This window comes from Melospiza melodia, chromosome 26 (assembly GCF_035770615.1).
Source record: "Melospiza melodia melodia isolate bMelMel2 chromosome 26, bMelMel2.pri, whole genome shotgun sequence".
Lineage (NCBI taxonomy): Eukaryota > Metazoa > Chordata > Aves > Passeriformes > Passerellidae > Melospiza > Melospiza melodia.
Window position 1 is genome coordinate 1,934,400 of NC_086219.1, and position 285,146 is coordinate 2,219,545.

General features: G+C 42.4%; 11 protein-coding genes and 1 long non-coding RNA gene across 30 annotated transcripts; 5 read left to right on the forward strand and 7 right to left on the reverse strand.

The window, feature by feature from the left end:
* The first annotated feature begins 1,114 nt into the window (after window positions 1-1,114).
* MMP23B (matrix metallopeptidase 23B) lies at window positions 1,115-16,605 on the forward strand. Of its 2 annotated transcripts, XM_063177161.1 has the most exons (9): window positions 1,115-1,800; window positions 1,885-2,196; window positions 5,325-5,434; window positions 10,019-10,158; window positions 11,040-11,207; window positions 12,693-12,857; window positions 13,980-14,090; window positions 15,124-15,250; window positions 16,231-16,605. In XM_063177161.1, the coding sequence occupies exons 2-9, from the start codon at window positions 2,029-2,031 to the stop codon at window positions 16,403-16,405; spliced, it is 1,164 nt and encodes a 387-aa protein (XP_063033231.1). In that variant the 5' UTR covers window positions 1,115-1,800; window positions 1,885-2,028; the 3' UTR covers window positions 16,406-16,605. The 2 variants fall into 2 exon arrangements, with proteins under 2 accessions (XP_063033231.1, XP_063033232.1); XM_063177162.1 differs by lacking the exon at window positions 12,693-12,857.
* A 1,423-nt stretch (window positions 16,606-18,028) lies between these two features.
* Window positions 18,029-36,173, reverse strand: LOC134429800 (cyclin-dependent kinase 11B). 5 transcript variants are annotated; one of them, XM_063177159.1, is made up of 20 exons: window positions 36,086-36,173; window positions 34,420-34,551; window positions 33,363-33,478; window positions 32,842-32,966; window positions 31,781-31,919; window positions 30,706-30,836; window positions 29,047-29,169; window positions 27,694-27,789; window positions 27,473-27,604; window positions 26,695-26,760; window positions 25,935-26,104; window positions 25,422-25,512; window positions 25,066-25,187; window positions 24,664-24,769; window positions 24,025-24,146; window positions 23,785-23,892; window positions 22,421-22,537; window positions 22,000-22,148; window positions 20,739-20,928; window positions 18,029-18,784 (listed from the first exon to the last, which is right to left on the reverse strand). In XM_063177159.1, the coding sequence occupies exons 2-20, from the start codon at window positions 34,528-34,530 to the stop codon at window positions 18,692-18,694; spliced, it is 2,307 nt and encodes a 768-aa protein (XP_063033229.1). In that variant the 5' UTR covers window positions 34,531-34,551; window positions 36,086-36,173; the 3' UTR covers window positions 18,029-18,691. The 5 variants fall into 5 exon arrangements, with proteins under 5 accessions (XP_063033229.1, XP_063033227.1, XP_063033228.1 ...); XM_063177157.1 differs by having other exon boundaries at window positions 25,935-26,110; XM_063177158.1 differs by having other exon boundaries at window positions 27,694-27,792.
* A 1,152-nt stretch (window positions 36,174-37,325) lies between these two features.
* SLC35E2B (solute carrier family 35 member E2B) lies at window positions 37,326-48,739 on the reverse strand. 2 transcript variants are annotated; one of them, XM_063176804.1, is made up of 10 exons: window positions 48,610-48,693; window positions 47,427-47,932; window positions 45,396-45,927; window positions 44,269-44,404; window positions 43,299-43,426; window positions 42,344-42,464; window positions 41,823-41,876; window positions 41,506-41,578; window positions 41,155-41,300; window positions 37,326-39,855 (listed from the first exon to the last, which is right to left on the reverse strand). In XM_063176804.1, exons 3-10 carry the CDS (start codon window positions 45,709-45,711, stop codon window positions 39,615-39,617), a joined length of 1,215 nt encoding a protein of 404 aa, XP_063032874.1. In that variant the 5' UTR covers window positions 45,712-45,927; window positions 47,427-47,932; window positions 48,610-48,693; the 3' UTR covers window positions 37,326-39,614. The 2 variants fall into 2 exon arrangements, with proteins under 2 accessions (XP_063032874.1, XP_063032875.1); XM_063176805.1 differs by lacking the exon at window positions 47,427-47,932 and having other exon boundaries at window positions 48,610-48,739.
* Window positions 48,740-48,895: 156 nt separating this feature from the next.
* Window positions 48,896-58,106, forward strand: LOC134429499 (uncharacterized). Its single transcript, XM_063176698.1, has 9 exons — window positions 48,896-48,906; window positions 49,059-49,140; window positions 50,034-50,187; window positions 51,134-51,279; window positions 53,625-53,801; window positions 54,759-54,872; window positions 56,066-56,152; window positions 56,964-57,111; window positions 57,437-58,106. The coding sequence occupies exons 1-9, from the start codon at window positions 48,896-48,898 to the stop codon at window positions 57,466-57,468; spliced, it is 951 nt and encodes a 316-aa protein (XP_063032768.1). The 3' UTR covers window positions 57,469-58,106.
* Window positions 58,107-59,249: 1,143 nt separating this feature from the next.
* On the reverse strand, window positions 59,250-83,505 carry NADK (NAD kinase). Of its 4 annotated transcripts, none has more exons than XM_063177042.1 (12): window positions 83,487-83,505; window positions 77,710-77,923; window positions 73,770-73,853; window positions 69,979-70,108; window positions 69,069-69,177; window positions 68,735-68,820; window positions 68,369-68,471; window positions 67,394-67,545; window positions 66,341-66,440; window positions 65,081-65,238; window positions 63,863-63,945; window positions 59,250-62,804 (listed from the first exon to the last, which is right to left on the reverse strand). In XM_063177042.1, exons 2-12 carry the CDS (start codon window positions 77,880-77,882, stop codon window positions 62,657-62,659), a joined length of 1,326 nt encoding a protein of 441 aa, XP_063033112.1. In that variant the 5' UTR covers window positions 77,883-77,923; window positions 83,487-83,505; the 3' UTR covers window positions 59,250-62,656. The 4 variants fall into 4 exon arrangements, with proteins under 4 accessions (XP_063033112.1, XP_063033111.1, XP_063033113.1 ...); XM_063177041.1 differs by lacking the exon at window positions 83,487-83,505 and adding an exon at window positions 82,344-82,437; XM_063177043.1 differs by lacking the exons at window positions 77,710-77,923; window positions 83,487-83,505 and adding an exon at window positions 76,549-76,739.
* Window positions 83,506-100,585: 17,080 nt separating this feature from the next.
* On the reverse strand, window positions 100,586-139,360 carry GNB1 (G protein subunit beta 1). Of its 5 annotated transcripts, none has more exons than XM_063177130.1 (12): window positions 139,312-139,360; window positions 120,174-120,225; window positions 113,796-113,903; window positions 113,177-113,215; window positions 112,482-112,588; window positions 112,058-112,121; window positions 110,205-110,367; window positions 109,349-109,415; window positions 107,065-107,266; window positions 105,414-105,630; window positions 103,297-103,408; window positions 100,586-102,322 (listed from the first exon to the last, which is right to left on the reverse strand). In XM_063177130.1, exons 3-11 carry the CDS (start codon window positions 113,850-113,852, stop codon window positions 103,302-103,304), a joined length of 1,023 nt encoding a protein of 340 aa, XP_063033200.1. In that variant the 5' UTR covers window positions 113,853-113,903; window positions 120,174-120,225; window positions 139,312-139,360; the 3' UTR covers window positions 100,586-102,322; window positions 103,297-103,301. The 5 variants fall into 5 exon arrangements, with proteins under 5 accessions (XP_063033200.1, XP_063033202.1, XP_063033199.1 ...); XM_063177132.1 differs by lacking the exon at window positions 139,312-139,360 and adding an exon at window positions 138,901-139,175 and having other exon boundaries at window positions 100,586-102,302; XM_063177129.1 differs by lacking the exon at window positions 139,312-139,360 and adding an exon at window positions 138,901-139,173 and having other exon boundaries at window positions 100,586-102,305.
* Window positions 138,573-148,471, forward strand: LOC134429787 (uncharacterized). Its single transcript, XR_010030646.1, has 3 exons — window positions 138,573-138,594; window positions 140,379-140,472; window positions 147,495-148,471. It is a non-coding gene; the product is annotated as an uncharacterized LOC134429787 (long non-coding RNA).
* Window positions 148,472-153,506: 5,035 nt separating this feature from the next.
* On the reverse strand, window positions 153,507-158,727 carry TMEM52 (transmembrane protein 52). Of its 2 annotated transcripts, none has more exons than XM_063176894.1 (4): window positions 158,521-158,727; window positions 157,726-157,833; window positions 156,371-156,540; window positions 153,507-155,476 (listed from the first exon to the last, which is right to left on the reverse strand). In XM_063176894.1, the coding sequence occupies exons 2-4, from the start codon at window positions 157,809-157,811 to the stop codon at window positions 155,166-155,168; spliced, it is 567 nt and encodes a 188-aa protein (XP_063032964.1). In that variant the 5' UTR covers window positions 157,812-157,833; window positions 158,521-158,727; the 3' UTR covers window positions 153,507-155,165. The 2 variants fall into 2 exon arrangements, with proteins under 2 accessions (XP_063032964.1, XP_063032965.1); XM_063176895.1 differs by having other exon boundaries at window positions 154,437-155,476; window positions 157,726-157,770; window positions 158,521-158,721.
* Window positions 158,728-161,810: 3,083 nt separating this feature from the next.
* CFAP74 (cilia and flagella associated protein 74) lies at window positions 161,811-198,767 on the reverse strand. The gene is made up of 39 exons (XM_063176910.1): window positions 198,730-198,767; window positions 197,465-197,798; window positions 196,991-197,081; window positions 196,423-196,575; window positions 196,131-196,229; window positions 194,603-194,707; window positions 193,328-193,501; window positions 192,619-192,729; window positions 191,350-191,452; window positions 190,490-190,647; window positions 189,785-189,992; window positions 189,199-189,381; window positions 188,372-188,542; window positions 187,796-187,914; window positions 185,013-185,079; window positions 184,523-184,612; window positions 184,230-184,403; window positions 183,315-183,462; window positions 182,172-182,284; window positions 181,556-181,678; window positions 180,309-180,430; window positions 177,440-177,568; window positions 174,482-174,569; window positions 173,954-174,127; window positions 172,673-172,806; window positions 171,843-172,083; window positions 171,030-171,137; window positions 170,254-170,429; window positions 168,968-169,102; window positions 168,407-168,516; window positions 168,003-168,058; window positions 167,667-167,786; window positions 167,359-167,511; window positions 166,950-167,079; window positions 166,265-166,419; window positions 165,336-165,474; window positions 164,461-164,582; window positions 163,987-164,121; window positions 161,811-163,046 (listed from the first exon to the last, which is right to left on the reverse strand). The coding sequence occupies exons 2-39, from the start codon at window positions 197,769-197,771 to the stop codon at window positions 162,933-162,935; spliced, it is 5,238 nt and encodes a 1,745-aa protein (XP_063032980.1). The 5' UTR covers window positions 197,772-197,798; window positions 198,730-198,767; the 3' UTR covers window positions 161,811-162,932.
* Window positions 198,768-205,365: 6,598 nt separating this feature from the next.
* On the forward strand, window positions 205,366-221,169 carry GABRD (gamma-aminobutyric acid type A receptor subunit delta). 2 transcript variants are annotated; one of them, XM_063176692.1, is made up of 9 exons: window positions 205,366-205,968; window positions 212,698-212,810; window positions 213,356-213,423; window positions 213,780-214,000; window positions 214,797-214,879; window positions 216,159-216,296; window positions 217,209-217,361; window positions 217,916-218,127; window positions 218,447-221,169. In XM_063176692.1, the coding sequence occupies exons 1-9, from the start codon at window positions 205,901-205,903 to the stop codon at window positions 218,744-218,746; spliced, it is 1,356 nt and encodes a 451-aa protein (XP_063032762.1). In that variant the 5' UTR covers window positions 205,366-205,900; the 3' UTR covers window positions 218,747-221,169. The 2 variants fall into 2 exon arrangements, with proteins under 2 accessions (XP_063032762.1, XP_063032761.1); XM_063176691.1 differs by having other exon boundaries at window positions 205,367-205,968; window positions 217,206-217,361.
* An 8,098-nt stretch (window positions 221,170-229,267) lies between these two features.
* Window positions 229,268-270,995, forward strand: PRKCZ (protein kinase C zeta). Of its 4 annotated transcripts, XM_063177166.1 has the most exons (19): window positions 229,268-229,422; window positions 230,203-230,391; window positions 234,031-234,152; window positions 235,958-236,047; window positions 236,395-236,445; window positions 248,722-248,807; window positions 251,165-251,296; window positions 252,532-252,613; window positions 252,908-252,960; window positions 254,922-255,110; window positions 257,464-257,561; window positions 260,692-260,778; window positions 261,242-261,377; window positions 261,866-261,953; window positions 262,956-263,075; window positions 263,709-263,788; window positions 264,331-264,420; window positions 267,402-267,517; window positions 268,457-270,995. In XM_063177166.1, the coding sequence occupies exons 2-19, from the start codon at window positions 230,321-230,323 to the stop codon at window positions 268,542-268,544; spliced, it is 1,779 nt and encodes a 592-aa protein (XP_063033236.1). In that variant the 5' UTR covers window positions 229,268-229,422; window positions 230,203-230,320; the 3' UTR covers window positions 268,545-270,995. The 4 variants fall into 4 exon arrangements, with proteins under 4 accessions (XP_063033236.1, XP_063033238.1, XP_063033237.1 ...); XM_063177168.1 differs by lacking the exons at window positions 229,268-229,422; window positions 230,203-230,391; window positions 234,031-234,152; window positions 235,958-236,047; window positions 236,395-236,445 and adding an exon at window positions 239,022-239,720; XM_063177167.1 differs by lacking the exons at window positions 229,268-229,422; window positions 230,203-230,391; window positions 234,031-234,152; window positions 235,958-236,047; window positions 236,395-236,445 and adding an exon at window positions 239,862-240,086.
* Window positions 270,537-274,372, reverse strand: FAAP20 (FA core complex associated protein 20). The gene is made up of 4 exons (XM_063176700.1): window positions 274,269-274,372; window positions 273,084-273,216; window positions 271,829-272,454; window positions 270,537-271,278 (listed from the first exon to the last, which is right to left on the reverse strand). The coding sequence occupies exons 1-4, from the start codon at window positions 274,370-274,372 to the stop codon at window positions 271,206-271,208; spliced, it is 936 nt and encodes a 311-aa protein (XP_063032770.1). The 3' UTR covers window positions 270,537-271,205.
* Between the last annotated feature and the right edge of the window lie 10,774 nt (window positions 274,373-285,146).

Consider the following 285,146-nt stretch of genomic DNA (forward strand, 5'->3'; position numbering starts at 1 on the left):
GGAGGTCTGGAGCCCCATTTCAAGGCAAGTTTTTCCTTCAAGATTCCCCTCTCCATCAGCATTTTTCTGTCCTCGGCAGGCTCTAAAAGAAACTGAGAATTCAGGCATAGCTCAGTTGAGTTTCTCCCTTGGTGCTGTGATTGCAGCTCAAACCACCAAAAGGGCTGAGTTTGCATCTCTGTGGAGCTCCAAATGCAAAAAAATTGCATTTTTCAGAGCCGTGCACAGGCACAGGGCTGCTGGGGAAGGAGGAACCATCCCTGGAAAGCAGCTGAGGGAGAGCTCTGGACCCTGGGGTTCTGCTCTTCCTCCCCTCTGGAATTCTGACCATTTTTTCCTTGCCTGTCCCTCCTTATCCTTTCCTTTTCCTGTGTCTGAGCCACTGCTGCAATTTTCTGCCCTTTTACTGTTGGATTTCCTGTTGGTTTTTGGATTTTTGCGGTGGTTTGTCTTGGTGACAATTGAAAATGTTCATGGAATTGCACACCCAGACTCCCTGGCCTGATTTCTCCTGAGCTGTTTGACAGCTCCAGGCCAGCTTGAGGCTGCAAATATATGAAACTAATAAAACAGTGCATGAACTAGGGTGGAAAAAATTCCAATTCGAGCATTTTTCATTTATTAAAATTACAAAGCTTTTCTGAAACCCTTCGAATGCCTCAGATGCCCCCAAGGAATTTTTGCATGGCCTTCCCCCTGCCTGACATTTCTGGTGGAACTGGGGAGAAAATTCCTGCAGAATTCTGAGAGAGCAGAGCTGGGGTTGAGTTCACCCCACTTCAGGGTGAGACAGAAAAGTGCAGCTGTCTCTGAAAACCTGAGAATTTCTGAGTGAGATTTTTGAGCTCTCTCTGAAAACCTTAAAATTTCTCAGTGAGCTTTTTGAGCTGTCTGAAAACCTGAGTATTTCTGAGTGAGATTTTTCAGCCCTCTCTGAAAACCTGAGAATTTCTGAGTGAGATTCTTCAACTCTCTCTGAAAACCTGAAAATTTCTGAGCTTTTTCAGCTGTCTCTGAAATCCTGAAAATTTCTGAGTGAGGTTTTTCAGGTCTCTCTGAAATCCTGAAAATTTCTGAGTGAAGTTTTTGAGCTGTCTGAAAACCTGAGAATTTCTTAGTGAGCTTTTTCAACTCTCTCTGAAAACCTGAGAATTCCTGAGTGAGATTTTTGAGCTGTCTCTGAAAACCTGAAAATTTCTGAGTGAGATTTTTCAACTCTCTCTGAAAACCTGAGAATTTCTGAGCGAGCTTTTCCAAAAAGCCCTGAATGGATCTGGAGATGCCTCAAAGAACCTCCCAGGCAAACCCTCTGAGCCTCTTTGGGACGCAAACCCAGCGTGACACCAGAACAACCCAAGCCCAGCAGAAATTGCAGCTCCCAGCCAGGTTTGCTGCAAGAGGGGCTGCTCTTTATTTCTGTGGGAGTTTCTCATCTCTCTGAGCGCTTTCCCAAGCAGAGAGAGCCCAGCCTGCTCTCCCAGCATCTCATTTTTCACCCAGGACAGCTGTGACAAATGACGTGGAGCATCCCCAGCGACACATTCCAAGGGGCTGATTCCTCTGCATTCCTCTTGCTGCCCTCTCCCCCGGTTTTATTTGAGTTTTTTCCCTCATTACACGAAGCTGAGAGCTGCAGATTCGCCCTGTGTTGCTCACAGAGTTAAAGAGAGGAGTTCATGTCCAGCCCAGCTTGTTTCACTTTGCTGCTGCTCCCGGGCCAGCCCAAATTTCAGCTGCAGTAACTCGATCCCACTTGGCAGAGCCTGAGAGAATCTTTGGCACATTGCAAAGAGGTTTAATGTAAAGTCTGCTTTTTTTTTTTTTTTTTTTTTTCCTTTAAAAAAAAATCCTTTTTTTTTCTTTTTCTTTTTTTTTTTTTTTCAGGGCATTTTGAAACTCCTCTGCTTGTGTGCACAGCTCTGGCAGCAGCTGCTCACAAATGTGAGCTCCAGGATCACAAATGCTTTCTGTGCAGGGAATGCCTTGAGTTCCTGACCCCAAAAACTCCTCCAAAGCCCTGGAGAAGGCATGGACGGGGCTGAGCAGCTCCCTGCGGGCAGGAGAAGCGCCCCGAGCCTGGAGCACAAGAGGAGCAGGGGCTGCAGGACCTCGCTGGGGATTCTGTGTCTGTTCCCCATCCTGGCTGTGCTGGCAGCTGTGGAATTTCCAGCTGGAGCTGCAGTGCAGGAAATTCAGGTGAGGAGGAGGAGGAGGAGGAGGGATCTGAGCCTCAAATGCCTGGGAGGGGAGGGGGGGTCCAGGAGAGGTGCAGGTGTGCTCTGGTTAGAGGCTGAAACCTAAATATCTACATGTCTAAAGGTTTAAATATCTAAAGGTCTAAATGCCTAAATAGGTAGACAAGTGTCTAATGTAAATGGATAAATATGTCTAATAGGTCTATAGATAAATATATCTAAATAGATAAACAGATCTATAGACAAATAGATCTAAACGGAACTGAATAGAAACAAATTGATCAAAATAGATAAATATCTTAATAGATAAGTATCTAAATAATTAAATAGATAAATAGATCTCAATAGGTCGAGAGACAAATAGATCTAAACAAACCTAAATAGATAAGTATCCAAACAGTTAATGTCTAAATATCTAATCTCAATAGATAAATAGATCTATAGACAAATGGATCTAAACAGACCTGAATAAATACAAATAGATCAAAACAGATCTAAATAGATAAATATCTTAATAGATAAATGGCAAAATATTTAATCTAAATAGATAAAGAGATCTCAATAGATATAGAGACAAATAGATCTAAGTAGATAAAGATCTGACTAGATGAATATCTAAATGTCTAATCTCAATAGGTCTATGGACAAATAGATCTGATGTATCTGAACAGATAAATGTTTTAATGTCAAATATTTTAATTTAAAACGAGCAGAGCCCAGGCAGGAGGGTTGGGCTCAGCCCTGCAGCTCCTCTGATCCAGCAGTGATTGATGCTCTGCTTTGGATTTTAAGCAGAAGTCACATATTATTTTAATTTTTTCGCTTTGTCTGTTCAGCCCTAATGGCCTGAAGCTTTTATTCTCAGTAGTTATAGAAAATAAAGCCACTTTTCTCCCCTGGGCTGCAGTGTTCCCTGCAGGAGGAGGAGCCAGCAGGCTCTTCCTGGCTGGAATTGTTCTCTGCTGGTGCCCAGGGGCTGGGAGAGCTCAGGGCTCCCCCTGGGCTGGAATTTAATTATTTTCATTAAATAGAACAAATAATATATGATACATCAATATATGATACATCAATATATGATATATGATATATAATATATTATATATAATATATCATATATAATATATAATGTCTTATCTATTATATGTTGTATATTATATATTATATAAATATAGTATAATATATTCTATATTCTATATTCTAATATAGAATGTATTTTATAAAATATATATAATAGATAATACATATTATATATTATCTCTTATATGTATAATGTATGTAATAGAATATATATTACCTATTACATTATATATAATGCATATAGTATATAATCTATAATGTATGATTGATTATATATAAAATGTAATATATAATATGCAATCTATAATATGTAATATAAATCTAAAATATGAAATATAAAATGTAAAATAGCTATATTATATTGCTATATTAATATATATGTGTATATATATACATATATATGTGTATATATATGTGTATATATACATATACATATACATACATATACATATACATATATATATATATATATATATATATATATATATATATATATACATATATATATATATATATATATATATATATATATATATATATAAAAAATTTGCACAAAATGTCTGTCCTCACAAAGCTGCTGCTGCTCTCAGCTGCAGGAAAATCTGAAATCCCTCCTTGGAGGAGAGGAAAATGCTGAGATTTGGTCAGAAGAGAGGGAAATGGGGCTGCCAGCCATGGGCAGGAGATTTTTCCAGCCTTTCAAGCCATGGAAAGTTCCTGTGCTCTCCAGGCCCTGGTGACACCAGGAATGTGGTTTGGCCACTGCCTTGGTGCCTCTAGAGCCCAATTTTCAATGTTTTAGGCCCAAAAAAGGGGAGACAGAGTTGGAAAACTCCCAAAAAATCCCAGATTGGGTCCCATTCATTTCCCTCCAGGTGTTAAAGGCTTTTCCAGCTGGAGCCAGACGTATCACTCACAATTCCAGGAGGTCCTGGGCTGCTCCCTGCTTTAGAGGCACTCCAGGCTTTGGGGGCATTTCAGAGCTCCGTGCACAAAGAGTTCCCTGTTTCAGGCATTGCTCAGATTTACTCTGGGCAGTGATGGAGGAAATGAGAACTTTCCAGGCAGAGCTGCAGCACTGGCGGTGGCCAGGAGCCTCCTGAGGGCTCATTCCTGCATTTCAAGGAGGACAGGGGCTGGTTTGGGATGTTTGGGATGGTGCAAGGATGTTTTGGGATGTTTTGAGGATTTTTTGGGATGTTTTGGGATGATGCATGACTGCTTTGGGCTGGTTTGGGATGTTTGGGATGATGCAGGGCTGGTTTGGGATGGTTTTGGCTGGTTGGGGATGTTTTGGGATGATGCAGGGCTGGTTTGGGATGTTTTGGGATGATGCAGGGATGTTTTAGGATGTTTTGAGATGGTTTGAGATGTTTTTCTCTGGTTTGGGATGTTTTGGGCTGTTTTGGGGATATTTTAGGATGTTTTGGGCTGGTCTCATCCCTTGGGTACCCCTCAGGCAGAGCCAGAGCTGCTCCCAGCCCCAGGTTTTGCTACATGGAGGTTTTTATTCTGCAGAACAGAGGCTTTTAGAGAATAAATTGGGATTTACTAAAGGCCTTCAAGAGGTGCCCCTTGGGCAGTGAAAAACCTCTGAGGGTTTTCAGAAACCTCTGGGTTTCCAGCCCAGGGTGGGTGATGGTCACAAGTTGTTCACACAATTGAAATTTGGTCCTTTTACATATCAGGGGTTAATCCTCCAATTGCAGCTTCAGGTAATGAAATCATTTACCCCAATTCTCCCCCGAAATTTAATTTTATACTTTTATTTATGCTTTTATTTATACGTTTCAGGGCCTGAGGCTGTGTGGGGTGTCCTTGGATCTCAGGCCTGGAGGAATTGTTGTGTCTGACAAAATGTGCAAACACTGACTAAGACTTTATTATGGAATTCAGAGTGATGCAGTGCAGCATTTGAGAAATAAAGGCTAAATAAATATAAAGAATAAATATAAAGAATAAATATAAAGGATAAATATAAAGGCTAAATCTCAAGGCATCAGCTGTCCTGGGTGTCCTGGAGTGTCTGCCATGTCGTGTTTTGTCTTTAAGGAAGATGTGCCAGGCCCAGCTGTGCCCAGCCCAGCCCCTGCCCAGCGCAGCCGGCGCTACACCCTGACCCCCGGGCACCTCAGGTGGGACCACTTCAACCTCACCTACAAGTAAGAACTGGAACAGCCCCAGAATCATCCTGGGGCCTTCTCCTGCTCTGTCCAAAACCATCCTGGGGCCTGGATTCTCCTGGGATGTCCAGTGCTTTTGGGTCTTGGCCCTGTGGTTTTTGTAAGAATCGGCTGCTGGGATCCCGTGGGGTCAGCAGCAGGTGGGGAAAGCCACAGGACAATGAGAATCCAAAGGTGGAGAAAGCCACAGGAGAACATGGATCAGATTCATCATTCCTTCATAAAATAATAAATTATCTTTCTAAGAACATGGAGTCAGATTCATTCCTTCCTGCCAGGGGGCACTTCAAAAATACCCCAGGGTGTGCTGTGTGTCCCTGCTGTGCTCTTTTATATAATAACTTTTATATTATATAATATTATAAAATAATAAATTATCCTTCTAAGAGCATGGAGTCAGATGTTCTCTAAGAGTCAGTTGTATTCTAAGAACATGGAGTCAGATTCATCATTCCTGCCTGCCAGGGGGCACCTGATAAACACCCCAGGTGTGCTGGGTGTCCCTGCTGTGTTCTTTAATATAATGAATGGAATGGAATGGAATGGAATGGAATGGAATGGAATGGAATGGAATGGAATGAAGAATAAGAGGAAGACTGAGAATTAGAATTGAAGAGAAAACAAAAATGAATTAATAGAATAGAATAGAATGGAATGGAATAGAATAGAAGGAAGAATAAGAGGAAGACTGAGAATTAGAATTGAAGAGAAAACAAAAATGAAAGAATAGACTAGAATAAAGAATAAAAGGAAGAATAATAATTAGAATAGAATAGAATAGAATAGAATAGAATAGAATAGAATAGAATAGAATAGAATAGAATAGAATAGAATAGAATAATAAGAGGAAGACTGAAAACTGGAAATGAAGAAAAAACAAAAATGAATAGAATAGAATAGAATAGAATAGAATAGAATAGAATAGAATAGAATAGAATAGAATAGAATAGAATAGAATAATAAGAGGAAGACTGAGAATTAGAATTGAAGAGAAAACAAAAATGAATTAATAGAATAGAATAGAATGGAATGGAATAGAATAGAAGGAAGAATAAGAGGAAGACTGAGAATTAGAATTGAAGAGAAAACAAAAATGAAAGAATAGACTAGAATAAAGAATAAAAGGAAGAATAATAATTAGAATAGAATAGAATAGAATAGAATAGAATAGAATAGAATAGAATAGAATAGAATAGAATAGAATAGAATAGAATAGAATAATAAGAGGAAGACTGAAAACTGGAAATGAAGAAAAAACAAAAATGAATAGAATAGAATAGAATAGAATAGAATAGAATAGAATAGAATAGAATAGAATAGAATAGAATAGAATAGAATAGAATAGAATAGAATAGAATAATAAGAGGAAGACTGAAAACTGGAATTGAAGAAAAAACAAAAATGAATAGAATAGAATAGAATAGAATAGAATAGAATAGAATAGAATAGAATAGAATAGAATAGAATAGAATAGAATAGAATAATAAGAGGAAGACTGAAAACTGGAATTGAAGAAAAAACAAAAATGAATAGAATAGAATAGAATAGAATAGAATAGAATAGAATAGAATAGAATAGAATAGAATAGAATAGAATAGAATAGAATAATAAGAGGAAGACTGAAAACTGGAATTGAAGAAAAAACAAAAATGAATAGAATAGAATAGAATAGAATAGAATAGAATAGAATAGAATAGAATAGAATAGAATAGAATAGAATAGAATAGAATAGAATAGAATAGAATAATAAGAGGAAGACTGAAAACTGGAAATGAAGAAAAAACAAAAATGAATAGAATAGAATAGAATAGAATAGAATAGAATAGAATAGAATAGAATAGAATAGAATAGAATAGAATAGAATAGAATAATAAGAGGAAGACTGAAAACTGGAATTGAAGAAAAAACAAAAATGAATAGAATAGAATAGAATAGAATAGAATAGAATAGAATAGAATAGAATAGAATAGAATAGAATAGAATAGAATAGAATAGAATAATAAGAGGAAGACTGAAAACTGGAATTGAAGAAAAAACAAAAATGAATAGAATAGAATAGAATAGAATAGAATAGAATAGAATAGAATAGAATAGAATAGAATAGAATAGAATAGAATAGAATAGAATAGAATAATAAGAGGAAGACTGAAAACTGGAAATGAAGAAAAAACAAAAATGAATAGAATAGAATAGAATAGAATAGAATAGAATAGAATAGAATAGAATAGAATAGAATAGAATAGAATAGAATAGAATAATAAGAGGAAGACTGAAAACTGGAAATGAAGAAAAAACAAAAATGAATAGAATAGAATAGAATAGAATAGAATAGAATAGAATAGAATAGAATAGAATAGAATAGAATAGAATAGAATAGAATAGAATAATAAGAGGAAGACTGAAAACTGGAATTGAAGAAAAAACAAAAATGAATAGAATAGAATAGAATAGAATAGAATAGAATAGAATAGAATAGAATAGAATAGAATAGAATAGAATAGAATAGAATAGAATAATAAGAGGAAGACTGAAAACTGGAAATGAAGAAAAAACAAAAATGAATAGAATAGAATAGAATAGAATAGAATAGAATAGAATAGAATAGAATAGAATAGAATAGAATAGAATAGAATAGAATAGAATAATAAGAGGAAGACTGAAAACTGGAAATGAAGAAAAAACAAAAATGAATAGAATAGAATAGAATAGAATAGAATAGAATAGAATAGAATAGAATAGAATAGAATAGAATAGAATAGAATAGAATAGAATAGAATAGAATAGAATAATAAGAGGAAGACTGAAAACTGGAATTGAAGAAAAAACAAAAATGAATAGAATAGAATAGAATAGAATAGAATAGAATAGAATAGAATAGAATAGAATAGAATAGAATAGAATAGAATAATAAGAGGAAGACTGAAAACTGGAATTGAAGAAAAAACAAAAATGAATAGAATAGAATAGAATAGAATAGAATAGAATAGAATAGAATAGAATAGAATAGAATAGAATAGAATAATAAGAGGAAGACTGAAAACTGGAATTGAAGCGAAAACAAAAATGAATAGAATAGAATAGAATAGAATAGAATAGAATAGAATAGAATAGAATAGAATAGAATAGAATAGAATAGAATAGAATAATAAGAGGAAGACTGAAAACTGGAAATGAAGAAAAAACAAAAATGAATAGAATAGAATAGAATAGAATAGAATAGAATAGAATAGAATAGAATAGAATAGAATAGAATAGAATAGAATAGAATAGAATAATAAGAGGAAGACTGAAAACTGGAAATGAAGAAAAAACAAAAATGAATAGAATAGAATAGAATAGAATAGAATAGAATAGAATAGAATAGAATAGAATAGAATAGAATAGAATAGAATAATAAGAGGAAGACTGAAAACTGGAATTGAAGAAAAAACAAAAATGAATAGAATAGAATAGAATAGAATAGAATAGAATAGAATAGAATAGAATAGAATAGAATAGAATAATAAGAGGAAGACTGAAAACTGGAATTGAAGAAAAAACAAAAATGAATAGAATAGAATAGAATAGAATAGAATAGAATAGAATAGAATAGAATAGAATAGAATAGAATAGAATAGAATAGAATAGAATAGAATAATAAGAGGAAGACTGAAAACTGGAATTGAAGAAAAAACAAAAATGAATAGAATAGAATAGAATAGAATAGAATAGAATAGAATAGAATAGAATAGAATAGAATAGAATAGAATAGAATAGAATAGAATAGAATAGAATAATAAGAGGAAGACTGAAAACTGGGATTGAAGAAAAAACAAAAATGAATAGAATAGAATAGAATAGAATAGAATAGAATAGAATAGAATAGAATAGAATAGAATAGAATAGAATAGAATAGAATAGAATAGAATAGAATAGAATAGAATAGAATAATAAGAGGAAGACTGAAAACAGGAATTGAAGAAAAAACAAAAATGAATAGAATAGAATAGAATAGAATAGAATAGAATAGAATAGAATAGAATAGAATAGAATAGAATAGAATAGAATAGAATAGAATAGAATAGAATAGAATAATAAGAGGAAGACTGAAAACTGGAATTGAAGAAAAAACAAAAATGAATAGAATAGAATAGAATAGAATAGAATAGAATAGAATAGAATAGAATAGAATAGAATAGAATAGAATAGAATAGAATAGAATAGAATAGAATAATAAGAGGAAGACTGAAAACTGGAATTGAAGAGAAAACAAAAATGAATAGAATAGAATAGAATAGAATAGAATAGAATAGAATAGAATAGAATAGAATAGAATAGAATAGAATAGAATAGAATAGAATAGAATAGAATAGAATAGAATAGAATAGAATAATCAATTGGCCTTCTGAGAACCTGAAGCCAAATGCATCATTCCTCCCTGCCCCTGATAAAGACCCCGGCTGTGCTGTGTGTCCCTGCTGTGTAATCCAATCCAATCCAATAATAAATCAGCCTTCTAAGCACACGGAGTCAGATTCCTCCCTCCCTGCCCCGCTAACCCCCCGGTGTCCGTGTGTCCTGCAGGATCCTGTCCTTCCCCCGGCACCTGCTGAGCGCCAGGGCCACGCGCCGGGGGCTGGCGGCCGCGTTCCGCATGTGGAGCGAGGTGTCCCCGTTCAGCTTCAGGGAGGTGCCCCCCGAGCTCCCCAGCGACCTCAAAATCGGTGAGTGCCCCCCGGGGCCCTGCAGGGGGGGCAATTCCAGCAATTCCAGGGTGTAAGGCAGGAGCTGGAGGCAGGAGAGCCCTCCTGGGCTGGGGGGGCGCTTGGGTAACGTTTGGGGCTCCTTTGACTTTAGACAGGCAAAAAAAAGTAATTTTGTCTGCTCAAGGAAATATTAATGTTTATTAAATATTAATGTTTATTAAATATTAATGTTTATTAAATATTTTTATTAATTCCCACAATTCACACTTGCTGGGAAGCTTCAGGCATTTGCCAGGAATGAACCCTCAAATTCTGCAGCTGGGATCCCACAAGTGGGGAAAACTACAGGAGAATAAGGATAAGGATAGGAATAAGGATGAATAAGAATAAGAATAAGAATAAGAATAAGAATAAGAATAAGAATAAGAATAAGAATAAGAATAAGAATAAGAATAAGAATAAGAATAAGAATAAGAATAAGAATAAGAATAAGAATAAGAATAAGAATACAGAGGTTGGGAAAGCCACAGAACAAGAATCCACATTTTCTCATGTTCTCATGGAGATTTTTTGTGGATGACGTTTTTTGATGACATTTCTGTGGATGACATATTTTTTTGTGAGGAATTTTAGGGATTGGTTGTTGGTTTGATGTGATTATTCTGCAATTGTTTTTTGACTAATTTTTTGAGAGCACTTACTTTTTTTGTTGTTGAAGGGGTAATTATTAATTTACTCAAATGGGATTGTCAGTATTTTAGTCAGTTTTAAGGTGGTGAGTGCTACAGTGCTATGTCTGAGAATCGGACGAAGCATTTTGAGAAATTTTTGAGGATTTCCCTGTCTCCCCTGACCCCCAGGGGCACAGAAAACCCTCAAGCTGCTGCTTTTCCCCACAGGGTTCTACTCCATCAACCACACAGACTGCCTGGAGTCCCTGACCCACCACTGCTTCGACGGCACCACGGGCGAGCTGGCCCACGCCTTCTTCCCTCCCCACGGCGAAATCCACTTCGACGACCACGAGTATTGGATCCTGGGCAACACCAGGTTCAGCTGGAAGAAAGGTGAGCACAGGGAGAACGTGGAGTGCCTGGGGTTTGGATTTTAGCCTGGGATGGGCCTGAGCTGGGAAAGTGGCAGTAGGAATTGTTGGGGGTTTATTGTGGGGTTGGAAGTTGTTGTTCCTCTGCCCTGAGCCCCAGCTGAGGGGTGGAAATTCCATTTCATGCTGGAATTATTTGAATTAGTGAAATTATTGGATAGTTCAGCCTCATCCTTCTGTTAAAATCCATGTGTTGGATGCTGCCAAGAGGCTTCAGTGGGTCAAACCTTGGTGCTCCAGAGCAGCTCTCCTGGAGCCTGGCACTGCTCTGGGTCCTGCTGCTGGGAATCAGAACCACATGGAAATCACTGGCTGGGCTTTTAATCCTCCTGGACTTCTGTTCCCAAGTTCTTGAACATCCAAAGGAATTGGTGGTAGCAGTTTCTCTCTTGGCTCTCACTGTGAAGTTTGGCCTTGGACAGAGTTAAAGAATAAAGCAGGGATTTAGTAAAAGTCCTCAATGGATCCACCTTGGGCAGCACAAGAGCCCAGCCAGGGCTGCACCCAAGATGAACCAAAATGGTCCCAACATGAACCCAGGATGAACCAAAATGGTCCCCAAAAATGGATGATGGGTCACAAAATTATCAATTTTAGTTCATTTACATCTTGGAGTGAATTGTCCCATTCCAGCTTTAGCCCCTGCAGTCCCACCCTTGTTTTTCTCTCTCCAGCCCACGCTGTTTGTGCTCCTGGGCTGAGATTTGGATCATTTGTCCTTGGTGCCCAGCTGGAGCAGGAATTGTTTTGTCTCCCTGCTCTGTGCACAGAGCTCACCATCCCATAATGTGAACCCAGACCCACACACTAAAGCAGCACAGAATGTGAAAAATAGAAAAACCAAAACCTGAGGCATCTGTGCAGGATCTGGAAAATAGAAAAGCCAAAATCTGAGGCATCAATTTGAGCACAGGATTCATCAGTGCCATCACTGTGTGGAATCACTGCTCAGTTTTTGGGTCCAGGCTCTGAACCCAATATATAAATCTATGAGTTATGAGTTATCTCTAATTATATATAAATCTATGAGTTATGAGTTATCTCTAATTATATCTAAAGAAGAAATTGTTTTGTCTCCCTGCTCTGTGCACAGAGCTCACCATCCCCTGATGTGAAGCTCAGACCCTCAGATTAGAGCAGCACAGAATGAGAAAAACAGAAAAGCCAAAACCTGAGGCATCAGTACAAGATCTGGAAAACAGAACAGTTAAAATCTGAGATATCTGTACAGAATCTGGAAAATAGAAAAGCCAAAACCTGAGGCATCAGTTCAGAATCTGGAAAATAGAAAATCCAAAATCTGAGTGAGGCACCAGCACAGCATCGAACAACAGAAAAGCCAAACCTGAGGCAGCAGAGCCTTTGCTGTGGTTTTACAGCAGGCAGAGCAGTGTGCAAAGCTGCTGTGCACCAGCCCCAGGTGTTTCCCCTCCTCTCCCCTCCCCAGGAGTGTGGCTCACTGACCTGGTGCACGTGGCTGCCCACGAGATCGGGCACGCCCTGGGCCTGATGCACTCGCTGAACCCCAGCGCGCTCATGCACATCAACGCCACCCTGACGGGCAGGAAGAGCATCTCCCAGGACGAGGTGTGGGGCATCCACAGGCTCTACGGTGAGACACGGCCTCCACGTGGGCAGGGCTGGCCCCAGGTGGCAGCTGGATGCTGTGGAGCAGTGCTGGTGTCACATCCCAGCTCGGGCCCCTGTAGCGTGGATATTTGAAATGATGAGGAGGATTGCATTGCTATCAGAAGGCCAATTAATGACTTTATTATGCTATATTATTTTATATTATATTAAATTACATCTAAACTGAATCTGCCAAGCATCAACTGCCCAGAATCTTGTGATTGTCACCCTCAGTCCACACACACACCTGGAAACAAAACCCCATCACTTTGGGTAAACAGTCTCCACATTGCATTCTACTTTTGCTCAAACACAGGCACAGCAAATGAGATAATAATTGCTTTTCCTTTCTCTGAGGTTCAGAGAATGTGAAGCTCAGAAATATTCTTGGTGTTAGGAAAATTAATTCACAAACATCAGAGGTTTATGTCCAAAAAGGAGACAGAGGAGTCCCTTTTTGCTTTATTCCAATAAAGGGAGAGGCCATGGGGCAACCCCTGGGGTCTCTCCAATTTTTGGAGGATGCAGCCTCCTTTTTATCCCAATTTCCAGCCACATTTCCCTTCTCTCTTTTCTCATTTCTGAGGTACTTGAGAGGTTCAGGCTTCCCAAAACACCTGATCCCAAAGATTTCCCTCTAATGTACAACCCTCTCTATTAATTTTTAATTCTTACTGAATTTAGGGGTTTTCCCCATTTCTGAGGTACTTGAGAGGTTCAGACTTCCTGATCCCAAAGATTCTCCTCTCATGTACAACCCTCCCTTTTCATTTTTAATTCTTACAGAATTTAGGGGTTTCCCCCATTGCTTCTTTCATCTCTCAATGTCCAATTTCATTTATCAGCAAACCTAAAGTTGATTTGTAAAAGCAAATCTCTCTTTCCATTCATCAATCAGTGGAATCCTTCCCATTGTTTTTTTACCTCCCAGAGCTGGTTTTATCTGCCAGCAGAAAGACAAATCCACCATTCCTCTCATTGGGAAGAACTTTTCTCTGAACTGTGGTGACACTCCTGCCTTAGAGAGTTCCCCATCCCAGCTCCACCTGCCATTTCACCTCAGGCTGGTCGTTCAGCCTCTCTAACAGCTCCTCTCCTGTCCCAGGCTGCAAGGACAGGTTATTCATGTGCCCAGGGTGGGCCAAGAAAGGATTCTGTGAGGAGCGCAGGAAGCTGATGAAGAAACACTGCCCGGCCACCTGCGACTTCTGCTACGGTACCGGGGCTGGGGAGGAGGGAAAATGCACAAGGACGGGGTGAAAATACTCAGGGAGGAGGGAAAATGCACAAGGATGGGGTGAAAATACTCAGGGAGGAGGGAAAAGTGCACAGGGAGGAGGGAAAATGCACAAGGATGGGGTAAAAATACTCAGGGAGGAGGGAAAAGTACACAGGGAGGGGGTAAAATGCACAGGGAAAAGGGAAAAGTGCACAAAGAGGAGGTAAAAGTGCACAGGGAAGAGGGAAAAGTGAACAGGGAGAGGTAAAAGTGCAAAGGGAGGGGGGAAAGTGCACAGGGAAAGTGAAAAGTGCACAGGGAAGAGGGAAAAGTGAGGCTGGAACAGGGAAAATCTTCATTTCACACCAGGGATCAGTGACACCAGTGAGCCAGCTTCGTCTCTGGAATTTAATTCCTCTCTTTAGCTGAGCAGGGAATAGCCAGGCAGGGAGAGGGGCTGCAGGGATGGGGTTAAACAGGACAAAAACATCCCCAGCACGGCTGGATGGAGCTGCTCCCAGAAAGGTGATTAATACAGGGTGTTAATCACCTTCTCCAGCCCCAGCTTGTGGATCCAGGTAAGGAACTAATGCAGGGCAAGCTGCTGCAGCTGTGGTAGATAAATTGAGCTCAGATAAAAAATGCTGGAATAAAAAAATGAATAAAAAATATCCCTTAGGATGTCCTGGATAACCAGTGCATCTTCAGCACAGAGAGGTTTTGTTTTTAGGGCCACATTAATGAAAGATGCAATTAGATAATTACAAACCCAGATATTCCACAGGCTTTTCACACACTGGACTCTTCACATCCTCTTTCACAGCTGTGAAAGGAACAAATTGATTTTTATCACACCACAAAATTTTTATATTTGCACATCAATCGTGTTGTTTGTCCATCTGAGAATTGCTCAGCCAGAGGAGGCACTTTTAAATTAATACTTTAAAATCTGCTTAAATGATGATTTTGTGAAAGGGTTTTGGGGTGACAAAGCTCCTGAACTGCTGCATTTCCTTCTCTCCCTGCACAGAATTCCCATTTCCAACGGTGCCCCCCACTCTGCCCCCACCAAGGACCAAAACCAAGACGGTTTCTGAGGGCAGGAACGTCACCTTCCGCTGCGGGCAGAAAATCATCCACAAAAAAGGCAAAGTCCAGTAAGTGCTCTGCTCATCCAGGAAACCTCACATGCACCCAGAATCCAGGAGGAAAAATCATAAAAATAGGGTGAAGGAAAACGGAGTTTATAATCTGGAGCTCAAGGAGGATAAAATCCAATATTATATATATATATATATATATATATATATATATATATATATATAATGTATATAGCACAAAGCTAATTCCTACCATCAAACTGAATTCCCTGGCTTGAATATTTCTATTCTTTAAATTCTGCAAAATAGTTATTAAAATTTTATATATTTATATAAAAGCATATATTATATTATATTATATTATATTATATTATATTATATTATATTATATTATATTATATTATATTATATTATATTATATTATATATTTTTATAACTATAAATAGTATACATATTATTATATAGATCTTATATATAGTCTAATAAATATCTATAAATAACAATAAATATATACAAATATAAATATGTAGATATAATAATTATATACTATATGCTTTATATATATTTATATTTTTATAATTTTGTTTTTAGTATTTTAATATTTTTTAAAAATTTCTTTTTAAAATATAAATATTTATATTCTTTATATTAACTGTAAAATTTAAATTTACCTTTTCAGGTTTTAATTAGTTGGTTGTTACTGAAGCATGCACAGGTTCTGGATGTATCTAAAATTTAGGTTGGCTCAAATCCATGGGGACCCAAATTCCCATCAACTTTCAGAGATTCAAACTCCAGAATTACTCATGATTATGATTATTAATAATTATCCACCTGAAATAAAGAGTAAAACTCAATTGTGTTTTGAAGTCTCTACTCTACACTTATTCAGCAAAATTTATGATCAGAAATAACTAATATTAGTAGAAGTAACTAATAATATTGCTATTAGAAATAACTAAGATTCTGTAATAACTGTATTTTTATTAGAAATAATTAATATTCATATTTACCTTCCATTCTTTTTCTTCTGCCAGCTGGTACAAAGACAAGGAACTTCTGGAATATTCCTACCCAGGGTATTTATCCCTCAATGAAGATCACATGAGCATCATTGCAAATGCAATTAACGAAGGAACTTACACTTGCATAGTGAAGAAAAAAGAAAGAATCCTCACTACTTATTCCTGGAGGATCAGACTGAAGCACTGAGCCAGCCCTGGATTCAGCCCCTGCTCCTGTTCCCAGCTGGTTTTTGGCATTTTAGATTTTATCCCCAATAGTGCACCTGAATTCTTCATTGGTGCTGTGGTACCTGGGACTGGTTATGGAATATCAAACTCTTTGGATTCCTTGGAATGATAAAGAATTTATCAACTATTTGCTGTACAGAGAATTAAAAACCTTTTTTTTTTTTTGTATGAAAAGTGTCAGATGGAGCTGTGTGAGCTGCTGCAAACCAGGAGCAGACTCTGCCCAGCCCCTGGGACTGTGGGATGGCAGGAAAAGGACAAGTTTAACACTCTGAGTGTTTTCCTGCCATTTTTACAGAACAAATTACACTGCTAAGCCTTAATTTACTTTTCTTTCCCTTGTCAGGAGGATGAGAGTCACACAAACCCTGATTTGCTCCTCATTCCAACACGTTCAGCTCAAGCATCCACAGAACAGCTCTTACCCCAAGTGGATTCCTGTGGTTTGAGGGTTTTCCTCTTACCCCAAGAGGCATTTCTTGCTCAGAGCTTGATCCTTGAAGGGTCTCAGCTGCTCAGTTTGGTAATTAAGGGATCTGAGCTGCTCAAAATTTGGTAATTAAGGGGTTTGGGCTGCTCAGAGTTTGGTCATTAAGGGGTCTGACCTGCTCAGAGTTTGGTCATTAAGGGGTCTGAGCTGCTCAGAGTTTTGTAATTAAGGGGGTTGCACTGCTTAGTTTGGTAATTAAAGGGTTTGAGCTGCTCAGTTTGGCAATTAAGGGGTTTGAGCTGCTCAGTTTGGTTATTGAGGGGTCTGAGCTGCCCAGTTTGGTTCTTGAAGGGTCTGCACTGCTCAGAGTTTGGTCCTTGAAGAGTTTGAGCCGCTCACTTTGGTCCTTGAGGGGTCTGCATTGCTCAGTTTGGTAATTAAGGGGTCTGAGCTGCCCAGTTTGATAATCAAGGGTCTGCATTGCTCAGTTTGGTAATTAAGGGGTCTGCACTGCTCAGAATTTGATCCTTAAGGGGTCTGAGCTGCCCAGTTTGGTAATTAAGGGCTCTGAGCCCAGTGGGATTGGGGTGATTCCCTCCCTCAGGATGGGGTGACACTGCCCCATCCAGCTGGAGAGGAGCTGGAGCAGGGAAGCTGGGAAGGAACAGCTCCATGTCATGGCCAAACTATGCACTGGGGTCATGCTTTAATCCTGCACAGCCTCCCTGGGTTCCTGGGGAAGCTTCTGGAATCAGCCATGCTCAGCTGTTCCTCCTTCAGGCTGAGGGAACACAGGAAAACATCCAGGCTGCTTTTCCAGCTCACCACAGTGCAGCACAGCCACGTCCCAGCCCCAGCAAAGCTCCCCAGAAGGGGCTGAATCTGATAAATAAAATGTTTAAGGTTGGAGTTAATCCCTGCCTGGCCTGGTGCCCAGCTGTGGCTGCAGGAAAATGTGGTGTTTTCAGATCTCCCTGTTCCCAAAACAAAGTGACAGCTTCACAAATCAGAGGATGAGATTGCACCAGGATTCCTCCTCTCCTCTCTCCCCAGAAAGGACTGGAATGTGGCCTTGCACAACCACTGAGGCTGAGGTCTTCTCTGCATGGAAAAAGGGCAAAAAATATAAAAAAACCAAACTTTCACAGAAAATAAAGTTTCAAGTCTCCATATTAAATCTTTTTGATTTATAAAACAATAGAGTAATTTGTTTTGCACCACTGTAAATACATTTACAGAACAAACAAAAAAAATTCTGGTCAGGGAGTATCAAACCCAGCCCAGCCCTCTCCAAGGATACAACCTCAGAATTGTCATTTTTCTTTTTGCCCCAAATATATTCAGACACAAACAATTTATTACTTAAAATAAAAAATAAACTCTCTTTACTGTCACCAACATCCCACTTTGCTGCATGTGAAGCAATGAAATCCTTCACACTATTAAACAATTGAAAATGTATTTTAATTCTACAAATTTACAAGGAAAAAAAAAAACAAAAAACAAACTCAACAAAAAAAAAATAAACCAGAAACTGTTCCAGGACTATTATTTCAAGTTGTCCTTTGTCACAGTTTGTGATGATCCTGGGTTTTCAGGTAACTCCAGTCCTCTAATGGAATGCAGCAGTTAAACTCCACATTGATTTATAAAACAAGAGCCTTGGAATCTGTGATAATCTTTGAGTTTTTTTCACAGGGAAAAACATCTGTGCCCCTGACACAGAACAGAACTGGGGCATCAAATCCACTCACATGAATGGTGCTTTTTTTTGATTTTTGGGGATTTTTTCCCCTCTCCTTTTTTATGTTGAGTTCAAAACTTGAGGCTGAAGCCAGGTCCTGCAGCAGATGCTCCTTGGTTTGTGGTGGTCAGATGGAAACCTGTGTCCTTCAGGTCATCATCACCCTGTGAAAAGCAAGCACAGGGCACTGAGCAGGGGCTGGGCAGCTGCACTTACCCCTCCAAAACTCTAAACAGCAAAAATAAAGTATCTCAAGATGAGAAATAAATGTTTGATTTAGTGCTGTCACAGTTAAGGTTATTCATAATCTTTAAATATTGCTATTTCAAAATTGGCCATTGCCAAAAGCAGTTGGAGTGTTCCTAATTCTGTACCCACTCTGGACTGCATGAGAAAGAAAAAAATGGACTCTCCCTGGCAGTGCAGGTGAATCTCAGGATCCCAACCAAATCCCAGCCCCAGAGAAGGCTCTGGAGCTGTGCCCAGCTCACACTGACTTTGGGAAGGAAAGCTGGACTCTCCCTGGCAGTGCAGGTGAATCTCAGGATCCCAAGCAAAGCCCAGCCCCAGAGAAGGCTCTGGAGCTGTGCCACCCTCACCAGCACTGACTTTGGGAAGGAAAGCTGGACTCAGGATCCCACACAAATCCCATCCCAGCTGAAGCCCTGCCCTGTGCCACACTCACAGCTGGCTGTAGCCCTGTGTCACACTCACCAGTGGCTGTATCCCAGCCCTGTGTCACACCCACACTCACAGCTGGCTGTAGCCCAGCCCTGTACCCCACTCACCAGCTGGCTGTAGCCCTGTGTCACACCCACACTCACAGCTGGCTGTAGCCCTGTGTCACACTCACCAGTGGCTCTATCCCAGCCCTGTGTCACACCCACACTCACAGCTGGCTGTAGCCCTGTGTCACACCCACACTCACCAGCTGGCTGTAGCCCTGTGTCACACTCACCAGTGGCTCTATCCCAGCCCTGTGTCACACCCACACTCACAGCTGGCTGTAGCCCTGTGTCACACCCACACTCACCAGCTGGCTGTATCCCAGCCCTGTGTCACACCCACACTCACAGCTGGCTGTAGCCCTGTGTCACACCCACACTCACAGCTGGCTGTAGCCCTGTGTCACACCCACACTCACAGCTGGCTGTAGCCCTGTGTCACACTCACCAGTGGCTCTATCCCAGCCCTGTGTCACACCCACACTCACAGCTGGCTGTAGCCCTGTGTCACACCCACACTCACAGCTGGCTGTAGCCCTGTGTCACACCCACACTCACAGCTGGCTGTAGCCCTGTGTCACACTCACCAGTGGCTCTATCCCAGCCCTGTGTCACACCCACACTCACCAGCTGGCTGTAGCCCAGCCCTGTGTCACACCCACACTCACAGCTGGCTGTAGCCCTGTGTCACACCCACACTCACAGCTGGCTGTAGCCCTGTGTCACACCCACACTCACAGCTGGCTGTAGCCCTGTGTCACACTCACCAGTGGCTGTATCCCAGCCCTGTGTCACACCCACACTCACAGCTGGCTGTAGCCCTGTGTCACACTCACCAGTGGCTCTATCCCAGCCCTGTGTCACACCCACACTCACAGCTGGCTGTAGCCCTGTGTCACACCCACACTCACCAGCTGGCTGTAGCCCTGTGTCACACTCACCAGTGGCTCTATCCCAGCCCTGTGTCACACCCACACTCACAGCTGGCTGTAGCCCTGTGTCACACCCACACTCACCAGCTGGCTGTATCCCAGCCCTGTGTCACACCCACACTCACAGCTGGCTGTAGCCCTGTTTCACACCCACACTCACAGCTGGCTGTAGCCCCTGTGCCACACTCACAGCTGGCTGTAGCCCTGTTTCACACCCACACTCACAGCTGGCTGTAGCCCTGTGCCACACTCACAGCTGGCTGTAGCCCTGTTTCACACCCACACTCACAGCTGGCTGTAGCCCCTGTGCCACACTCACAGCTGGCTGTAGCCCTGTGTCACACCCACACTCACAGCTGGCTGTAGCCCTGTGTCACACCCACACTCACCAGCTGGCTGTAGCTCTGTGTCACACCCACACTCACCAGCTGGCTGTAGCCCTGTGTCACACCCACACTCACCAGCTGGCTGTAGCCCAGCCCTCCCTCGGGGGGCCGGGGGCTGGTGCCCCTCTTGACCCTCTGCTGCTCGCTCTTGGCTGGCCAGGTGGGGAACATGGAGGGGTCGATGGGCAGCGGGGTCTCCCTGAAGTACTCGTGCTTCAGCCCGTCCTCGGCCGTGATGCGCCGCGCCGGGTAGTACGTCAGGAAACTGCCAAGGACGCAGGAAAAGGAGATTTTAACCCCCCAAAACTGTCAGGAATGCTCTGGAGGGTTTTGGGATGTTCAGCAGAATTGTGGCACTGGGTATTGGGGTGATTCTGTTACAGGTGTTGGGTGGAATTCTATTGATTTGGTGGAATTCTGTGAGCAGCTATTGGTATAATTCTATTGCTTTGGTATCATTTTAATAGAATTATACCAATACTTAGTAATAGAATTATACCCAGTACCCAGGAATGATACTAACTTAATACAAAATGTCCAGTAATAAAATGATACCAAATGAACAGAATTATACCCAATGTCCTGTAATCGAATTACACCAAATTAATACCCAATGTCCAGTAATAAAATGTACCAAATTAATAGAATTATACCCAATACCCAGTAATAAAATTATACCAAAGTAATAGAATTATACCCAGTAATAAAATTATACCAAATTAATACAAAATTTCTAGTAATAAAATGATGCCAAAGTAATAGAATTACACCCAATATGCAGTAACAAAATGATACTAAAATAATAGAATTATATCCAATGTCCAGTAATAAAATGGTACCAAATTAATAGAATTATTCCTAATACCCAGTAATAAAATTATACCAAAGTAATAGAATCACACCCAACACCCAGTAATAAAATGATACCAAATTTATAGAATTATACCAATACCCTTGGATAGACAGATAAAGCTCCAAAGGGACCCAGGGTAATTATTCTAAAATATTTACAATTTTTGCTATTTTAAGAGAGATTTTAGACATTCTATTATTGGGTATAATTCTATTATACCCCGTACCCAGTAATAAAATGATACCAAATCAATACCCTTGGATAGAAATATAAAGCTCCAAAGGCATCCAGGGTAATTCCATCAGAATATTTACAATTTTTGCTATTTCAAGAGAGATTTTAGTCATTCTCCTAACACATCAGCTACTCCTGTAACACAGTGTTAACCACACAACCTGGGCATGATTTTATAAACCTGTCACAACACAGAAAATTGGTTTCCTGCCCAGGAATTCCCAGGGATCCCTGGAATTTGGCACCCACTTGTTCATGAGGTCGAAGCCCTGGTCGGAGAGCAGAGCCCCGAATCTCTTGCGCAGGTTGTTGTAGGGATACTCTGTGAAGGTCATTTTCTTCACTGCTGGCAGCTCGTTGTAACCTGGCCAGATCTTTTCACTGGGAGTGCCCAGATCCTGCAAATGAAAATTCAAATATCCCTTTAATAAACTCAGAGTGCAATCCTTTATTTATTTATTCATGAGGAGTTGGGAAGGATCCCAATTCCCCATGAAAACACTAAACAAATCACGGTCTCAGCCTGCTCAAAGTGTGGTAAAGCAGATTAAAGAACTTTTTATTAAATAACTTTTTATTGAGGCTGAATCTCTGTTAAAGAACAACAAGCACTACACCAATGCTCCTGTTTCTAGAATCAGTTAAAATCCCAAAATATTTTCAAAATTACCTTAAAAACTTTGTTAATCTGGTCGATCTCTGACTTCCCTGGGAACAGCGGCTTCTGTGTCAGCAGCTCCCCAAAAATGCACCCCACTGACCACATGTCTATGGCTGTGGAATATTCCTGGGAAGAAGGGAAATCAAATTACAGCTCAGAAAAATCAGGAAGATTTTTCACTGAGTTGTTTGGAGGGATGTTGTGGTTTCTGGGGGTTTATTTGGGTTTTTTTTTTTTGAGCAGAACACACACAACCAGTCCCACACCCAAGGGCCAGGTCTTGATTATTCTCTCAATATCTCACTGTAATTATTTCAGATTTCTAATGATGAATTATGAGCAATACCCTTGTACACAAATCTATCAGGATGAAAGGCGAAAGTCTCCACACGGATGCCTCTCTTTTCCACTCTCAAACAAAGCAGCACAGCTGAAAAATCAGAATTTTTTTCTGACAGGGCTCTTGGCACTGCAGCCCTACAGAACCCTGAATTCACCCAGATTTCAGCTACCAGCAGGGAACATTCTAGAATAATTCTGCTCTCAGATGTCACAGGTTTTAGACTAATTTAAAAAGGCATTTAATATCCAGCTGCCAAAAGTGACATTTTGCCACAATCCATCAGCACTGAGCACATCAGCTTTCCAAGGAACAAAATCCATCTGCCACCCACCCTCCCTCTGTGGGGGAAGGGTGGAAGGGTTTGAGATGTCATTAGGAGGATAAATAAGTAAGTAAGTAAGTAAGTAAATAAATAAATAAATAGTGCAATACATAATAATATAATATTTCCATTATTAGGAAAAATATATAATTTTATATAATAAAATTATATAAGAAAAATATTATAATAGATTATATATCTAATAATATATAATAATCATAACATTTAAAATATACAATAATAATATATAATTGTATAGAATAATAAATTATACAATAGTGATAATAACAATAAATCTATAATCTATAATATATAACCATATAATATATCTAATAATATAATATACAATATTTCCATTATAAGGAAAAAGATATAATAATATATTATAAGATTATGGAATAAAATAATATTATAATAATATATTACATATTTAATAATATATAATAATTACATACATGAAGACATACAACAATAATATAAATAATGTAGAATACTAAATTATATAATAATTTATATATTTATGGATGATAGTGATATAGGATGATAGGATGATAGTGATAATAACAGTGATAATAATGATGATGATGATAGAATAATCAGGATTTTCAGCTATGAATCAATATAATTAATTGCTCACACATTGATAATGATTTATAAAGTCCAGCCAGGTGTTTTTTAAATGCAACCAGAGGAAGAAGAGGAGCTCACCTTGGCTCCCAGCAGCAGCTCAGGAGCTCTGTACCACAGGGTCACCACCACAGGGGTGTAGGGCTTCAGGGGGGACCCATATTCCCTGGCCAAGCCAAAATCTCCAACCTGACAGGAAAACAAACAACATTTCCAGCACTGCTCATTCACCATCAATGCCACTGCACACAACTTTGGGCACAGCTACAACTCTGCAGCACAGAATTTGTCCTGATTTCCTCATTTCTTCCAAATTCTTACTTTTAAAATGCCTGAATGACTGAGCAGCAGGTTGGAAGTTTTCAAGTCTCTGTGAAGGATCCAGTTGTCGTGGAGGTGTTTGACCCCTCGTAGTAACTGAATCATCAAAGTCTTCACTTCTCCTGCAATGATAAAAAAATAAAGAAATAAATGATAAAAAATGCATTGAAGAAAATAAATAAATGATAAAAAATGCATTGAAAAAAATAAATCTACCTTGAATTTGTGTTTTGTTTGTTTGGAGGGCAGGAAGGAGTGTCTAGTTAAAGCACAGTAGGGCCTGCACTATAAAAATGTGTCACAGAACAGCAAAATTCATTTGGGCAGCTGGAATTCATCCAAATTATGCTCAGAAATTATTGTCTCTCATGGGAAGCAGCCAAAATTAAAGCCCAGTGTTATTTTCCAGCTCAGCACAGGTGAAACTCCCCCACTTCCACCCCAAACACAAACTGGATTCATCACCAGCACGAGGCTCAGCCAACACCTTAACTTGGGTCAGGTTTTGGAGAACAAACAGAAAAATGCAGGAAATGTCAGTTCCAAGGAACACAGGACATTGCAAAGCAACACATGGCAGTGCCCAGAGCCAGCAGGGCCATTTGTGCTGGCCCCTGTGCAGCTCTGAGATGCCAGCACCTGGCAGGAAAGGCTGTTTCATGGTTTCCATCAGGCTCTTGAGGTCGTGCTCCACATAATTCATCACAATATAGATTTTATCCATGTTGCTGCCCACAACAATCTCCTGCAACACACAACCAGATGAGCAAAACTTACATATGGTGTTTAAAAAGCATCCAAAATGTATTTTAGGAATGTACTGGAAAGAGGATGGAGGCTGCCATTGGAAAAATCCTTAAAAATTGTATTTTTTCTATTAAAAAAATTGCTCTTTTTATGGTAAAATATCAGATTGTGCCTTGTGAGCAGCACACAACTGTTCACAACAGCAAGATCTGCCAGGGTTGCTGGTATTTTTATATTTAAAAGCCAAGAGGAATATTTCAACAAAATGAAAGACATAAAAGATTGCAGCCTTACTCTGACAGTGACAATATTCAGGTGCTGAGCTTTCAGAATTGTATTTATTTCTCTCAGAGAAGTAATGGGGAAACCTTCCTTCTCCTTTTCCATTTTCAGTCTCTTCAGAGCCACGATTTCATCTGTAAAGGAAACACATTTCCCATCACACAGTTAATAATTCACATTACCAGGTGCTGTCTCACTGATTAAGTATTTAATTATCTGCGCTGTTCTGCCTTGAAAATGAGCAAGTAAAGAAATATTGCTGGTAAAGAAGTATTTTAAATATATTTTGTTCATCACTAAAAAATGCAAAATAATAATTTCCAGCCCTAAATAAACACCCTGAGGAAGAGGAGGGCTCTGATACCCACCAGTCTTTTTGTCCTTTGCCCTGTACACCACTCCATAGGTTCCCTCCTCAATCCTGTTCAAACACTGGAATTCCTCCACGCTGCGACATCCCTGAAAATCAGAGACAAAATTTACTCCTCCAGCATCTGGGGAAGGTTTTGCTTTTATAACAACTTCAGCAGCTTCACAGTTAAAATTCAGCAGAAGAATTCAGATATAAACCATATGAGAAAGGTGTCTTTGGGGTTTGTTTTTCATGGAGTTTCTAAAGGAATCCTGTGTTTCAGCAGATTAATTCAATTATTCCATTCACTTTTGCACAAAGGCAGCAATTCAGCACCTTTCACATAATTAATTAGTAAAAATCTGATTTTTATTAGTATTTTTACACTTTGCTGTTGGCTACATAAAGAATGACCAGTTTCTCTTTGTGATAACAGAACTCTCCTCTCACAAGGATCTATTTTCAGATAGCAGCAACAAGATAACAGATCTCAATGATATCAAAAATATTGGAGAGGGTGATTCCCTACCTGCAGGGCAGGAAGATATTTGGGAAGCTCCTGTTTCAGCTCGATGGGGGAGGAAGCTGGAGAGTCAGGAATGTACTCCCCTTCTGTCATGGCATTGGAATGAGGGGAGCCTTCCCCCACCTCCTCCTCCTCCACCTCACTCCCCGCAGAATCCCGGTCAAACCTCGACTCTGGAACTTCAAAAGTCAGAATCAGTGGTGGAAAGAGGAGCTGTGAGGATTAAATAAACTTAATCCTTCATTTATTTAGGGAAATCAAGGTGGTGACATTGAGCACAGCGTGGCAGAGGATGGTGGAGAAGGCAAATTTCTCCTCTTGGCTTTCAGGAATTCACCTACAGTTTCCAGGTCAGAAAAATAAATTCACACTAGAATTGAAGAGAAAATTGACCCAAGATTCTCATTCTCACTCTGGGTCTCATTCTCTGATTTTGATTCCAGTGTTAATGCAGCAGGTCAGAAAAAGAAATCTTTTCACCAGAATGGAAGATAAAATTGACCCAAGATTCTCATTCCCATTTTGGGTCTCATTCTCTGATTTTGATGAGAAGACAAAAGAAATGAAAGAGAAGGAAACATCAGCTCATTAGACTGATTCCCTCTAAACACAAAGCTTGGAGTAGATTTTCAGATTTCAAGGAATTTCTGAGTTTGACATGAGAATAGCATTTTGATATTTTAAGTATTTTTAGAAATAGATTTATCTAGCTGCAAAAACTCAGGCAAACACTTCTTTAAAACATTCAATATTTGCATTGTACCAACTGGGATGTGGTTTCCATTCTCCCGTTCCTCCTCTTCGCTCATTTCCTCCTCGCTCACCTCCTCTGCAAAACAGAACCAAGTTTGGTTGGAAAAATCCAAATTTCTGCAGCTCCCTGGGAGGAAATCCCTGCTGGAATCCTCTCCCACCTCACCAGGCCTCTGCACTGCCATGAACAAGAAATTCTGTTCACTTCCAACAGGGAACACAACTTTTACCAATTCTCTGGGAATTGGGAGGTGGGCAGGTAAATACATTATTAATATTTCCTGATTAATTGTAATTATTTTAAAGAAAAACACCCAGCCATCAATCAGAGCCTGCTCTTGGTACCTTTACTAATTAATGACAAGAACAGCTGCACTCAGACTTCTTTACTGAACTACTGAACTTTGAATTATTTTCTGCTGCAAATTTCAGAAGTTTTTTCCAAATGAATGAAGATAACACAAAATGCCAAAGACATTTGGATTTCACCACCCCCCAAAGTGCAAATTGTGCTCTGCAGAGTATTTGATGCCACAGAACCACCTGAACCTCTGACAGAAATGGCTCTCAGGTTTCTGCTCTGGCTCCTTAGATAAGAATTGGTATTACCTCTACCAAAAGGACAGAATGGGACTTGGACTTGGGGGTTTTCTTTTTAGTTATCTTGACCTGTGAGGTCTCAGCCTAGCCTAGACTAAGAGAAAAGGAAAATGTTCAAATAAAGCAGCACGGCATGAGGAAAATAAAGAAAATAAAGAAAATCAGGCAGCCCTTGGTGGAATCCTCACCTGCTGATTGCTCAGACACCTCCTCAGAATTGCTTCCTGTCTCCTCCTCCTCCTCCTCCTCTTCCTCTCCCTCCTCCTCAGAGCCTTCACTGCTGGACTCTTCCTCCTCCTCTTCTGAGCCTGATCCAGATTCTGTCCAGGAATAATCAGGCATTAACACTCACAGTGAAATTAATTACATCTCTACAATTAATTACAGCTCCTAAATTGCATTTCATCACCTGAGGAAGACTCTGCTGAGCTGGTTTTTCTCTCACTGTCACTGATGTCCTGCAAGTCTGACAGAGGATCCCTCTCTTCTGGTTTCTCTTCTTTTACTGCTGAAACCACAAAAATTAAAAGCACAGTGCTAATTGAGTATCATTTCCAAGCCTCTGAATTCCCTGCTTCACTTTCTGCTGGCATTAAATCAGTGCTGAGTATTCAGTACTGGAAATTCACAGCACTAAAAAAATAAATAATAATCATTTCACACTCTGCTCAATGACAAACAGCTTTTCTGAATTGTAGTGGTGTAGGCTTAACAACCAAAAATATGGAACATTGACCTGATTTTTAAACATGAGGTGTTCCTAAGATGAATTAAAACAGGGGAAAAATGGGGAAAAAGCACCATGGTGACAAAAATCACCAGGACAGGTCCCTGCACACTGGTTACTGTCAGTGCTCACTGCTCCAGTGATCACCATGAAAAATCCCTGCTGGTTGATGGGGCAGGAGCTTCCCAGGCCTTGCTGCCTGCACCTGGAATTGCAGCTGATTTCATCCTGCTCTGGGTGGAATTCCAGCTGATTCCATCCTGCTCTGAGTGTCTCCACCTGGAATTCAATCTCTACAATTAACTCCAGCTGATTCCATCCCACTTTGGGTGCCTACATTTGGAATTCCAGCTGATTCCATCCTCCTCTGGGTGCCTCTACCTGGAATTCCATCTCTACAAAAAATTCCATCTGATTCCATCCTGCCCTGGGTGCCTCCACTTCTTTTCACAGCTGCACATATCAGAGCTTTCCTCCCTCAAACAAAGGCATTTTTGTGTCACTTGTGCAAATTCCCTACTCCAAGAACCTTCAGGTGGGATCATTTTCTGGCTTGTATAACAAAATTCCCCATCTAAGCAGAACTCTGCCTTCAGTATCTAATTATTCTACAAGATGACAGAATCAGTGATGCTCACTGAGGTCACTTTTCAAGGTAATTTAGCTCCTAACCCCAAATCCATCTGGAGCTGGAGTAACCAATCCCTTTTTAACCTGCAAGGCAATTCAACTGCAGGATTTTAAAAATTCAGTCAGCTGCTTCTTTCACCACTGAAAGGGGGTAACTCATTTAGAACCTTTTCCAATTGCTACTCCTACCCCTAAATATTCCATTTATCACTTGTGCATGTCCTGCAAAACCAGCACAGCTTCAGGAAAGAGACCTTGGTGAGGATTCCAGATTTACGCCGCTGGGGCTGAGCTGGAACTGAGCACCTGGGATGTTTGTTTGAGACTAAAAATGAATTGAATTGGATTGAATTTGATTTTTTACCCCAGCTGTCCCCCAAGACAGTGTAGAGTGGCAGATGCTACCTGGTTTCCTGCTCTCTCCTTGCTCAAGCTTGTCTCTCTGCTGGCGCAAGGGGCTGCGACTCCAGGGTCTCATTTTTACTTTGTCTCCATATTCTTCCCTCACTGTTCTATGGTGTGCAGAAACTAGGGAAAACAAAACCACAAGAAATTGTTACATCTGCCTAGTTAGAGTTGTCCTGTCTGCCACAGCCACCTGATTGGAATGTTTTAATTATTTTTTAACAGGGTAATGGGGAAGAATGGGAGAGGAACCTACTTAAATCAGTATTTAAGTATTAAATTTAAGTATTAAACTTAAGTATATTATATTATATTAAGTATTAAATCAGTATTTAACTCTTCTTTCTGGGAGAATGAAGGGTTTTGATTGATCTCAAATAAAATATAGGTTTGTACTGCTTAGAGAAAGCTGCTGCCACACTTAAAAACAGAAGCAAGCTGCCCTGTATGTTACACAATGAAAACCCTGATTCTAAAGCATTAATGCCAGAGAAAGAAGTGGAAAATATGTAAAAGAATCAAACCAGCTGAGGTTTAGAAGGAGCTGACAGAACATTCAGAACAATAAAATCAATGAAATTAAAAGTTACACAGATTGAGCACTATCAGCATAAAGCCAAGCACAAAAAGGAGCTGTTTGGTATGAGCTGAGCAAGAAAGAGAAAGCAAAAAATATGAATTGTTTTGCTATGCTTGAATATTCTCTGTCACCTGATCACAGGAATGGGCTCTGATTTTTACCTCTGAAAGCTGGGCCAGAGATCCTTGAACCAAAAATGATCTGAGATTGCAAACACCCAACATGCAAAAAGTGCAAAACTTAAACTCTTCAGGCACCAGAAAATCCCACCTGACTCCCAGTGCAGCATTTGCCATGCCTGGAGTACTTACATGACCTCTCCCCCTTTGCAATTTATTCCCCCAAATCCCTAAAACATTGAATTTTGATGTTTCAACCTCTATCAAACTGAGTTAGGCTCAGCCAAAGAGTTCAGAACCACTGAACACAGTGGCACCTCCAGAAATCCTCTTTTTATGGGAAATCTCCCCCTCAGAAATCCTGCTTTTATGGGAAATCTCCCCCTCAGAAATCCTGTTTTTATGGGAAATCTCCCCTCAGAAATCCTGCTTTTATGGGAAATCTCCCCCTCAGAAATCCTGCTTTTATGGGAAATTTTCCCCTCAGAAATCCTGTGTTTATAGGAAATCTCCCCCTCAGAAATCCTGTGTTTATAGGAAATCTCCCCCTCAGAAATCCTGTTTTTATAGGAAATTTTCCCCTCAGAAATCCTGTTTTTATAGGAAATTTTCCCCTCAGAAATCCTGTGTTTATGGGAAATTTTCCCCTCAGAAATCCTGTTTTTATAGGAAATCTCCCCCTCAGAAATCCTGTGTTTATAGGAAATCTCCCTGACAGGGAGAGGCAAGGACTCACTGACCAACTTCTCAGGATATTCAAGGCCCATAACATCATCACATCATTTTATCTCCCCAAATAAAACTTGAATTTCCTTTCCCCTCCCATGCCAGACCCTCCCCACTTTATTATTTCTTAAATTCTGGTGCTGCTTTAATAAAAAACATTTCTACCCCTCCATTCAGCAGTGTGTAAACAGGTAGGAAAGTGCTAGTAAATCTGATTTATGCAGAGGGAGTCACCTTCTCTCCTGGCTTCCCTCTCCTTCCTCCTCTCCTCAGCTCTCCTCTCCCTCTCCTTTTGCTCTCGCTGCTCCTTCTGCTGCTCCCGGATTTTCCTTTCCCTTTCTCTCTCCAGTTGCTCCAAACGATCTCTGGAAAATAATTTTTGTTATAAATTCAGCTGGTGAAGAGAAGGACAACTGGTTAAATCTGAAAATTGGTTCAATCTGGTTAAATAATTTTTGTTTGTTATAAATTCAGCTGGTGAAGAGAAGGAAAATTGGTTTGCAGCATCAAACCACTGAACTCAATTTCCTTCTCAACATCTGCAGTCAGAAACAGGTGGAGTTTTTCAGGTGATCCCTTAAAAAACAGGTTTAAAAGATCCAGACCAGCATTTCTCCACCCTACCAGGATTTAAGCAAAAATTAAGCCAGTTCAGTTAATTAATCCCATGATAATCCAGGTAATTAATCCCCAGTGAAAATCTGCTTTGTACTTATTTTTTAGGTTGGAAAAACCCCTAAGACCATCCAATCTTTTTATTTATTTAAAATTAATGTATCTGATTTCTTTAAAAATTAATTATTGTATATAACTATATATAATTATCTAAATTTAAATTAACTACATTAATTTATCTTTTTCTGACCAATAACTAAATAATAACTTTTGACCAATAACCGAACACCAAGATAAAAGTGATTCCAAACCCATGATTTTAACCCCTTCTTCTATAAAATCTTTAAAAATTGTTCCTTGAACTGCAAGCCTCAGTTGATTATTTTTATTTATACATTTTATTTTATTTAAAATTAATTTCATTTAAACATTAATTATTGTATATAATTATATATAATTATCTAAATTTAAATTATTAATTGCATTAATTTATTCATCTTTTCTGACCTATAAGAAATCACAGTCTATCATGCAAGAGCAATGAAATCTTCACAAAGGTTCATATTTTTATTCCAGTGAATACCCACAGTAATGAAGCATTTAAAAATAATTAAGTGGAGAACAAAGTGGATTTTTTTGGTTGTTTCCCCACGCCCAGAGCAGGCAGGTGTGGGGAGGGCAGGGGTGAGTGTACCTCTCCCTTCTGGAATGTTCCCTTGCCATCTCTCTCCGTTTCTGTCTCTCCCATTCCCGCCGGGCTTTGTCCTGCTCCTCTCTGTGTCTCTTCCTACGCTCGTGCTCCCGCTCCTTCTCCTTCACTCTGGCGTGTTTCCCTTCAACAAACACAAATTCATTTCAATTTCCCTTCAACAACAAACACAAATCAATTTCTGAGTGTTACTGCTCCAAATAATCACCGAAAGCAAAGCTCAGGGGGTGAAACTGATGAGAACCATTGCCATGAGCTCTGTTGTTTTCTTAAATTTTCTTAACGCAGAAATTCCTGTTCTGAAAGGGGGTTGGAAGCCCGAAGTCTGTAAGTCATATTTTGCATGATTATTTTATTAAAGTAAAAAATGGTTGTTATTAATGGCAATGACTCTAGAAAGGATATTTATTTTTTCTTGGCAGGTACAAAGATCAGAGATCTTTCACTCAGTGAAGCCAAAGAGAATATCTGAATTAAAATAAAAAAATGGTTGTTATTGACAGGAAGACAAGGGGAATATTTCTAGAAAGGATATTTTTTTCCCTTGGCAGGTACAAAGATCAGAGATCTTTCACTCAGTGAAGTCAAAGAGAATATACTTGTAATAAAGTAAAAAATGGCTGTTATTGATAGGAAGACAATGGGACTGTCTCTAGAAATGATACTTTTTTTCCTTAGCAGGTACAAAGATCAGAGTTCTTTCACTCAGTGAAGCCAGAAAGAGTACTTGTATTAAAGTTAAAATATGGTTCTTATTGACAATGGAAATGTCTCTAGAAATGATATTTTCTCCTTAGCAGGTACAAAGATCAGAGATCTTTCACTCGTGAAGCCAGAGAGAATCTTATCAGGCTTCAAGGAGTAAAAGTGACCTCAGAGTCCCTGTCCCAAAGTGATTTCTGTCCTCTGACCACGCTCACACCCCTGTCAGTCCCCTGAGGGCACCAAAACAGCCAAAGAAATAAACAATTTAAATTCCTCTGTCTATCCAGCTGCTGGGTTTCCCCCAGCCTGAGTTATTTTATTTATTCTACTCCCAGAATCACCTTCTGCAGAGTGGCTCCTGTGCCTGCGTTTCTCTTTCCTCTTCTCATCCTTCCTGTGATGGGTTTTCTCTTTCCTGGACATTTGCTGGGGGGGTTTGATGGCCAAGGAATCATCTTCTTCTCCCCTGGAAGGCAGGACAGGAATGAACTCAGGGAGGGGACAGGGGAAATCCACACATTTCCTTGGCTGGAAAAGATTCCTGGTTTGTTTTGGGTTTCCACAATAAATCCAAACTGGAACACAACACTTAAATTGGTCTCCTTGCTTGGAAAAAGATTCCCATTTTATTTTGAGTTTCCACAATAAATCCAAACTGGAACACAACACTTAAATGGGTTAAATCTGGTTAAATCTTAACCAGTGCTTCACAAGTGTGTGCTACACAAAGGATTTTCCCTTCTAAAATTTGATTTTCCCTTCGGATATTTGAAACCTTTTCTCAGGACATTGAAAGGTTAATTTAAGGATTTGAAAGGTAAATTTCAGGAATTTTTCCCTCTTTTTATTTCCTCACCCTCACCTGTCTTCCATGGAGTCTTCCCTCCTGTAGGGTGAGTTCCTGATGGTGATTTCCATGCGATGGTCTCTCAGCTCCCCCTCCTCAAGAGAATCCCTCTTGGAGTCCCTGTCATCTGACTGAGGCAACAGGGAAAAATCTGTTTATTTGTATGGCTCAAAGTGAAAACAAAATATAACTGAAATCTTCCTCTGCTGGCCCAAAAATTCAGCCTGGATTGGTCACCCCTATGAACTCACTGATTTGTGACAGCAGCACTTTGGGCTGAAGTGCATTAATTTGACAAAATTAGATAAAATTAAACAATGAGGAGGAGTGCAATAATTATTGTGTGGTATTTTCTGCAATAATTATTTTGCACACAGCTGAACAAAACTAAATAGCAACAGAAAAGTGATTCCAAACCCCGAATTTTAACCCATTCTTCTATAAAACCTTTAAAAATTGTTCCTTGAACTGCAGGCCCCAGTTGATTATTTTTATATATATTTATATATCTTATTTATTTAGACATTAATTATTGCATATAATTATTTAAATCATTAATTGCATTAATTTATTTCTCTTTTCTGACCAATAACAAAATAATAACTTTTCTGACCAATAACCAAACAGCAAGATAAATTTTATCCCAAACCCACAATTTTAACCCATTCTTCTACAAAACCTTTAAAAATTGTTCCTTGAACTGCAGGCCCCAGCTGATTATTTATTTTTATTTATTTATCTATTTTATTTTAAATTAATTTCATTTAAACATTAATTATTGTATATAATTTATATATCATTATCTACATTTAAATTATTAGTTGCATTAATTTATTCATCTTTTCTGACCAATAAGAAATCACAGTATATCATGCAAGAGCAATGAAATCTTCACAAAGCTTCATATTTTTGTAAAACTTTGGAATTAGAGACCACACAGAAAAAACCAGCTGACAGAGCATCAGAAAAAATCACCAGAAAATCAGGATACAGGCAGTGCACCCCATTAAAATGCAGTTTTCTATTAATCAAGTAAATAATTTAATTAAATGAGTCCCAAAGTGCAGCTTACATTTTTCATACGTTTGATCTCTGCCTTCTCCTCTTGCTCCTTCCTTCGTTTCTTCTCCTGGAGAATCTCATCTAAAGTCTTCACCTTCCAAGAATCCTTTTCATCACCCATTGGAGTTCCAAAAAACACCCTCTGCAAAAGAAGGAGACATTGAAAAACCCCACAAATAAATAGAAACAAATCTCTTTCACACCCGTTTATTTAATGTTTTGTTTTAGAGTAAAGCCATGATAGAGCTGATTTATGGTGGACCAAAAATGTTTGTTTTACACCCAAAGAAAGACTCTGTAAGAGCTCAGGGAGCTGCTGGAGGGCAAGAAAACCAATTTATGCCCATTATTTAATAATGACCTGAGGTAATAAAGCTGTGGAAAAAAAGAATGCAGGATTTATGGCAAAACTCCTGAGATAAGGAAGAAAATAATGAAGCCAACTGTGCTGAAATCAGCAGTCACTGAGGAAAAGGTAATTCCAGCACAACCACAGAGAAAGGCACTAATTAGCATGAGAAGTGGAAGAATAATTAACACACAGAAGGCAGAATATTAATTAACAAGAGTACTATGTCACTTATATATATATATGTGTGTGTGTGTGTGTCTATATATATGTAACTATATATATATATATATATATATATAAGTGACATAGCATATATATACATATGTATATATTATTGAGATTTATAAACAGCAAAAATTTGCAGCAGGGGTTCGATTTGTGGAATACCCCAAGCACCTAAAAGGAATGGTGGATTTGTCTTTCCAAACCAGCTGTGGGGCTGCTGGTGGCTAAAACCAGCACTGGGAGAGAAAAGAAACAAGGGGAAGGATTCCACTGATTGATGAATGGAAAATGATACCTGATTTTACAAATAAACTTCAGGTTTGCTGATAAATGAAACTGGATATCGCAAGATGAAAGAAACAATGGGGAAGAAAAACACCTAAATTCTGTAAGAATTAAAAATTAAAAGGGAGGGCTGCACATTAGAGGGAAATCTTAAGTATCAGGTGTATCGGGAAGTCTGAACCTCTCAAGCACCTCAGAAATGGGGAATGAGAGAAGGGAAATTGGGATAAAAAGGAGGCGGGCTCCTCCAAAAATTGGAGAGACCCCAGGGGATGCCCCATGGCCTCTACCTTTATTGGAATAAAGCAAAAAGAGACTCCTCAGTCTCCTTCTTGGGCATAAACCTCCCCTCAAAACCCCCGGTGTCCCTTCAGAGCCCCCGGTATCCCCTCAGAGACCGCGGTGTCCCCTCAGAGCCCCGGGTGTCCCCTCAGAGCCCCCGGTGCCGCCCCAATGTTCCCTCGGAGCCCCGGTGTGCCTTCAGACCCGCCGCTGTCCCCCCGGTTTCCCCTCAGAGCCCCGCTGTCCCCCCGGTTTCCCCTCCGGTTTCCCCTCAGAGCCCCGGTTTCCCCTCAGAGCCCCGCTGTGCCCCCGGTTTCCCCTCAGAGCCCCGCTGTCCCCCCGGTTTCCCCTCCGGTTTCCCCTCAGAGCCCCGGTTTCCCCTCAGAGCCCCGCTGTCCCCCCCGGTTTCCCCTCAGAGCCCCGGTTTCCCCTCAGAGCCCCGCTGTCCCCCCGGTTTCCCCTCAGAGCCCCGGTTTCCCCTCAGAGCCCCGCTCCCCCCCGGTTTCCCCTCAGCGCCCCCGGCCCCGCTCACCGCCGCCGCCACCGGGGACTCCGAGCAGCCGCGCGCGGGTCACGCGTCACTTCCGCCCGCCGCCGCGCGCCGATGACGTCACCGCCGCCTCACGGAGCCCTAATTAACGCAAATCGTTAATGAGGCGTTAATTGAGCCCCGCCCGTCAGAACGGCCGCGCTGAGGGGCGTTAATGAACCCGCGGGATGGGCCTGGGCAGCGAGAAACGCGGCCAATAGAGGCACTGGGCCGCATTTAATTCCACATCAATTAGTTCAGAGTTTGATGGAATAAATTAAATTTTATTGAATCAATTAAATTTAATTGAATAAATTTAATTGAATAAATTGGATTGAATAAATTGGATTCCAACCAAAAAGCTGCAATTCCTACACGGAAATGAGTGTGTGAGGGAGGAGGTGACAGAGGTGACACGGCCCAGAACAGCAAAGATCCCTAATTAGGATCTCTAAAATCACTAATTATCCATCCCCCATTGGAAATACGAGAATATAATGGGAAATATTGATATATAATAGGAAATAATGATATAAAATGGGAAATAACGGGATATAATGGGAATAATGAGAATTTAGAAGCAGAGGGAGTGCTGTGACACCTTCCACCTGCACCTCAGCACATCAGGAATTCACATTTAAGTGAATTAAAAATAGAAAATATTTTTTAATATTTTAAATTATTTCAATTATTAAAATTCACTCTGAGCGAATTAAAAGTATAAAATAAATTAAATGCACAGCTCCAGCTCACAGAGATCACCCTCATCACAGACACCTGGGTGTGGCCATGAGAAATGCAGGCACAGAAACTCTAAAATATTCCCAAAAAATCAATTTTTCTGTCACAGGAAGAGCTGGGGTGGAAAATTCTTTACAAAGAGCAAAAAGCTCCTTGTTTACACAAGGGAAAAGAAGATTTAAAAGGTTTTTGGTTTGTTTAATCTACATAAAGCAAAGGCTAAAAAGATAGCAAAGAAAAATACACAAAGGGACAAAGCCCAGCAGAGCAGGGGTTAAAATCCCAATCCCAAATCCTCCCAGGGTCAAAGAAAAACAATTTAGAAAATCCCAAAATGCTGGGATTTTTTAAAAATCATTTAAAATGATGGGATTTATGTGAGAGCAGAGCAACCTAAAGCAGAAATATGACACAAAACACACTTTTGGTATTTTTTGTAGTTATAGTTTCAAAAATCTCAGTGTATTTGGCAGAAAACAAATTAAAAAAAAAAACACAGAGCTCCACAGTCCACAGCTTTTATAAAAGTGACAAGAGTACAAAAGAAAACAAAATACCACAGACATATCACATACACAAGGATGAAAAAATTGGCATTTTTCTCCCTCAGATCTTTGGGGAATCTGCCCCAAGATTCCACTGAGGTGTGGAAATGTGATTTTACAGGAATTCCAATTGTAATTTCCTGATAAGCATTATTTTTACCACTATACATCCATGCTCCAACCTTCCAGAATAGTGGAAATTATTAAAATCCACTCAATTTAATTTTTGTTCCCAAAAAGTCCATGTGAATGTTTTTGTAGCTACATGTGTGCTTTTTTTTTTTGTCAAAACTGACTGTTCAAAAGGAAAATGAACTTTTAATCTTTGATCTACCACAAAAACCAAATTTCCTTTAAAAAAAAAGGAAACTTAAAAGCAGCAGAAATCAAGATTTGCCTCAGTTTATGGTTAATATTCCTCCCATCTGTCACAGATGCCTCTGAGATTTCTTTATATAATCAGAAATTAGATATTTTACACACAGGTCAGACTCATAACCCTGAGTTTCTAAAAGGCAGCCTTTTGTTGCACTCTTAGAAATAATATTTTAAAAAATCAGTTTCTTTCCTCATGCATAACAAAATGAAATTAAAACAACAAAATTGTTTTTTTACAGGAATACAGAGATTTGCCACCACAATTTTCAGTGGTTTTTAACCTCTAAGCAACTACAAATATTGAATTCAACACTCCATTTACACAGGGTATGTGTGTGAATATTTGCATTTCAGTTTTGTCAATAATGCAACATTTCCACATTAAATTTTTATATTTTAAACCACTACAAATCCTGGATTTGTAGGCAGCAGCTGGAGCTCACCACAGCTCACTTCCCACAGTTTGCTTCAGTAAAGTTGTTTATTTTTGGGAGAGAAAAGGGTGGGAATCCCAATTTACACCGGGTATGTGTGTGAATATTTGCATTTCCATTTTGTCAATAAATGAACAGAATGCAGTATTTCCATATTACATTTTTATATTTTAATCCACTACAAATCCTGGATTTGTAGCCTGCAACAGGAGCTCACCACAGCTCGTTTCCCACAGTTTGCCTCAATAAAGTTGGTTTATTTTTGGGAGAAAAGGGTGGGATTTCCAATCCCTTTTGGAATTATGGAATCCCCTGAGTGGGAGGGGACCCACAAGGACCATCCAGTCCAACTCCTGCCCTGCAGAAAAATCAAAATCCACCCCAGAATCCCTTCTGGTGCTGTCACGATGCTCCTGGAGCTCTGGCAGGGTTTGGGGGCCCTCAGGGCTCGGGGTGGGACAATTCCCTCCTTGGACTCTTCCATCTCTGCACCACAGCTCAGGAAATGCAGAGAACATCCAGAAACTTCCACGAGGCACCAACTGCATCCCTCTGCCAGCAGAACTCAGTGGTGGGGCCCCATTTTCACATTGTTTGGATGGGGAAGGACAATTAAAGCAATTGTTTTAATTGTTTTCCCACAGGACACCAAAGTTCTTCCACAGCACAGGCCTGGGTGTGATTTGGTGTGAGACACAACAATTTGGAGTCAAGGAGAGACAACAAAGGCCAAGTTTGCCACGTTCCAGGTCCTCTCTTTGGGGCATCAGGTTCCCAAGGTTTTTCTGGATCCTTCCCAGCTCCTTCTTGCTTCAAATCCTGGGTGAGACCAGCCAGGAACTCAGAGGAATCAGAGGAACAACCACAACCAGGAGGAATTCAGGAACTCAGAGGTACAACCACAACCAGGAGGAATTCAGGAACTCAGAGGAACAACCACATCCAGGAGATTTCAGGAACTCAAAGAACCAGAGAACAGCCACATCCAGGAGGGTTTCAGGAACTCAGAGGAACCTGAGGAATGTCCACATCCAGGAGGATTTCAAGAACAGCCACATCCAGGAGGATTTGAGGAACTCAAGAGAGGGTGATCTGAGGAACTCAGAACAACCCCATCCAGAAGGATTTGAGGAACTCAGAGAAACTTGAGGAACAGCCACATCCAGGAGGATTTGAAGAACTCGGAGAGGAGGATTTGAGGAACTCAGATGAACCTAAGGAACAACCCCATCCAGGAGGATTTCAGGAACTCAAAGGAACATCCACATCCGGAGGATTTCACGAACAGCCACATCCAGGAGGATTTCAGGAACTCAGAGGAACTTGAGGAACAGCCACAACCAGGAGGATTTGAGGAACTCAGAGGAACCAGAGGAACAGCCCCACCCAGGAGGATCTCCATGGAGCCACACTCAGCTGTTTATGATTAACCCATTAATCGTAGGGTTCCAGCTCCTTGGGGACGAGGGGCTCGGTGTCCTCGGCAGGCCCTGAGGGCTGTGGGGCCATGGCCAGGCTCTGCAGGGTCTCCTGCTGGTGCTGCTTGGCCTTGTTGTAGAGCAGGACGCCCACGGTGACCAGGACGGTGCCCACGGCTGACAGGCTGGTGATCTTGTTCCCAAAGACAATGATGCTGAGCCAGATGGACAGCGCGTGCTTGACAGTGCTGGCAACGCTGCGGGGACAGCGGGGACATCAGGGGACAGCAGGGGGTGTGAGGGGACACTGGGGATGAGGGGGGCCATGAGGGGACAGCAGGGGATGTGAGGGGACACTGGGGATGAGGGCGGCCATGAGGGGACAGCAGGGGATGTGAACGGACATTGGGGATGTGGAGGGACATGAAGGGACATTGGGGATGTGAGGGGACGTGAAGAGATGTGAAGGGACATTGGGGGACATGAGGAGACAGCAGGGGACATTGGGGACATGGGGGCACAGCATGAGGGGACATTGGGGATGTGAGGGGACAGCAGGGACATGAGGGGATGTGAGGGACATTGGGGATGTGAGGGGACGTGAAGGGATGTGAGGGGACACTGAGGATGTGAGGGGGCATTGGGACGTGAGGGCACAGCAGGGGACATTGGGGATGTGAAGGGACAGCAGGGACATTGGGGATGTGAAAGGACATGAAGGGACACTGGGGACTTGAGGGGACATTATGGATGTGAGGGGACATTGGAGACCTGAGGGGAAATGAGGGGACATTGGTGATGTGAAGGGACGTGAGGGGACATTGGTGATGTGAGGGGACATCAGGGATGTGAGTAGGATGTGAGGGGACAGCAGCTCTGCCACATCCTGGCTTTGATGTCAGCCTTGCCCCTAAACACCATCAAATTCCACTCCCAACCCCAACACTCCATGATTTCCCTCATTCATTTCTTTGCAAAAACCGTAATTTTCCATTTTTTTAGCACCACCTGAAATTCCACTTCCATCCCCATCCATCCTGGAATTCCCCTCATTTATCTCTTCACAAAACACCTGTTAAGAATTCCTTGTTTTTTTAAACATCACCTCAGATTTTTCCAACCCCAACCATTCTGTGATTCTCTTCATTGATTTCTTTGCAAAAACCTTAATTTTCCACTATTTTAGCACCATCTCAGATTCTACTTCCAGCCCCAACCATTCTGTGATTTACCTCATGAATTTCTTTGCAAAACACCTTTAGTTATCCTTTTTTTAAAACACCACCTGAAAATCCACTTCCTCAAAATGAATATAAAATAATGTTCCCGACCAAAAAATTATAAAATAATGTTCCTAACAAAAAAATTATAAAATGGTGTTTCTGGCCAAGAAAGAAATTATAAAAAAAATTCCTGAAAAGGAATATAAAATAGTGTTCCTGACAAAAAGATAGAAAATAATGTTTCCTGATCAAAAAATACAAACCAGTGCTCCTGATCAAAGAAAATTAAATAATATTTCTGATTAAAAAATAGAAAATAAAGCTGAATTTTACCTGAAAGTGACAGGGGAGATTTTGCCCATCAGGGCATAGGCTGTGACACTCTGCAGGTGGAACAGGACTCCATCAATCAGGAGCAGAATTACAATGTCCTGGTTGTAGCTGAAGCTTCTCCCACTTTTCCCAATCACAGGCACATCCTAAAATGTCAAAAAAAAACCAAAACAAAAAAAAAAAAAAGTAAGTGTTCATTTCATGAGAAAAATCCAAAAATTATTTTCACCCAACTGTTGGAAGCAGAGAGTTTTATATTTAAATTTTAGCCCAAAAACATACAAGACATTCAGATCCTGAAATTAATTTTAAAAAATCCCTAAATTAAGTAAAATAATGAATTCAAATTACCATGAAAAAGATCCAAGCTGGAATGAGCATAACCACAGCAGCAGCACTTGTGTAGAACTGAAGCTCTGGGGCTCTACAAAGGGAAAAAAAATTAAAATAAGATTTTTATATAAATATTTATATTTTATTTATATTTCTATTTTTAAATATTTATTTCTGGGAGTTCTGAAGCTTGCAGTGGGAGCTCAGGGAGTTTTCTTACCCTGATAAAATAATAAAGATGATCAGATTTACACCTTGGTGCAATAAAATGATAAATATTCAATTTATTTATTCATCCATAATAAAACCAAATCTGAAATATTTTGAATACTTACGAAAATCTGTATTTATCTCCACTGAGCAGTTTTTTGGAAAAGACGTTTTGCAAACTAGAGAAGAAAAAGAAAAAAAAATTAAATATTAACAAAAAAAAATTTTTAAACGTAAAAAATATTTAAATGTAAATTTTTAAAATTAAAACATTTCGAAAATTTTTTAACAATTAAAAAAATTAAACCCCACCATTTAGCTGTATTTTAATTAGGACAAATCAATCAATTCATCAATCCTCAAGTGGATAAATGTTTCTACAATAAATGTTTCTCAGGTGGATAAATGTTTCAACAAAAGGAGTTTGGGCTAATGAAACTTTATTATTTAACCTCAATATGCTGTTAGATATAAGAGAATAAGTAAGAATAATTTATATCTTTAATAATAAGACTAATTGATTTAAAATCCATTTTCAATACCAACATTTGAATGCACTGTACACAATGAGCCGTGTTAACCAATTTCCCTTCCTCTCCTAATTAAATTAATTGTGTTCCCCCATCGCAGAGCTGCCAGTGCTCACCAGTCCATGATGTTGGTGGACAGGGCTGCAGAGAAGCCCAGGATGTTGAAGCTGATTTCGGTGGCTGTGCACAGAGCCAGGCCCCCCATCACAGGGATCAGGGACAGATTCACCAGCAACCCTGCAGGGAAAAGGGACAGAATCATTATTTGTTATTTTTGTACTGGAGAGAATTTGAAATCCCCAACAGCAAGTAAAAAGGAGCACACTGAACTTCAGTTTTTTAAAGCCACAATAATTTCTTGACAGAAAAATAACAACAATTCCCTTCCACCAAACCCTTTAAATACTATAAATTCATTGTAGATTCTTCCAGATTCATTTATTATATTTTATATTATATATTTTATATATGTTATAGATTATATATTACATATTATATATATAATATATATTACATATTTTATATATATGTTATATATTACATATTATGTATATTATATATAACACATTGTATCTATTATATATATTATATATAATATCTATTATATATATAATAATATAGTATAATAAAATATAGTATAAGATTATATGATATAACATGATATAATATATAATGTATAATGTATAAAATATACAATATATAAAATATGCAATATATATAGTATGTAGTATATATAACATGTACTATGTAGTATATAACATATAGTATGTAGTAAATAATATATATGTAATATATAATATATAATATATAATATATGATATATAATATATAATATATAATATATAACATAAATATATATAATATCACATATAATATAATTTATTTATATAGAATACATAATGAACAATGAATATCAAATAATGAATATTGGATAATAAATATTGAATAATGGATATTTATATTCTCTATTATATTATTATGTCATATTTATCATATTTTATTAATTTGAGTGGTCAGATTTCCACCACAGCCAGTTAAGAAGAGATTAATTAATCTCATTTCAGGCCTCACCAGTGTATTCCCCCAGAATCATGCGGGACATGATGACAGTGAAAATGGGAGCTGAGCTTTTCACAGTCTCTGCAAATGACACTGCCACATTCTTCAGGCTCACCAGCCCCAGCACCACTGTTGCAAATCTGCAGCAGGAGAAAAATCACAATAAATTAATTTTTAAAATGAATTAATTCATTACTGCACCAGAAGAAATTAAAATAATGCTTCAGGAGCTACTCTTTGGCACTCAGCATGAAAAGAATTGCACTGAAATTTCTCCTGCACCTGCAAGGTCAGATCTTTCAATGTGGCTTAAACATTATTTATTTAAAGCAAATAAAGGCACTCTTGGGCAATGTGGAATGTCTTTGGCTGCAGAGTGCATTTCCAGAAAACAAATTTACTTTTTAACACACTCCAAGGTTCAAGTGAGCATTTTTTAAGTCAAAGTTTTCAACAGGCTCAGTTAAAAAAGTGAAAATCTTCTAAAAACCAGAAATTCACCAAGGAAACTTCATTTGCAGTTATCCATCTTTACTGTAAATTAGATATGCTCATAATTACCACTGTTTAAACTCTGAAATTAATTAAATTTATCACTTATTTGATTTTCTTTATCAGTTTTGCAGGGCAGAGGAAACAAAACCAGGCATTTTTATTCCCTCCTCCACCACAAACTAACACAATCCCAGCACCCAGCAAATATTTACTTTTCAAAAGATAAATTTTAATAGCCTGGATGACTTTTGAGGCAAAAGGCTGATAAATATTAATGCACTAAACAAACATCAGCCTCAACAGAGAGCAGGGAGAAAGTAAATGGAAATAGAAGTGAGGACTGAAAAAATGGGCCAAAAAATTGAAATCTGGGTAAAGAACAACAAATAAAAATAAAATTATTCTGGGACATTTCACAAGAACAGAACTTTGGCTTGGAAAAGCAGAAATATTAGCAAAGATAGAGCAGGGAATGTTTTTTATTTACCTCATTAATCCAACAAAGAGCATGATCATGATGAAATTTGGGGGGTAGGAGATTCTGGTCTTGTGCTGGTACAGACAGCAGGGGACAAACATCTTGATGCAGCCAATGAAGGTGGTGGAAAGCATCTGAACAGCACCTGAAAAAGGATCAGAGAGGGGAAATCGAGTCAGGTCACAAACTGGAACAAAACAAATCAACTGTCATGGGAAAATCTCTTACACAAACCTCTCTGTGGTGGTTTTGGCAGTGTGTGCTTTATATATTCTCACTAAAGCCCTTTATTTCTATAAAGCAAATGTTTATAAACCTGGTTCACAGATAAAGTGCCCTTTGTTTGCCTCTTAAGAAGAAAAAAAAAGAACTAAAATGGCCATTGCTAAGAGAGATAACCAAAGGTAACTCTTGCACTGCACAGTTCAGGAGAGTATCAACAATTTACTCAAAATTTGACTTTTTGTTAAACCCTCCAGCACAGAAAACTAAAAAAATTACTTTTTATTTTTCCTCTTAAAGCTCCTCTACGAGGAAAATTTCATCTTTCAGCAAGTGGAGGAAAGGAGAGTGGCAGAAACCACTTCAAAGGTCAAAATCCCAAGATCCCTCCCCACACCTTCCAAACCAAACATTTGTCACTTCAACTGAACCATTCTCTCCCTCAGTTTTATCTGGAATTATCAGTCATAGGATGACAGGACTTTAAAGGCCAAAATCCCAAGTTCTCAGCCCAAGATCCCTCTCTGCACCTTCCAAACCAAACATTTTTCACTTCAATTGAAGCATTCTCTCCCTCAGCTTTATCTGGAATTATCAATCACAGGATGATGGAAATTTAAAGGCCAAAATTCCAAGCTCCCAGCCCCAAATCCCTCCCCACACCTTCCAAACTAAACATTTTCCACTTCAATTGAAGCATTCTCTCCCTCAGCTTTATCTGGAATGACCAATCCCAGGATGATGGAACATCCTGAGCTGGAAGGGATCACCCAGCCCAACTCATCCCTGCACAGACACCCCAAAAACCCCTCCCTGTTCCTGCCAGCATTATCCAAACACTCTGGGAGTTTTTTGGGGGCTCCCATTCCATTACACAAACCAATTTCCCCCGGAATTCAGGAAGAGCAGGGTACCAAGCATGCTGGGCTCTCCCTCCAGCAAGGACAGGATGTATTTGTTCAGGAACAGAGTGCAGAAGCTGAAGAAAAACCACAGAGTGAGGTAGATGAGGGCGTGGGAGCTCCAGATGCCCAGGTCGGACTCGATGACCGTGGTCTCTGTGATTGTGATTTTCAGCACATTCTCCTCTGGCAGGCTGTCACTGCGAGCAATCACAAATTTCTCACTCCTGTTAGCAAAGAGGGAGCCCAGCTGGAACAGGGATTTTCCTTTTGGCTTCTCCTCCAGCTGGGGAGGGCTCGGGGCCTCCGGGGTCAGGGCGCTCGTCATGGCGAGGTGGAGAAACAAATATTTCCTAAATATTTCCAAAATATTCTCTGTCCTTCACAAGCGAGGCTGAGAAAGCACTCGTTGAAATAAAAATGTCATGTGGTCAATGCTTCATCTCCCAGGGGCCTGCAAAACTGGGTTTGGTCCTTCAAAGAACATCTTGGAGGAATAGAAACTCCAAAGGATTCTTCATGTAGGCTGCTCCATGTTTTCTGCCTAAAGGGGGGAAAAAGGGAAAGAAAAAGTGTGATGTTTTATATCCCTAATGCAGCAAATACAGCACATTTCACCTACACTTTATGAAAGATAAAGAGAGTTCTGTAATCCCTCAGGCTGGATTTTGAACTCCTGATGTCTTCATGCCAAGATTAAGCAACAAGAACTAATCTTAGGGAGGTTTTTTATTCTAAAATAACACCCACCCACCCACCAGACTTGGTGGTTTTATGTCCTTTTCCCTCTGGAGCACCTCAACACAGCCTTTCCAATTATAACTAACTCCTCTTCCAGGTTCCACAGGGCCTTTGATCTCAGTCTGCCTTTAAACACTCCCCAGGAAAACCTTCCCAACCCAGCAAATCCAGGCAGGAACCTCTGCCCTTCAGACTAATTAACCTGTAATCAACCTGAGCAAAGACAGCAATAATCAAGGGCTGTAACCCCAGTAATCCCAGAGCTACCCTGGTACATGTATCCAGGTGAAAAAAGTAGGGAAATATGACCAAGAGCTTTCCAGAGTGGTTATCTATTTAATTACATGGGAATAATGCAATATTCCTCATTTTACCACACCTTCCAATCCAATATTAGCACTTACAACTCATTCTTAATGCCTTTTTAACAGATTTGGCAGCAAAAGGCATTAAATGATGTGCAAGCAGAGCATTTTCCTTTTATAAATTACACAAAACGTGGCAAGTTACAGAAGCAGAGCAGAGGGAACAACAAAACCACCCTGTGAAAGAAAGAGAAATGCAAGAGTTCTAACAAAGCTACTGCACCTGCCCTGATCTTGCAAACAGTTCAATCTTTTTTAAGATTTTATTTTTAAGTTTTTAAACTTTTATTTTTAATGTTATTAATGTATTAATTATTATATATAAATTATTAATTAATTTGATTTTTAATGTTTAAATGTTCAATGTGGCATCTCAAATAAATAACAAAGAGACACGAGGAGTTCAATATCTGGTGTCAGTCTCAGTATCCTACACAGCAGCTGCTTGAAAAGTGAAATTTTCCATTCCTCACATTCTCTGGTTGCTACAGCCATGCACTGAAGATTTCCATCTCCCTGCCCTTATCTCTTCCCATTTTTCCAGGAATTCATGCCAGCAGCACACTGAGGAATGGGACCCTCTGAAATGATCCCATTAAACCACAAACTTGTGCTGACCCAGTCTAACACAAAACTCTGAAAAAAGAGACACGTTCTCCAAGAGAATTTGCTCAGAAAAATGGATTCTTGACTCCTCCTCCTTTTCCAGGTCATTAAAAAAAATAACCCTCTAATTCAAAACAGTTAATTAATTATCACAGTTTTTTTTCTGTTTATACAAGTTAATTAAAACCACGGCCAATTAAGCACAACCAAAGCCCTGCCCTCAGCAGCGCTGTGATATCAGATTTGATATCAGCTTTGATATCGCTGATTCCACACACGGCACGGAGCAGAACAGCAAACAACAACAAAATTACCCCCCTAAATTACTGACCTGCTGGCTTTAATCAACTGGAAAGTCTAAATGGGCTGAAAGAGTTCTCCATCTGGAACTAATTCAGTCTTCCTCCCTCAAGGCCAACCAGCAGCTGATGTTTACCAACAGATGAAAACGTGGCAGCGCTTGGCACTTGTTTCTCTTGGATTACTCACAAAGAACCGGCAGTGTGAGTGCCTCTCACCCTCCTTGTATCTTCTCCAACCCTTAACTACACTCCTAGTAACAATTATGGTGGAAAAAATAGCCACGGATAACTTTGGAAAGTCGGCTTTTCACAAATAGAAACTAAAGCTAAATGTGCTGCAAGGGCTGGAGAAGCTGAGGCTGCTGTGACAGTGAAAAACCAAAGGTTTGTGTCCATGACCCTTCATCTGTTATGCTAAAGGTCACTCAAACACTGCTCCCAACACAGCAAGAGCACAAAATCCAGCACCCTGAGCAAGCCTCGCTCATTAACACCGCTCACTGATGGCAGGAGAGCATCCCAGATGTTACATACACTGCAAATAGAACAGAAGAGGCTGAAAGGCTGAAACAGCTCAGCCCTTTGTGCCATCCCAGCTGTGGTTCTGCTCACCCACTGCCAGAGCCTTCCCTGCGCATTCCCGACCGCGCTCCATCCCCATCCCCATTCCCGGCGCCCGCAGCTCCCGGAGCATCCCCCGCACATTCCCAACCTCTCTCCATTCCCATTCCTATCCCCGTTCTCATTCCCGGTGCCTGCAGCTCCCCTCACACCGCAGCGGCTTCGGAGCCCTCCCGGGATCACCGAGACCCTTCCGAGCCATCCTTCGGGCCCGGGGGCTGCCAGCACCGCCATCCCCCTGCCGGGCCCGGCTCGGATCCTCCTCCGCCGCTCTCATCCCTCCCTCCATCCTTCCCTGCATCCCCGGAGCCCTCAGCGCATCCCGGCCGGCACCTGCGCTCCGCGCTCGCTGCTGCCGCAGCCCCGGCGCTTCCACGGCTCCGGCAGCACCGGGCTGGGCAGCACCGAACAACGGCAGCACCAAGCTCTGATAGCACCAAGCTCTGGTAGCACCGGGCTGGGCAGCACCGGGCAGCGGCCGCCCATCCCGTGCCGTGCCCGGAGCCCCGCGCTGCAGAGCCGGTCCGGCCGCGCACCGCCGGGCCCCGGGCTCGCCCCTTTGTCCCCGCGGCGGCGGGGAGGCCATTTTACCCAAAGCACGAGGAGACCGAGCCGAGCCGCGGGGGTTACGGGGCACTCGCTGCCGGGTACAGCCGCGCACAGCGCCTCGCCGCGGGCCGCCCCTCCATCGAGCCGGGCGGGCTGCCCAGCGCCGACGGGACCCCCGGGGCGGAGGGGCGGGAGCGCGGCGGCCCCGCCGCCCGGGAGGAGCCCGGCAGCGCTTCCCGCCCGTGCCGGGGAAGTGACGCGGGGCGGGCCGGCCCCGGAAGCGCCGCCGGGACCCCTCCGCAGCCATGTAGGGCCCGCGGCCGCCGCCATGGACGGCAGGTACGGGCGGGCCGGGCCGCACCACACGCGGCGCGGGGGCGCCTCCCCGCGCTCCCCTGGAGGCGCCCGTGCTGGGGATGGGGGGTCGCGGGCCGTTCCCCCCCGCGGTGGGGGTGGTACGGCCCCTGACGGCCCCGCTCTCTCTCCCACAGCGGCGCCGCGGCTGCGGCGGGGCCGAGCGTGCCCAACCTCACCCCGCGGCACCGGCAGCTCATCCCCACGCCCTGCGGTCCCGTGAGTACATCGCCGCTGCTGCCGGCGGCTTGCCGCTGTCCTCCGCGCTTCTCTGCCCCGGGGGGTGTGGAAAAATATGGCTTAAATCCGCTTGCGAAGTCAGGTCAGCTCGCCGAGGCGTGGCACAGCTCTGCTGACAGCACCGTAGAGTGTCCTGAGCTGGAAGGGACCCTCAGGATCACTGATCACCCCCAAATCCCCCCCTGGGCACCCCTGACAGCTCCTGCAGCTCTGGCAGCCTCTGTGCCTGTTCCTGGGCAGTGCCCAGCACCCTCTGGGGGATGAACCTTTCCCAAAATCCAACCTGAACCCCCCTGGCCCAGCTCAGGGGTTCCCTGGGGGTGTCCCTGTCCCAGAGCAGGGATCTGAGCTGTCCCTGCAGCCCCTCAGCTCCCCCTCAGTCTCCTCCAGCTGAACAAACCGAGAGTAAATCCCTGCCAGGATTTGCTCCACCTGAAATATTTTAATAAAAGAAGAGAAGGACTTTGCCTTCCTGGGAACACTGACCCTGTATTTACAGTTTTCTAAAAGTGAAAGTGTGGGAAGTGTTATTTCTGACAGGTGTGTATGTGGGCAGTGTCCACGCCGTGGGTTATAACACGATGGCCTGTCAGGCACAAAGCCAGGCTGTGGGTATACCTTTATTTCATAATTAATCTCAGCCTAGATAGTCCTGGTTTATACCCACGACTATCTAGGCTGAGATTATTTTTGAAATAAAGTTACACTTCCCCCTTCCTCAGCAGTTTGGGAGTTTCAGTTCAATAGTGGAGTTTCTCTTCCCAGAGGAAACCCTGCACTGTCTCATTTACCCCTCTCACCTCAATGTAATTTTTAGGAACAACAATGAATTTATTTTAGGTGATGTTTTAAAGAATGTTCTCCCTTTACAGATAAAACCATGCTCAGAGCTCTCATTCCCTGTGAAGATCTACTTCTGTGTCACTATTTTGTCCCTGCTGAGTGTCATAGGGCTGACCATCGAGACCCTGGTGCGCCAGGCTGAGGAGGATTTCACCATTTCCTTCATTCAGCTGGTTGGAGCTGGTAAGAAACCCGGTTTGGGTGGAGGAAATAATGAAAATAATTAAAATAATAACTAAAGTAATAATAATGAAAATTAAAATAATGAAAATAATATTGAAAATAATAAGAAGAATGTTTCATTTAGTTCAAATGAACAGCTAGACATAATGTTCAGTGTGGTATTCATAGAATGACCCAGCTGGTGAGTTTTCCTGCAATAGCTGAACATCCAGTATCTCTTATATAAGAAACTTGAGTTGCTGCTTAATTACAACAACATCATTATCCTTATTATTGTTGTTATTACTGTATTTATAATGACACTTTGGATAATACACTGCCATTTTCATGGTGGTGCTTCACAAACAATTTAAAAATCAATAATTAAAATGAGATAAAATTAAAATTAAAACAATTAAAATTAAATACGTGAAATAAAATTAAATAAATTAAATATTAATTTTATTTAATTTTATTACATGTATTTATATTTATATATTTATAAATATTTATATATATGCACATGCATGTATATATTGTATATAAATATATATACAATATATACTTATTGTATAAATATATCTACCATATATATTGTATATATATTTATATAGACACATGTATTTATTATACATGAAATATATGTGTCTATATGAACATATATACATATTTATATATATATTTATATTTACACATGTATTTCATGTATAATAAATTAGAATTAAAATTAAATAAATAAAATAAAATTAATTAATAGAAGAAGAAGAAGAAGAAGCAACTAATAATAGCTAATTATTTAATTTCCTGTGTGCTGAACACAGCAGGGAGTGTTTTACTTACGTGGCTCAAGCTCCTTGGTAAGAACCCAGGCCGGGGAGCCTCGGGGCCCCTCTGAGCCCTGACTGTGGGTACAGAACTGGGATTTTGCCCCTGTTTGAGCTGGCACTGCTGTTCCCTCTCTCTGCAGTGTTCTGTGTGTACTATGTGAGCAGGGGCATCCTGCAGGAGAACCGCCAGGAGCTCGTGGTGTTCGTGCTCTCCATCCTGCTGCTGATGCTGCGCTCCATCATCAACTTCACCCTGCTCCCTGCAGGCCAGAAACCTCAGCTGCTGGTCAGTGCCTGTCCCTAAAGCAGCTCTGCCTTCCCCCAGAAACCTCAGCTGCTGGTCAGTGCCTGTCCCTAAAGCAGCTCTGCCTTCCCCCAGAAACCTCAGCTGCTGGTCAGTGCCTGCCCCTAAAGCAGCTCTGCCTTCCCCCAGAAACCTCAGCTGCTGGTCAGTGCCTGTCCCTAAAGCAGCTCTGCCTTCCCCCACTGCCTGGGGCTGAAAATGCAGAAAATGCAGCGTGGGGAAGGCAGCATGTCTGTGCTAACACAGATAATTTTATATGTACTTTTATATATTTATATGTAAAAATCAAATATATATAAATTAATATATCTTGAAAATCAATTATTATATATATTTTAAGTATACTTTTTAAAATTTATTATATATTTGAATACACATGACTATATATTTTTATTACATATACTATTATATTACTATTTTATTGCATATACTATTATTTATACTATATATAATAGTATATATAGTATACTATATATATACTGTTTTCTATATGATAATTATTATATTTATCATATATATGTATTATATTCATATATTATGATAAATACATGATATTCATGTAATATGATATGTGATATTTTCATATATTTGATTTATTATTATATTTTTATATATTTGTTATATTGTTGTTTATTTGTATATTTGTTTTATTATATATATGATATATTCTTTTATATTTATAGGATTGTGTTTATTTATTGTATATTTTTATTTATTATTATTTCTATTATATCTCATATATAATAGACAGAAATATTATATACTGTGTATAATAGAAATATATATAGGTAGAAATATATAGCTAGATCTAATAGATATATATATTATATATTTGAATTTATTTGGTATTTTTGTATTTAAATTTTTGTATTTAAAATACAAAATTAGGTGGGTTTTTTTATTTGTTTTTTGTATTTTTGCATTTCTTATGTCTTAATGTATTTTTGTTACTGATAACAGAATCAGGCTGAGTTATCCCTGCTGCACAACAAAACGTGCACAGCCACAACTGCAAATCTTCTCTGAGCTGGTCTCTGAGTTTCCTTATGGCAGCACCCAAAAATAACAGAAATATCAAAGAATTACACAAAATTTCTGTAGAATTTATCCTTCCCTTCACCTACCCTGCTTCAGCTTTATCACTGTGGAATGTCTGGCTGAAATAAATAAATGTAACCTAGGCTAGGCATTACCCAGTGCTCTTAAATGTGATTTATGACATTTCTGGGAGCCTGCAAGGAAAGTGATGCCACTCCAGGTTATCTTGTTTGCATTTCATAGCAGTAAAATTCATTAAAAACAGTAAAATTCATTAAAGGATTGATTTCTAGCCCTTCCTAAGGTTTCTAGTTCAATTCCCACTTGCTGTGCTTCCAGGAAGTGCTTTCTTTTTATCACATATTTCTCCAAAAGCTGTGAAGTCATCCAAAAATTACTGTTCAGGAGTGGCAGCCAAGCCAGGGAGAGGGAGCAAAGCAGCTTTGCCAATTCAGTTTCTTTATAATTCAGTTTATTTATCATTCAGGTTATTTCTCATCCATTTAAACTCACTTCACCTGCAGCAGGCTGGGTTGGTCAGGCCAATAAGGAAAATATATCAAAGAAATGCAGGTTCCTTTTAAGATGCACAGCCAAGTCAGTTTAAATATTAAACAAGAACTTCAAAGGAAAGCCTGCTATAAATGTGAAAAGTAATTTTGGGGTTTTTTTACTGCTCTGACTGTAACTTGGATTACTGTAACTCTGCTTCCTGAGCCAGAATCATTTCTATTATCAATATTTTCTATCAGTGTAACCTATTGTGTTTATGGGGCAGGGAGGAGTGATGAACCTGACTTCATGCTCTGAGGGCTCATTTATTATTTTATGATATTATAATATATTAAACTATACTAAAGAATACAGAAAGGATACTTACTGAATGATAAAAAGATAATAATGAAAACTCCTGACTCTGGAGTCCAGACACAGCCTGACCCTGACTGAGCCAAAGAGTGAAAACAACTCCCAGCAGAGCCCAATAAAACAATCACCTGTGGGTAAACAATCCCCAAACACATTCCAAAGGAGCACACACAGGAGGAGCAAATGAGATAAGAATTTGTTTTCCCTTTTTTCTGAGGCTTCTCAGGGAAAAAACCCTGGGTGAAGGGATTTTCCCAGAAAACATGAATGTGACAGTGACCCTGAGGGACATTTTACCACTTGAGCTGTCCTTAAAGGAGGAATTTTCTTGCTAAAACTGTGCTTTTAAAACATCACTTTTGGGTTTGGGAGGAACCTGGTGCTGATCAGACACATCAAATGCTGGTGTTTGCTCCCCTCAGGCCCGTTTTGTGCTGATCCTGCTGGTGGGATCCTTCGATGTCATCTGTGCCCTGCTCCTGATGCAGAGCCAGTCCATGATGGCATTCAGGGTGGGGGGAGCCCTGGAGAGCCTCCAGGCCCAGTACTTCATGCTCAACCTCTGCTTCTCCATGCTCACCTTTGATCTGCAGGCACAGGTACAGAAATTCCCTTCTTTCCTTCTTCCTGATGATACCTTGGGCTGGCTGAGCTGAATTATTCCTTTCCAAAATCAGCCCTCTCTCTTACCTTTATTACATTGTGGTGGTGTTCACAGAGGATGAGGGAAGAGATGAGGATCTGACTCCATGTTTCAGAAGGCTTGATTTATTATTTTATGATAAATATTATATTAAAACTACACTAAAAGAATAGAAGAAAGGATTTCATCAGAAGGCTAGCTAAGAATAAAATAAGAAAGAATTATAAAGTTTTGTGGCTCAGACTCTGTCTCTCAGCTGACTCTGATTGGCCATTAATTAGAAATAACTAACATGGGCTAATCAAAGATTTACTTGTTGCATTCCACAGCAGCAGATAATTATTGTTTACATTTTGTTCTTGAGGGCTTTCAGCTTCTCAGGAATAAAAATCTTAAGGAAAGGATTTTTCAGAAAATATCATGGCTACATTATATTAATAATGGTTGTAGCTCCATATGCTTGTTATAGCTTAGCTAAAATCCATCAGAATGAATCAAAATATATTTCATTGTTGTCCTGCACAAAAGGAGCTGATTTTGGGGAGGTTTATCCAATAAACAATTGCATCCAGGAGCTCCAACACCCCTGAAGTGAGCAAGGCTGTTCCTGCCCATCTCAGCCTCCAGGCTCCAGCATTGAGGAAATGATTCTGGAGTGGGATAGGGGAACTTGACCAGCAGGGCAGTGAGACAGAAAATGAAATTACAGCTGGGGGAAGTGAGCCCAAGAGCTGTTACCTCTGTAAGCACCCCTCACCCTCATTTCCTGCAGCTTTACTTGCTCTGTCTGCTGTGTTATACAGGGAATGACCTCTGTCCCTGCCTGAGGAATAATTCAGCTTCCAGACCCAGGGGGTTTGTGGCAGATATTTTTTTTCCCAAGAGTGATTCCCTGCAATGTTTCCTCCCCCAGCTGTGCCTGTGCATCCTCCTGATCAGCCTGCACGAGGTCACCCTGCTGCACAACATCATCTCAGCCACAGGCATGGTCTGGGGCTGCCTCAAGGTCACCGTGGGCATCACTGCAGTGAGTGGCACCTGCAGGGGACACCAGGGACACAGCAGGGACACACTGGTGTGGCACTGCCCAGGGGAGGGAGAAGCAGAGCAGCAGCAATATTGAAGCCAGGCTTTGTTTAAATCTGTGTCTGAGCTGAGCACAGGGAGTGAAGCAGTCACCTCATCATTGGGCCATTCTGAGGGATGTTTTTAGTCTCAGTCCTTGATCGCTTCAGTGAAATCTGGAGGATCACACTGGCTTCAATATTTCTGCCTCTCTGCCAAGGCTGGGTGAAACTGGGAGCAGTTCTCAGGCCTTAAATCCTTAGGAACCCACACCAAAAAGATGAGGGGTCCTTTGTTGGGGCATCTCCTTCAAAGCTCAGGGACAATTTCCAGGTTAACCTGGAAGATTTGTGAACTTGAAATGGGATTTTGAACCTTCTCTGAAGTCCTTAGCCTCTCTTCCAAAAGTGATTGCAGAATCAGGGCCAAAGTACATCAGATAAGTGAGGTTTTTATTACCAGGAAGGAGTTGAGGGGTTTTTGGGGGTGGATGTTGGTTTAGGCTCCTGGGCTGTTTGCTTTAGTCATTCACACAAATTCCTGACAGCTGAAATACAGCTCCCTGTGTGTTTTGATGGCTTTCTTGCTAAAATTGTGCTTTTAAAACACATCAGTTTTGGGTTTGGGGGGAACCTGGGGGGATCAGATGCATCAAACCCAATCCTGACACTGGCACAGTCACTGCTCCCACCCCAGAGGCTCAGCTGCTTTTCCTTCCTTTGCTCAGACCTGCCCTCCCAGCCCAGGGCTGCTGCAGTCCCTTTCTTCCTTCCCAAGCCCCCGGGGGAATTGTGAAATGAAATTCCCCTGGCACTTCAATCCTCTTGCTTCTCCCACATTTCCCTCCTCACTGACTGCACTTCTGTGTGGCAAAAAGAAAAGTGGAGAAAAAGCCTCAGGGAGCTTTCAGTCTGTTACCTGTGAAAACACTCAGCAGCTAGAGAAAATCTGAGTGTGCCCAGAGAGAAAGGTCAGGGAAAACAGAGCCTGAAATTCCTGCTAAAAAACTCAGAGGGAGAAGGGAAGTGGAGAGCAATGCTAAAATTCAGAACTCAGCTTAGCCAGCGCTTGGAATACAATGAAAAATCAACTATTTGTAACTTTTTTTAGAATAAATAGCACCTTAAAAAAGCTGTATCTCACCTTATTTTGCAGATTTTAAAAGAGCTGAAGCCCCTGGTGTGGGTGTTCCTGATCCAGAATGTGCCTGAGGTGGTTTATCTCACCTACCTGCTCTACACGGTAAGGGCAGCAGGGCTGGGGGCCTCACCCTCATCCTCCTCAGGGCCAGGGTGTTGCTTTGCCCTTCCTGCAGCTCCTGCTGGATTTCAGGAGGGCAGAGCCCATCCTGCCTCTCCAGGATCAGCTCTGCAGCACAGGGATGAAGTCAGGTTGCTCCTGAACTGATCAGAGGGAGGTTCTGGGAGTCCCTGCAAAGAATGATGAGGGAAAAATGAAACAAATTCTTGTTCAAAATACAAAACTCCTCAAAAATACCTCCCCTCCTTCACACGAGCCTCAAGTGGTGCCAGAGAATTTGACCAGGGCTCAGTTGTTGTATTTTAAACAATTTCTTAGGTAGCACCCACAGCTAAGGATCCTGCTGTAGCCAAAACAAGGCAGTGCAAGCCCAACAAAGTCCAGTTTGGGGCAGGTTTTTGGCTCTGTAACACTGATAAAACCTTTATCAATGAGCACCTCCCACCAGATGTGAGAGAGGAGAGCCAGGCTGGGCAGGGCTGGAATGCTGAGAGTGCCAGTGCTGCGAGTCCTTCCCACCCAAACACCCAGGGATCATCAGCCCCCCACAGCCTCATTTATCACATGCAGCTCCCCATTACTGCAGGCTGTTTGAGCTGGCACAGCCCAGCAGGACTCCACACTGTCTGTACACCATGAAATCAGAAAACTCAGCTGGTTCCAAAGTCACCTGTTGGGTTTCTATTTTGTCTTTTCCCCCAGTTCCTACCTGGTGACTCCTCTCAGAAATGCAGCTGCACGTTGTGGCTCCAAGGTTTTGTGGTGATGGTTTGGTGTCTCCCTTTTCCTGCAGGTGATCAGGGAGTGGGGCAAAGGCAATTCTTACACCCTGGAAGCTGCTTTCATCACTGGCTCCTGCATTTCTGTCACAATCAAATCTGTTCTGCTCTGGGCTCTGCTCCACGTCTACCGCAGCTTCGGGCAGGGGCTGAGGGAGAGAAGTGAGTACCCAAAAACGCCCTGGGGAGGTGGAGCTGTTCTGTCCCAGTCACAGGGAAATCCTGAACAGATCCCAAATCAAGCAGCTCTGCAGCCCCAGAGCTCAGAAGTTGGGTGGGACAGATTTGGCTTTTCCCTGGCAAAGCTGATGCCAACCTGAGCAAGAACTGCTGCTGTCTAAAAAATCCCACCTGTGTGGGCAAATCTCTGCTTGCACTATTTCTGTCACACACAGTAAAGCCACTGATGTGGCACAGCCCAAAGCTCCTGTCCCCAGGGTCTCTGAGCCCTGCAGTGCTGCTGACTGAGCTCCCTCTCTTCCCACAGTGTTTTCCTCCTATGGAAGGATCGACTCCTGAGCCCTCCCTGTGCAGCTCCCACAGAGTGAAGCCACCCCAGAGCTCCTGCCCTGCCCTGTGCCAGGATGGAGCAGGGACAGGAAGGTGTCACTTGTGTCTTGGAGCAGTGCAGGTGGGCCAGAGCTTAAAGCAAAACCTGTTTGGGGAATTCCCAGCTGGGACCAAGCACCTTTCACTGCTTTTCCTGCTGCTCTGGAAGCACAGGGGGTCACACACAGGGGGTCACCCCTGCATGTGAGCTGCTCCTTTCAGTGCTTTCTGCCTGGGCAGACACAAACATCATGAAGGAAATTTGCACTCCCACCCTCTGTACCTGAATTCAGAAGGGGATTGTGCTGCCCAGCTTGGATCTCCTGCAGAGCAGCTCAGCCCTGATGGTTTGGTGACAGTGGTGTCCCCTTTCTAAGGCTTCTTTTCATCCTCTGGCTTCAGAATATTTCCATTATTTTTTGTTAACCCCAGCTACACATGGAAAATGCTCCCTGTAAGCTCAGCCCTCCTCAGTGTAACCAAGGTGCCATTTCACACCAGGGGGACTGTTACAATTAAGCCTTTAATATTGTAATTTAAAAGTTTGGTATTTTATTGACTGGAACCTTTAACTACTGGCTATTTTGTAATAAAGCATAAGCACAGTTTGTGTTTGGATAATTATTTCATATGGAACAGCACCAATTCAATGGGAAATCCCTTCCAAAACTCAATAGGGAAGAGGTTGGGACTGGAATTCCTGGGTGCTGTGGACATTGGCACTACACTTCTCTTCAGACACTGCAAAAAGCAATTAAAATTAAAAATTTATCTCAGCTTATTAGGGAGGTTTACAAGGATTCTATAAAACTGCTGTAATTTTTTTCTCCTCATCCTGACCATCTAAATCACAACCTGTATTACAAACATGTATTTTTCTCATCTTGCTCTCCTAAACCTGACTCAAATCTCCTTTACCTGCAGCCCCAGGGAGGCATTTAGAGGTTAATGTGTGACAGAGCAGCAGCTGCCTCTGACTTCACCCCACAAGTGGCAGCAGGGATTGGTGCTGGAAGAATTAAACATTTAAACATCCCAACAAAACCTTTGCAGTCCTTCCCTCAGCCCAGCCCAGTGGGAAACCCTTTCCAAGGTTCCTGGTAAAACAAAAACTTCACTTCAAACCAGCTCCTTTACCTGCAAAAGGAATCTCCTTGTCAAACAAAAACTCCATTTGAGGGCAGCTCCTCACATCCCTCTCAGCTGCTGGAATGAGTTACACATTAATTATGAAATCAAAAAATTCATTAATCTCAATTCCATGGGAGAAATGCCCAGAACTTCATCAGAAGTGATGAAATGTACCTGAGGAATTTAAACCTCATTTGCAAGTGTGCTAATACAAGTGTGCCACAGGCATTTCAACCCCATTTTTAACCCTGAACTTCCTGGATATAAGTTATCAGATTATTTGACCAGCTTATCTGACCCTTATCTATTTGACCCTTATTTATTTCACCCTTAACTATTTCTTTCCTCATATTTCTGTTATTGGGCCTTTAAAACAGAATTTAATGCAGCCCAGCTGGTTGTACACAAGATTTGTTTCAAGCTGCACAGCAAATCCAGCAATTATTTTAATATTTTTGAGGAAAACCTGGTATCAAACATTCCAAAAAAAGCCCTGGGTGTATTCCCACAAAGAGATCCCACTGTCCCATGAGAAATGTCAAATTCCCCACACAATTCCAAGCAACTGATTGGGAATTCACTATTTTCTATTCTCCCCAGTCAAAGGGCAAATCAACCAATTCAACTTTACAAAAAGGTTTTATTGAAAGGATTGAAAAATATTTTGTTTCTCAACAATATTTAAAACCAAGTTTTCAATATGTTAACAATCTGTAACAGGATTTTTTTAGCTCTTAAAAATTCAGTACACTGCTTTATTCCCTACTACAGTTGGTAACAACTTCTTCCATTTCTACCAGAGGAAAACTTTTTTTCTTTTTAAAAACAAATTAATTTCCCAGCTTCCATTTTGGCCCTTTGTAGATGAAAGGATTTGCAGGTGCCAGTGACCTGTAAACCCTTTTATTAAAAACTCTTAATCAGCAAACCCCTGTTTTTTAGCACAGTTTGACCAAGTTATTCTGAAGAAGCTACATTAGCACAAGGAGGTTTTATTGCCAATAAAGTGAGGTGCATTTCAGCTTTTTTCTGCTTCTGCTCCTGGAGCAGTTGAAATGCACAACTCCAGGGCTGCTGCAGCCTCACTCTCCTCAGTTTGCAGATTAAAAGCCTTGGAAAGGGACTTGGTACACTCAGATTGGTGATGGATTAACAGAGAGAATCAAGGCAGCTTTTGGAGGAGAAGCCAGGACTGGATCCCTGAGCCAGGGCTGCAGCTCTGCCTGGGCTCAGCACCCCCAGAAAATGCCTTTTGTCAGCAGAACTCTGTACAAGCAAAGCTGCAGCAGCCTCAGAGGCAGCAATGCCATTGCAGCAGGTGATAAATTGAAAGAAGAAATTTCAAGCTAACCCCTAATGTAGATCTAAAGTAGTTCAGTACACTTTGATTACAGATTTCATTACCTGTGCACTCTGAAAATTAAAAGTCTGGCAATTTAGTCAAGAATAGCTTTACTATTATAAAAAGCATAAATAAAAAGTGCTGAATATAGTTTTATCTTTAAAAAAATACTAGATAAGGCTCATAAATCATTTCACCTCTGCAAAATGATTTTCCACTCCCCAGTGTGCCTAGAACTGCTCATTCTGCACTCATCCACACGTTTCTCTAGACACCATACCCTGCTCCTTCTCTCAATTATTGCATGTTTAAATAAAATAGTTCCAAAGCAAAATAGCCTGACACTTCTCTAGCTCAAAAAGTAACCAGTTATCAAATAACTGAATACTCACTCAGGAAACCCGTAAGCAGCTTCAAAACAGTGATAAAACAATGACTGCAGATTCAAGTGAAAGAGAAATCCCAAAAGCTCTCTGGATATTCTCCAAGATATCCCAAAATCCATCTGGTTTTGACCAAACCAAAGCAATATTCTATGTTACAAAATGTACAAACCAAGCGTTCATTAATACCAACGCTGTTCGTTGTGATTTTAAATCATTACCAAGAGTTTGTTTCTCTTTTCTGGAAAAGTGCTCTCACCTGCATTTCATGAGCTCAGCCTCCCAAAGGGATGAGACATTATTGAAACCACCAGAGGACAACAGGTCAGGCAGAGGCTGGAAATGAAACCATTTCCCATTTCCACTTTGGACCACAGAAACAACGTAAGACAATCATGAGAAATTTCAGCAGAGATTCTCCCTCATCCCCAAGGAACTCCCACCTCAGGCAGGAAATTCATTCCTTGGCACTGAACAGCTCCTGGCCCTTCCTTCAGTGAGCGATGCAGCAAGACTTGAAAATGCTGAAGTTTGGATAAAATGATCAAGAGACTGCACCACAGAGAACATAAATGTAAACATTATCCTTGGGTTTGCTATTTTGCAGTTGAAGTACAGTACAAACCCTTTCCCCCCACCCCAACCAGTTCTTTTGGTGGGGTTTGGTTGGTTTTTTTTTTTTTTTGTTCTTTCATAAAAGCACATACAATAAAATATGTACAGAGAGAAGTTAGAAACACCTGAAAGCATCTTAAAAAAAGTAAATGTGAGACTTAGAATAATCTTGAGTGTGCTGAAGGCACCGTTGCTACTCCACTGGGAATGTGTCCTCTCATTTCTCCACCCAGCAATGCAGAATCCCACCCTGGATTGCTCAGCACCAAGAGTTGGAAGGTATCCATGGAAGTTGAGGGCATTCAGGATCTCAGAACAGGATATTTTCTTCAGGACAACAGTGAATTCAGTAGCAAGTGAAGTCCAGATTCTTCTTGAACACTTGGAGAATTATTATTATTATTTTTAAACATGATAGTCTCTAATGCTACCATTTATCCCAGGGAATCAAACAAAAATAATAACAAAAACCAACACATGGATGATTCCCACCAAGAGGAAGTGCAGAGCTGTGAATCAGCTCAGCTACAAATAATCAATGCTCATCCCTGCTGTTTGTGGCTATTTCCACAGTGCTGACAGCCAGGGTCAACCACTGCTCAAATGGGCACAAGAGAAAGAAATGTATATATTAAAAATATATACTTTTTATTACTAATTCCATCTATTAATAAAAAACATCCTTTGTGGATGTTTCTTCAGTGTGTCACACTTGCAAGTAAGAAAGTATTTTCTGGGCAAGATAACAAAGAAGAACTATTATTTTTAAAAAGAAAACTTCTCAGAGCCTTTCTGTTCCTAGCAGTGTTAAATGGAGTTATAACCTATCAAATGGAAGATTTTAATGCCACTTTTCTGCTGCCACTTTTCCCTAGTGTAGCTACATTCAGCCTACCATGGAACTGGTAAGTCAGAGGTTACAATCAAATCTGCAGATGTGGTTTTGGATAGCAGTCAGGAATAATCCACTGCTCATTGGAAGGAAATTCAGAACCATCAGAGCCTTCCACTCCCCTCCTGATGCACAGGAAGGAGCAAAACCCTCCCCAATCCCAACCCCTGAGGGACATCAACCACAACCACAGGGCAGCTCCAAAATCCAACAGAGGGGAGGGATTCTGCCACACTGCCCTGCTCCAAAATCCAACAGAAGGGAGGGATTCTGCCACATTCCCCTGCTCCAAAATCCAACAGAGGGGAGGGATTCTGCCAGATTTCAGTGCTCCAAAATCCAGCAGAGGGGAGGGATTCTGCCACATTCCCCTGCTCCAAAATCCAACAGAGGGGAGGGATTCTGCCACACTGCCCTGCTCCAAAATGCAACAGAAGGGAGGGATTCTGTCAGATTTCCCTGCTCCAAAATCCAACAGAAGGGAGGGATTCTGCCAGATTTCCCTGCTCCAAAATCCAACAGAGGGGAGGGATTCTGCCAGATTTCAGTGCTCCAAAATCCAGCAGAGGGGAGGGATTCTGCCACATCCCAGTGCTCCAAAATCCAGCAGAGGGGAGGGATTCTGCCACATTCCCCTGCTCCAAAATCCAACAGAGGGGAGGGATTCTGCCAGATTTCAGTGCTCCAAAATCCAGCAGAGGGGAGGGATTCTGCCACATCCCAGTGCTCCAAAATGCAACAGAGGGGAGGGATTCTGCCCCCCTGCCCTGCCAGAGCCCTGCTGGCTGGGCACACTCAGAACTCCTCCTCCTCCACAGCGAAGTTGTTCTGCTTCTTGCGCACGTTCCAGTGCAGGCACTGGGCCAGGCTCTCGAACCAGTCGCTCACGGGGTCCCGGAAGCAGATGGAGGGCAGGGGGTAGCAGGAGGTAGTGATGCTGATACTGCAACAGCACAGGGCAAGTCAGGCAGGGACAGCAACAACCTGAACAACCCCCAGCCTGTCCCACCCAGCACGGAGCTGATTCACTGCCGAGCAGCAGCTCTCCATGCTCAGAGATCAGAGCCACAGCTGATCTCAGAATAACCAGCAAAGTTCTGGGGACGCTTTGTGTGACGTGTCTGGGAACCCTCCATGGCATCCTGCACCCACACAGGGACAAAGGAAACCCAGGGCATCACCTTGGCCTTTGGGTTTCAAGTTTTAAGCAATAAACCCAAAAATTGCAGAGTCTAACCAAGGGCCAAACCTGGTGTTTGAATCTTTACTGGGCACTTTTCAGTTTCAAGTTTTAAGCAACAAGCCCAAGGATTCCAGAATGTAACCAAGGGTCAAACCTTGGGTTTGAATCTTTATTGGGCTCCTGAACTCCTTTATAGATGATCCAAATTCCTTTATAAATTACCCAAGCTCAGAGGGAATAAAACCTGCTCAGGATGGAGGGTTACACCAGCTCTATATTTTCCTTCATGGCACCTTGTGTGGGCCAAGAGGAAAAAGGGCATCCTGAAAAACCAATCTGCCAATCTCCCTCCCAGAGCTGCCTTTAACACCTCCACAGCACATTCTAACACAAAACTGAGGGACTTCACACCCTTCTGCTCACTCAGGGCCACAGCAAGTGACCACAACCCCTCCAGTTAACCCAGTTTAATCCGTGTGGAGTATTCCAGCACCTGTGCTCACAGGCAGCTCCTGTTGCTTTGTATCTTTCAGAATTCCTAAGATTTATCTTGAAGTTAAAATTTAGAGTTTTCTAAAGATAAGCCCATGCAATGTTTACAGTCTGAACATTTCACTTGCTTTTATGGGCAGATCTGAAGAACTCAAGTTAGAAATGAAATCCTTTTAGTGCAGTCTGTGCTCTGGGAGGTGTTAGGGTTTATAAAAGCTTCTCCCTCACTGCCAAAAACCCTTTTGGCAGATGTTGGAGAATGAAGGAGCTGCATGAATCAGGATTTTCTATACTTAGAGATAATACAATCAGCAGAAAGGTCTGACCTGTCTCCATGGCAGATTTCCTGCCTCTTCCTTCCATCAAAGGAAACCCACGCCGTGTTCCTGGCATCAGGGGAGAGCATGATCTGCAAAACAGGAATGGTCCAAAACTCCAGAGCAAGGAACAAACGCCTCCTCCACCTCCCTCTGAGGCAGAACTGAGCCCTTGGAGCTCCAACTAGCACTGGAATTCCTCAGCTGTCCATGGCAGCACTGCAGTAACACCACTCAAGCTCCAAACCTTTATTTTTTGTTTATAAATATGTTTTTTTATATGCAGTAAATCCACTTTTTATAAGTACAAGGTCATAACCCACACAGACCTTCCCGTTCCAGCCTGTCCCTTCCTTCCAGTCCAGTTCAGTTCCTGTAACTTTAATTCAGTTTTAATTCCTGTAACTTTAATTGAGGAGCTGAATTAGCTTTTCTTTCCAGAAAAATAATGAAGTTAATCCAGAAAAATACATTTTAATACATAATGAATCCAAAGGTATCAAATTTAGGAAGTTTGGCTCTTATTTAAATTACATCATTAAAAGAATTAACTACCACTGGCCAGTAACACCCACTGACATGAAAGTGTGGGCTGAGAGCTGTGCCATGAATAAACATTGAATTTATGTTGTAAAACAGGAACAAAAAGTGCAGAACACATTTATTTCTCAATACTAATCCTCCAACACCCCCAGGACAAAAGGAGAAAGGGATTCTTCCTTGCAAAATACCCCTTAACCAAGTCTATCTTATATTCAGCTATTAAAATGTCTTTTTTCTGCAAGACAATATTTAAAAAACCTAAATGCTGAATTGCAGATAGTGCTACCAGTGTATACTGAAGATCTGCAATATTTCTGCATGAAAGGAGAATTTTTGATTCCCTTCACTGATCATTTACAGGCACTTTTAGCCAAGATTATGGAACATTTTTCAGGATGCAAATGTAGGAATTCCCATTCTGTAGAATGTTACAGAGCTACAGTTCTGTTGAAAAAGGGTAAAATATTCCAATTAAATTTATTAAAGTAGACAAATTCTTCAATTTGAGGGAGCAAATTCTTCAATTTGAGGGGGCAAATTCTTCTAAAGACAGGCATAATCTTGAGCCAGACTTGGTGTGATCCAGCCCCTTCCCACAGGACACCTCCCACCCTCCCCTCATTCCAGTGCCCACCCCAGACGTTTTTAACCCACAAACAGCAATAAAATGAAGGTGAAGCTCACCTTGAGTTCCACCCCAGCAGGAACCACGATGGGTCTGAAGGACAGGGAGTGGGGGCAGATGGGGGTGATCATGATGGCCGGGACGTTGGGGTGGATCATGGACGCTCCGGCCGCGGCGGCGTACGCGGTGCTGCCGGTGGGCGTGGACACGATCACCCCTGGGGACAGCAACAGACAGGGACACAGCATGAACAAAGATTGCTCTGGGGGACACCAACACATCCCATTGTCACCCCTGGGGACAGCAACAGCACAGGGACATCAACAGGGATTGCTCTGGGAGACACCAACACATCCCCTTCACCCCTGGGGACAGCAACAGCACAGGGACATCAACAGGGATTGCTCTGGGGGACACCAACACATCCCATTGTCACCCCTGGGGACAGCAACAGCACAGGGACAGCAGCATGAACAAAGATTGCTCTGGGGGACACCAACACATCCCACTGTCACCCCTGGGGACAGCAACAGCACAGGGACAGCAGCATTGACAACCAGGGACTGCTCTGGGGGACACCAACACATCCCCTTCACCCCTGGGGACAGCAGCATTAACAACCAGGGACTGCTCTGGGGGACACCAATAAATCCCACTGTCACCCCTGGGGACAGCAACAGCACAGGGACAGCAGCATTGAACAAAGATTGCTCTGGGGGACACCAACACATCCCCTTCACCCCTGGGGACAGCAAACAGGACAGGGACAGCAGCATTAACAACCAGGGATTGCTCTGGAGGACACCAACATATCCCACTGTCACCCCTGGGGACAGCAACAGGACAGGGCCAGCAGCACTGAACCAAAGTGAAGCCCTTCCTTGGCATTTCCCAGCTCCACTGCAGCCCAGCACACACAAAGTGAGAAGTTCCCCCCTGACCCTGCCACGTGCTTTCAGGAATTGCACAAACTCAGGTTACACAATTGTGTAACAGTGACTTTAAAGCTCTTAAAGAAAAAAATGAAAGATAACTCCTGCTCTTTATGAGTTGAGATTGTTTGCCTTCAGCAATCCCAGGTATCCAAGCCAATCTTTCTGAGCTATTTCTTACCTTTAGCCTGAAATATAACATCCCAAAAAAGAGCTACCTGCCCTCACATGCCCATAAACAAAACCTTTCAGCACCTCAAGCTTCACTGTAGGAACACAGCCATTCTTTGCACACTCTGTTTGCTGTCAGCAGTGAACTGGAGCTGTTTCCAGGAGAGAAAATCCCCAGGCAAGCCAGGCTGGCCCTGAGCTGGGAGCAGCACTCACCATCCCCCTGCACCGTGGTGATCAGGTGCCCATCCAGGAACACATCCACGTTGGACAGGTAGGAGGAAGGGCCACGATCCACCACAACCTCATTGAGGACCTGCCACGACACCAAACATCACTGCAGCCTGCTGCTGCTGCCTTGGCAGGGAAATAAATGTCAAAAACTGAACAGGCTTTCCACATCTCCTAAACATTCAGTTATTTAGTACCTGCAAATTAAAGTCTCTGTACATTTCTGTCCTATCGAGTGCCAGCTGAAGTTTAAGAATTTAGTTTTGAATATTTAATTAGATTTAATTCCTAATTTTAAGAATTAAGTTTTGAAGTTTAAGAATTAATCCCCAGGGGTGGTCATTAACAACATGCAGAGTTTTCCTTATTTATAAAAACATCTGGTGTGCCTGACTTTAGAACTACTACTTTGTTTCCAAAATAGAAGGAAGGTTGGACTCAAGCTTGGAGATATTTCTCAGCCTAAACAATTCTGTGAAATTATTTCTGTTTTAAGGATTATTCCCCGGGAGCTGGTCACTAACAACATGCAGGCTTTTTCTTCTCATTTAAAAAAATGAGAAGAATTCTGAGAATATAAAAATGTAAATGTCTGATGTGTCTAACTTCAGAACTACTTTGTTCTCAAATAGAAGGAAGGTTGAACTCGAGCTTGGAGATATTTCTCAGCCTAAACAATTCTGTGAAATTATCTCTATTTTAAGGATTACTCCCCAGGAGCTGGTCACTAACAATGTGCAGGGTTTTTCTTCTCATTTATGTCTGGTGTGTCTGATTTAGAACTACTACTTTGTTCTCAAATGGAAGGAAGCTTGGACTCAAGCTTGGAGATATTTCCCAGCCTAAACAACCCTGTGAAATTATTTCTAGAGCAAAGTGTGAGATGAGCACTTGTGATTGCACAAAGGAAATGGTGCAGCAAAAAAACTGGGAAATTGAGCAAAGCCCAGCCCCACACTGCTGGGGAGAACTTTAATGAAACAAATACAAATTACACACAATATCTTGGGGTTTTTTTTGTTTGTTTTTTCCTCTAACCTGATATTGCATAATTTGTTTGCCCACTTCTTTCTCCAGGCTTGCAGACACGACTCCATTCTCCTCTATCCCATTCTGCACTGAGCCTTTGTCCCTGTGCTCCTTCACCACCTTCACCTTGAGCCTGCTCCGCAGGACCAGAGCAGCGTTGCCTGGAGGGAGAAACAGGGAAAAAACACTCAAAAAAGGAGATTCTGGCCCAGGAAATCACCCCAGCAGTGACTAACCCACACTAGCAAACCCCACCCAGCTATTCCTGAGCTTCCAACACTCCCAGTTTCATTCACAACATAATTGGCTGCACTTGGCTGAAGCTCAAAATTGATTTTTAGTAGCAACGAGCAAAAATCAAAGCCAAATTTTAAGCCAGTCCCTTCCCACTTTTCTTATTATGTTAAAAGAAAATTTCAGTTTTATATAGACATGATTAAAATGGGAAAATACTGTTGGGCTCGTGATCTCCAGTAAGACAAAAGCTAAGCTTAAAGAAAATTAAAGCATTAGAAACATGTGTTAAAAGAGAACATTCTAGTGAGAGTTTTAAACATCTTTGCAGGATCTACTTTGGATGCAACTCAAAAGAATTTATTTCCTCAAATACTTTATTTGCCTGACTTCTCAGTATTTAAACACTGCACTTTATTTCTATGTTTAGTTGCCATTTAACATAAATTCTACATTATCTTACACATATTTACTAAATAAAGTTATTTCTTAGCCCTTTTTTTTTACAGAGCAGTACAGAGAGCAGCACTGGATGGGTCAATGCAATGCAAAACTTCTGTTAATTTAAAATATGTTTCTGGTAATTTAAGATATATTTTTTGTAATTTAAGATACATTTCTGGTAATTTAAGGTGCATTTTTGGTAATTTAAGGTGCATTTCTCAAGTTTCAAATCTTAAGGGCTGCCCTAAAAGAATTTATTAAGAAAAAGTAACAAACAAACACCACACCTTGTCCCCTTAAATTTACCTTCTATAACCTGAGTGACTTGGGACTGAAAATTCTCAAAATTAAATGGAGTAAGAAATCCAAGGGATCCCAGATGAAAAGCCATAACTGGAGGTACACTACCCTATCAATAAAGAAAAGAGTTTTAAAGCTACTCAGTCAAAGCAATCCATACTTCAACTATTTGCCTGTAAATATTGTGACTATTGATGAAACTTCAAGTGTGCTTCATAAAAAACAACATATTTAAATGATTTTCACAAGGTAAAAGATTGAGAATGAGGAACAAAAGACAAATGCTGAACTCAGGAAAAAAGAGGGGGGAAAAACACTTTTAAATACTTCCAAAAGAAAAGGTTTATGGGTTTATTTCCCATAAGAACCAACCTGGAAAAGTGAAGAAGCATAAAGCAAGGTCCCATCTCCTCCCAGGCATATGATAAAGTCTATCTGATTGGAGATATCATCATAGTCTAGGAGAAACATTGAAATAAAAAGTTTTCATTTAAATTGTATCCACATTCTTAATTTCCTAACAAAATTTAGGAAGAAAAGTTACAATTTGCAGCATACAAACATTCCCTCACATATATAAAAAAGCACAATTAAGATGTAACAACTGCCTGCAAAAGATATAAAAGTTTTAAAAATCTGACCCAACAATTAAGAAAACACCAAGGAAAAAAAATACAACTGTCCTTTTAAGAAATCCTTTCCATACCTTCTCTGAAGGTGCAAAATTTCTTCTTCACTGGTCCAAAATTCTCATCATTAGCTATAGCAGGGTCTTCCAATACTTTTTTTTCTACATACACTATCATGTTGTTCTCCTGAAGAGAGAGAAATAAACTTGTGAGGGACCTCCCAACAACACACTTAATTCTCTCCATAATTTCCATTTATTTAGTTCTATAAATAATATTTACAGTAGTGTTCTGCATCTGCTGGCTGTTTTTAATGTGTGATTTGATCCTGATGAGAATTCTGCAGCATGCACAGAACAGTTAATAAATGCTTAAATTTATATAAATATATACATGTTTAAATTTAAATAAAAATTTAAATAAATATTTAAATGCAATAAATTAAAGCTTGGGATTTGGACTATAGATTACAGATACAGCAATAATGCTGTGTTTGCTCAAGGCTTAAATGTTTTTTAAAATTATATACCACTCCTGTAATTCAGAACTGCAAGCAGAATGGAAATTTTTACTTTAATTATTTTAATTAATTTAATAAATTTAGTTTTAAGCCTCATACTGATCTTAAATTCTGCACAACAAATTTTTTAGTACTGCCAGTGGCAGTGGGGATGAAGATTTGATTGCACAAATTCTGCACAGAATCAGCAGTAATTTCTAGTTTCTCACCTCAGTGAGGCACACACAGAGCTCTTTGAAGGGCTGCAGCAGACTGGCATCACGGATCTTCTTAATTTCAATTAATTTAATTTTATAATTAACAATTTTAATTAATTTCATCAATTCAGTTTTAAGCTTCATACTGATCTTAAATTCTGCAACAAGTTTTAGTACAGCCAGTGGCGGTGGGGATGAAGATTTGGCTGCACAAACTCTGCACAGAACCAGCAGCAGGAGAGATCTGAGGTGTAATTTGAATTTTCTCACCTCAGTGAGGTACACACAGAGCTCTTTGAAGGGCTGCAGCAGACTGGCATCACGGATCTTCTTAATCACAAGGACACTCTTGGGAGGTTTGTTCCATGTCAACCGCTGGCTTGCTGGGTCCTGGATGTGCCTGGGGGACACAAACACCCAAACATCAGCACAGGGTCTGACACCCTCCTGACCTGGCCAAAATCCATCCTCCAGGGTGGGGAACACAGCCCTGTGAACCAGGCAGGGAAAGGCAATAATTCCCATTGCAGGGATCTGAATTTATTTATTAATGTATGGGGAACACACAGCCCTACACACCAGGCAGGGAAAGGCAATAATTCCCATTGCAGGGATGTGAATTTATTTATTAATGTATGGGGAACACACAGCCCTGTGAACCAGGCAGGGAAAGGCAATAACTCCCATTGCAGGGATGTGAATTTATTTATTAATATATGGGGAACACACAGCCCTACACACCAGGCAGGGAAAGGCAATAATTCACATTGCAGGGATGTTCCTGAGGAAACTGCAAAATTCCCATTGCAGGGATCTGAATTTATTTATTAATATATGGGGAACACACAGCCCTACATACCAGGCAGGGAAATACAATTATTCCCATTGCAGTGATCTTCCTGAGGGAAAAGCAGTAATTCACATTGCAGTGATATTTCTGAATGAAATGCAATAATTCCCATTGCAGTGATATTTCTGAATGAAATGCAGTAATTGCCATTTCAGGGATGTTCCTGAAGGAAATGCAATAATTCCCATTGCAGTACATTTCTGAAGGCAATAATTCCCATTGCAGGGATGTTTCTGAATGAAAAGCAGTAATTCCCATTTCAGGGATGTTCCTGAGGGAAAGGCAATAATTCACGTTGCAGTGATATTTCTGAATGAAATGCAGTAATTGCCATTTCAGGGATGTTCCTGAGGGAAATGCAATAATTCACGTTGCAGTGATATTTCTGAATGAAATGCAGTAATTGCCATTTCAGGGATGTTCCTGAGGGAAATGCAATAATTCCCATTGCAGGGATGCTCCTGAGGGAAAGGCAGCAATTCCCATTGCAGTATATTTCTGAAGGCAATAATTCCCATTTCAGGGATGTTTCTGAATGAAATACAATAATTCCCATTGCAGGGATGTTTCTGAATGAAAAGCAGTAATTCCTATTTCAGGGATGTTTCTGTGCTTTACTACACACAGGTGATAACACAGAATTAATAACTCTGGTCCCTGCTGTCCTGTGAATGAACTTTGCCAACAGAAGCACCACGAAAGCTCTCAGAAAAAGTTCCTGAACTGACACCACTGCTTCCTCCTGGTTTAGTGCTGACTCAAAGGAGAAATATTCAATTAGAGGATCTGAAAAAGTCACAGCTTCATTTTTCCCCATCCAACACTCTAAATGTAAATTTAAAATCCATTTTATTTCAATGCTCATGTTCAGGAGAAACTAAAGGTTAATGCAGGGCTCTAATATCAATAATGCTGACAAGAAATAGGGATTGCAGCACTGAACAAAGCCAGAATTAGCACCAACTCCATTCAAACAGCCAGCCTGCCTGCTTCAGCTGTACTCACCAATTCCATGCACTTCTACTGAATGAAAAGTTATTCATAACTTGCTTTAAGATCTTCATGTTTCCTTCCAGGGCTTAGGCAAATGTAATAGCTCCAAATAAAATAAAATGCTGAGGCTTTTATCACTTATTAATAACTGCAACCTCAGAGGAATACATGTTTCCCTTAAAAAATGTTTTTTTCTTCTACTGAAGATTTCAATCAATTCCAATAAAAATTGCGAGGCTTTACAAAAAATCCTGTGGAAAACTTTACTCCAGATCCTCGAGGCAAGGCTTCATAAAGAAAATCCCATTTGAAGAAAAATAAACAGGGATTTGATTTCCCCTTCTCTCAAGAGCACAAGCCCCTGATCCTTTCTTCACTGAGTGTTCATTCCATTCATCTGCTCATCAAAAAGCAAATTTGCAAGTTCTAGAGCTGCTGGTTGTATTGAGAGACACCAAACGTTCCCTAACTTAAATCTGCACATAAAAACTATGATTTCTGTTAAAAATAATTTCTCCAGTGAGGAGAGTTTAACAAAATTACCCACAGCAGAGGGGAAAAAACACCAACAAGGTTTTGCTTGTTTTTAAAACCCACAAAACCTCGTGTGCAGCAAAAGTAATTTCCAATTTGCTGTTTCAAACAAATCCTTGCCTTCAGCAGCCTGGGACAGCTCTGTTCCCAGCCCAAGGTTTCCCTGGCAGGATCCTGGCCCTGGTTTTATATCCCAGGGCTGGGCCAGCCCCTGGGAGGAGCAAATTCCCAGTCAGGTGGGTAAACACAACCTGCAGCACCCAGGGCTCCTCACAGCACCAGGGAGAATGAGGAAGCTCTGAGCTGCCAAAGGGAGGGATCTGGGTGGGATTTCCCAGGAAAGGCTTGGATGTCACCAGGAAGGTCACAGTCTAGTGAGGCAGAGATTTGGGCAAATAAATATTGACTGCAATGACTTACAGTTAACTGGAAGAGCAATTAAAGAAAACTTTTTTTTTTAAGGGGCAAAAAATAGAATGGTTTGGGTTAGAAGGGCCTTAAAGCTCATCCAGTCCCATCTTCACCATCTCAGGTGGCTCCAGGCCATGTCCAACCTGGTTTTGGACACCTCTGTGCCAGGGCCCCCCAAAACCAGGGAGCACCACCTTGGTTAAAGCCTGAAATTCCTCACCTGGCCAAGCCAGGACCCCATTTATTAAGTATAGAAAGCAAGACTTGAACTTTGTCCATCTACAAAATTAAAATGTTTATTTGCCCCACTAGGCAGAAACCAGCCCTTATTCCCACATTTATCAACAGTCTAAAAGCAAACTTGCTTTAACTGAAAGTACCAGAGACCAAACAGAAAAATTGAAAGCACAAATTTAAACATGATCACCAAGGGAGGGAGAAGGCTCCCCTCAGATTTCACAGCTCACAGAACAGCTCCTCTTCCTCCCCCTGTGGTGCAATAAAGAACTTTTATTGAGCTGGAAATATGGGAGTTGCCCTTTTAGACACCAAACTATGGATTTGCAGGTCATGCCAACTTGGCAAAACTGACCCTAGGATGGCAATCAAGCAACATGAAAACCTCTAAACACAGGTAAAATACAAACATAAAATACAAACACAGGGCTGAGGGAGCTGGGGGTGCTCAGCCTGGAGAAAAGGAGACTCAGGGGTGACCTTGTCACTCTGCACAGCTCCTGAAAGGTTCTTGTGCTCAGCTGGGGTTGGGCTCTTTCTCCAGGGAATGACAGAAACAAAGGGCACAGCCTTGAGCTGCACCAAGGGAAATGCAGGTTGGATATTGGGAAGAAGGTTTTCCCAGAAAGGTAATAAAGTTTTCTAGAGAAAGGTGATAAAGTTCAGGAATGGCTGCCCAGGGAGGTGCTGCAGTCCCCATCCCTGGGTGTGTTTAACAAAGCCTGGATGTGGCACCGGGTGCCAGGGCTGAGTTGAGGGTTGGGATCTTTAAAAGGTCTCTTCCAACCTGGGGATTCTGAGAATTTGGGGGAATTCTGGGAATTCCCAGGAACCAGGGAGGTGGTGGAGTCACCATCCCTGGGTGTGGCACTGGGTGCCAGGGCTGAGTTGAGGGTTTGGGATCTTTAAGGTCCCTTCCAACCTGGGGATTCTGAGAATTCTGATTATGAGGTGAACAGAGTGGAACCAGAGGAAAAGCAGAGTGGTTTTCTTTGCCCCAGCAGGAGCAGAGTGCCACTGCTGGAGGAATACTCACATAATGGTTTTGGGATTCTGCAGCATGCAGGCCTTTGGTCCAAACGTGGTCACTGGGCATGGTCCATGCAGGGAACGTGTTCTCCTGAGGGCAGAAGGACAAGCAGTGAGATGTGCTGACAAACTGCCTCTGCCTGCCTGCCCCAGCACCAATCCTGCTCTGCAGCAGCTGCACCAAGAGCTCAGGGCAAAGAGCATTCCTTGAACCCACGTGTGCTTCCCAGGCAGGTCACTGTGCACAGCAGCTCTCACCTTCCCAGGGCCTGCACAGAACATTTTTATTCTGTGGTTCTCAAAGCACTACACCTTACCTAAAAGCTCATTTTGCATAGAACATTTTTATTCTGTGGTTCTCAAAACACCACATCTCACCTAAAAGCACATTTTAGAATGGCTGAATCTGGTATAAACACAGCTAAAACAGCTGAGTGAGTGCTCTCCCCTCTGAGGGCTTTGGGTTTCCCAGTGTGTGACTTGACAAGGAGCTCTCCAACACCAGTCATGGACATATTTTATGAAAAACCTTTTTATTAAGATTTTTTTCTCTTGAGAAGCTGAGAAGTTTCAGCTTTTCCATGTTTTGCTGCTTTAGAATGTGATTTAGAAAATTATTTTTACTTGATAACTAATGACAACTACTTGTGTCAGAACTGTGAGCAGTCACAAGATTTTATTACCATTCTTTTTTATTCTTCTCAAACTTTCTGATAAAATCCTTTTTTCTATTCTTTTAGTATAGTTTTAATAGATCATTTTCTTTTAACATAATATATATAATAAGATAATAAATCAGCCTCCTGAAACATGGAGTCAGGATTGTCATCCCTTCCTCATCCTGAGGCCCCTGCAAACACCACCACAAACACCTCCAGGTGTTTTTAAGTCACAGTGTCTTGATCATTTCAATTAATAAATTAATCAAATTCTTCAACCCTGAGGCACATGGAGATTTGTATCTCCAGTATCAGGCTGAAGAAGAATTGCTGTTTCCCCCCATTTATTTCTCTAATAAAATATTTGTCCTCAAAGAAACAGGGGCTCTGAGGTGCCATTTATCCTCAGAACTGAATCCCACCAGGACACAGGGTTATTCCTGGCTCTAGGATGAGATTAGCTGGAGAAAGCCACAACTCTTCTGCCCCACCTTCCTCCCAAACTCCTGGAACTGGCAGCAAAACTTGCTCAAGCCACGGAACTGTTCAAGCATTATGTGACTGCTATTAGAATTATTCCATTATAAAAAAGGGGAAACATTTATTTCCTGGGCTTAATTCAATCACATCTTGCTTGCAACAATCATCACTGCAGTGCCTTCCATTGTGTGTTACAAAGCAGCCCAGGCCAGCCTGATGACTCAGTCCTAGAGCTAAAAAAACCCTCAGAAATTTAATAAAAATCAAAACCAGATCACAGGTTAAACATATAATTAAGGAACAACAGCAACATCTTATTAGTTCCTTGCCCAATAAAATATGCCAGTCTAAGATCTGAATTCCAAAAACAAAACCAGAATAATTTCTTTTCCATTTGTAATCCAGGCATGACTGACCCAGTCAGATAAGAGCATTACTAAGTGTTTGATAAACTTTACCTCACTGATACTAAAACAGAAAAATGAGCAAGGACTGACATAACAAGAGATTAACTTGTCTATCAATGTGGGCAAAGGGAAGATAAGTCTTTATCTACTTGTGAACAATTACCCTTGGCATTAGCATGGTTAAATAACACCCTGGCAGCATCACCTCCCACTTCTTGCCCCACTCCTGCTTCTCCCAGATAACTCCAATTTTTGCCCTCTCCCAACACAGGTCATTATTTGATGCCACTCCCAGTAATGGGCCAAATTCTGTTCCCATGTGAGGCTTTAAATATCCAGTCTGACCTTCACAACATTCCAAAAGTTTCCTCTGCAAGCCCTAATTAAGAAGTGGTGTAAATTCTCCCTGAGATTCCACATGGTTTTATTAGTGCTCAATAAAGAGTGAACAGAAATTCAAGTTATTCCCAGCCAGGCTGCCATTGCTGAGAATGAGCAGCAATGTCCTGGAAATTGCACATCTTTGAGGAAAATCTATTTATCAGTTCCCAGCAGCTGGGCAGCTACCTGGAGCAGAGCAGCACAGAGGAACCTGAGAGCAGCATTTCCTGCCAGCCTGCAAAATGCCTTGAGACAATTCAGCTCTGCAGTGAAGACACCAGAGAACGACTGCAGAGCATCCTAATGAAGGAAAATCTCAGCAGCAATTACCCTGAATGAAACCCACAACAGACAGAGCACTTCTGGCTGAAAAAGCAGCTGTTTAGCTGGAAAATACACAAAAATTTAGACTTGCTATGTAGACTGACTGAAAGGTCTGAGTAGAGAAGGGAAAACCACCAGGTTTTACAGCACAATTTAAATATCAAATCTTACACATAGACCAGAGCTCCAGCAGAGCACAGCCCTCAGAAGACAGAGCACTTCTGGTTGAAAAAGGAGCTGTTTAGCTGGAAAATACACAAAAATTTAGACTTGCTATGTAGACTGACTGAAAGGTCTGAGTAGAGAAGGGCAAACCACCAGGAATATCAAATCTTATACATTGACCAGAGCTCCAACAGAGCACAGCCCTCAGAAGACACTTCCCAGAAGCACCAAACCCACTGAACTACAAACCCAGAGCAGTTCTTTCCCTAAAGCATCAAACACCCTTAACTACAAACCCAGAGCAGTTCTTTCCTAACCTTCCAAGGTTTCAGTCACCTCCCTTCACCACCCCCTGTGCCCTCAGCCTCACCCGTGGCTTCTCTTGCCTCCCAAGAACATTCCTACCAGCAAAGCAGGAGCTCTGCACAGGAATTGCATCTGCTGAGCAGCTCCCTCGTGGCTCTGCCCATGCTTCAGGGACAGCCCCAGCACAAGGAAGGTGATCAAGCCCTGCTGTGCCTCCCACAAGATCCCGACACGGCGCTGCCCCTGACGCTGCTCAATATTTACAGCAGGTCCAAAGATCAGCAGAGCAGAAGTGCAGAAGTTCTACCCACCCTGCCCACATGACAGGAGCCTTGCAGTGACATCAGAAAGTTGGCTTCAAAAAAAAAAAAATATGGGTGTTTCTCACTGCTCTGACAGCATCGGCAAACACAAAGTCACTTTTTGCTGCCTCACATGCAGGTTTTTAACATGGAGCACTGAAGCTCTGGCTTGAGTGAAAGCTTTTGTAAAAATCTGAAGAATTGTCTGTACTGTTGACTGATTATGTTTTGGAGACTCTGAGCTCTGCAGACACCTGTTTTGACGAGCCATGAAACTCTGATTTGAGCCTGCTCTTAGTCAACACACCACCTTCATTTTGAACCTTCCAAGGTGCATTTTCAGAATGACACCAAAAAGTTGGCTTCAAAAAAAGAACGGGTGTTTCTCACTACGCTGAAACTATTTGCAAACACAAAGTTACTTTTTGCTGCCTCACATGCAGGATTTAACAAGTTTTTGGAGACTATGAGCTCTGCAGACACCTGCTTTGACGAGCCATGAAACTCTGATTTGAGCCTGCTCTTAGTCAACACACCACCTTCATTTTGAACCTTCCAAGGGGCATTTTTAGAATGAGATCAGAAAGTTGGCTCCAAAAAAAAATAATGGGTCTGAAACCGTCTGCAAACACAAAGTTACTTTTTGCTGCCTCACACGCAGGTTTTTAACACAGAGCACTAAAGCTCTGGCTTGAGCTTTTGTAGAAATCTGAAGAATTGCCTCTACTGCTGACTGGTTATTTTTTGGAGACTGGACCTGTTTTGACAAGCCATGAACCTTTGATTTGAGTCTGCTCTTAGCCAACATCCCACCTTCATTTTGAACCTTCCGAGGTGCATTTTTAGAATCCCTCATGGCCATATTTAAAAAGCACTAAAATGTGGTTTATTCCAGCAGCAGGGGGAAGGAGCAGGGGCCTCACCTGAACTCTTTGGTGCTTCCCAGGGCAGGTGAAGCTGACAAACTGCGTGACTTGGCGCGGCCCCGGCTGGTGCTGCCCCAGTCCTGGTCGCCGTGGCACGCCGAGCACTGGTAGGCAGAGTCTGAGCTGCCATCAGCCTTGCTGGCACACAGCTTCTCCCGACTCATCTCCATGCTGCCACTGCAGGAACCTCAGCCAGGCAGAAATTCAATCCCTGCAGGGGAGAGGGACAGGAAAAACCTCAGTGTTTGCAAAGGGAGCGGAGCTTTCCTTTCAATTCCCATGGTGGCTGCAGCCGGCTCAAGGAAAAACAGAAATTTGTTATGGCAACAGGCTGAACATCAAAAATACCCTACAGTAATCCTATAAGCAGGATGATTTAGGGCAGGGCATTGAAAAGGAAGTTTGTTATGAAAGAACAGTTGACATGCATGGTTGTTATAGTATAAAATGAAATCCCTTGGTGATCTGCAGCCTTGCAGCTCCTTTGGGGGATGTCCTGGGGTGGCTGCAGCTGGCTCAAGGAAAAACAGAAATTTGCTATCTCAATCCCTCTTCTCTCAGTAGATAACAGGCTAAACATCAAAAAAACCCTACAGTCATCCTATAACCAGGATGATTTAGGGCAGGGCATTGAGCAGGAAAGTTTGTTATGAAAGAACAGCTCACAAGCATGGTCGTTATAAAATAAAATTCAATCTCTTTGCAGCTCTTTTGGGGGATGTCCTGGGCTTGTATAAAGGTGGTCTGATGACTCTTGGGAAGTTCTTGTTCAGGGGAAAAGGAGTGAAACTAAGAATGGGAAACTGCAATAAAACTGGAGTTGTGCTTAACATGAAGGAACTCCTGGAGTTGTCCAGAGGAGCTTTGCTGCTGAGCTGAGCTGTGCTTTGAGCCATTCCCTGTTTTCTGCAGCTCCTGCTCTGTGCCCAGCACTGCTCACCAAGGTGCAGTTCTGCCAGGGCCCCCACAGTGGTTTTTATAATTGTTTTGCAGCAATTAAAGTGTTTTAAAGTCCCTGCAAGAAAATCTGGAGGAGCATGTGACACTAAACACAGTTTGCACACACTAATAAAGGCCTCTCCAAAGAATCTGGGAAGTTCTTCAAGGTAATCAGAAGTTCCTGGAATTAAAAATGACCACTGTGTTCCCAGACTGAGAAAGGGCCCAGCACAGATTTGTGTCTTCAGTTACACAAGAGATAAAATTAATTTTTTTAGCTATTTAAAAGAAAAAAAAGCTTTAAGTATGTGCCAAGGAATCAAGGCACAGGAAAACTATAAAGTCAGGAAAAACCATAAAGTTTCCTATAGGGTGATACATATATTAAACAGAGAAAATAAAATACTCAAAGAGAAAAAAAACCCATCAACCCCTGTCAGATAATGCCATGGAAATAAACTTAATAAGCTCCAGCTTTTAAAATAAAAGAGACAAAAACAAGCTGGAGGACAATACCTAAGCCCTTAACTCATTTCTGACAAACTGGGGAGATGATCCAAAACAAACAGGACAAAAGAAGGACAAATGTGCAGATTTCAGTTCCACGAAGAACCAGCACAAATGAGAGATAAACAGCTGGTCAGAGCACAGCTTTGCAGACATAAAAAAACCAAAAACCACAAAACCAAAACAAAACAAACTTGGAATAACTGCAGAAGTTGTACAGATCTTGTGGGTAAGCTGTCATCATTACTTGAAGCAATAGAGAAGAAATCTTATCAGAATATCAGAGTAAAAATAGAAACCAACTTTCAGTGTATGAACAAACACTAAACCATAAACAAATGGTATCCATGAGAGTGCAGCACATTCCTCAGTTGATTCCAACACAGGGGGGAAAAGTTGGTTCAGTAAAAATTTGCAGATGTTTTTCCCAGTGGTTTCATCCCTTTATGAAGCTCCCACCTCATCCTGCACAGAGAGGAACTAAAGATTGGTGCAACCATGAAAATGGAGTGTGGCTGTGGGAAATCATCATTTAACGAGGATGATCTGGGGGAAATTCCCCAGAGAATGGCAATCCCCATCATTCAACCTCATCCTGCACAGAGAGAGAACCAAACATTGGTGCTACCATGAAAATGGAGTGTGGCTGTGGGAAATCATCACCCAGTGAAGAAATCTGAGGGAAATTCCCATCGTTTCACCAGAACCCCAACCTGCAGACAACAAAACCACCCACAAAACCCAGCTGTAATTTCAGACTCATTACTAAATTAGACAGCACCACCTAATCAAATGAGAAAGTGCTTCTGCTCCTGCTGTAGCTTAGGCTTACCCGAGGAGAGCATCACTGCAGAGAGGTGCAATTAATGCCAGCCATTAATGATTTATAGCACCCTGCCCTTGAGAGGTATCAATGTTTAACTGGGGTAACTCATGGCTCTGCCACCTCTGACGACCACGGCTTGGGAAACAGCAGTTGCAACAGAGCTGCAACTCTGTCCAGCTAAGATTAGCAAAATGTAGCTCTATTTTTAGGCAATTTGAGCTGAAATATAAATTTTGTGCCCATCAGTTGGGCAAAGGAGGCAGAGGATAATTTATGTAATAAGCAAGATGTGTTTCCACGTGGCTTTGAGTGAGGAATGCTCATCTGACAGATGCTGACAGTAAAGAAAATCAGATTAGCACAAAACTGGAAGTAAGAAGTGCACAGACATACTAAATACAGCCTAAGAACTTGATATTCCCTCCATGCAATGCTTTCCAGTTCAGGATGTTTTAACCACAGCTTACACCATGTACTGTTTAATTAACATTCCCTCACAAGACCTTTATTGAATAAGCAGACTTGACATAAGACAAAACTGCCACTGAGCAGCTTCCAGGATGGGATCCAAAAAACCTTTAAGCACATGGTAACAAACTCATGAAAAGGCTGCTCTGTTTTAAATCATGGCCAAATTAAAAACAACACAAGAAAAGCAAGTATTTCAATGTCCAGCACTGCAGAACGAAGGACAACTGAGAAAGCGTCAACATTTAACAACAAATACCTGTGATGGTGACAAACAGCCAGGTGAATCACCTCTCACACATATCCACCTCCAGTTTTATTGCAGTTTCCCATTTTTAATTTCACTCCACGTTCCCTTGAACAAGAACATCCCAAGGGTTTCATCAAACCCCCTTTATACAACCCCAGGAGCTGCAAGGCTGCAAATCACCAGGGTATTTAATTTTATTTTATAACGACCATGCTTGTAAGCTGTTCTTTCATAACAAACTTTTCCTGCTCAATGCCCTGCCCTAAATCATCCTGGTTATAGGATTACTGTAAGGTCCATCCTGACAAAATCCTCACAGTGCTTTAACCAAGCATTTTTCTAAGAAATCACCAAGTGATTTCTTAGAAATTATATCAGTAATTCAAAACTCATTTTGTGCTTTATTACTGACTTTCTCTTGGGGCAGAAGAGGACAATGTAAAACTGCACCTCTTGTCCCATTGCTACAGAGCACTGTGTGCTTGATCACTCTGCTCTGTGGAGCTTTCTTTTGTTGAATTTTGCTGAATAAAGCACTCCAGCAGAGGTTACATGCCTATGACTCCATCCCCAGGCACTAAACCTCCTCTCAAACACACAAAAATGATGGAACAGACACACAGACAGACAAAGCTTGGTTTAGTTTAGAACTTCATATCCCAGCGAGCCTGCAGAGAACCACAACCCCTATTAAACCCCGGCAGCCTGGCAGCAGATACAATTTTAGGTTTTGATTACACACCCAAACGCTATTTCCACCCAAACCCGGGCAGTTTTGGGCATCACGCGTGCCCGGCCCAGGCAAAACAAATCCATTTATTAACCCTTCATCTGCCGGACCCAGCGCGGCCCGGGCACCCGAACCCAGGGTGGGACCTCGGGGGGCAAACAGCAAATCCGGCCCTCGCTGTAATGACAACACAGAGAAGGGGTTTTTACTGTCCTGTAATTAATCCCCACTCCCTAATAGCTCTGCTGAGAGAAAATGGGAGGAAAATCAGCATTCCAGGATGGAGACAGGATCCATACCCTATCCTGGCCGGCACAAACTGCCCCGGGATGAGCTCGATTCACCTCCTGAGCTGTGTGGGGAGAGCAGCCCTGAGGGTCTTCCCTAAAAAGACCCAAAATTCAGTCCCTACAAACCTGGAATTCACCCCAAAATTCAGTCCATAAAAACCTGGAATTCACCTCAAAATTCAGTCCCTAAAAACCTGGAATTCACCCCAAAATTCAGTCCATAAAAACCTGGAATTCACCCCAAAATTCAGTCCCTAAAAACCTGGAATTCACCTCAAAATCCAGTCCATAAAACCTGGAATTTACCCCCAAATTCAGTCGGGAAGCGTTACCCGGCCTCGGTGGGCAACCAGCGGGGCTGGCCCGCGATCCATCCCTGCGGGAAGGGTTCCCCGGCCTCGGGGCTGCCCCGGAGCCACCGGGATGAGGGAATGCGGGACCTGGGACACACGCGGGTACGGAGCGGCCCCGGCGGGGACAGACACCGGGCAGGGGACAGAGGGACACGCACCGGCAACACGGACCGGGGGGACAGACGGACGCGCACCGGGGACACCCGCCCCGCTCTCCCCTCAGGACCCCGCGGGCTGCCCCGCACGGCTCCCCCGCGCCCCCACTCACGGCGTGGCTCAGGGCCGGGCCCCGCGGCGCTGCTGGCGGCGCTGGGCGCTGTGAGGGGCGCGGGGCCGGCGGGCCCTGCGCGCCTCCATCGTCCCCTCCCCGCCGCCCCCGCGCAGGCGCGGTTCGGCCGCGGGCCCGGCGCGCAGGCGCGGGCGGTGCGGCTGCGCGGGGCCGGCTCTGGCCCGAGGGGTGATTAGCGCTAATTAGCGGTCATTAACCGCGGGGGGGGGGAGCTGGGTGGGCTGTAGCAGCTGGGATTGCATCGGGTTTTACCCGCGTTGGAGGTGCCAGTGGGGGATACGGGCGGCGGGCACGTTCAGCCAGCCCACACCCCTCACAGCGCCCCACAGTCACACCTCCGAATTCCGGCCATCCCACAGCCCTCACACGACCCCTCAGCCCCTGGACCATCCCACCCCTCCAACCATCCCAGACCCCTCACACCACCCCACAGTCACATCTCCAAATTCCACCATCCCATCCCTCCAACCATCCCATCCTTGCAGCCACCTCACCTCTCACCATCCCACCTCCACCATCCCACACCTTCAACCATCCCATCCCATCTGAGAGCAATGGTGGATTTGTCTTTCCAAACCAGCTGTGGGTCTGCTGGTAGATAAAATCAGCCCTGGACGATAAAAGTAAACCATGGGAAGGATTCCACTGATTGATGAATAGAAAAAGAGATTTGCTTTTAGAAATAAGCTTTAGGTTTGCTGATAAATGAAATTAGACATTGAAAGATGATAGAAACAATGGGGAAGAAAAACCCCTAAATTCGATAGGAATTAAAAATGAAAAGGGAGGGTTGTACATTAGAGGGAAATCTTTGGGATCAGGTGTTTTAGGAAGTCTGAACCTCTCAAGTACCTCAGAAACGGGGAAAGAGAGAAGGAAAATGTGGCTGGGAAATTGGGATAAAAAGGAGGCTGGGTCCTCCAAAAATTGGAGAAACCCCAGTGGAATGACCCATGGCCTCTCCCTTTATTCGAATAAAGCAAAAAAGGATTCTTCTGTCTCCATTTTGGACACAAACCTCTGGTGTTTGTAGATTAATTTTCCTAACACATCCCATCCCTCCAGCCGTGTCACCTCCCACCATCCCATCCCTCCAAGGCCCCCATCCCACATCCATCTCACCTCCTCCATGCCCCTCAGCTCGGGCACACACTGCACCATCCCCTGCCCTCCTCCTGCCTTTTCCCTGCAGCTCACACCGCCCTTGGCCCAGGGTGTGGCTCTTGGCACATCCCTCACGCCCTGCTCACAATATCAGTCACCAACTTTTACCTTAATCCGGCCTTTCATCATCTGGGAAATGCCCTTTGTGACACAAAACTGCTCGACAGCCCACACCGCTTTGTGAGGATCACTCCTCTCAAATACAGATTTAAGTGGTGAAATGTGAAAAAAAAACATTCTCCAGTCTCTACTTGAAAAAAAAAAAAAAAAAAAAAAGGTTTTGGTACCTCAGAATCCTCAGAATCATCAGCAGCTTTGTCACAACTTCAGCAGAGGGAGGATCCAGCGCCTGGGTGGATGCCAGCAAGAAAACAATTCTTCAGTTACCAAATCTATCGGGTTTTGTAATTTCAAAATTGCATGTTCTGCTTTAAAGAGGCCACACTCATGGGATAAATCACACAGGATGAACTCACACAGTAAGAGCAAATTACATCATAAGAGAATGTGGCACTTGGGGATTTTTTTTTCTTCTTCCTTTATGTAGTAATTTGTTTTTGGGGAACCAGGGAGCTGTAAATAACCGATGGTCAGTAAAGGCTGTAACAAACTTGAAAAAGAAGAAGCAGTTGCTAGATGTGGGAAAATACCACTGGCCATGTTACACCACTCTTGAAAGTACAGGATTTTGAGGCAAAATTCCTCTTTAGTCCTTCATCCCAGAGCAAGGAATGAAGGCAACAATTCACAGTTCTGAGGGGTTAATGAGATCTCAGAGCCTCAAACGTCTTGAATGTGCTGGAAGGGATTCTCAAAGTGTAAAGGGACACCGGAACATGACACTAGGCAGGAATTCAGCTTTAAAGAGTCAAACATTGCCCTGAAACTTGAAGGGAAAAACCATCCCAGGATGGACAGGGCAGCTCTGCCACGCACCTCTCACTGAGCAGGGCTGGCTCTTGGGATGGGCTTTCCCAAATTCACCAGGGTGAAAGTGATAAATCCCCACTGTGAAAAACACCAATCACCTGTTGCTGTTATCTCTGTGCGAAGAATTTCTTGATTATCTCATCCCTTTCTTGAGTTAGTTAAAAAGTATCTTACATAGCATCGTTTCTATTTTAACATTATGTTATAATCTAAAACTATATTTAACACACTACTTAAGAGAACTAATACAGCATAACTTTCTAACATAACACATATAATATTCATTTTAATACTTGTGAAAAAACAACAGTAACATGCCCATTTTTCACAGCCACGACAACTTACATTGGCTGCTCAAAAATAAACCCTTCAAGTGGCAGGCTGCCCTTCCCACAGCACAGCCACTGCCCTGCTGTTGCTCAACATTTTGTAAGAGGCCTGAACCCTGCAGCAGGAGCAGCTCTTATCCCTGTAAGTGTGGAGATAAGGCTGCTAAGCAGCTGAGCCTGTCCTATTTATAAAGGGCTGCTGTTAAAACAGCAGCTCCGAGCTGGGCAGGTTCAGCAGCGACCTTGGAGCTCTGCTGGGCTCTTGGGATGAGAGTCCTGGGCTGTGGCAGCTCTGCCATCCCCACAGTGCAGTGACAGCACAGACAGAGGGGTTTGGGTCCCTTCTGTGAAAAACGCCAATTGCTTGTTTTTAGAATTTTAAAATATTAATAGTAATGAAATGGTTATAAAAATAGTAATGCAATCAGAGTAATAATCATTTGGACAATTTGAATTAGGACAATATGAGACAATAGAGACAAAGAGTTACAGACAGTCTGGGTACCTCTTCTGGGCAGCACGAGCCTGAAAAAGGACCCACGTTAACAGAGGATTAACCCTTAAAAACAACAGCCCGTTGCATATTCATACACCTCACACATGATGCATAAATTCCATTCAAACACAGGATTCTGTCTGGTCATCATCATCTTCTTCCTCTGAATCCTAACAGCACCTTCAAGGGGGAAGACATTCATTTCTTCTGATAGTGGAGCAATAAATTCTCTTTCTCTGAAAGATTCAGGTGTCCTGTGGCTGCTATCTCCCTGCAATCCTTTCTTTAAAAAAAATATCCTACATAGCATCGTTTCTATTTCAACATTTTTATAACCTAAAACTATATTTACCACACTACTTTAAGAGAATTAATACAGCATTACTTTCTAACACAACACATATAATATTCATTTTAATATTTGTGAAAAGCCAATCATAAAATACACATTTTTCACACTTTCAAACATCTCCTCCTTGACACCAAGCTCAGCACTCTGAGCCAGGTTGTGCTTCCTTTCTCTCAGGGAAGAAAACAAAGAGAAATGTTGGCAGGAACTTGAGAAACAAGCACAAAAACATTCTGCTTTTTTTTTTTCTTTTTTTTCCACTGGGGCTCTCAGTTCCTAGAAATAACAGAAAAGATAATTTCCCCAAAATGCTGTTGTTTGACAACTTGCACAGATGTGCCTGGTGCAGAACCTCCACCCACACCCCAAACCTTCCTCCAGCAAAGGAGGCATTTCCACTCAGCAGGAAGCAATTAGCAAATTGTCTCTATTAACATCCAGCAGGGTGGAAGAACATAGTTCTTACCTCTCAACCCTCATTTCAAACAGCCTCAGATGACTCAGAATTCCTGAGGGATCACGAGAAGTAAAAAAGCACCACAAAGGCTGAATTCTGCTGGAGATGGTGGCACGTGCATGTGACAAATAAATGATTTCTCAATGCTCACACACTGACACAGAGACAGGGAAATGCTTTTCATTATTCAGGCTGATTACCAACACCTCCAATTGTTATGTAAATGTCACTGTCCCACTTCTGAGGCTGAGCTACATTAATTGACTTGCATAAGGGTTAATAAATCTGAGTGATTGGGAATGCTGGCCTGATACCCAAACTCCATCCCCACATCATCCCTGACAGTGTCAGGTAGGGCTGAGAGCTGCTGGCAGCCACTAAAGTTAGGTGAGAGAAGTGGAGAGACTTTGGAGAAGTCTGACATGAAGAGAAATATCAAAATACGCAGCCAGGAAAGCAAAGTTAGGTGAGAGAAGAGAGATTTTGAAGAAGTCTAACATGAAGAGGAATGTCTAAATATGCAGCCAGGAAAGGAAAGTTAGGTGAGAGAAGTGGAGAGATTTTTAAAAAGTTTAATGTGAAGAAGATAATCAAAATATGCAGCCTTGAAAGGAAAGTTAGGTGAGAGAAGTGGAGAGATTTTGGAGAAGTCTGACATGAAGAGGAACATCAAAATACGCAGCCAGGAAAGCAAAGTTAGGTGAGAGAAGTGGAGAGACTTTGGAGAAGTCTAACATAAAAAGGAATATCCAAATCTGCAGCCAGGAAAGGAAAGTCAGGTGAGAAAAGTGGAGGGATTTTTAATAAGTCTACCATGAAGAGGAATATCAAAAACTGCAGCCAGGACTCACCTCCTGTCTCGAGCAGGATATGGAGGAGAGAGAGATTTGAGATTCAGCTTGGGGTGTTTGGGGGTGCTCAGTGTCTCCCCGAGTTACTAACAGTGTGTTTTTGTGCCTTTAAACTGATAAAATCAATTGCTTTCCTCTTTACCAATCTTGTAATCTCCCTGACACAGGAAATGCATCATTGCATGTGCCCCAGAAGTGCTCAGAAAGGGATGGGTTTTCACTTGTAAATAAAAATAATTCTTAAAACCTGGTTTGCTTGTCACACCATTTCACTGTTTACTTATTTCACTGTTTGCTTATCACACCACTTCACTGTTCCCAGGACAACTGGTGACTCTTGAGGAAGGACCTTGCTTCACAGCAGACCTCGATTCTTCTTAGGAAAGCAGCCTGATGAACTGGAAAATGTGAGAGTTTCTGGTTGCTTCATTTTCCAGCTGCTTCTGCAAGCACATTGCTGCAGCACTGGATTTTAAACCAATTTACCAGAGAGATGTGCAGCCCAGAGGAATGAATTCTGTTTTCTGCAGGATCCCTCTAAAACCAAACACCCCTTAAACCTTTTCTGGGCCAAATTTTCACACTGCAAAGTCAATATTGCCTGTAATTCTGGGTGAACTGTGGGGAAAACTCTTGGTTTCCTATAAAACACCTTTGATTTGGGGAGGTCTGGGAGCTGCAGCTGCTTCCTGCCCAGGAGCCACCAGTAATTCCAGCATTTATGGCAGGAGTTCAGGAAAGATGGCAGAATGCCTCACAGAACTCTCAGTATTTCAAGAAAAAGAGCTTATTTCTATCACCTGGATTATCATCAGAACTATGGAACAGAACTATGAAAGATGCATTGGAGTAAGAGCCACGAGGGGTAATTTTAGATTATTAACTTTAGGGAATTAAAGCATGATGTGCCTAAAGCTGATAGGCCAAGAAACACTTATAATGAAATTAGGAAATAGTTAACTCCTGATTGTGATGAGTGAATTATAACATCTGTACTCTCACCCTTCTCATGAGACTGAAAATGGAATAAAAGTTTGTCAAACACCCTCTCTGGGCCAGGAAATGTGCTATTGTCTGACAAATTGGTGCTTCTGTGAGGAGCAGATAACTCAGCAAAACTCAGCAAAGGTGCAGTGGGGTTTGGGAGCTGCCAGGCCCCATGCTCACCCTTCACATGAGACTGAAAATGGAATAAAAGCTCTTCAAACACCTCTCAGTTACCCCATCTCTGGGTCAGAAAAGGATATTATTGTCTGACAAATCAGTGTGAGGAGCAGATAACTCAGCTAAACTGTCCAACAAAGGTGCAGTGGGGTTTGGGAGCTGCCAGGCCCCATGCTCACCCTTCACATGAGACTGAAAATGGAATAAAAGCTTTTCAAACACCTCTCAGTTACCTCCATCTCTGGGTCAGAAAAGGGCTCAATCCAACACCCAACACCATCACAAACTGCTCAAAGATACTGAAATTGCCACTCCAGCTCCAGCTGGGCCTTGATAGTGGTGGGACTGGTTGTTCTGGGGCCTTTCCTTGCCAGAAATCCCCCAAGTCCAGCAAGGAAGACAAACAGCCTGCTGTGAGAGGGGAGGAGGTTGGGTCAGCAGCTTTCAGAACTGCCCAGGCTTCGGGAACAGCCTGAGCAGTGACAGCAAGAGTGAGGTGGATTCCTCTTTGTTATCAGAGGCAGGCCCTGGCAGCTGGGGAACGACAGCAGGCACAAGCTCAACAGGTGACAGGAAAAGCCAAATGGCCAAACCTTGTTTTTGTTGCTGGCAAGGGAAAGAATCATCACTGCAGGCTCTGTGCAGGTGTGAAATGCCAAGTTCTTGTTCCAAAGGGAATAAAGATAGTGGGGGTCTCATTCTTTTTTTTTTCTGCCACAGCAAAACCTTATCCCAAAGCAGCTGCTCAGCAGGTACCAGAATCCTTGGAGCACTGCAAGCACATCCATCCTGCAGGGAGGCTGATCCTTGTTAGCTCACCAGGAGTTAACACCAATTTCTGCTCTCAGAGCCTCCAGGGAGCCAATTTGCAGCTTGGTCATTACCAAAAATTTCCTTGCAGGCCTCAGACTCTGCAGTTTTAACTTTGAGAGCTTTGCTGTCCCCAGTTAGCAAAGTCACTGCCATCACCTCACTGTGTGGCTCTGCTCCATTGCAGTTGTGGCTTATCAAACACTCCAACCTTGTCTTAAACTCTGGTTAAACCCCCCACTAAACAATCCAGGGATTAAAAAACTGCTCATCCTCTTGTCATTGAGGCTCTTTATTCCTTTGACCTTCAGGTTTGTGCTGCCCTGGGAGTTATTTGATAGCACAAGAGAGAATTCTGACCAGGGACTTGATATCACCAGGACACTTTTAAAAGAAAAATGTTTAGTTTTCTTATTAAGAAACCTGAAAACTCGATGGAAGATCATCAGAACTAAGTGCCTGAATCCAATTTGCTGCTGAGGATCAGATGGAGCTTTTCACCAAGAGCAGAGTCAAACTAAGGCCAGTGCTAACACAATGTGGACTTGAAGAGACAGAATTAATGCTTGGAAAAAGTCTCTGCAAAGGGAGAAATTAAATCTAATTCTAAAAACAGAAACCTCCAGTTGATATAATCAGAACAACACAAATGCAGAGGAAATCAGTCTGGGATCCAGAAGCTTCAGCACAAGGTAGGATTAGTTCTGAATATCAGCCTTACATCACACTCTTGTGACTGTCAAAAACAGAAATGAAAAGAGACTGGGCTCTGCCAACTTCTGCTTCATTTGCATCAGAATTCTCTACAGCCCAGCATTATTAACTTCTTCTTTTCATGTATTCAACTCCCTTGTATTTTGCAGATGCTCAGATCCCAGATGCATTTGAAACCCTTCCCATTCACCCCCTTTGTTCTAATTCTCAGAAAGGTGATGCAGATATCCTTTGCCCGTGCACAAAAGGAAATATACCTCCCCAATACCCCATATTAAAAGAACATCTTGCACTGTGGTTAAATGATCCTTTTTCTTCATAGAAAAGAGCAGGGTAATTTTTCAGATGAAAGAATGACACACTCAGGAGCTCTGCACCTGCATTTACAATAGCCTGGGTAAAATTACTGGTCCTGCTGCCTCAGACAGAATGCTGGGAGTAACTGTGGCCCCCAGTGAAGCCTCTCCTTTCCCCAAAACATTTCAGCAGAAAGAAAAGCACCAATGTGTTCTCTAGGACTGGTTTGTTCTCATGGTTACACTCAGACTCCCATTTTCCTTCCCTCTGCATCCACAGATGATGTTCCTAACTCTGGGGCCAGGCAGGTATTTTAAAAAACTGCAAAAAATCACCCAAGAATAATCCAAAATAACATCCAAAATTGCCCTCTCCCAGCAGACCTGCCTCCACCTCATTCCCTTTTCTTAAAATTTCCTTAAAATTTGTGCTTTTTCTGAACAGCAGATGCTTCTTTATTCCCTGCAATTCCCAATTTCTCCCTGTACTGCTGCAGAACAAACTTTCCACCATTCCCAGAGCTGGCAGAGCTCCCCACTCACCAGCACAGACTCCCAGGCTGATCCTGAATCCTGTTTGTCCTTCCTGTTGTGTCCCTGAGCATCACCTGTTGTGAAAGCAAGCAGGTCAGGTGCACAAATCCATGCTTGAGCAAGTGCCAGCCACAGGAAAACAGAGCTGGGGATGCCTCAGGCTGGGATTTATCCCTGGCATGTCCTGCTGCACTCACCCCACACATTTGGGGGATCCCTGAGGAGGTCCCACATTCCTCAGGCTCATTTTTATCCCTGCCATGTCCTGCTGCAGGATTGGGGGATTCCTGAGGAGGTCACACATTTGGGGGATTCCTGAGGTCACACATTTGGGGGATCCCTGGGGATGTCACACATTCCTCAGGCTGGGTTTTATCCCTGCCAGGTCCTGCTACAGGACTGGGGGATCCCTGAGGAGGTCCCACATCCCTCAGGCTGAATTTTAAGGTTTTATTCCTGCCATGTCCTGCTGCAGTCACCTACAGAGCTGGGGGACCCCTGAGCAGGTCACACATTTGGGGGATCCCCGAGGAGGTCCCACATTCCTCAGGCTCATTTTTATCCCTGTCATGTCCTGCTGCAGTCACAGAACTGGGGGACCCCTGAGCAGGTCACACATTTGGGGGATCCCCGAGGAGGTCCCACACCCCTCAGGCTGGGTTTTAGGGTTTTATCCCTGCCCTGTCCTCCTCAGGGCTTGGCAGAGATGCTCACCCATGGCACACACAGGTCATGGGCACCCTGTCCCTCTGTCCCCAGGGCAAGGACACCCCGAGGCTGGCACAGGAGGGGCATCGCTGCTCATCGTACCCCAAACCCTGCTCCAAAACCAGAGCTGGGCACTTTTTGGGGTGTCCTGTGTAGGATCAGGGGTTGGGCTTGATGCCCCTTTCCCCCGAGGCAGTTCTGAGTTTCTCTGGAGCCTGGAAGCTGAGTAGAGCTGCTGTGGAAGGCAGCAGTGCCCTCTGCTGCTCCTGCAGCCACCAAAGCTCTTCCCCAGCCTCTTAATTAAGCTCAGAAGGTTTTAATCAAGCTCAGAAGGTTTTAAACACCACAGATGAACTTTTCCCCTGAGCTCAGGGCGCTGCTCCCGTCACCTCTGTGAGAGCACAGCCAGGCCAGCTCAGCTTTGGCTTTAATTCCCTGCAGGACATTTTTAGATCTGTTTGGAACACACACACACAAAAAATTGGCTTTGAGACTCCTTCACACATTGGCTGTCAAGATTGATTAGTAGAGAAAAACAATTCCTCCTCATCGGCCTTTATGTCTATAAATGAATGCAGAAAATTCACATTTCACTCTGTGAAACCCAAGAGGGCCAGAAGGATGTGGCAGGAGGTGCTCTGCAGGTTCTACAGAAATATTGTCTGTAACAATTCCCTGACAGGAGCAGCTGTCCATCCCCAAAGCACTGGAATACAGCGTGCTCTGGGGGGCATCTTTGCTGATATAAATAATTTATTGGGGCAATTGTGGTGTTTGCTCACCAAGTGGCCACTCAGCATGAGCTTTAAGCTACTCCACATCCCCCAAATCCACTGCAACCAGTGCCATATATTCCACTTTATATATTATATAGATATAGAATGGAACATGTATATGTATATATTTATCATATATATTATATTATATTATATTATATTATATTATATTATATTATATTATATTATATTATATTATATTATATTATATTATATTATATTATATTATATATATTGTATAATATATATTATATTATATATATTTATATATTCATATTTTCTCCTATATTTTTCTAGCCTATATTTTGGTGTCTCATTTGCCCCTAAAATATATATATGTTTTGTATATATATATTGATATATTCATAATTTCTCCTATATTTTCCCAGCCTGTATTTTGGTGTCTCATTTGCCCCTTAAATATATATATATAATATATTTATATATAACATATATAACATATAAAACATATATAACATATATAACATATATATATATATATAAAAATTCATAATTTCTCCTATATTTTCCCAGCCTGTATTTTGGTGTCTCATTTGCCCCTAAAATATATATATATAATATATTTATATATAACATATATAACATATAAAACATATATAACATATATATATATATATATATATATATATATATATATATATATATATATATATATATATATATATATATATATATAAATTCGTAATTTCTCCTATATTTTCCCAGCCTGTATTTTGGTGTCTCATTTGCCCCTAAAATATATATATAATATATTTACATATAACATATATATATATATATATAAAAATTCGTAATTTCTCCTAAATTTTCCCAGCCTGTATTTTGGTGTCTCATTTGCCCCTGTGCCAAGCCTGGCTGTCGAGGAGGACCCTTAATTTCCCTTGTGTCTCACTGGTCCCAGTTCCGCGGCCAAACTGGGCGCCAGCACCAGGTGGCAGCAGCAGCCGCATCCCGGATCTGTGCACGGCCCCGTTTTCCAGGAAAAAAGAGAATTTTGTTCCATTATCCGGAGGTTTGGTGCGGTTTTCCCGCTCTCATGGGATGGTATCTCACCAAAGGAGTCAAACACAGCAGTTATTGATCAGTTATCGATCAGCAGCTTCTGTTCTGTGCCAATAAAAACGTCCCAGCACGGGGCAGAATCCACAGCTAAAAAGCTTCTGAGGAACTTTAGGGTCTTATTCCCTACACCTCATATTTGTTTCCTTCTGTAAAATCAGGAAATTCAAGCACGTGCTGCCAAACATCCCACTCAACCTAAAATTTCAATGTAAGCCATCAGAAATGAAATTATTTTATAAAATGAAGCTGATTGGTAATTACATAGTTATGATGAGAGGCTGGAAGCCAAATGTCACAAAAGCCCAGGAAAAGCAGAATTTGATGTTCACAGCACCTGACCAATCATCCAAAAATTAAATTATTTTTCTAAATAATACTTTTATAATAGTATATATTATAATCTATGTTTCTACATTTATATAAATATTTTTATGTCTTTAATAATATTTTCTGTTATACTATTTTATAATATTTTCTAAATAATATTTTAAATATTTATTTCTAAATAATTACTATGGGCTGGTGCTCAATGCTCAGGCTCTGCTCAGGATCCCCAGGCTGGATTTGAGCCCTCCTGCAAGGGTGGGATCCAAACTAAATTCAGCACCAGTTTCAGCACTGGACCCTAAAGAGCTCTGGATTCATGGTGAAAATTGCTGATTTGGGGACATGGAAAAGGAGGGAGAAGGGGGAAGATCCATGTGATGCAGTTGCCCAGTTATGGAATTTTTCAATTATTTTATGGTCTGCCCTCCCTCCACAGGGCTGGGTGTCCATTTAACATGGAATTAAATCCTCTCAACCACCCCCAAAATCCAGCACCGAGGAGGAGGAGCTGGCTCAGAAATCCCTGAGCTGAACTGCAGAGGATGTCCCATGAAAACTCAGCCAGACACAGCCCCTGAGATGATCTAATTAGAGTAAACTGTAAAACTGAGAATATTTGTGCTGTCTCTGGCTCACACCCAATGTATTACAGATACAGGAGTGTGGTGAAATCCTCTGGGAGGTTTTGCCTTTGCAGATGGACAGACATTGTCAGAAATTGCCTTTGCAGATGGACAGACGTGGAGGCATTGCTTTATCAAAGGGGCTCAAATGGGCACACACAGCTTTAACAATTCCTGGATTTCTTTAAAAAATATAAGAAAATGTTTGAGGTGAAGAGGCTTCTTTGCAAACTTCTCCCTGCAAAAGCAAATATTGCCAATGCTGCTGTTTCTCACTCCATATTTCCCAGAATATAAACAGTGAGGCACTAGAAACGGTAAATAAATAACTTCAATTATTCAGAACCAACAGGAGGACAGCAGGGTTTTGGAGCTCTTGGCAGAGGTACCACCAACTGTTTCCTATCCAGATTTTACCAGATTTTAATTGATGGAGTTGCTTCAGGTGCCAAGACCTGCCAGGTAAAACAGGCCCAAGAGCTTGGATTTATTTTTTTTAGTACAGAAAGATAAATTAGCTCTGTTAATTCAAGCTCTACAACTCAATGAGGGACTTTCACTTTCAGATCAGAGCTGAGGTCAGAGGCTCCCATCTGGAATTTCTGGTTAAGTCACCCTTGGTGGAGAGAACAGTGACAGGCTTCAAAGGCCAGCAATGATCCTTTTGCTTGTGAAATTTAACCTTCAGTTGTGATAAGCTGTTCCTTGAGGTCTATCTGTAATTGCTCCATTTCCTGCCACCAAGGCTGATGCTATCACTTGATGGAAATAAGCCTTGGGAGGAGGGAGGGAGAGAGAACAGCTCCAAAAATCCTTTTTTAATTCCAACATCACGTTTTAGAGCAGCACTGACAGACCCAGCCTCAATGAACCTCACTCCTTTTTCTCCATGCTGAATGTTCTTGGATTTCCTCAAGAGATCACTCAGAGCTCATTCCCAGGACAGCTCTGTCACCTGCATTTGCCAAGATTTGCCAAGATTTCAGCTTGCAGTGGGTTAAGCACTCATGTCTGATGCAAGAGGCAGCTGAAATATGGAATTGTTCAATTAAGTGATGCAGTCATCCTTGGCAAAGCTCCCAGATCTCTCATTAGTGCAAACTGGTGTCCATCACTCCCTGAATCCTCATTGTTCACTCAGGGCTCAGATCCCCAAAGAGGAGCAGCTATTTGAGCTCCTGGGCTCTGAAAGCCCTGCAGGGAGCAGGGGAGGTGGAACTGCTGCTCTTCAGAGCTCAGAGTCTCACTGCTCCTCTCCTCACCTGATTTTTGCTGCTTTCAGGGTGGAAGGAATTGCTAAATTCCTAAACATGTGAAAAACATAGATCAGTGTGAGGCTGAATTTTCAGTGGTTCCAGGAGCGAGATGCCTTCAACTCCAGCTAATACCATCCATTCTGGATATTATATATATATATATAAAATATACACACACACATATATATAGACATATATATCCAGCTAATACCATCCATTCTGGATATTATATATATATATATAAAATATACACACACACACACATATATATATAGACATATATATCCAGCTAATACCATCCATTTTGGATATTTTATATTTGTATAAATAAAAAATATCAAATATATCTATCTATATCTATATATACACATATATATATATATATTATATATATAGACATATATATCCAGCTAATACCATCCATTTTGGATATTATATATATATTTTTATAAATTATATATACACACGCACATATATATTAAATAAATAAATAGTATTATATTATATTATATTATATTATATTATATTATATTATATTATATTATATTATATTATATTATATTATATTATATTATATTATATTATATTATATTATTATAATTCCTTTTGGAAAAAAAAAATCATCCTACTGGGCATAAACTTTGGCTTCCCAAGGTCCCTCAGGTACTAACAGGGAATTCTGAGCACCTTCTGTGTGGAAGAAAATACAGAACAAAATAATTCAGAGTTACAAATCTTGAGTAATTTTCAAAGTCAGTTGTTGTGCCCCATTCACTCCAAACCCTCTCTGCTTCTCCCCACTGGAGTGAGCAGCAGCTCCAGGGAGCCAAGCATCAAACATGATTATTCCCATTGGACCTTCTTTCAGTTTTGCTTATAATACCCCAGGAAGTAAATCAATAAAGCAAAGATAAGGAACTCTGGTGAAAAATCAATGGAAGTTGAGATAAATTTATGCAGTTACGTGTTTTCCAGGATGACTCACCCTGCCAGGGTAGGAAAGGAGCTGCTGCTGCTGCTGCCTACTGCTCCCCGCTCAACTGCAACCCTGGGTGTGCAAGAGAGAGAAAAAAATCCTAAATCTTAGAATTCTACATCCTCAAATGTGTTTGGTTTTATAAATGGGGGTTTGGAATGTAAGTGATGGTTCTCTCAGGTGCAACAGCAGTGTGTGTGTGACAGCAAAATCCAAATTTCCACTGCAGAGGGACTTCCCTGCCACAGCACAGGGCACCAGATCAGCAAGAGTACCCTGCCAATTAAAATATATTAATTAGCAACTCCAGATCCTCATTCCTACCTAAGGCAGAGGAGGGAGGCTGAAATGAGCAGGGATTCTCATCAGGGCTGTGACAGAGCGTGGCAAAAAATGTGAGAGGAATATTGGGGAGAGGGGCTGGAGAGAAATGGAGGGAATCCTTTCTAAATAAGACTTAGAGTCGTCCAAGAGCCCCTGCTCCAGTTAAATACCCTTTAGAAAGGGAACCCTTTCTAGATAAGACTTAGAGTTGTCCAAGTTGTTCTAAATAAGACTTAAATCTGCCCAGGAGCCCCTGCTCCAGTTAACTCTGCCTCATTTTTAACCTCTCCATCTTCACCAGCTGAGGTTTTTTTTTACATGAAACACTGGGAAAAGAAAATCCCTCCTAAAGTAAACATTGGGAAAAGCTTGTTTTGTTTGTGAGGCCTTATGGAAAAATCTGCCCACGTTCAGAGGACCCTGGAGACACGGGAAGGAGGGAGGGAGGGGTTCCATGAGCTGCAGCCAAACCCAGCACAGGCTGCTGGCACACACGTTTCTCCCTGCACTGACCATTCCATGGCTCTGTACCAGCAGATGGAGCTGCACTGCCTTTTGTATTTTTATTTATTTTTTCCCACCCTTTTAAACAGACTTTTCCCTCCCTTATCTAGTTGCCATTTAAAAATCTGTTACATCAAATAAACTTTTCATTTTGCACTTTCAGTTCCCCAGACAATTCCCTCTCAGGGTCAATCACGTCTCACTGCACTCAGCCAGAGCAAATGGCTTCTGAATAATTAAAGCAGGAAGATTCTCTTTGTTCTATTTTATGACAAAATTGTCTTGGGTTAAGCCAGGAATTACTTGAATGAGTATTGAGCAGATTCCTAAAGGGTGAGTTTGGAGCAGCTCTCTAAACAATGAGAAGTTCACTCAGTTTTTATTCACATTTCTATGGCTTGTTTTTCCCAGCTAAGTGAAATATGGGATAATTTTACCAATGCAGTTACTGATCCTTATTTAAAAATACTCACTGTACATTGCATTGTAATACTTTTTAGTACTGATATAAGGAAAAGCTGAGCACAGCCCAGGAGTGCTCAGGCAAAGAGAGGAGAGAGCAGGAATTTTTGAAGCCAACAGGTAAAATAGAGCAAAGTAATTAATGTTTAAATCACTGAACACGTGTGATGCAGGCAGGACAGAGGGAGGAGAAAAAACAGGAATTTTTGAAGCAGGCAGGACAGAGAGAGGAGACAGAGCAGGAACTTTTGAAGCCAACAGGTAAAATGGAGCAGAGAAATGATGTTTGAATTAAATCATTGAGCACATGTGAGGCAGGCAGGACAGAGAGAGTAGAGCAGGAATTTTTCAAGCAGGCAGGACAAAGAGAGGAGACAAACCAGAAATTTTAGGTAAAATGGAGCAAAGCAATGATGTTTAAATGAGCACATGTGAGGGAGGGAGGGCTGAGAGAGTAGAGCAGGAATTATTGAAGCCATCAGGTAAAATGGAGCACAGAAATTATGCTGAAATCATTGAAGACATGTGAGGCAGGCAGGACAGAGACAGGAGACAAAACAGGAATTTTAGGTAAAATGGAGCAAAGCAATGATGTTTAAATCATTCAGCACATATGAGGCAGGCAGGACAGAGAGGAGACAGAGTTGGAATTTTTGAAGCCATCAGGTAAAATGGAGCAAAGCAATGATGTTTAAATGACTGAGCACATATGAAGCAGGCAGGACAGAGAGGAGAGCAGGAATTTTGAAGGAATCAGGTAAAATGGAGCACAGCAATGATGTTGAAATCACTGAGCACATGTGAGGACAGCAGATGGCTGCTGCCACCTCTGGGAGCTGCCATGTGCCAGGGCCATTCCCAGCAGGAGGGGCAGGGAATGCACCAGGCATCCTTGTTCCATGAGGGAAACTGAAATCTGGGCTTTCATTTTTGCTCACACAGCCCTGAAACACAACAAATTCAACTTTCCACTTCTCCATTGCATTCCAACTTTCACTGGAATGCAATGGAAAAAGAGCAACTCATCACTGATGGTAAAAGCAGAGGCAGACTCTCAGGAATTACATGAAGAGAAGAAAAAGAGAACAGCACCATGCAAAAATAGCCAGCTGCTGTTAGAACTTGTTCATCAGCCACTTCTTTTCTTCTTTCCCCTCCAAAGTGAATTCATGCTCACACCTACACTAAAAAGTGTTAATCATGAAAGCACCAGGATCCTGCCTTGCTGCAGAGCCAGCACAGAGCTCAGCACGGGTGACAGCTTTTATTATTCTTTATTTACTCTGCCACTTCCCAGAAACCAGATTATGCTATTTTTAGCTCCTATAGGGCATGATTCAATCAGTCATTTCAAGTGTGTTTCACAGCTGATTTCAAACACTCCATGGGACTTCATGGTCAAAAGGCAGAATGCCCAACTCAATTTTTTTTTTTTTTTTTGTGCTGGTAGTAGAACCTCAGATGTTTTATTTAATTCATGAAGAAATTAAAGGCCTTGAGGGGCACAGAACATGCTAAAGGTCTTAACTGGAGCTCCTGGGACTGAGAAATCTGCTCTGTCTTCCTTCACCCCCTCCTTCAAACTCCACGAGAGGATTCCAACCCCATTCTCACAGATTTTGTGTTCTCAGGTCGTGGAATCTGAAGCAGAAATAAGAAATTAGCAGCAGAAATTCAGCAGCACTGGGGGAAGCTGCTCTTTGGAGCCACATCCCACAATTATTCCAACTCAGAGTCTTTTCCAGGCCCACTGAAGGAGCCTGTAGATAAGATGACATAAATAATTGTAGGTAAGATGACATAAATAATTGTAGGTAAGATGACATAAATAATTTTGATTCGGGTCTATCCTAAAATAAAAGGCATTCAAACCTCAAAGCTTTGGCCCAGACTCAAGAGTTCAGAGCTGCTCCCCTTGCACACCCATTTTTCTCCAGAAGCAGCTCTCTGAATAACCAAATACACAACGAAAAATGTTTAAATCAAAGAAAATTTCATATTTAACATGAAAATAAGAGTAGTGAGAGGCAACTGCAACTGTTTGCATTTCAAATAAATCCCAAAGGGCTGCACAGCAGCCTCCTGCCACAAGTCACTGTCCTGGGGTGTTTTATGGCCAGGGCACAGAGATTTAACACATGGATTGAGATTAAGGAGGGTGAGACAGATCATTGATTTTATTACAGACCAGACAGTCACACATGAAACATCCTTTGGAATAAAAATATTCCACATGAGTGGAAACCCCACAGCTACAGCATTTGGAATTGGAAACCACTAAATCTGAGTTCCCAAAATTCAGCATTTCCAGCCATGAGCTACTTACCAGTCCCATGGAGCCCAAACCCCAGAGCTCACAGCTGGGCAATGCCACCATCACATTTTCCACACTACCAGCTTTGAAAAACCTCTCCAATGAGGCTGAGAATTTCCATGTTTGGTGTGAGACCATTCCACAGCTTTGGAATTTCTCTTGGTTGATGTGAAATGAGGGAAAATCCATTTTTGTTTAGATAAAACAAGAGATGGGACTTTACCCACTAAAACCACAAAACCCTCAAGTCAACCAATACCAAATTGTTGAACCAACTGCTTTTTAACACCTCATTGCACAAATCTGCTTCTCTGGGTATAAAACAATGTTTTGAATAAATTTTTAAGATAAAATTCTGCCTCTTGGAGACTTGGTTCTTACTGAGCATGAAAATGACTTCTTACCCTGTCAATCTAAGAGTGCCACCAGAGCTGCTGTGGCCAGATCCTCACATGGCAGGAACCACTCAAGTCTTTTCCTAATAAAGGACACAAAAGTTTTAAAAGAAGTTAATTTTGCTTTGATTTCCCCCTTCAGGTGCTCCACTCCTACAGCACACAGTATTTTTTGTGCTGTGCACCTCCTGAACCGTAGTGGCTCTCTGAATTTAAATGCATACTCTGCCCAATAACTGACCATTAACCACTGAAAAACCACCAAACCATTTCTCTGGGGCCAGCATTCCCTCCTCCTGTGTGTTTATTCTGTTTATTCCACAACTCAGAAGATGTTCTGCACGTTGAACAAGAAGCTGCAAAACAGATCAGTCCAAACTCATGTCAAACTGCTTTATTACATCTTAAATAACATTACATTTTAATATAGTATCTATCTTGCATCCAGCTTTCTTGAAGTACACTGACTTTAAAATTAAATACAAAAGGTGAAGAGGGATACAGGGCGTGGAGAAAGCTCTACAGAGTAGTTTCATGAAAGAGAGTAAGAGGGAACTCATCTTTTATGCCAAATCCAGGCCTAACGCACAATTACAGCACATTTTTGTACAGAATGTTGCAGAAAAAACAAAATGGAGAAAAGCTACTACTGCTGCTAGGAAGGAGCATTTCTGGATACAGTGAGAAGATAGGAAAGAACAATCTGCTGTCCAAACACTGCTGCTTTTAACATTTTATTTGAAAAGAAAGCCAGGAAAACCTGCTCATTACAAAAATGACTCTGATCAGATGCAAAGGACTCATCCTGCAAGAGGAACTGGCTGTGAGGAACTGATTTATAAAGAAGATGGTCTAGGTTCCCTCCTCCCACACCCCAGAATCTTTGACAGCGATTGTTTGAACAGGCTGTTTCTTTTTTTCTTTATTCTTTAAAAAAAAAAAAAGTGACTTATCACGCTACTCCAAAACGTGCATAGCTTTGTACTGGAGTTCTTCATAGATTTATGCACAGAGTAGCAACAATAAATGAATACAGCGACAATGGTTACAGTTTTTAAACAGGTTATTTCTTCAAAGAAAAAACATCTAAGGACTTAGTCCAATATGCACTTTTTAGCATTTCTACAGCATGCGATTCTAAGAGTAAACCCACCCAATATGGCAAACAATCAAAAAAGGTTTTTTTTTTTTCTGTTTAACTTAGAAAGTTCAAGATCATTATTTTCAAAACATTGATTTGTACATCATTTCATACACAAAGAATTGACTCGATACCCAAGTGTAGGATAGGTCTCTTTTGAAAACAGAGATTCCTGGTTGTTGAGACTTATAGGATAGTGTTAGGATATATAAACTGCCCTTCCAAGTGGACAAACCAAAACAGATTAAAAAAATCAGTGTGGTGAAAAAGGGGGGGCAGGAGGGACCAAGGATTGCATTTGTAATCCATAAAAGGTGAAAGGATTCTTTAAACAAGCATTCATTACCTTTTACAGCATGTGCTTGGTTACCTTACTGCTTAACATTATCCTATATATGCCAAGTTTTGTGCAACAATTATCTGTGATACTAGAAAATAAAAATAAAAAAAATTAGGGACTAAATTTACAGCGTTAACAACCCCCAGTGCTCTGGGCTAGGACTCCCTTGTTTTGCTCAATTAAATACATAAGGAAATGTATTTAAAAAGGAAACTTGAAAAAAATCCTGCTACAAACATGACTTTAAAATTTGCAAGTGTGTGAGATAAAGTCCTTAACTTCAACTTGGAAACTACAGTGAAAGCTAACTGTTTCACAATTATGCTCAAGTTTATTTTCTGGTCATGCTTTTTATGATAGTGTTTCATTTGTTTTTAAATTCTCAAGACAAAAAAAATGGTCCCAAAAGGAATGCACAATTTCATTTTGCTTACAACACAGAAATTCTTCTTGGAAAGGTAATTGTGCTCTTCATTTCAGCAACAGGAGACGCAAAAGATCTTGCCCTTTGAAGTTGGGGAGGATGGGGGTCCAAGTTAGTATGGTTGGATTGGATATGCTATCTTTGTCATTTTCAACCGTTGGAAACTTCTTCCAGTCCTGGAGTCCGCTGCTCTTCTGGCACACAGAAACATCTGGTGAGAGTTGCACTTTGAGAAACTGCACACAAGTGGCAAACTCTGCTGTCCCCACCACTGGCACATGCAGGCATTATTTTATCCCCCCCTTTCCCCAAGGATATTTATTTATTTAAAAACCCACACAGGAAAGTTTGGTAATTCAAAACAGACCTTCAGAAAAATGTCAGTGTGTGCATTAAAGTAATGGCCATCTAAACCTCCAAATGCCATGCATTAAAGTAATGGTTATCTAAACCTCCCAACTGCTTGGCTTTGCTCCTCACTGATTTCACAGAATTCACAGAATGACCAGGTTGGAAGCGACCTTAAACACCACGGAGTCCAACCCAGCCCCAACCCCTCAACTCAACCCTGGCACCCAGTGCCACATCCAGGGATGGTGACTCTACCATTTCCCCAATTCCTGGGAATTCCCAAAATTCTCCCCAATTCACAGAATTCTCCCAAATTCTCAGAATCCCCAGGTTGGAAGAGACCTTAAAGATCATGGAGTCCAACCCAGCCCCAACCCCTCAACTCAGCCCTGGCACCCAGTGCCACACCCAGGCTTTGTTAAACACACCCAGGGATGGTGACTCCAGCACCTCCCCAGTTCCTGGGAATTCCCCAAATTCCCCCAAATTCACAGAATTCCCCCAAATTCTCAGAATCCTCAGGTTGGAAGAGACCTTCAAGGTCACAGAGTCCAACTCAGCCCCAACCCCTCAACTCAGCCCTGGCACCCAGTGCCACATCCAAGCTTTGTTAAACACACCCAGAGATGGGGACTCCAGCACCTCCCTGGGCAGCCATTCCAGAACTTTATCACCTTTCTGTGAAAACCTTTATCATCCTTTCTGTAAAATCTTCTTCAACATGCATTTCCCTTGGTGCAGCTTCAGACTACCCTGAATGATCAGCCCCAATAACAGCACTGCTGGCAAGAAGCATTCTGGCCCCAAAGCTGCCTTAAGGAGCTGGGTACTCACCTTTTTCAGTTCCAGATCTTGAGGAAGCTGTCCCATGACCCTGTTGCCACTGCCATGCCATCATCAGTCACACCTAAGCAACTGACACGGTTATCGTGACCAGCAAGGACACCTGGGAATGAGAAATCAACAATAAATTGCTTTGTTTGGGTCATTTCCTGTCTGTTCCAGTTACAGCACAGCACGTTTGGGTTAACCAAGCTCTAGAGTCAGAAATCCTGAACAAACAGGGCTGGAATTATAAAATGCCTTTGGTTTTATAAGCACAGATTCAGGGCAGAGCTGGGTGGGTTCTCAAGGGATAATTCAGTAAATGCATTACTCCAAAATTTTCCTTCTATTTTCCCCCTGTTATGACCTTTACTGGTGTCCCATGAGCTGTGAAGTGACAGCCCTGAAGATTGTGACAATTCACTGTAACCATGCCCTGCACAGCTTTTGCTCCTCACCACAGTGATAATGTGTCTGAACTGGTCTCAGTTAAATTTTACAGAATTTTCATATTTGCAAAAAATTTTCTTTTAAAACCAGAAGTTAAACTGAATTGTGTTATGAACTCCAAAGTATTTTTCATCCAATTTTCTCTTACTACATTCACAAGGTTCTCCATACAATCCATTTGTCAATATGGAGATCTAATACAATTCAATTATAGCACCATTAAAAGAAAGAATTGAGACACTAAACAGAAAAATTAAGGGAGACAACATTTTCCTCTATCCCCTTTAATTTAACAGTTTCAAGGAGGTAAAAAGAAAACCTAATTATGTTCAAGCTTTCCAGTCCACAGCACTGAGCCAAGATATTCTTGATAGACTTGAAATTAATCTCTCTACATGAATTAGAGTGCTCACAGGACTCTCCTCATTCTCCCACCAGCAACAGGAAGTGCTGCAATTTGGCAAAACAAAATCAGCACCAACAAATCTTAAATTCCTGTACTGAACACACAACCACAAAGGTGTTTAATTCAGAAGTGCCAATATCAGAAGATATAGAAGTGTTTAATATCAGAAATGCCAAATCTGCCTGGCAATCTGAAGCCTTGGAACATTTCAATACAAAGAGTATTTTACTCATCTCCTGTTCTGATCAGAGTAATGAAACATTTATAGCCAAATTTACACATTTTTTCCAACAAAAGTTTCAAAAGTTTTCATTTGGAAGACCCGAAGTTAAATTCTCTTCATCTTTGGACCATGAATTTCATGTTTGTTTCCTCAAAAGATAAACTCCAGTCTCTGTTGTTTTGCTGCTTGTCTCTAAAACTACTGCTACAAATACCAGGAAAAAAATTCCTGTGTATAAATAGCAACATTCATGTGAATTGCTTTGAATAGTTAATGCATAAACAAAGCCATAAAGCCTAAAAAAGAATATCCCTGAACCCCAAGGCCTTGTTTTTAATGGCAATCATCCTGCTCTCAACATCCATCCTTGAGCAGGATTCCAATGGATTTGTACCATCACTGGGCAGCCTAAAGAAGTTTTCAGATTTCTGAAGTTGAGACAGGGAGTGCTGAGATCTGTGCCTGAGACTCGAGTCACACATTCAGAGGCTGAAAAAGGCCACCAATGTCAGGGACATATTTTATGGAAAATCCTTTTGTTAGGATCTTTTCTCCTGAGAAGCTGAGAGGCCTCAGAAATGAAATGTAAACAATGATTATCTGCTGCTGTGGGATGCAACAGGTGCATCTGGGATTGGTTCCATGTGGCTGTTTTTAATTAATGGCCAATCACAGTGAGCTGGCTCAGATTCTCTGAGAGTCACGAGATTTTATCATTATTCCTTTCCTTTCTTTTCAAGCCTTCTGATGAAAGGCTTTTCTCCTTTTCTTCTATTCTTTTAGTATAGTTCTAATAGATAATTTTCTTCTAATATATCATAAATTATATATATATATATATAATAAAATGAATCAGCCTTCTGAAACATGGACTCAAGATTGTCATCTCCTCTCATCCTGGGGACCCCTGAGAACACCACCACACCTCCAAGGCCATCAAGTCCAACCTGTGGCTTGTCCCCAGCACTGAGTGCCCCATCCAGGAGCTCCTTGGACACCTCCAGGGGTGAGAACTCCATAAAATCCCCAACCCTCAGCTCCATTTACCTGCTCTGTCAGCTTTCAGCGTGTCCCACACATTGCAGTTGAAGTCATCATACCCAGCTAGGAGCAGGCGGCCACTCTTGGAAAATGCTACAGAGGTGATGCCACAGATGATGTTGTCGTGGGAATAAACCATCAGCTCCTGGTCAGCCCGCAGGTCGAAGAGCCGGCACGTGGCATCGTCCGAGCCCGTGGCAAAGGCGTTGCCGTTGGGGAAGAACTTCATGGGGGAGAGGAAAAACATAGATTTAATATTTAATAAAATAAAATTTAACAAACTGAAATTTAATGAAATAAAAAAATAAAAATGTAACAGAATAAAAAAATTAAGATCCCGTGGCAAAGGCGTTGTTGCTGGGGAAGAACTTCATGGAGGAGAAACCAGAGGTTGCAGTCACAGTCATGTTTTCTGATTCTTATCTCATTTGCTTCTCCTGTGTTTTGGACTGTGTTTAGAGATTGTTTACCAACAGGCGATTGTTTCATTGGCTTCATGTGAATTGTTCTGACTTAATGACCAATCATGGACCAACACCTTCCCCAAAGTTCTTCCCATTGGGGAAGAACTTCATGGGGGAGAAGAAAAACAGATTTAATCCCTCTGCATCACACAAACACAGCAAACCAGAGGCTGCACTGTCACACTGATATTTTGTGAAAAATCCCCTTGCCCAGGATTCTTCCCCTGGGAAGCCTCAGAGAAAAAGGAAAACAATATTATCTCATTGCTTCTCCTGTGTTTTGCTGCTTTGGAATGTGTTTGGAGATTGTTTCATTGGTTTCATGTGAATTGTTTTTACTTCATGACCAATCACAGACCAACGAAGGCGTTGCGACTGGGGAAGAACTTCACGGGGAAAATAAAAACACAAATGGTTTCAGATTGAACCCCTCTGCATCACACAAACACAGCAAACTAAAGGCTGCACTGTCACACTCATGTTTTCTGAAAAATCCCCTTGCCCAGGATTCTTTTCCTAGGAAGCTGAGATGTAGTATAATATAATATAGAATAATATAGTATAATAAAGTAATTAATTAGCCTTCTGATATCATCATTCCTCCCAGAAGGGCCAAGTCTGTGTGTGTTGGGACTGTTGGATGACAGTCACGAGATTCTGGGCAGTTGAATGCTTGGCAGATTCAGTTTAGATGTAGTGTAATATAGAATAATATAATATAATCAAGTAATTAATTAGCCTTCTGATATCATCATTCCTCCCAGAAGGGCCAAGTGTGTGTGTGTGTGTGTGTCAGGACTGCTGGATGACAGTCATGAGATTTTCTGCAGTTAAATGCTCGGTAGATTCAGCTTATATGTAGTGTAATATAATATAGAATAATGTAGCATAATAAAGTAATTAATTAGCCTTCTGATAACCATGGAGTCCTCCTCATCATTCCTCCCAGAAGGACCAAGTGTGTGTGTGTGTGTGTGTCAGGACTGCTGGATGACAGTCACAAGATTCTGGGCAGTTGAGTGCTGGGCAGATTCAGTTTAGATGTAATGCAATATAGAATAATATAGAATAATAAAGTGATTAATTAACTTCTGACATCCATGGAGTCCTGCCCACCACTCCCCCCAGACTTTGGGCACAATCTCCCTGGTGATTCTGCAGAGCAGCAGCCCAGCTGAGGGAGCAGCACGTACACAGATGGCGTTGATGTCGGACTCGTGGCCGGTGAAGGTTTGCCGGCACATTCCTTCTCTGACATCCCACAGCTTGGCAGAGGCATCGCAGGCACCAGAAACAAAACACCGGGCATCGGGGGCAAGGGACAGGCTCATCACATCTCCAGTGTGCCCAGTGAATGTGGTTGTCTGCTGACCAGTTTCTATGTCCCAGAGAGCACTGAAAGAGTCATTCAAGAGGAAAAAATCAGCACGACTGCGCTCCTTTGTGAGGTTTTTTATCATCGCTGAGGTAAAACTCCCAAGTATTAATAACAAGTATTAAAACTCCAAGTATTAATAACTCCAAGTATTGATCTTGATAATGGAAAGAAACATTTTTGGCTGAATTATTTGGCTGTTGCAGATTAATTGTATAAAAATGAATTGTGCAAAAATTAACACATCTGTGCTACTTTGTGAGGTCTTTTTATCACTCCTGAGGTAAAACTCCCAGTATTAATAACATCGATCCTGATAATGGAAATAAATATTTTTGGTTGAATTATTTGGCTGTTGCACATTATTTGTGCAAAAAATAATTGTGTAAAAATTAATTGTGCAAAAATCAACACGTCTGCGCTCCTTTGTGAGGTTTTAAATCACTCCTGAGGTAAAACTCCAAGTATTAATAATATTGATCTTGATAATGGAAATAAATATTTTTGGTTGAATTATTTGGCTGTTGCAGATTAATTGTATAAAAATTAATTATGCAAAAATTAGTTGTGCAAAAATCAACACGTCTGCACTCCTTCATGACATCCTTTTATCACTCCTGAGGCAAAACTCCCAAGTATTAATAACATTGATCCTAACAATGGAAATAAACATTTTTGGTTGAATTATTTGGCTGTTGTAGACTATTTGTACAAAAATCAACACATCTGTGCTCCTTCATGGGGTCTTTTTATCACTGCTTTTTATCCAGGTATTAATAACATTGATCCTGACAACAGAAATAAATATTTTTGGTTTGGATGTTGCAGACTAATTTTGCATAGAAGACCTTAAAGCTATCCTTAATTTTAAAACATTGGGAGGGTTTTAAATTGAAAAATAATGGAAAAAACTGGTGACTGGCACTGAGGGCTGCTCATCCCGAAGTTCTCTGCCATGGCTGCTATCCAGTACTACCACAGCTTCAATTAAACAGCAGTGGTAAGGCCACAGCAAAAGCTGAGCCAGCATTTCTCATTTTATAAACTCACAGAGGATGAGTAACTTTGTGAATTATGTCTGATCTTAAAGTTGCAAGCCAGCCAAATCACTACAACAGTGATAATTAAGAGTATAAAAGGATGAAAGAACATTATCACCTCCTTAAGAAGAAGCCTAAACACTTTAGGAAGTTGGGATTTTTAATTTCTGTAATTTCTCAGCAAACCAGAGCCAGCAGCAGCAGGTTCAAACCAGGTAAACAAGATGTGCCTGTACTTTGATAAAGTCCTTTGATGAACTGAGGTGATGGCAAGGACAGCTGCAGAATTACTACACAACTCCTGAAGCAGCTGTGTTCTCTTACAAAGAGCATCATTTCTACAAACCCTCCCATTTTGTTAGAGTTTACTGGGTTCTCTAAACACCAACACATATTCAGAAACATTTTTTGGTTTTAATCTCATATATATTGCACAGCTTCTCAGAATCAGGCATTCAGAGAGACTGGCATTGTGTAGGACAGGTATTTATTAGACAACCTCTGCTCTAAGTGCTGCTCCTTGAGAGAACTGCAATGCTTTTAAGGAATACATTTAATAGAAAAATCCATGAAAAAAAGATCGAGGCCTTTTTTAGTTCAGAAGCCAGTGTTTATGAAGATATACACCTACATTCTCCTCAAAAAACCCAGCTATTGTCACTGGAGAATATTTTCTAGGAGCTCTTCTGAATAACAACGTTAGCTACATTCTGTATTAGAAATATCCAAACATGACTGTTTGAGTAATAAATACTGAATACAAAAGGAGTTTTGAGGAAAATCATTAGGCTAATACAGTTATTTCTGAAAACCAAATAGTCACAGGAAGAAAATTTCCCAGAACATCTTTACACAGAATTAGGTCAGGCTCTTCAGAACATGGGCACAAGGAAACAGCCAAAGCTCACAGGGCTGAAATTACCAGCACAAAGTGACATTTGAGCAGTGTCACCAGAGTGTTGAGGGTGATGATGAAGTTTGTGAAGGACAAAGTTTCCTTCAGGCACAGAAAATGGGTGAGAAAAGCCCTTCTGGCAGTGCTGTCCCCATGTCCCAGCTTACCAAGTGGTGTCGCCAGAGCTGGTGACGATCTGATTATCATCCAGGAAACGACAGCAGGACAAGTAGCCTGGAAACAGAAGAAAGGTGCACAAATAAGGCCAGAGATTACCCTGCAAAGGCAAACTGGTCTGCTAATAAGCTGCTTCCTCCTCTCCTGGACCTGCAGCAAAACACACTGAGAGCCTAAAATGCAACAGATGATTTTTGTATGGGAATCTGCAATATTTTTGTGGTTTGGTTCTTTAGAGACCACCCCAACCCAAGCAGAAGAAGGGGGACAAAATGTGCAATTCCAGTGTGGAATCCAGTGGCCAAGGTGGGCAGGATCCCAGTGAGCCTGCACTGCACACACCCAACTTTCTAAGGAAATCATCTCAGTCTCATCCAGCAGCAACAAATGCTGATGGCCTCAACTGCATCAACGGATTGAGCAAAATAAACTGCATTCCTGGTCAGTACACAGACCTGAGCATGGACATTGGATGTTTCCCAACAGAACCAAAGAAGTTCATCTGGATGCTCTGAAGCATCTTTTTTCCTGAAATCCCATCTGCCAAACCATCAGTGGAAGCACTCTGATTACAGAATCAGCCTGCCTGCCAACCACCTCCATTTCACAAAGCACAGAATTCAAACTACAGCAGAAAATATGAAAACCTGCAAACATCAACTTCCAGCAGCTTTAAGTTTTTATTCCATTTTACAGCTGAAAAACTGTTTAAAAATACTTAAAATCAAGCAGTCTGCAGCTAAGCTCCTGCCTGAGAAAAGAAGTAGATTGCAATTAGGAAATTATGTTTAAAGGAGTTTTTTTTTTAATTTTCACTGTGCTGAGGTAACTGTGAGCAGCACTCACCTGTGTGCCCAGCGAGCTCACGGCTGACACGGACATTCCCTTCACGAGTTTTCAAGTTATAAATGGAGCAGATGTTGTCCAGCCCACCACAAGCCACGTAATTGCCAGAGGGAGCATATGCACAAGTCATGACCCAGGAGGAGCGCAGGGGAATGGCATGCACCTGCAACACAGACAGCTCAGCACTTCACCTGCAGAAATTGCATTCAAAAAAAAGTTTTTCACCTGTCCCTCAAGACAGGATCATGTTTTTGGCACAGAAGCAAGAATAAAACAGCTGTTTGAGTGTTGAACTATTTTGAGGGTAACTTGCATATGGGGCTCGTCAGAACAAGCAGTGACGTAATAAAACCTCAGATTTGCTTCTCCTCATTCCAGTTCCATCAGCAATTTTGGTCCAAAGTGAAGGATTTCATTTCAGTGCTCTGATTACTATTGGTTTATTATAGGTTCAGGAAAATATTGACTTCCAAGCACAGTCAGCAAAAGTGCCAATTCCAGGCTAAGATGCAGTGAATGAACAAGTAAGGAAATCGCTGCTGTCACTGCCATTAAATCCTTCTTTGGAAACCCACTGCAAGCAATCAAGCTTCACATTTAAATAACTACCCCATGGTTCCTTGTCATTCTCTGCTCAAAGAACTTTTTTTGGATAATTATAGAATCTAAACCTGTTTTGTCTTGTTAACTCATTGTGTTCATCCCTTAAATTTGTTCATACATTCTTTAGTCTTAGACTTATGGTGATATTTCATGCAATATTAACAATGTGCCTGATTTCTTAAGGAAAAATTTCATTAGAAGCAGAGGAACAGCCAGAAATCAGTGGTCCTGCAGCAACAAGCAGTTAAAAAACCCCAACCCTGTCCTAAAACCACAACCAGTTCATTTTTTGGAAGTCTCCTACCAAGAAGTCTAGAATATTCCAAAAGTCTCTACTATTTGGAATATTCACTTTGAGCCATTTTATTTTATCATTAGGTAAAGATCAAATTGATGACAACTTCAAGTGTGTTCTGGAACTGCCAAAAGAATATTGCATGGATTAATTAGCATTGATGTAAGAATTGAACATATCAATACAGAAATCATGGATGCAGTGATGATTTCACCATCCTGAGCAGTCACAGTAATTTAGATGACATTTACCTGCAGGCTGGGGTGAAAGGATGAGGATGAAGGTAAAAATGAGAGGGCTTAATTTTAATTTGCAAACCATATTATATTAACTTTTTACTAAAGTGATGCCATTTGCTCCAATGCACTGTAACACTGATTTTAATGCTATGAGGAGCCAAGTTAGGAAAATTTATCTGGAATAAAATCAAACTAAAGCAGTTCTGTCAACTTAACCACAAAGAGCTACATGGGAATTGTTGCCAGCTCTGGAACAGTGGCTATGATCAGTAAATACCAATCACTGTCAAATGAAAGTAAAAGTAGTCCTGAACTGCCTCATGTGATTGCAGCCACCAAGAGATGACTCATTAGAACATGTCAGGTCTTCCAGGACTTCACTGCAGACAACAAATTCATCTGCCTAAGCCAAAATCTCTGCCCCTTCTGGTGCAAGATGCTCATCACTGCCTGCTCACTGCTAATCACTTTCCTGCAGTATTAAAACAAATTAAAATATTCTTTAGAAGGAAGTCTTTCCTTGCTCTCCATTTGTGGTGCACATTTTCACACACTGAAGACACTGCTGTGTTCTTTACATACAACTTGATTGTTTTAGAGAATTCAAAATTTGGATTTAGGACCAGGAAAGCAATAGAGCCAAAATGATGATGGGCAATAGTTCCTCCTGATGCTTTCACAACTGAATTACACAGCAATGGATCAGCTGGCCTTACCTTGTTTGTAGTATAGCTGTCCCAAATTATAAGTTTGCCATCCTGGGAGGCACTAACTAGAAGCCTAGGGAGGAAACAGCAGGGAAACACAATCATTGTGGGCAGCCAAGGTGATGAACATTGTAAAGGAAAGAGAATGAAACCTGTGGCATTTCGTTTCTCTTTAAATTAATCAGGAAAAGGAAAAGAAAGACAACTGATAATGGCATCTACTTTATTTCCACAGTTCCTCAGAACCCATGTGGTACCATTACTGTATTTTTAGTAGACAAGGACTGGGATTTTGGCATCAAATGTAGGCTTGGGTTACAAAAACATGGAGGAAAATGGTGGCATTCAGTGTTTGACTCCTCTCAGGATTATTAACTCCACGTGCACCCAGCTTTGCAGAGAGATGCAGCCCCTGAGGCAGCTCTGCACCCACCTGGAATCAGTGCCCCAGTGCATTGCATAAATTTTGGCCAGGTGTCCCCGGAGTGTTCTCCTGGTGCGCATCTGGATTCTCCCCACGGGGTCGATATTGGCTGTGATCTGAGACAGGACAAGGTCACACACTCAGTTCCTCCCTTCACTGCCCTCAAATAACATCTCACACACAGCTCCACATTCTCAATACTGATTTTTTTCCATTCACAAGTTATGTAATTTTAAGTAGCACGTCTTTATTACACCACACAAGCAGCCTATTGCATTTACAAACACTCCCAGAAATTTTGTTTAGGTTGTATCTTCTTAGACTTCTAGGATTTCAGACCTTTGATCTGGGTTTTCTCCTCCTGCACAGATAAATGTGGCAGACACTGAAGAAGTTTAACCTCAGCAGGCCTTATGGTTCTGATTAGCAGGGTAACAACAGTGCTGCTCCCAGCTCCAGGGCACAGCATTATTTTCCATTAAGCAGCAGAAATGTGCCCTGAGTCACTCCAAGAAATCTCTGCTCAAGGCCACTGCTCTCAGGAGCTGGACAAACATGTACTTATTTCTGGAAGAAAACACCCAAAGGCAAAATAAAAAAAAAAATTTGCTACAGGAGGCAAAACCAGATTCACCTTTTTACAGCATTTGTTTTTTGTAAAGGAAATATTTTCTTAATTCCTGTTAAACTCTTGAAATTCTTACCTGAGCCAGGGTGGCATCTGCACATGCTTTCCTAGCATCCTACAAGAGAAGGAAATTAGAGAAATTGGATGGAGTTCTGTACATTTCTATCTCTCTTTTATCAAGTTAATTAAGCCCCCTGAACCCAAGGTTCAGAGAACATTTCTGTCACCCAGAGAGGACCCACACTAACAGCAGCATTACCATAATGCACTGCCTGCTGTCAACATATACTGTGCATTTAATTTGGAAATTTCTTCTTCTTTTGGAAGAAAGGCAACAAGACTTTCCCCACAAAGACACTCAAGCAGTGGAACTGCTTGTTCAGAGAGCCTCAGAGGTTTTTCAGAACTTACTGGACAGAACTCTGACAAACTTTATCACTGACCTTATTTTTATCAGTTTTTTAAACTTTAGTTATGCCCTAGCACATACAAAACTTCAGCAAGCATTCATTTTCATCAGCAATTTTGTTCATTGCTTCTGTAACTGTTACAATATAAAAGACCAAAAAGTAATTTTCTACAGCAGCCATATGTGCTTGCCCTTTCCTCATTAACTCTGGCATTGGGGGAACATTTCAGGCATCATTTCTGCCCTGCCCAGCACACACTCCTTTGGGCTGGGGCACAATACATACTCTGATTTGGTTTTTCAGCTGCTCGGCCTCCTGGCGTAACTGGTCAAGCTCGCTCATTTTCCTGTGCTAAAGGTGTGCTCCACTGCCACCTCTGAAACAACCAGAAATCTGAAAAACAGCCACAAGCAGGACTATTAGAAAAAGGCAGAATTTGAAATTATAAGTATTTTCAATCACTTCAAACTTGAAAAGAAATAGCAAACTGATTTATAAACACGGGTGGAAATGTGTGGCTGAAATCCCCTCAGTGTAAGGATGTGCTTTGCTTCCATCAAATAGAATTGGATTGATTTCTCTCCTGCAGGCCTCCTCCTTTTTTTCTTTTTTTATTCCTTTTTTCATGTTGTGATTCATTTTGTATAAATTCAACTTGTCCAAGACTGAGTGAGCAGGTAACACCAATTTTAGATGTGGAAGTCAGAACTGCCCTGCAGCTCTTCAGACCAGAGCAAGGAACCCTCCCAGAACAGAAAAAGGATTTACCCTGACACAAGCACCTGCAAAATGCTCCAAGAACAGTCTGCAACACCACAGTTATGAAAAATGTTGTTCTGCTATGTGGAGAAAAGGAATCACTCACAAATGTTCAGGGTTTTATTTGGTAACTGCTGAAATGTCTGAGATCCCAGAGCAGACTGTGACAAGAACGGGTTGTCAGAGTAAAATCAGGGAATTTTTTGGGTTGAGGGCAGGAGTTTGAGAAACCACATCCATCCATCAGACACTTCTCCCCTCTAAGCCTCTGTTTTCCCAGTATCCATAGGCACCAAATTACATTTATATATTTTATATTGGATTATTCATTTTGAGCCATTTTATTTTACCATTAGGCAAAAATCAAATTAATCTTTGCAAGACAGAGGCTTTAGGAAACATCACAACCACTGAAACCACCTCAGCTTTGCCTTTAGAGCTGCTCAGTTATTGGGCTGTTCCCCAATATCACAACCATTAATATTTCCTATTAAATGTACAACTTATCTTTGAAAATCTCTGCTCCAGAAAGATACTGTTGGCATTTTCTACAACATTCCACATCCCCAACTCAGCTGTTCCTTAATTCTGTGTTTTAAAATTTCTGCAGCTTGATAGCAATGGAAGATGCTGAAGAAACATGCTGATGAATTTTATCTTTTACTGCAGAACAAATTAATTGGTTCCAATTTCAAATACTACACAGAACACCTGGAGTTTATCAATTGATATTGCTAATGTGTGATTTTAGAACATTTTATTAGCCTGAATTGACCCTTTACCATTAAATAAAGGAAATGCTTTGCTAGCAGCTTTACATATTATTCTGTTAGGAATTAATCAGCTTATTTATCTTTGCAAGCATGTGGGGTTTGTTTTCCTCTCAAAGCCCTTCCCAAGGAGAAAGATGAGGAGAACTTCCACATTTTTATGCAGCCACAATAACAGAGAACAGACTGTCAAGGTAAATTAGAGTAGTAGAACAAACATCACTGTTAAAAGAAGCTTCAAAATAGTTTAGGCTTCAATATTCCCTAAATATTTCTATCCCCCATAGCCAGACTTAGGCTGCAGCTCTCTCCATAGTAGTTATTCCAAACTGAAAACCTCTAGGAACAGATGCCAGATCTTGTCACAGCATCATTTACCATTTTTTCCTCTTCTCTGAAACCCACAGTATCTGAGAAAAGGAATTTTAGTTGGCTTCTCTCCCAAAACTCACTCACACAACTCCAAGGCCCTTTCCCTTCGTTTGAAACTGGGTTTGTTCCTCTCCCTGCTGCTCCCAGGGTCATCTCTAAGCCCCCTGAGGATTGCTTGGTCAGCTCAGCCCAAATCCAGCTAAGACAAAACCCATCCTGAGTATTTCATTATCCTGCTTTTCTCTGGAATGCTCTTTTGTTTTCTCAAGCTGTTTTGTTCATTTTACATCTCAGACAAACACTCTGGGCTGGATATCTGTTAAAATTTGGAGCATGTCACACCTGGTAAAACACTAATGCACTGCTTTTGTCACAAAGGGTTAATTTAGAATAAACTGTGATTTTTCAGATCTTTCAGCTTCTTCACTTCTAGTTCTGCCATTCTGAGTTAATATATAACAATTTCCCACTAAGCAAACACTGACCACTCCACACAAAGAATTTAGAGATGCTATCATTCCCATTTCAGAGCAAGAAATGCCAAAACTTTGGTGCTCTGCCCAAGGTCACAGCAACTCACTGATGAGATGCAATAAAGACTCAGGACACCAAGAATTCAGCTGCAGGTACAAGGATCCACAGGGAAGATTTTCCATATTTTACATGTAGCTTTATTTAAAACTACAATAGAGGAATAATCTCACGTCAGTCAGAGCAGATATCTCTCCTTAAAATAGCACCCATTTCTTTCTGCAGAATTTGTGCACTGTGAGAGAGAATTCTCTGGCATTTAAATGAAACAAAGCTTTGCATGGAACAGGGAGATGAACCCTTATCATAGGAAGAAAGTCACATTAAGAAAGTTCATTTTCCCATCTTGAAGATAGATCCACTCTGAGAATTCCAACTTAGCCCCTGTGCATCCCAAGCAACTCCAAACTGAGCTGCCTTTCTGCCAGCATCCATAGGAATTGTTTAGAGCACATTTCCACATTCTCTTCGTAGTCTTTGTTGTTTCAACATCAACAGGAAGTGCTAATTCCTGCCAACAGGACTGAACTCACTCAGGAAATGACAACCCTGCAGCAGCCAAGGGCTTTAAAATATAGGAGTTCTCTGAAGTAAACTGTAAAATTGATGGGACAAACAGCAAACCAGCTTGGCTGTTCCACTATTTCTTTTATACTGAGCTTTAGACAATTGAATTTATGGTAGAAATACGAGATTTGTGGGAGGAAAAAAGGGTTCCAGCCTCCCATGTCCTTTTTAGCTATGCTGTAAATCAAAGCTTACTAGTATTGTATTTTAAAAAGTATCTTTAAGGGGATCAGGTGAGGTCAGAAGAATGTATGGGGGAAAATGCTTTTATCCATTCTCACTCTTGATAGATGGGAAATTTTATACAATTTATTTATATTACAGACATGGGCCATATATTGAACAGTCTCTGCTCAGCACAAACAAGCACAACTGAGTATCATGAAATAGATTTTTATTTCTTGGCATGTTCTAAAGGCATTTAAACAAGAAAGTTTCTAGAAGAATCTGTAAGCTTGATGTGGATGCTGATCCTATTTCTGCAATTTTCAAAGAAGTTACTGCATTCCAAATCAAGGAAAAAAGTCACTGCTCAAGTTCCACACTCCTTTCCCCAAATTCCCCCAGAGTTGTGCAGAAATAGGAGCCAAACCCCTGCTTACCTCACTTTGCCTGGCCTATGTCAGTGTGTCCCTGCAGGCAGCTCCTCAGGAATAAAATTCACTTTCTCCAACCCCCTCAAGACCTTCCCAGGGCTGAAGTGCTTAAGTGTCTGTGCTCTAAGCTTATTTGCCCTAATCCTGTTGAGCAGAGCACCTTGTGGGTAATTCTCCCCTTGCTGGGCAACAACCTGTGCACCTCAGGGCATTCCCTGTCCCCCTCCTCCAGGTGACCCAAATCCCTCATTTCTCACAAGGTACCCATGGAAAAGTCACTTTGTTCCTCTGTTTCCCACACAGGAAAATCATCTGACTTTGCCTGATTTGTTACTTTCCATATACAACAAAACTTCACAATTCAGCTGTGTCAAAAGGATCAAGAAACAGCTCAAGGTTTGCTCTTCTCTAAAATGAGCTGTATTGATGTATAAAAGGATGTATGTCCAGTCAGATGTGTCCCCAACAGCTTTGCACTGAATTTTTCAGCTGCAGGAAGCCTTACAGAGCTTCCATGTGCTTCCTGCAAATGGAGATACACTCAGCATCCCAGTGGACTGATTCTTATTTAAAGAATAAGAATAATTCACTCACTGCTCAGAAAACAGTGGCAGAAAAGAACTCAACTCCACTCATTTCACTGTAACAACTCCAGTGTCCTTTCCACAGCTCAAGGTGTTAATCCAATTAAATCCAGTTATTAAAACCAAGGTATCATTAACACCCTCACATTTATTTGTAGCCTGATGCTTGAGAGCTGGATACAACTCATCCAAACACTGTTAAATATTATTCCTCTCTGAAATTCCTCTGCTGGTAACAGCAATGAAGCAATGCTTACTAAAAATTTATTTATTTAATTTTCTTACACCATTCCTATTTAAAAAAAAAAGGATGGAGTATTCCACCCTCTCTCAGTCCTGAGAATAATCTCTAGAAATAAAAGAAAAAACCCCACATTTGAAATCACAGCTATCATTAAGTCAAATATTTTGAATTTCTATCCCTTGCTGGTCAAACTTTGCTTGCCACAAGGTATTTTTAGCACAGCCTAACACAATCCCACCAAGCCACTGTGGATGCAAAGTCTGGTAACACAGAGGGTTTAAAGCCAAATTGTTCATATTTTACTCAAGCACAGAAACTTTCTAAGGAGGTTCAGCAAAAATCCCTTTTCTGCCACGAACAGCCTGGCTGACATTTCTTCCCTCAACCTCTTTCCTGCCAATACCCATCACTCCAACATGGATGAAAAGCAAAATATTTGCAAAATCAGAGCCCAAACCTAACAAGGAGCTGCCAGCATGGCCAGCAGACAGTCCCAGAGCAGGACATCTGATTAAATGAAGCTGTGCTAATCTAGCAGATAGCACAAATCCTATTAGCAACAGGCACAGCAGCTTGGACATTTCCACAATGACAAAGGAATTATCCACAACTCTGTTAGTTACAGTGAGCTGACGTCACTGCCTTGGGAAAGCTGAGGGCTCTTTTTGTTTGCAGGAGCAGAGATGGATTCCTTGGCTCTCTTTTACTCAGTGGGAAATGCACTCAGACCAGGACTGCTGGTGGAACAAATCTGAGGTGTTGTCTCTCATTTATATGAACTAAAATTGAAGAAAAAATTCAGTCCCCGAGCTCCACTTGCCTTCTAAACACAGTTAAACACCATGGTATCTATTTCTATGATATTTCTATGATATCCATTTAAATTAATTTTCTAGGATATCTATTTTAAAAGCTGAGGGTTCTTTTTGTTTGCAGGAGCAGAGATGGATTCCTTGGTTCTCTTTTACTCAGTGGGAAATGCAGTCAGATCACAATTGCTTGTGGAACAAATTTGAGGTGTTCACTCACATTTATATGAAGTAAAACTGAAGAAAAAAAATCAGTCCCTGAGCTCCATTTGCTTTCTAAGCAGAGTTAAATACCATGATATCTATTTCTATGATATTTCTATGATATATATTTTAATTAATTTTCTATGATATCTATTTTTAAAAGCTGAGGGGTTTTTTTTTTTGTTTTCAGGAGCAGAGATGTGTTTGTTTCCTTGGTTCTCTTATCCTGTGGGAAATGCAGTGAGATCAGAATTTCTTGTGGAACAAATCTGAGGTGTTGTGTCTCTCATTTATATGAACTAAAATTGAAGAAAAAATTCAGTCCTTGAGCTCCACTTGCCTTCTAAACACAGTTAAACACCATGATATCTATTTGTATGATATTTCCATGATATCTATTTTAAAAAGCTGAGGGTTCTTTTTGTTTGCAGGAGCAGAAATGGATTCCTTGTTTCTCTTTTATTCTGTGGGAAATGCAGTGAGATCAGAATTGTTGGTGGAACAAATTTGAGGGGTTCTCTCTGCCATTTATATGAACTAAAACTGAAGATAAAATTCAAGGTCCCCCTGGATCCAGAGGGAGATATGGGCAGAGGAATAAAACCTGCTGCCTGCCTTTAGAAAACCAATAAATATCCAGTAATTGAAAATATCAGATTTAACTCTGCAAATACTTGGCCAATTAGCAAATGTTCCTCACAGACATTCAAGCTAAACTCTGGAAGGTAATGAAGATTTTACTGCTCCAAGAACAACAGTAATAATTACAATTACACAGAATATAAACTCTGGAACTGTTAGGTTCTGTTTAAATAACAGTGACACATTGAAAAGAACATTCTGACAAGAACCACTTTGCTCAAAAGAAATTTGGCCTTCTTTTGTCAAACATGGTGGAGAAGTAATTTTTCATTCATGAGAGAATGACTATTCTCATCATTTTATTTATTACAGCTCCCTGCCCCACTGAGATGAAACAGTTTCAGCTGTGCTCTCCCTGTGCTTTGCCAGCTCCCTCTCTGACAGAGGCAGGCACTCACATCTATTATTTAGCAGCTTTCCTGGCCATTTTAAATCCTTCCTGTTGACACAAGAACACACATGCTAAAGGAGAAAAAACTTACTTTAGGTTTGCATAGATGAGCAGCCAAAAATCTGAATTAACCACTTTTTAAAAATAGGATTTTTCTCAGGGAGTATGAAAAAAAATCTTTTTTCTCTACTTACATTTTCTCTCACTACAGTAGAAAGCCAACTTCTGCTGTCAAACATGTAAATTCTGGAAAAAAAAAAAAGACACCAAAACCACAATTAATGTAATCACCACAAAAGAGCATTGATTTCTCAATAAACCTAACAGAAATTAAACTACTAAAGTGCAGATATTCCTGTGAGCTAACTTGAGCATGGAGGAAATGGGCACAGGTTTATTTACTGTAACACAACCAAAAGATGACTTTGTGTCAAGCAGCTCATTTTGACCTTCTTTTCCCATAAAACTCTTGCAATCCTGAGATCATTTTCCTGCCCCAGTGACAGAGAAGTCCATGCTGTTAGAGAATTTAGGATGAGAAGAAAATACAGTATCAGTCACACAATTTTCACTGCTACAAAGTGTCCCCTCCCCAAATCAGCATTTTCAACACACTGGAATTATTTCTGCTCAATCCTGCCCCTGAGCTCCCTTTGCCTTGTAAGCACAGCTAAATATCATGATATCTATTTTATCAGAAGAAGTTACATAAACCTCCTACTAATGAGCTCAGTGAGAGCACACCATTCTCTGCAAGAGTTACAACTTTAATCACTAATGGTATCACAAAGTACAGAGAGAATTGACACATTCAGGAACTCTCACAGGCTGGACTGCTCTGCTTTAACACACTGCTTTAGCAGCAAGGGGAAAATGTAAGAAGTTTTGGAATTGTTTTTTCTCCAGGCAGCACAAAGCAATAATTCAGTTCATCCCAAGATGTGAAACACTGACAAGCACTTCCACATCCCAACACCTGCATCTGGCTCTGTCACACACCCAGACAGAGCTGGGGTGATGCCAGGGACCCCTCAGTGCTCAAAGCTGCTCCATCAGTACAGCTGAGATTATTGTGAGCACAAAGCAACAAGGTACTGAAGCAAAATGACCTTAAATCAGAAAATCAGCCTAAAACCCCACACACTTGCAACTGAAATCTCACACAAAATGCACATTTCTGATTTTACAGTTCACTACAAGCTGGAGAATTTACAAACCACTCCAGTGTCTGGTATGGAGGTTAAGCTACTTAGGATATGGATCATCCTCACCCAAGCTCATTTATAGATAAACATTTTAATGCTGTGATTATGAAACCATCACAGAGTAAGCAGTTTTGCTTGTTACTGCCAGAACAACACACTTTGGGACATGAACAGTAACTCACACTCAGAGGCCAAACTCCACTCCCAAACACAAAACCATGACATGACCATTTTAAATTCTGAAAATGCAGCAACTCCTGTCAACTTCCAGAAGTCCTGACAGGAAAAAAAAAAAATTTGCCCTCACTACAGAGATAATGAAATCGAATGAAATTCTGAAAGAATTACCTGAAATGTAAACAAGTAAATTTATGCTGGTGCTCTAAGAGCACACAGAATACACAACAGCAAAGGGCAAAGCACACACACCATTACTGTCCTGTGCTGCACCCTCATTAATGCAGGAGAGGTGCTGCAGATTTCATTTGCCTTCTGCAAAAAAGAAAAAGAAAAACAAAACAAGCTACTTTAACCAGCCTGCAAGAAGAGCAAAGGAGCATAACAGCAAACTTTCCCATCAAAGTTGAGTTTATTTTTCAAAGGGTTAAAGTTTCTGCTGGATGCTCGCAGAACGCGGTCCTGGCAACGGGAGATATTTTAAATTCTACCTTAAAGATGGAGCTCATTTAAGGACAAAAGCAGACAAGCTACTCATGAAAAAAAGATCTGCATTGCCACAAGCTTCCATTTTTAGCTAAAATGTAGCCTGGTAAAAGCAACATGAAAATGAGAGGCCAGTTCACTCCCTGCACCACAGCAGTGCCCAGCAAAGTCCTTGTGAGGAGCTGCACACGCTGCCCTGGCAGCCCTGCTGAGCCCAGAGCTGCAGCTCCCTGACACCAGAACTGGGCTTTCACAAACACCAGAGAACAACAAGTTCCACAGAACACTGGGAGCATGGTTCAAGTGGTTAAACCATCCCACCAAGGCAGCTGGAGGAGAGCCAGCCCCACACAGGGCTGGTGCTCCACATGGCCACAGCCTCCTGCTGCAAGAGAACAACCAGCACAGCCACTTGGGCTGAAAACGAGTAAAGTAACTCCACAAGTCACAAACTTCTTCATTTCTGGGTAAAGCTGCCCTCACTGACTGCTGCTAGCCCAGTATCCTTTGTTCTTTACAGACACTGAAGCAGTCACTCTGAGCTGACAACTCAGCCTGAAATTTCAGAGAATTCACAGAATCCCCAGCTTGGAAGAGACCTTAAAGATCATGGAGTCCAACCCAGCCCCAACCCCTCAACTCAACCCTGGTACCCAGGGATGGTGACTCCAGCACCTCCCTGCTTCCTGGGAATTCCCTAAATTCTCCCAAATTCACAGAATTCCACCAAATTCACAGAATCGCCAGGCTGGAAGAGACCTTCAAGATCACAGAGTCCAACCCAGCCCCAACATCTCAACCAAACCCTGGCACCCAGTGCCACATCAGGGATGGGGACTGCAGCACCTCCCTGGGCAGCCATTCCAGAACTTTATCCCCTTTCTGTAAAAATCTCCTTCCCAATATCCAACCTGAATTTCCCTTGGTGCCGCTCGAGGCTGTGTTCTCTGGTTCTGTCAGTTCCTGGAGAAAGAGCCCAGCCCCACCTGGCCACAGCACCTTTTTCAGGAATTGTAAGATGGATAAGGTCACCCCTGAGTCTGCTTTTCTGCAGATAAACACCCCCAGCTCCCTCAGTTCTTCCTCACGGGGTTTGTGCTCCAAGCCCCTCACCAACCCAGTTCATCTCAACTCCAGGTACAAGTCTACTCATGAAGATCTCAGCAGAAGACACCAACTTTTTTCATGAGGCTGGGGAAAGCAGGGAAGAAAAGGAAGACAAAGAACTTGGAAGAGTATGGAAAACATTTTGAAATGTTTTAACATCATAGGAAATGTGAATAACCCTCCAAAATGGAGCAACTTCCTCAGCAGATGAAACACACTCACTGTACCCTCTCCAAAGCCATTAACAGATAAACACGTTTTTCTCTTGACCTATGGATTCAATGAAGGGTTTAAACCCCAAATATTCTGGATGTAATCCCAACCTCCTCAAGACTGCTTTCCACACACACTGAACTCCATGCCAAGGCTGAATATCTGAACTGTGCAAAGGCATCCTTGTGTTCAAAACACAGCAATTCATGCACAGGGATGTGGGGCCAGGAATCAGAGAAGATTCTGAGGATCTGCCTCAAAGCCTGGGATGGGATTTGCCCATGACCCCCAGCAGTTGTCCCTGCTGTAGGAAGGTGGGAGATGTGTTCATGGGGGATGCAATCAATGTATAAACAGGTATTTGAGGCTTCATTCACACAGCTTAACGTGGATCTCAACCAACCCCAGTAAAAACTGATTTTCATGACCATTACACCACGTGAATCTTAAAAATGTCTTGCAGAACACATCCTCCTGCAAGAGTGGCACATAGGGTTGTTTTAATCGAGGCACTTAAACAAAAATAACTGTACTGAAGGGGAAGAAAAAACCAAAAAATCCCCTCAAACTACCCAAAAACCAACTAGCAAACCCCAGTACCACTATTAAGATAAAGCAGCAATTTGAAGTGAAGCTGCTGTGCTGCTCTGCCCCCTGAGCCAGCAGGGATGGCTGGATGGAGCCAGGCAGTTCCTAATTCAGGAACTCCTGCACAGGTACCCAGCAGCACCAGCACTGCAATGTATCACCTCTGAGGCAGAGATAATGGCTGTGAAACAGCAATGCAAGCTGGTTTATTAAAATCATTCCTTACAGTCTGCATGGCTGATTATTATCACAGAACAGCAGCTAGATGCTCAAGGGATTATTACAGCACCTTGCCAAAGCACTGCCAGCATCCTGAAATTCCAATGTAATTAAGTCTCAAATTTCAACTTTCAAGATTGTTCTGAATACAAAAAACTCCCCAAAAATTCCCATCTTCAGTTTAATGGCCAACTAAAACCATTAAGTGCTCTAGCAGACAGCTGGAAGCTCAAAGGATGTTTCAGGATCTGCATGTGCCCCTCCAAGGATTAGGTAATTCCAGATCAGAATTTCCTTGGGGACTGCAGAACTGGAGTCCAGAAATCCAAATCTTTGCTGTCCCCTCCTCCAAGGGCAGCTTTGAAGTCCAACCTAGAGAAGTATAAATTAATAATTCCAAATTCCTAAATCTAAATACACTTATTTGAAGTCTCCTTTCTGGGAACCACCTGCCATGTCTGTAATTTCCCAGCTCACCAAATCTGAAAATCAAGCAGGACCTTCCTAAAACAGGTTTGCCAAAGAGCTCACCCTGCTAGGGACAACAGGAGATTGTACAACTCCTTGAAAACTTCCTGAAGCACTTGTGTGGTGCAAGGCCAGCACAGCTGAATGTTTCTGTGGGAGGTTTGGCTGCTTCTGGTGCTGAAGAATTGCCAAGTTCCCAGCTGAAGCAGTTGCTGTGCTCAGTAGACATTTTTCCATATATTAGTGGGAAGTACACACAAAACAAGCATCAGGTCCATCAGTGTTAATGCTCATCTTGCAGCAGCCACGTTGGCTGGCTGGAGTGCTCACAAATTTCCATTTTCAATGGAGTGTGTGACTAAAATGATAATTACACAAGTTAAAAATAGCTGCAACTCAACAACCTGATTTCATCAGTGCTTCACTGTTACCTATAGCTCCATAGGGAAGGACAGGTTGCATTTCTGGAGTCACTGTGCTGAGAGTTTCAGAGTTTTTGTGTGTTTTGTTTCAAGTAGAAGAACTCCAGAAATGTTTTCTTCCTGAAGAAACTTCTGTACTTTTTCTGCTCAGCTTCATGTATCTAAAATCACATCAGGAATTAAAAAAAAATTCTCCTTGCTGCACAGAACACAGGAAAATTGTTGGTTAAAGAATAAAGGTGAGTCTACAGTTCTGGCAAAGTTCTGGCCACGTTCCTTCATCTGTAACCTCACTGACACAAACCAGCAGGAAACACCAGGCAGAACAGACTCCAAAGCACCAAACTGCCCCCAGTGAGGCACTGAGGCAATCCACAAGTGCCTCACTGCTTTAATCTGGCACTTCAGAATGCAAACCCCCACAAAAATAATAAAAAACCCAGAACAAACCAAATAATAACACAAAAACAACAAAAAAGCCCAAACAAACCCATCCACCATAAATAGCTGCTGCTATTCAGAAAAAAAAAAAACTCCAAAATACATAAAAAACAAAAAAAAAGAAGAAATAAAAAATTAAAATTAACCTTTTATTTCTGAAAATTAAACCTTGCAAAACCCAAATTCAGCAAGGCACTTCCACATTCCAAGTCCCAAATTGCAAGCACTGCCTCAGAGGAACAGGGCATTTCTGTCTCCTCCAAAACTGCTCCAGAATATGAATAATTCACCACAAAAGTTCAACTTCAGTGCTCAAATCCCCCAACATGCCAGAGGTTGTTACCACCAGTAACACAACACAACACCTCCTGAAAGGCACCAAAATGCAAATTCTGCAGAATCCAACAGCTCTTCTTGCAAGGCTCCATTTTCCAAGGAGTCATCCCTCCCTCTGCTGAACAAGGAGTTGAAAATCAACTTTTTGGATAGCTCAGCACCTTCTCAAAACAGCAGCCTGCCAAGGAGACAATGCAAAGATCATGCAATAAACAGCTCTGGTGGGCTCAGGGTCCCCTCCTGCACAAATTCCAGCTGCCTGCATGGCAGCCACAGCCCCATGCTGCCAAATACTCACATTTCCTGATGCTAATCCCATGACCTACATTTAAAAAAAGAATCATCCTGATGTAATATTTAAGCACAAAAAGCTGGACTCTAACAGGTCATTTCATTAATCCTTTCTAAATGCATCTGGAAGCCATGTGCATTATTAAAAAAAATCATTTTAATATTCTAGGTACAGCAGAAAATTTCTGTAAAAAACTAAAAGAACTGATATTACAAGTTTAACAGAGGCCTAAAGGCAAATGCTTAAAATAGCACTTTTTAAAAAGAAGGTCTTAAGAGATCTTTGAAGTAGTTCACTAATATTAATACCTCCTGGGACTTTAGTGACCCAAGTCCAAACATTTCCTAACTACATCTCTTCTGTCTTCCTCTCAAAGAAATTCCCATTTAAGAGCATTTTTACACTTCCTGATAAGAGGCAGGCATGGAAAGTTAACTTATTTTAAGAACAAACATTACTGGTATTTACTGTCAGTTTTCAACAAAGTTGTATTTATTAAATCATTATAAACCAATATTCTAGATTTTATTCCAATTTATCTCCATGCAGTTAGGCCTTCTGAAGAGCAATACATTTGCAGAAAACCTCAATTTTATCCAACTATTCAGTGATGTTTTTACTGTCTTCTTTCCTGATTTTACCATTTAAAAAGAATGCAAAAAATCCAAAACCAGAGTAAAAACTTAAAATCTGCTTATGCATCAATTTCTGCTTATGCATCAATTTCTAGCTACATTTATCAAAAAAAGTCACTGAAAACTGTCACTTCCTAAAGTATCCCTTTATCCAAACCCAGTTTTGCTGTCACACACTCCCAGACATCTCCCTTCAGACTGACAAACAAAACACATGCAGCACTGAAGGAGAATAAATTACTATTAATTAACCAACAGAGAAATGACTAAGCATTTATTACTAGATGCTTCCATCTGCAGAGCCTCACAGTACCTGAACAGTTGTTTCTTTCTTCAGCTGCCATCTCTCACTGCTTCCTTCAGCTCTTTCATCATGAACCTCCACTTTTTACTGCTGCTTTCACTTCATTTGCAAAGGCACCAGAATCTGTGTTTACCTAAGCAGGGCAGAGCACATGCAGCACAGGAATATTGCAGTCCTGCTTCAATAATTAATAACCAAAGTAAGACTGCAATATTCCTGTGATATTACCAAGCAATGCCATGGGATCAGGGTATTATCTTTTGATATAATGTGTGATTTCTCGTGTCTATCAGCTGGATCTATAGGTTTGGGGTAGGTCACAATCCAAGCTACACACAGAACATTTTCTGCTAGAAGCCAGAAATGGAAGCACACAGCTGGAGGAGGAGCTCACAGTGTCCCAGGGTGACAGAACCATTACACAGCAAATAAAAACACTTTACATGCCTGAATTCATTGAGTTGTTTCTTTTTAATGGAAGTCAGCATTAAAATCATGTTTATTCAGGTATCAAACCAAGTTTTTAATCCACACTTTAAGAACATGCTTATAGTAAATTGCAATCCTATTAAGAAATGTAATTCTTGAGAATTCCCCTTAAGTATCCAAATATTGTCTTTTAAAAGTCACTTCTGGGTAAGCCAATTTTCAAGTAGCCTTCAGTTCATTTTCTGTGATTTAGAAATGCTCAGAAGTCCTCACAAAGACTGATGGATTTCTCTAGCAGGATGATGTTCTGCTCACCTCTCCCCAAATATTTCCCAGGAGGGGCTGAGGAGAGCCCAGCATGGATCACACTGCACTGAATCCCCAGGAAATCACAAGAAATGAATGGGGAGATGCAAAACGTGGCAGAGGCACCTCCTGCTCCCAAAATCCTGAAGATTACAATGAAATCCATCAAGTGGATCAGCTGCCCTGGCAGGGATTAAAGTGTAAGGGAACAAGTGGGTTCCAAAAGCTTGCATGGGATTTCTCTCAGCTCTGCCTGCCAACACATCACATCTGGCTTGGAATGATCTTCACCTTGTTAAAAATCATGGGCTGGTTCAGATATTGCCATCAGTGACATCAGCAGGTACACTGAGATCTTCACTACAATATTTATTACATTAGAGGAGGAAATGGGTTATGTGATCACTTATTTACAACACCAAAAAAAAAAAAAACCAGAAACAAATATTGAGGAATAGACATGAAAAATACTAACACAAAAAGTAAACCAGTAACATTCTGTGCCTGCATAAGCACAGGAAATCAGCAGAAATCCCCATTATTGTATTTGGTATTTCCATACATTTTAGCTCTGCTATTTTATCAACAGGAGCTGAATCATCCATTTTGTTCTGCATGTGCCAGCTAATAAAGAGTCAACTGAGTCAAGGGAGAACCAACTGCTTCCTGTCTACACCCTTTTAAAAAACACAACCAACTTCCAGAAAGCCACACTCAGCTACCCTGCTTTTACATCCTTGCAAGTAAATCCATTTAAAAACAAGGATGAAGGGTGAAGCAAACTGCCATAGCCCTACTCTTGATCTGAGGGAGACATTTCCAGGTGCAGAGAGATCCTTTATGGCCAGTTTGCCTCTGAGCAGCATTTCCCTGATTGCTGAGCAGCTCCCAGGCTGCCATGTCTCAGGGCACCAGGGCCCACAGACAGTAATGAGGGGCACTAATGAGAACCGCATTGTGTTTCCAGGAGCAGCAAGGCAGTCCATGTTCTACCAAACCCCAATTGTGCTTCTCCAAACGGATCAAGAGCTGCACCCAAAATGCTTTTTGCTGTCAGCATCAAATCCTGAGAGAGCACTTCAGAATCCAGGGATTCTTCCTCCTGCTCTGCCTTAGAAGCACTCAGAGAAAGCAAGCAAGCTCCCACTGTATTAAGCTTTTATGAAGTAAAAATAATAAGGAGAAAAATGCAAGAGAAGCAACAAAAGTGAGCCCATCTTGGAGGCAGGCTGGACCTGAGTTGATAACTACCTCCTCACCACAGCTGCTGTCACATCTGCCCCAACAAAAATAGGGGAGTTAAGACATTGGAACAAACCATCTGCTCCTTTGTGCCTCTGCTACACAGACTGTACAAAGCCTCAGAGATCAGCTAAAAGCAAAATATTCATTCTTTACAACCATGGAAAAGATCTTTATCCAAGCCCTAGCTAAAAACCAGAATACATTCAATTCACTGAAATAAGAATGTAGTGTTCAAACAGCACAGTGATCTTCAGTAAGAGATTAACAGAGCACTGTTAGAACAGTTTAGCTATACCATGACAAACAGCTGCTTCCCAGCACAGTCTGAAGAGAAGAAGCATTTCAGTGGACCTTAAAAATCAACAAAATATATTATATGCATATAACAGATAAAAGATACTCAGCAGAGATTAAAATATGGCATTTCTCACATCTTTTCACCCAAAACAGACTGAGCAATACTTCCTTCTCCAGGCCCAAAATCAACATGCCCCATCTTTAATCAGTGTGCAAGCAGCTCCATTCCTTTGGAGAGCAATGATTTATGCTCATTCATTTCTCCCAATTCTGTATTTTGCTACGAACTGTTTGTACAAAATAAGGTACAGGAGAACAAGAAAAGCAAGGCTGAGCCTGAAAAGTGGAGTAACACAGGAGACCTTGAATGCATCAGACTGAGAAGTGCAGCTTGGGAACACACAAGGCAGCAGTGCTGATAGGAGAGCACAGCCCAGGGCCAGGATCACAGCAGAAAGCACAAAGGTACAGCAGGAAATACTCAATTCACCCTTGGACACTCCTCTTCCCAAGGGATCTGCTCTAACTCTCTGAAAACTTCTGCTGTTAATCTTTAAATATCAATTGCATTCCTGGAGATGGCATCTATCTTGTTAGGTGATCAAAATATAGAGGAAAATATGATAAATAGGAAAAAAAAGTAGGTAACACCAGGGAATTAACTGAGAACAACAAAACTGAAAACATCAGAAGATAATCCCACCTATTTAATGGAAAAAAAAAATACCTGCAAAGTGGTGCCAAAGCAGCAGCCAGGTTGGGTGGTTGAGCCCTGGAGCTGCTGGGGTTCTGCTCTGGCATTCAGCCCCTCTGGAGGAGCACTGGGTGCTTTTCTGGAGCTCCTGAGGTTCTGCTCTGACATTCAGCCCCTCTGGGTGCTTTTCTGGAGCTGCTCAGGTTCTCCCTGCCTCCCCTCTGGACGAGCACTGGGTGCTCCCCCCCAGAACCTCTGTCCCTGAGCCAGCCCTGCTCGAGCTCCCCCACCCCAGAGCAGCAGAGGCACTCAGGATAAACCACAGCACTTCCTGCAATGCTGAACTTCAGAACTTCCTGAAACTCATCTGCTGCCCATGGTTAGGAGAAGAAAGGAAGAAAGGAAGAACTGGAAGTCAAACCAATCAATTTGATTTCAGTGTCCAAGGTGTCCATGATATTTGAGCTTCCACATACAGAAACCCACTTCCCCAGCAGCTGAGGCACTTTTTGAAGACTCCACTACTTTGTGAAGATTTCAATTCATTAATAAATGGCTCCTGCTGAGTTTTATTTTCTGTGAGTACTCCCCAGCATTGCCACAAGGAACCTGCCCAGTGAGTCTGCAGGCAGGGGGCAGATAACCTCTGCCAGCTGCAGAGAAATGCAGCACAACTGCAGTGCCAGGAGCATCAGGAGCCTGCCCTGATCTTTGTCCAGGCACCACCTTTGTTACACACACAGCCTGACTCCAGAGCTGCCATGCAGGGAATGTGCCACAGGAACATCAAGCATCTGCTCAGCAAAGCTCCTCAACCAGGACAGATCAGCTTCTTTCAACATTTCAGCAGACTATCACATTTACTTTGTTTTTCTAGACAAACAGAGAAAATTACCACACCAACCTCCCAACATATTTGTGAAAAACAACAAAACCCCTCAGAGTTTTGGGAAGCAAAATGATAAAATGCAAGAGGACCATGACCAGATTTCCTCTCAGCATCTTGAGGCAGTGTAGGCCTGCTCTGTTCAGCTCTGTTGTGTCACTACATTTTGTTTCCAGTACATAAGTTTTGTATTATGCAGTCATAACTATTTTTTTTTAGATTTTAGATATTGAAGCCTAAGTTTACTTTTAATTTTGAGATTCAAGCATTGCTACATTCAACACATACCTTGAACCACTTGGTGTTAACCAACATGTATCAGCTCCAATGTAATTTAAATCAAGTTAAACACGACACAACTTCACACATATGACTAAACCAGACTTTCTGCAAGGGCTTTCACCACCAAGATCTTACAGGAAAATATCAGTATTGCACATATTTCAAACTAAGAAGTAAGTTCAAGGACTTGTGATCAGTGCTGTTGACAGAGTGAACATTTCTGCCTGGCCTTACAAATTTTACTACTGAAGATAACCAAGCATTGACTTTCAAGATCTCTGCATCAACAAAAAAAGGCAAATTTCTACCATCTTCTGCATGGCTTTAACCTTGGAGCTTTGACCCACCTCCTACCCCTCATTTGTTTTGGTAAATCTCTTAAACACCTACAGAACTCCAAACAGTGGGACTGAATACAAAGTGATTTGTGTGATATAAGAGATTGAATTTCTCCAGTTCCCCACAGATTACAGAAGGGCAGCAGCACCCCAAGCTTGCACATCTGGACAGGACATGAGATCTCCAACAACATCTGTAAGCTCAACATCCTGCCCAGGCACCCTCAGGAAAAGAAATCTGGGAAAATATCCCATGTTAGCACAGATGTGCCAGTGAGAAAGCCCTTCCAGTACAGAACACCCCATTAACACTGGCCATGTGTATTTCTCTATCAATTCAAGTTAAACTCCAATTTTGAGGCTCACAATTAAAGATTCTTCTGTCAGATCACTGTTGGAAATTTTAATGTTTCACAAAAATACAACAAAACCCACTCAGCTTGTCAAATAATTCATGGTTCTGCAAATAATTTTAGATAACCTCTATTTATTGACAGATTTTAGTAAATCCTGAAATGGCAGGATAAACACAGAGCACGTGTGCCTGAGAGGACTTTTAAGATGGTTCCCTACCCCTAACCCAAGCCAGGAAAAAAGCCAGAAATGCAGTAAGAAATGGAGATGTACAGAAGGAACAGCTCACCTGTAACAGCTCAGCAGAAACTCTTTTTCTTTAAGAAAGAAAATAACAGAGCCATCAGCTGCTGTGATGAAGGTTACTGTAACAAACACAATCCCTTCCTGTCAGCGAGGCCAACACCCACAGCTGCCTCCCTCAAAGTCACACAAAAGCCTTGAAATTCCTCCTTTATTCCCTCATCCCCAAACCAGTTTGATTTTCTAATGAGGATGAGCCAAATCAGCACTGATATCTGAACTGATAAAATATTCCCCAAACCTACTTTCACACACAGCATGGATGGAACTCTGAGTTTCCAGAGAAGTATTTTGGTTTTACTTTTTTTTTTTTTCCCTCTTTGCTGGGGGAAAAAAAAAGAACAAGCTTAAAATAGTGACAAAAATCTATACATAGCTTTGAATATAGGACCACGTTACATAAAGCTACAAAAAATTATCTAATCTATCTAATTACAGATAATTAATATTTTCTTTTTTTGGGGAGTGCTGGCAGGCATTACTGCAGTTTTCAAGAAGACATCAAAAATATTCTCATGTGAAAAAAAAACATGATAAACATAACTGGCATGAAATTGTAGGCAAACCTTCAGATCAAGGTAGGAACAGAGAGAAAAAAAATATTTAAGTATACACAATTAAAATAATCCTTATAACATCTAGAATGTTATAGAACAGAAGACTAAACAGAAAACCTTTAGAAATTGCAGTGGTTTGACAAGCTGATATTCTACCTCCTCCAATTAATAAACTTATTTTTAATGAAGCAGTTTCAGGCAAACTACTTACAGAAATGAATTCCATTTCCCATTAAAATGGCAACTAGGTTTTTAATCAGCCTCTTTGCCTTCACTGCATTAAATGCTACTAATTTTTCCCTCACCAAGTTCTAAATGTGATCTGTGAAAAGAACTCTGAGATTCAGCCTGTCTTTACCACCCTCAATGACAGAGCCACCTCACAGCTTTGTCTCCTTTAAGCTCCCTCAGATCACCTTCCTCAGGCCTTCAGCCTCACTTCCACTCATCCATCATCAGGATTCCAAAACAGATCAAATTTTAACCCTTCAGTCCCATCACATGCACAAATAACTGCAGGTCTTCCCTTCATGAAAAAATACATTGTTTTCAATCATTTTTAATTACCACAGAGTATCTGACAAAGGGAACATATTCATAAACCCAAAATTTATGACTGTGTTCCCTTTATGAATATGTTTCCCAGGTCTTCAAAATGTCTGCAACACCTTCCAAAGGATTCCAATTTTAAACCTGCTGGAGTTACTTTATTGGATTTTAACAAGACTTTAATCCAGCAGTATCTCAACATTTGCTTTTTAACTGCTTTCTCAAGCCCTCACTGCCCAAACACCAATAACCAGATCAATGTACAACACCCAGATATATCTTTATTTTCTTCCACTTTAAGCCAGCACTAAAAATCCTGCAGAGAATTTACAAGTTATTATTTCCATGGCTCCTTACAAATTACACTTCCATAACGTCCCCCAAAAAAGTATTTTTTTGGCTAACACATAAAAAAAAAAAATTTCCCATGTAGGCATTTAATTGCAGCACCCCCAGTAAAAGTGAGAGTAAGATATTCATAGCAGGAGACACATCTTGGCTGCTTCCAGATGGCACCAGAATATTGTCAGTACTCCCTGGCTGGGTTCAAGACAGAAAATTCCTGCATTTCTAAGAATATGCTGGGCAAGGGAAACATCACCCCCTGAAACCAGCACACCCAAACCCTCCAGACAGCCAGAAATATTCCATTGTATTTCAAGAGATTAACAAATCATATTCCACATCACTCCAATAAATGCTGTATGAACAAGTATTAATACATTAATTCATTTGTAGTTAATACAAATGAATACTCTTACAAGATATTAATTGCAAAGAACTTCATTTTAGAAGGTCAGCTGTTAAAAAAAGAGGCCAAGAAGATCTGATTTTTATGCTCACAAAATTATTTTAAAGTGTGTATTTCTAACCATCTCCTTTCTCTCTACTCAGAAATCCTCTACTATTTTAATAAAAATGCAATATTCTGCCTAAAAACCCATCTTGGAGTGCCCATATTTGCTACTAGGAAGCTTTGCACAGTAATTTACATTGATTATTTTGGCATCTCAAGTGAAGGTACTGCTCATAGCCAGCTCCAGGCTTTTAAAAACCTCTTAATGTTCTGCTCAACTACCAGTTGGCTCAAGGATCTATGGATTCTGCATATATCTGTTTGGTGAAAAACAAATCCACACTCACAGAATCCCCAGCACACTGGACACCCTGGGAAGAAACAATAAATGGAGACACTATGTTAAATAGAAACATGGGGGCTTGGGGGTATTTTTGTTTTTTATCATGACCTTGGCTAATGCTCCTTCCAACTTTATCAGTGGGGAGAAAAAAACCATTTTGAATGGAATATGTATTCTTTTCATTTTCAGTCTGCACATCAAGCAACCAAGAGACTCCCTTCAAAAAATGTCCATTTTATCTTCAGTCACATGCTTAAGAAACATTTCATTAATGCAAGCAAGCTACTTTCAAGGTTATATTTTTTTTTTTGGCCACATAACCAGTAAAATTCTGTATTTAAAAGACCCCATTTAAAATTCTGTAGTAAAAAAGACCCCATTTAAAATTCTGTATAAAAAAAGACCCCATCTAAAATTCTGTATAAAAAAAGACCCCATCTAAAATTCTGTATAAAAAAAGACCCCATTTAAAATTCTGTATTAAAAAAACCCACCTAAAATTCTGTATAAAAAAAGACCCCATTTAAAATTCTGTATTAAAAAACCCCACCTAAAATTCTCTATAAAAAAAGACCCCATTTAAAATTCTGTATTAAAAAAACCCCACCTAAAATTCTCTATAAAAAAAGACCCCATCTAGAATTCTGCCATGACCACAGGCATTAGAGACTCCAAGGCCAACTCACCTCAGGGTAATTCAACACCTGGAATGGCCAATTTCCCATTTCCATTTCCCATTTCACCCTGCTCATCCAAAGCAACACTAAATGCAATTGCTGAGACAATACGGTGTGCCATATGGCCAAAAGTGGATATTAAAATTGAGAATATCAATTACCAATCCACTAATGCTGAGAGCCAAAATCCATGGACAGTAAGAATTTAATCCAATTCAGTGCCTAGAACACGAGCTGAGCCCAGAGAGGAGGAGACAAATCTACTGCTGCTCTCACAGAGAGCTAACAACTCCCATTTTTTATTGCAGGAACTACAAAAGCAGCTGAACATCCCCAACCACAACTCCAGGCCTGGTAGGAATCTACAAAAACAACAAAAGTTTTAGATGAATTGGCATCTGGTTGCACAGGGATTGAGAAATCCTAACTCAGTTACTATTTAAGAAGCAGCAGTTTGGTTGTTTTCCACATGAGCAAATGGAAGCACCAGGAAGTTCCACAGGGCAGCCAACATCTTGCTTCATTCCAGGAAAAGGCATCCTACAAACACAGTATCTATTGCCACTATAATTAAAGGGCCTTGGAATTGCATAAATTGAAGGGTTTTCTTCTTCTAAGTGAATTAGCTGAATGATTCAAGTTTTAAATTTTTTAATAGCTGTGGAAGGTTTCTTTTGGGATGATATTAAGAATAATGCTGCACAAAATTCTATCCACTCCCTGATTGCACAGAACTTCATTGATTACTTACACAAGAATTCCCATTAAGTCCAAATCCAGCATCTCCACGTTTCCATGAGGCACAGAGGTGATTTAAGAAACTGTTCTGCTAAGATTTCCTGTGGAATTTTAATTTACCATGTTGTCAAAGATTTCATGCTAGGATGCCTGCTACGTACTGACTGAGCAGCTGCAAGGACTCAACAAGGATAAATGTAATTTATCTTACCCAAACCAGAATCTCACTTCACTCTGCTCTTTCTGATCCTGTACTAAAGAGCTAAAGTAGTTATAACAAAAAAATTTTAGTAATTTAAGGTTTAACAGGACATTAACTTCAATGGAACTAACAGTTTATTAGACAGTATTCTGAATTTTAAAAAAGTGTTCATGAAACACCACAGGAATAAAATGCACTCAGCTAATTTCAGCTTTTTTTTTTTTTTTAATTAAGAAAAAGACCAGCACTGCAAGCCTCAACTGAAAAGCTCTGCTGTTCCCAGCTTCCTTCTGCATGAGCTACAGCTGGGTTACTCCAATAAACTAACAAACAACTGATTATACATTAAGTAATAGATAAACAGTAGTAAAATGTTTGATAATATCAAAGGTTTGGAGGTCACTTGAATACAGGAGACATAACAAGCGTTTCTTATTTTTCTTGCTGGGAAGTGTATTGTTTTAAGCCTGACTCCAGTATATCAAATATTAACCAAGCTATTTTATTTAGGCTACCAAAGTTAAGGTGTTTGGCACTGAAATATCACAGGAGCTACAAATGAGAAGTCCATTTTTCTCAAAAGATACTAAAAAATAACGTAAAAGGCCTTAGAAATTCGCAGTGTTATTTTGAAACTGAGTACCCAGAGCTGTTTTAACACCCCCCCCAGCCTTTCTTATTCGTGCCCATTAAAAGAACAGTTATCCAGAGGATGGCAGTAATTCTGGGTCAGCCTGAAACCCTCCCCAGATCGGGAGGTTCTGAAGCAGGCAGGAGCCTCCTGTGGCACAGAGAGACACCTGTGTGCACAGGCTCTGATCCGAGATCACCTGGCAGCACAGACCCACGGCCCAGCAGCCTTTGTGTGCCTGTGCTCTGCCTTTAAAAACTGCTTTTTAGCAACAGGCTTCACAAAAGCCAGGGACGTTTTGGTGGCGTTAAGCAGGCACTGCAAGGTAAAAACGAAAATTGTGTCACCCCTTTATTCAGTTAAGAGCCTATGTGAACATTTCAATAAAACTATTTACTCCTCCCACCTAGTTCCTATCTGGAGGAGCTCACAAAAATTAAGGGAAAAAAAAAAAAAACCCACAGATTTCTCACAGCAAATCTTCCAAACGCTCCTCCTCCCCCCACCCCAGAAGAGAAGAAAGCAAAGAGAATGAGAAAGTAAATCTAAAACACAATTACGAAATAAGATCTAGTTTGGCAAAGCTGGGCTGAGGAGGAGTTGAAAAATGAGAGCTGCCTTGCTGCAAACGCCATCTTGTTGCAGCTACTGGGCCCAGGCACAGAGAGATCCATTCATTCACAGCAGAAAGAAAATCAGACACACACCCTGGCTAATCTGCAGCCACCAAAACAACTACACTATTATCACCCCTTCTCCTTGTCCCCTCCTCAAGCACAAGGGACAGAAATAAACTCTGATCTATCACATCTGGGGACGGATTTAGCTGTTAACATATTATCTTCATTTCCTCACACGTATTTCACATACACACCGACAGCATTTTGTCTCGATTCACATCCTCGTGTCCAGATCAGCTTAAAATATGGGATAAATGTCTCAAGATTAGGTGCAGATACCCTACAGCAGCAAAACGTTTAATTTTTCAGTCTTAAATCGCCTCCCCAAGTTGAGCCAACTATTCTCAAAAGCTGTTTCAATAATCACTTAAGCCTTACATTTACAGTGCTTTCCTCCTATTTCCTCCTGTGGAGACAATACATAATAACGTGGCAGTCGGCACATCCTAGAAAGGATGCCTGCTTTAAAACGAGTCCCAGCCATGACTTTGTTAGGGAATAATGAAATATCACATTCGTTAAAATTTCAGTTCATCCTCAGGAATGATAAATTGACATCTTACAACAACCTCTACATCATTCTGATTTTCTTCTGGACAAGATTTTTTGGTTAATAAAACGCTTTATCTCTTTCATATTTACATGCAAGGCTTTACACATCCTCGTCCCCTACAAAGCTGTAGGATTAAAAACCCTACACGTTCAATATCCCTTGGATGGATCAAAAAAAATAACGCTGAAATCCTTTCGATAAAAAGCTCGGAATTGAAACAATATTTTAAACAACATTTCCAAGGAGAAAACTCCATCTTCCTATTGTAGCAAACACCCTCCATGATCTTCGTTATCGCTGCTACGGGCACACAAAAATATGCAGCACCGTAATACATGGGGGAACAAATATAACAAATATGCGGTTTGAATCCATGCTCGGTTCCGGTTCTAACGAGAACAAAACCTTCCCTACCCCTCCCTCGCCCAGCACACCCAGCATGAGCCCCATCTGCGAGCCCTCGGCTGCCCGGGGGTGCTGCAAGCAGCCTTACCCTGTTTGTCTCACCCCCGGCTCCTCTTAATCAGTTTTCCACCATTACAGCAGCCACACCATTGCCTTTTTTTTTTTTTTTTTTTTTTTTTTTTCCTCCTTCCCCTTGAATTTCTCTCCAGATATTCCCTCTGCCGGCTGGATCGCTCTGGAACTCGCCTTTTGTGGCTTAAGACAAGACCCCCAAACCGTCTAGCAGGGACCACTACAGCGTAATTATAATTAAAAATGGAACCCCGCAAGATCCGAGGTCTCCTCCCTTTTCGCCTGGAAGCCTTCGAGAGGGAATCGGTCCCACCCCCACCTTTTTCCCCTCCTCCTCCAGCTACAAACACACTTCTTTTTTAGGGGAAGCTGGAGCCCCGAGGAGGTGGGAAGCGCGGGGGAGGGGGGCTATTTCCAACCCCGCCATACCGGAGGTCGCCGAGAACGGGGGCGATGAGAAGGAGGAGGCGGCCCGGGGGGCCCCCGGTGCGGCGGCGGAAGGGGAGGACAAGGGAGGAAAGGAGAGGGAAAGGAGAAGTGCGGCAGGAGGAGGAAGCGCGGGGGAGGGGAAGGAGCGGGGCTGAGGGGGAGCCGAGGGAAGATGGCCCCGGGGTGGGGCCGGCCGGGGCTCGGCGGGCGGGAAACGCGTTCTGAGGGACCCCCGCCCTCCCCGCACCCCTCACACGGTTACCTGCCCTCCCGGCCGCTGCTCATGAACCGGGCCGGTCCGTCCGCCGCCCGCGGTCCTGCCCGCGTCCCGCCGGCCTGGGGAGGGAAGGGGGGCGGAGGAGGAGGAGGAGGCGGCGGAGGAGGAGCGGGGGAGCCGCCCGCGATGCGCCCGGCGGGTCCCGGGGAAGGCGGCAGAGCCGAGCGGGAAGGAGGGATCCGCGGGGGAGGGGGTGTCGCTGGGTCTCGACTCCTCCTCAGCCCGCTCAGCTCCCCGCAGCCATCGGGCAGCGGCAGCCTGGGCGCGGCGAACCTCCCTCCTTCCCCTCCTCCCTCCGCCCCGCCCGTGCTGCCCGCCCGGGAAACCCCGGCTCGGCTCCCACCCCGCCCCGGCCCGCCGCCCCGCGCGGCCCCGCCGCTCCCCGCCGCCCCTCACCGGAGGCTCCGCCGCCCCGGCCGCCGCGAGCCTCACCGGAGGCTCCGCCGCCTCCACCGGGCACCCGCCCAGCGCGGCCGGGAGGGAGGGCGGGCGGTGCGCGCGGCCGGGAGCCTCGCGGTGCGCGCTCCCGCGCGGGCAACGCCCTTCGGCCCCTTACGCTGGCGGCGGCCGCGCGCTTCCCGCCTCCCGCCCGCGCGCCCGCGCGCTCCCTCCCCTCAGCGAACAAAGGGCGAGGGCGAGCGGCGGGATCGCGGCCGCCCCGCCGGCCCTGCAGGCCGAAAACAAGTCAGAAAGAGCCGCATGGGAACAAAAAGGCACGAAACTGAAGCCACAAATGGTGTTTAAGCTCAGGTCTGGGAGAGGCAGAGCCTCCACACCGCGTTAAATGGGAGTGCTCCGGGCTGCCGAGCGGGAAAGGGCGGGAGAGGCCACAGGCCTTAAAATGCTGCTCACAAGAGGCTGGCAGGCGATAAATATCTAAATATCATCGTGTGAGGAGAGACTGCGGGAGCTGGGCCTGGTTAGTCTGGGAAGACTGAGGAGGGATCTCATTAATGAATAAAAATATCTCCGAGGGGTGTCAGGGGATGGTGCCAGGCTCCTCAGCAGTGCCAGCCACAGGATGCAGAGCAATGGCTGTGAACTAAACCAGAAGTTCCTCCTCGGCATGAGGAAGAGTTTCTTTCCATGAGGGTGGCAGCGAGCAGCTGTGTGTGGAGTGTCCCTTTCTGGAGCCATCCCAAACATATTTTGACAGTATTCCTGTTTCATCTGCTCCAGGTCACCCCACTTCAGCCAGGGTGATCTCCAGAGAACCCCTCCAACCCTCACAAATCTGTGATCCTGTGATCTTTCCCTCAGAAACTTGACAAACAGCAATTCTGTAGCTTAGAACTTCTTTTTTCCAGCTTTGTTTATAAAGGTACTCACACAGCCAAAGTTTCCAGAGCATTCCTTTCATGTTCTCCTCACAGCATCCATCACTGCTCTGGAAGGGTTTGCATGAAAGAGAAAGTAGGAAAAAATAATAAGGGAGCATAAAATTTGCAAATTCTGTCTTGCAGATGGGACCTCACATAAACCAGGCAGGAGACATGTCACCAAAATGGAATCATTTCCCACCAGAACTCATACTGAAACCCTAATTAATATTGAGAAGTAAGTAGAGATACACTATTGTGTCACTTTTCCTCTTATCACAGCTCTAAATCTGAGGTTTTTCCCAAATATTTGTTTATGCCTTGCTAAAAGGTGAGGTTACTTGGCAACCAAAATAGGTTTGTAGTAAAAGTAAAACAACCCACAGCATTATAGTCAATTTTCAATTAAAGCCTATCCAGCATGAATACACTGTATTAAAATAAACAAAAGACCCCACAACACACAAAAAGCCCACAAACACAACAAAAACCAACCAAAAAAAGGTTCATGAGGTCAATATTTCTTCTGCAAACTCTTCCCCCAGTAGATTCTTACTTCCCCAGAATTTAAAGCAGTGTTCCTTCTGTCATGCCTTCTGCAGGGAGGTGTGGTTACCTCTAATTAGTAAAAGAAAGAGCAGGTTTGCCATTTAAATGTAGGAAAGTGGATTGGCTATTATTCAGTTTGTCTGTTATGAAAAACTATTAGATCCTGGTGTGGTTAAGCCTTTGATTTATAATGATCAAATGTTTGATTTTATATAACTTCTATGATGCACTAAAGCTTTAATTCATCACCTTGTGATTTACAAATAACAAAATAAGAAATTTACTGAAATTAAAATAAATTATTCTTGAATTACTGTCCCAAATTACTCATATTCTTTCCAGTGACCATGGGGAAATTTCTGTTCCAGCCCTGCAATGTGGACAGGAATGTTAAAATCTGTGAACCACATGGATGCAGATGGGGATGTCAATGTTCCTGAGGCCAGCATCCCCATCTGGAAAATACTGATTAAATCTGAGTGCTCCAGAAACACCACAAGTTTATTAGATACTTGCAAGGTTGCCTACAGATTTCAAAAGCAGTTAAACACAATATTTTAGTCATTAAATCTAAGTGAGATTTCTAGTAGGCAAATTGCATGTTGGTTTTTTAAAATTTTTTTAGTTAGAGATTACTTTTAGGCTTAGCAGAGATTAAAATATCAATTTATGTGGAAAACAATGACCACTTAATACATTAGGCAAAAAAAGGTACCATTCATAAAAGGTTTAAAAAAGTCTTTGTTTTACAAAGGAAAAAATCAAAATCTTAGGAGATTTTGTGGAAATTTTTCAGCTAGCACTGGATGATACAGAAAAAAATCTGTGTAATGAACAAAAATAACATTCTGAGATTGATAGCAAATAGTAAATCACATTTTGCTTCTTTGAGAAAATAGCTGCATTGAGATTTTGTTATTGGACTAGAACAGTTGCAGTGTGAATTAATTATATCATAAATTACATAATTATAACTGATACCATTTTAAACTAATGCATGCTTTATTCCCATTGCACACTCTTATCACACAGATCCTGCTTTTCCTCCTCAGGTTTCTCTTCCATGCTTTTACCAGTGGTGCAATTCTAATAACTAAACATGGTTTGGGTTTTTTAAAATAAAATACACATTCAGATCTTCTAAGAATCTCTGGGTTTTTTTCCAACATTCTAATTTTTATGCATTCTAATTTTTAAAACCTGGAGGTTTTATAATCTGAGCAATCCCACATTGCTGTGTGCAACAAGGTGGTTTATTCTGCTGTCCTCATGTGATCCTGTGCTGGGAGCTGCTGCACAGGCATTATCTTTAATTTCTAAATTTATTTCTCATTTTTAATCCTAATTTTTCACACAGATCCATGAACTGCCATAGTTTGCACTGTTCAGGGGATGAATGTGCAAATCACCAGAATTAAGTGGACTTACAGATATAAGTTTATCTCTTCCTATACACTGCAAAAATATTGTTTAAAAATTCACTGAAAACATCTGTGAATACTTGAAGATCTGGTATGGATAATTAATAAAACAAATTTTAATGTTTTTTGATTAGTCCATTTTGAAGTTACAGTTCTGGTCCTGGGTTAGAGCTACAGAAAACCTCTGTAGAAAGGTTGCTCCACAGTTCTCCATTGCAAAATTTCTTGCACCTTTTTCTCAATCAGCTGACATTAACCCCTTTGTAGGGAGCATCCTGAGTTAGGTGAAGCTTTGGGCAGTTCCTCTTCTCAAAGCAATTAATTTTTGCACACAAATACCATTGTTATAATCAAAATTTACATGTTGTTATTGTATGATCGTTATGGTAAATCAAGATGCCCCTGTGCTCTGACAGAATAACTGTCACCAAATAGTGGAAAGGTACAAATTTTGCTTTCTACAAAAAGGTGGAAAATCAACACTTACCAAAATTGCAAAGCTCCTCAGATGGTGTAAGGATACTGCTGAAGTAATAAATAATTGTGTTTTGCCTCCTTTCTTTGTTACCTCAGGTAAGTGTTTTTAATAGACTGACTCAAAACCCCAGCTCATGTTCCAGAACCTCACCATTCCCATTCCAGAACACTTTGTGTATGCTGGGGTGGCTGCAGAGCATTCTGTGAGCCCTGGACAGAGCCAAGGACACACTCACGTGATTGTCAATGAGTTTGAAGTTCTCCATTTGGTCCCTAAAGAAAAGCAGAACTCTCATTTCTCCTGACATTGCACCAAAATTAAAGGAAGCTTATACAATGTCTAAACTTCAGCTGTGCTTCAACCCTGAGTATTCAGAACTCTTTTTTTTTTAAACTATTGTTTTATTTTTTAAAACCTAATTCAGAGCAGTTCCAACCTGCTGTTATTTGCCACTTCTTTAACAATTGGATGACAATCATCACTGCTACCTTCTGAGGAAGGACCCAGGTAGCAGAATATCAAGATCATTCATTAGAGAAAATAAATAAGTAAAAGCAAACTGAATAGAAATCCTCAGTGGGGCCAGGCAGAGCAAAAAGTAGGAGTAGCTCAGTCTCCTTAGTTACATTCTGCATTCTCACAGTTTCTTTCAGTTTCCCTATTATTATGGAACAAAAGAGTTATTTTAAACACTTCTGAGAACATGGCATAAAATTAGCAAAACTGTGTTAGTCTGCAGAGAATATAATTGACAAGGTTTTAAGGTAAGGAGAGCTGGTTTGGGAGTCTGTGTCAAACAGCAAAGTCCATACTCTGAGTTTATAACTGATCCAGCCATGGAATTCCTGAATTCCAGTCCTGGTGAGGGTTTTGTGTGAGATGGGTCAAGGACAGTTAATTCAGAATTGCTGAGAGACTTTGGAAGTCACTTCAAAATCCTCTGGAAAAATCCATTGCTGTGTAGGGGAAGGAGCAGAGTTGTGAAGGGCCAGAGCTGTCCTGGGTGTGTTCCTGGGATGTTACAATGTTATAATCACATCTCTTATATGATTGTCTGGGAATATTTTGTCCTCAACAGAGGCAGAATTGGAGCAGGACACACTGGGCTCCCTGTCCTTAAAAAGGCATTATCTCTAGTCCTGTTTTCTCACAAATTCTAATCTGGTTTTCTCACAAATTGTGGCTGGAGGTGCTTTCATTTCCAGGGAAAAACCTTGCTCCTATTCCTTTGTGACCCATTTAAAAAGCATCAGTGCCACAGGTACCTGTCACTTCAACAATAATACAAATTTATTCCTGGTTCCTATGTTTGGCAGAACTTGTAGCATTTTCCAAAGCCAAAAAAATACAAATACTGTTGTCTTAGACACAGGAAGCTGATGCAGAGGGATGTGAAATTCTTTACCACCAGCACCCAGCACTTTATGGAAAGAAAGGAGATGAAATGTTGGGGTTGCTTGAACCTGGATCTGCTGATCCTCACAGTCAGCACTTGATTTTATACTGTGATACAATCCTACAGTGACACAAATAGAGAATTTTGTAATCTCTGTGGATACTTGTTCAACAAAACACAAAACTTCTCTGCTGGGACTGCTCTGTTCTGAACTTTTTTTTCATATTCCATCTTAGAAGCATCAACAGGTGTCTCAAGGTTGGTCTGAGCATGTTTATGCACTTACCAAACACCAATGCTCCTTTTTTTCATTCTATTTAAACAAATCCATCTTCAGAGAGCCAAAAGAATAGCTTTGAGTGGTTTTTTCTTAGAATCAGAAATGTATCAGAGCTCTTTTCCATTTGCTGGGGATTATTCTGGTTTTCCTTTGTACTCAGGTATTTATTGTGAGTTTACATTTTTGCTGTACCTTTAAACTTGCAAGCTGTAGCTTGGCTTTTAAAAGTCCTTTGTTGCTCTCGGAAAATAATATAATAGCAACAAAGGGAATTGTAATAATCATCTTAGAAATCAGATTCTGCATTGTGTGTTTACAGAATCTATAAACACACCCAACTAATTGCACACATGATCTTCCTTTAAGTAGGTAACACTTGGGTTGTGTGAGGGCTGATCAAGCAGTTTGAGTAAAAACTTAAATCCTCACATTTCTCCATTTAAATCCTCATATTTTTCCATTTAAATCCTCACATTTCTCCATTTAAATCCTCACATTTCCCCATTTAAATCCTCACATTTCCCCATTTAAAGGGACTTTCCTCAAGGGGTTCATTGAGCAGCAAACAGAAAAACAACTGGGACCCAGGAGATGCTGAGAGTTTAGAATGCACATTGAGAATTCAGCCTGGCTGCTGAACTTTCCATGGTGTCAGACACAGCAGATTTGTGGTGAAGGTTGAAATGCCTTCAAAGACAAGAAGGAATTTGCTCACCTTGCTGTGTGTCAGACTCCGTGGAGCTTCCATCCCATCCTTCCATCCCTGCAGGAGCAGAGTGGGAAAGGGGCACAGCTGTGTGTCCTTAGGAAGCTGCTCCCAACCATTCCTGCTCTCTCCAGGAGCCTGACCTGCAGCTGAAGGAGAACTTCAGTGCTGCTGCAAGATTCCAGAATCCAGAAAACAAAAATGCAGCTGTAAAACAAAAATATTCATGGTCAGGGGACTTCACCAGTGGCCTTGGAGAATCCCTGTGAAGTCAAACAAAGCCTCATTGCCATGAGAAGGTTGGAGAGTTCAGTGGGCATTAATTGAATTGCAATAGGTAATAAAATGAGTAGGTTCAGTGATGGTTGCATCCCATACTCCAAAATTAAGTAATTATTTGGGAAAAAAGCAAAACACAGTTCAGTTGCTGGTCAAAATGAAAGAACTTGCAGCCAAGTTCTACTCATGTCCTTTGAGTGAGGGGCTGGGCTGGTTTATAAATGTACAAAAAGAGAATTTTCCTGTGACCTGTGGGATCTGTCACAGTAAATATCCCAAATCTCAAATAATTTGTCAGCAATTCTGTGAAACCCTTCCTTGGGAGAACCTGCTACAGAGAACATGCTTAAAATTCATGTTTCAAATCAGCAGAACTAAAATTTATACATAAATTGTGACATCTCTCTATCACTGCTCAGGAGAACTGACAAAGTACAAACAGCCAACACAGTTGGATTTTCAGAGGCTGAATGAATGGAGGTTTTAGTAAATAAACAGCACATGAAATTTAGTTTTTATACAAAGACAATTACTTATAGTGGAAAAAAAAATAAGCCCCTCTACATGTATAGTTTTGCTTAGTCAAGCCAAAATATTTATTGAAGAAATAATTTTGATGGGAAATATTTTTATAAACCTTAAAACACAAACAAGTCTGGACTAAGAAGTTGCAAAGAGTCCAGAAATACATTAAAAAATAGATACTGAAAGTAACATAAACCACCCCCTTTCCCTAATGATAGCATTATCATGAACAAGGAAGAAAACCCATAAAAACCCAGTGTTCTCTAAAAACCTTTACCTTTTCACTCACTGAACAATCCAGTGTCAGACCTGGAATAAAACCTACTTGTAGGTGATTATTGTGTGTTGAGAGGTGATGCTTGATTAAAGACATTTCCACTCAACAACTGTCACAGCTGGAAATCAGCTCTTCCATCTCTGCTGCTGTTGTGCCAGTCCCATAACACACAAAGGCCTTTGGGCTTCTGTGATTTCTGCCACACTGCTGCCAGTAGGGATTTGCAGCAGAATTTTTATTTTATTTATTTATTTTGGAAATTTTGCATTTGCAGCAGAAAATCTGGATTTCAGGTTAGGAGTCCAGGACTGCAAGTAACTTAAATTCCCCACTTACCTCAGCTTGGGAACATCCTAGAAAAGACCCAGCATTATCAATGTACTATTCAGCATTAACTGAAATAGGCAAAAAGACAATTTTGAGTAAATGGACTTACAGCAGGATTTCAGATCTCTTAGATTACTTAGAGTACTTCAAAGAATAGTTTTGTTTCCTTTGAATTTAATATTTAAAAAGAATTGAATGGTTTCAATTCTTCACATTTCCACCTTTTATTTATTTTTCCCCTATGGATTATAGGCTACCATGATAGCATACCTACAAATATTTCATTTGTTAGGGATTCCAAAAAAACCCCTTAGAGAAAAAACAAAGCATGAAAAACAGTTCATCTCAGTACCACCTTCCAGTATTAGAAATATAATACCCAAATGTACTTCTTGCTATTTAAAACATGTTTAGAGTTCCATTTATTTTTATGATCAGATGAGTCAATCTCAATTTTTTCTTCTCCCTATAGTTCCATATTGGGGTTTAAATCCTTGTAACAAATGTAATAGGAATAAAGATGAATGACATTTTCAGTACTTTTAATAAAACCTCTTTCCACTGCCAAAATTAATGTTGGAGTCAAAGCTGAAAGCACTCTGTGGTTTCCTGATATGCAGCAGTCAGCAGAAATGTATCCAGAGGCATCATCCCCCTTTGGCATTTGTAACTGATGCTACTCCTATTTATTATTTATTAATCTCTCACTTTGAGGGACTGAAACCCAAGGACTCTTTTCTGTTTGCTGGGATGAAAATGCAGGTGAGTTGTGGGGTTTAACCCCTTCTGCTGCCCAGGCTGCAAACTTCACATCAGCTTCCAGGTGTGATGCTGGTCACATTTTTCCTGGTTTAGTTTGAGGCTCAAACTGGGCAGTTGAACTGCCTGACCCTTGGCCTGAAGTCTAGCAGGCTGTTTTTGAAGGACACCTCGAGCCTAGATAAAAATCTAGAAAGTGAAATTAGCCTGTTATAATTTGTGATAATTTAGGCATTGACTGATCCAAACCTCCTTTTCCACAGATTTTCTTACTTGCAAAGTGACATGATGGCTGAATTTCTGCCTTTGGTTGATGCTCAGTGTCACCAGCAGGAGTCTGGCTGTGGAGATGGTTTCAGTGTCACTGGGAGTGTCACCCTTGTGGATGATGTTTGCTGAGGGCCTGGGTGCAGCCTCACGTGCAGGTACCAAACCCAGCTCAGCCACTGAGGATATTTTGGGATTGTGCTGTCACCCAGAGCCACTGGGCTGTGCTGCCTGCCCTGAGCCCTTGGGCTGGAGGTGTTGGCCATGAACTCCAACCCTGCACTCCTGAGAGTTTGAACAGGCCAGGCCAGAGCGAGTCCCTGCTGTTCTGCATATAAGGGGGTGGAGGAAGGAAATCTGGAGAGGAAGCTGAACTTCCTGTGCCAGAGATTTTCTACTGGAGCCTTCCCTGAATTCAAGAATGTGCAGCCACAGCTTTAGATGTGAATCACTCAAATTCGGACATGCAGATTTGAAGAAAGACCCTTCCACATCCACACCTGTGGTTTGGGGCTCATAAAGAACAATCTGACTGATTTTTGGACCTGGCATTGCCTCTTCCATCCCCCACCCCATCTCCAGATGGATGAGAAACTCCTTTTATTTTAGTTTCGTTTCTCTGAATGCTGGTTCAGACTCAGAGGAGCCAGTTTGGGTGTCAGGATTAACCACAGGTCCGTGGGTGAATGGCTGCACAGAGTTACAAAGGGGAGAGGCACCAAGGAGCCAAAAGGAGCAGGCCTGATGACAAAAACGGGAGGGGGCAGGAGAAGGGCTGTGTGTGACAGCCATCAGTTGTTCAGACACGTGTACACACTTGCACTTTCATGATCTATAATTATAAATGGATGAAGAAGTCACCAAACTAATTCCATAGATGCTCTAATTATCCTGATTTTGTTGTGCTAATTGCATTAATGTGTGTTACCTGGTATAATGAACATTGATTAAATCTTGGAGATTTTGGGGTGTAGGTTTTGTACCTAAATTGTGGGATGTATTAGGAAATCAAGAGGTAGGAATCAATGAGAAACTTTGAATTTTCATGACAGTGATTCTGGCACAGATTCTGAGCAGTGGGTTTGCAGCATCTCTAGTTACAATTCCCTTCAGATTTTTCATCAATAACCATTGTGATTAAAACCTGGGCGAGCAAGGCCAAGCTCTGATGAAACATGGTTTTGTTGTTGGTGACAATGTGATAAACTAGAGAAAGGAAGGGAAATCTCTCTTCCTTCTCTGGCCTGGAGAAGCATTATTCCTTGTGTTCCTTTTTTTGAATCCAGGCAATTTCCTGTGCTGCTAAAGCCTGGGCTCCCAAAGGAGGGGCATTTCTGTAGCACCCTGCACCCCAAAGCAGGAGCAAGGTTGCATTTATTTCCCTGTTCCAGCAGCTCATCCATTATTTTCTGATTAAACAGTTGGTGCAGAGCAGAGAGGGGAGATTGGTCTTGCTGTGATTTCACCTTGGCTCTCCCTTCCCGTGGGGCCACACTGGGGTGGCCATGCTGGGGTGGCCACTGAGGTGTCACAGCTGTGGTGTCACAGCCTCCCTCCCTGCTGTGGGGGGTGGTGCCATGGCAGTGCCAGCCCTGCTGTCCCCTGTGCCCAGGTGGCACCGCCGCCAGTCAGGGCAGAGACACAGGGACAGGGACAGGGACAGGGACAGGGACAGGGACAGGGACAGGGACAGGGACAGGGACAGGGACAGCACCCACGGGTGCTTCACACTCTGCTGTCTACAGCTCCTCATTGCCCAGGCAGGAGAAACCCCTCAAACATCACACTGGCATCCAGGGGAAACTCCCGGGTGATTTGGACAAGCTGAAGAGAAGATGGAGTTAAATATTTGGATGATTAAGGCATCCAAGCTGACGTGTGAGGAGAGGATGAGCAAGCTGGGAGTCTTTGGCCTCAGGATGAGGTGGTGCAGGAGGGATCTATAAATGTGTGCAAACACCTGGGGGAAAGGACAAAGAACACACAGGCAGACTTTTCTCCCTGGGCACCAGCTTGCAGGGTAAGAAGCAATAGGAATAGTCCCAAATCCAGGAAATTCCACTCCAACAGTCCAAAATTCTCTATTTTCACTGTGAGGGGGGTCAGAGAGTAGAACAGGTTGCCCAGAGGAGCAGTGAGTTCTGCATCCTTGGGGAATTCAGAGCCACAGTGGGCAGGGCCCAGGGAGCAGCAGGGCTGGACCAGGGGATGTCCAAAGGTCCCTTCCAGCCTCTGATCCTGGAATTGTTTGCCCATGGAAAACAGAGGCAGACACACTGAAACCTGTCGAGATGCCCAGGATATCTGTGGAGTCTGTCCCACTCCAGGATGTTTCTTGATTCAGAGATACCCCTACTCCTTATCACTGTTTTTTTCCTCATCATTACAGTAGAAAATAACCCAACATACTCTTTTATTTCCCAGATGCCCAAGCCATTTGAATTTCCGTGTTTCACAGCAGGTACTGTGGGAAAGTCTATATGCGAAATAAGTAAGGAATAAAAGCACAGCCCGGTTTTCCCCCCAAATAATGGCCCTCAATGTAATTGCTGTGTGTTGGCCTTGCAGCCTGCCCGGCCGCTCCGGCTCACTGCCCCCATCTGCTGGGAGCAGCCAAGGCCGGAGGAAACTCTCCGAACACACACGGAGCGCTTATTTGGGTTGTTTTTATGGCCGTCTGCTTTGGCGGCTGCTCACAGCTCCATTGCCTCCCGGTGACTTTTGTGAGGGCACAGCAGCTTCTCCCAGCCCGGCCCGGGCTGCCACAGCTCTGGGAGGGTCTGGGGACAGAAACCTTTCCAGCGCCGCGAGCTGAGCAAACCTTGCCTCTGCCCCAGTTAGGAATGTTGGGATGAGGCTCCTGAAGTCCAGGGGCTCTTTCTAAATCTCACCCTTTGCCCGAGTTTCTGCTCCAGATTCGCCCCTTAAGAGGGGGAGGGAGTGGGATTGGAGGATTTTTCCTGCACTTCATGTCCCACACAAAGTTCATCATGCTCTGACTGTACCTGTATTTCACTGTGACAGCACAGCCCACGCTCGGTGCATTCATCCTCCAGATCCTGTGCAAGAAAAGGCAGAGCTGAGTCCCTGTTCCACAGACCAGGCTCAGCGGGGAGGAAAAGGTGCCACTTTTCTGTGGCAGAAAAGTCACCAAAGTGGGTCCCCAGGTCAGTGCTTGGACCTTGGGACTGCGCCTCATCACTTGCTGGAGGAAATAGTTATGCCATAAACTCCTAGCATGGAAAGAAAAAAAACCCCATTTTTTTCATCATCGGGCTCTTCTCCTTTGTTTCATTTCTGAGCTACTTGGGAAAGCAGGAAAAAAAAAGAGTAAAAATTAAGCACTTTAATACAGATTCAGGTTTGCAGGTTCATTTCTAGGTTTGAAATAGAAATTGATTTTCTCCTTTCAGCGAGTGTCCAAGGTGAGCTTTGTTATTTTTTTAAAAAATTGAAATATATTTGAAAGTCTGCATTCTATTCTACAGGCCTCTTTTTCCTTCCAGTAAGATAAAAAAGAGCAGCTCTGGCATTTTATAGTCTAAATTTTGACTGACCAGAACAAAATGTTTTTCCAGCAATGTGAGTTTGCACCTAAACCTTTTTTTTTTGCATTGAGTTTGACCTTAGGATATAGAATTTCATAAAACATTTATTGTCTTCTCCAGTTTTTAGAGCACAATTCCCCTGTGATACTTTGTTTTCATCATCTGCTCTGAGAAGGATTCCAAGGCTTCTCTCACGGTTTGAATTTTAATTGTGGGTGAAGGAAGGAACCTCTGCTACTTGCAGCAAATTAGGGAGTGTAAAAAAGAGGTAAAGAGGATTAGGAACAGAACCAGGAGTGTGAAGAGTGGCTGTGGCAGAGATATTTAGTTCCATAAATGAGCAGGTTTTGCAGTGTCCCACTCATCCATGCTGGCAGCAGCAGTGATCCTTTCCCCTCAAAAAACTGCAGCTGATAAAGACAAAATGAGTTAGAAAACAAAGCAACCAAACCTGGGCTGTTTGAGGCAGACAAAGGCAGCTGCAAGGCAAACAAAGAAATGTTTTTCCTCTATCCAGACCCCACTGATGGCTCGGGCTGGGTGCTGCAGGTTTACCACTAAACACTCTCCAAAGATTATAATGCACCAATTATCAAAGGAATCCAGAGGTACCACTTTACTGATACTGTTAACGAGCTTGGCCATAAAGGGATTTGCAGCCTGAGTTTCACGACAGAGCCAAGGTATAATTTGCTCTGGGCTATAAAGGCCATGAATTATTGAGAAAATTTACTTCCATGGCTGCATTTTCTCTCTGAGCACAAGTGCTCGTGCTGAGTGCATGTGTGAGAGCAGAGACGGTGATGGAGGCTCAGCCTCAGAGTCCATCTCCCCAGCACAGGCTCTTTCACACAGCCAGCAAAGAACAGCAGAAAATAACTGACAAAATGATCATTCTGAACAAATGGGAGAAGAAAAATTGCATGCTGAACAGTGCCAAACTGAGGACCAAATAGAAATCACAATTAAAAATGCACTTTGGGTAATTACAGAGAGGGGCTTTTCCCTTAGAGATGTCACAAAGCTTGTGTGGATATAATCAGGCTTGAATAGATCCAGTGATGGTGAGAAATCAGAATTCTGAGATCCTGCATCAGGCCAAGCCTTTACCCTGCTGTGGGACCAACCTCCCCCTGGTGTTCTTTTTAGAACTGCTCTCTTCTGGAAGTGAAGCTTTGGAATCACAAATTCCCAATCCATGTCCTGCTTCCCCTCCTTCCACTCTGCACACCCAGCTAGTAACTTCTGAATCCACTGAGCAATGTCAAGCAAACTGATAGAGAACTGTAGGTTTCAAAAATGTGAAGTTCTACCTGTTCCATGAAACAGAAGCTGTGATGAGGGATCACCTCAGGTGATGAACAGAGATGAGGGATCTCCTCAACCCTCCATTGCAAGGACTCCAGCATGGCACCACCCTGGAGAAGGCCAGTCACAAGAAAGACCTTAATAATGTCTTAACTATGAACGTGACACAGCAAATTGGGCTGCTTTTGTGCTGAGGGGAAAGTCTGTGTTCCTGAGGGCTGATGGGGCAGCAGCTGCTGTTAACAATTTCTGAATAATGTTACAAGGCAAGAGCCTGGGCAAAACACGAGATTTTCGCACCAGGTTATGGCCTTGTTCCTAGGAACTCACAGGCATTTGGGGTTTTCCTGGGGTTTTGCATCTCCTGTGACCAAGAGAACGGAGCTGGCAGCCGGGCAGGTCCAGGGCACCACGGGCTGGGCAGGGAATCGGAGCCTGGCGATTCCCCCGCTCCGCTCCATCCATGCCCGCTCCCTTCCCCGCAGGCACAGCGGGCACCAGGGGCGCCAGGGCAGGGATCTGGAGCCTGGAGATTCCCCTGCAGGCACAGCGGGCACCAGGGGCACCAGGGCAGGGATCTGGAGCCTGGCGATTCCCCTGCAGGCACAGCGGGCACCAGGGCAGGGATCTGGAGCCTGGCGATTCCCCTGCAGGCACAGCGGGCACCAGGGCAGGGATCTGGAGCCTGGAGATTCCCCTGCAGGCACAGCGGGCACCAGGGCAGGGATCTGGAGCCTGGCGATTCCCCCGCAGGCACAGCGGGCACCAGGGGCGCCAGGGCAGGGATCTGGAGCCTGGCGATTCCCCTGCTCCATCCAGCCCGGTCCCTTCCCTGCAGGCGCAGGAGCAGGCAGGGACTGCCCTCTTGTGTCAGTCACGGTTCTCTCACTCGCCTGGCTTTGCATTCCCGTCTGTTTGTGAGTGAGCGCTCAGCCATTTCCCTCCAGCACTAATTCCTTCTTCGGAAGGGCAGAGGCTTCGTTCTGAGCGCTGTAGTAAAGTTCAATAAATAAAAATACATCTGCTGCGTTTATGACTTGGAGACATCCAGAGCTGGGCATACATTGCCCTTCCAGGCAGACACATCCAAACAGTTACCCTGGTTATGCCCAGCCTCCATCTTGACACACATAAGGAAAGCAGAGCAAAGAATAAACCAGCAGAAATGTAATGAAGGATGACAGAGAGGAGACACAAGAGAAACAGATTTGTTGCACCAGTCAGCCCTCATAGTAAGTTACATGCAAGTTAAAAATAGAATTGACCCTTCCCTGGGGAGCCAGACTCATGGACAGCTCACACATGACTCTGCAGCAGCATCCTGGGCCTGTGGCTGCCAGAGATCTTCATCTTTAAATCATTAGTGCTCATTTCCAGGGCAGTTCTTGCAGTAATGGTTGTCAGAGAATAACAGTGTTCTAAAAGCTGTGCAGGCTTTTGTGCCCACCACTTCTCCTGCCTGTTAATGACAGACACCTAAATTTATGCTACATTCACTAATAGCAGCGAGTGCTCAGGCTGTGCTTGCTGCTCTTACCCAGAGCCATGAGCCACCCTGGCAATTGCTCGTGTTCCTAAAGCAGCCAGATTAGCACCTTGCTGAAGTGGATTCAAAGAAAATCACTGCTCAGGAGTGGACAAAATTTGGACCATTTGGAATATGGAAGAGCAAGGGAAAAAGCTGGCATTAAAACCCTGCCTCTGGAGCCCATGTTTTTGTCTGGGCTGCTACTGCTGTAATCAGCTCCAAGCTCCCAGCTCTAAAATGATGCTCAGCAGTTCTCCCTCTATCAGTACTTCACAAAGAACCATCCCTAAGAGTATTTGCTTTGAGCTTTTGCCCAGCCTGTTCTGTGGTATTTGTATCTCTGGATGGCTCAGCACAGGCATGTTTTGTGTCACCCTGCTCATTCCTGAGCTTGTCCACGTGCTGAACTGGTAAAAGCTGCCAGGAACCTGGGATTTCTCTTTGTGCTGCCTGACACCCTGACACCTGAGCAGATCACAAAATATAAAGGCATCTTTGAAATATTTGATGAATATTTGAAACACATCAATAATACTGAACCATGTGTGCAGGTGTCTCTTTGGAATTCATGTGTACTTTATCTGGAAAAATTAAATAGCAAAGGGAACCACCCACAAGGCAACACATCTTGAGAATAGAAATGGAAAGATTTATGGAACCTCAAAACCAATCCCTTGGGGTCTCATGACCACCAGCAGCACAGAAGTGTCTGTGTCTCATCTGCCTCCTTCCCTTGGTGCAGCTGTGAACCAACACAAAGCATTTCCCTCCATGCTCTCCTGTCCTGGCATCTTCCTGCTCCTGGAGGAACACGAGCAGCTCTTTGTCCTCAGCAGCTTCCTGGGCACTTGGTGTTCCCAAAGGAAGAGAAACCACAGAGGCTGCTCAGTGTCACTTGCTGGGATTCCCCTTCAACTCCAGCTTGGGAAACTTCAGTTCTAGTACAACAGCTTCCTGTTTGTGCTGCTCTGAGTGTATTCCCAAGGTGGCAAAACTCTCCTAACCTTTTTTATTGCTGGACACAAGGAACAACTTTTTTATCAGAGGATGAACACTCATTCATGTCCCACTTTTAAACTGCTGCCCTTTTACCTCATTTCATATCCTTGAAGAAGCTTTACCAGGGGATTACAGCAGTCACAGAAAACATTTCTTCTGACAGATCATTACAAGGGCATGAGAAGAAATATCTTTCCATCATAACCTACTTAGAAACCCAAACTCTTCATGTCTTCTTTAACTCTTACAGTCCTTCCCTTGATTTTCTCCCCTTCTGAACTGAGTCAGACCTGTGGCTGTTCTTTCATGGGATCTTCTGAATCTTCTGAATTTGCCTGTGTTGCTGGATCTCTGCTGATTGTGTCAGGTGGGGGCTGGCTGGGGTTCAGCCCACGTGGTGTCACCTGTTCAGGGATGTCATCAAGTTTCTGGTTTGTCCGTGCCACTTGCTTTCCCATTTGAACAGCTTCATCATAGGAAGGTGGCAGGTCCATGGCATAGAGGCTGTAAGCTGGAGGGGACACAGTGTTCTTATCCATATCCACAAATACCAAGGGAATCTGGACACTTGGGGGGTACTGCCATGAGCTGTATGCTGGGAAGAAAAAGAATTTAAAATAAAAATTAAACACCTGCATGGGACACCGATATATGAAAGGCTCTTTTTCCTGGAAATTACAGACTTTTGTATTTTCAGAATGAATGCACTGTATATTGGAGCTGTCCATGTAGGGTCACCCCTGATCTTCAGTGTCACTCACTGTCACCCTGATCCCTCCCTTCACCTCTTGTGCCCCCCCTGTGGGGCTGGAATTGTTCTGGGAGCTCACTGGGAATTGCTGGAGCTCACTGGGAATTGCTGTTCCTGCAGGGCTGGACACAGCCCCAGGCACAGGGTGAGGGGCACAGGGTGAGGAGCTCAGGGTGAGGGGCACAGGGTGAGGGGCACAGGGTGAGGGGCTCAGGGTGAGGGGCACAGGGTGAGGGGCACAGGGTGAGGAGCTCAGGGTGAGGAGCTCAGGCTGAGGAGCTCAGGGTGAGTGGCACAGGGTGAGGGGCACAGGGTGAGGGGCACAGGGTGAGGAGCTCAGGGTGAGGGGCACAGGGTGAGGGGCACAGGGTGAGGGGCTCAGGGTGAGGGGCACAGGGTGAGGGGCACAGGGTGAGGGGCTCAGGGTGAGGGGCACAGGGTGAGGAGCTCAGGGTGAGGGGCACAGGGTGAGGGGCACAGGGTGAGGAGCACAGGGTGAGGGGCACAGGGTGAGGGGAACAGGGTGAGGAGCTCAGGCTGAGGGGCACAGGGTGAGGGGCACAGGGTGAGGGGAACAGGGTGAGGGGCACAGGGTGAGGAGCACAGGGTGAGGAGCACAGGGTGAGGGGCACAGGGTGAGGAGCACAGGCTGAGGGGCACAGGCTGAGGGGCACAGGGTGAGGAGCTCAGGGTGAGGAGCTCAGGGTGAGGGGCACAGGGTGACCCCAGGGTACTCACAGGTGACTGTGCTGTGGGCAGTGCTGTCACTGTCAATGCCAATCACGGCCAGGTCGCAGGGGTGCCGAGGGAAGGGCTCCACTGGGATCCTTTTCTTCCTGCAGCAGAACCTGACACAGCTCACTGAGACCCCGCAGAGCAGGAGCAGGAACACCAGCAGCAAGATCAGCCTGAAAGAGGGGGAACACCTCCAGTACTCTGCTTCTGTTTTACTGCTTCTCAACCACAATATCATTTCAAAATGGTCAGAGGACAGGCCAAGCCTCCTTTAGTTGTGAATGGGGGCTGGATCCTGGGTTAGAAAGTTGGATCACAAACTCTCAGTCATGAGCTGAAGAATTACTGCCCAGCAGAACAACCCCTTCTGGCTCACAGGTGCTGAAACATCTCACTATTTTGGGTTATTTTCTACTTCTGTGCAGGGAGAATAGCTCTGCTTTCCACAGCAAGAGAGGGTTTGTACTTGGAGGGAAGCACAAGCACGAACTTTCACAAGTCTAGAGCCTCTCTTTATTCATGAGCATGGAAATGATATTATATTAAATTATACTTATGCCTTGAAAACACAATTCTATCTGTAGCTATTGCTTAAGGAAGTTTATAATTTAACAATTTACAATGTACCTAGACTGATATACCTGTGTTTCAGGTTCTCCACTAAAACTCCACCTGCCCACCTCTCAGTTTCTCAGTCCAACTCCCTCTTTCCTGGAGGCTTTCAGAAGCCTTCTCAGTCTATTTTTAGTAACTGTGTATTTTTAAAGAGCTCTGTGTATCAACCAAAACTGCTCCAGACTGAAGGAGGTGAAGGAATCAACTCCCTCTGTGTGCTCAGAGCCAATGTATGGACAGAGTGCCAACCATGCAAACAATGTCAGGGCACCTGTACCAGGTGTGAGAGGAATCCTGTTGGGAATCCCCTCTCTGGTCCCAGTTTGTCCCTCCCAGCAGGTTGTGCTCAGCTCTGTGCCCAGCAGAGGGGACAGTCCCTGTCCCTGTCCCATAGAAGGGAGTGAGTCCTGCATGGGGCAGGGCCAGGGCCCAGCAAATCCCTGCTGGAGCTGCCCTGTGAGAGCAGCCAATGGCCAGCAGGGCTCTGGCTATTTAGGAAGAACAAACAAGCCCTGGAGTTCAACTCCAGAGCACTCAGAAGGGAAAGATGACACAGCCCTCAGTGAATGCTGGTCCCCACCTGACACCCAATCTCCCCTGGCCTCGTCCAGTCCATTCCTCTGAAAACAGAGAAACCCTTCCCTGATCCTGCCTGAGAGAAGCCTTTCCACTGCCCTGCTCCAAGGGCTGCTTATAAAAACCTCCAAAGGGTTCTGGGTTGGGAAGATTAAAAGCCAACTTACCAGACATACCACAGACTTGTCCAATCAGACATGTTCTGAGGGCATCTGTGAAGGAAGGCAGATGATTCACTGATTAAACAGTGCATGTATGGCAGGGAATGCACTTTCCTGGGGTGGAAAAGGGAAAGCACTCAGTGAGGGTATGGAGCAAAACCACCTTAGATTGTTCTTCATGGTTGTACCATTACTTCAGATGAGAACATGCAAAAAATCCCACTGTAAAAGTTGGTTCTGAATCAATAAATGTTTTTATTGACTGGTGCTTTACTCTTGCTTGGAGAGAGAATGACTTGTGCAGGATTCCCAAAAAGCCAAATCAGTGTTATTTAAAGGTAATTGAGATGGGGTGCCTCATACCAGAGGCCTGTCTGAAAATGCTGGTCTGGACAACTGCCTGTGTCCCCCAGGTATTTTAAAGTTATTTTTTTCCATAGCTCCAGTGCAGCCAGGAATGGCTTTTTTCAGCTCTGGTGCAGCACAAAGGAGGAGAACAGCTCCTGTGCCATTTCAGCAGGGCTGTGTGTGCTGAACCTCCTGTGGGATTTGCTGTGCCAGAACAGGGGCTCTGAGCACAGCACAGCCTCTGCAAACTGGGCACGAGTGACACCCGGAGTCATCGCGGGGGAGAACCTCAGTCCACAGAGCAGGGGCAGCCAAGTGAATTTAAAAGTCGCTGACTGTCTTAGAGATCAGAAAAGAAGCTGTAAGGGATGGCCACGAGCAAGTCACCGTTCTGCCGTGGGGATGTCACTCGGTGCCGGTGGGAAGGTTTGGGAGCAGGCAGTGGTTACTCACCGGGCAGAGCTGTCACAGTTGCTCCCAGAGCAGAGCGGTGCCCGGGGCAGGGCAGCCCGGCCTTGGATCAGCAGGTGCCCACAGGAGAAGCTCCCCGTCCCTGCTGCCCGTGCCCCGAGGCTCCGGCTGGGACGAGCGTCCGAGAGCGCCGGGAGCCACCGCTGCTGCTTCAAGGACACGCGGCCGGCGCTGAAAGGGGACACCGAGCCCTGGCCCGGCCCGGGCTGGGCAGCGCAATAAATAACCGAGACCGTCCGGGGGGCAGAGCCCGGGCAGGGCACGGCGGGACCGGACAGCGCCGCCCCCGCGCCCCGGGCCCCGACCGATCCGACCGATCCGACCGATCCGACCGATCCGCCCGATCCGACCGATCCGACCGATCCGACCGATCCGACCGATCCGACCGATCCGACCGATCCGACCGATCCGACCGATCCGCCCGCCCGCGGGAGGGGCCGGGGCCGGGCGGGGCAGAGCGGCCCGGACACCCCCAGCATGGCCCTGATTCTGCACCGGTCCCCGCCCCAGCCCGATCCCCTGCACCAGCCCCTGTCCCTGCCCCATCCCCTGCACCTGTTCCTGCTCCCATCCCTATCCCTGTCTCTGTCTCTGTCCCTGTCCCTGCCCAGCCCGGGATGTCAGGAGGGGTATAGGGGACAGAGCTCCGCTTGCAGAGATTTCCCTGGAGCGCTTCAGGACTGCACTCGAAGCTCTCACCAGACCAGAACCCATCAGGTGTGCAGCCCCTGGACACACCCTGAGCCTCTGCTGTGCCAGAGGGACTTGAAGGAGAAATAAAGGAATGAGAAACCTGGTATGAAATATATGAGTTAGAAATAAATGTTTAGAAGAGCAGATAATTTCCCCTTCTAAACCCAGCCTTGTTAAAGCAGATGAAACAGGACTGAAAAGGTTTCAACGGCTCTTTAGGATCGCTGTGCTCCAGGCTATTTCAAATGTAGAAATTCCATATCTCCACCCATGAGCCTTTGTTGTGTTCTCATCCCTGTCCAGCTGAGGAGGGCAGCGATGGCTTTGGTGGCCCCACCCCATGGGGACCCCAATGGACACAATGCCTGGGGAGCACCAGGTGATGTTCCCTGCTCTGGATCCCTAGAACTGATGCCTGCTGTTTCCAGCTCACAATGGCATGTGACAAAGTGACTGCAGTGCTTTCCTCCAGCACTGCTCAGGGTCATGGGGCCATTGCTCATTTAGGAAAACCTGTGCTCATACGTGTGAAGAAATAGCTGAAGTCACTTCTGGAGAAGCAGAACATGAATTAATAAATGTGTGTGACACCAGTGCTTGTTTTCTCACTCTCTGCTTTACAATGAGCTGGGTTTGCCCTTAAGCATTAATAAGATCATACATGGGGGTGTGAATTGCTCATTAAATCAGAACTGCATCAGTGCTATGAAGTTCATGTTGGCTTTTAGATCCAAATCTGGAAGCACGAGTTTCTATCCAGGGACCCAAGAGTGGTCACAGTTGCAAAACTCAGTTTGAAAGTAGAATGGTCACAAGTGCAGTTAGAGGAGCAGAGAACTTCAACTTCCAGGAAATGAAGAAATATTTCTGAGGTTACATTTTCCATATTGTCCTCACAACAGCTCCATTCCTACTGGAGTCCTGTGATATGGAAACAGAAACACAGGGTTCCATGTTTAGAGTCCCCTGGCAGTTTTAATGGCCAGTGTGGATAACCCACTCTGGAAGCACAGAACTGAACAGGGCCGGTGCCTTTCCAGGAGATGAACTTGCAGGAGCTGTGCTGAGCTTCTCCTGGGCACTGGGATTGGCACTGATCCACACCAGGAGAACACAGCAGCACTCTCTGTGTGCTCAGGGAATTCCCTACAGAGCCACTCACTACTCCTGGATCAGCTCCATGTGCCTGAGTTACCAGGGAATTGTTTCCATCTTCAGCTGTCCCATAACACACATTGTACATGAGAATGGTGTGGGCAGGAGCATCCTCACAGAATTCCTGCATTTTCAGTAAACTGAAGGTGGGAATCACTGGCCATTGCAGGTTTGCATCATGACAATTCTAACTGCGGTATCTCAATGGAATGGCAGTGAAACATCCAGGGTTACATTTTGCAGACACATTTTGCACACCCAGGGTTACATTTTGCAGACACAATTGCTAATCCAGGGTTGCATTTTGCAGACACGGTAACTGCTTTTGCTTTTGGAACTGCAGTGGTGTCCCAGGTGAGGCAGCACAGTCTGCTCACATTCCCATGGCTCAGCTTTTCCACATCAGACAATTTGTTTTCCCTTCCACATCAGCCTGTGTCTCATTGCCGAGTGCTGTCCATGTGAGAGCTGGCACTTCACCCTCTGTGTCCCCGAAGAACAAAGAAATCCAAGAGAGGGAACCCCAATCCTGAGCAGCCATTGTGCCCCCAAGAATGATCATTTTTCAGGACAAGCTAAAATTCCAGGCTTTTCTCTTATGAAAGGGACTGAAACCTGCTCAGATTCCCATAAGTGTTTTACAGAACGTCAGCTGGAGCTTACAGGGAGAGTTTACTTTATTTTCAGTCCTCCAGAAATAACCACCTGTTCCAGTTATCCTGGTCCAACCTCCCCCGAGACAACAAACACATCCTGAATTTTAAACGTGGAGACTTTGACCAGAGAAACCCAGAACCTTCTGTTCACTTCAAGCCTGTGAAAATATTGATCCAAGTTCTCCAGTGCCAGGAATGCAGGTACAGTGGGTGACACCCCTGGGTACCAGTGGCACCTTCAGCTGGTTGGTGGCAGCTGCTCCTTACCCAGCCCAACCCTGCGAGGGCACCAGTGTCACTGTCTTCACATCATTCTTTAATTTTTTACTTCTTTTCATCCTCTGGATGCTTTTTCTCAGGACCTGACCTCTGTGAAGTGGAAGATTGCTAAGACAGGGGTGTTGCTTCCTGGTAAATGTTACACTTATTTTCAGCATTCTGTATGGTTATCATAACCAGAGTCTGGAGTCTGATTTGTTGTCAGCCATCACTGTTTGGTTTCCAGGAGTGAAATCTGGAGGATCCTCACACAAAGAATGCCCACAACAGCCTGAAGCAGCTCCTCCAGTCCCACAGGCTGTGCCCTTCCTTGCTCACTGTGGCTGTGGAGTGAGCAGTGCTGTGAGTGCCTGTGGTGGGATTTACTCACCCTTTTGGGGCTGCAGGGGAGCCAGCACACAGAGCCCTTTGTGCCAGCTCCAGGCCCAGCTGTGCCAGCAGCAGCACCCAGGGCCTCCAAGGAAGGCAGAGCTGTCCCTGGCTGGCACTGCCACCCCCAGTGCTGCCAGCCCAGGACACTGGGGCTGCTTCAGCATCTGCAGTCCTTAGACTGAGGAGTTAAGTGACTCCACGGGCACTCGAGCCATTATTAAATAGAACACATCTCAATGGATCAAACGCTGGCTGGAAAAACAAGGAACCCCCTCTTCACCCCCACAAACCTCCTCTGTCAGAGGGGGAGCCTGGTTTAAATGTTCCTTGTGACAATTGCTCCCCTGCTGGTTCCTCGTTACCACAGGGATATTTACAAATAACGTTTCTGTTTTCTGATTGCATCATCTGAGTCAGGGATCTGACAGCCAGGGCCAAAGGGCAGCACGCCCTCGGAGTGCTGGGGAGGGAACTTTGCCACAGACTGCCTGTGACTCAGGAAAGAGTGTGATAAGAGATGCACAGCATTATCCTGTGTCTGATGGCTGCTGCCTTCCTGCTCCCCCCATTCTCCAGCTCTGCTTCCTGACAGAAGTTCCACCTGCAGGGCACTCTGGCTTCCCCAGAACAGCAGGATTCTGCTCTCACCCAGAATTCAGCAGAAGGCAAATATAGAAATACAAAGTTCCTGGACAGCCAGGATGTCTGGCAAGTGTCTGCCCATATCCAGGGAACAGCACAGGAATGTTCCCCCTTGACCTCCTGTTACCAGGCACGTTTGACTGAACATTGTAAAAGTGACTCCCCAGATGATTTGGAGGAGGTTTGAATAAGAAACTTTATTCTGGTCTTAGAAAAAGTCAAGGCCTTTCCAAATCCTACAAAAAGCATCTGAAATTGGATAAAGATAGAAACTCACTGATGTGGATGTAAAGCAGATATTCCTCCTGGTGGGATGACTTTGGGAGACTTGGGATTAACAGCAGCTGTAGCTGCTTGGGGCCCTCAGGAATTCTTTCCTCTAACACAAGATTATTGTCACAGAGTCAGCTGGAAAATTAAGCTACTGACACCAGAGTTTACAGAGAACTTTGGGTGAAACAGCAGAAATGTTACATGGCCCTTCCCTCCCATGTCCCTGCTGCCCTCACTTATCTGCAACAACCTCAAAATCCTGCCATGTTCCAGCAGAGATCTCCCAGGAATGGAACCTCCATCTTCTTCCGTTTGCCTGACCCCTCAGGCAGTGGGAGCAGCTGCAGACACCACTCTGGCCATGAGCAGGACTCGGTAGCACTCTGTGATGTCCCCTTTCACAGTCAGCAGGGCTGACACCACAGGGGGGTCACTGGTCTGCAGAGAGAACCACACAGACACCAGCCTGGTCTTGTGGACACAGGAGACACGAGCTGCTCACCTTCTAAACTCTGTGTTTCACATCTCAGTGTTCAGGTACCAGTTATAGCTACAGGTGACAGCTACAGCCACTGTGCTGGCTCCTCTCTGTCCCCAAGTGATGCTCATGCTGCAGCCAGTGAGGTGTGACAGTGACTCAGCACTGTGTCCCCACAGAGACTGTCCCCACGTCACTGCCATGGCAGCTGGGCACAGCAGCAAGCACAGAGCTCCCAGGGAGGGCTGGAAGGAAATCCTGTCAGCCCCCAGTGAGTGCTCAGGGTTGAGCAAGAGCAGGGTTACCATGCAGGCTGGATTCACCCTGCCAGGAACTCTGCTGTCTCTTCCTGCTGTGATGGCACAAAACTTTTAATTTTGGAACCAGCTACTCATTGTGCCATCCCACACACGGGGACTCAGTGCCCCCATGCTCCATGAATGCCCACGGAGGTGAATCAGGGCAATCACAGCCCCGTGGAGCTGTTGGGACATCACATCCAACTTCACAAGGCACAAGTAGCAGATAAAGGGCAGTAGAAGGGAAATGGGGTGTGCATCAGGAGCTTTGTGCCACACCCCGTCAGGAGCCCTGTGTGACACCCATCAGGATCTTTGTGTGACACCCCATCAGGAGCCCTGTGTGACACCCATCAGGAGCCCTGTGTGACACCCATCAGGATCTTTGTGTGACACCCCATCAGGAGCCCTGTGTGACACCCATCAGGATCTTTGTGTGACACCCATCAGGAGCCCTGTGTGACACCCATCAGGATCTTTGTGTGACACCCATCAGGAGCCCTGTGTGACACCCATCAGGAGCTTTGTGCCACACCCCGTCAGGAGCCCTGTGTGCCACCCTCCCGGAGCCCCGCGTGCCCCAGCGGTGCCGCAGGCTCACCTGCAGGTCGGCAGGTGGCACCCACGAGACGCCGATGCGCTTGAGCTGCCCGCGCTCCAGGGCTCCCTTGGCTCCGTCCAGCTCGAAGCCCGCCCGCCGCACCTCGGGGCCGCTGTCCAGGCTGAACTCCACGCTCTGGCACGGACACACAAATTCAATTTGCTGCTGACTTAGTATGATAATGCTAATTCCTTATATTAGCCCCTGAAAAATAAGCTTTTCTAACGCTGTGCTTTTATAATGTCAAATTCATTAGAAACTCTGAAAGCTGCTTTTTAAAATTTATGAATTTGTGAATTTTGGACAGAAGGAACAAGCAGCCCTTTTTATGAATTTGTGAATTTTGGACAGAAGGAATGAGCAGCCCTTTTTATGAGTTTCTGAATTTTGGAGAGAAGGAAGGAGCAGCCCTTTGCACACTGTCAGGATCCCACCCAGCACCTGGCACAAACCTGCAGGTTTTATTTCCCTCACCTTCCTGGCTGCCATCTGAGGACTTTGAATGGCCCCCACGGTGATCTCTGCCCTGGCTGGCTCTGCTGAGCCCTCCACAAACTCCAGGAGCAGGAGAAGGGACCTCACTGCTTCTTGTGGCCCTAAACAAACAGCAAGCAGGTCAGCTCTGAGACAGGCAAACTGAGCCTTTGGCCTTTGGGAACCAACAGAAACTGCAGCAGGTTCAAAACAAGGTGATGTGGTATCTCAGGAGCTGGCACAGACAAAGAGATCCTTTCACAGAGTTAGTGAGGAATTAAGGAAAAGGAGGGTTTGGACAATTTGCAAAGTGCAATTATTACTTGTTTAGCAAGTTCCAGGCTGGTTTTCTAGCCCATGGCACACAGCTCTGTGTATTTTATTCCTACTTTTGTGTGTGTGCCTGGACTTATTTACAGCTCAGGAGTCAGGAGCTGTTTGCATCCTGTCCCATGAAATTAAGGAAGAGTAACTTCAAACCCCCAGAAGTTTCATAACAGGACAAACAGGAGGATCCAGGATATGTGATTATATATGAAATAATTTCTTAAACATTTAATGCACCTCAGAGAAGTGGCAGAAAGCAAATGCATCTTAGCTCTTCACAGTAGTATTACATTATAATCATTTTTTCAAAGAAGCTGCAGAGGTAGAAGATCATCATTAAGACAAAACTGCATTCAAATGAAGAGAAAAACTTTCCTTAAGAGAAACTTTCGTGGTATTTTTGTGTATGATGAATCTATGCTGTAACATAATGCTTATTTTTTCTGATTCTGGAAAAATTGCCTTAAATTTCCTTTTTTCTTAAAGGAAGAGGAACATTGCCATGTCTGATCCCTCCCTGTTCCATAATAACAGTGGTGGCACTTTACCTTTTCCCAGTGCTTCCTGTGGTGCCACAGGTGGGGTCACAGCCAAGGACTCCACGGGCACATCCAGGGGCTCTCCCCCCTCCACAAACATGATGTGATTCCGGGCTGCTCCCTTCAGCTGGACCTCGTGGGCTGTGTGCTGGGTGGGACAGAAATGCTGGCTGCAGGTGACAGCTCGGTCACCCGCACGACGCTGGCACCGGAGCCAGCAGCACCAGCAAACGGAGGGGGCATCACGGTGCCAGCGATCCTGGGCTCTAATGCAGGAGCTCTGCACCTCCCCTAGTTTGCCCACTCCGGCATTTCTGTTTTAACAACCAGGGCAATGTGCCTCAGGAGGGCACTGCACAAACGATTTATCCACAACCACTAAAAGAGACAAAACCTTTCTGCTGCCAAACTGGGTCAAGTGTCCGCTCACGCTCAGCTCGTCCCGCCGTGCATTCCCAGCTGCAATCCCGCACTGTGCGAGGGCAGCAGCGGCTCTGGCTCGGCCCGGCCCTCTGCAGTGCTGCTGCTGGGCTTTGGTGGTCACTCTGCACCAGCTTGTGGTGTCCTGGCAGGGCCCAGCGCTGCCCGCGGCGCGGCCACCTGCGCGTCCGGCCGGGGCACGGCGGGAGCTCCGCAGATGGCACCGGGCACCGGGCGGCTCCCTGGGGCTGCTGCTCCTGCCGGGCCCTGCTGGGCAGCTGGAGCTCCCCTCGCCCTCTGCCCTGCCATTAAATGCTCCCTGCAGCAGCCCCTTGGAGCGTGCTCAGCTCCCGTCCCCTCCTGCCCGTGCCGTGGGATGGACCCCACGTCACTGTTTTTATTAATTAGTAACAGAATATCTAATCCTGAAAAATGTCATAGGGCCCCAAACGTGCCCTTTCCTCCCTACATCAGTTCATCCAACATTTAGACTGTTTTCATAATCCTGATTGTCTCACCTTGCCAAAGAGCAGAACCTTGAGACGGTCGGAGTAGTAGAGACTTTCATGATCAGGACTGAAGGTAACCACAAGATCCTGGCTCATCCCAGCCTCAATTTTTCCTTCTGTTGGAGAGACCCTGAACACACTGAAGCCATTATAGTTCTGTGTTCCTGGTAAATAAAAATGAGGATACAGATAAGAAAGGAGGACAGCTTCATAAATTTTAAATCCATTTAATTTTTGTTGGAACAGCAAATAAATAAGAGCTGATACATGGCTTTGCAGCAAAACAGGGTGTTAGGAACACCAGATAAATCCATCCATCCATCAGTTTGATGCATTAATCTCCAGAGGAACTGAAGCAGCATCACCAAACCTTCCTATATTCTGACTTGTTTTTACAGATCTGGACATCTTTAAATGGAATCTTTAATGTGCAATTACTGTGTGGGTTTATTTAGATTTAAACACTAATTTCTCCTTACTTGTGGATATTTGCTCAGGCTGCATACATTTACAGCCCCTCATATTGAAAGAATTATTACAGCTCCTACTGGGGAGCAAAATGAAGTCTTTAATTTCAGGGCTGTGATGCCCCAGGGTCTGACAGTTGTGTGCATCTAAGAGGACACAACTCTGCTGCTTTCCACCTCCTGAGTCTTTAGCAGAGGAAAAAGAGCAAAGAAGAGAAGAAATTTACCAACAATCTCTGTTCTCTGCAGAGAGGATGTGAGAAAGGAGGGGATTTTCTGCCGGTCTCTGTCCCGTGTTGGTGAGAGTGACTCCAGTTGCACAGAGAACAGCAGGGTCATGCTGGAAGTGTTCTTTATCTGGGGACATTCATTCACACAACAGCATTTGCATGAAGGAAATTGATTCTCAGGCCTGTAAGATCCATAGTTTGCAAAGGGGCTGAATTTATTTTGCTGCATTAGTGCAGCTCTGTGTCCCCAGATGCCACCAGAGTGATGCCCACAATGTGCCACACCAACCCCCCTCTGCATCAATACTGGGCTTTGGTTATTGACACACTTGGACTGAATCTGGGAGGAGTTTGTGTTGTGTTCCTCCTGACAGGAACTCTGCTGTGCTCTGCTCAGAGGCCTTACCTGGACTGTGGCAGTCACTGTGTCCCTGGCCATGACGTATCCCATGTCCAGCACCTCTCCCACGGAGCACTCAGTGCTGGGCACCACCCCGTGCCCACACAGGGGGAGGCTCAGGTTGCTCTGTGCCACCTGGATGTCCAGAGTTTCCAAGAACTGCCCAGAGGGTGCCTGGGTTAGTGCATCTGCTCAGGGAACCCCCATCCCTCCAGCTGACCCCTCCCAAGGGACCATCCCAGAACTGAGACAAGATCCAAAGGGTGGACAGGGAACTTTGTCTCTCCTCTCCACTCCTCTTATCTTTTACTCACCCATTTATCCTCACTTGGACAAAAAGAGATGATCAGGGGTTTATTTTCACCTGGCTCAAGTGTTCCAACTGCTCTGACCAACAGGAAGGGGCCATTGGGATTCAGAACTGAGAATCCCAGCTAAAGAGTGCAACTCAAGGAAAAACATTCATAAAGATTGAGAAAAAAGATAAATTCTACATATTGTTTCCATGTCTTAGGTCTGAACTAAGCATCTAAAAGCTTTTGAGAGGTCAATAACTCAAGAGAGAAGATGAGCTGGTGATTTGGTGTGCAGCAGTTCCTCCTGCAGAGGCAGAGGCTGAAGGCTGAGCTCATGTGCTCAGACAAGGATACCTCCAGCTTCCCTGGGGAGATGTTTTCTATTGTAATTCTCTTCATCATTCTGTGGCCTGCAAGGAATGAAAACACTTCCCAAAAGGAGGATGCTCATCCCTCTCATTCCTCCCCCTCACTCCTGCTCCTGCCTGAGCCACACTCATCCCAGGCCTATGGCTAAGGCACCACTCAAAGCTCACCAAAACGCTTTCAGACTGGGCCAGTCACTTCTGGAGCTTCCAGGTCCTGGTTTGGGGACCAGATCTGCTCTTCCATGGGCCTCAGCTGGCCAGAGGCTCCTTATTTTCCACGTAAATGCCACTAAGGGCTAATTTCTCTCCTGACTTTTGAAAATGTAAAACCACTGGGAAGAACTCACTGTCAGAGAGAAACAACTCCAAAGCAGAACTCAAACTCCATACCTACAGAAACATCCCCAAAATTGGCTGTGTTGATCCCAGAGTCTGACATGATCAGCACAGGAGGGGCCACAGCAGGGCAGTGCAGCTCCAGGTACAAGGTGTTGTGAGGGCTGCAAGAGAGCAAAGGCAGCTGGGGAATAAAAGGGCAGAGCTGGGAATAAAAGGACAGAGCTGGGAATAAAAGGACAGAGCTGGGAATAAGAGGGCAGAGCTCTGGGAATAAGAGGGCAGAGCTCTGGGAATAGGAGGGCAGAGCTCTGGGAGCACAGACACAACAACTGCCAGGGATCTGCCCCTGTCCAGGGTGTGACAGCACAGCACAGGGCTGGGTGACTGACTGTGCCTGAGCTACAGCTGCCTCAAAGTTTTCACACAATTATTCCTTCAGCTGCTTTGATATTCATGTGTTTGATTCTTATCCAACTGGTGGGCTGGGAGCATGAGTTTCTACCACTGAGCTATGAAGTAATTAAGAGCAGAAAACAAATTTCTCCCCCAAATGAATAAATCAGCAATGGCACCATTTCCCCCTCACATCTCTGGGTTACCCAATGCACCCACCTGCAGGTCAAGCTCCCAGAGCCCTCCTCTCCACTGGCATGGCCACTTGCAACAGAGCATGGGATGATGTATTTGTTAAAACTCCCTCTGAAACTCCTTGTCAGGAAAGCCTGGGCTGCCCTGTAAGCATCAGAACTAGAGAATCCAGGAATAGGAATTACCTCAGAGAGTGAGAGAGCAAAACCATCAAATAAATATCTGCTGAGCTATTTGTGATTATTGTTTCTTAGTCACACATTCAAAATGGAATGTAACAGTGAAATAAAATGACTGTCAGTAATGGACCCACCCTACAAGAGAATAAAAATGAAGAACCCAGATAACAAATGTTACACCAAAGATTGCAAAAACCTCAATACAATTTCCTTTGGTTGAATACTTCAGGAATTTCAGTGTCTTCCAGTACTTCTACATCATCTCAGTGTCATGTAAACACACAGGATCACATTCCTCTAATGCAGTCTGTAGGCAATACTTCTAAAATAGGGAATTTTTTTACAATCTCTGCTGAAAGTGTTTAGAAATTATAATTAATGGATTGCAATGAACATGGAATTGTAGTAAAAGATGTCAAAACATCCAGCACAGCCAAATGCCTGTTGCTTCAGTATGTATTTACTTCCAAATACTTCCAAATTCCTGAGCCTGGGCAGAAGTGTGGTTCTGAATTTCCTGCTGTACAGGGGCCCTCAAGGATCAGATTTTGCATGTGAGTGTCCCAGGCTGCAGGCAGCAATGCTGCTGGTGTTGGCTCTCCCTGAGGTGCTCACACTGCTCAGGGATTGCTCCTCATGCACATTCCCAGCAGCATTTCCCTGCCAGCACTGATGCTGACCATGACTCGTGCTGGACTGTGTCAGCCCTCAAATTAAAACCAGAAATTCCTCTCAGCCATGGGTTTGGGCCATCAGCTGGCTCTGTAGATGTGCTCACAGAGGTTTCTTTGAGGAGTTTCTGTTGGTGCCCAAGCTGAGCTTTGCTGCTGCCCTTTCCATAAACCCGTGTTGGCTCAGCCCCACCCCCGCACAGCCCCAGCCCCTGCTCCCTGACAGATTCTTTGAAGTCTTCAATCCTTCTGATGCATAAAGGGATTCTTTGCCTCACATGAGAGGGTACAGCTGTGTGGCTCACAAGCAGCACTAATTTTGGAAACAGCCTCTGCAACACAGCTGAAGCTGTTCCCTCTCCAGTTTGCTTTCTTGTCTACCTACAGCTTTAGTAGATTTATTAAACTACTTCTAAAGAGAATGCTGTCTGTGTAGTACAAGATGCTTCTGTTGACTTACTCAGGCTTTAACTCTTCTGGTTTTGGCTCTTCAGGGCTATGTACAGAAGCCAGGCTTTTCCTGCTTCCAGCCCTTCCTCTGGAGATGGAAATACTCGATTTATTTCGTTCTTTTTGTTCTTTCTTTGAATCTTTCTTCTTTTTGCCCACTGGAGACTGAGGGGGATCAATGGGAATCTGAGCAAGAGAGGAGTGAGCAAAGACACAGAGCAAGGAGGTGACACAGAGCAGGGGACAGCAGGATGATGGTGACAGCCCACAGACACAGTAGCTACAACAGACAAATTTCCAAAAGTGTAAAATTTAAAAATTAGGTTGAAATGGACATATTTTACTCCCTCTTAGAATAAGAGGTCTCCTCTTGGAGCAGATGAGTCTCTGTCTCATGAGTATTTTACCGTTTATCTCCCAATCCAAGACAACCACAGGTGCTCACATAAATTAACTGACCTGGGGGTTGCATATAAATTCCATAGATGCTGTAAATCTTCAGGAAGTTTAGAAGCTTTTTATTTTCTTTTTTTTTTTAAGAGTATTTCAGTTGGCCATAAAACCCTCTAGGAATAATTGTGAGCACAAAATTAAATGATTGCTCAGTGAAGAGGCCACACACTGAGTGCACACTCACACCCTCATCCTTTATAGGCAGGTCCCCCATGGACCACAAGCTTGGGCTTCATTAATATGCAAATAATTTTATGATAAAAATACCATCCAGAGAAACAAATCTCTGGAAGTGGCAGCCCAGCAGCATGGGCTGTTCTTAGCATTCCTTACTTGTGCTGCTGCCCCTGGCACAGCTGCTGTGCTGAGGCTCCGCGCTGCCTCCTCCCTGACGAGCTGCTCCGACAGCGCCGGCCTGAAGGACACTCGGATGGAGCTTTTCTGGGATGGGAGAGCACACACAGGAGGGGCTGGAGCCCAGGAAATGCCTCTGGCTGCCCTGCAGGGCTCCAAACCCTGCCCAGGGGGCTCAGAGACCCTGGCACAGAGCCCCAGACCCCTGTGCCTTTGTTTTTTCCAAGGGCTCAATCAATCACTAACCTTATATGAAGAATTACAAGCCACAAAAGTTTAAGTAGAATGATAGTGAATTTATCACAGGGTAAAAAATAGATTTTTAGGGTTTTTAGACATTGGTTTAATGTGGTTGTTTCTAATTAATGGCCAATCATAGTCCAGCTTTCTTGGACTGTCTGGTCAGTCACAAGTCTTTGTTATCATTCCTTTTCTATTATTAGCTAGCTTTCTGATGAAATCTTTTCTTCTATTTTTTTTTCAGTATAATTTTAATATTATATATATAATATAAAATAATAAATCAGCCTTCTGAAACATGGAGTCAACATTCTCATCTCCTCCCTGGTCCTGGGACCCCTGTGACATCCATCACACACTCCCATGAGGCATTAGCCAGATTTGGTGCTTAACCCTCCTGTCTGATTTAAATCATTCTTTTAAACAATACAAAACATTCCAGCTATTCCAACAACAACTGATGTTTGGAGCTGTGTTTACAAGTGACAGCCTTTGTAAGGATGCAGACGATCAAAGATTTGGCACAACACCCAACACTGAAAGGGAATTTACCTGGCCAGGCAGCAGGGTTCCCACAGAGGGTGTGATGGCCACAGGGCACTCCTGGGGCACGTGGAACTCAAAGGAAGTGGGGCCAGCTGGGCCAGGGCTGCCTGGGACAGGGTGGGCACTGAGCACATCCACAGTGGCTGAAGACACCGAGTTCAGGGCTGTAGCAGCAAACTGAACCAAGGAATGAGACAATTCAAGAGGTGGGTGGACTCCAACTGCTTTGCATGACAGCTTGAATTGTCTAAAAATAAACACATGATAAATTGTCTCAGCATAAAATAGTGTCTTAATCAGCCCGGAAAATAGGGAGCTAATCCTGTAGTCCCTATTTAAGCAGAATTTCAAGCTTGCAATGGGAATTTTGCCTAAAGATGAACAATAATACTATCTATTTTTAATGCACAATTGGCCAGAGTCCCTGCTTGAATTCTTCCTCTGTGAACTTCTGGAAATACATCCAGTCAAATCAAAGTTTATGCCATCATTATTGCAGTAGCAATGGCTTAAAGCATAGAGCATTTTTACAAAAAAGAATTCCTTCAGTAATTGTGCTGAAAAAGCAGCAGAGCACTGCAGGTTGAGGGGCTGGAGCTTTGGTGTAGGACAAGGATAGACTTCAGGAGGGGTGGGAAAAGTCATCTCAGTGGAGGCAGATGTGAAAATCAAGGATGAAACCAACAGGAACTGAGCAACTTCTGCAACTGAAAATTCCCACCTGCCTCAGGTGCTAATCCAGCCTCTCCTCCCCAGGACAAGCAGGGATTCAATCTCAGCTGGGTTAGCAGTGAAATTCAGATTTTAGCTTCCCTGCTGTCCATCCATGAACACACCTGTTGATCTCTGTCCTGCAGGTGAGCTCAAAGCTGTACTCCTTTGCCTTGGTGGCTTTAAAGATTATGTCCAGTGTCAGGCTTTCCAGGGGAAGAATAATTCCAAATCCATCGTTGGGTTGAACTTCAACAAACTTCAAAATGGCAGGATAAGAAATTATTAATTAATTTATCAGTTTACTAATAAATTAAAATAAGATAATATTGGCAAGATTTAAAAAAAATTGTTATTAAATGTGGAACTGTCAGGAAAAGAGAAACCTTCCAGGGAGAAGTTTTTGTCTGAGTCAGTGCCCAGAGTCTGAGGGGCAGATTTCTCATCTCAAAGTAACTCAAAAGGCATTAAATCCATGAAGTCAGATTTCAGGAGAATCCCTTCCCCAGCTTCTTCCCATCTGTGGAAATCACCTTGCTCTAATGTTTATTTACTCTTCATAGAAAACTGAATGAAATATGGTGAAAATCCCAGCAGGTGCCCTGAGCCTTTGAGAGCTCATTCCTGTGTGGGGCAGGGACAGGAGCAGTTCCTCCCCCACAGCTGTGCAGTGCTTTGTGCTTGAGATGAAGATGCACACTTCAAGCTCCTCAGGAAACACATCCTGGGTAGCAAAGCTTTCCTGAAGCTGAAGTTAACAATTCCTTTCAGCTACTCCTTGATTTTAATCCCTAAGCCAGCTGAGAACAGGACAATGCCCAATGAACTGCCAGGTTCCTCCAGCTCTGATGCCAACATGCCCAACATTTCACACTGTGATCACCTCACCCTGCCACTATGGAGCTTGAAGAACAAATTTTCTCCAAAAAATTATTCAGGAGACCCAGCCCACATGAACCCAGCAGCTCCTGTGATTAAATTTGTGCTTCAACATCAATTTCCAACCACTCAGAAAGTGCCCAGGCATGGCTTGGGATGGTTCCAAGGAGCATTTTAAAGGGAAGCCTTTGGGCATTTGGTGCAAAGTGGGCACATTCCACAGCCACAGCCCCAAGCCAGTTTTATTTAGGGGTAAAAGTGTCCCAGGTGTTCTTTTAGGAGATCTTTTGGTGTAAAAACCCAGGAATTCTGACAGGAAAAGGTGAGGAACAGGAAAATCTCCTCGCAGGGATTTGCACTGCGTGGCAAATTCAGAGGGAGATTCACACACTGCAGGACAGAGCTCCAGCAGCAGGATTCCCATGCAAGAACCAGTCATGATTTATTTACACTCACACTGAACACGTTCCCATGACACTGAAATCTATTTTGACAGCAGAGGGGGTGTGTGTGGGATCAGTCCCTACCTCTGGCAGTCCCACAAATCCAAACTCCTGTGGCAAGATGGATTTGTTTGTTAGGGTGACATTTGCCTGCACAGCTTCATAGATCGTGCAGTACCCAAAGCTGATCTGTGCTGGGCTGATTTCCAAATCAGAAGTAGTAACAATGGCATGGACAGTAAAATTAACTTTTTTAGCCTGAAACAAATGCAAGAGAACAGGATAAAAACTCCATGTGTGGGTTGTAAGGACAGGATTTAAATGAAATGTCATCCAAAACGAAAAGTGCAAGAAAAAGTTACTCTGTTCCTTGACAGTAACATGAGATCAGCACTGAGGAGAAAGGATTAAACTTCCTAGATTGCAAATATGAGACAAGAAAAAATGATCAAATCTGTATCAGCACTTTAAGCATCTTTAACTATTATCACAGAGCCTCAATTAGTAAAGAACTAATCTAAAATTAGGTATCATTAAGTGAAAATTCACTAAAATAATTTACATAAATTATTTTATGTCAATCTGATAATCAGCATCACAAAAATCCCTGACCTTGTCCATGATCAGGATTGTCACTGGGGCCTCCAGGATTCCTGTCTCTGCATTGAAATAACTCCCTGCATCTTCAGGAAGGGACTGCCTGAAAACCCAAAAGTACAAATCCAGTCAGTGCCATGAAAACATTCTGACTATTTTCTCACTAAGTGGAATAATGAATTTTGGATGGATTATTTATGAACAGAAAGAAAAACAAACTGAATCCTGTTACTTAAGGTCTGAAAGTTTTACTATTCACAGCTTTTAGTCTTCATTTAATTGTCCTCAAATTGGAGGACTCACCTGGTTAAGCATCAACTCCAGTTCTTCACTGAAGGGAATTCTCATTAAAATTCTGCTTGCAAGATAAATTCAAATATTAGAGAAAATGGAAAAAGATGGGTGGAAGAAAATGCCAATCAAAAATGAGTGACCTGTGAAGACCCACCTCCTGACCAAGGGAAAGAAGATGCAGTCAGGTCAGGAATATTCTGGATTTGTCCCAGATTTCCTTCAGCCTGGCACCCCCAGGCAATGCTCTGAGCAGGAGGGCATGGGCTGCAAGGCACTGATGTCAGAGTGATTGACCTTGTACAGTTTTATTGGATATTTTTTTTGTTTTTAAAGACAGGATTTTAAGGGCAGTCACAAAGGTCAGCATCCATTTATCCTTTTTTTTTTTTTTTAATGCCATCCAGACAATTAAAATTCTGAAAAATGAAAAGCTTACACTCTAATCAGAATATGAACCCTGTGGATCTTTGCTGCAGCCCCAGCATGCCACCAACCCAGCCCAGGCAGTGGCTCCCTCTGAGGTTAATGATCAGCCTGGGGCAGAACCACTTTGTAGCCCAAATCAGAGATATCAAATGAACAAAGCTGGAGCCCAGCAGTGCCTGATCACCCACCAGCCTCAGAATTCATTAGGAATATGCAGGTTTTCTGGAGGTGAACATCGTGCTGTCACGAGCTCCATTCCAGAGCTTCAAGCCAAGACAATACAAACCTGGAGCATTTTTAGCTCTGCTGCTCTATTTATATCTCAGAGCACCAGAGTGAGCTGCTTCCTCTTCTTGGGTCTCCACAGTGCTCATGTTCTACTACTACTCCTGGAATTGCCTGCAACTCTTTAATGTATTGTTAAAGAACAAAAATAACACCCACTCAGTCACCATGGTGATCCCAAATCTTGCTGTTATTTTGCAATAAGGGTGATGTTCAAAGATGTTGGGAAGTTCTTTACACATTGAACTGAGGTTAAGTGCAAGGGAGGAATTTTTACAGCCTTTACTTTGTCACACGACATGTCAATAGCAGAAGAAATTAACCTGATTCATAATAATCCAGAGAGGGAAGAAAATACTTATAACTGTATGGACACAGGGGTGGACTCTAAATTAGCTGCTGTACCTTGGGGAAAAGGTCCTGGAACCCTTCAGAAAGTTCCATGAAAATGGCACAATTAAAGAGAAGCACAGAAGACAAATCAGATTTAGATTGCCAGGACCAGTTCCAAATGCAGAGAACTACAGGATGTGGTGTTTGGGAATTCTGAAAGGCAGCAGAGTAGAGAACTTGCCTTCAACTGAGCAGGAAACGTTCAAGCTCCCAGGAGCTGGGTTTGGGAACACCTGCCCAGGAATGTCAGTGTGCACAGAACACTCAGGAGAGCTTCCCAAGCCTTCAGGCAGCTCCCAGCTCCCTCAGCACTGCTGAGTGGGGGCTTCTTTTCCCTCTGTGTCACTTGTGCCACAGCTGCTCTATTAATAGAGCTCCTAATGGCAGCTCAGTGCCAGCCCTGACGGAAATGTGTCACTGGCTCAGTGCTTCCCTCAGCTCCCAGCACTCCCCCTGCTTCAGGTCTTTAAATCATCTGTACCCTCAAACAGCCAGATACTTATTTCGTGTGTCAGAAATGCCTTAATCTCATCAAATCTCCTTTCTGAAGCTTCCCCATTTTTAAAGGAAGATTAAGGTTCTAAATCCAAGCTCTGTCTGCATCCCCTCAGAGAGGGAACAGTGCCTCACAGCAGCTGAGGTTCAGGAACTGGGATGTGTCACCATGTTACTGTTGTTGTAATCTGATGGGATTTGAGATGCTGCAAGAACTGTAAATACTCTGAGTTCTTTGAATACAAACCTGGTGACAATTTGGCAGTCAGGATAGAATCCAGAGGTGCTGAGCACATCTGTGAGAATCCAAACACATCCCTGGGACTAAGAACCCACATCAAAGAAGCAGCAGGTTTGCAGCAGCAGTCAAAGCCAAAGACAGTGAATTCCATATGTCATTAATTATTTTTTGAAAAGAAATGTCCTGGTAAATTCTTTAGGATGGCAATGATGAGGTAAATAAAATGAACAGCAGCCAATGGGAGCTCTGGTATTTAAATTTTAGAAACTGGAATTGTTTCCTATCATTGGGCTGTGTTTGTATTTGTAGATGTTTTGTAAAATGGAGAAAAAAAACTTGCTGCAATAAAGCTTTTAGCATCAGATGTCACATAAAACACCATGTGAAATTCATTCAATACCTTCATCATTTGGAGAAAAATGTACCTGGGGAGGAGAGATATGGACAGGAAGCCCAACCACTCTCACCTTAATTAGCAAGCACAGGAGTTCTTGTCCAGAAATTATTCAATCAGTGATCCATGAAGCAGCCACCTGCCTCAATAACCTCCCCCTGGACAGGAATAGCTTCCCACAGAGCAGAGCAGCCTAGCAGGAACCGAGAGCTCGGAGTGTCACAGCGCTGCTGCCGCCACAGGGGGGACATTGCCTCACAGCCCTGGCAGCCAAGCTCATTTCCTCCTGGAGCATCTGGCAGCTTCCAGGGGGACAGCAGACCTGCACTGCAGCAGCCCCGTGAGCTCCAGCCTGGACAGCAGGAGGGAACAACAACCCTGCTCAGCTTTTCCACTGCCACTGCCTGAAATCCTGAAAGATTGGAGTTGGGTTAATGTTGGTTACCTGGGCAGGAACTTGAGCTGGGCACTGAAGGATGACAGGGCCTGGATGTAGCCTGTTTTTGGAAGCAGCTCCAGGTGCTTGCTCAGTTCTCTGCACACCTCAAACTTCAAACGCAGCGTGGTTGTTGCTCTGCAAACACATCAGAGGGGCTCAGGTGCCTTTGAGGCCACTTCAGTGACTCTGGAGTCTGAGCCCTCCTGCCCCCAGCCCTGCATTGCAATCAGAACAATCCTGAGCTTCCTTTGAAAGTGATGGGCATGGAAAAGTGCCACAGCAAGCTCACACAGTTGTGTTCTCTTTTAAGTACAGAAAACAAGACTTGGAAGTTCTGTAACAAACCCAGCAAACAGGGCTCCAAGTGATCCACAGAGAACTGTCAGAGCTCAGCACAGCTCAGCCAGGTCAGGGGCAGCCACAGCCAAGCTATTGAGGAATATCAGCTGATGATTTGTCCTAACACACACTGGCTCTGTCAGGATCAATAGGATGACTGAACCTTGGGGATTTCTTTATGTGACCTGTCCTCCACCAGCAGAGATTCTGCAGGGCTGGGAGTCACAGCATGCCTGAGCTGGTCCTGCCAGCTCCCCTGCTAAACCTTGGGATCCATTTGCCCTGGGAATGGCACACTGGGAACCAGGAATCCTCTGCCTGTCTGAATTCTGGCCCTATCATAGCACAGCAACAGCCATGGACCATCCCCTGCTTTGGAATTTTATGCCTAAGTGCAAAATTGCCGAGCAATTTACAAATATTTCAGCTTGTCATTCTCCTTCCCCTGGACTGGTTTCCAAGCTGTCAGGCCAGATGGTCTCCTCTAAATCAACAGCTACAGCAAGTGGGGCTGGGAGCTGCAATGATTTCTGACTGTTGACAATCTAGGAGAATTATATACTACTTCATTAAATCAGTGCAGATTATAACCTGCTGAAGAAATGACTTTTTAAAATTATTTCTATTGAACACAATTCTGATAAGACACTTTCACCCTTTATGCTGCTTATTTTTGCTGCCTGATTACCACAGTCTTCTTGACCAGGAAAAACCCAAATTAAAACCCAGAACAAAACCAATATTAACAACATTTTACATTCCAGTTCCAGAGGTATCTGGCTCTCTTGGAAACTTTACCTTCCCCTTGTGCTACAGCCTACAAGTCACAGGCAGGCTCCAGGAGGAATTCTCCTCCTGACACACCAAGGGAAGGGGCAGGAGCTTCTGGAGGGAGAATCTGCTCAGGCCACAACAGAAGGATGGAATCAGTCCACTTTTGTAGGATAAAAAGTTGACACATGGTATTCCTGCACATGAAATACACTGAATTTCAGCCTACCTGACTGTATAACAGGCAATTTTTGCTAATTATGGAAATTGGGTGATAAATCAAAACCTTGACTTGCCAAGGTGCTAAGGACAGGCTACTACATATTAAGTGCTCTTAATTTAGTGCAACTTGGCAAAGGATCAGCAGGATTTTTCCCTCAGTTAAGAAGTTTTGCCCTAAGCAATTTGACAGCTTTTATCTTTGAGATCCCCTTGAACTCTTAAGTTCCATTAGGAGAGTTATTCTGTTTCTATACTTATAAGTTTTATCCCTGGGTTATCTAGACCAAGTAAAATCACTTACATAACAACTTGTGCTTGTCATATCTGTAAGCTGAATTTCTGAGATAACAGCTTTACTCATTTCTTTCCAACTGTGAAGAATCTCTGCAGTCTGTAATTCTGGTAAGAGGTTTAGAATGGATGCCTTCCATAGAACCAATCTCTCCCCCACCCTCCCACAAACCCACCCCAATCCTATTGAAATAGACTCTAAGAAATGCAAATTGTTAAAATAAGAATTCCATAGTGACTGCATTAGGTGGAGGGAAGACACCCAGCACCTGAAGACAATTAAATGTTCCCATAAGTACTTTTAATAGCAGGAAATCTCCAGAAGCCAAGGAGTGGAATATTCCCTTTATACCACAGTGCAAACAGAACCAGCCCTCAGATGTGACTGACTTGGACTCTGAAACACCCAGATATGTTCCCCTGTCAGTCAGTGTCTGCTCACTCTCTGTGTAACCAGAGGGATCTGTCCTTCCAGTGGAGACCTTAATGGGTCAGGAAAAGCTGCACCTTCCCCATTTCAGAGTGAATGCAAAAGGACTGACATGATTTATCCAGCATCTAGTTCCAGATCTGAAAAGACTCTCATCAAACTGGTTTCCAGATCCTAAGTCCCCCCAGGACTTTAATTGAATGCAAAATAGCTGAGAAACAACAAAATATCCCTACATAAAATTCCCTGGCTGAATCAGCCCAATGTGCACTTAATTTTAGATACATTTATCTCCCTAAACATTTAGTGTGCAGATTCCACACGAGGAAACTGTGGATTTGCTGTTCCCTGGGGGCTTCCCAGCTCTCCCCAAGAACAGGAACAACACTGGGAATGTGGCAGGGCTGGGGAGGTGTGGGGCTACCCCATAGCCAGGGCTGGTGTTGGGAGTCTGGCTTAGCAGGATGCCCAAAATTTCCAGAGCTCAGAGGATGTGCCCCTGCAGTGCCAGGGCTAGGGGCATCCAGGGGCAGCTCACCCACAGTGCCAGGGGCAGTGCCAGGGCCACCCATGGCAGCTCAGCTGCTGTGCCAGGGCCACCCATGGCAGCTCACCCACAGTGCCAGGGGCAGTGCCAGGGGCACCCAGGGCAGCTCACCCACAGTGCCAGTGCCAGGGGCAGTGCCAGGGGCACCCAGGGCAGCTCAGCTGCTGTGCCAGAGGTGCCCAGGGCAGCTCACCCACAGTGCCAGGGGTGCCCAGGGCAGCTCACCCACAGTGCCATGGCCAGGGGCAGTGCCAGGGGCACCCAGGGCAGCTCACCTGCTGCGCACCTCCACGCTGTCCTGGTACAGCCGCCCGTACTGGCAGATCTTGAGGTCCACGTTGGGCTGGGGCACCCAGATGGGCACATCCACAGAAACTCCAATGGCACTGAAGCTCAGCTGGCAGGGCAGCAATGGCAGGGGATTAGTTCTGTCTGTCTCACATTCTTACTGACTTCCAGCAAGGATTTCTGCTATAAATGCAGCTGAGTAAAATGTTTTATTATTTGTAGTGCAACAGGTTCTTTAATGAGGCAGACCTAGGAAAATCATTTGCAAAGTAAACCCAGGATGTTACAGTGCCCCAGCAGAGAAACACAATTCTACTTTGGGTTGGATTCCTTGACAGGGAACATGAAAGAAGAGCATCTGCCCATGACATTGAGAAGAATTATTTAAAGTGCCTTTAGCTGAAGTGGATGGGCCCCAGTCCAGGCTCCCCTGGGGCTGCAGCTCCTCCAGGCAGCACAGAAATGCAGGGATTGCAGCACAGACACGCAGGGATTGCAGCACAGACATGCAGGGGGGGCAGCACAGACATGCAGGGAAGGCAGCACAGACATGCAGGGAAGGCAGCACAGACATGCAGGGATCGCTGCACAGACATGCAGGGATTGCAGCACAGACATGCAGGGATCGCTGCACAGACATGCAGGGATTGCAGCACAGGAGCACTGTGCTCCCTGCAGTGCCCAGGCCTGGCACCAGGGCCCACAGAGCTCAGCCCTGCAGAAGAAGGATCTCACAGCAGGATCTGCAGCCCAAGGGACAGCCAAGACTGGCTGCTGAGCTGCTGGGAAGTTTGTCTTTAATTTTTGGCAAGCTTCTGTGAACTGTTCTAAGCAAAATTTGGCTCCCAATAAAATTTAGAATCACAATATGCTGAAGTGGTAACTAAAGTTGTCACCTCTTCCAGCTTTCACACATCAGCTTCACTACTGCCTCTTAAATAATTCCAATTCTGATAGATCAGAAAGAAAATAAACTAGGTGGGTTGGGAATAAGGGAGAATATTTCCCCATTTATTTCCAGGACATGAGATGTTTTCCAATAGGATGTCTGATCACATGGGAATATCAGGATTATTTGCATAGAAATCAAGAGAATTAGCAGGTTTAATAAAGATCCTGCATCAGAAATAAGAGCTATGACTCCCATAAAGCCACCTAACACATAAATCTTGAGAAGCACACAAATGAGAAGATTTTAAACTATTTCCCACATGGTTTGAAGCAGGTCACTCACTGGTTTGCAGTCTGGGTTGTCAAACACGATCACAAATTCTGCCCTCACATCCCCAGGGACAGCTGGAACAAACAGGACTGGGATTTTCACTGAGCTGAAGGGTCCAATCTCACCCTCAGTCACCTGAGCAACAACAGTGAAACTCTAGGAATTGCAGTGAAATAAAGAGGCTGTAGATACTCGCTGCACACATACTCCACTACATCTGGTTTGGAACTAAACTGAACTCACTGTACAGGAAAAATCAGAATCAGAGCAATAAAATGGCTCAAATCTGACATTTCCCAGACATTTTTCCTGCCCCTCCTTGTCTGTTGCCACCAGACTTTGTTTAACCACAGAACCACACAGCAGAAAAAAATAATTAATTGTGGCAAATGTGAATTGCCGCAAAAAGTTCTATGCTAAAAGGTCTTAACCTTTTTTAGAACAAAAAGTTAAACCTTTTGTCTCTATAGATCAAAAGATAGGGGAAAATTGTGCTGTGATTTCATTTTAAGAATTAACTGTGATACAGTGATGTCCAGTGGGCTTGGAATGACCATGTACTTCAGCAATTTATTTGATGCAGGCTCAGCCTAGTGAGATCTTGTCTGGATCTCAGGACATTCATTACCTTTCCAAGCATAATTTCAACTGGTATTTCTTCAGGAGAAACTTCCATTAAATTATGTTCATTGTCTCTGTCCAGATGTGATCTGGTATTTAATTCTCCTGGACCAAGTTGTTCTGGGGAAAGAAACAAACACAAAACAAAATAAAATGCTGGATATCCAATAAGCAATATCCAACAAGGCACAAGTACATTAATTTGAGTCAATATTTCAAATCCAGGCATGTATAGCCATGATGGGAAAATCTGAATGTCTGCAAGGAAATATTTGTTTGGCCATCCAGCTTTAGTCTAGTTTGGAATTCTACCTGAGCCTTCCACTGAGTAACAACATGAATGGTTCAAAAATACAGACTCAGCTGCAGTGGGGATGGCCTTCAAGAGCAATTTCAGTGGCATGAAGGAATGCAGCCAGAAGGACCTGCAAAAACCACCCACAACCTTTCCATGGAACCTTCAGCTTCCTGAAATTGGAATCAGTATTTGGGAGAAATGTTAAAGAACATAGATAAGAAGCAAATTAAGAGAGTATTTCATCTACAAGACTGGATTTTATTAAGCACATAGTAAACATTAGGAATGAGATGGAAAATGTCTGAGGAGGTTCATCTTTCTGCTTCCTTGTTCCTAGAATTACAGACTATAAAAATAAACCTGTCATGTGGATTGCTATTCTGAGAAGTGGGGATTCAGTTGCTGAGACAGGGATGATGTTCACAATTTTGCAATTCCTGAAGCTGGTTGTGTTCTGTGTTCTTCTGAGTCTGAATTGTTGATCACTAATGAGCACTGAGGTTCTCTGCTGCTTTTGATATAATGGTGTCAAGACATTATTTTTAGTCATTTTCCATGAGGCAGCACACAAAGAAATCTAACATTACTCCTGCAGTGATGAGCTACTCCATTTACTGAGTAACTTTGCAAACTGAACTGCTCAGTTCCTTCCAGGAGATTAAGCTGGCTAAAGCCTGGCCTGGGGAAGTGCAGGGGTGGTTTCCAAAGCATCACCTCACCTGTGGCACTGCTTCTCTTGGGCTCCTGGGCTGCACAGGGGATCATTCCCTCCCTGGGCTCAGCACAGCTCTGGTTTGGATCCCCAGCTTGGCCTGGGGAAGTGCAGGGGTGGTTTCCAAAGCATCACCTCACCTGTGGCACTGCTTCTCTTGGGCTCCTGGGCTGCACTGGGGGTCAGCCCCTCCCCGGGCTCAGCACAGCTCTGGTTTGGATCCCCAGCTGCCACAGGGCCTGTGCTGCCTTCCTTTTCCTCTTCAGAGTCACTGGGATGTTCAGTGACCTGTTAGGAAACACAGAGAGGGATTTTCTCCCATGGCTGCTCCTCTGCCTTGCACCAGCTCCAGTTCTACCCAGCAAAAGTGTTATGCAAATCAGATTTGTGTTTTCTTGCAACAGTTCCATGTTATAAATGGAGAAATGTGTTGCACTTTCCAAGAACTGCACATTCTACAAGGTCTTTATCAATGAGCAGATTGAATTTTTTGCTGGCTGCCCCAAACAGGTAAATAATGGAACAGGAGCAGTGCAGTGTAGTGCCAGTTACTTTACAATTAACAAACCCAACATTTTTCTAGTGGAAATCCAGGCAGTTTTATGTCAAAACTAAGTCTGGTGAAACCAGCCCTCTCTTTATCACACCCCTCACTTGATTGCTAGTTTTGCAGCAGTTCACATGTTTCTGCCTTCCACGAGTTGAGATTTTTAATGACTGTCAGAATCTCCTCTTTTAACTGAAGTATTTTCTCCTAATTGTCATGAATGTGGAGAAAATGGGAATCGTGACATAAATTACTAAAATACTTTAAAAAAATCAGCATTGCTGGTTTCCCCATGCCTCACAAGAGAATTGCTTTTACCTTCCAATACTTGGGTCGAACAGATTATATTTACACCAACCCAAATGTACTAAAGGTTGGACTTGATGAACTTCCCAAGTCCTTTCTGACCTGAGCTGCTTTGTGACTCTGCACAAAGACTGCACAAACTGCACCACACCTCCCAAAGCAGAACATTTCTATTCCTTTAGGGAAGTGCTTCTGAACCCACCACGATAGCAGGAGCAGCTTTTGCTGCTGCTCTGAGGGGACTTGTGGCACCTGGTGACGCCCAGACTCGGAATCTGGCTCCCAGAGCGCCGCTGTTTGTCAGGCTGATGGGCCGTGAAATTGTCTCTCCCACCACAAGGCTGCCAAAGTCAATGAGCTCCTTATCCAGAGCCAGCTGTGAGAAAACAAACCATTAATTACCACTGGCCTACATAGCACTAATGTCAATTAAGTGAGCATCAGCTTTTTATAATAATAATTATATTATCTACATGCTTAAAAGAAGTGTCTTACCATGCAGGTTTTGACTGTGCATTTCAGTGGAACAGAAAAAGAACCTGTCTGGGCCATAAACATGACTGCTCCTTCCAGCCCTTTATTTATCTAGAAAACAGAACAGAAAAAACCCTGAGTAATTTCAGAAGATTTAGCCTGATGAAAAATATTTTCACTCATTCTTTGAGTACCATATTAAAATGTATCTTTACTGAATCCATGTTTCCACTTTAAAACAGTCTTTGTGACAGCTTGGTTAACTTGAGCTGGGCAAGATTATAAATATTTGGAAACTTGCTCTCATTTGGAGGCATTTTTCCAAACATGTCCTCAGAATTTGCCTTATGACAATTTATCAGAGCTTGAACATGCACACAGCTGTCCCTGTGCAACAGTAGCTCTTCTAAAAATGTAGGTTTTTTTCTTGTTAACTGTTAAGAAATTCAGTTAATAATGGTTTTAATCAGACCAGTGGCCTATACTAGGATTCTCCTCACTATGCACTTACCATTGGCTTAAATGTTACCAGGAATTCACAGGACATCCCAGAAGACATTTTGCCAGGTGGGTCAAAACTATGGAGATAATTAAAATAAAACTCCAAATTAAAGCTGTGGATGGAACACCCAGCTCCTGCTCTGGTAACAATGGCAGATTGCTTTTTTCCCCCCCCTCACTTGGACTAATTATTAGAAAAGTCAGAATGAGTGACAGATTAATGAAAGGCTCCAGAACCCTGCTGCAACTGGGAAACAACAAAGGCTGATTCTTTATTAAGGTTTTATTCAGAAAGACTCCAAGTGCTTTTAAAAGGCAAGACAGGGACTGCAGCCAAGGAGGTGAAGCTGAGGCTCAAAATCAGCAAGAAGAGGTGGAACTGCCCAGTCAGACAATTAGGAAGCAATTTCTCCCATTATCCATTTTAATGTTGCTCAGTAACATCTCCCCTGTCCAAGCACAAAATGAAGAGGAAAAACCCAAGGAGGGAGCTGCAGATGATTAGAGAATGTGCTGCTTGTTGCCAGCTGTATCAAAATTATCTTGAATAGAATCTGCCACTCATTTCATGGTCTGTGTGAGGCAGGGAAAATGCCCATCAGAAGACAAGACATCTCACAGCTGCACTGTAAATGAAATTATTGAGGCACTCCTGGAGCCTGGCAGAGGAGCCAGAGGAGATAAGGAAGTGCTGTCAGCCATGGGAGCCCCTAAGCCAAGTGAGACATGGAACACACTCGTCCTTCACAGCTTTATCAAAACAAAATTAAACTCAAACCAAAGCAAAATGAAACTTTTTCAGAAAGGGAAACACTTCAGAATTTAGGAGCTTAAAATGCAGACAGAGAATAAGCACCTACACGCTACTGAACAGATCCCGGCAGTTTCTCCTGAGGAGAACTTTAAGGAATGGTTCTTTATTTCAAATGTTATCTTGATAAAATAGTTCTGATTTAGAGCACAAAGTGTCAGACACAGAAGCCCACACAGAACCACTGTGCTAAGGAGAGGCTCCATGGGGTGTAATGCTGCTCATTTTAAGCACTGGAATAAAGCTTTTTATCAGCAAATCCAGCCCTGTCACTGATAACAGCTCCCAAGTGTTGTCTGTAAATACCTGGGCACTGATTTCAGGACAGTGACACCATGGCAGTGTAGATCTGCTGGGTATTTTCAAAATACTTGGCAAAACTATTTTGTAACAAACAATTTATGTCTGGTTCTACCTGAGAGAAGCTTTATAGAGATCAGTGTCCACAGGTCTGTGCTCTGCTGATCAAATTATTAATAACATGAAAATGGAGAACAAAATCCTAGATTATTTTTGCTAGCTATCCTGCTGGCAAATGTAAGGGTAACCAATTGAATTTTAAAAAGTTAATTAATTTATCAGACATTGAAAAATCATTCACAATTCTTGATATTTGGAGAGTACTTTGAAAGGCAATTACAGCAAGAAAAGACTTGGGCCTTTCAGAAAGCATTGTTTAATTTTTAGTGAAAAACCAGAGGTGCTGATTTACCATATGCAATTGTCCAACATACTAAATGAGAGAAAAAAAAATCTTTTAGAGCAGGAAACCCTCATTTTGTCGGATTAGCAGCTTCAGGCTTTGTCACAGAAATTAGACACGTGTAAGTGGGTCAAAATTAAATCCCCACACATGATTTTGAACCAGCCAGGAGCTACACATGGAGCAGAGCAGGTTTAGGAGCTGAAGGGCTCTGCTGTGTCCTGCTCAATTATCCACCTCCACCAGGCTGGGAATTAAGAGTTCCACACCTCTGGAGCAGATGGATCCAGACTTTCCAGCTCTCCAGGAAAGTTGTTCAGTCAAGAACTCTCTGTTCACATCCCTGGGGACTCTTGTGGGGACAAAGTGGGCAAGAAATGGCTTCACCTTGGGGCATCCTGTCCTTATCAGATGATCCAGAAATTCCAGGTGTGGTTTATCCCCACAAGGACAGTGGGCAGTGAGCTGGGAAAGGAGCTCTGGAGATGAAATCACTTACAGTGGTGAAACAACTCATTTATTCCCTGGGGTGTCACTAAACTGTCCCACAGGTGCCTTCTCCAGGCCAGCAGAAGGGTTGAAACCTGAACTTTCTCTGTAAGCCAAAGGAATTCACTTCCATGTCTCCTATTTGTTCATAAGCTTCACTTACACACAGGAACTTTAGCATTTTTACTTTTAGGCTAGACTACAATAATTTTTGTTTGTTTGTTTCACAGAATTCCAGTTAAATACATTCTTTTCACTACTTCATTTTTAGAGAAATACTACTTTTCACAACTTGCCTTTTATATATTTAAAGGCTCAGTCCAGCTTCAGAGAGAGCTGGTGTCTGAATTCTTAAAAAGAAACATTTTGTGGATATCTCCTTTTGTTTATTTATAAACAGTGAGATAAAATTATCAATATAGTTAAACTGAGACTAATTTGCAATCTCCCAAGTAGACACAGTGCTTCATTACATAACCTGGCAGCAGGATTACAGGAATAGATTGATGGGAAAGACCACAGGATTGCAATTGAAGTGTTCTTTGCTCTGAGATTGATTTCCTTTATTTCATTATTTTTTCCCTTCCTTTTCTGTTGAATTAAACTGTGTTTATCTCAAGCCACAAGTTTGACTATTTTCCCCCCCATCCCACTGAGGAGGGAGTGAGGAGCTGCTCTGTGGAGTTTCTCTGCCTGCAGGGTTAACCCACAACAAGCAGAAATTTCAGTGGCTGCAGAACTGGGTTCTTTAGGTACAAAGGTCAAACAAGTCTGCAGTGAATTTACTTACTGAACACTGATGGAGTCCTTGAGACATTCACTGATTCCCACCAGCCTGCAGTAATTAACACTGTAGGATGCATTTGTCAAAATTATCTTCTTTTTGTAGATTTGGCCAACATCAAAATCCTTGGGATGCCAAACACACCAGGTGAGTGTCAGAGACATGATGTCACATTCATGGTCTGAGTTATTAACAGTTCTGTTAATTGACTGAGATTTACCTGCATGGGAGTCACCACTTCTTTGTGGACATAATTTTACAGTAATAATGTATTTACAAACAATATACAAGTACAGTCATGCTGCCCTTCAAAAAACACAACATGATCCAACAGGAGGTTTGATCATATGCTCACCCTTCTGACAGTATTTAAACTCCCCTAAAAAATGAAGTATTTATAGTTTAGATAGTAAAAATAAGTAACTTATTTAATCTATCAAAGAGATTGTTAGAGAAAAAGGCAAGAGCAGTTTCAAATTTCACTACAGACCTATTAAAAGCTGGAACAGATTTTTTATGAAGACTTTGGGATATAGCTCCAGCAGATTCCTCTCTACAATTCCATGCAGAAGGGCCACTGACCTTGAAATGAATGCAGCTGGGTTTGCTGTGGAAAGCACAGCCCTTGTGTTCCTGAGCAGGCACACTTTGCTTGTAAAGAATTCCAGTTTGGAGTTTCTCCTTTTCTTTCTTAGCCATTTGGGTCCTTATTGTCCTGAGAGCCAACTGTGTTGGATCTTCAATTTTGGTCACCTAAAAAGGAACATGCAGAAAACCACCAGATCTGTGTGTGACCACAGAATCTGCAGCTCCAGTAGAAAAATCTGCCAAAGGAACCTTCCAGCACCTGGCCAGCCTTTGTCTGGCTCTCTCCAGTCAAACTCAGCATCCCAACCTCAACATGAAGAATTTAATGGATTCTCAGCTGTCTGTTCTGCATTTTCTCATCACCCAACACTAGAAAATCATGTTTTTCATGGCAGAATTAGCTTTTCTGCACTTTAAGGGTTTTATTTTCTTCTCAACTTATTAAACATTGAGAAAAAAATCAGCTGACTTCACTGGAATGTTTCAGTCATGGTCCAGTGCTTCTCCATGCAAGTCTAGGAATATGTACTGACATGATTTCTTTTTGATGGATTCTGAAGTTTTTTTAAATTCAAAGAAGTAAACATAATGTGATTTATGCCTTCACAGATTTCTGAACTAAACCTAAAGCACTGTTTTCTCTTTGAGAGAACAAACTCCTCCAGAACAGTGTCAAACAGCAATGACTGATGATATTCTCACATCTGAATTTCTGCATCTATGTAATAACATCATGTCTGCATTTTAACTGCAAAATACACAATTATTGGTTTCAAGCAAAGTTCTTTTCTGTTTCTAACAGGAGATATCACAACATTTACCTTGTGCAAGTCAAATTCCAGATTCCAAAGTCCTGGGAACTCAGGTACCAGGAGGGTCTTGTCCCTCTCTGTGTCCTCATCACCACTTTCCTGGAGCACATCCTGGGCTGTGTCCTCAGAACTCTCTCCTTGGGAAGCAGTTCCCTCCCCAGCCAAGGAATAAACTAATGGAGAGCACCCCAGCTTTGGTGAAAGAACACAAGTTTTGAAGATACAGTTAAAAATTACAATTACTTCCACAGTTATCAATGTCTGAGGAGATCTTTTAACACAAAAATTACAGGTCTTTGGCTTTTTGCCTCTTGGCTTTTGGCTCAGAGGTCAAAGATGCCAACTTAGGCCAATCCCCTCTTAAAACACTGAATACAGACAAAATTTTACATTAAAAGTCACTCTATTTCCTTCAAGAAAAAGGAAACTAACAGATATTGAGAGATCTGATGAGGAAATTACTCTCCACTTGTTCTCTACTGTCTCATGTTTGGTTGTTGCTTGTGCTATTTTTTAACAGAATTCAATGACCTGCACGTTTTACAAAACAAAACAAGACAATCTAAAGAGAGTTGTTTCCTAGGCCTTTGATTACCTCTGATATTTCTCCATCTGCTTGCCTGCAGGTCTCCTCACTTTGCCAGGCTTTCCTGCTCTGCATTAAAGGATCCTCAAGTTTACCACGAGCCTTAATTGCCTTAGTAGGGGACTGACTTTTGCTCTGCTTGTGAGGAGGAGCTCTTTCTTGCAAAATTCGAGACACAATCTCCATTTTTCTCGACTTCTGCTGTTCTCTAAAAGCTCTGTAATCCAAAGTTGTAAGAAATATTAACCCAACCATGGTTGTTTAACAGTAATATTAACTACAACCCAGTTCCCTTGGAGCCTTTTAGCTAAATAGCAAGTTGGGTTCAGTGGTAACTTGTGCCAAGACACCAAGTGATTCAGAGGCTGTTTATACATTTTTGCAGACTAAATATACTCAGTTACAGTGTTTCAGAAGGCTGATACAGACTTTCACAGTGTTCAGGGGAGGAAGAGGGACAGTTACTTCAGCTTTCCAGTTTGGGGTCACTGAACTCCCCTCCCGGAGGAGTTGATCACAGAACACCCACGGGGCTCTGGAGATCTGAGCAGCCCTGAGGCAGAGTTCAGGGCCCCAGGAACAGACTGAGCAAGTGTCACCCACGGAGTGGGAGAGGGACTTCACCCCCTCCAGGCACCATCAGAGATGTTCTGCCTTCAGGACCTGACTGAGCTCCAGGGAGCAGGCACAGCTTGATATGGATATGACACTCACTCTTTCCTTTTCTCCTGTTCTTGCTGTCGTTTATGGAGAAAAATTTTCTTGATAACATTGCCTCCTTCTGCTTGGATGGCCTCCCTCATCTTCATCTCCTCCTTCTTTGCCTCCAAGGCCTTTGCTTTGTTCAAAACCTGGAGAGTTTGGAGCTTTTCCTATGAGAGTCACACAAACCAGTTACATGTTTGATTCACATGTTAAAGAATATAAACCAGAGGATCTAATGCTGGTCCCCTTATCCAAGTATCCCTTTGTGGTGGATGTCTCTGAAGCAGAAGGTATTGTCTGTAATATTCTCTGGGGTGCTGAGATGCAGAAAGCTCTGACTAGGTCCAAGCTACTTCTCTATCCTTCCGGCCTGCCCCTGGAATGCTGCTCAGTGAAGGAATGTGAAAAGATAACAGTTCTAAACAAATCAGGTTTAAATTAAGATCATTCCCTCATATCCTACAGAACAGAAATAGAAAAGCAAAGCAGCATAGCTCAGAAATTCCTAATTTATACTATTTAAATTCTCAAATAACTGTTTTTCTTCCATATGTTTTCTCCATGTGGAATATTTCTGCACTGGGATCCAAATAACTGGAAATCCTTCTGGCTGAACTTCCAGAGAACTTTTTTTAGCATGCATTATTTCCCAGAGAGTTCCCCTCCCAGAACAACTAGACTGTTGACAGAATAAACTGCATCAGCAGAATGTCAAAACCTGCCCACACAGATCCCTGCAATGGTTAAATTCCCCCCAGTTTCAAGGGGTTTGCTCAGTGATGTGATCAAAAACCCCCACACAGCTCTGCAAGGAGAGCTGAGCATCAGAAGGCAGTGACTTCATTGCCATCCCAGCCCAGCAGCAGTACCCTGTTGGAAGTGATGCTGGTTTTCAGGGAAAGCACAGCTTGGATCCTTCTCTCCATATGCTCCTGAGCTTTCGCTTCTTCCTTTGCATTTTGTTCATGAATTCTGTAAGCAAAGTAAAATCTTTCAGGCTCTCATCCTGGAAAGCTCTGGGTAATAGAATGTCTGAGCTGCCAGGGAGTAATTGCCAGCAGCCACTGCTGCTGCACAGCCCTGCTTGGTGGGCACTGCAGGGAACAGCTGCAGCTCCTCCAAACACGGCACTGCTCGAGCTCCAAGTGCCAACAGGTTTTCAAATATTTTGCTCAACAACTTTAATTTTTTAAAAAAATTTGGATATGAAGAATGTGTTTCATGTTATGACATATGACTGGCTGCTAAAATAAAGAATTCAGGTGTTGCTCATATAAGCAGTATCTAAACCTTATGTAGCAAACTTTACAAGCCAAGCACATGTACCCACATTAAAAATAAACCCTGAGAACTCTACAAGTTGGAAATATGTGGGCAGGAGTCAAACCTGGGAATATTCCAGTAAATATAATAGGAAACCATAAAAACAATTAAGATTGATATGTTTGATATATTTGTCAAGAAAAAAAATCTATTTGATTTTGTTTTTCTTAATTATGATCAGTTTGTACACACTATCTAATAAAAATAAGACAGCATAGAAACAGTACAATTATTTCAATCATTTTACAATTAAGTCCTATTATTTATATATTAAGATATATTTACATATATATAAAAATAAGTAATAAATGTTCTGTTTCTTCAGCAGCAAAATAATTCAACACCAGAGAAATAACACAAACATCAATCTATGAAGGAACATCTAATTTAAAATCAACCAGAGCAGCAGCACAAGGAAATGGCCCATCAATCCATTGATGCTTTTTTACCACATTTCTGAGAGGACAGAATGGCACAGGGCAGGTTTCAAACCTGGATTTTAGCTGTACTATTTCATTTAATGGCACATATATAGATAAAATGCTTCAAATCATCATCAATGCCTCCAAGGTCAGAGCCCTCATGCCAGAGACTCCAGGGAATGTGGAGGCCATGACAGGACACTGAGTGGATTTTCTTCTTTCCACATCCTTTTTGCCCTAAAAGATCTCAATGCCTCACCACACTGTACCTGGCATGAGATTTCCAGGTGAAACAGAAAATATAACTTACAGAAAAATCATTATTTTTCAAAGACTGGGGGATAAAGTCTTGGCCAGCAGAGAATGCACAACAGGAAGGGAGTGAAGCCCCACCTGGCCATGCTTTGCCTCAGGAAGCAGACTGCTTTCTCATGGTTCCTCTTGGCATCCTCGAGGAGTTTTTTATTTCTTTCTTCACGTTCTCTCTGGGCTTCCTTCTCTCTTCTGCAAAACACAGACAAACCAACAGTTGCAGCAGGACTGAGGAAAATTTGATTCCAACACAGTGAGACCTAGGGTGGGGTTGAGAAGTTCATTAATATGTGCTGAAATGAGGACATTTGTCCACTCTCCACACTCCCCACATTACAGACAAAGTGATAAACTTCACAAAAGCCACAGACTGACACACTTTTGCTCTGCTTTTGGAGAGCACTTTTGTGCTTTTTGGTGTCTGCTTCTGCTCCAGGAATCTCAATGGACTCATAAGCCCAGAAGGTCCTGGAGGGCAACAGCACTGCAGACACATGCAGTTAGTCTGATCCAATAAACCTCATTTCCTATGATAAAACCTCCTGCATTTGTAGTTTTTTCATCTTCATTAAGTTTATTCCCACAGATCAGAAATCTTTACTTGCATAACTGCAAGGCCGTGGCCAATTCTTATTTTAATTCCATTTCCTAATCAAATATTCCTGAAGCACACCCAGCTAAGACACACAGTAGCAGCAGTATCTGAACCAGCTAATCTCAGCACCTGCAGCAGAGAACTGGCTGAAAATAAAACAAGAAAGGCAGCAGGCTCTGACTTTGAGGCTCTTACTTCTCTCGAGTCCGACGTGTTCCTTCTGCTTGCAGGGCTGTTATTTTTTCCTTCCAAATCCTCACTTCTCTCTCCTCCTGGTATTGCATCTGTAGCTCCTCCTCATCTTTTTGAAGTTTTTCATGGAGGATGTCATGTTTTTCCTGTTCAGTTTCTATCTGCCACATCTCAAGCCTTTAAAAAAAAGTGTGAATTATTTTCACTGGGCTACTGATATTCTTTCACTTTAAGGTGATAAATTGAGTAAGGAAGGCTCTGTGGGGGAAATAAACATGTAACCATGTTTTCTTTTATTATTTACAAACATATTTTGAATCAAACTCTTTTAGTGGTACAGACTAAGGCTCATATCTAATACAATATTATTTTCAAAGACATGAAAAATATTGGTCCAAAAAAAAGGTAAAAAAAATAAACCTCAAGTTTTTGTTTCTCCCATTTACCTAGATGAAAATATGAAAATCAATAAAAATTCTAAAAATAGCTTTTCCTTCAACAATAAATAACTTCAGAGACAGGCCACAGCTTTTATTCTTCTGTGCTTTGCTGAAGGAACCAGATATGATAGAGCTGAGTACATTAATCTGTTCTGTGTATTGCTAATCACACAATAAACAAGTCAAGCATTTTAAAGCTATTACACAACACTGCAGCAGAACACACTGTATCCTGCTTAACCACTTGGCTAATCACAGCTAGAAGCTCATGCCTGTGTTCCTCCTTTGATGTACCTGTGGTACCAAAATACAAACACACTCACCTGTTGCCTCCTGCAAAAGACAGCTTTACTCTGTCTGATAAAAAGCAGTAATTTATTATGTGTGAACAATCAATTACAACAGCAGTATTAGCTTGGCATAAAAATACACAGTACTGCTACAATGTCTCCATCATGCTCATTTTCTCTCCTTTCCTTTATGCCCTATAAAGCCACCAAGAGGCATAAATTACAACTATTTATGCTCATGCACAGGCAGATTTACTTTAGTCCATCTTATTTTACATTTCAAATGAGACCTGTTTAGGTCACAATTTATGTACCTCTCACAATAAAATCAAAACTTTATTTACATGTGCAAAGCTAACTTGGGTTCTGAGCCACATCATCCAGCTTTGTAAGGGATGAACCATGCAAGCTAAAAGTTGATCTGGATTGATGTAATTCAGTATTTACAAGCAATTTCTCTATTGATTAACTTTTGAATCCATCCAAGAGCATATGAAGATGGTAATAAAGATTGATTCCCTGCACACTTTCTTCATGCCCTCACTTACAAGTTTTGTTTGAGTGTCAGAGCAAGGCTCAGCTCCAGCTCCTTCTCTCTCTCCAGCTCGGTGCACAGGCGGCTGCTCACGGCCCGCAGGCGGGACACGGCTGCACTGCACAGTCACACAGAACCCATCAGGCAGAAAGGTGAACAGAGCCCCCCTTGCAAGATCAGCAAGAATAAAACACAGCTCTAAGGCTCAGATTTATTCAGTAGAATCCCAGTAATTCATGCAGCCTCTTGTTTAACCTTTTAAGTGTCCATTCTTGAGGCAGAGCTTTCTTTAAACTCTTACACACCGGTTGAAAGGAACAGATGAGAATTTCAAATGCACTGACCAGTAGCTTAATGCAACTATTCACTTCTCAACTGATAAAAGTAGTATTATTCATGAAGATAAGCGTAGGTGAACCTAGAGAACCTAGACTGAGTTTGCTTTTAAAATGGTACTACAATATTCCATACACTTAGCCTACAACTGCAGCATTCCCACACAGTTATTTTCCCTCTCTCCCCAGGAGAACTAGCAAACATTGTGCTACAGGATCCACAGACAGTGGCCTGACTATACTCAACATAAACTCTCATCCTCTAAATGAAAATTGGATCTTCTACCTGCAGCTACTCCTCTAAATTCAACATTTCTCTATTGGCATTGGCAGTGCTAATGGCAGCCAGGATTTGCATTATTGCTAAAACACAAAGTTCTTGAACTTCAGAAGCCAGGAATCTATCAAGCCTTCTCACTCCACTAGACAATTGCTAAATGTAAGAGATTGGGAGAATTGCTATTTTTTCCATATCCAGACCTCTCCATGTGACCCATCATAAGGATAAACCCTACACTGCTTTTCTGTCGTTGCTGGGATTTGTTACTGTCTCTGAAATCCCACTTGCACCACCTCAGGAGGCTCATTTGCATCAGCTCATCAGTTCTGTTTAAGCAGCTCTGCCATTCTGGCAGTTAACCTGCCTTCCTCTCATTCATTGCTGCTCTAACCTGGAGATTAACACAGGTTAGAAATGCAGCTGCAAAGTTTGTTCACAAGCCTCTGGCTCCTGGTACACAAGCCACCCACTGCTTTCTATTTAAACCAAATGTGAAGAGTACAGTAAATTGCCTCCCACTTGATAGCACAAGTGTTTCAGAGCAGCTCCTGTATGCAGAGCTACTCCTGAAAGGCATTCCTGCATTCCAGAACAACACAAGAAAGGAATGGCACATGTATGTGCGCATTTATAAAAATAAACACACACACATATATAGAAATCCTGACTGCATAATCACCAGAAGCAAAGCCATGACCTCCAGGAGTGTCACAGCACCTTGATTCATCAGACTGAATAGAAGATTGACATGATTGACAGCAGTGGGCTAGGCTGACTTAGTACCTGTTGTTACATTTTAAAATATATGCCTCTTTCCTACCCATTCCCAAGTTTCCACCTCTTCCTGCTCTTATCTCATTAATTACACACAGATGAAGATAGTGGATGCCTGTAATCCCTGGTATCCAGAAATACTCTCTACCTACACATTGCCAGCCTCCTCCTCTCTCTCTATTTCCATGTCTACATGATCCAGCTGCTTTGCCAGCATCTTGCTGCGCAGCCGACAGGCACTCAGCATGTCACTGCAAGAAAGAAACACATCAGTTATGTTCTGTAGGTTCTTTTCTCAGTAAAACTCTTTTTTTGGGGGCAAGATTCACAGCCAGGACTCCTGTCAGATACATAGTTCTATAAACTCCAGTATTTAAGATGGACACAGTATCTCAGTATTGGCTGGGGATTTGTGCTGATGGATTATGTTTATTAAACACTAACCTGGTTTTTTGGACCATCAGTTTCTTTTCCCTGACCTTGTCATTGAACAATTGGAGGCTTCTCAGTGAGGTTGATAAGTGAATTCTGTCTGCAGACTTCAGAGGCTGAATGGTACCAATTCTGCCCAAAGAGTGTTCTGAGCTTTGCCTTTGACTTGGAACACACAACCAAGAAAGAAACAATGTGAAACTGAAGTTTGTCTAACATCCTTACATTCCTGCTTTTGTTTCATTCTAGCAGAACTTATAAATAAGACCATTATAGGTAATGAAGAACATGAACACAAACAGCACAGGAAGTTTGCATGCATAGACTCAAGCCAGGATTTTCAGTATTGGATATCTAAAGTTGAACATTTATACCCCCATTGAAAGCACTAATGATGTGTCTTTGTTTTAAAATGCCTGGGGCTTCTCTTGATCCCACCTTGGCTTTGCAATTTTAGTGTTCCTGAACAATAGTTTACAATTGAACAGGAACATTTTAAACTAGTTCAAACCATGTCATACACAGCTGGTCACTCAGCACCACTGAGAAAATTCTGTTTGAACTGGAACAAGGTATTTACATGGTAGAATCAGACTGGTCTCCAGCATCTTCAAAAGTGTCCTTGTTTTCCATCTTGTCATCAACATCCAGCTCTTCTTTCAGCTCATATTCTAGCAGATATTAAAACAACAGCTTAATAAAGAGACTGAATTTTAAAATTTTAAAAGCTTTCTATATTTGCTGTCAAGTCACAGTGTGGAGAATCAGATGTGACATTTTATAGCATTACTGCAGTGTACATTAAAAAATTCATATGGCAAAACACACAGGACTCTGATACACCTGCAAAAGAACAGGAGAATGTTCTCTGCCTTCATTTGAAAGTGTCATCAAGAATCCCATTTATGTGGGAAAATCCCAGACAAGAACAGGGAGGGGGACAAGGGAGGATAATGTATTGTCAGGTTCTGACCAATGATCTAACCTGCTTATCTTACATTAAGTTTACATTAATGTCAGTTTTTTGTGAGTTGTCAAAACAATTCATTTTCACCTTCCCAGTGTTCTTCCAAGTCAAAGAGCTGATCAGCTGCATCTTCCTCTTCTTCTCCCTCTTCTTGTTCTTCTTCCTCTTCTTCTCTTTCTTCTTCCTCTTCTTCTCTTTCTTTTTCCTCTTCTTCTCTTTCTCCTTCTTCCTCTTCTAGCCTTTCTTTTTCTCTTTCTTCTTCCTCTTCTTCTCTTTCTTTGCTTTCCTCTTCCTTTTCTTCTTCCTCCTCTTGTCTTTCTTCCTCCTCCTCTAGGAACACTAGAGGAGACATTTGCTGTTCTCCCTCACCAAAACTGATCTCCTGGTCTTCCATGGTGCCAGTTCTTTCCAAATGACCAGGCTGAATAAAAAGAAGAACATGTTTTCCACATTAAATATCCAACAACTTGCAGTAGTGGTGACTATCTCAGGAGTGAATTCACAGCGTTCAGTATGCATTTAATGCATGTGAAATGACTGGATACAATACCTGTGTGTTAGTTACACATCTTGAGAATCAACTATAATAAATCTCTTGGTGAAAAGCAAGGACTCTGCCTTTTTTTTTTTTTTTTTAACAATCAGCTCAGTAATAAAACAAACCTTCTGAGTGTATTTTATCCACTTATACTATGATTTTACCCCAGATTATTTGGGCACAACTCCAACAAACATTATTTCTCCTTGAGTCTTGTGGAGTTCTCCAATGCAAAGCAAACTCTTCCCAAATGTTGTTACAATTTATTAGAATGCAGTAAATTCTGTATGTCATCTAGAATGAGTTATTACCACATGGTTGAGCATTTCACATCTTACCCACAGAAGGACTTGGACATATGATTAATTTTAACGAAGGTGGCTCAGCTTTGAGTGCGTTTATGTAAATCCTTCTGCAGAACTCAAGAAGAATCAACAACAAAAGAGCATCTATTTTCTCCAGTTAAGGAGCAGAGAAAACAAACCCCAGGATTTGAAGTATGGAGGAATGAGTAAATGATAGAAACCACCTTAAAGCCAAGTAGGATTCCTACGCTTGGCTACTGATTTAGGGATGTTGGTGGCACTAAGAAGCGGCACAAACATCAAACGCAGCCAATGCAGCAGCGGCCCCAACGCCTTCAGCCAAACCCCAGCGTGGTGAGGTTGTGTGGCTCCAACTCCCAAAGAACAAAGTTTGGGGTAAATTAGGCCGAGATGCACAGCACAGGCCCGAGCCCTCCCACAGGACACCCCGGGGCAGTGTCGGTGTTCCCGGCGCTGTCCCCTCAGGGCGCTGTCCCCTCAGGGCTCACCGCGCTCACCCCCGGCCCGGCTCCTCACGGCCCGGGCCCGCCGCGCCGCCCGCGCTGCCACGGCAACGGCGCCAACCACCGCGCGCGGGGGCGCCGCGCACGCCCGGCCGCGATCCGCCCCCGAACCGCCGCGGGCGCAGGGCGGCGCTGCCGGCGCGGCTCGCTGCGTCCCCCCCCGGCCGCGGGGTGGTACGGGCCGGGACGGGCCGGGGTCCTTGGGCCGAGGTCCAGCGCCTGAGGGCCGGAGTCCGGTGTCCGAGGGCCGGGGTCCCTGGGCCGGGTCCGGTGTCCGAGGGCCTGGGTCCCTGGGTCCGGGTCCGGTGTCCGAGGGCCTGGGTCCCTGGGTCCGATGTCCCTGGGGTCCTCGCAGTTGTTCAGATCATTGAGTTCTCGAGGTTTGAGCCATCTTGAGCAGTTCTCTGGGGAGTTTTCCTACTTGGCGATTGTTGACATTATTTATTCTCAGAGGCAGATTAGAATATGAGACACTGACGCGCTTTTTGCACGTTCTTTAGAATGATTTACACTGGAAATACAGCAATATTAACAATTCCATCGTATTAGTGTCAGTAATTACCCTGGTGGGAGCACATCTACCTGTGCTGCCTGTCTGGGACATCTGGTTCAGGTGGTTTCAGGTAACCAACGCCAGAGACATTCTCAGTGAACTTTCAGATTAATGCTTATTCAAATACATTTTTAAATTTTAAGCAAGTTGGTGGCATTATGATTAAAACCCTTTAATCTTGCTGCAATGTGAAGTCCTGTGGATTTGGAGCTGGAGCAGTCATGTTAGAATACTGAAGGTTTCCAAGTTTTAATCCAAAAGGAATCTGTCTCAAATGTCTTTTCAGAAGTAAGCCTGTACTATCCTGACAAAAAGTATTTCCCCACTAGTTACTAATTAAAGGTTATTTCAGCAGAAATCATGTACTGCTCATACTGCCCATTTATTATGTCATATTCTGAACAGGTCCTCTGGCTTCAACAGCAACTCCAGCTCTAGAGGTTCTGTATGAACTTCTGTAATTGCTATAAATAAGCACAAAACCACTACCTGAAAAGTCTTTAGATGGTATTTCAGTGATTTACATACTCATAGTGGATGTCTGTGTTCATAAAATGAACCAGTTTGAATATTCTGTCCTGCAGTGGAATCTCCTGAGCCTGTGTGTTTGAATTCAAGTGTTCAGTACCAGATTTAGGGTGCCCAGAGCAGCTGGGGCTGCCCCATCCCTGGAAGTGTCCAAGGCCGGGTTGGACATGGCTTGGAGTGTTGAATTTCATATTTCTAAAGTCCATACCTTCCGGGTGGCTTTCTCACAAGCAGCTCTTCACAGCAGTGTTATTCCTGCTTCTTCATCAGGGCTCCCCCAAGTCTCCCCCTGACCGCCTCACCCTCTTTTATCCCAGCTACCTCCACGGGCCACAGCTGCCACCCAATTAAGGACATCACAGCTGCAGCCCATTTACAATAACTAGAATTGGGGCAGGGTCACTTACACAATACAGAGATCTTTTACTGCATACATACATTTACTCAGGCCCCTATATTGGAGCCACCTGGGATAGCAGGAGGTGTCCCTGCCCATGGCAGGGGTGGCACTGGGTGAGCTTTGAGCTCCCTTCCAACGCAGGCCATTCTGTCTAAACTGGTGATTAACTGGGTTTCCTCTCTGTTCTCTTCCTTGCGTTACCTTGACAAAGTCAAGGACCAGAGCAGCTGGATCCACAGCACAGCAGCTCCCTCACTCTTGGCACTAGGCCTCGATGACGTGCCAGAGAAACCCAGCTATTCACAGACTCCCAGGCATTCAGTTATTAAAATACTGAGACATCATCTGCACCAAAATACACCCTGATCTGTACACAGAGACAGATGCATTCTCAGATTTATTTAGTTGAAAACGTTCCTTAATTGTAAGCAATATTTCTGTAATTGTTATCGTTGCTATGAGAGTAAGGTCTAGGTTTTGATCCCAAGAACATGCTGCTAATCTGAGCATTTATTTCCACTGGCACACACAGTATGGAGTGTAAATTACTCACAGTGACCAGTGCATTGTCCCATATTTATGCTGTAGGTCCTCAATCTTGAGAAATACACGGACATTCTTAGCTCTATAAATGGTGGAATCTTGATTTTATGGCATCTATTCATATTACATAAAACAAATTACATACAGACATTTGCAGGATTAAAGCTACAAGATGTAGGCTAAAAATATGCAGTGATTAACTGTATAGCTCTCTCTGCAGATCTGGAATAGTTATAACTGTGTTAACTCTGAACCTGCCAGTTCCCACATTCCTCGAGTTGGGATGAAAAACATCCAAGCACGGATTTTCCCCTCAAGAAAACATTCAGAAGAACACCTGGAAATATCACTGATTGTCAGTTTCTTGTCATATTTTTTTTCAAGGTATTTTTTCAGACCCAATTTACAACTGTTTGAATTATTTCAATTTCATAACAATAACATCAACAAGGGTCATGATTTTGTGTCAGGTGAATAATGTGTTTTTAGGGAAAGACAATGTAGATTTTTCTCTCTCATATAGATAGGAAAGGAAGGAGAGATCTGCAGTTCCTCTGAAGGAAATTACAGCTCCCCAGCCAAGTTCTTATCTCTCAATCTACAACTTACGTCTATCAACTTGAAGCCAGTGAATCTTTAAGATTTAAGCTCCTGGAAATGTACAAAAAAGGCTTTGCTTGATGCAGCTCTTCCAGATTTTGTGGGTTCTGGACCACAGTGATCCATCCTGGAGAAACTGGGAAATGGAGTGAGCAGATCCAAATGAAATCCCTGCTGTTTTCTGCCAGGGTTCAATTCAGAGGCATTTCTGTGGAGCTCCTGCAGTGGCACCTCAGGATCAGCTGGAGAGGCAGCAGAGCTGGCCACTTCCCTGTGCTGTGTGGCTGCATGCTGTGCTTCCACAGGCACTTGGCATTTCCCTCCCGAACGTTTCCAAGGTGACAGGAGCTCATCTATGGAGCTTTCTGGCGTTTAGGCAGGAAGACATGCCAATAATGGAATCTGCATTTTGGCAGGGTGGTTCATATCAATTACATAACACAACTTGTCTGCCCTGTTGTTTGATAGGGATCGATGTTGGCCTGTAAACAATGGCAAACATTGATTTGTCGGACTGTAAATAATGGCAAACATTGATGAGCATCTTCCCAATGACTCATCCCTACAGATGTATGGACAGAAAATGAGAGGGGCATTGGCTGTCAGAGCACTTGATGGAGGAATGGCCTGGGATGGCACCAGCTGGGAGTGCCCTCCTGAGAGCTGGGGTAAAAGTGTCATCCTGCTCCTGGAATTAGCTCTGGCTTGGGGGGAAAGTGGGGAATTTCATCCCAAATCTGTTGCATAAAGAAAAGAAAAGGAGGGCAAAGTGTCTGGCTGCAGTGTGTGCTTCATGATTATAAAAAAAATTATGCAGATTGAGGGAGGAACTAGATGTTCTACAGAACATTTAGAAACAGATAAAAACTATATTCCTAGTACTTAAGGAAAAAGGGAAATTAATATTGTGGTTATCCAGATACTGATTAAATACAGACACGTTTGTGTTGGGGCTGGGGGACGTTCAGACAGTGCAAGTACAGTACAACCTCTGAAACGAGCTAAATATTTCCACCATGCAATTGCTACTGATATTCCCAAATCTCATTTACAAAAATAGGCATATGTGTGTAATTTATATATCTAGAGACATTTGGCGATGTTGCCACAACAGTCTTTCACGAGCTGCTTAGGTGGAATCATGGGAGGGTGAGACTAATTATCCCTGTGGTACATTTTTTGCCTCTTAAAATTATATGTGACAATATGATATCTTTATTTTTCTGGCAGTAAAACCACCTGTTCTATTTAGAAAATGATCTGTTAAGAATACCAGGTAATGCAGTGCAGCCATAAAATGAAATAATGTCTTTCTGATACAGTCTCAAAATCCTGAGTAATAAATGACTGAAAACTGATCTTTTGGCCCACATCACTGAGCATGCTTCTCCTCAATCCCATCAAATGACACCATCCAATAAATGATTGTATGGTAGCAGTTACAGAAGGATGGATGACTGTGATCAGGGAGAATTCATACCTGTTACACGTTCCACAAGAAAAATTCTTGACAGATACTGAAATGTGGGTTTCTGGCTTTAGTGTAGTAAAATATACTTCAAAGCTGTGACCTTTATTAGTGTTTGAGTAGGGTAGATACTTCAAGAATTAGTAATTGTTGATATAGTAGTAATAACTAGTGATTTAATAAATAGTAATCATTAAATGTCATTGTAAAATTGTCCAGATGTCGTGGAGCCCTTGGCATTTGACCTGGCATAGACAAACACTACAGAAACACTGATTTAAGGGTCTGTGTTGCTTCCACAGATCTACTACAGCTTTACTACAGCCCAGATCAAAGTTTGCCCCGAGCTGTGTAACTCTGACCTGGCAGCCTGGTCCTGCTGCAGCTGCAGTGACCCCACACAGTCCCCGAGGGCCCCTGAGCCCCCCTGCAAGGTCAGAGCCTGGGATGGACATTTCCATGGAAGGTGGTGCCTGCAGCCACGGGGAGTGAGGAGAAGTTTGTTAGAGTGAAAAAAAGGCTTAGCAAACATTGAGTATCATGGGCCATCTTTTTAAGACTATTTGACAGTTCCCAGCCGGGAGCTAAAGCTAAAGGAAAGCTTTAATTATTTTCAAGAGGATTAGATGAGAAAGATTTGGAGAGCTTATTTATTTTGTTTTGTTTTGATGTTTTAATGGCAATTTTAATAGTTTCTTAATCTATGTCTTAGCAATTTTAATCTGTCATTGACTGTAATGAGTTTTGGATATTTAGCTAAAAATGTAGGAAATTAAATGTATTGTTGACCTTTATTATTTTATCTCCTCTCTTCCCTTTGGCAAAAGGAGTTATTTATTTTGAGGTGGTTGTGCATGTGTATATATATATATATATATATGTATATATATATATGTGTGTATATATATATATGTATATATATATGTACCAGTCTATTTAAATATGTATTGTATGTAAAACCAACTAAATCCAAGGCTGAATGACCAAACATTTGTCCTCATCCTTTATGAGGATATAATAAGACCCTTGTAGATAAAATGTAGTTTTTTTATCTGAGAGAACTCTCACATGTCTTTTAGGATTGCCATTGTATTTTCACTTGTGTCACTGGTCACTTTTGTAGCAAGGTCTGTCCTATCAGAACGTGGTGTGCTTATTTTAACACACAAATGCACACATCACATACTTACACGTGTCATCCACACATAAAATCCACTCAGAGACCATCCAAATGTCCAAAGTGCCTCTGTGGATTTTTGGGTTAGTTTTACAGCTATATGCTGAAGATATAGAAAACTGTTTTTTTTTACTGGTAAATTAGGTGACAGTTCTCCAGCCAGAGGAGAGCAACACTGAGGAATTCTCAGCATAGGTACGTAGCCCACAGCACCATCAGCCTTAAGAATATGAAAAATATGAAAAATCTCAGCTGAAAATATCCCAAAAAGTGTGAATGTGTTGATGGAGAGAAAAAGTCACTCTGTTCTGCGTGTCACCAGGTAAATTCCATTAAAAATCTTTCAACCTACCTCCTAAAAAAAAATATCATGCAATAATCTGACTCCTAGAGTTAAATTCGTGTATTTTCCTCCTTTTTGGATGTTAGCTGCAGGATTGCCACTGAGATGGGCAGAGGGAGGAAAAGATCAGAAAGAAAATTACCTCTTATGTTATTCTCACAGGTTTATGACATGCCTGTATTTGTTGTATTACATTTGTGTGTGTGTTGTGTACATCTGTTCCCCTGGATTTCATGGGGCTGTTATTCCTCTCACCCACCACCCCTCAGTAGCCATTTGAAATGTTGGTCCTAAATAACAATACACAACTAAGAAGACAAAAAGATGAATCCAACACTGTACCCCAGGTGCCTCCGTTCATTAGTTTAAGGTACCTGCACAATAATTTTTGTTTTATGAAAATGTCTCCTTCACACTGTTTCCTTTGTGGGTTGGTTTTAAAATTGTCATTCGAGATTGAACAGCACCAAAAAGCCGAGGAGGCGGAGGAGGAGAGAAGGAAAGAGCGAATATGGAGGAGAAAAGCGAGTTTGACCTGCAAGTCAAGATGAGCCCGAGGTCCCGAGCAGCCCCGTGGCCGGGTCCGCGCTGGCCCCGTGCCGGGAGCGGCGGTGCCCGGGAGGCGGCGGAGGGACCGGGAGTTCGCGAGGCACAGGCGGTGGAAGCTGGACGATGGCAGCCCGGGATGGAGCAGGGAACTGCTCCGAGCGTTTCACTGTAGAGCAGCCCCCCGGGAGCCCGAGAGCGGCGAGGCAGAAGTTTGCGTGCGGGCTCTGCCCCTCTCGGTGGTACCGGCGGGCCGGGACAGCGCGCGGGCAGCAGCGGAGAGGCGGCATTTCCCCGGGCACGGTCCCCGGCTCCAGCGGCGGGGCGCTCGGAGCGATGCCGGAGCCGGGCTGCAGCTGCGGTGCCGCCGGGATTTGCCGGGAGCTCGGGGGGGCGGCGGGGGGCGGCGGCGGCGGCGGTGCCTGCGGTTCACATGCCCCGTGCGGAGCGGGCACGGCGGCTCCGCGCCCCCGAGCGCCCCGGGACCGGCCGCCCCTGCCCTGGGCTCGGGCTGCAGCTGCTCTGCTCCTCCCCGGCACGATGCGCGCAGGACATTAGTGGCTCCGGAGCACTTTGAGTTGCTCCCACCCCGCTCCGTGGGATTAATCCATCCTTTTGGAGGTTATTTTCGGCAAGCAGCCTCGCAGGCGGGCAGAGCGGCCGGAGGAAGAGCCCGCGGCAGGGGAGGGATGCGGGAGCAGGGCAGCGGAGCCGGGCGGGACTGAGCCACCCGCAGAGGAGAGGAGGAGAGGGAAGGAGAAGAGAGGAGAGGAGGGGAGAGCTGCCCTGCTCCCTGCTCCGTGCCGGGCTGCCTGCATGGCTCCCGGGCACTGTGGAGATTGTGGGGGCTGCTGCTGCTGAGCAACCATCCATCGCTTTAAACTCAGCCTCAACTTAGCGCAGCAGGCAAGAATGGCAAAGCCACTGGAGCTTTGGAGCTGCCAGGAGAGCCGGGGAACCTGGGTTTTGGTCGCTGCTGTCTAATAAATGGGAGTAAAATGGAATTTCTTACCTGGGTTTTCCCTGCCTTGATTCTACTGTGCACCCAACAGCACAGGTGTATCAGGTAAGAAAACATCTTCTCATTCTTTCTTAGCCTGGCCTCAGGCAGCCGTTCTCTCGGGGTACTGGAGTGAGTGATGCCAGCTCGGGCTGGGGCTCCCACTTTTGCCCAGGGACGATTTCTGCACTTACGGGCCACGACTGCTTGGAGTGAGTGTTCAGGAGAAAAAGGGCCCTTGAGTGAAGAGTTTCCTTAATGTGCCTCATCTGTTTCAGTTTTTTCTTTCTTCATTCCCTAGCTGAGAATGCACTTCTGCCAGTGGAGCAGCAGTTTCTTGGCTTAGTCAAGGGCTGTGTTTTTAACAGGATGCTCCTGGAATCTTTTTCCCGAGGGCGCTTACTCTAAATTGGGGGCAATCACTTTTTGTGAGGCACTGCAATATCCCAGCTCAGCCTCAGCCCCTCCAGCAGCTCTGTAGGGGCCTGCTCGAACATGAAACTCTTCCCTAAACCCCAGCACAACCAGTGGGGTACGAGCTGAATAGCTTTGCTTAGGGCCTCCATAGGTGCCATTAAAACCCCAAAATCCAACCATCCCTTTCTACTGAGTTCATTAAGTCTCCTCAACTTGGGTTAGCAGGAAGAGACTGTCGGAGATCTGAGGGGAAAAAAATTTGGAGAACTCAAACCATTTTTAAAAATAATAAATTTGAAAGAAAGATGTATATTTGCAGCTCTCAGTCACATTTCCTCTGAAGGTGTTAGCTAGGCAACCAGCGCCGGTCTCAGTATATTCTTATTCTCTCCAGATCTGGAGGCTGGATGTGGAGAAAGCTTGCCATGATTACGCAATGAAAATAGAGGGGGGAGTAAAAAAGAACTTGCTGCATGTAAAAACATGCCTACACCCCCCAGAGCAGGGGTGGCTGTGGCATTAAAGGGGTCTTACATCTCCTGCTTCACAGACATCCTTAATAGCTTCAGAGGAGTGGAAGAGGCAAAGTGGGAACTGTAGTAAAACATACCATTGTTGTTACACCTTTTGGAATTAATCAGGGAGATCTGATTTTTTTCTCTGGGAAGGAAAAGAACCTGATCAGAGAAAGTGTCAAGTCAACTGCTCTTAGTCAGGATTGACAGAATGATTTATCCTGTGACCTTGAATCTGTTATCAGGGTCAGATCCTGACATCCTCTGAAGCAATCCAGTGGTACAGTGAAGGCAGAGGAAATACTGCTTATTACCTAAGGGCACCCACAGCTTGCCCATCATTTCAGTGATCCTGTTCCTCCCTCTGCAACTGGGCTACCATTGAAGCTGGGGGTTGAAAAGTGATGTTGGAGTACATAAGACCAAAAACAAGAGGGAATTTTGAGGAAGAGTCAGTCTTCTGAGCCTGTGTCTCCAAGGTCTGCTCCTAGGCACAGCAACTGCCATGATATGTGTTCGTTGGAGACATTACTTATTTTATTATTAATTCCCTAATTGACTTTCTTTCTCCAGTTACACAATAGTTATGAGTATTTTGGTAAGAATACATCCACTCGTGGCAGACTCAGGCAAGGCAAATTCTAACTTAAATTGCAAATGTTCAGGTTGTAGTCTTCCAAATATTTCAAAGTGTGAGACATTCCATGGCCAAGGAAAGCTTCTATGTTTGGATTCAGGTTTAGGGTGGCTATGGCAGGACACTGTTTAATCTTGTAAAAAGGGAGTAGCCTTGCTTGTGTGTGTACTTTGGATCAGCTAAACAGAACTGAAGTGAAATTTTATCCTTTCATTAGTAAAAATATTTTTGGTACGAGATGCTTTTATGAATAGCAGCATATTAATGGGCAAAGCTGCCAATGGTTTCATTTTAAAGCCCTGTTTTTGTTTTCTAAAGCAATGTGATTCTGAATTTTGATGATAGAGGCCATCCAACACCCCTAAATTTTCTGCTTCTTAGTTCTGTGCACTGTAGATTGGAAAAAAAGCCACATTCAAAAAAGGAAGAACATTTTGGTGATTTTGAAATTCACCAGTAAGACAAAAGAGACAAAAGACTTCCCAAAAGCCAAACTACCAGTGCAAATAATGTTATGGATGGGTAGAGGGGGGAAGTGGGGGATGCATGCAGGCTGCTTCCTTGGAGCATTTCTGAAAACCCTCCTGGGCTGTTTCAGCTCTGTGTAAAGCAATTTCTCTGTCATGTGTGTTGTTTGTCTGAAGTGAATGAGCCAAATTCAGCCTAAGTGAGCACATTTTAGTCAGGTAAACATTTTTTATAAATAGTGGTTTTTGGTCTGCTCAAGACAGTGATTAGTGCAAGGAATCTGGCATTTAAATGACTGACAGGTCTTCAGGACAAAGACTGTGGCTTCCACTATTTTATCAGGGTTTGAGATGCTGTGGATGCTGCAATAATAAATGTGCCACAGTGAATGAGATCATCTGCAGAAAGACATTTGGGGAAATATTTCTTCATTTCTGTGAGGAAAGAGCACTTCTGAAAGGAGTTTTGGGGTGTGTGTCTGTACTGTGTAATTTCTCACTGAAAGAGATTTTAATTCTCTAATTAGAATAGGTGTATATTTAATATTTAAGTTTCCACTCTGTTAAGTGACTTTTATACTCTTGCATTTAATTGTCACTCTGCTGTGTGTCTCCCTAAGCCTTTTACTTCTATTTGTGGAAACAGAGCAGCTTTAACACGTGAATGTATGCAAAGAGTGGTCCATTTTCTGTAGCTTAAAACTGCCAGAGAGGCTTTGATGTTCTAAAGGTTGCCATGAATTAAGCCTAATGCCTTTTCAATTACATTTCAAAATACAAAACATATTTACAGTGAGCTTCCCTTTGAGTCTGGAATGGCAGATGGGAAGGATATACATACTGCTGTGGATAATCCTGGAGTTTGGCAGAGGTCAGACTGTTCACTGACCTTGCAGGATATTCCTTGTCTTTTTCCCAAGGAAAAGTTTTCTTCAGTGCTGATGACATCTGGGACATCTGTCCCAAATGCTTATCAAAATGAAACATACTGATCCCAGTCCTCCAGTCAAACTGGTTTTTCCATCTGCCAGGTTAATTGCAACAACAATGTTACAATCACCAAGAGAATCAGGTTAGCAGATCTAGAGAAAGAAACAGAAGATGCAAAAAGCAATTTTCCACATCTTTCTGGTCTGTAAATTTTTCAGAAGATCAGTGCACCCTCCTGACCGCTGAGGCCTCAAATCTGTGTCCTGCTGGCCACTGACTCAAGGATTCTGAGCCTTTTTTTGCAGTCATCCTGGAGATTTGGCACTGCTGGGAAAAATGAAATTGCCAATACTATCCTTTGCTCAGCTGCTGTTGTGCTCTCATTCACATGGAACTTACAGATTGCCTCTTGCTTTGGTGTGATTTAAATACCAGATATTTTCTAATAATATTGATAAACTTCTAGCAAGTGTTTTCAAGCAGTGTTCTGGAAGGGAGCACAGACAGGCTAATGGCTCACTTGGCTGACAGGCCCTTTGAAGATCTGCTGGCCCAGTTGGTTGATGTTTCTCCCCCCAGATCACTCCACATTTGTAGGAAGTCCTGGTCCTGCAGCAGCTGGGAGGGAGGTGTCAGCGTGGATTGGAAGGATTTTGGGATATGTGAACTTTTTATTCTGGAACTACTCATATTTAGCTCTGAAAGAGACATTTGTTAGCTCTGTCATGTGACATTCATTGCTTGGAGTTGCTTTATCAATATTTATCAATATTAGGGACAGAGGAACTCCACAGGTGTGTGCAGTTTATCAATGGGGATTTGCTTTCCCTTTGTCTATGCAGGAGAGCTCACTATTGCTTCCATGCTTTAGACAGCAGTAACTGTTTTCAATGGGCCCAGCTGAAGTTCTCCCAGTGCTCCAGATATGGACAGATGCAAACATATCCTCAAAAATATCTGCTTGAAATGAGATGTGTAGAGAGTCAGAGTGTGATCATCTTCAGCTTTCCCTTTGGGAAGGACTTCCAGAGGGACAGAGGTCCCCAGGACTGTTGCCATTCAGCAGTGGGGCTCTCCACACTGGCCTGTGCAAACTGAAGAGAAGCTTTTCAGGCGGTTTTCACCCCTTGGATTTAACAAGTCAATATCTTGATTTTACAAAGTCCTTTTCCTTACTGAAACAAGCTGTACAGCAGCTTACATTAGGAAGTGAAGTTGCTGAATCAACTAATAACAGTTGCCTTTCTTTTCATCCTTACTGCTTACACTATGAGAAGTTAATCCCTTCCAATGCATCCTTTCTATGCTGGGCTTTCTTTTTCAGGTACAATAATGAATAATATTTTAGGCCATTTATAATCCCAACTGCTTATCAAGGATGAAGGAAATTCTCCCACCATTCTTTTTGTAACTTTAAAGCACTGGATGTGATGTGTAGAAGTCTAGAGGAATGACTCAAAGGGGTTTTCACCACATAGTAAATTGAGCCATAAAATTATTTCAGCTGTAATATTTTAATAACCCCCCTGGTATTAAGTGCATATAGCTCCACTAACTCCAGCACATTTGTTACACTGATGATCTGACCCTAAGGCTTTATTAATAATAGAAACAAGATTTATTTTAATTGTGTCACGGATATTTAAGTAAAACTCCCTCTAGATTGTAATCTTCTTAAAACACATGGCAGGCTGTAGCCCTCAGTCTTTAACCCGACTCTCATCATTTTAACTTCCTTTGAGCTCCTTGGCTTTCCTTAATGCCATTAGAACAGAATCCTGACACAGGAGAACAGCTGAACTCCAAGCTTTGTCAAAACATGATCAGCACATGGGACACATCACTATGGTGCTGTCACCTCCTGACTTGAATTCTGTTTTCAAAACACTTTCCTGAACTTGGTTGCTGCTTTAGCAACAGAAGCTGAAAAGCATCACCTTCTATTGAGAAGTCAAAGAGATTTTCAGCAGATATATTCATTCAAGCGTACTGCAGCTATTTAATTAGCAAAAGACATAAAATATCATTCTTTACATATAAAAGGATCTCTGACATTTTACTGATTAGAAACACCTTTCCATGTCTATGGCTGGGACTTGTGAATTACAAATAAGTATGTTTTTAAACAAACTTCTTATAAAGCTCTAATTACATTACAGTAAATAATGAGGTTGGATGATTGAAAGACCAGCAGTCTGATAGAAAGAAGTGTTGATATATTTGATGAGACCCAATAAAGAAGGAAAAAACCTCTGTCAACATCTGTTATAAATCTTCAAAGCTCTTGTCTAAATCAATTATGTTATTCCAATTTATGTAGCTGAAAACACGTCTTGGAGTGTTCCAAGATCCTTCATGTTCCTCAGAAGAGACAGAGGGACCTGAGAAGTAGCTGGGATGGTAATTGGAGAGGAACATACAAGTGTGCTCATGGCAAGGAAATCTTAGCAGTGCAGTTTAACATCCCATTTTGCTGGGAACTAATGAAGCTGCACTTGGAGCAGGGTCCCTGTGCTGGGAGGTCACAGAAGCTTTGACAGCTCTGCTAATGCAAGATTTCAGTGGCTGTGCTGCTCAAAATTTACATTTACACACTGTAATCCCAGAACTCCTTCCTTATATAATTGAGTCCAGACAAGAATTTGAAGACCAGGGCAATCAAAGGTTTTCCTTTCAGTCTCTGTGAGAAGAGTTGGTTATTGTGGGATGCTCTGTTCCTGTGCTGGCAATAACTGTTTGTGCTGAGCTGAGTGCCCAGGCTGGCATATTTTGGAGAGAAAAACCATGTGCTTTATGTGGGTCAATGTCACATGAACACTCTAAGAAAGTTATGTAAGTACCAAGGCAGAATGTGTTTGTGGTGTATTACTCTGCTGCCTTCCATGGATATTTAACCATTTCTCTTCTGTTACAAGTCATAGATACCTCTCAAATGCCACATTCATAGCTGGGCTCAGTGGAAGATGCTAAACCAGTGCTCAGGCAGCTCTGATCCAGTACCTGCATTCAGTCTCAGGCCCTCTCAAACCACAGGGAAGTTTTCTCTTTGCAAATGGTGCTGTCATTGTCCCACCCCTCATTCATCTCCTCCTGCCCTGTCAGTCACAGTGCAGTGAGAGGAACAACGTGAGCAGGCTCAGATCTTCAACTGCAGCCTGCCAGGTTTAGCAGATAATGAAGATAACACAACCTTGCCTTTGTTTGTAAGAGATGGAGGAATTTCCACATCAGTGCCAGGGCTGAGGGGCTGGCAAACGGCAACCAAAGACTTCATGAGCATCACTGGCCTGGCAAGAAGAGGCACCTGAGAGAGGGAGCCTGACTGCTGGGAGAGGTTGTGCAGGAGCACAAATCCCACAGCAACACATCTTCTCCCAAGCAAAACCTGCTGCCTGCTGTCCACATTCCAGATGTGCAGTTTTCTTGTTTTCCTGCCACATTTGACAATGCTCCAGCCTTCTTGATCTCAGCTGTTGTATAGTAAGAAGCTGTCACAGCTGCATTTCAGAGTTCACAGATGCATTTTAGGCAGTATACAGAGTATCTTCCTTTCCCTCATGCTTTTCTAAGTTTCTACATCTACTTTTCCTACTTTTTTTAGAAAGAAATAAACTTTTAAAAGTATGTGCTTGTACTTAAAGATACCACAGTGTTGCCTGAAATTTGTTTTGGTTTAAAGAGAAATATCTGAAATTGTTTTCCTACCCATAAAAATCTCCAGTACAGCTGATTCTACTGTAGGTGTAAAATAAGTCAATAACTTCCATTTGCTGTCATTCTTCTGTTTGTAAACATGGGAAATTTTAAGACATTTATTCTCTTCACCCAGAGCTATGAGTGACATCGGAGATTACATAGGTTCCAACATTGAAATCTCCTGGTTGCCCAACCTGGATGATTTGATGAAAGGTTATGCAAGAAATTTCAGGCCTGGGATTGGAGGTGAGACTTGGAGAATGAATAATGTCTCTCTGGTTCTTAATTCTTCTGATGTTTATGTGAAATTCATATTTAAATAATTAAAAAGTTGTGATTGTCTTTTACTTGGATGCTGGAAAAAATAACAATCAACATTTTGCTTGATTTTGACAAGAGACAGACTGTTCAACAGCAAGACAGGCTTCTGATGCAGTTCTTAAATCGTTGACATCTAAGTTGAAGGAATTTTGTATTTCATTAAATGGTGATAATTTCTGCATCTGCTTGAAGTCATGCTGTCTTAAACTAGATAAAGTGATTTCCAGAAAGGATTCTGTGATTTTTAGTAGTTGTGATTTTATCTTGTGTCTCTTATCTCTGAAGTGAGGTGTGCTGTTGGAAATTGAGGGCACAATTGGTGAAAGATTTAAAACTCTTGCTTTAAGAATGTACTTTATAATGGGAAACACTTCAGTGAACTGATGAGAGAATTAACAGTCAGGGGTCATTGATATTTTTATGGGTACCATGATGATATACATCACCACATTCAAACATTTTTTTCTCAGGTCCTCCCGTTAATGTTGCTCTGGCAATTGAAGTAGCCAGCATTGACCACATCTCAGAAGTGAACATGGTACAGTATCAGATTTTTTAGTTTTGCTTTAAAAAAAGCAAAGGTTCAAAACCAGAAGCTGTATTTGTTGAGCTATGTAAACTGATTTTCTCTGTCAAGACCTATGCAACTCTTGCAATGTGTTATGTGTAACATTGATATTGAATCACTTTTTTATAGCTTGTGCCTATCCATAGCAGGAGCATATGACCAAAATACAAATGCTTGGGCAGCTCCCTGGCTGACTAAGTATAAAAATATGTATTTGCACTGAAAGCAAATAATATATTCCTAGGCTAAGACATTGATTATTGGCTAAGTTCCAAGGCATTATCATTGTCATCGTCACTTCTTAATTAGGATTTCTCTTGTCACAGGAATACACCATGACAGTGTTTTTGCACCAGAGCTGGCGAGACGATCGTCTGTCCTACAACCACACCAATGAAACTCTGGGCTTGGACAGCAGGTTTGTGGACAAGCTCTGGTTACCAGACACCTTCATAGTCAATGCCAAGTCTGCCTGGTTCCATGATGTGACTGTGGAAAACAAACTCATCAGGCTCCAGCCAGATGGAGTCATTTTGTACAGCATCAGGTGAGTGACAAACGGTACAAGGGTTCTCTGTTGTGTGTTAACTTTTTGAATGTTCTATAATCAGCCAGCAATCCTAGGAGGATTTCCTGAAATAATTATTGGTTAAACACTGAAGGAAAGCTCCTATCCCCCTATTCTTTTCTTTCTGAGAAGTCAGGAAGGTCCCTTTGGCAGCACTAACACATTTTGCACTGTGCAGTCACTGCTCATGTCCAGAATGCCCTCAGTGGGAGAGAAGCCCCTCATGCCTTTGGTCACTGGGCAAAGAGGTGCTGAATGCAGAGCAAAGATTCTGTTCTCCACTCCCTCACTTTATTTTCCAAGGGAGCTTGGAGCCTGATTTAGGCTCAGCTCCCCCATCTTTCACACACACAAAGTAGCATTTCTCACTTTTGAAGAGGGCTGTGGCTGGAACTCAGTAACTATATTGACAGTTAATTGTGTAGTGTTCTGAAAAATAATGAATGTGCACCTTTGAAACTGCAACTCCAAAGTCCCCCTTAAGGTATTGGTAGTGATCTTGGGGACAGTGAAAGGGAGGAGATTGAATCAGAAAATTCCTTTTTATCATCTTCAGTAGCTGCAGAATCCCCTGACGTTACACGAGTCATTTGACCTTTTTTCAATTCCCTCTGCCTCTGGGTTTCCCACAGACTCAGGCAGCAGCCAGCAGGACTTTGAAAACAGTTTCCTTTGTTAGCATTAAAGTTTCAAAGTTTTCCACTCAGTCTTTTGAGTTCTGAGGAAAAGGCTCTGTCTGAATGTCCCTAACTGGTGTTCCTGTTGCTCCACACAGGATTACCTCAACTGTGGCCTGTGACATGGACCTTTCCAAGTATCCCATGGATGAGCAGGAATGCATGCTGGATTTGGAGAGCTGTAAGGGCCGAGTATCTCTGTGCTTTGTGTAAAGCTGAGATAGCTGGACTGGGCTGGGATGATTCTGCTTTAGTCACTTGGGGTTTAAGTGAACAGAAATCTCTTCAATCCCTGTGCTGGGCATTACACTGTGCACTTTTCAATAGCAGTCCAACCCTGGTCCAGTCCAAATCTCTAGGACTGAACAATGTACAGTCCTGCTGACAAATGTTTGGAACTTTGTGCTTCCTGTGAAACCTTGTGCAGTTGTGACAGTCACTGGCATTACTGAGGCTTGTATCAAACCCAGTGAGAACAAGTAGAAAAGCCCACAGGCAAAATGTGATGTGCTATTTTTAATTTATGAGAAAATAGGAAAAAAAGAGAATTCCCTGCTTTTAATGAATGCCATTGTGACTAACCTTCACACAGCTCTTTAACTTGCCTTGGCATTCGTGTGTCTGTTACACAGAAATCCATCAGAATGCTGCATGGATGGGCTTAATTCATTTGTACTCACAAAGGAGGGTGAAGAATGGATTTATATTTTATCCAGCTTGTATTTAATCTATGATCAGCATGTAATTCCCATGAGCATTAATACTTCTGAATGAAAATCACCACTGACACAAGCAGGGACCACCCAGTCAGGGAAAGTGAATCTGGATTTTAGATCAAGGAGCCTCCAGGTCCTGAGGGTTGCAGAGATCTGGGAACAGCAGATCCTGAGCAGATCCCTTGGCCTGTTGATGCAGGTTTCTGGTTTTCTTTTTTGTCACTGACTTTGTTTTCTAGGCTGTTAACCACAATACCATTTTATCCTGTCAAAAATAGCAATCTACAGTTTTACTTACATAATCAGCAAATGCAGAGGCAGCAGACAGTGCCCCAGCAATTCCTTCCCTCTCCCAGGGAGTTCTGCAGGGAGTTTTGGTGGGGGTTGAAGGTTTTAATTGAATTTGAGGGTTTTCATTTCAGTGAAGCAAACAGAAAAAAAGTCTCTTTAAAGAAATGGATGCTTTAGTAGCAAGTTGTCAATGAACAGCAGAAGTAGGAAAGATTGATTTCCTGTGGATTTGCATATTACATAAATCCTCTCATTCATATCCCCCTTTTGTCATGGCTGTGGTGCCCTGCACCTCTCCAAAGCAGAGAGAATGATCCTGACTGAATCTCAGCACGTTTGCATCGTGTCTGCTGGAAATCAGCATAGCAGAGAAATTAGAGATCTTCTACTATTAATTCTCTAAGCTCTGAATTCTGCCTTGAACTTTGTGTTTACTCAGCTTTCTTTTGGCAGATGGCTACTCTTCAGAGGACATTGTCTACCACTGGTCAGAAAACCAGGAGGAGATCCACGGGCTGGATAAGCTGCAGCTTGCTCAATTCACAATTACCAACTACCAGTTCACAACAGAAATTATGAACTTCAAATCTGGTAACAGAATCTTTCTTCAATTCAGGGACAGTAGCTGACTTTTTTCCTGCAGAGAGAAACCTCCTCTATCTATAACAGAAAATCCTTCTCCTTAAGTGACTAATTTAAGAACCTGTCAGGTTTCTGATAAGAGTTTCCTTCATCTTCCACTTGTGAGAAGTGCCATTCTTTGCTGAGCCTCTAGGTAGCCACTGGAGCAGGTTCTGTCCTTCAGCTCTCTCTGCTTGACAAAATCCTGCGCGGAGTAGCCAGACAGCACTTGATAAAAGCACTTGAGGTATAGCTCACATTTTCTTGACCTAATTTGCAACTTCAGATCAAGAAAAATTTCCATTAGCCCTGATGTTCTGGAGCTTATGACGTACAGTCAGATCAGTCTAATTCTACCCCGTAGAAGTCAGTGGTGTGTATGTCTATCACTGGGCTTATTGCAATGTTTGTACAAGATTGGAGTCATTTCTTTCCTGCTGATTTTTCATCCTCTTTCATGTATTCAGATTCTCATTTATGCTGCACATCTCCTCTAAGCTCTTTTTTGAGTTTGAAATTAACTTGGCCTTTTAAAAAATCTAAATTTAGTATCTGGAGGACTTTCTACAGCAGATGATAAGACAGTACACATTTTGAAGCAATACTGTTATTTGAGAAGACTCATGATTTTATTTTCAGATCTGGCATTGATATGACCTGAGACAAATCATTTGACCTATTCTTAGCTGATGAAAGCTGCAGAACCTCGTGCAGGGTTTAGGAAGCATCAATCCAACAGCATCAAAAAAGCTTTTTGTGACCCTTGTGCAGAGGATGCTAAAGAGTGTAGCTCTGTGTCGTTATCTGAAATGTCATTTAAATATCAATCTAAGTGTAATTCCCACAGCCAGAATCCCTTGTGCCTGCTCTCCTTTCCAGCAGGTCAGTTTCCCAGGCTCAGTCTCCACTTCCACCTCCGGCGGAACCGAGGCGTTTACATCATCCAGTCCTACGTGCCCTCCATCCTGCTGGTGGCCATGTCGTGGGTGTCCTTCTGGATCAGCCAGTCAGCTGTGCCTGCCAGGGTGTCACTAGGTAAAACAGATGGCTTGGGCACTCTGGGGAAGGCAGTGCTCAAGTGGGAATTGTGCTCTGATAATCCTCATTAAGGTGCATTTATGTTTACATTTGCAGAAGGGGGGGTTCTTTGAAAGATTTCTCTCCTGGTTTAATTTCTGTCATGTTATCGGAGTAGTTCCTCAGTAAGGAACAGCAAATAAGCACCTAGGGAGGGTTAAAAGCAGTAATGACTGTGAAAGAAATGAAAGAATTGATTTGAAGGAACTGGGACAGTGGCAAAAAAAAGTTCCTGAAGCTTGTGGGTCTTTTTGTCTGACTAAGGGTTGCCAGTCCAGATGTAAAAGTGTTTGAGGGTTAATTATTTGGGTTTTGTTTCCCCTGATCTAGGACAAAACCAAGAATAACTTGTTCAAAGCTGCCTTAGTCATACAAATGCAGTTTCTTAAAAGTTTTGAAAATCAGAAGCCACAGTATTAAGGGGCTTTTACTGTGAAAATGATAACAATTAATATTAATAAATATATTTATGTATATTAGTGTAGATATTTCTCTCTCATGGCACCCTGCAGGTATCACCACAGTTCTCACAATGACCACCCTGATGGTCAGTGCCAGATCCTCACTCCCACGAGCCTCTGCCATCAAGGCCCTGGACGTTTACTTCTGGATCTGCTATGTGTTTGTGTTTGCTGCTCTGGTGGAATATGCCTTTGCACATTTCAATGCTGACTACATGAAAAAGCAGAAGAACAAGATCAAGGCGAGAAGGCAGAGTGCAGAGGTCAGTAAGTGTGATTCTGGGAATAACTTTGCCACAGCAATCACCCTGCTTATGACCTTTTACTCCAAATTCTTCCTGAGGAGAAATGCTTTGAGAATGTTCTGGATGGTACCTCAGTAATTCAGAGCATGGAAAGCCATAACCAGAATTATATGTGGTAGCACAGAGCTTCCATCACTTCTGCCAAAGCAGGGGTTAAATCCCATTCTCCACATATGGATCCCAGGGGTGTTTCACCATGCTGGTGGCATGGATGGCTTGGATAAATGACACTGTCCTTGCCCTGTAAATTGCCATTATTCTCCTCTCTCCTTTGCAGATCAACGTGAAGAATGCCATTGTTCTGTTTTCCCTCTCCATAGCTGGGGTGAACCAGGAACTGGCCATTTCCAACAGGCAGCACCGAATTCCCAGAAGCCTGCCAGGATCATATGGCACAATAGAAATAGAAACTGGAGAGACAAAACAGCAGCAGGGAATGAAACTGGACAAAAAGACTGGCCTGAAGTCCCTCTTTAAGCCCATTGATGCTGACACCATTGACATTTATGCCAGAGCCGTGTTCCCAGCAGCCTTTGCAGCAGTCAATGTTATATACTGGGTTGCATACACAATGTAAAGGCAACAAAAAAAGGAAAATTCTTCCCAAGACCTACAAACTGAACAATACCCACAGGCTAAAAAGCCCTCACTGAAACTGAATGGAGGCACCTCTTCTCAAAGTATTTTCCACCGAGCTCAAACACTTCCAAAGCCAAGAAGGTCCTGCTATGAATTCCTACTTAAAGCAGCAATTTATTGCTGACCTGATTTGATACCTGAGACTGCACTCTGCCAAACAAGTCCAGCTCTTCCTTTCCTGTAATTCCATGAGACAACTTTTCATATGTACATATTTGTAGCAAAAGTTTAAATCTTAAATGACCATGGTTTTCCTCCACTTCAAGGTTGATCAGTAATGAAGATTTGGCTTTTCACACTCAGATAATTTCCTTTTTATTTGTAATGAAAGAGCTCATTCCTCACTTCTGCACGAGTGGTTTTCTGCATCTGTGGGCTGGCCTAGGTTTAACAGTAGTGCTAAAGTTGGAGTTTTTAATCAGAAAAATCTCATGAACAAAGTAAAAGGGAATAGAGGGGAGTGGAGGCTTTTTCTTAAAATATTATTTGTCTTGGGTAAAGTATTGAAAAATTTCAATGCTCTTAGTCACAGCATGAAATAAAATATACTACATAAAATTCTACTGAATTGTTAATAATGACTGTATTACATTTCAGATCTGAGCTAATGAAAGTTTAAACATTTAAACACAGAAATGTTTATTAGTTTAATAGCCCCCAAAATAGATAAAGTGGTTTAGAACCACAGAGAAAGCTCAGGCTTCCTGTGTTAGATTGGGGAAAATTTGAAAGGTGCTCAATAATGAAGGAAGTCAGACTCCATTTGCAGGAATGACTTTAGAATTTCTTCTGTTAATTTTCACTGAGAATCTACCATGTGTGCCTCTGAAAATATCCTTTTGAATCTGTCCCTAAATAGCTGAGGGAAGTAAAAAAATTTCATAACTGTCTTTAAGTTATTCCGTTGCTTTGGATATTTTTGCTGGTTTTATTCAGAGGCTGACCTAATCTCTTAGGCCTCTTCACTTCCATTATTCAACAGTGAAATTTATGGGTCCTCATACACATAGCTTAATTCAGGACTAGATCTCTCACCCAACTCATGCAAAATAACACTTGGTTCTGTAAATAATCTCAGTGAGCTCAGCAAGTGAACACAGTACTCACAACAAACTAGTTTCACAATAATTCTCTAAAACCTCCACAGCAAATATATTGGAATATGGATTAAAACTGAAATAATATTAATGTAGGAAGCCAATGTAATACATTACAAAAGGACAATTTATTTTCAGGGTATTGTTGCCTTGAAAGTGAGAGGTTGCTTTAAAAATAGAGACTGCCACAAAAGAAAAGGTGAAATGAGAGAGAGGGAGAGAAGGAAGAAAAGCTGAAAAGCTGCAATGGAAAGAGCATGGAGAGAGACCAAGCCAGGGGCTGTAGGTGAGGGAAGAGCTTTGCTGGATTTAGGATGCAGCTCTTGAACGTGTGGCTGACAATAAATAGTTGCAATAAGGGTGAAAGGAGGGTTTGATCCCCATGGAGTATGTGCACATTCCTCCTGCCTTAACTCAGCTGTGATTTAAAGTTTGATTTCACATGACCAGCATGGAAAGTTAAAACATTTTAGCACTGATTTATAACTTAGAATGAGATTTGCTCATATCAGTGAAGTAAGAGAACGCTTTGAAGAAAAAAATAATGATCTTGAACTGGGCTGTAATAGAAAATATGCTCCATTGTAGGTTAGGTTCACCTCAATCTTTAGTTTCTGTTATCATGGAAATTCTATCAGCCAAGAGAGTGCTGGAAAACCCCAAGTGACATCGAGCTGTGACTGTTTCCCCCAGCCCTCAGCACCAAACTGAGACACCTGGGCTCTGCTCCCACATCTCACCCCTGAGCTGCTGCGGAATCTCAGTCAAACCCTTCCCCTGCATCGTCTGAAGAATTGCTAGAATCATTCCTTTCCTGTATCTTTGAGTTTTCCAGAAGAAAAGCTCTTCAGGAGACACAAATCCTGTCCTCCAGCTAGGTAAGTGCACCCAATCAGTACTTTCATGGTACCATTTACCATTGTTTCTCAGGCTCACATACTGAATTAAGGCCAAGTATCACTCAAATGTCACCTTACTTGAAAAGCAAATGAAAATCTGCATCTCTTTCAATATATTCAGGTAATCAAGCTTTTTTCTTTCCCTCCTGCTTCTCCTCATTCTAATTTGTTTTTCTTATTGTTTGTTCCTGATGCTGATGGAATGCTGCATTTCAGAAATACACTATATTTTTTTCTAAGTGTGTTTTTGGTCATAATCACTTTCTCTCCAAGGAAACGCAACCTCTTCTGCCTTCCTCTGAATAAATCCTACTGCTCCATACAATGATTTAATGCGGAGTGGAATAAAAGCAGCAGAAGCATGACTTTACAATGCCTTTTCCTTACTAAGTTGTTGCTTTTTCCATGATCCATCACCACAAAAATACAACATCTTTTGGAAAGACCATGGTGCCACCACCTTCTCTGTTATACTTGTAAAAATCAGAAATAATCTTTAGTTTAAAATCAGATTAATTTCTGCAGGGAAAGCAGAATCCAGCCTTTTTGTATCTCACTGTTTTCTCCAGCTATTAGTTTATTATGTAGCCTGTCAGCGTTGGTAACTTCTGCTAAGAGTGAAATTATTGACTAAATCCAGCTGGAGGAATATTCACAGCAAGTTCCTGAGGAGTGCAAATCATAATCCATGATTTGGGAATTAAAGTTATTAAAGAGCAGAGAAGGAAGCACTGCCCTGGTCCCTCTAGTGTGCAGTGGCCAGTTATTGTGAGTAATTAGCAAGAAGGTGGCTGCAGATATTGTAAAGGCAATGTCTAATCTAATTACTTCAGCAGTAATGGTTTGTAACTGTGCACCTGACATAACTCCTTACACTGCAGCCAACTGACTGATCACATGGGGTTATTGGACAAAATTAGTTGCTTCTCCATCTGGGAGACAGTCACAGGCTGCATGTCCTGCTGGCTGCTCCACAAGATTTATTCAGTGAATTTTTTCTCCAGTTTGCCTGCAGATCTTCAAGGTGCACAGCTCAGCGTGACTGATCAAAGTAAAAGGTGGCAGCAATCTCCTCAAAAAACCCAAAGCCAGAATGTCAGAGTACCTACAGTGATGTAGACAGAAGGATAAATAAAAGGCAAAAATATCTCAGAAGGTTGCAGGGAGTTGGAGAAGTGCCCTGTGAGCACACACATGGCAATGTGTCCATTGCAGAAACAAGGGGATCTGAGGGGGAACAGGAGTTTCAGCTGCTCTTGTTGCACTTGCATGAGTAGCACAAGACAAAACACCTCCATCAACAAGAGGGAGATTTGCTTAAATTGGTTTCCAGAGCCAGAAGCTGAAAATTCAGATGCCATTCAAACTTTTGAGGAGACATTTCAGTAAGGAGTATGGTGAATTGATTGGAGTTTTGCATAAATTTGAATCTTCTATACTTTTGTGTGTACTTCACTTTTTTTTCCATTTGAAATCATCATATTTAAAAATCTCCAGACATTACTGCTTTAGACCTATTAACATCTAAAGACAATTCCCATTTCAACTCTAATTTCATGATGCCCTTAATAAAGTGAAATAAGCCAGATTTGATGGCAGTTGAATGCTGACTTTGGATGGGTTGTACTAGTGCCATAAAAAACCAGTATGTGACAGATGAGAAGGCACTTTTTCTGTGCTGCACCTGAAAGCATTTGTGTTCCTTTCAGCAATTTATAGTACTGCTCTATGGACTGGCGTGTCTGTGAGAAAAAGAGTGGGATATGTGTTAATGTAATCATTCTAAATGTGAAGTGTTAATAAAATGTAGATATACAGAAATTGGAGCTTCTATAAACGGACAAAATAGGCATTCCAACTATTGAACTGGAAGATAAAATGCATTAGAAGGAAAATCAAAATGACCCTAGAGATTTCAGCCCATAATGACATCCTGCCTTTTCAGTGCCCAAGGGTTTGCAAAACTCTCCTTTGGCCTTGACAACAGAAGAGGAAGCACCATTGTGTGCTCATGAGAGCTTTCTGGGGGCCACTTGTGCTCAATGCTGTACTGAGGTGAAAAAATAGCTATTGCTGCCTCATGAGGTTGGAAAGAATCAGAAAGCACGAGAGGAAAGATAAGAAGAGCAAGATGCTGCATTTGTTTGAAGGTAATGCTGGCATTAATAGTGACAGCACTATGAAGAGGTTAAAAACCAGAAATGTCTGTCCTGTTTCTGGGTAAAAATGAAAGCGTTTATCCCAGTTAAAGTAAAAGCTCTCCCATCAGTTTTGAACTGGTTTGCTAATCCAATAGATAATGTAGCAAAACCAATTTAGCTCAATGAGGCTTCTGCTGTTGGGACAACAAAACACTTAATGCGATTGCTCTGATTTTAAATGCTCCCAGTCATTACCCTGGAAAAGCACTTCTGGTGAGCAGCAACACAGCACCCCGTGTGCTTGGCTCTGAAGCAGAACTGATAACAAAAAGCTTCTTGAAAGTTTCTGAGAATATTTTTGTTTAAGAAAAAAATCTGAAGCAACTCCCTCCTGCCCTGTTTATTACAGCAGCTTAAACCACTTGCCATAGTTGAAAGCCTGTTTGATATTAAAATAACATTGTGTGCAATAGATGTTACAGACATGAAGAGCTGATTCTTCCCAATGAAAACTGAATACAAATTTGGCAATGAATATGTGGTTTTGGATAGATTTGGTAGATAGATGAGAAAGGAACTGTATCTTAAATAGAATTAATTTGAGGATCTAAGCCCCTCATTACATAATGCACCAGGGATCTGCTCTCTCCTTGTACCAGCTTTGTGCCACAGCTATTTCTTTTAATAAATCCTGCACAGTAAAAACAAATCTGAGGAGACAGTCAAGCCCAGACTGCCAGAAAATATAGCAGGAACAGAACTAATCAGATGTTATTGGGAGTTCACTGTTCCATGAAAAGATTGGTCCAAAAAAGTAAATCCAAATATTCTGCATTTCTGAGACACTGGAAACCTCTGGAAACTTATCTTTCTTTAACTCTTGCAATACTTCTGTTTCACTTGATCCTCAGTTCTCTTACCCTTTTTTTTTTCCTTTTGGAAAGGGGAAAAGAAGAGGAAATTTTCTTTCTCTTTGACAAAAGAACATATTAGGTAAAACCAATATAACCTTATTGCCCAGGTATGAAAAACAGGAAGACTGAAAGTCTCAATTGCCAAACCTTTGTACCTTCCAATGATTATTACATAAAAGGCAAGAAACTCAAGCCTGTGATAATTAAGCAGCACACTCACTCCCACACAAACACACTCCCACACAAACACACTCCCACACAAACACACTCCCACACACACACACACTCCCACACAAACACACTCACACACACTCCCACACAAACACACTCACACACACACACACTCTTTCCTCCCTGTTTCACTCTCTCACACTGCACACTACTAACCCCATATGTACAACAGAGAGAAAAGATGTTTAAGTCATGCCTCAAATTCTCCATCTCTTCCTAATTTTGGCCCAAACATCTCTAACATAGTTGCTGGGTAACATAAGTTACTATCAAATCCAGGTTGCATTAGTGGTTCATTGGGTAGGTAATCTCAAGAGGAGCAGCACAAATATCACAAAACTCCATTTTCATTCATGGGCTTACCAAGTGGAGTAGGAGAACATTTTTCTTTGCACAGTAATAAATAATTGGCCAGCTTTGGCCAATTGGAACAGGCAGAGCTGGAAGAAGCAAAACCATATATAGGCCATTGAGCTATTCCAGTATTACAATTACTACAGCCTTAAGATTAAACAAAGACTGAGTGATGAAACACAGAGTAATCTGTAAAACATCTGGTATAATGTTCTATCCAGGCTGTTCTTCCTCTATTGCTGCATTTCTAACAGCTTTAAACAAATACAAAATAACTATTTCTGTACATCTTTAACTCCAATTTTTACAGATGTATTTAAGATTATCCTACCCTCATCTTTGTGGGTGAAACTTTTACATATACAACCTTGTATGTGCATAAAGGACAGGAGGTTCCATATTTTCTTTATCAATTACAGTGCACGCAGAATTGTAAAATCAAACAGGTTGTTTAAATATCCTGAAAAAGTGAATACAGAAGCACAAAGGTTTGGGTCTAGTTGCTTTTAAAGATGTGTACTTTGGGCTACTCTGAGAATTCTTTCTCCTCCTGGCTAATGAGGTGTCAACAAGGGAGTCAGCTTCTGGTTGCTTCTATCTTATATAAGACAGACAAGGAAGGGAGGTGTTGGCTTAAAATAGTCTTGAAACATTATTCATTTTGTCTATTTTAACACAGGCTAGAAAAACACTAATATTCAAGCCAGCAAGAAAATCTACAAAGAATTGCCATGGTGATTTCTGATATTATGTAGAATATCTGCTTTACTCCAGTTTATGTTCAAATATATTAATGCTTTGCCTTATTATTTTTATCCAAACTTTGTGGCATCTGGCCCAAATTCATTCCCACTGCACCCAAGGATTTCAGTGCCAGTTATTTCAATGGAAACAATATCCAGTCTCTTCCTTGGCAAAGGAAGACAGTAAGTAGGCTGGAGAGCTGCTGGTTTGATCTGCTGGAGACATTCTATGGGGAGGCATTTTTATTCTAAAGTGCTCCAGAACTGGTTACTCACACCTCACATGCACTTGGAGATATGAGCTGTCTCTCTCAATTTCTTTGTTGTTTAGTTCACAGTGTGAAAGCATCATTCTAATCCCTACTAAATCTTTAAAACCTTGGAAACTTGAAAGGTCTTAATATAGCTGAAGATTTTGAGTCAGGAATTCAAGTACTAACAGGATACCTGTCTTAACCGAGGTGAAATCAGTACCGATTGTTCCCTTTTGGCAACAATTGTCTGGAGGAAGCCGCTGCCATAATGATGTTTTCATTGGAGCCTTTGGGAGGGAGGAGTTTCTGGTCAGCCTTGGCAGAAACAGACCCTCGTGTCTGATGGCTCAAGCTGAACTTGGGATTAATGCAATCATTTACCCCAAGGTTTTTTAAACTGATTTTTAAAGGAGAGTTCTCAGCACCCTGAAGCACTAGATAAAGACTCGTAAGCATCGTCTGCACAGCCGCGATTCCCAGCGAGTTCCCCGGGAATCTCTTGCCATCTGCTGGAAACGTGCGGATGTACAGCCTGAAGGGAATTTGCATCAGGGCCGGGAAATAAAGGAGAATATTCGGAAATCAACATTCGGAAAGCTCCTAACTTTGGGTCAAAAAGATAATGCACACACCCAGGCTGCAGCAGTTGCACTACCATCACTAGATTCTTGAATAAATCACATTTTCCCTGATACAGATAATCTGTGGCATGATTGGATACTGAGGTTGAATGTAGAATTTCAGAAATGAAATATTTGGAAAAAAACAAAACCCTTTTCAGCTTTCTCTTTCTCAAATATATTGCTTCAGATCACTGGTCTTAAAAGATCTGATACGAAAAGATTCTAATGGTGATTTTTAAAAGAACTAAAATTTTAGATATCACATTTACACCTGGAATAAAAAAATACAGTACAATACAATACAATAAAATAAATCAATAACCTGTAGGATCCTGTCAGCTCTTCAAATCTAGATGGAGGTGACAGAAATATTGCAACTTTTAAGTTGAGGATGGCTTGGTAGAAGACAAAAGAGCCTGCCATTTGGAAAAATAAAGGGGGAAAAAAAGGAGTACACTGAGGATTTACAACTTGTGTTTCAAACCAGTTACAACCTTGTCAGCTGATGCACAGAGCAAAGCCAAGGTCCTCTCCAAAAATTTCCACCTGTCCAAAAGTGGGAAGCATCTATTGAGAAATTCTACTGTAATACAAGAAAATACAAACCAACCCAAAACAAGGCTTCTAAAGTAACAGCATGGACAGTAAGTGACCAACTACAAAATTTCTCTGTGAGATGTAAGAATATTATGGTTGAGATTTTATTTCATCAAGCACTGAAAATATACCTGAGCTTTTCTCCTTGGTAAGTTGTGCTAGAAGAAAAAAACAGCAATAAACCACGCAAAACTTCAGATCACAGTTCTGAAGAACCTTTTATCTCCCAATCCAACCGCTCAAGGAGCTGAAGCATTTAATTGACATGGAGATCAAAGACTACCTTGACCTGAAAGAATTATGTTTGCAGACCTACCTTACATAATGTTCTCCATTTTAAGCAGAGAAATTCAGAACACATGAAGATTTAAGGACCCACTTTGAAACCAAATTGAGAGTTCCTAATAAGATAAAATTAGCAGTGGACACAAATAATTCAATTAAAGACTGATAAATGAAGCCATGGGATGCATTTCCTTGGTGTCAGAGAAAACATTTTGACTGATGGGAATACATTTTCCCATTTTAATGCTGATTAAACTGGTGCCAATTATTATTTATTTGTATTTTGGAAGATTGTAGAAACACCAAAAGAAGCCTCAGAGTTACACTGCTGCCAACTGTCCCACTCACAAACCCCAAAAGCCCCACAAAGGTGCTCAGAAAGTGCTAAATGTGCCTGAAAAAACTTGAGGTAGGTGTACACATGGAATAGCAGAAAACTAAGGACCAATTGTTTTTTTTCCATTTCAAAATACAAATCATGACCACTCAACTCCAGGTAGCTCCCCCAAAAAATCCTAATAGTTTTGTCTCCCTGTTTTGTTTTATTTTTCAAATGTGGTGGGTGATATTGCCCAATGGTGGGTATAAATACATCAAGAAAAGCCCCAAAATAACTCTTTTGCTTGGGTAGCTGATTTGCTTAGAAAAGTTTTAAAATACACAAGGAAACCAGCAGTTTGGGCAGGATGAGCAGCGTTTCCACTAGAGGACTCTCTGCGTTCACCATCCCAGCTTTCTGTGAGGAAAAGGCAGGGGATCCTGATTTGCTTCAGTTTGGAAGCAGAATATCAAAGCACCACTAGGGAAAAACATCCAAACCCAACTTTGCAAAGCATTAAACATATCACAGACTGCCTCTTGTGGAACTCTGGTTGCTCCACCACTAATATATTGGTTTTTCCTCTTGTTTGGCCAGTCTGATATTATCCCCTCTTTATTATCTCAACTGTGATTTTCCTGCTTTAGCCACTTTGAGTGGCCCCTCCCTGGGCTGGGTGCTGGATTGACACTCACCGGACATCACTGCTGGGGCTTCCTGCTGGGATTCCTGGGAAGCAGCTCCGGGGGAGGCAGGGCCTGTCCTGTCACACCTGTCCCTTCAGCACCTGGCCTTTATCCCCTCAGAACATGGCCCCTCCAACTCCGTCCCCTCACATCAGTCTCATCCACGTCCCCTCAGGACCTCTCCTCAGGCCCCAGTCCCCACACACCAGTCCCCTTGCATCAGTATCATATTATGTCATGCTTGTCCCCTTCACACCTTACACCTGTCCCCTCATCATTGTCCTCTCTCCCTCATACCAGTCCCCTCACACCTGATCTCCCTTACATGTCCTGTAGCCCCTCAATGCTGTCCCCTCACACATCCCATTCCCTCATACCTGTCCCCTCAGCACTGTCCCCTCACACACCTTTCCGCTCAGCACTGCCCTCTCTGTACTGTCCCCTCAGCGCTGTTCCCTCAGCACAATCCCTTCACAACAGTCTCCTCAGTACTGTCCCCTCAGCACTGTCCCCTCAGCTCTGTCCCCTCAGCAAAGTCCCTTCAGCGCTGTCCCCTCATACCTGTCCTCTCAGCACAATTCCCTCACACCTATCCCGTCAGCGCTGTCCCCTCACCGCCGTCCCCTCACACCTGTCCCCTCACAGCTGTTCCCTCAGCACAATTCCCTCATACCTGTCCCCTCAGCGCTGTCCCCTCAGCGCTGTCCCCTCACAGCTGTTCCCTCAGCGCTCTCCCCTCACCGCCGTCCCCTCACACCTGTCCCCTCACAGCTGCTCCCTCACACCTGTCCCCTCACCGGCGTCCCCTCACACCTGTCCCCTCACAGCTGTTCCCTCAGCGCTCTCCCCTCAGCGCTGTCCCCTCACACCTGTCCCCTCACAGCTGTTCCCTCACACCTGTCCCCTCAGCGCTGTCCCCTCACACCTGTCCCCTCACAGCTGTTCCCTCAGCGCTCTCCCCTCAGCGCTCTCCCCTCACACCTGTCCCCCCCCCCCCCCCTCAGCCGCCGCTCCCTGCAGCGCCGCGCTCCCATTGGCTGCAGGTGTTCCCCGCCGCCCCCCCGCCCGCTCTGGTTGGCCGGGACGCTCCGGCTCCCCAGGTAACGGTTCCCGCGCTGCCATTGGCGGCGGGGAGGCGGGACCCGGGCGGGGATTGGCTCTCCATTGGCTGCGGCTCCCGCCCCCAGACCGCCATGTTGCCGCGGGCGCGGGGCACTGAGCCCGGACGGCGGCTGAGGGGCGCGGGGGCCACCTGGGGCGGGACCTGAGGGGGCACCTGAGGGACAGCGCGGCTCCTCCGCCGGCCGCCGCTCACCGCCGCTCCCCGCCGGGGCACCGCCGGCAGCGAGGCAAAGTCCGCTTCGAAACTTCCTTGCGGGACTTTGAGCAACTTGAGGCCGCGGAGGTGCAGTCGGGCAGGGCTCAGGGAGCGGCCCCTCTGTGAGGGGTGAGACGGCGGCGGTCGGAGCAGGTAGGAGCCCGGCCGGTCCCGGTGCAGACCGCTCAGTCCGGGGAAGTGCCGGCGCCGGCTCGTCCCGAGCGACGGTGCCGCGTCCCGGGCGCTCCCGGCAGGCCGGGGCTGAGGGGGGACCGGGGGGGACGGGAGGGGCCGCGGGTTCCGCTGAGCCCCCCGGAGGGGCCGCGTGTTCCCCTGAGCCCCCCGGGAGGGTCGGGTGGAGCTTTCGGCAGTCTCCGCTCCCCCGGGACCTGTGGCCCGGCTTGCCCGGACAGCGGGGTTAGGAGGTGTTTGGATACCCACATTGGTGTGTGAGGTGGTGGTTTGGAATAAACAGGATGTTTGTCAGGCTCCAGTCATAAAGGTATGGTAAATTGCCCCTCGGAGTTCCTCTGCTGCTTCTCTTGGGTAAATTTGTAGCTGGTAGTAATTGACTACAATGTTGTATTTACAGAAAAACTATTTTTAGTTACTTGTTTCTTTGGGAGGAAAGAGTAAGATGCTGTGTTGATGAATAAGTAGAAACTTCTGTGGAGTATTTCAGCCAGGAGGGAGCTGTTGAATGATTAAGAAAACTTCCTCAAATACTTGGGATATTTCTGTAAAGCTAAATTGTACAGGGTATTTTTAACCAATCATATTTTATTTCTGTGCAGGTCAATGGTCTTACACATTTTCCTTTTGATTTTTTTGCAGTTCTATGTAAAGCTATTTGTGTTTCTAAAATTTGACACAACTCATTTGTTTAGCAGTGTGTGTATATTCATCAATATTCTGGTTTCTTTATCTGTGCAGCTGGATTGAGAATCATCTGGAGCAGAAACACATTTCACATGTGAAGCTCTTCAGAATCTGTCTTGAATCAACTTATTTCTGCATACTTATAATTTTATATAGCTGCTAAATACAGACCATGCCGAGCAGAATGGGCTCAAAAATTGATCTGAACAAAGACTTCATCAGAGTAAAAACACACTACAGTGGGTAAGTCAGTGTGTCCTTGCCTCTGTGTTGTGACCTGTCTATTTTTGAAGTGTATTGAGCAGGAGTTCGTGGTCTGACCTGGTGATAAAGTAACCAGGGCTTTGGTGGATTTGTAATTAATGTCAGATCAGGCAGGTACACTTCTGAGCTATTAAAATACCAGTCAGACTCCTGCAGCATGCTGATCAAGAAGAAAAGTTAATTTATTCTTCTCTCAGAAGGGGAGAAAATGTGCATAACTGACAAACCCACAGTTATTGTGGGTTGATGGATTATTGATCCCCATGGGCACAGCCAGGTTAGATCCATCTCCTGCCCCCACATGCAGTTATTACATTTCATCCTGTCTACAATCACAATGTCATGGTCCCTTATGACTTCACTCTGTTGGCAGTAGAAACAGGAAGGTTTTATTGCAGCAACATGAAATCTGAATTTTCAGGTATGGTTAATCTAATTGGCTTGCTGCCACTCTGAGGACCTTGTGAAATAATGTTAGTTTATTCTCTCCTGTCTTCCTTCAAGGCCTGAGTTTAAGGCATTTGAGGACTTAAATATTTGGTCCAAGTAGATCCTAAAGTTGATTGGAAGAGTTTAGACTGAACTTGTTGGCATTTAATAAGTGACTTGAGTGGTCATTTCTGATATTTTACTGCTAAATAAGTAAATGTAGCCACCACTGTGCATGTTCTTACATCATGGTGTAGAAAAATGCTGGTTTGAATGAAATGTGATGTACTTATGAAAGTCACTTCGCACATTTTATTGAAAACAAAATGCTTTCATTTTAAACTTACCTACTTGTCAGTGCCATGTAGTTTGAGGTGCTGAGTTTAGAGTTCTAGAGCAGTTGAGTTAATGTGGTAATGCTCTGTGGGGAAGGCACTACAAACACCAGTAGAACTGGGTGTAAATGATTTGGGGATGTTTGCTGGCAGGTAATGCTGATATAAAGTGAAAGCAGTGTGTCTGTGGAACTTGTCTGTGCACAGCTGGGGGAGGTGATAATAATTGTCTCAATGTTAGAAGTCAAGTCATTATTATTACCATGTTTTACAATAAACTGCTGTAGTTTTTCCTGCAACACTGCATTCAGTCTTTTGCATGAGCTGTGAAGTCTGTAGAAATCAGTTTACAAACAAGAATTCCAGGCTCTGTGAATTTTGTTTTTGTTGTGCTGATCAAATGGTGTGAGCTAAAACTGGTTCTTTTTGACATTTAGCTTCTATAACTGATATCTCAGTGTTTCCACTGCAGTACTGCACTCAGATTTTGAGCAAGTTTGACAAACTGCAGGAAATCATTGATGCTGGGCAGCTTCAGAATCAGGGGCTCACTGCTGCAATAAAATATTAGTACAGGTGCCATGTTGAAATGCCTGTTAGAAATGTGAGCATGAGGAAGTTTGAAACATGTGAGTGTTGAGTGTATCTCTGGAGGCTGAGTATCTCAGGTATTCCTGTTTCTGGGTGTGACAGAGTTCCTAACATAGCACGGTGGAAATCACTGCCAGAGTAGATTACGAAAGAAAAACTAAGTAACTGCAGTAATGAACCAAGAATTACACAACTTGCCTCTAGTTTACACCTGGTTACTTGAAATCACTGAACAGAGCAGTGGTGCAGTCTGCTTTGCTGTGTTATTGGCTCTGAAGGATGACAAGTTTGATTGTCACTGGAATTATTTCTCTTGCTGTAACTGCTCATCCAGAACTTACTGATCATCATTACCTTTTCATATTACTGTGTAGTGTCCAGTTTCAAATATTTTTTAAAAGTGTCCCATGGGATTGTTTAGTGTTAAACAAGGAATGGTTTTCACTTCCCTGTGCTCTGATTGCCTGATGTGGCTGTAGAGATGTTAAGATTAAATACTGTAAATCTCAAAGGAACACGGGCATCATGGACATGAAGTTTATTAATTTACTTGTAGAATGACATCTGTTAATAATAATTTTAACAATTCAAGGCTGATTAGTAGTTGCCAGTTTTATTTGGAGTTTATAGTGTGTGTAGTAATGTTGTCTCACAGTGTATTTTCAGGTTTTGAGTATTATTTAGATACTTGTGCAAGTGTGATTGTCCAGGGTTACCACAGATCCACGCCTGCCTGGTGTCATGAGTAGCTCACAGTGGCAGTGCATTAAATAATGAGCTTTTCAATAATGAGCATGAAACAAATGCATCTGTTGGTGCCCTTGTCTTGGGGCAAGGCATTGTACCAGCCCTCAAACACTGCTGTGAGAACCAGTTTGGTCTCTTACTTCCATAAATGCATAAAACATGACTTCTTTGACAGGGAAATGTTCTTAAACTCAGCCTCACCTGACAGCTCTCAGTGTTGTGGTGATATGGATGTACAGGTTGGCAGGCAGCATATGTATTTCTTTTGCTGCTGCTGTTATGAAGAATGATTAAGTTGCTGCTCTTTGAGAGTGCTGCAAAGTATAGATTAAAGATACACTTGAAAAGGTAGCAGTGCTTTCATCTGAATTTGAAACAGTCCAGTTCTTTAAGATGATTGTTTTACAGCTTTGCTTATAGGAATTTTTTCTCAGCAAAGGCAAAATGGCAAGTTATTAATGCATATCATTTAAAATGTAAGTTGTGGAGTTTAAGTTTCTTATTTCAGTGCAGTACTGTTCAACTGCTGCTGAAAGTAGGCAGAAAATGTTGTATAACATTTTTTCTAAAATGTCACATAGTATGGAAACAGGAAAATCATCTCAGTCATGTTGGACAACTTCTGATATATTTGCTGGATTGCACTAAGAGGGGAAAGAATTACACATGCCAGTAGCCATTAACTACAAAACAGTTTCCTAACTGTCCTCTGGAAAGTTTTGAAGGCAATGGAATGATTTATGTTCATCTCCTGTTTCTTTTTGCACTTGTTTATTAATTGATTTTCCTGAGTCAGTTATTTGAAAAATATTTTAAAAGTGGTAGAAACTCTTGTTTCAAAATAATCAGATTTTGTTTTGCTTAATCTTTTTTCCTTTTTCAGTATTGGAACTGCTTTGACAGGACTTGTGGACTTCTATTATATCAAAAGTTATTGTCACAAATTCCTGAGATAATGTATAGTTTACATAGAGAGTTCAGTACTGGGTTCATGCTCTCTAAACACTACAAAGGTAGAGTGCAAGATGCAGAATTTGAGTAAGATTTTACCTGAATTTTCCTGTAATTACATCTTCTGAGAATTCACCTAATCAAAGCTTCATCTCAAACAATATAGTGGATGTGAGGTAAAGCCTCTGTTTTAAAGGATTTTACAATAATTGAGATTTTATTTATCTCCTGATGGAAGAAGTACCTGGATTAAAAAAAAAAAAGAAATAATTATGAAAGCTTCTGGTTTGTTTTTTAACGACACTTCAAGCACTGATAATTATAATAAGGGAGCTTGGCTCACCCGAGTAAACATGCATTAAAGACTGGTAATTAACACATTTATTTCCTCCACGCTGAAGGATTTTTAAGTTAAGCACTGGGAGGTGTAATCCTGTGGCACAGTGGGAGTGTTTTATATGAGGAATGCTCATTCTGTGTGATTCTGCAGCTTGCTGTCCATAGGTGGAACTGTTGGAATGTGCAGGTGTTTTCTGATAAGAGCTGATGTTTTCATCTTCTGCAGGGACATCCTGATAACAAACCTGGATGCATCCATGAGCTATGCTGAGCTCTGTGATGAAGTGCACGAGATGTGTAACCTGCAGCAGGAACAGCCCATTACCCTCAAGTGGATTGATGATGAAGGTATTGCACTGAAATACTTCAGGGTTTGTTGTTCACTGTAGTGCAGAGAAGGGGCATGAGGAACTTGTATAAACAAATAACACACTGTGGAGTTTTTTGTGCAGCCCTGTTCTAGAGCAGGAAGCTTGGAGAAATGAAACTTAAGACATCAGGGTTGATTGCAGTAGTGCCTGAATTCACTTCTGCAGAAGCCCCTTGTCAAAGTCAGGGCCTGCAGAACTAGAACTGAATACAGAAAGGTGGAAAAACACCAGACTGGTTTGGCTAATACTTTTAATGGTATGTTTTCATTTTTTAAATAGCTCTCTTAGCTGATAGTGTTGTTTGAGTAAATGGAATTTCAAAGCACTGACCTTGGAAGGAGGTAGCTGGTAGTCAAAGACAACTCAGCCCTTTTTAAGACACCAAGGACAAGTATTAATACTCCTAAATTTTACTCTTTATATTTTGTATACCAAGAAGGACAGAGGCACCCGTACCACCCTCAGTTTAATGGTGGTGTAATAAGAAGTAACCTGATGAGAAGGACATGGAAGATAATTACATTGTCTGTGCTTAGCTGGTTGAACTGCATGCCTGCTAATAAAGGGAGATTATTGCAGGGTGGAAGAAAACCCCCTGAGTTTGGAGTTGGAGGATTCTAAGACAGGAGTCCTGTTAAGTGTTTCTTGGTTGGGCTCTCTGTTGTATTGGCTTATTGAATTTACTTAAATTAAAAAGAATTTATTTAGTCTCTGTTCTAGTAAGTATTTTCCTCTAGTCTTGGTTAAATACCTGCAGAACCTTTCTGTGATTCCTGGGTCTGAGTGGTTGAGTTCCAGCCAATCTGCTGTGTTGGCTGTTACTGATCCTCCTGGGTTTTCTGAGTTATCCTATTTCTGCATGCAAGTGTTTCCACTTATTGCCACATGGAATTTAAGTTCATTTGACTGATTGCACAAACAGATGTTCTCTTTGAACTAACTAAAAGCAAACAATTGCCCATGGCTTAATGAATAAACAAAACCTACCAAGAGATGAAGAAAATAGATTTTCTGTTGGGCTTTTATAATGTTTCTTTGTTTTTGACAAGATCCAAAAGGTTTGAACTATGAATAACTCACTCATGATAAAATCCTGTAAACATGCAAGGAATATGGATTGTTGATTTGCAGTACAAATAGTTCTTTTGTCTTTCATGTTGCATTATTGCTGCATTTATAGATCATCAACAGCAGTAGCCTAAAAGAGAGGTAGCTGGCCCCTGGATTCATAATTTTACAAAATAAGGACATTTTTAAGAATAAGAAATTGAAGTTTAAATGTTGCTTGACTCTGGTGTCATCACTTGGCCTGGATATCATGAGGCCACGTGTCAGCCAGGGTGTGCTGCAGGAAGGGACACACAGAGGGACAGGGGTTCAGTGACACCCGTGCTCTGTGCTGCCTCTCAGTGCATTGTGACGTACTGTACTTTGTGTGTCTGCTTAAGTGGATTTATGGATTAATTATCCAGTTTTAACAAAAATAACCCTCCCAAGGTAATGCTGATAATGTGACCACAAGCAGACATCAAGAAAATGGTGGGGGGATCTTTAGGCATATGTGTTCACTTTTATTCTCTTGTTATCCTATAGGATAGTTCTGTCTACTCAATTTTGATGAAATTGGAAGGAATAATTGTGTTGTTCCATTTTGGCTTTGATCAAAATGCAACCTTAATATCAAGTTGATTGAAAGAAAGGCAATACCTGAAGCTGGTACATATTTTACTAATTAAAATTCTTCGGTGGTAAATTTACCTGTGTGTTGCTTTTTTTTGTTAGGTGACCCCTGTACCATCTCCTCTCAGATGGAGCTGGAGGAAGCATTCCGTCTGTACTGTCAGAACAGGGACCAGGGGCTGATCATTCATGGCAAGTATTGCAGAGCTCAGGAACCCCTCCCTGTGTGCCTGATCATCCCCACAGCTGCTCCAAGTGTCCTTTGTGGAGCTCTGCCCTGGACTTTGGTGCTGAGGAAGGAACTGGAGCTCAAAGCTGAAACTGTGCAGGAGCTTTGAGTTCAGCACTGCACAGATATGTTCTTGCTTTACTCCAGTATAAGCTCCTCCCAGTCTAGAATTAAGTTTTGATTGTATCATTTCTCATGTAGAATTATTTAAAGGCTTCCAAAAACTGTTTGTATGTAAATAAATTGAAAAATCAAGGAAAAAATACTACTGAGAATCTTTTACCTTAAAAATCTGATGTTTTTGTTGTAGTTTTCCCAAGTACTCCAGAGAAACCCGGCATGCCTTGTCCAGGAGAGGATCGTGAGTACTAAAATGTTCTCCCATTCTAGCTAAACTTTTTTTTTTGGTCACGTGGAAAAGAAATATATTAAAGGATTTTCATAATCCAGTGCTACATATGTGTGTTTCTGTTTTGTTTTCTTAAAAGAATACAAAATGTTTTACATTTTGTCAACAGACAAATTGCATAAATCAGTGTTGTAGCAGTGTTTTAATGTTTCTGAGGATTAATGCTGGTTTTTGTTGTTGATACATTTGGAGGAAGAGACAACAGGATTTTGGATGCCTATTTGAATGTAGGCCTTTGCTTTTTTTGTCGTTATTTTGGTTTTTTAACTTTCAGGTAAAAGAAATTATGTGCTGATGAGGGAGATGCAGCCATTTTAATAAAAAGGTTATTAATCTCTATAAAAATAATCCTGTGAGAGGTAGATAAACCTCCAGAGGAAGGACACATAATTGATATGGTTTACCTGTATTTGTAATAACCTGAACTGCACAGGGATAAAGGGATTAAATAGCTGTATAGTCAGCTCTCATTGCAGAGGGATGGCATCAGGACTTTAGTTCATATCTTGGTAAATGTTAAGGAAAGGAATGGGAATAATTGGGTGCCAAAGGTACCAGATGATGCTTGGCTGCTCACAGGAGTATAAAAAAAGCTAACTGAGGAATTTGAAGGACCTTTGCTCTTCTCTTTGAGAAATATGAGAGGAGATAAAAGTAATTGCTGATAAGAGCAAGTAATGCATACTAGGAGAAAAGTACTTGGTTGATCAGGATTTACACTGACAGTCTGGCTAAAGATGAGTAGGGCAGTGGTAGTAGTTGTTAATGCTATTTTTTATCAGAGAATAATGCTAATATGAAACCAGGTACGTTTTCATATTGATTAGGTTATTGAAATTGTCTTTTAGAAAGACAAAAAAAGTAAATGTACAACATTAATTCTTTTAATTTTCTGAACAAGGCTAGCAGATAAAGGCTCTTCTGCTATGATTAGAAGAGTTAAAGAAATTATCCCTGAGACACCTAATTTAATGAACTCATTAAAGGTGTAGATATTCTAATAGGAAAGTTTTTTGTGTTAATTTGTTTGAAGTTTGAGCTCTCTGAAGCATGAGATGAGCTGCAGAGAGCACAGCTGAGTGTGGCTCAGCTGACCTGGTTATTGTGTCTGTAGGGTATTTCTCCCTGTTTGGTTTTACAGGTCACGTTCAATCACACTCAGATTGTTTCAAAATCCTGTTTAGTTGGATGTGCTTGATAAGGGATCTCTGGTCAGGTTTCTCATGGTTTCATGGATTAATTTGATGCACATTACCTCTGCATCTGTGGGGCCTGCATGGAAATTGGGCCTAGTGGCCTAGGTATAGCTATTTTTTGCAACAGAGCTATTTAATTGTATTAAAATTGTAATTTAGCATGGACTAATACATTCAGGATTGTTGCTTGTTAGCCAAAGGCCCACAGCAAATATCTGCATTGCACTTGGACTCTAAGGGAATGTTACTGGTGTTGGTAATACAGTTTATTGAAGGAACTATTTATTTTGTCAGGACTGAAATATTTGCTTTGCTTCACAAAATATTAATCCTGTTTCAATTTCTTATTTAGTCTTTATCACTGTAGTTATAGTCATAGGAAATCTCTTTAAAAGTGAGAATATTATGTAATATATGGATATGTTTGCTGGAGCATCATGTTTGCACTATAAAGGAGATTATGAGTTTGCCTCAGGTTTTTTCCATAGACAAATAAACAGTGAAGTAGTTGGTCTATCCAAAATGAGCTTCTACTTAAATTAGCAGTTCTCAGTGTGGATTGCTGGTTTGTTACAGACCTACAGACAGTTTGAAATGGAGTTTTTAAATAAAGCTATTCAATTGTGAAATAATTGCATTTCCAATCTGTTGCTCAGATGTCTCCATGTTAGGTCATGGAGTTTCTCTTCCCAATAGTTTGTGGTCTTCTGAAGTGCAAATCTTTATTTCTGTAGGATTGTAGGGTTTTTCTTTCCAGCTCCTTCAGAACAATAATACTTTGGAAGAAGAGTGCAGGAATACAGACTGGAGGGTTTGCATTTATGTTGAAATTTAATAATAGAGTTGCTACCTCTCCTCATGTTTGTTAAACTGATACGGTTTTGAGATTGTACCAGCCAGCAAAGCTTGAAATAAAAGCTGTAATGCATTAATGAAATAAACCACATGCCTAATATTTCAATTCCATTTGCATGACTTAAGGAAAGTTATTTCTGTGCTTGAAGAACCTTTGTTCTTATATTGATGTGGTGCTGTCTGTGAGACAGAATTTGCACAGTCTCCAGCATCTGCATTTGTATTGTCTCTGTTTTCCTTTGCTGCTGGATTTCTGTGCTGTTGTTGGAGCCAGCCCCAGCTCTCAGTGTCAGAGCACAGCTGTGGTTCCAAGCAGCCCCTCTCCCTGAGCTGGCAGTGCTGCTGGGAGGTGACAAACATCTCCCATCCCTTCCCAGACACTAAATGTGACCATCTCCCATCAGCCTTGCTGAAACATCTCCCATCCCTTGCCAGCCACTCAATGTGACCTCTCCTGGGTGTTCCCAGCATCTGCTGGACTGGAGCCTTGGGTGCTCGATCAGTGTTTCCTGATAAAGATGGCAGACTTTTAGAGCAGTCCTGCATTTCAGTTTTACTTTCTCAGTGGATGAGCAGTTATTTCAGGATGGAATAAACAAGGTTGTTCCAGAGGCGTTCGCTGTGTTCTCTCCTGTGCCTGGAGGTGCCAGCGCTCCTGACAGCGCGTGTGGATCCCAGCAGCTGATTGGCAGCTTTATAACTTAGTTATTGGAGTCTCAGCTTATTTACCCTGACAGATCTTGGTCTGATTTATCACTCTTGGTGCTGCAGTGCATTGTGTAACACGGCACATCCAGCTGAACAATCCACATCAATTTGTAGCACTTCCCTCACAGAATTGCCGGCTTTATCAGAGAAATTCTTGTTTTGGTGACATCAGCTCCTTGACATCCATGCCATGTTTTAGTTGTGCCTCAGCTGCTAGCTACAGCCTCTCAAGGGAGCCAGTACCACCCGTGCCTGGATACATGAGGCAGAGATGTGAAAGGGAGAGACGGGGGTAACCAGTCTTCCATTAAATATTTGCTCTTAATGTTCGAGCTGATCCTGCCTATTGTCCTTGGTGTCTAATGGTATTCACACAGCGGCATCCGTGGAATAAAGGGAAAATGTTTCATTTCATACCTACTACATTGTAAAGAATTCCATGCTGAAGAGGCTAAAGAATAAAACCCAGTGAGTAATGCATGCTTTTCTGTAGATTTTGTGTCATCATTGTGGTTGCTGTTGCGAGCGGCGGGCACTGACGCGGGCTGTGTGTACGTGTGCTGCAGGAGAGAGGAGAACTCAGCATTTTGGTTATGGTACAGTCGCTGTGCCTGCCACCCTCCTTTGCAGCCATGGATTGTTACAAATGCAGAGATTCCTGCTGCCTCTGTGCGTAGGGATGTGGCTGAGAGACCTCCTGGAAATGCTGATAAAATTGCATTGAAAGGACTCCTGGGGAATGTATTTTAGGAGGAGAGGAACAGAAGAGTGAGTGATGCTGCTGCTGCTAATATTGGAGATTAATGAAGGAAATGTATCCCAAAAACCCTGACGGTATGTGCTCAGGGCCTGTTTATTGTAGGATTGCTGATGTAAAGGCTGACCATTTAGGAGCATCATTTTCTGAGGCCTTTTTGTTGAATTCTGCTTAGTGGATTGTTATAGATGGCTGTTTTTAATTGTGAAATACTTGTTTTGAATTAAGGGTTACTTAGTTTCTAATATTGTCAGAACGAACTGTGCTAGTTCACTTCTGCTTTACAAATAGATCTATGTATTTAATATTAGAATTCATCTTGGGTTTGGATAGCTAGTGCCAGCAAATGTTAGGGTTGTTTTGCTGTTGGCTTCGTTAAATAGGAGAATGCAGACTATGAAACCTTTAATTAATTAACAGAAGAGAATGAATGTGTTTTAAATGTTTTAGCACTCATTATGTTAGTGTGATAGTTTTTATTATCTAATATTTCTGGCTGATTTTGCTGCCTTATTTTTTTGGTAATGATTACACTGTGTTGTGCATGTCTGCTGTGCTCTTTGTTTATCTGCTCAGTATTTTAGCATTAGGTGTTTGGACTTCATTTTCCCCCCAAGCCATCTTTCTTGAAAATTTCATCATAGGTTTGAGTAAAGGTATCGTAGTAACTAATTGTTGTTGTGGGCTTTTTATTTTAGGTATAGATATTTGATTTTGCCTTATATCCTGCCTGATACTGTGAAATAGCTTGAAAAGGCTTCTTGCTGGAGTAGTGTGGCCTGTAAATATTTTTCTAGCTCATAAGGCAGGTTTTTCCCTTCATTTGTTACTGTATTGGCAGCAGTGATTAGGTTATTCAGAGCACGTGAACCAATTTAATCCCCCAATGAAGAAAAGAACTATTGCCACCATAGAGACTGTTCTGAAGATGCAGATTGGATTGCACTGGATAATTAGGCAATTTTGAAACTGCTAGTAACCCTCTCCTGGATTTTAGTAATTGGACTGGGGGGAGGGAGGGACTGTACTATTTTAATGTAAGATATTTTTGCTTAGGATTTAAAAATAGCTGTGTCATAGTTTCTCAAGAATACCTGAAATCTCTTCCTCTATCTTAACTGCACCACGTTTGTGTTGTATGTGACATATTTGAAAAAGAGACAGATTGTGAGGCAGCATAAGTTACTGAGAACAGAATTGTAGCTAAAGGTCTGGTTTGCTTATAGTAATGTCATGATTTTTAATTCTAAATAATTGTAACAGTTTTCTTAGCTATGAAATATCCAATGAAGAATAAAGGGCTGGACCCTGCTTTTTGTAATTCAGGCATAAAATGATAAAGCACAAGTCTGATTGTGGGATTTAAGATCTGCTCTTAATTAAAGATGCTGGGTGTCTTAGCAGATGATTGTGTTACAATTTATAAACTATAGACTAAAACTACAATGGACTAAGGACTGCATGGGCTGTTTTTTAAGGTGCCATAGCAAATAATCTGTTTTCTTTATTCCACTTCCCCTCTCCTAGCTGTTAGTCAGGGTGTAGTATATGAAATGCAGAGAGGATGTCACCTGGTTTCAGAAAGCTCCTCTTTGATGTAATGTCTGGTTCCTCTCCCTGTGTTGTCTCATATCTTATAAATTGCTAAATCCACTCTTGATATTCAGGCACTTGGGTAACTAAACGGGCAAGGGGGTGGTGAAGCTTTTTGATTTTGCTGGAATTAGTGAATATTTGTGGGCCTGCTAAACCCCAGTTAGGCCTGTGTGTTTCAGTAGCTTGGGAGAGCTGTTTAATATGAAACCTCCTCATTTATACAGCCAAGGTTAATGATGTATTATTGTACTTGGGTTCTGTGTAATACTTTTGGAAATGAATTTCTCTATGCAAGTTCTGGTTTTTTATGTTGAACTGAGCCACAGATTCCACAGCAGAGGCCTGCAGGGCAGGTGTATGGGCTCTTCACATTGATCTCCTGGATTTTGGAGTTGCTGTGAGAAACCAGATTGTGTGTGAGATTGTGCTGCTCATTTGGGGTGCAGAGCACCAGGAGCAAACCTTGGGAGGCTCTGAGAGCAGCTGGAGCCTCTGAGGGCTTGCAGTAGTACAGGTCTGGGGGGTAAATAAAGCAAAAAGCAGCAAACTTGAGGCTTGCTGACAGGGTGGCTCCCAGGAGAGGCTCAGGGAGCCCTGGGCACTGTCAGACACAGAAGGGTGAGCAGCCTGTGCAGTTCATCCTGGAGCCACACGGGGAAGGAGCTGCCATGGGAGTGGAAAAAGGCAAAGCTGATCCTCTCAATATTGACCAGAAAGTGCCTCATTTGTAACTCGAGTTCCATTGCTGTTCCTCCTGCATCTCTTAGGGCTTGTCCTTGAATTGGGAGCTGGGGATGTGTTTAAAAGGAAACCAGAAGCTATTTCAAGGCAGTACTCCAGGATTTTAGTCTGGCCTTTATTTTTACAATAAATTACTACTGCTAATGCTATTCTTTCAATAATTTAGATTCTTTTCTAGTGCTCCTCAGTAAAGCAGTGCAGGTGCCCTGTGACTGGCACAAGACACCCTGTTCTTCATTTTGTCAACTCTGATCCAAAGTTACCAAAATTTAATTTCAATTTCATTCCAAGCACATGTTCTGGAAACTCTTGGTAGTTCTGTGATGATCAGCTCCATGTGCAGTAGCACTGCAGTACAAGCAGAATTGTCCAGGTAACTGAGATGAGGGGAGATGGGACAGGTCACAGCCAGTGGAATGTTTCAGTGCATGGAGACAAGAGTAGGACTTCAACTTAGATAAAATCAATTGATAAAATATGCTAAAATTAATTTAAAAATCATGTTTGGCATAGGACAAGATTAATCATTAACCATTTTCTAAAGGACAAGAAGTCAGGGAAATGGGACTCTTCAAGCAAAATCTTCTATAATATTTTCTCAGGGATTTGTCACTAGCTCGCTTTTTATTTTTCCTTTGACCTTTTCAATAGACATGTCATAATTTGCTTTTTAAGATAAAAAACTCTAGGTGAAAACTATATCTGACCAAGTTATAACTGATGATACTTGAACAATGTGGCTCCAGTTCCTTCTGATTACTGTCTCAGTCACAGGAACTGGGCTTCTCCTCCCTTTCAGTTACCCACAGGTGTGAACTACATGTGCTCAAAGGATGAACATTTCTTGGCAATTTCTTTGTCAGGTCTAGGGTAAATTCTGCTGTTAAGTCTAGAATAAGACTCCCAGCAGGTCTTAAATCATGCAGCTGCTGATGAGATACAGCAGAACCAAATTCTTGCAGCAAACTTCATTAGGTTGCTCCTCACTGTTTTGGTTGCTTTCTTCAGTAACCCCAGGGTGTATAAAAGACTTTCTGTTGTCAGGCTTTTATTTATGGTATAAATTATTGTTTCATGGATGTACTAAGACATAGAGGTTTGTATAAGAACAAAACTGTGGCCTAAAAGTGGATGCAGATAGTACAGATTGCTTAAATGTTCAGAACTTCATTGTGCTGTACTTCAGTCCTAAGTGAGGTAAATTAAAGAATGAAATATTTTAAATAAGTACTGGCTCAGTACTCTTTCAGCTTGATCAAGCATTCTAATGCAGCTCCTAAATGATGCCAATAGAACATTAAATTCACTTTTCACTGTAGTAAATCTTTTAATGAAAGTGATTTTTATTTTGGGAGAATTAATGATCCAATCATCAAAAGAAGTCTTTGGGCTTACTATTAACCATGCAATGCAGGTTTGGTTTTGGGGTTTGTGTGACCACTGACTTTGTAACCAGAGGAGCCAAATGCACCTCATAAAAGGCTGTGAATTGAAAATTGCCCAGTGAGAGAAGGGAAAATATGAACCTTTTTTCTTTCCTAAACAAAAATATTAATCACCTTCAGAAGCAGGCACTCAAAGCCAGTTGTCTTCTGGCCCTTTTCATAACAGCCTTTCAAATCAGAGCAGCAATAGAGCAGGAGTTTATCCTGTGTCTGGGCCAGCCTTGCAAACAGAAGTGTCAGCACAAGAGGATGAGCAGGGAAGGACATGAGCAGGTTGTGGTCACTGATGTGCCCAGAGAGGAACCAGGACATGGTCACTGACTGGACTTAGTGACCATTTCTTTGGTAACCCTTGGTATATTTTGTTGTTTTCAGTAAATCTGATAAATTGCACATGAAATCAGATGTGTGAGTCAGAGGCTGGCTCCAGATGAGCTGTAAGCACTGCTGTGTTTGTGGCATTGTCTCTGGAGGTGTCACTGTCACCTTGCAGGGCCACAGAGCCATTCTGGCAGCAGGATGTGAAGGTGAACATCCAAGAGCTCAGGCATGAGGAGCTCTGGGGTGTTGCAGTGCAGGTGGGACTCAGCTGCCCCTTCCAAGGCTCTGGGGAAGGATGTTCACCCAGCTGTGCTGCAGTAATGCTGCTGCTCTGTGGGACATTTGTTTCCTGGTTGGTTCTCCACTGATCCTAAACCTTGGTCATTGTTGCTGTCCTAACTGTGCTTTTCTTCACAGACTTTGTAGTTAATTTTAGTGTCTGTTGAAAAGGATGGGAGATGGTTTCCCAAGTGCTAATCAGCCTTCAATTGAATTTTAAAAAGCTTTCTTCTGGCCATTTAATATTTTGCAATAACTGCAAGGGGTCAAAGCATTTAATACCTCCATATTGTTAAGGATACTCTTTTCATTTCCCAACTTCAATTGTATGCAGCAGCTTATTCATAATAAAAAGAAGGGCCACTTAACATCCAATGTATGTCTTAAAATTGCTTTCTGAAGCATGTAAATTGTTTCAATGTACCTATTTGTAGGAAATTAAATAACAGATGTCAAGCAATGTACTATCAAAGTGTACTTTGGAATTTAGTCTCCCAAAAAATGTGTTCTACTTTTATTTGTAATTTCTTTATCAAGTCCAGTCTATCTGAAATGCCAGTATCAATTTCTCCCTTGTAATTCATGAGTTGGTTTTGAAAGAATGCTCACTTGTGTGCTCAGCACAACATTAAAAGAACAAAACAAAAACTGGGCATTCTGGTAGTGTCCAGCTGGCAGGCTGGGTAATTGGCCTGTAAACAAGTTGTATTAATCTCTGAGAAGTGATTTGCAGCAATAGCAAATTACCTCTGTGCTCAGGATAGGAGCAGATTTCATTAGGGCTGGATCACATAAAAGCCAACTTTGGAATTGCATTTGGATCCAAATGAAGAGGGAGTAATTCCTGTGGCCATCTTAGTGCCCTTCATTGGTGGAAACCAACTGTGTTGTCATTTGGACAGGAATTGTGCCTCCTCCCATTTCCCCCTGCTTTTCCCAGTTACATTTTTCAGCATCAAGTTCTCATCCTTTCTGTGAAGTTCTGCAGAGCTCATTATGGTATTGGGGAGTACCTTCTGTGGATAAATTAATTTGGAATTAACACTGAACAGTAAACATTGCTTGTCAGTTTATATCCATAGTTAAATTTTGTGTGTTCATGTTTTTCCTCAGAACTTTTTTCTACAATATTTTTAAAAGATGAGGAAAGAAGCCCCAGTCCTAGGAAATGTCACTGGAAGCCAATATCAAATCTATTTGCAGGGTTTCCTGTGCTTCACTGGTAGTGATGTAGTTGCACAGTTTGACAACAGAGGGAAGAATTGCACAGCAGCAGCTGTCAGTTGTTCCCCACTGCTTTTAGGTAGAGGCAGCTGGTTAATTTTATTTTGAGTACTTTTATTTCCCTTGTACTCTTACTTTGAAAAAGCCTGTGTTTTTTTCTTTCAATTTTCCACTCTTGGAAGTACATAAAGTTCTGTACCTTCATTCTATTTAAAATATATATCTGTGTTCTCCAATTAAAAATTGTTATCCCTGCTAAGAGCTTAAAATATGCTTGATTTTTTTAATCTAAATGTTCTCAGATACAAAATGAGGGTTTGAAAGAATTTTTTTTTTGTTAGGCAATGTCTTGTGTTTAATATTAATCATCAGAAAAGATTACTTTGTTTAATTAGGAGTATATCTCCATCAGACTGCAAGCAGCCAACTAGAAGTCCTTAATGAGTTAACTGATGTGTGCTGTGAAATCAATTAAAAAATAGCCCTTTTCAATAAGCTCAGTAATTAAATAATCAGACTTTTGTGGTGGCATTCCTCCTTCTAGGTAGCTGGGATCAATCCTGTAAAACCTTGGTTTAGTTCCTGGTGTCAGGAATCACAGAATCCATTCTTTATTTTATTCTGAAGTGTTCTAGAAACACATCCCTGAAAATGTTGTTTGGGTCCATTTTGCCATGGGAAGGGATGAGATACAAAGTCCGATGAGAGCTTTGTTCACACAGCACTGACAATAAATTGTTTCTTAACTCAGGGTTTGCACTTACTGCCATTTTATGAATCTGATTATTGTTCAAGGTGCTCTCTTTGATCTGGTAGAGCTCTAGCTGGGACTTGTAGCTGATAATGCTTCAAAATAACAATGATCTTGAAAACCCAAACTCCTTTTTTAGCCTGGCCTTATCCTTGGGGGAGTTTCTGGGAAGGATGTCCCCTTCCATAAGGTTCCTGCCTGCTCAGTGTTCCAGGGGTGGAGGTCTCTGGCAGCACAACCCTGTGGTGCATCAGCCTTTGTCCCAGTTTTGGATCCTCAGTGAGCAAGAGGGTTTCATTCTGTCATAGAAATTTAATCCTAATGTGTAGTAATAATAGAATGTGTGCTATAAAGGTGTGTCTTGCAGGATTGCTGTTTTCTCATTTTTTACCTTGGCCCCTTTTGGAGCCAGGGAATAGGAAATGGGGATTGATTTCCCTCAGCCCCTGCACTGACCCATGGCAGTCCTGGGGATCAGCTGTGGGGGTTCCCACTTTTTAAAGCTGGTCTATATTAAGCTCAGTTTTTGTTAGACTGTTGCCTCACAAGTACATGGTATAAACCCCTGCCTTTGATTTAATATTTATCATTAATTAGGGAGGTGACTTGCTCCTCTATTTACAGACTTCATCAGCACAAGCTGCTCGTTAACTTATCATTCACTTAATATTCCTCATGTCAGTGATAAGCTAATGTTCAGATCACAGATGTATTACATTGCCTCCATATGGTGCTTTGTCTAATGAATTAATTAACTATTTTGGAAAAAAATCCTTGTGGAGATCTTTTCCTCTTGGTGATAGAAATGGTGGAAGGGTTTTCCATTGGTGTTTGTGGTTGAGCATATTTTGGGTAAAACCTTGCAGTCATTTTGCTAGGTTGTCATTTTAATTTTCTTTGCACTTGAGAAAAGTTTGCTTTAAGGTTGATATTTGGCAGGTTTTGAAGAGTTGTTTGAGTCAAATGGCCAAATCCAGTGTCCATCTCTGTTCCTGTAGCTGTATCTTTGCCACGTTGGGTGTGCAGTCTTTAGGCTGCTTTGAGAATCTGCTTGGTTTTCTTTTTCCAAATTGTTAACAATTAGTTTAATAGTGCAGTATCTGTTTCAAATGCTTGCACAGTAAACATTTGCACATGCAAATAGAGTAGGTATGAATGTTTGGGGATTTGGCACTGTAGATATGTGGAATCACAGAAACTTCAGTGCTTCCTTTGGAAGGACAAAAATAGAGGATCTAAAATCAGACCCAGAATTGCAGCCAGTGTTCACACATTGCGTGTCAGTAGCCTGTGAGTTTTGGCTTGCTCAGTATATTGTTAAAATAATCTCTTGACAAAGAAACTTTTTACTACTTGCATTATCATTTGACACAGAAAATAACTGTGTTTTTCTATTTTAAAAAAGTCTTCATCTTTGATGAAGTGTGAATGTTTGAAACTTGAAAGTAACATTAAAGATGAAAATCTAAGATGCTTTTGCATTAATTCCTGAGGATTCTAAATGTACAGTCTGCTTCATTCTGACAAAGTATCAATTCTAAATCAAGTCTATCAGAGTCCTTATCCCTCCTGTACCCCTCAGAACCCACCTGTACCAGCTGTGGGAAGCTGCTGCCCCTGGTGCTGTGCAGGGCTTGGCTGGGTCACCCCTACAGCTGTGAGCAGCTCTGAGAGGGACCCCTGTGGCACAACAATTTAATATTAAATATCAAATTCTCTAATTAGCCATTCACATAGAAGCTGCTCATCTGCATTTAAACAGCTGCAACAAAAGTAACTTGGAGTAGATGCTGGGTTTGGCTTAAATAGATTAAATGTAACAAATCATTTAGAATATATTAAAAATAATCATAGACCTGCACTTGACCTGCCTGAACAAAAGAAATATTTACTGTCAAGGTAGAAATGAAGTCAAATGCTGTAGCTCTGCAGACTTAGAGCATGTTGAATGTTGCATGTGTGAGGTGTTATCAGTACCAAACACTCCCACTATCAGTACCAGCCATCCTTTGTGCGTGGCCGTGGAGGGTGCCAGGGCAGAGCAGCAGCGCCATTTCCCCGAGGAGCTGCTCCTTTAACAGCCCTGTCCCTCTCACCTGAGCCAGAGCACGGAGCTGTAACGGGATTATGATCATGTGAGGGAAAGGAGACAGGGCTGGAGGGAAGGGAGAGGCACATCCTGCCCCAGCCGTCACTCACGGCCGCCTTAAAAAATCCAAATCCCCAGGGATTGTGGCTGTGCGTTGATATTTAGGAAAGCAAGCTTGTTCTGAGTCACAACTTGCTTCCCCTGCTGTGTGTGGTGCTGCTGGGCTGCCATGCTGCTGCTTTACACCTTTCTGCTTTCTTCCCTAGAATCCATCTACCGCCGGGGAGCCCGAAGATGGAGGAAGCTGTACCGAGTCAATGGGCATTTGTTCCAGGCCAAACGTTTTAACAGAGTGAGTACTGTTGCATGAAACGTTGGGGTTTGCTCATGTTCTGTGCTCATTGTTTGCCTCAGCCTGTGCTGTTTCTGTGTTGGAGTGTTGGGAAGAAAGGAAAAGCAGGATGCTTGTTGATGTGACATTTCGGGCTCTGCGGTGTTATTGGAGTCGTAAGGAGCAGGCAAAACTTGGCAGTGTTTGAGTTTGAGTTAATGCAGGATTGGTGGAAATTATTTCTTTTTAAAGTCTAAAATGCTGTGTGACTGTTTAAGCTGATACATCCTTGGAGCAGCTTCTCCTCTCTCCACTCCTGTGATTTTGGCTGCTTGTTAGCAAAATCTTTTACCTTCAGAACACTTTGCCATCCATAAAAGTTACAGCTGCTGATGTGAGTTTAACTGTTTAGTATCTGGGGTACTACACAATCCCAGAATTTTAAAAGGATTTTTTTATTGAGCTAAAATACAGCTGAGTTTGGAGAGCCTGATTTAATCCACATAAGGAAGTGAATGTGGCTTTAAGGCTGAGACACCTCCTTCACTTATCCCATTATGCCTAAGTATTGCAGCATATATATAAATGTACTTGGGGGAATTCCACACAAAACTGAGTGCACTCAGAAGAGCTAACTCTTTCATTCAGCAGGGACATTTTTTCTAATAATTGAAATAACAGTTTTTTCTAAAATTTCCTACCCCAAAAATGCACTGAAAGAAGGAAAAGCCCCTTAAAACTCAGCATTTTAAAATATATATATGAATTATCACATGGATTTGTATAATGTATTACAGGAATAAAATAATTTATAATATGAAAATATATTTTTAATGTTTATTTGCTACATAATAACATATTTCCTTTGAAACACTATGAATGCATGCTGCCACATTAATAATCCATAATGTTATAGATAATGATGTTTTATTTGCAATGAGGTAAATAGTGAATATACACAGAGATTTTGATACCTCATTAGGATGTCACAATCCTAAACAAGACTGCTTTATACCTGCATGCAATGACATCATACAGAGCCAGAACACAAATCACATCCAGCTGAAGTTAGTGAGCAGGTTACCATAAACTGTAAAATGTGACATGAAAATGGATAAATTAATGAGAAATTATGGTCATGTCTGCATTACTGAATTCAATACCAAATTTCAATGTTGATGGAATTTTTAAGGCTGGAGTATTGCCTTAAGGGTTCATTCCTGTTTCAAAGTAACCTTTTGCAACTTTTCCAGATCATTCAGATAAATGAACACATGCAAAAATTTAAAGTTTAATCTTGTTGAACATCACATAAAGGTGAACTCTCTGGTATGGCTTTGACTGCATGTGAGAGGTATGAAAGGGTTACCTGAGTTTCTGGTGGAATTTGGGACCTGCCCCTACTTTAGGGCCTGACAGGTTTTATTGAGTCTCAATACTGCTGCTGCAAAACCTATAAAAGGATCCTGAAGGAAGTCTGGTGGGCCAGGAATTTTGGAAGAGGTGGCAATAGATGTCCCAGGCTTCCTCTCATCAGGCAGTTTTGGGGTTGTTTTTCTTTCCTCTGGGCAGTGCAGTTTGGGTTTCTCCTGATGGAGGAGGACTGGCTGCACAGATGAGGGCATGGAATTAAGTCTTGTTTTCTACAGCTCCCAAAATACAACAATAATTTTATACTTATGCTGGGTCTGGGTGACTCCTTGGTGTGCAAGGATCTCAGATTGTTGTTTGGCACTTTGGGTGGATAAAGTGACCATAGCAACATACACTGGAACAGTGATTTAAAAACCTCTCCTGTTAAAGTCAGCACCAGGATGTCTGGCTTCCTCATTTACCCTCATTTTGATTTAACTCACATGCTCTTTTCTTACATATGTTAAAACACCACAGGTTTTTGATGCTTAGTGCAACACAGAGGCTTGATATCAGACATGATTAATGGGTTTTAATTATGCAAAGTTTCTACCACTGTTAAAATGTATAGGTGTAGATGTAGAACACTTTTTTTACATTGCCTGCTTAACATTTTGTGCCAGTGTTCTCCAACACAGTCAGTTTACGTGCTCCTTATACATAATTGTGTAGTACAAACTTCTGGCAGTTTTGTTTGGGTGATCTCTGTCAAAACCTGAGATTCTAAATAGACTTATTCTCTAAAAATAATTTGCTAATGTTGCACTGTAATGTGTTCCATATGCTTGAGGTATTTATTTAAAAAGAGCTGCATTTAGCTGAATTCTGGGTGTGAAGTGTAACCCTCAGCTATTATTATAATTCTGGACATTCTAAAATTATTACTGAACATCTGGTGGGTGACTGGGATGGGCTCTTTGCAGCAGGGATTCTCCTGAACTGATGCTGAGCTCTGTGCCCTGCAGAGAGCTTACTGTGGCCAGTGCAGTGAAAGGATATGGGGCATCGCAAGGCAAGGCTACAAGTGTATCAACTGCAAGCTGCTGGTCCATAAACGCTGCCACATCCTTGTCCCACTGACCTGCAAAAGGCATATGGTGAGTGTGTGCTCTGGCCAGGGCTCAGGGCTGCCTCTCTGGCCTCTGCTGCCCTTGGTACATGGGTCCTGAGTAATGAAATGTAATGGCTCTGGGTTTGTAACACCTGGCAGTATTTGGGTTTCAGTTTCTGTGGAGGACAAGCCTTTGGATTGTGAGCAAAGTGAGAAAGAAAGCTTATGATGTGACTTCAGTGTGCTCAAGCTTGAATTTGACTTCTCCATCAGACACTGACAGCCTCAGAAGTTATTCTTCTTAGCCTGTGGGAATATTTTAAGAACTAAGGCACTATATATGATATACATATAGTGCCTTAGTTCTAAATTGATATATATGATATAGTTCTACTATAGAACTAATAGTCTTGGTAGAAATCATGTATTAAACATTCCAACTTGGATGTACTAATAAATTTCTATATATAATTTCTGCACTTCTCTTTTCAGCAAGGCTTATTGCTTCCCTGTTCCTGCCACCTCAGTTTCTCCAGTACTGTTCTCTCTGTGGCCCTCAGTCCATTGCCAATGCTGGTGTCTTTCCTGGGCTTTAAACATCAAAACATTGAAACATCTGTGTATCTCAATTTTAGCCCTTTCCTGTATTCATCCCCAGTATTTCACTGGTGATTGTATCCTATTTGTGACTTAAAACTTAATCCAGTGATTTTCTTTGCTGGTATTGTCTGTGACTTGCCTTCTCATTACCAATTCTTTGCCAATTACTTTTTCATGCTGCTGTACTTCCTGGAATAGTCCTGCTTGTCTTGGGGATGAGCCCAGGGCCCAAATGCAATATAAAATATTGTTATTGTGGTCTTCACTAATTTATGCATAATGAGTAACAATTCATGTTTTTATTAAGCAGGAAAGGAATATGCCAGTGCTCTAAATGGAGTGTGTAGCATCATGCTGAAGTGTTTACTTGGTTGTAGTTCCATGTGAAACACTCAGAGGTCTTTAAGTAGAATAAAATATTAAACTTTGCTGTAAAACACCCCACTCTCATTTTTAGAATACAGCCAAGCACCTGTTGTAACTTCAGAGAATGGCTGATGCAGCATTGAGGTTTTGGTGGGCTGGTTTTGCCATGCATTACAAAATGTTAATATTTGGACACGTAGTCTCCAAAATCAGTTTTCCTGGTGGGAGAGGGGAGGATCTCGTGGGGTTCCAGGCAGGGCAGTGCCAGGGCTGCATGCCCAGGGGTTGGTTTGTTTGTGTGCCTGTGTTTGGCAGGATTCGGTCATGCCTTCCCAGGAACCTCGCTTAGATGACAAAAACGATGAGGCTGATCTCCCTTCAGAGGACACTGATGGAAGTGAGTGCTTTCTGACTTTAGAACCCCTCTTGCCCTCATTTCTTCCTATTCCTGTTTACAAAAGTGGAAAAATATGGTCTACTGGTCAATATGGTCCAGTAATGTTTAAAGCAACCTGGTCAAAATATGGTCAATATGGTCCAGCAATATTTAAAGCTGGCCATAGCTTTAATGTTAAAATAGTTTAGTGTTAAAACCTGGCCCTAAGCTACTAAATATCTTTCAGCTTATTGATTTTTAAAACTACTTCAATGAAGGCTTTGATAACTTTTATAACTTTTATTATTTTTCCAGTTCCCTACATTCCTTCAAACCGGAAACATGACACCATTAAAGATGACTCTGAGGTATGTTCTTAAAGTATTTTTGCAATTTGTATTTATGTACTCCAAATCACAGAATGAACTAGATTGGAAAAGACCTTTGAGATCATCAGGTCCAACCTAATCATTCACTGTTTTATAAAATAGCTGATTATTTGTTCTGGGCTTCCTGCTCTTTTCAAATGTCTGGGGGTCTTTTTCTGAACATTAAAAATTTTAAAGCATTTTTATTGGAATTTTTTTTCATATTTCTTGTGTGTTAAGCTGTTGTCATTCCACTCATGATCCAAGATAGCTTTTAGAATTTTTGTTTTCTCACTTCCATTTGTTGGAATAACTGATTTAGCAGAGGGTTTGACTTCTGTGGTCCTTACAACAAATGGTGCCTTTGCCATTGCCTTGTGTGCTGTCCCTAATGGATGCTCACCCTTTGCCACCCTCAGGGTATTCCTGTGGAACTTGGTTCAGTCTGGTGACCCATTAACTGCCCAGCTCTCTGAGAGAGTTCATATAAATAATACCCAAACATTTCTGCACAGCTCCTGTGGAAACACAAGCAGAATAACATACACTTAGTCTTTTTTCAGGTCCTTTGTAGAGGATCTCACTCAATCTCTGCACATCAACAATGTTATTCCTTTAGAGCAGTCTGAAAAATCTGAATATGCTTCACTTCTAAAAGGCTTAAAGACATTTCTTTGAAGAATGCTCCTGGCATGTTTAAAATAAATGGGATGCATTCTGCACAGCACTGGTGGTTGTTCTGCTGTTCCCCTCTGAGCAAGGCTGCATCTTTTTCCTTTGCCTCCACTACAATGCTTGTCACTCCCATTCCTTTCACACTCGAGTAGCTCCTGCTCCTGCCTGACTGACTGCCTTATTTTCAGTCATGTAGCTGCAGATTTTTATCTCAAATTCAGAAATGGAAGGGTAAAAATTAAAAGCACATCAGAGAATTATAATTGCTCACTTTGTCTGGGGTCAGTGCTCAGGTTTGTGTTGAAATTTGGGAGGTGCTGTTGGCTCAGCTGTCCTGAATTGCACTGCTGTGATTGTCCCACCTTGGCTTTGAGCTGAAATGATTTAAGGTATCCTACAGAAAGGAGTTGGTGTTCTGGGAGCTTTGTCTAGAATCTTTAAGCTTAGAGCAATCTCTTCTAATAGCAGTCAATCCTAGATCAAGATTCTTTATATAAACACTTTCCACAGTTCTGCAGAATGCTGATCTGTCTGCAAGTACAGTGTGTGAGGTCAGATAAAAATAGGCCACTGAAGTGTGTCAAAGCCTTGGGTAGATTGGTAAAACCTGAAAGTCCAAGTACCTGCTGCATTCATCCAGTTCAGCTGCTCCATCTTCAGTCCCATGTTTTCACATCTCATTCCAGCAAATAGCCAAGATGATAAAATTTCTCTTTAAAATAATGAATTTAAAAATAACATTCTTCATAGTGGAATATTTCCTGCGAATTCTGAGACTTGAGAAATTGAGATCTGCTTCTGTGTGTTCCTAGGAACCTGTTAGAAATCTTAATTTTCATTAAAATTATAGTGAGCTGAGCACAGACAGATATATTCATTAGCCAATGAGTGTTTCCTTATTAATCCTATTTTAGATAGCCTTTATTAATTTGTGCTGTATCTGTCAGAATATGAACAATGCTCCTCATTTTGTGCAGAGGATACAATGTACATCTGGGGTTCAGGAATTTGGATAAACCTCATTTCTCAAGGCACTGCCTTCTGCTTTCTAGCAGGGAATATGGACATGATTAGTTGGATGAACAACTGCCTTGGAAAACCAGTAACTTTTAGTAAGAGCAAACCCAATATTTCTAAACAAATGTGTTCCAATCAGCCTCCAGCCCTGGGTGCCAGTACCAAGCAAAGTCAGCAAATTCTGTCCAGTACTTAAAGATCTCTCTGCTTTAATGGTTACTTGCTATGGAAATGTCTTCAGTTTCTAGCATCTGTTTCTTTTTATACAGGATCTCAAACCAGTCATTGATGGAATGGATGGAATTAAGATTTCTCAGGGGCTTGGGCTCCAGGACTTTGATTTAATCCGAGTTATTGGCCGTGGAAGTTATGCCAAAGTTCTTCTGGTTCGGTTAAAAAAGAATGATCAGATCTATGCTATGAAAGTAGTGAAAAAAGAGCTGGTCCATGATGATGAGGTAAAAATCTGTGTTAATTGCATTCTTTTACATACTATAAAAACTTACCATGCTTTAACACAAACCATTCAGCTGAGCAAGAAGCTCATGTTTCAGACAGAGAAGTTTTTCTGACTTTTGAGTTCGTTTGTCATCAACACTGCATGAAGCACCAGGATCAAATCTGACAGAAATGTCCCTTATTTTAATAACTAACAATTACTAATAGTCTTGATAGAAATCATGTATTAAACATTCCAACCTGGATGTGCTAATCTGGAAGTGATGAGATAAATGGGGTGGATTTTGTGCATTTAATTTTGAAAGAAAGCAAATGTGTTTTCCAAGGAAAAGCATTGTCTGTGTGTCAGTAAAGGAGCTGAAACTTTGTTCTTGCACTCATGCTGGCACAGCCTATGTGCAAGTGACTCAGTATTCTGAAATATTTCTTCCATGAGTTAAAAAATTATCCTGCTGCAATTTGAGATCCCTGTGTTTTTGTCTGCCCCAGAAATCTGCTGCATTTCTCCATTATTTTCAAAATCCTTTAGTTTTTTTTTTTAATACAAGATCTCAAATGCATGAGTTTTGGGGGGGAAATTGAAAATTAAAAGGGGAAGGTTTTGGGGTTTTTTTTCCATCTTTTTCCCATAATACACTTTTTTGAAAGTAAGATGTTTGTGCAAAACATCAAGCCACTATTTTAAGTGCTCTTTGTGTTGGTAGTTTCAATCAGTTGCTCTGTCACCTCTGTCATTATTCCAGAGGCTGGGCTTATTTCTCCTAAAATCCTTTAGCTCTCTCATTTATTTGATGTTTCCTTTTTATGAACCGAGATGAGGCTGTTGTGTGGTTTATTTACTGTTTGCCTTTTTAACATGTGTTTTTCCAAGAAGGTGGGAGCCAAAGCCAAGTCCTGTTTAAAGAGTTGTGCAGCTGTTTGAGAAGCAGGGGTAGATGAGGAAAGACTTTCTGGAATTGTGGCTCTCATAATTACATTGAAGATAGAGAAAAGAAAAACCAATTAGCTCTAAGATAGGTATAATGAAATTCTGGGAATTGATAGGAAATTCAGTGAATTCTGTGAGTGCATGAGATATTGCAAGTAATGGAAATTTCATCTTAGAAGTGTTCCACAAAGAAAGAAAATCAATTACACAGCAAGTATCAGCATGTTTAAATTAGCTGGTGCTTTCAGGGCATGGCTGCTGGTGGAGAGAAGTGAGATGGGGGGAAATCAAATACCCGAGCTTCTGTTCAGGTTTGCTAAGCTTGGTTTTGTTATAAAGCACTGGTATAATCCTAATGCCAAGTGCACTAATGAAGAGTTAATTTAAAGGCTCTTAAAGAGAAGCTCATTTAGTTAAACCAAGAAGAAGTGGACATATTTAGTGCTTTATTCAAAATTGGATTTTTGGCTTGGTCTGGACTCAGGTTTACCTTCCAAGGTGATGTATCTTCACAAGGGTCCACACACAAAGCCTGACAGGTTTCTTTAATTGGATGGTGACAGTCCTTGGTTTCCTCTGAGACTTCAGTGTCAGCATCCATCCCTGACAGGAGGGTCTGATTTCAGTTTTGTATTTATTGTCTCCAGATTGGCTGGGGAGCTGGGAGTATCTGTGGGAAATGGAGAATTTTTAGAACAATTACAATTCTGGTGCATTGGCAGAGTCCTGAGCGTTTGCAGGGTGATCAGTGCATTGAATGAAGGGTGAATATCTGCTGCCAAACCCAGCTGGCTGTGATGTTTAAGTTGTGTGTGGTTCTATGAAATAAAGCTTAAATGCTTTGTTATCACAGCTCTGAGTTTTGCAGCACTGTGCCAGTATCATGCAAACTGGTTTTATGGTGTGGTTTTGCACTGGGTATTCAGGACTTTTTCCTGTTGAAGGATTAAAGATATCTGTGATGCTTTTCATGATTTTGGCTGGACCAACTAGGCAGGTTTTGGTAGTTTCATTGAAGTAAATTTGAATTTCAGATGAGGAGATGAAGTTCAGTTCACTTGAACCTTTTAAAAGCTGGAGATTCACATTGTTTGTGTTACTGGCATGAGCTGCTTCAGCAGCTTTGGGATCATTTATTTCCATGCAGCAGTGTGAGCACTTTATCCAATATTGCAGATGTGCTTTATTAACAATAGCTTAGATTTTGTACAGGCCTTCCATAAACGGTTAAAAAACTTCTGAATTTATAACTGAATGACAATGTTTTATCATTTCCTGCAGATTTTAAGGGATCCTTGCCTTTCTGAAGAACAATGTAACAATACCTGTGTGTGTAAGGCAGCTCTGTGGTTTCACAGGTGTTTTTCTGGGAATACCCCCAGTGGTTGTCCAGCAGTTCTGATTGTTCAATTACTCTGTTTCAGGATATTGATTGGGTACAGACAGAGAAACATGTGTTTGAACAGGCATCCAGTAACCCATTCCTAGTTGGTTTACATTCCTGCTTTCAAACAACGAGTCGGTAAGAAAGATCTGAAATTCTCTTTTTTTCTTTTTTTTTCTTGAAAATCTTGATCACTGTGCTAAACTGCTTCCCCCAAAGCAAATGTAACCACTGCCAGCACACAGCCAGGGATTTTTGGAAGGGAATATCAGCACTGTCAGGGATTCAGCAAAGTCAGGTCTAGGGGGTGGCTCAGGGGTGTGCAGAGGAGTGTGGGGTTGTGGGTCAGAGCTGAAGGGAGAGGGGAATGAGGAAGAGGAGGAGCTGTGCTGCCTTCCTGAGCCCAGCCCTGTGCCATGGGGAGCACAGAGCTTCCAGCAGTTACAGCAGCTGCTGCTGGGCAGGCCAGGTCAGTTCTCAGCAGTTCCTAAAGAGCCTGAGAGCTGGGCAGCCCAGTAATAATATTTAATAATCATATAAACCCCTACCTGCACAGTGCTGCTGGTGCCTAGGAGGCTTAAAAGCCTTTAGCACAAATCAAAGCAGTGTGTGATTTTGAGAAAGTGCTTATTTAACTCTTAACTCAGAAATACTAATTCATTGTCCCTGTGTGCACAATCCAAACTGGATTATTTGCTGCTTATTTTGCAATTGGACTATGAAGGAAACAAGAACTTCCATGTCCATGCCTGAGTATGTTCCTGGGGAATTGGGATGTGGTTTGGGATGTTTTTTGTTTTCACAGGCACCTGTTTGCTGTTACACTTTTATAATGCCTCATAATCAGAAAATTGTCATTTATTCAACTTGCAGTGTAGCGTGCAAAGTTTTAAAGTTTTCATGGATTATCCATTTATCCTTAAGAATAATCATCTGGGTTTTTTTGCAATGTGTATTGCCAAGTTTTAAAATCCAAAGCCATGCACTGTACCTTTTCTTCAGTCCCCAAAATTTCACCTCCCTAATTGCTGGAGCAGAGGAAATCTTGCTGGCAGGGAAAGCAGAGATGAAGGAGCTGATCAGTGCTCTGAAGGCACAGGGACCAAGGAGTGTTTGGAAGCAGGGACCAAGAAATAGAGAATGATCTCCAGAGGTCACTGAGTGAGGATTTGACCAAAACAAACTCATCAGAAAAAAATAAATAAACATTTACACAACTGAGAAACTGTTGGGAGAGGCTCTTAAGTTAAAGCAACATTCCCAAACACTTTCTCACCAAACACAAAGTAGAATTGTGCACCTGATATGAAAATTCAAGTGGTCAGGCAGGGTGAGGGATTGAGAAGGAGATTTCTTGTAACTGCTGAAACCCAGGAAAAGGTTGAGTCAGCAGCAGGGTCCTGTGCATTCCTCTGTGGCAGCTACACTGACAGAGCTGAGGAGCAGAAATGGGAAAAAACCCCAAGCTGAACATAATCAAAGCTTTCTGTATTCCTGCTGGATCTTTATGAGCCCTGCTTTTCCAGCCCAGCTGCTTTTTGCAGTGAAACTCTAATTTTTTTGTTGGTAACTTCAGCCATTTGCCATGGATATAACCATAATGTCATGAATTCACAATTTGATTATAGCTGTAAATGTTAGAAAATCATAATTATGACCTCATTTACATCAAGCAGGAAAAGCACAAAACTGATTCCAAGTGAATAAATTCATCAACATCAGACTGTGTTAAGTGGCCCAAAGAAAATGAGTTGTAATAGAACAGGTTGTGACAAGGGTACTGATGGGGGAAAGCTGCAAAAAATGTTCTTGCTCTTGAATACAGTTTGAAATAAGTTTTTAACACAAGTTTTTAATTGATGCTGTGTGCAGCTGTGCATTGTTTCAGATACTGATGATCTTTCTTTCATTATTGTAATAAAATATATTATTATTTATTTATTATATATTTATTATTGTAATAAAATATGCCCTGGACTTGCCCAGAATTGCCAGATAAATGTCTTCCAACAGCCTGAAACCTCCATCCTGCAAACCTGCTGGTGTTTCAGTAAATCCTTCTGATCCCAGCAAGGCCTGCCACTACTGAGATTCTTGAATATGACTTGGCAAGGAAATTGCAATTTCAAGTTCTGAATGGTGATAAAACATTGGGGACTTCTAAATAGGATAGGAAAGCTGGAAGCAAAGAACACCAGGAGTGCTGTAATAAAATACTCCAGGCATTGTTATGTATTTTGTTTGCTGCTTATTTAATTTCAGTTTAGCATTTATCTTCTTGTGGGGAGCCCACTCAGAGTCCTGCCAGCTGGATTTTGTCCAGTAGATTTTCCTGGTTTAAGTTTTAACACTTTTTAAGTGTTTCAAATGAAGAATCCTTTTCTAAAGAACAATCAAATCAGCAGCCAGAGTGATCTGAGAGACTGGAGCATGTGTTCTCCAAAAGGAATGTTTTCCAGTGTGAGCATGTGTGGAAAGGAGCTTTCAGCTCATGGAAAATGAGGTGCACAAGGAGATTCTGGGCCAGCCCAACCTGCCCCAGCAGTTCCTGACCTTGGCAGCAGTGCCTGGATCACATTTTCCCAAGGATGAAAGCTTTCCTGCAGGCTGGAACAGAATCCTCCTCCCTGCCCAGCTCCTCCTGGATCTCTGTCCCCTGCTGCCCTTTCCCTGCTCGGGAGCAGCCTGGATCAAACATTGATTTTCCAGAGGAACAAATGAGCCCAGAGCTTCCATCTGGTGCCTGTGTTCTGTACAGTGTCACACTTGTTTAATCCATATAATTATATATTAATACAATTATTTATTATAATTAATTAATTTATACAGATAAAATTAATTTATACAGATACACTCCCTCTTATTTAAATGGCAGCATTTAAATAAGAGGGAGTGTTCCTACATAACATACATCAAATAAATAAGTGCTCTTTTTTCCCCCTCTTAAATAGTTTTATTAGAAAATAGTCTTATAGTCTATCTATAAGAAATCTAGAAGTCTGAATCAAGAGTGGAAGTGAAAATGGCTCGGATGGGAAGAATAAAAGCAGCTTTTCCCTAAATAAAGGGAATGTTCCTACAAAACATACATCAAATAAGTGCTCTTTTTTTCCCCTCTTAAATAGATTTATAAGTCTTAAAGAGTACCTATAAGAAATCTAGAAGTCTGAATCAGGAGTGGAAGTGGAAATGGCTCAGATGGGAGGAATAAAAGCAGCTTTTCTGGAGAGTTTCCTTGGAATGCATTAATTGTGTTCTGTAATTTCAGGTTGTTCCTTGTCATAGAGTATGTCAATGGGGGGGACCTCATGTTCCACATGCAACGGCAGAGGAAACTCCCTGAGGAACATGCAAGGTATTTCCTGCACAGGGCCCTGCTTGCTTCTGCTCTGCTGCTTTGTGCACTTGGATCCTTAATTTAGGGTGTCCTGCCTGGGAAAAACTGTACATTTTATTTTTTAAAGAACATGAATATTTTTAGAGAGCAAGCAGTTCATCAGGAGTAGCAGTTATTCCAATTTACTCCTCCTTATTGCTTCATATTTAGGCTTGCTATGTGGAATTTTCAGAAAAAAAAATCTGTGGAATAAAGAATAAATATTTCCTTAATTCCTAAAATAAAAAAAAAATCTCATTTTTATATAGGAAATGGTTTTATAAGAAGTGAGTGTCCTTATCAGTAAATGTACCTTAAGTTTTTTATGCTATTCATACATAAAAGTTGGCTGTAAAATGATGGTTTAAGAACAGATATTTAAATTGCATCCGCTTTTCTACTATCTTAATGCTAATATGAACTTTCTCCTTTTTAATTTCAGGTTTTATGCTGCTGAAATTTGTATTGCTCTAAACTTCCTACATGAAAGAGGCATCATCTACAGAGATCTAAAACTGGACAATGTTCTCTTAGATGCAGAGGGTCATATCAAATTAACAGATTATGGCATGTGCAAGGTAGGATTTTCCTGCCCTTTCTTCTGTCACTCGTAGAGAACACTAAGAAAATTCATTTTCATATTAACACCAGTGTTACTGAGCCCAGAATTTGGTTGTGGCATTGAAATTTTATTCTGGAAAAACTTAACTGTTGAATAGAACTACATTTGGAACTGAATTGTTATAGAAGTTTTTTTTCCCCAACTTCTACTTGAAAAGGACTTCCAAATTGTTTAACTGATCTTTTTTGAATGTATCTGTAAGCAAAATATTATTACACACATGTAACTCAGTTTTAATCAACTTTGCTGAAGAGAACCTGTGGAATCCTAGGCCATGTTGAGCATTATGAGTATTTATTTTGTGAAAGGAAACTCTTTAAACTCCCTGAGTAACTTGGGGTTTCAAGTCTAATTAAAGGAAATAGCCAGAAAAGGAGGTCAGGTTTTAATTTATGAAACGATTTCTGCATTTCATTTCTGCATTTTCAACCTTCATTTCTGTAGGAAGGTTTGGGCCCAGGTGACACTACAAGCACTTTCTGTGGGACACCAAATTACATTGCACCAGAGATCCTCAGAGGAGAAGAATATGGTAAGGCAAAACTAAACAACCTCTAGTTACAATAAATATAGCTGTAGCTTGGTTCAAATACATTTAATTTTTTGATGTGCACATTTCTGTGTTATTATATAACAAAACTTGGGTGCTTGTTAAACAGTTTAAATTTTTTCCTGAAATAAAGGGATTTTTTTCTCTCCTATCTCTTATTTCAGCTTGTTTTAAATCATACATGGCCTGAAAAATATTTAATAAATGATACTATAGGAAAGCATTGAAACTGCAGCTTTGCTGCCTGCAGAATGTTCCCCTACATTTGTCATCCCAGCTGAGAAAGCTCAGACTCCCCCAGTGATGTGTAAATCATGTCAGGGGTTTCAGGATCTCCTGGGGTGGCTTTATGATCATTTCACCATTTGTGTGTTTAGCCCAGAAATAAGTTTAATGGGCATTTGCCTGTTTAGCCCAGAAATTAATTTTCCACTTTTCCTGAACTGGTTGAGGGAGGAGCCAATTAAATCTGCTTTCTAGAGGAACCCCTGCCACAGATATATTTTATGAAAAATCCTTTTGTTAGGATTTTTCTTCTGAGGAGCTGAAAACAAAATGTAAACAATGATTATCTGCTGCTGTGGAATGCAACAGGTGCATCTTTGGTTTTATGTAGTTTTTAATTAATGGCCAATCACAGCCCAGCTGTCTTGGACTCGCTGGTCAGTCACAAGATTTTATTAACACTCCTTTCTACTCTTTTCAAGCCTTTTGATGAAATCCTTTCTTCTATTCCTTTAGTATAGTTTTAATAGAATATATATATCATAAAATAATAAATCAGCCTTGTGAAACATGGAGTCAGATCCTCATCTCTCCCCTCATCCTGGGACCCCTGTGAGCACCACCACAAACCCCTTTGGAGCTCTCCCCTGGATTTGCCCTAAACCAGGACACAGTGCCAAAGCAGTCTTGCTTTGTGTGAGAGAGGAGATGGAACCCCAGGAGCTGTGGCTGAGCAGTGTCTGTGTGCCCTCCCTGCAGGGTTCAGCGTGGACTGGTGGGCGCTGGGGGTGCTGATGTTCGAGATGATGGCGGGGAGGTCCCCGTTCGACATCATCACTGACAATCCCGACATGAACACTGAAGATTACCTCTTCCAAGGTACAGCCTTGGCTTTGGGGTGCCTTTGGGGTGGGTTTGGAGTGGATGCATCCCAAATGGGCACTTGGCATGGCAGAGCTGGGGTTTCCTTTCCCACTGTCACCCCACAATGCTCCCAGCTCCGTAACGGGCAGAGCTTCTCTAAAGCATTTCCTGCACTTCTGTAACAGAATCTTCTTGAAGGGCTGATATCAAATCAATTTCTGTTTAAAATCACACTTAGCCCCATACTGATGTGTAAATTTTTTCACTAAAAAAAGTGAAACTTTTATTCACACAACAAATAATAGCAAAAGGTAATGAAGGTAACATGTCCTTAGGAAATCTTGCAATGTCAATAGAATGATGCCTTTGTTTGTTCTGCTTTGAGTTTTTTTGAGAGAGAGGGAAAAAGACAACTGTTGGATTTGTATTTTGTTTATTTGTAGAAAAAACTCTTCATCAAAATTGGTACTTCTTCATCACCATTTATGCTTGAATTCCTATAGCTCTTTTTATTTGCATGATTTTTAAAAATTACTCTATCTTCCATTTTCTGACTGGTACCACACCAAAATAATAAATGTTTGTATTGAGTTCATGGTCAATGTCACAAACCAAAACCCAACATTGCTGTTTTTAACCCTGTCACAGTTATTCTGGAGAAGCCAATCCGGATTCCAAGGTTTCTTTCTGTCAAGGCTTCCCATGTGTTAAAAGGATTTTTAAACAAGGTAAATAACACTCTCTTATTTTTAGCATCTGAAAGCTAAAGTCAGAGCTTCCTGTTGAAAGTGATACAGTTAAGAAGTTAATCTGCTTACTATTAAGAAAATCTATAAAACCTTGGTATCCTCTATGTTAAAAACCCCATTTAGTCTCAAAATTACTGAGGGAATTCCACAGCATAGGCTTGATGTTCAGCTTGGAGCAGGCTTTTAAAAAAATAAATGTAGCTTTGCTATAAACTCTTTTCTGTAATACTTGTTACTCATTTAATTAAGCTGATTGAAACTGAAGAACCATTATCATGAATGGAAAAAAGAAGGACATGAATTATTTTAAGAAGTTGCAAAAGATCATTTAAAAATTAAGTTTCGAACAAATTTAATTAAAAAAAAAAAAAGAATGAAGCATTCATTGCTAGCCATGGTGTGTTTATCCCAGCAGAGTTTGCACAGTCATGGGAGTGCTGGAGTCATCTCTGTGGGCTTTTGGCAAACGTGGGCTGGAAGTGGCTTGCAGTGTGTAATTGCAGTGTCTGTGTTTTCCACAGGATCCCAAAGAAAGGCTTGGCTGCCAGCCCCAGACTGGATTTGCTGATATCAAGTCTCACACGTTTTTCCGCAGCATAGACTGGGACCTGGTAAAATCCCTGCTTGTGGTTCTGGGTGTTCCAAAGGAGCCTTTCATTAATTAATTTATTATGTGCATAGACTGGGACCTGGTAAAATCCCTGCTTGTGGTTCTGGGCGTTCCAAAGGAGCTATTCATTAATTTATTTATTATGTGCATAGACTGGGACCTGGTAAAATCCCGGCTTGTGGTTCTGGGTGTTCCAAAGGAGCCTTTAATTAATTTATTTATTATGTGCATAGATTGGGACCTGGTAAAATCCCTGCTTGTGGTTCTGGGTGTTCCACAGGAATCATTCATTAATTTATTAATTGTGTGCATAGATTGGGACCTGGTAAAATCCCTGCTTGTGGTTCTGGGTGTTCCAAAGGAGCCATTCTTTAATTTATTAATTGTGTGCATAGATTGGGACCTGGTAAAAATCCCTGCTTTTTTTCTGTGTTCAAAAGGAACCATTCTATAATTTATTAGTTGTGTGCATATGAACAAGCCTGTTGCAAACAAGGAAAATTGATTATAGAAATGTTAAAGTAGTGGTCCTAGTACATCAAAACCCAGCTGAATTTACCAATTCTGTGACTCCTAAAATAAGCAGGATTATTGAGGTGGGTGTCAGGGTTTAGGGACCTGAGCAGGAGTGAGCTGGATCAGTTCCTTTTGTTGGGGATGTGGCAGGAGGGCAGTGGGGTTGTTTATAAGGGGCTGTGATTGCAGTTTGCAGATTTTCTTTGGTACTGCTGAGGTGAGGGAGGTCTTTGGTTCATGGTGAAGAAGATGACTTGCATTTCAGTGGATTTGCAAGGAAATATTGTATCAAAATTGGGTTTTTAAATCTTCTGCTGCTTGATAATTGTGTTACCTTCTGTCTCCAGTGCAGAACCATCCCAGAAATGCCATTATAACATTTATTGACATTTGAGCATTAAAGCTGTAGAGTCTGGAGCACCTCCCTGCCAGCATTCCATTTTTAATAGGTAGTTAACAATTGAAAATGTGTCTGTAGGATTTCCACAGTCTGGGAAGGCTGCAGGAAGTGTAGGAAGAGGCAGCACTAACATGAAAGAGTTCAGATGAGAGAAAGCTGCACAGTCTCATTTTCCTTTGAAGCTGCTGCTCTGAATTTCATTGTAACATTTAACATTCTTCAGAGAGCACAGTGCAGAAGGAACTGGTGCTTTAAAACACCTGATGTTTATAAAATCATCCCAGTAATGAGGGCTGTCCTTAATTTTGTCAGATATTCCTTGCTTGGAGTTCTCTCTTCAGCCTTAGTGGGGTTTCTTTTAGTTTGTAGTTGGGATTTTTTTTTGGTTTTTTTTCCTATCTTATGGTGCCCCAGTGCAGCTCACCTGGGGGTGTGGAGCTGTATTTTGTTTATTTGTAGAAAAAAACTCTTCATCAAAATAGGTACTTCTTATGCTGATTGAATTTTTACATTTTCTAACCTATTTTATGGCTGAAAGCTTTAACATTAAATCCCTATTTTTTAAAAAAGGGAAGATTTAGGTGGTCTGTTTTGTGGTATGATCAGGACAGTACTGCTCAGGAGGATCAACGTCAGAGAAATTTGAAGTTAAATTTCTAATAAGTTTTGGCAAATGTACTCAGGAAAAAATGAGAAAATACTTGGAAAGCTTTTTTAGTTATTAGAATCTCCTACTCACCACCTGCATTTCAAAGAAAACATTTGGACTTAAAAGCTTTTCCAAATCTTTTCAAGTTGCACCAGAAGGAAAGGAGTCTAACACCGACTTTAAAACTCGTTCTGTGTGGAGCTTGGGCTAAATGGAAAAATAAATACAGGGAAAGAGAGCACAGAGCCCAGAACATTTTCCTGGTGTTAGTCATCCCAAGTGTGGCACAGCTCTCTCTGCTGTGGGATGGCTCAGCAGCAGCCAGGGCAGTTCTGTCTTGGGTTGTTTTGGGATATTCAGTCCAGTTTCATGGTGTTTAACCATTATATGCTGGAGTAAGAACTGCAAAGCCACAGCTCCTGCTTGCAGTCAGGGATTTTCTAGAGCTGTTTTTTCATTCATTTTCTCAAGTTTAGGGCTGCAGGTTCTCTCTATGGCTGATTTAAGAGGGCTTTTATGCTGTACTGAGTATAACAAAGGAGGAAGTTTGATGTTTAACCCCTTGTGGAATGTGAATGTGTGCTAACAGCCCACGGGACAGTCCTGCCACCCTGCTTCAGTTTCTAAATATTCATTTTGCTGATTCCTCCACGTTGCCATTCTTGTTTGGGAGGAGCTGATTGTTCCTTCCTCGTGAGTTTGATTCCATGGTGCTTTCCCAGACCTGATCATCGATGGGATGTTGATGTATTAATGCACCACCCTGTGACAGTTACACAACTTCCTCCTATCTCCATCTGTACTTCCTGTGCTCTTGTCTGAAACCTGAAATCCAAGATTTTTCTGGGATTTATTCCCTGTTTTGTTTGCTCTGTACCAAGCATCATGAGAGATCCTGGCCTTAAAATCAGGTTTTTATCTGATGTTGGTAATACAAGTGATCATTTTGGTCAGTGGTCACTGCCACTCTCTCACCAGTTACCTGTCCTGAGTTACATTATGGAGATCTGTAGCCCTGACAGCTTTTACCTGAATATAAATGTCAGAATTAGAATGTTGGTGTCTGTGCTACTATGGATTGGACTGTGTGACAGATTGCACACAAATGAGGAAGAAAAGTAGGTCAATTTCTCAGGAGCAAAAGTAAATATATTGTGCTAACTGCTGTATTGCAGCACTGTGGGAATTGATCAATCCTGAATCTAATCTACCAATTTAGAGAAAACCTAAAAGGCTGAATTATTTGTGACTTTTTATTTTAAAATGCAGAGCAGTAACTGCATTGCTTTCAGGGCATACTACTTGGTATTTTGATGTTCCTTTCCAATAGCATTTACAGCAGTTGGATTTGAGTTTCCTGAGGGATGCTGTAACTCTGGCACTCTGTAATTTTGTCCTTTTCCCCACGTTTTGGTAGCTGGAGAAGAAGCAGACGACGCCCCCGTTCCAGCCGCAGATCACGGACGATTACGGCTTGGACAACTTCGACACGCAGTTCACCAGCGAGCCCGTGCAGCTCACCCCAGATGATGAGTATGTGAGGCAGCTGCACAGCTGCCATCAGTCACAGATTAGCTGGAGGTCACTCAGAGGCTGTGTGTGTTGGTGTGCTCGGGTTTTTCATTCACAAAGGGGATGGGACTGCTGGGGTGCCTTCCTTGAGCTCTTATTGCAGTGTCGACCTCATTGTGTGGTAAATGGCAAAAGCTCAGGTACAGCCAGCAGCAGACAAAGGCTTCTTTCACAGAATTCACAGAATGACCAGGTTGGAAGAGACCTTAAAGATCATGGAGTCCAACCCAGCCCCAACCCCTCAACTCAGCCCTGGCACCCAGTGCCACACCCAGGCTTTGTTAAACACACCCAGGGATGGGGACTGCAGCACCTCCCCGGTTCCTGGGAATTCTCCAAATTCCCCCAAATTCACAGAATTCCCTCAAAATCCCCAGGTTGGAAGAGACCATAAAGATCATTGACCCAACCCCTCAACTCAACCCTGGCACCCAGTGCCACGTCCAGGCTTTGTTAAACACACCCAGGGATGGTGACACCACCACCTCCCTGGGCAGCCATTCCAGAATTTTATCCCCTTTCTGCAAAAAACTTCTTCCTAATATTCAACCCATATTTCCCTTGGTACAGCTTGAGGCTTTGTTGCAGAGCATCTTAAACACTTTGTAGCCAGTAGCATATTGCTAAAGCTTACAGACAGTTGTTTTAGCCAATTACTTAAAGTACACATACACCTGCTCCACACAATGTTTGCTTGTCTTCCTTCTACTACAATACACCATTATTAAACTTAAAACCTTTTACTATCTTCCTTCTAAAAAATCTTCCCTTTACTATTTCCCACACTTGCTGTTAGAACTTGGTCACGTTACAGGAAATTGGAAATTGTTTGTATCTTGCATTATATGATGGAAGACTGCCCAGTTCTGATGAACCAACCACTGCTCTCTTGTTTTTCAGAGATATAATAAAGCGAATAGATCAGTCCGAATTTGAAGGATTTGAATACATTAATCCATTGTTGCTGTCAACAGAAGAAACAGTATGAAGGAATGACCTCGTTGGGGACAGTGGGAATGACATTAATTTATCCTTAACTACAGTATATGCATGCGAGGCTGGGACTGGTCACTTTGGATGGAGACCAATGATCTAAAAACAAATTTGCTGCTGAAAATCAAAGAAGAGAATTATGATTTTGGTGGGTGTCCTCTGCCACTTAGTGATTCTTAAGTTCTGGGCACTGACACAACTGGCTTCATTAATGAAGGAATTTGCATTTTGTGCCTGTTTCATGAAGGATTGAAACGTTCATTGCATCCCTGCAAAAGGAGATCATGAGAAACTCTGAGATCCACACACTTTCTACAAACATTTGATGCAATGAGCTCCCAGTTGAAGAGTATTACAGTGTAACATCCTGAAGAATAAAATATATTACAGTGGTGTTGAAGCTTATTTTTGATGCCTTTTTTCACAAGTGGTACCTGTCTAAACATCTCAGATATATTTAAAAGGAGTTGTGTTTTATTAGCAATCAAAACATAAATTTGGGTACAAGATTTAAGTGCCTAAATGGATAAACTGCATTGAAGGATTATTGCATATTTGGGATGTTCTTACACCTGGTAAGTTCTGCTTGTTAATATTCAGTAAAGTTCCATCTGAAACATACAGTTCACAGCTGCAGCCTGATGTTTAGTTGCATTTTTACAGAATTTGGAATGCAGAGTGACTTAGTGAGATTAATTCCAAATTAGAATTTACGGTATCAATTACAGAATCTGTTGTCTTAAACTCCAAATTTACCAAAATGTAGAGATTGAGGAAAACTAAATTTGCACACAAAGGATTTCTAAACATACTTAAGCAGTGCCTACACCTACAATGATATTGTGTTGTATATTAGATTTTTGAAAAGTATTTTTATCAACAATACAAATATTCAGATGTAGAGCAAAAGCATAGTAAAGCATAGCCTTAAAGTAGTAAATCTAGAATAACCATAAGATAAAATCCACTTTCCTGATAAAGCACACCTCCTGCTTATGATAAACTGTCTGCTTACAGTTGCTCAGTGTGCATTAATAACTAATTAATCATTCTGCAGCAGAGAATGGGATCTTTCAGCGAAATGATTTGCATCAAAGCAGTACAATTCTTTTCATGGCAGAAAAACAAATACCTAAGAAATTGGAAGAAGCAAAAGACAACTGTGGAATCCCTTCTGGTGGGAGCTGGGGGTGCCAGGGGAGGGCTCAGCTCTGCTGGGGGAGGGAAAACAAAAACCCTGTGCTGGCCTCTCACCTGCTTGGGTGTAAAACACAGGAGAAATTGTGACACTTTCACTTTCTTTACATTAACCTATGGTTTTCTCAGGGTACAGCATTGCATTAGGTGCTGAACATGACATCTTTGGGATTCACATCCAAGTCATGAGGTGCTAGGACCAGACTGCCAAAACATTGTTTGAAATAGTCAATTAATCATTGATTAACAATCTAGGTTTTGTATCCCCTCCTTAGCCACACTTATGCAGACCTGTGGTTGTTTAGTTCTATGAATCCCATTCAGGTTTCAGTTGTGGGTTTCTCTGTTGGACTGTAGCTTTTCATATTCAGCAAAATGTGTTTTAATCAACACTAAATAATTTAACTAGTAAAAAGTACTTGCCTCAAATGCCTGGACTTTAGATACTTTATTATCTACTAAAGGCAACATTACCTTTTAAATGTGATCTGACATTTTTTTTAATTGCTCCTTTTCCCTCTTATTTTATTTGCCCTGAATAATTTCCTGTTCAGTGTTTTGAACTCCCCTGGTACTAAAGCTAATCAGGAGTGATCAGAGTGACTGCAGGCAGCTCATGAAAGGAACTGTGACAGGTTAAGCTGTCCTTCGACATGCCAGGGCATGGAACTTGAAACTGGAAATATTAGAAATGTGGGTTGGGGTTTTTTTTAACCTTTTTTTCCAGGTTTCAGAACATTTTGGGAGGGAGGGAAGGAAGAATAGAAAGACACATTTTGCTAATCAAACATTGTAAAGACTATTTGATTTTTATTTAAGAATTTACAGGCATTTACAATGTTGCTGTGTTGCCAAATAGTTTGCTGGGTACAAGTTTGGTTGCTCATGTGCAAGTGTTTGAATAATGTTCTGTTCATGATGAAGGGGAAATTTTTTATATAAAGTACTTGTTTTATAAATAAAAGAAAATGAAGGATGTAATTAAATGTGTGGTTTGGAAAAAAAAATCCTAATATATTACAAATGGATCTGGTAATGATATATAGTTGTCTTATTTGAAATAGTAAATGAAAATTCTAGCTAATTTAATGATTGTAAAACAGTAAATATGTTCTTGTAGTTTTGTATAATTAATTAGTTGGGATCTTTGCTGACCAGTTTTAATTGTGCAGAAGATGGTATACTAATCCATAACAGCTGAGATCATTTATATTCTTGCACATCTATTAAAGACTTTAATGAAAAAGTTCACAGACTGTTATTATTTATCAGTGCAATGGGCTGTGTCCAACCTCTGAAACAGATAAATAAAATAAAACCAAACCAAATAGGCAGGAGGCACTTATCCTTCTGTTGAGTTACTGCTTTGTCAGAGACAAGGATGTGCTTCCTGACACATTTTCCTGTTCCTTTGAGAGAGTTTCATCCTTGCCTGGTCGCTGTGCTCCCCACTCTGGAGTCACCACAGGACATCATCTGCACTCTCAGACAGGCACCTGGCAAGGTGCCCATCCATGTCCAGCTGGGAGAGTCTGCAAACACAAACAGTCACATCCTCCTGCTGCCTGTGCTTCACTCCCCCCACAAGTGTTTGGTGCCTTAGTGGGGCACTCAGTCCTGTGCCCAAATCCTCTACCAAACCTCCCACCCTTGCTCTTACTGCTGCTCAAACTGGAGCTGAGTAGCACAGACCTGGTGCATTTTAAGCTTTTCTAAGTCTCTTGACAAAAGGACCAAAACTGTCTAAATATTAATGTAGCCACTCCTTGTCTCCCTGTTCAGCCTCCCAACAACAGGGAAAATGGCCCCCAACAGAGTTTGCAGGGTCAGAGGCCCTGTGGAAAAGCACATTTTCAGCAACTCTGACAGGCAGGGCACTATGAAATTGTGCTACCACTTCTTATTGTAGAGCAGATACTCAACTTGTAAATAGGATTAAAGTGTGTAATTCTGACAGCTAAAAAGAACCTCACAGTAGAGGTTTTGTCTGCTTTTGTTACTGTGTATATAGAGGATGCATCCAGAAACTGCTGAGGTTCATTTATGGAAAAGTGATGAAAAAAAACCAAACCACAAACTTACCTTCCACTGAACTGCATCAGACACATGGGACAACTGTCAAGAACTGAAGATGCTTCACTCTGGATTTCCATTTTCTCCTCGTGGCTCTCAGCCCCAGGAGCACTCCCAGTCTGAGGCTTCTCCACAGGCACCCCTGTGTCCTCCCCTGCTGGAAGCTCCCCCTGGTGTGTTTGGATCTGAGGTTTTTCCTCACCCTGTTCTCTCCTGTCTGCCCTGCTGCTCTTTGCAGTCCCTGTGTGCTGCTGCTGAGGGCCCAGAGCTCCTGCAGGGCTTTGTGCCAGCGCTGGGGGCTGTGCTGAGCTGCTGTGCCCAGGGACTTTACACGGCTTGGGACTGACATCCAGCTCTGCAACACCTTCTGTGTCTGCTCCAGGTGCAGGTCTGGCTTCATCTCTGCTGGTTCCCCTGCAGGTTTTCTCAGCTGTGGATGATAAACTCTTCAGTTTATCTGCTTGGCCCTGGCCTTTATGTAATTCATTGCTCTGGCTCTGTGCTGGCTGTGGGGAGCTCAGATCCGTGGGGTTCAGACATTTTTCTTGGTGAAAAGGTGGGAATGACACCCACTGAAATTCTTTAGTTCCAACTGTAAAGACTTCCTGGTGTTCTGGACTCTTTTCCTGTTGTTTCTACAACACACACACACACAGAGGATGTCTTAAGCACATGGAGCTCAATCAATACCTAAACCCAGGCTTTGGGAACACATTGCAAATACTGAGAAAGCTGAACCACAGGAAAGAAAAGAACATTTTATTTATGTCCCTCCTCCAGGAGCTGATGGGATATGGGCCTCCCTCAGCATTTCTAAATGGATACAATGGGTACTCATGTTCCAGAGAGACTACAGATGAAAACAACAACCTGCTGCTGTTCAGGGGAGGAAAAAGTACTTTATAAAGACTGATTTTAATGCTGGGATCTTACCTAATGCCACAGGGCGGGTTCTGTGTAAATAACCCCTCCATTACAGCTTGCCTTTTCCAGTTTCATTCCTCAGGGAAATGCAATCAGCATCCTTACACAGGCTCCCTCTTCCCAGCAAAATGTTGGAAAGAATTTGCTGTACTGCAAAAAAAGCCTCTTGTAGCTGTCCTTACATTCCCTGCCACACCATGCCCAGCCACAGCACTGCACACAGAGATTAAAGAGCTGAAACCCCACATCTCTAAAAGCTATTTCATGTTGTTTCCCATTAAGCAGGCTGTCGCTATTGAAAGCAGGAACAAAGTACAAAAACAAGGATACAGCACGCTACCTTTTCCAGGAACTCTGGAAAGCTGGGCACTGTGTCCCAGTTTGTGCACTCTGAATCTTGACTGATGTCTTTCAGTAGCAGAAGCCAGGTTTTTTCACACTCATTTAATTCTTCCTTTTCAAACCAGGAACATCTGTCAGTCGATGCCCTGTAAAGACACAGTCCAATAGTTTGAAGGTGGGAGAGAACAAAGAAAATCCTCTTAACACTGATACCAGTTTGCCTCTTTTCACTGGAACACAAAGACATTATTGAGCCTGCAAACTATTTTTTGCTGCTTTATATGACTTATGTAATTTGGGCAGCTAGCAAAAAATTAATGTCTAAATGCTTTCCTTTCTGCTTATAACAAATGAGCAGTAGGCATCTATCACTGTCCTCACTTCCAAGTGAAGCAGTTAAGTGCAGCCACTGTTTTATCTTCTCAAATACCAAACTTAACACCTGCTGAGCACAGAAATTATGGAAGTGTTTGCACTGAGGGTGGAAATTGCATCAGTTCCCATGTATGTCTGGACATTCCCACACTGAAATTATTTGAAATTATTATCTTCCCAAACAACTTGATTTAATTGATCCCAGGAACTATAACCACTAAAAGGTAATGCTGTACAAAGACAATTCCAAGGGAAGGATGGATTGTTTATGTCACAATGGTATTTCCAGCATTCTTCCTGATGTGTTTTCTTGGGTCGCTGGCCAAGAATGAAGCTGTACAGGGAAGAAATTGGAAACAATACAAGGAGCAAAGTGATCAACCTCTCCCAGCCCACGGTGGAAAGGACACGGCTGAGCCCCGGGCTGGAACACAAACCGAGCCACTCTGCCTTCCGTCCTCCCGAACTCCGGGGCGGGGAAAAACAGAAAATATTTCTGCGCTCCTGTGAGCCGTATTCTAGAAGAAAGAATTTTGATACATTAACTTTTCTCAGGCCCCGTTCCCGCCAGGGCTGTTCTGCGCCGAGGAACGTGCGGAAGGCGTGGGGCACACTGCGCTCTATCCTGCAGCTTTGTCCCTATTTTTTAAAGGCGCTAAGGGCGGTGTTTGATGAAATAACCTTTAACAGACACAGATCTGACCGCAAGCCGCCGGGGCGGTGCACCCTGGCCCCCGGAGCCGATCCGATCCCCCCGGAGCCGATCCGGTCCCTCAGGATCGATCGGATCCCCCCGGTCCCGACTCACTGGGGCCGCGGCGGGGGCTCGGGGTCGGGGCTGCGCTCCCGGCCGCGGGCGGGCGGCGCCGTCCGGGGCTTCAGGCGCAGCTTGGCGGCTCCTTCCTCACACATGGCCGAGGATCCCCGCGCCTCGCCGGGGGACGGCGCTGGCGGCCGCGGGAGGGCGGGGAGAGAGGGCAACCCGGGCTTCCTCCTCCTCCTTCGCTTCCTCCTCCTCCTCCTGCCCCGGGTGCGCTGTCGGGGCTGTGACTCTCCGCCCTCAGAGCCGCCCTCAGAGCCGCCCTCAGAGCCGCCCTCAGAGCCGCCCTCAGAGCCGCCCTCAGAGCCGCCCTCAGAGCCGCCCTCAGAGCCGCCCTCGCGGCGCGAGGGTAGCGGGAGAGAGCGAGCGGCTCTGAGGGCGCCCTGAGGGGAGCCCGGCGTTCCGCAGCCCCTGCACCCCTCAGCCACCGGGGGCTGGTCTGTCTCGAAAACAGCCCTTTTTTAATGTTGCTTTTACCCTCAAACTTTATGTTTTTTAGGGTTTTGGTGTGTTGGGAAGGGCAGGGTTAGGGGCTGTGCTGGGTGGTCCCCGTAGCTGAGGGGGACAAGATGGCGGCGGGTGGGGCCCGGCCGGTCCCGCCGTGGGTCTGGAGGTGCTGAGGGGGGCCAAACCCAAAGGCTGTTCTTCCAAAAATAAAACGGATTGGGAGCGCCCCTCTGACCTAATTTCGCTGTTAGAGAAGAATCTGAAGTGATGCGATCTGACGTTTTTGGCTGGAGCGTTGCCGTGCTAGAGAGGGTTTAAACACTCCCCAGCCTGCAGCCGTCTCAAAAACAGACCCCAGAGGAATGGTGACAGAAAATTCATCCTCCAACAGTACATGAAAGGATCACAAAGTAACTCTGCTGCTTAAACTCCTAACAATTGATGCAAAAAATGTGCAAGGAAATAAATCGAGTTTGGTAATTGGTGCACCAGCACACAGGACTCTTTGCATGAAACCAATTTATTATTGGTAAAACATGAGTCCAAGTCCACAGTCTTCTGTAACTGCATTTATCTGTTCCTGGATGTTTATGGACTGCACCATCCTTGGATTTTTCAGAGTAGAAAGGAGCATCAGTATTGACTGATTGTTAGAGGTTACACCTATGAATTATTGTGCTGGTCACACAGCCCAGCAAAAATGTTTTAAGTAACAGTGGACTTAATATGTGCTTTGAGTGTATCTGAACCTTGAAAATGGGTATCAGGGTTCAGAGATTGATATTTCACTTGAATTTAAACCCGAGCAAGTCCATTCAGCCCCATCCAGAGGTGTTTCAGCTGAGGATGATTCTGTCTGTGCAGAGATCTGGGAGGCTCTGCCCAGCCTTCACCTTCCCTTCAGGTACTTTGTGTTTCTGTGAGTCCATAATGCCTTTAACTCTCTGTAATAACTAATTTCTTAACTTTAAAGCATCATTATTAGTTTTCCTTTTGTGGTTAAAAATCTTGGAAGTGTAGTGTTTGATTGCTCCTGGGATCTGTGGGAGTTTGTACAATGGATAGCCCAGCTGAAAAACTAAAATAATAAAAAAATTGTCACACAAGAGGACCAGCATTTCAGCTGTGTGATGAGCAGAGTAAAACGAGAATAAAATCCAGGAAGAAAGAAACTGCTGGAAAAGTCAACCCCTCTCACAAAGATTAACCTTTCCCCACATTAATATCTGTTACAGCTACTGCAGTGCCCAGGGAGCCCCCAGGGTACAGTCACAGGCTTCTGTCACTTTTGCTGCCATTTAGAAGCTGCTTCCCAGTGTGGTGAAAGGAGAGCCCAGGAAATCGGCCCCTCCTTTCCTTCTTTGTCAGGAAAGGTGTTCTCCCAAAAGCTGCAGGTGGAACAAGGTAAGTGGAACAGAGGCAAAGGGTGAATCTGGGTCTGCTGTGGAGAGGAAGGTGGTGGTGGCAGAGAGAAGAGCAGGAGAAAAGGGGTGTAAATAAAGCAAAAGTGTGAATTGAAGAGGGGTTTGGCCGTGGAAGTGGTGGGAAATGAGGGGACAGAGGAGGGGTAGAAATGTGATTTCACAACCAGCTGAAGAAGTGTTCCTTGGGGGATTTTACTCAGGATCCCTGGGAATTGTGGCCCAGCGCTGACTGTCACCACATGGAGGCAGCAGACTATGCAAAAACAGGGATTTAACAAAATCCGGGGGGCTGTGAAAGCGCTCCAAACACACTCCTGGGTGTATCTGTGCTAACGATCAGTGATGCCACAAGGTTTCTTTTATTCCTGCGATGTTTGGGTTGGTGTTTTATGTTTTATGACCCCTTGGATACTCCTTGGACAATTCTCTGCTGCTAAAACGTGTGTTGTACCCATGGATTTATGTTTTTACATACGACTTCTCCCAGAGCAGCCATCAGGAGTGCAGCCTGTTCCTCATGCTGGAGCTGTTGCTGTGTGGTGCTGTGAGCACTTCCAGCATTTGCAAAAGCTTTATGATGGGGGAACATAAAAATTGGTTATTGTGCAGCAAGGGCCACAAATGAAAGAATATAATAAAAAGAATAGGGAAAATTGTTATTGCAGCTTCTGCTTGTAAAAAGCAAAAGGAGAAAACCTTGCTTCTGTAGCAACTGTAGGTGGGTTTGGATTGTGTAGATTTACGTGACAATTCCAAGGTTTTTTTGATTGTTATCCACTCAATGATACCCACTCTAACCATGTCATGAATGTTTTCATCCTTGCTCTATCTGCTTCTGGAACTGCCTGCAGATTTCAAACCAGAAATCTTTGTCCATTAAGGGCATTTAGTATTTTTCATCTGCATCTTTCCAGAATGAATAATGTACTAAGAATAGGAAGGCAAAGTGTAGAATAGGATCTGTTCTTGGGCTTGCCCCTTTGCACAAGACCACATCTTCTGTTTCCTCCACTGCATGGAAATCCTATTACTTCTTGCTTGATTTTGGGTCTTGCTAATTTAATAATTAGAATGTTTAGTGGTCTTAGACAAAAAGTTCTCCTAGAGATGCAGAGAGTAGTCTTTATCATAATCAGCCTTGACTGGATTTGAGCCAGTGGTCAAGGGATTTGAGCTTGTGGAAGCCAGAATGCTCCTAGAGATTATCTGCAGGGATTTCCTTGTAAATGGAGTGCCAGCATGTGTAGTTATCTCTTCCCTGTTGAGTCTCATCAAGCTGCACACGCTTAATCTTTACTTACATGGTCCCTGATTCTTGCTGTAAAGTGGGCCTCAGTTTTAACTTTTGCTCTCAGGAAGAAGGGGCTATTATAACAAATTCTAATCCTTTTGCAGTTCCACAAGCACTAAAGCCTATAAATTGCCTGCCAAACAAACCAAGTGATCTTTTCCTGGGCTGAGGGAAAGAGGAGAGTGTAAAACGCAGGTGCCAGCATTTGCTGGGGAAGAACTGGTACATTATCAACTAATCCGCCTTCTGCTATTTCTGATTTCCTCCCCAACAGCTGCAGCATTGAATGAGAGCTTCTGCATTTGGGAAGAATTAGAAAGCTTGGTAATGCAGGGTCTCTGTTACAGATACAACAGCTCACAGACAGGGAGGAGATTTTTGCTGCCGGTGTAGAATTTGGAGTGCTAGGCATTTTATAGCCTGGAAAAATTGTAATTTTCAGCTGTTGTTATGGAGTAATCAATGAAGAAGAGATGCCACAGTTTCTGCTGGGTTTCTCTCAGAGCCTGATGTCATTGCATGCAGGAGCTATTATTTTTTTTAATGTGCCACTTTGAGGCTGAAGCACATACAGTTTTTATTAAAACTTCTTTTTTATGACGACTGATGCTCGCTGATAGTTTTAGACCTTCTGAAATATCATTTCTTCTGTAGTGATAGCTCCAGTATCAGATAAAAATGTTCTGAAGAAATTGTTCCTTGCTAGACCATTGAAATATTATTATATTTTAATTATTTTATCTAATCAATGCTTAGCTTGGGAGTACATGTTGATAATTTTTTGTCCTTGTCAAATAGTCTGTGACTTCACTCAAGGATGAGCGTGGCCATTCTGCTAAATGTAATGAAGGACAATGTCCCCAAAGAGACCACAGTGTGCAGAGCAGCAGGGAAAGCTGCTGCAGCAAATGTCCCACAGCTGAAATGGAACACTCTAATGTCACAATGTGTCCCCAAATAGCCAGTGGCAGCAATTGCAGCCCTGGAAAGAGTAACTCAGCAAACTGACCCACTCAGTCCAGTGCTAATCACTGGCTGTGGTGAAATGGGAAAGTCTGACTCTTTTCATTGATGTGATGTGTTAAATTAAACCACAAAATGAGGAGAACTGGATAAGACTGGCTTAGTCAGGAGAATAAAGATGATATGCATTTCAGCTTGGGAAGTGCAGGCTCATTGCTGCTTCCAGAGAAAGTCAGTTCAGTGGAGACAGTTTTGTGGGCTCTCCTTCATTTTAGTTGCAGGAGACATTCTCTTCCCCACAAAAAGTCCCTGCCTTTGAAACCTGCTCCCTCTGGTAGCACACCAGAGCTGAATTTGCCAACGTGCAGCACCCAGTGCACGACTCATCCCTTCAATTCAGCCTTTCCAAAAGCAAGGACAGATCAGCACCTGTGTGGCTGGAGATGGAAAACCCAGCCTTGTGACATTTATATGCCAAGATGGGAAGACCTAAAAAGAGGACTAGGGAGACTAGCATGGCATTTGCGGGTACCAGGTTGCCAAGGAGGCATATTGTATTGAAACAGTTGCCTGGGAAACATTTAAAAATACATTGAATGGAAAAGCATATGTGATGTGCCCACAAGTGTTCTGTGTGAATGAAATGCCATGGCTGATGATGGCACCAAGAGACTGTTACTATTACATGTAAAAATGCTGCAAGTGATGTGTGGTTTTTTTCCCTTTTGTGGTGTTTTCCTACCCTGTTTGCAGGAGGGGCACCCAGGGAAGGTTGTTTTGCTCTTGGCTGAGGGATTAATGTGAACGTGGGGAAGGTGGAACACACAGGCAGCAGCAGCAACTGGGGATGGCAAGAGCAATTTGGCTTCATTTAGGCAACCTAAACCAATTGACAAGGAGCCTGCACAATTCCCCCTCAAAAGTAATAACAGCACTGCTCAAACTCCTACAGAATAAAGATAAGTGGTTGTCTGAGCATTGCCCTTTAATTGGTGCTAAAATGGGTGTTTGGAGCTCTGATGTCATTGCAGTGGGACTTAAATGTGAACATCATGGAAAATGCAGGATTCTGATCAAAGGTTGGACAGCATATATGAAAAAGTCTCTCACTGACCTTGTTTTTTGTTTAGGGTACTGAAATAGAGGGAGATGATAGGATAAAGTTTCAGAAGACAGTTACCTGCTCTAGTCCTTCCTCAGATCAGGGTCAATTACTGAGGGATGGTGCTGACAAAAAAGAATGATGTCACCAGAACCAAAACAAACAATCATATTTACTCTTTGTCTCAGAAAACCCCTTATTTTTCTATGCAGCCAAGAAACAAGGGAGCTAGGAACTGTAATCTTTGATATCCTACCTTGGACAAGGAGATTCATCTGCTAGCAACTCCCAGATACTAAAATGCATCTCTCCTTGACTAAGAATGAATGGCAGGTGTGAGGATGGTTAGGATTATGGTCACCCTGCCTAATCCTCCTTTGGAGATTTAGAAACAAATATCCTACTCTTGATTTGCTGGAGGCTTAAGAAGCCTGTTTGGGAGCCAGCAGATTTAGCTTGGTCCAGGCTTTATGTGGTACAGTAAATTTTTTGGATAACAGATGCAGTGGAGAGGAGTTCAGTTGGAAGAAGGAAGGTCTGGAGGGGTTTTTGTTGGTGGCAGCTCTGCAAAGGGGGCACCAGGGCCTTGGCTTCTGGAAGATGCTGCCTGTTTGGGGCTGGGGGGTTGCTGCTGTCTGCTGAGTGCAGTTCCCCAGGGAGGAGGAGACTCTGCTGACTCTGCTGTCAGTTTGGCCAGTGAGGAGAAGCTTTTGGCATTCTGGTTATCTGCTCATTTCAGCACAATCTGCTCAGGAGTCTGAGGTGATGCAATGATCACGTTGCAAAGCCATGAATCAGATGAAGTCTCCCTGGTGTCAGTCAAGTCCCAGGATCACTCATCATTTTTCTGGCCCAGTGTGTGTTTGGTTAAATCAAGTCCTGCTGTTTCTAGGCCCTGGGGTTAGTGTAAGAGAGGAGGAGAATCTGCCTTTCATCCTCTCAGAATTTTGCAATGTGACTGAAAACTTGGAGAGAATGTGTCAGATCTCAAACAAAGATTAGGTTTGATGGCACGGAGCCGTGGGTTCTGCAGCCCAGCCCAGAATTCTGCTGAGGGAGTTGTATCATCTCCCCATGCTTTAAAGGATTTAACTCTGAGTTTAGGATGAAATATGGCTTGAGGTTTTCATATTTATTTCTTGCTTGCTTTCTTGGGTTTTGGGTTGGGCTTTTTTGGTTTTTATTTATTTCTAAATGTATCTCACAAATGATAGCCAATAGAAGTCTGAGTTCCTATTCTTTGCTTCATTTGAAATCAACATTCTGAGGAGCTCAAAACAAAAATCCATAAATCACTTGTTTATGGGCATGAAACCACAAAACAGTGGGACAAAATTATCCTGCTAGTTAATGTGGTGTGATTTTATCCATAACTACAATGGTGTATAAAATCAACATAAAATAGAATGTAATTCAACAGATGAGGATGTCTTTATTGCTCCAATAAATGTGGGTAGTAGGTTTAGTTAGTTTTGCAATTTTTTAAGGCCTGACTAGTGTTTTAGAAAGAAAATAGGGTAAGTCTGAAGGAATAATCAAAGTTATGGAGGCAAATATAAATCTTTTCACTGAGGAGAGTGTATTTTCATATTCATCCTCCCTTTGTCATTAATGCTTTGATAAAAGAAATATAAAATAGGATTAATTTAGACTCTTGACAGTAAAATACAGGAGTTTCTTTTTCTCCAGGTGTCATTTATGTAGTTGTACCAGACATGGGCTGAGTTTGGTTTATTTACATTTTCTTGGCTGATTTTGGAGGATTTTCCCCAGCAGAACCTCTCCTGCTCCCCAAACCCATTCTGCTGTTCCTCAATCCAACTCTCCTGCTCTCATAGAAGTTTTTGGTTGTTCCCTTTCGATCAGTGGGAAGTGCTCTGAGGGAGATGTGTGGTAGCTAAACCAAGATGTTGTGGTGCTGGCTGAGGACAGGAAACATGTTCAGTTAGCTGAAGTGCTTGCTCTGGTTTGTACCACAGTCTGGTTCCATCATTAGCCTGTTTTTATGAGTCTGTCCTCCCATACTGGAATCAGATGTTTTATCAGAGCACTCTGAGGAAAAGCAGCAGCCTCACAGCTCTCCGTGACTGGGCTGCACCCTGCAGAAAATGAGTTGTTTAACTCAAAGCCACATCCCACCAGGGAAGAGGCAACATCACAGAGAGCTGCAAAAATATTGGCACCATCAAACCTCAGTATCAAAGGAAGAGATGAATCCGGGTCTTCCAAGAGGCTGTTTGGGCCTGATTGGGTTGGCTGGGCACGATGAGATGCAATCTATGACCAGTGCAGCTTTGTAGGCAGAAATGTCAAGTGTAGATGCATTTAAGGGAGAGCTGCCTCCTGTTCCCTGTCCAGCCAAATGAGATTGGGAGGAGCTGCTCACTGCAGGGCTCACAGGACAGCAGGGACCAGCAGGGAATTGTCGTCAGTGCTGCTGGGAGTGGGGTTTGGGTTTTGCAATTACACAGAAACTAGAATTGACATCCTCATTTGCTGGTCCCATTATTTAGTAAGGGATGGTTGTTTTTCTGAAATGTTTACCTGTTCAGTGATGATTTAATTTAGGAATTAATTTGGGGAATTTCTACTGCCTGTAGCGTGGTGCAGTAAGTCAGAATACTTAATTATGATGGGCCCTCTGCCTTAAAGCAGCTCTTTCTTACCTAATTTCATGCTGGTACCTGTTTATGAGGTGGAACATGGGTGCACAAAAATTGGAGATATTGCCTGTTGTAACACAAGAGCTGGGAACTGAACTCTGGCCTGTTCACTGGGTCTTTGCATGGGCAAAAGACTGATCTTTCTTTCAAGCCTTGTTTTACTCCCAAGGGCTTCCAGCACAGTGTCTTTCATCAGCTTTGAGTTCACTGGAAAGAAATAAAGAGCTGGGACATCTTTCTGAAAGTCTCTGCCTAATGGCTTGTGTTTTGCAGAGTATTGATAAACCCCAGTGCAAATCCTGAGCCTCCCCTGCCCCAGAGACGTGCTCTGGCTGCAGTACCACATTTAATAACAAACAGTCACCTAGTTTACCATATGCATTCTTTTATCTTAGCTTCTCTCCGTGCATGCTAGGAGATTTATTTCTCCTCATAATGCATTTCATGTGTGTTAGTTGTAAATATTGTGCTCATAAATCAGCCTGGAGCATCCAGCCCCGAGGATGGAGACAGCTCACAATAGGTCTGTCTGCTTCACATTGGGAGCCTGAGCTCCCTCTCTGCTTTTTCCATTGCTGGGCTCTGCCAGTGGCATGCTGCCAGTCTCCTGCCTCACATTAACAGGAATACTGAATATTACTACATTCAAAGTGTTTTTCCTTCAGGACTAGAAGAATGTAATGGAGCATGCATCTGGCAGCAGGACACCGTGGCTGTTGTGAGCAGGGAATCACCCCCAGGGCTCCCTGCTCCAGTCACCAGGGCTGGGGACACCTTATGGCAGGGGCTGCATGCAGATAGACACAATGTGTCATGCAAAACTGATCATTCTCCCTTCCCTGAGCCAGATTCTCTAAATTCAATACCACAAAATTAACAAGTCTGGTGTGGAACCCCCAGAACTCCATTTTTTTTCATGCCACTCTAGAGCCAGCTCCATCTGTATTCACACCTACTGACCTCGCTTTTTTCATCTGGGAGATGGAAACTTTTTTTCCTTGATTCATAAGAAGTTGTTTTGAGAATGAATTAGTGTGTTCTGTATATGCATGAGGACATGTCAGTGCTACAGAGGTGCATAGCAAACTGCCCCAAAACTGGGGTTCTTACTCCCTATTTTTGGGTAGTATCATTTGGCTTCCTCTCCATCTCTCCTTTTATTGGGAAGTTTGTCTGCCTGGTGAAACTGCAGTGCTCCTGATAAATTACTGCCCTTTTACTGATTTTAAGGATGTTGTGCTCTCAAAATTCCCGTGTTTACATGAATCAAGGCTGCATTACATTGCATGGTCTAAAGCACTTAATATTCTATAAGCTTTTGGTGTTTTAATTGGCTTGTATTTGGAAGTCTGAGATGGGCTGAGCTGCAGGACTAAAACTAAACAGAGTCTGTCACACCAAAAATACTCTGAAGGAGTGTGTTTCTTCATGGTGTGCAGCTGAGAACACCCCGTTTACTGTAATTAGTTCATCTCGCTCTTGTGACTAGGCTTCCCACCTAATTTATACATATTCCAATATGTTTCTAGGTATCTGATTCTTGGAGACCATGTTAAACCAGTGCCTTCCGTTGGTTATTCTGGTCTAGGGAGATTTTGATTTACCTCATGCAGCACATCCCAAAGCTATAACCCTTGATTTGCCTCACCCAGTACATCCCACAACTCTGACCCCACATGCAGAAACTGTTCCCCAGAACAGTCTGTAACCATGATGCTCATGATGCATTTCAGGAGAGCTGGAGAGGAGAATGGTGTCATCACCTGAGGGGAAACACAAAGCAGAAAGAAACGAGGAGGGGAAATTTCGGTGCTTATTTTTAGACTCCGTGGGTGAGTATTATTTTCAGCCTTATCTCTATTAATTTCTGCAGAACATGGTGTTAACGTGTGATTAGAAGAAAGTATTGTAGTTTCTAGCTCAGGCTAAAGTAATCCCTCCCTGGCAATCAATCCCTGGAGAGTCAGTACACCCCTTTGTACCAAGGTAAGGCAGCAAAGACATGGCTGCAGGCATGGATGTGTCTGAGACAGCTCTAAGCTGTTGGGAAATAAACCCTACATGTGCATTTATGCTTATTGAGTTCACAGAATTGTCCCTGACACTGGGTCAGTCCTCCCTGGAGCTGCAAACGCTCTGTTAGGGAGTTGGTTAAAGCTAAATTTCAGTTTGTTGATGGGGAGCTGTTCTCACACTCATCATCACATACCTTCAGCATCTTCTGTATTTAGCACAAGACTACACATTCATACGTTTCATTGAAGAACATGCTGCCTGTTAATCAGCACTTTATTGTCTCAGTATGCTTAAAATAAGCATTTTGTCACTTTCAAGAAGAAGGAACTTTATTGGTTTGCATTCTGGCACTGTGCTCCATGTTGTCAAGTGCTGTCAGTTGGCTTCTTTCTGTAACTTATGAGATTGAAACATTCTGGTAACAATTTTCATCAGATACATATTGGATGTGTTACAGAAGTATCTCTAATGTTCCAGAGAAAAGAGATTTAGTGGGTAACAGTTTGATCTGGAGTGCCAGAGGTCCCCTTTAGAGCCTCTGATTGCTGTATGGGACAGGGAACACAAAACTGAAATTCCCCTGTTGATCAGAGAATGCAGTGAGAGGAAGGAAAGAAGATAACATCTTATCAAGGGATCTTCTTGTTTCCTTTATGAAAGCTAAGAAGCAGCATTAGCCCTTCCCTCACTCAGTATTAGCAGAGGACCTTTGAGGGAGCAGTGGCTGCCAGGCTACCAAAGTGCAGCTGGACTGTCTGAGCTGTGTCTGGAGACTGAGGAGCACTCAAAGCTCGTTCTGCCTTCAGGCCAGATGTTTGCAGTTAGGCTGCAGTGCTGCCTTTCTGTTTGGTGTGGAGGCAGGAAAGTGCAATGGGGTCTGGTCTCTGCTGTGACAGACCTGTCAGGAGCCCTGAGCCCTTCAGCCAGCCCTGAGCCATTCCAGCTCTGCAGCACTCCCAG

Excerpts from the sequence above, each read along its gene's own strand:
- PRKCZ (XM_063177166.1), top strand. The coding sequence starts at position 230,321 with ATGCCGAGCAGAATGGGCTCAAAAATTGATCTGAACAAAGACTTCATC. Across the intron at positions 264,421-267,401 it reads GCAGCATAGACTGGGACCTG|CTGGAGAAGAAGCAGACGAC; the intron begins GTAAAATCCCTG and ends ACGTTTTGGTAG. Across the intron at positions 267,518-268,456 it reads CAGCTCACCCCAGATGATGA|AGATATAATAAAGCGAATAG; the intron begins GTATGTGAGGCA and ends CTTGTTTTTCAG.
- LOC134429800 (XM_063177156.1), bottom strand. The coding sequence starts at position 34,530 with ATGGGTGATGAAAAGGATTCTTGGAAGGTGAAGACTTTAGATGAGATT. Across the intron at positions 32,967-33,362 it reads GAAGACTCCATGGAAGACAG|GGGAGAAGAAGATGATTCCT; the intron begins GTGAGGGTGAGG and ends CCTGCCTTCCAG. Across the intron at positions 22,538-23,784 it reads AGCTGCTGCTGGGAGCCAAG|GAATATTCCACAGCCATAGA; the intron begins GTGAGCTCCTCT and ends CCTTCTTCCCAG.
- TMEM52 (XM_063176894.1), bottom strand. The coding sequence starts at position 157,811 with ATGCACTGTTTAATCAGTGAATCATCTGCCTTCCTTCACAGATGCCCT. Across the intron at positions 156,541-157,725 it reads ACAAGTCTGTGGTATGTCTG|GCTGATCTTGCTGCTGGTGT; the intron begins GTAAGTTGGCTT and ends CCCCTCTTTCAG. Across the intron at positions 155,477-156,370 it reads TGCCCACAGCACAGTCACCT|CATACAGCTCATGGCAGTAC; the intron begins GTGAGTACCCTG and ends TTTTCTTCCCAG.
- SLC35E2B (XM_063176805.1), bottom strand. The coding sequence starts at position 45,711 with ATGACGAGCGCCCTGACCCCGGAGGCCCCGAGCCCTCCCCAGCTGGAG. Across the intron at positions 41,579-41,822 it reads GGAGATAAATACAGATTTTC|AGCCCCAGAGCTTCAGTTCT; the intron begins GTAAGTATTCAA and ends TTCCCTTTGTAG. Across the intron at positions 39,856-41,154 it reads ATCTCCCCTGTCACTTTCAG|CGTTGCCAGCACTGTCAAGC; the intron begins GTAAAATTCAGC and ends CTGTCCCCGCAG.
- GABRD (XM_063176691.1), top strand. The coding sequence starts at position 205,901 with ATGGAATTTCTTACCTGGGTTTTCCCTGCCTTGATTCTACTGTGCACC. Across the intron at positions 205,969-212,697 it reads CAACAGCACAGGTGTATCAG|AGCTATGAGTGACATCGGAG; the intron begins GTAAGAAAACAT and ends CTCTTCACCCAG. Across the intron at positions 213,424-213,779 it reads ACATCTCAGAAGTGAACATG|GAATACACCATGACAGTGTT; the intron begins GTACAGTATCAG and ends CTCTTGTCACAG.
- NADK (XM_063177042.1), bottom strand. The coding sequence starts at position 77,882 with ATGGAGATGAGTCGGGAGAAGCTGTGTGCCAGCAAGGCTGATGGCAGC. Across the intron at positions 70,109-73,769 it reads CAGAATCCCAAAACCATTAT|GCACATCCAGGACCCAGCAA; the intron begins GTGAGTATTCCT and ends TGTGTCCCCCAG. Across the intron at positions 65,239-66,340 it reads CACCACGGTGCAGGGGGATG|GGGTGATCGTGTCCACGCCC; the intron begins GTGAGTGCTGCT and ends TGCTGTCCCCAG.
- GNB1 (XM_063177130.1), bottom strand. The coding sequence starts at position 113,852 with ATGAGCGAGCTTGACCAGTTACGCCAGGAGGCCGAGCAGCTGAAAAAC. Across the intron at positions 113,216-113,795 it reads AGCTGAAAAACCAAATCAGA|GATGCTAGGAAAGCATGTGC; the intron begins GTATGTATTGTG and ends CTTCTCTTGTAG. Across the intron at positions 110,368-112,057 it reads ACAGCTATACTACAAACAAG|GTGCATGCCATTCCCCTGCG; the intron begins GTAAGGCCAGCT and ends TCTGTGTTGCAG.
- CFAP74 (XM_063176910.1), bottom strand. The coding sequence starts at position 197,771 with ATGGAAGACCAGGAGATCAGTTTTGGTGAGGGAGAACAGCAAATGTCT. Across the intron at positions 194,708-196,130 it reads GAGGAGGAGGCTGGCAATGT|TGCAGCCGTGTCCCGCCTGC; the intron begins GTAGGTAGAGAG and ends GTGACTGTGCAG. Across the intron at positions 168,059-168,406 it reads TTTTGGGGATGTTTCTGTAG|GCCACAGAATGATGAAGAGA; the intron begins GTATGGAGTTTG and ends CATTCCTTGCAG.
- LOC134429499 (XM_063176698.1), top strand. Across the intron at positions 53,802-54,758 it reads CCTTTGATCTGCAGGCACAG|CTGTGCCTGTGCATCCTCCT; the intron begins GTACAGAAATTC and ends TTCCTCCCCCAG. Across the intron at positions 57,112-57,436 it reads GCAGGGGCTGAGGGAGAGAA|TGTTTTCCTCCTATGGAAGG; the intron begins GTGAGTACCCAA and ends CTCTTCCCACAG.
- MMP23B (XM_063177161.1), top strand. The coding sequence starts at position 2,029 with ATGGACGGGGCTGAGCAGCTCCCTGCGGGCAGGAGAAGCGCCCCGAGC. Across the intron at positions 5,435-10,018 it reads CACTTCAACCTCACCTACAA|GATCCTGTCCTTCCCCCGGC; the intron begins GTAAGAACTGGA and ends TGTGTCCTGCAG. Across the intron at positions 15,251-16,230 it reads CACAAAAAAGGCAAAGTCCA|CTGGTACAAAGACAAGGAAC; the intron begins GTAAGTGCTCTG and ends TTCTTCTGCCAG.
- FAAP20 (XM_063176700.1), bottom strand. The coding sequence starts at position 274,372 with ATGTGTGAGGAAGGAGCCGCCAAGCTGCGCCTGAAGCCCCGGACGGCG. Across the intron at positions 272,455-273,083 it reads TTCCAGAGTTCCTGGAAAAG|AAACAACAGGAAAAGAGTCC; the intron begins GTAGCGTGCTGT and ends TGTGTGTTGTAG. Across the intron at positions 271,279-271,828 it reads CTGATGCAGTTCAGTGGAAG|ACTCTCCCAGCTGGACATGG; the intron begins GTAAGTTTGTGG and ends TTGTGTTTGCAG.